The sequence below is a fragment of the Grampus griseus genome (genome assembly GCF_964374135.1).
Source record: "Grampus griseus genome assembly, chromosome: 18".
Lineage (NCBI taxonomy): Eukaryota > Metazoa > Chordata > Mammalia > Artiodactyla > Delphinidae > Grampus > Grampus griseus.
The window spans coordinates 61,614,326-61,889,532 of record NC_139012.1 but is presented as its reverse complement, the minus strand read 5'-3'; the positions used below and the strand labels follow the sequence as shown (position 1 = coordinate 61,889,532).

At 38.5% G+C, this 275,207-nt stretch overlaps 2 protein-coding genes across 4 annotated transcripts; both read right to left on the bottom strand.

Moving 5' to 3' along the window:
* Window positions 1-15,339: 15,339 nt before the first annotated feature.
* MLNR (motilin receptor) lies at window positions 15,340-17,402 on the bottom strand (the record flags this gene model as incomplete). Its single annotated transcript, XM_082675631.1, is given in 5 exon segments — window positions 15,340-15,595; window positions 15,597-15,708; window positions 16,501-16,815; window positions 16,818-17,040; window positions 17,045-17,402. Coding segments are annotated over 5 exon segments (1,251 nt in total). The 5' UTR covers window positions 17,390-17,402.
* Window positions 17,403-34,438: 17,036 nt separating this feature from the next.
* On the bottom strand, window positions 34,439-197,129 carry FNDC3A (fibronectin type III domain containing 3A). 3 transcript variants are annotated; one of them, XM_082675802.1, is made up of 26 exons: window positions 196,901-197,129; window positions 173,195-173,332; window positions 135,546-135,621; window positions 98,476-98,552; window positions 87,183-87,420; window positions 83,302-83,571; window positions 82,083-82,141; window positions 77,439-77,596; window positions 75,427-75,486; window positions 74,192-74,330; window positions 72,420-72,473; window positions 70,235-70,359; window positions 69,690-69,864; window positions 67,807-67,893; window positions 59,967-60,105; window positions 59,370-59,438; window positions 58,435-58,553; window positions 56,724-56,829; window positions 56,461-56,636; window positions 54,877-54,990; window positions 54,009-54,158; window positions 53,622-53,905; window positions 53,305-53,517; window positions 50,758-50,924; window positions 49,217-49,344; window positions 34,439-36,888 (listed from the first exon to the last, which is right to left on the bottom strand). In XM_082675802.1, the coding sequence occupies exons 2-26, from the start codon at window positions 173,291-173,293 to the stop codon at window positions 36,574-36,576; spliced, it is 3,597 nt and encodes a 1,198-aa protein (XP_082531928.1). In that variant the 5' UTR covers window positions 173,294-173,332; window positions 196,901-197,129; the 3' UTR covers window positions 34,439-36,573. The 3 variants fall into 3 exon arrangements, with proteins under 3 accessions (XP_082531928.1, XP_082531929.1, XP_082531930.1); XM_082675804.1 differs by lacking the exon at window positions 34,439-36,888 and adding an exon at window positions 47,111-47,230; XM_082675803.1 differs by lacking the exons at window positions 135,546-135,621; window positions 173,195-173,332; window positions 196,901-197,129 and adding an exon at window positions 102,573-102,919.
* Window positions 197,130-275,207: the final 78,078 nt, after the last annotated feature.

The following is a 275,207-nucleotide window of genomic DNA, read 5'->3' as shown; positions in this document are numbered from 1 at the left end:
CTACCTCCTTGGCTTCCCAGCCCCTCTGCTGCTGCCTCTACAGCCCCTTCTGCCTTCAAGGGAAGGGAAGGGAGGGGAAAAGGAGGGGAGGAGAGGTTGTCAAATGGCTCTGTTTTTTTTTTTTTTTTTTGGCCACACTGTGCAGCATGTGGAACTTCCCTAACAGGGATTGAACCCACACCCCCTGCAGTGGAAGTGCAGAGTCTTAACCACTGGACCACCAGGGAAGTCCTGTCAAATGGTTTTTTTGACTGAATTATTCAGAGAGGGAGAAAAGAAGGAAGGAGGGACGGTTAGAGGGGATGGAGGAAGGGAGGGAGGGATATATGTTTATCACAAATTTTCTTGAAAACTAAATGATTCCAAGTAGCACAGCTCCTGCAAAGAATAGGTGCTCAGCATCATTAATTAGTATCCCTCCCCACTTTGTGTTTCATTTGCTTATTCTCTATAGATAACCCAGATCTTTTCCTTTTATTCTAGGTCCTGTTGGTTGGGAATCTTGGTCCTAGCAGTGTGTTTATTTGGACAGAATCCTCTCACAGCAAAACAAGCTGAGGTCCCGTGGAGCTCATCATCCATACATAGAATCTATACTGGATTTGTTGATACTGGTGATGCTTGGCAGAGACTGAATACCTGGCTTGTAGAAGAAAATGTACCTCACACTCGGTCTTGCTCTCGTACGTGGAAGGCACACATGACCGGTGACCATGTCTTCTGCATGCCTGGAGATAAGGCGGCCACAGGACCAATAGGGACTCCTGGTGGCCAGTGCACCCTTGTACAAAGGATTGGCCCTAATTTGGTCATTTCAGGCAAAGATGTAACTATAAACACCACCCTGAATCCAGAAATTAAGGTTTCCCAAGCAGTTCTTGGAAGGCAGTTCCTGGCAGCACTAAAACCCCAAAGAAGCAAAGAGAAGCCAAAACAAAATCCAGATACCCTTCATGGAACGTTTGCTTTGTTATGGAGGGCAGTGCTGCCAAAGAGAAATGACTTCTCGGGTTTTCCATATATTGTCCCTAATGGTGTCCCCAGAAAAGTAAACTTGGTGCCACATAGATTAATGTGCTACAAAGTAAGACTGTCCAGGAACCCTGAGAACGTCTGTGCCCCATGAGATGGGAAGGACAGGCAAGCCCACTTCCTATGTTACCCTGGGTCACTCTACCATAGGCAGCCTGGGAGTGGGCAGGCAGTGGGCCTGATACCACGGTCCAAATGGGGTCAGGGTCCCCATTAATGTGGCATGCTCTGGACTGGGTTTGGGCATTTCTGAATCAGCAGCCTGAAGAGGTTCTCTAATTAGACATGTTAGAAAATCAACAGAATTTGGAGGGAGGGGTAGGGATGAGAGGACAGGTAAGAGGAAATAGAGAGGAAACTAATGCTGATGGAATAGCTGCTTGCATCAGTCAGCTTATGTAACAATGATGATAGTAATAATAATGGTATCTTACATTACTCAGCATTTACTATGTTCCAGGCTCCGTTCTAGCTACTTTACATATATTATCTCATTTACTCCTTTCCGCAACCTTATTATGAAGTGGGTATTTTTATTATTATCCCTGCTTATAAGAACCAAGACATTGAGTACCTTGATCAAGCAGACACAGCTTGAGAGGGGTGGGAGCAGGATATATATGTTCATCACTTCATTTAATACTCACAACAACCCGATGATAAGATTTTCATCATCTCCAATTTACAGGCAAGAAACTAAGGCCCTTGGACCAGCAACATCAGCATCACTCAGGAGCTTGTTAGAAATGCAAAATCTTTGGCCCCACTTCAAACCTACTGAGGCAGAATCTGGACAGAACCACCGGTCTAGACAAGAGGGCCCAGCGACTCCCAAACTTGCACGTGCATGTGAGTCGCCCAGAGACCGTGTTAAAACCTGGATTCCTGGGCCCCACCCACCCTTGGAGATGCTGAGTCCCTGGTATTTAGCAGCAGTATTTTGGTCCTCTGTAGAGTTGCTTCCATAAGTTGTTTTTGGCATCACATCATCTACCAACATTAGCTGATATTGAAAAGCAAAATTTTCATACCAGTTGAGGAACAGGAGTCAAAGTTTCATTTTAATTCAGGGGTTGACAGACTTTTTCTGTAAAGGCCCAAACTGTAGATATTTTACTCTGTGTGGGCCACTGGGTCTCTGTCATGTCACAGAAGCAGCCATGGTCAGTACGTAAACAAATCAGTGTGTTTGTTTTCCAGTAAAACTCAATCAACTCCCCCTCCTTTAACTCAGAACCAAGGGAACCTCTGGTGATGGAAGCATGCCCTAGTGCAGAGCGGATTTGAAGAATGGGGATCTTAACATTTGGAAAGGAGAGGACTAAGTAAAATAGCTCATACTGTAGGGGAGGAAAAACAGTTTCCCCTCTACTCTTCTAGGTTCTTGGCTGAGACGCCCTTGTAGCAAAATACAGATTAACAAAAGAAAAAACATTTTAATTACTATGTAAGGGAGAGCTGCAAAGATAAGAGACTCAAAAGGCAGCCAGGCAACTGAGGCTTATATACCACCCTGAGCTTAGAAAAGGGACAAGGGTCTGGGCCTTCAAATGGAGGAGGGCCATTCATGGGAAGAGGAGAAGAGCAGATGTTTGGTGAACAGATGTTTGCCGGAGGTGCAGATAAGTCTCTCAGAAGAAAAAGTGATATTGGGTAATAGCTCTCTTCCTCGTACAGGGCCCCTTTCTAATTTCTTTTAGGCAGTTAAGAGGGAGGTAAAAAGCTTTTTCTGAGTCTGCTGGGTCTTGACTGCTTTCAGTTCAAAATAATCCACATGTGAAAGTGGTACTTTTTAGGGCAGCCTGTTCTGAACCCCCTCCATACCATATGCCTAGTTAACTTTCTTCAGGCTGATTAAACCATAACACCTTTGGGGTAACTTTTCTACCAGCCTATAAAATCCTAATACTTTATCAGTTTCTGCAAACCTCTCATCTCACAGGCTATAAATTGTCACTGTTTTTTATCATTTGTGTTATTAATTAAAAAAAAAAAGACGTGCCAACAAATTTGCCTTCCCCGAGAATATCAAGTGAGAGTTCCATTTGACAAGGTCCTGCTTTTACTCAAGCAGCCATATTATTTTCTAATAATAGAAAAGGCATTAAAAAAAATCAAGTAATCACCTTCTATCATTTTCCAAGTGTGGGATAACTTTTCTCATTGGCCTGATGAGAAAAAGCCCCATGGTACTCAGTGCTGATTGCTGTAAGGATTACTGTTGGTTATTATTATGCTGTAAAGATTATTACGGTTTTCTAGCTTATAGGATGTCATCTTGGAGTCCCCACAGGATAAACTCTCCTGCCTCCTGTGAATCATGTGACCTTCCTAACCAGACACCAAGGCATGAGTTTCGTGTCCTCACTTTCTCTCTGGTGTTATAATCTTATGTTACCTACACTAGTTTTTACTTAGTTTCTACTTTCTCCATTTCCTTAATGTTTGTCTTATTTGGGGGCATTTTTGTAAATTGTCTTCTGTCCTTTTTGGAATACAAATTCATTTAAATCAAAAAGAATGTTCAGGACTTCCCTGGTGGCGCAGTGGTTAAGAATCCACCTGCCGATGCAGGGACACAGGTTCGATTCCTGGTCTGGGAAGATCCCACATGCCATGGAGCAACTAAGCCCGTTTGCCACACTACTGAGCCCACGTGCCACAACTACTGAACCTGTGCTCTAGGGCCTGTGAGCCACAACTAATGAGCCCGTGAGCCACAACTACTGAGCCCTTGTGCCACAACTAATGAAGCCCATGCACCTAGAGCCTGTGCTCCGCAACAAGAGAAGCCACGGCAATGAGAAGCCCGCGCACCTCAACGAAGAGCAGCCCCCGCTCGCCACAACTAGAGAAAGCCCGTGTGCAGCAACGAAGACCCAATGCAGCCAAAAATAAATAAATTAATTCACTAAAAAAAAAGAGAGAATGTTGAAATTTGAGGATTCTTTAGTTCAATGTGCCTTGAGGATGAAGGGGAAGTGAAGCTGGTATCTGCATATTTAGAAAACAACACGTGATATCTTAACACACCAACTTAAACATAAGGTACTCACATTTAGATGGTCACTTGTATGACCAAAGGTGAATGTTCTTGGCTGACATGTGCATCCCACCTATCTCACCTCATCCCGCCTAAGAGCTCTAGACAGTTACTCTACAGTGCTACTTTTTTGTTTTGTTTTTGAAACAAAATCCACATTTTATTAGATTGAAATAAACCGTAAAATTGTTCATCTTCACCAACAAGAAAGCAATATTTTCTGTATTCTTCCTAGGTAAACCACAAAACGCCTGTTTTTGCAAGAAGACCAGTTTTCCTGGTTATGCTTATAAATCAAGATGAGGAAGCAGATATGTTCATGGAAAAACACCCAAAGGAAAACAGGCAAAACCAGACAAATCAGTCATCAATGTCTCCGAACTCAGATTCTGTCTTGCCTGTGAAACAGTGTTCATGGTACATCTGCTAAAAAGCTGATGTCCAGTTCGGTGGACTTACATTCCCTTGAGGACAAAGCCTACACTGAAATCCTCTTCAGGTGAGCACATGGCTTCTGTCACTTTCTGGTAACTTCCACAACCAGCCATTACAGATTTTTAACAACATACTCCAAACATAATGTACTTAAGTCAGAAGCACCATTGCGCTTTATAAATGTGTTCTCCTCCCTTTTCACTCCCTACCTCCTCAGCATTTATTTCTTCAAAGAACTGATAACTCAAATCCTGGTCATTAGATCAATGATAATAAACATCATGTCCCAAATGACTTCAGCCCTGCCATTATGCCACCAGGGGGGAATCTCAAAGCAGCACTTTCCATACCGTCTTCTGGGAGAACACAGAAGTCTTCAAAGTCTGCAAGTTCAGATTGTGGCTGTTCAACAGGTGAGTGGTCAGTGGCTGATGGATTTGGTGAGAGGCCTGTTGGCAAATTTACCTTCAATGACTAAGTGGCCTGCATGTACCTTACAACTTTGCCTCCTAATAAACCAATAAAAGGCACCTTTAAAAATTCTCTTGGATATTTTCAGTGATTTCTGAATTACTTTAGGAAGCTCTGACACATTGTGTAGAGTTTTCTGTGTGTGTCTCATGAAATCCAGATCATGTTTTGTATTAAGAGTTACGTTCACAAAGCCCCGTGACTTGACCTCTGTTGAGTCAGTGTTTGGGAGTGTGTTTTGTGATGCTTGCATTCGTGCTTCCTTTCCATCTTCATCCTGGGAAGAATCCACAGGACCTTAAGCAATACGGAAGCATTAGGAAAAATACATAAATATCAGGCAGCTGTAGAGCATCGTAAATTGTGGACAGAAGCACTTTATCTTTTCCTCTTTTTCCACTTGAGCCTCTGGGAATGAATCTCCACAGTGTCAGGATTGGTAAGTCACTCTATACGTGTTGGCACAGTGCTCCTCTGACATGTTGAGCTGGAGATGATCCGTGTCTTAATGTGAGGGCTTTGAGGTGCTGATCTGGGAATCTTTCTCCAACTTGCTGAATAATGTCCTCCACTGTTGGAACATTGTTTATAATAACCTCAAAGGTTAGTTGAGATTCTAGGTTACCTTGGCAAGCCCTGCAGAACTTCCCACAAAGTTTCATTTGAATATCGTGTTTAGTGACCAAATCTGTGGCTTCCTCAAACCAGAAATCATAATAAAACTCCCTGTTTTCCATCACTTCATTTTTGAATGTGACACAGTAGTCGAGCAGCTGGCTGCCAAGAAGATGCCAGAAGTTTGTCGCTGGATTTTTTTTCCCCAACAGCTCTTGTTAAGATGGGACATTTTTAAGAAGGACAAATGAAATCAATGAAATAGAAATCTGTTAACATACTACAGAGCACAAATGCTTGACCAGCTATAAAGCTATTCCCTCCAGCCTGTGTCATTCTTTATACTGTCTTTATATAAAACAAAGGCTTACAAGAGCTCCACTTACATTTCAAAAGCACAATATCCTCCTGCCTATTGAAGAAGGCCCATTTCCTTCAGTTAGTATACCTTTTTCCACGCTCTAAAAATGGCAGCTATTACATTGTCAAATCCTATAAGCAGCTGCAGCGACTGTTGAAAAAGAGAACGGTCTTCCTCAGGTGTTCTCAATGCAATAACAATAACAAGCCCTGACTTTCCATGAAGAGCAGAGTGTATAGATACCCTGGGAATATTTCTGTAAAAGCTGAGTGGGCAGGACTTTCATTTTGGAAAGCAGTTCACTGGACACAATATATACCTGACCACATCACTACTCCACGATCAGGCTCCACTGTGTGTATGGAGGACATTCTGGACAGGGAGAAAGAGTGATTCTTTCTAACGAGGGAAAGTTAGTAGCATATGAACTGAGGACAATAATGCTAGCTCACACTGAGGATTACCACATGCTGAACGGTGTGCCAAGTACATTTTATTATTATAAATACATTGCAATAATTATGTAATTAAACATTCAATTATAATATTGCAATGCACTAACTTTTTAAGAAATCAGTCTTTCTCCCTGCTCAAAACGTGTAGTATCCTCTATACACATACAAGTACTTTTATTAAGTCCTTACTACGTGCTGGGCATGGTGCCAGATTCTATACATACAGTTAAATATTACTTCATTATCTGTGGTCTCAATTGTCACACAGAGATACATTTTTCCAGAATGAGAATCCCCCCCTTCAACCTTGTGAATTAATCGGTCACTTAACAAAATTTTATTTTACTCCACACCTTTGCAGAAAGAAAAATAAATAAGGCCTTTCAAAGTTGCCAGGAATGGATTATATATAAATTAAATGCGTTCAGTTCAACACATTTTGATTACATACTCTGTTTCAGGTGGTTCTGAATCAGACACATTTCTTCAGTTTTGTGACTTAAGAACATCAGTGCGAGTTGCAAATACTCAGCACACAAGTGCCCCGTGCTCCCAGGAGCTTGGGCACAAGCCACAGCAAGAGAGACTGGCTCTTGGCCTGGGGTACAGTTAGGGCAGAACCAGCAGCAAAGCCCTTTACTCAGCTGCTGGGATCCCTTTTCATGGAAGCCCCAAGGCAGGACCACCTCAGCCCTGTTCCACAGCCATTTCCTCTGTAACTTAGCAGCTTCTGGCTCCTGCCCTCAACACTCCATTGAAAGGTTCTCCAAGTTCCTTCCTTTTGCCAAATCCTGGGGCCTTTCCATTACCCTTCCTTTAGGGATACCAGATTTAACAAATAAAAATACAATGTCCAGTTAAATTTGAATTTCAGATAAATAACGAATGATATTTTTAGTACAGATCTTCCCTGACTTGTGATGGGGTTACGTCCTGATAAACCCATCATAAATTTAAAACATCATAAGTCAAAAATGCATTTAACACACCTAACCTACTGAACATCATGGCCCGGCCTAGCCTACCTTAAATGTGCTCAGAACACTTACATTAGCCTATAGTTGGGCAAAATCATCTAACACAAAGCCAATCTTATAATAAGTTATTGAATATCTCGCGTAATTTATTGAATACTGTACTGAAAGGGAAAAACAATAGCTGTCTGGGTACAGAATTGTTGTAAGTGTACAGGTTGTTTACTGTCGTGATCACGGTCTGACTGGGAGCTATGGCTTGCTGTCCAGCATCACGAGAGAGGATCATACTGCACATAGGTAGCCCGGGAAAAGATCAAATTCAAAATTCAAAGTATGGTTTCTATACAACACGTACCACTTTCACACCATCATTAAGTCGAAAAATCATAAGTCGAGTCATGTAAATTGGGATTAAGTACATCATTTGTATACTTATTAAACTTATACTAAAAAAATCATTTGTTGTTCATCCAAATTGAACTAGTAATCTTGTATTTTATCTAATAATCCTACTGCATTCTCTTTGTATCCTCTGGGTACTTGATCCCTGAAACTCTCTTCCTTTGGGTAGTATCAATTCATCACTTTCCCTTTTTCTGCTCCTCCTGCCTGGTTCAGTTGAGTTCTCCAGCCTGTGCTGTAACATCAGCATGTAACCCTAAGCCTCTTCTTTTCTCTCTCTCAGCTTTCTCCTTGGAGAGGTCATCTATTCCTGTCACTTACATCAGTGGCTCTCCAAGTGTGGTCCTGGACTAGCAGCTGCAGTATCACCTGGAAACCAGACAGAAATGCACATTCTCAGGCCCGGACCCAGGCATACAGAATCAGGTCTTCTGGGGTGGGGCCCAGCAATCTGTGTTTTAAGAAGCCCCTCAGTTGTTCTGATGCACGCTAAAGTTTGAGAACCACTTGTTTAAATGATCACTTCTAAGCTGTTGACTCCCCAATCTTTATCATTAGCCCTGATTTTATACCCACACTTCCCTCTGGTATTTCAAACTGGAGTGTTTTGTGGAATGTTACAAAATGGGAGGAAAAAAAAACATAGCTCTATGGTCAAAAAGAATTTCCATGGGGGAATTCCCTGCCCTCCCCCCACCCCCCCCCAAAAAAAAAACCAGTTTCCATGGTATTGCAGCATTTCTTAAGATTTGACTATTGGGACCTATTTCCCAGTGGTTGTGGGAGGATGCAACAACAGGACGGCGTCACTGGAAAAGAGATGCATTGAAATGGAATTCAAACTAACAATATTGTAAATCAACTATACTTCAATTTAAAAAAAAAAAAAAAGGAATTCATTATTGTCCCCTGCTAAACCACCTCTACAGCCTATTTCTTTTTAATTTTTTTAAGTTGAATATTTTATTATTAAACTTTCTTATTTTCCTGCAAGGCTGTAGCTTCACTGTATAAAAATAGCACCAGCAAACACAGTATGTTGCAAAATTAAGATAGTATTGTTCTTCATCTGACACTGTACAACTAACAAAAACTTTTCTCCACCTCCAGTTATTTCCAATGGGAAGATCAGTAAGTTTTGGGGGGTTTTTTTGGTTTTTATTTTTTTGCAGTACGCGGGCCTCTCAGCGCTGCGGCCTCTCCCGTTACGGAGCACAGGCTCCGGACGTGCAGGCTCAGCGGCCATGGCTCACGGGCCCAGCTGCTCCGCGGCATGTGGGATCTTCCGGAACCGGGTCACGAACCCGTGTGCCCTGCATCGGCAGGCGGACTTTCAACCACTGCGCCACCAGGGAAGCCCTCATCAAGTATTTTGACCCAATCCAGGGATGACTGTAAACTCTTATAAGGCTTAATATAACAATGTTATCTTTGAATTACATAATTTTTATAACTAGTTTTACTACAGATAATTTCAGGAATTCTGAGTATTGTAAACTGGAGCCTAGCCTAAAAATCATAGGGTGCTGTGGAAAAGATGCATAGTGTTTATCTGCAGTCATTAGGAAGTTAGGGGTTATTCTGGTAACATGTTGCAAGTAGTTTCCTTTGCTACAAGTTGCTTTTAAAAAAATCTATCCACAACTAATTTAAGACAACTATGCTAGATTGTTTCATACTAGTTTATTTAGGGATTCCATTTTCACTCAATAGATTTTATGTGTTTCTCATACGCTTCTTCACTCATTAGTTCATCTAGTTCTGAAGGGTTACTGAGTGTCACATTGATCCGCCAATCATCTTCATAACAAGATTTTTTGGACACGTCCTGGATTTTCTGCCAGAGCTTCATTAATTTCAGTTACTTCTGATGGAGGAAGAAGAGCAGACAAGCAGCTTTCAAACTTTCTAAAGCACCAAACTCCTCTTGTTTGTTCAATTTTGTCCCAACTTCAGGCAGATTACAGTATGCAACATCTCTCAAAGCTCCCTGTGCAAAATTGCTGATTCCCGCTGCTGCAACACCGTTTTCTGTTGTGATCTGTCCACGTCCGCCTGTGAATTGACGCGCGGAGAGCGGAGCTGGGACTGGGCGCGGCTCCCCGCAGGGCCAGCGTCCCCAAGGCCCGGGCCGCCGCAGAGATTGCGCGCGCAGGCGCAGACGGCAGACCTCGGCGCGCACGCCCCGCGCCGCTCGCTGCGCCAAGCACCCGGGCTTCTGGCCTCCCTTTCCTTTCAAACAGACCTCAAATGTTGGAGTTCTGACTTCCTCTTCTCCCTATGCAGTCAGCCTCTGAGTTTTAGGGACTCAGTTACGATAACGTTGAAAGGTTGGAGACCTGACGTGACTTTGGAGCGTGAAGCAAGCTCTTGTTGAGACTTCGCAGAGTCAAGGCCCGCTCCCTGGGACCCGCAGCCCGGCCCGTCCGCCCGGCTGCCCTCAGTAACCAGCACCAGGCACAAGTCCTGGGGCTGCCCCCCAGGGCCACATGTGACATGGGGTCTCACCTCCGAGAAGGCCCCAGGAAGAGCTGAGAAGGCCTTTTCTGGAGGAATGGAGGAAGAGCGCAAGGAGCCAGTCAGGACTTGAGGGAAAAGAAGAATAGAAGATGTCTAGAAGAGCAGGAAACGGGGTGGAGGCCTGGTGACAGAAGGGAGCAGTCGAGGAGGCGTGGGCGCAGCCTGGCCCGTGCGTGGAAGGACCTCGGCGTGGGCGGGAGACGTTAAGGGGACCGGGGGGCTGAGGAGTCAGGGACCCATCGCCGGACCACAGTCATTCCACAGTTTCTGCTGGAATATAAATGACTTTCCCATGGATCCACCGCCCAAAGCCACCTGCAGTATCTTTGTTTACTGGCTTCGTGTCTTTTCCTTTATCCTGAGGTAAATACGGGGAAAGGGAGGAAAGGGGTGGGGCGGGGGAAGAGGGTGGAGCGAGAATGGAAGAGATTTCGGTGAGGGAGAGCCTACTGATGGTTCGCAGTCTTGTCTGCACATTGGAATCGCCTGAGGAGCTGTAAAAACCACGTCTGGGTTCAACCCCCAGAGATTCTGATGCCGTCGGTCTAGCCTCTCGACTGGTGCTTCTCAAACTTTAATGTGCGTCGGAGGCGCCTGGGGCTCTTGTTAAAATTCAGGTTCTGACTCAGAAGGCTCCGGGGTGGGGCCTGAAAGTCTGCATGTTAACAAGACGCCAGGTAATGCGCATGCCACTGCTCTGTGGCTCACATTTTCTGTAGCAACCATCTATGTAGAGGCTCCCAGAGGGTGGTCCTCAGACCATCAGAATCAGCATCACCCGGGAACTTGAGAGAAAGGCACGTTCTCGGGTCCCAGCCCAGACCCGCGGAATCTGGAATTCTGGGGATGAGGCCCAGCAAGCTGTGTTTTAACTCTCCCTCCAGGTGATTCTCACGCGTGCCAAAGTTTGGGAGCCACTGCTGTAGAGAATTACAAAGGAGAATAAAAAGCCTGAGGGAAGGGCGCTAATAATCACTGTAATGACAAAGTAATGAATTATTGTGGAAGTAAGACAGAAAGAGAGATCACGTGGCGCCCTATGTATGTTCCAGTTATGAACAGGTATAACCATTACAGTAAAATTAAGACACCACGACTTTGAAAACTGCAGGTTTTCAAAAAAATTTTTTTTTAAGTTTTTTTTTTTATCTCTGTATCATCATAAGTCATAGGAATTATTGGAACATTTTCGAGACTTGCACACTCACTGCAAAGATGAGGGAAAGGAGATGTCATTACTGGACCCGTCATGCTGTGGGCCTGCCTGAGCTGGGGTGGGGCACAAAGGCACAGATGCAGGAAAATAAGGTGGGGATGCCTGGCACTGGGGATTGAGGATGGGGAAAGGGATGCTCCCTGTTCTGAGGCCACGAGGTTGCCGGTGTCTTGGCGATGGGAGGTGCTGAACCTGGTTGTGTTACTGATCCAGTGTCACCACTCTACCCCACGAGTGCCCTGTGCCTGGATTACAGTACCTAACTGGTCCCAGCTGGCCTCCCAGGCTCAGCCTTCCCAGACCCTGCTTCATTTGCTTTGCAGGCTCCAACTCCTGATTACACCAGTGCCCTTGCCTCCCTCCTCTCTTCCTCAGAGCCCTGCCCTCTCCTCCCTTCAGCACCCACGCCCCCTGTGTGCCATTTTCGCCCCTGTCCTGTGCTTTCCCTCTGGCTGACCGATGGCTCAGAATGGACGTCCCAGTCATCTGTTTACTCAGCCTCCATCTCTGTCCACCCACTGGGGTGAAGATCCCTGTCCACTTGAGTTCAACACATATCTACCTGTGGGCAAGAGATGCCAAGGGGGATAAAGCACAGTCTGTCCTTAGGGAGCAAGTTACAAACTCTGGGAACCAGTCCCCAAGACGTGACGGACCAAGTGCCGTGAAAAAGATTCACGTAGAGCATCGCCTGACTGTCTGCCCACACTCAGCTCTCCTGGTCCTGATGGCACTTTCTGGCCCCTTATGACACAAGCGTCTGCTAATCTTTCGAAAGTGTGTGTGTTGTTTTCCTAAGAAGGTGGCCAGTAGAGTCTGCCTCTGTCACCTCCTTGTAGCTTACACAGAGTGAGGGACATGCTGAGTGACTGCCACAAAGCATGCCACCCACAGAGCACATGCCTCTCAATGACAAAGGTTCGTGTGCTCCTAGGAGCAGGGATGCTGATTTTGGAAGGCTGCTCAGAGCTGACTAGGTTCTTTGTAATATTTAGAGTTCTGAATCTTTAGAAAGTTGGCTCACAATAGAAAATGGCCCCACAGTTTATGAAAAGCCTTTTATTAAAGCTCCACTTAAAACACTTGTACAATCACTAATACTTATATGTGAATGGTTCCACATACTAGCAAATGTTACTGTTACTTGGGTAGAAATTGTAGGAGAGGCCATGTTCAGACTTTCGAACATCATCAACACATTGCTCTCATGTCCCCTGGACTCCTGGGTCCTCGGAGGTGCTGTGCAATTGCTTCAGAAGTGGGAAAGTCTCCTATAGAAAGGTGGAGGGAAGTCGTGTAGATGACACTAACCTGAAATTCTGCAGGTCCGTCCGATGTGAGTGCTTTTATTGGCCTGTGAGCTGAATCTGAGGTTAGTCTAGATGAACAATCACACATTTCAAGGCAAAAAAGACCATTAAAAATTTGATTGATTTCAACACCATGACATGTACTAATGTTTCTAGAGTATTTTGACATACACGTCTAGCACTTAGCAGTTGCTTGGTGAATATTTGTGGAGTGAATGAATGAAACACAAACCCTTCCCCAAGGTTGGTGCCTCACCTAAAAAAAGCGACTTGGCCTACAGAAAGAGCCCTGCAGGGACCCAGCACACATCTTCGTCCGAGGGCAGAGAGAGGTCCCAGACACAGCATCCAGGATACCATCCCCAGGGTGGAGGGAGGCCAACAGCCCAGCCATCCCTCTCCAGTGATCCCTGACTTGGCCACCCCGAGTCTTCCCAGCATGCCCCTCCCCTTTATAGCCAGTTGTCAACACCAGAGGACACTTTCTTCTGTGGTAGAGAACAATTTTAGACCTTAGAACAGCTTTTCAAATATTTTTGACCATGACCCACAATGAGAATATATTTTATTTTACGAACCATGAAAGATACCAACCAATATATAATTGAAACAAAAGTTTCACAACACAACAGTTAGCCTTACTACACATGATGCACTGATTCTCTATTCTATTCGCAATCCAATAAAGAAACATGTGACACACTCCACTCATCTCACAATCCACTAATGGGTAAGGTCGGCATTTTGAAAACAGGTGCACAGCAATCCACAGGAGGGATGGAATTCAGATACTCCATCTCAGGGACCCAGTGGCAAGAAAGGATGATCCTTCTCTGCCCACACCTGGGAACACACCTAGGTCACAGGAAAGGGTGATGCAAATCCCTCTTTTCTAGAATCTGAACAAGAAAACTCAAAGGAGAGGTCTTTGCTTCTATATCTAAAATATTATACTACATATAACATATCAGTAAGTTTCTTAGCCATGATTTTCTACAGGGAAGAAGCCGCTTCTGACTGTCCCAGAGAGGAACTCCCGAGAGAAGAAAGACTGTGTGGTTGCATCTCCAGGACGTCCCCACTTAGTGCCACCAAGCAGGGGAGTGGCTGTGGCACAAGGCTGGCACCTGCACCGTGAGACCCTCCATCAGTGTCCCCAGCAACAACTTCTCAGAGCCTCTGATGGGATATTTTGTGTTGTGACTGTTGGGAAGGTGGGTACAGCATGCACTGTTCTTCTGCCATATTTGACCACAGAATCCTTTTTTCAAATACTCCCTGAAAATCTGCAGAACACAGTTTAGGGACCACTGCCCCAAGTTGGAAGAAACAGTGTAGACGGGGGACTTCTTCACTGCCACACCAGTTGAGGGCAGGGCCAGGGTGTTAGGACACTTCAAGGGGACTTGAAGGCATCACTGTACATAGTCAATCACATGAAAAAGCAAAGGACCTTGTCAGGTGTGGAGCGGACCCTTGTTTATGGAGTCACCATTTGTAGTTTACAGCTGACCTAGTTGTATCCTGCCTACCTCCAGGGGGCGCCATTCATAAGACCCTGGGTTGACTGAGGCCCTTTGGAGTCCAGCGAGGCAGTAGGAGCCCTCCAAAAACAGGTTTATGTTTTAAACTGTAAAAACTAAAACAGAGTTACAGAGTTGTTGGCCAGAATGTCCAGCACAGTCTCTCTCACCCTTGAGTACATCCATTGACTCTCGTTTTTTCTGTTAGTGCAGCTTCTCGGGGTGGGAGTGGGTAAGGCTCTTAAGTTTTCAGACTCAGACCCCAGACTTGGTTCCATCATTGCTTATCCCACCAAGCTGAGGCGAATAAGGCGTATTAAAGCTCTTATCAATGTGATCAACAGTTGCTTTGTGGAAGCTACATCCTGCTGCAGCTCCCTGCCCTCAGACTTCCGTACCCAGGTTCTGAAAGAGGGTACTGTGCCTAAACTTAACGATTTGCTCTGAGCCTGAGAGAGGCGGGACCCCTGAACACTGCACTCTACCCAGAATTCCTTTCACTTGTTTCTAAACATTTTTTGCTGTCATATATAAGCATTAAGTAATTTCTTGGAATAAAACTCTCATCATCCTGGATTCCTTGTAGATGCACCATCACATTTATATCCAAAACATAAAACAAAATACACCTCTGACCTCACAGGTGACAATTTTTACGGGAGCATCTCTCTGGATCACTTGTTAACTGGAAAATGAGTGGTCATATTTCCCCAGAGTAGAAGAATGAGGACTTACAAAACCTCCCCAGAGAACATTTTGTGATGTGGGATATCAGGAGGATAAAATGAACGTCCCCAGGGGGGTACATGAAAGGAAAACCAGAGAGACTGGTACAGTTACATTTCATACCTTTGTTTAAAAAAAAAAATCATGCTAAGTTGCTGACCAACTTGCAAAATGTCAACCACTCTTTCTAATTCTCCCTAACAGCTTCGGTTCCCCCCTCGCAGTTCTTTTCTTCCTGCAGACCTGTTTTCCCTTAAGTCCCAGAGCTGTGGGATGAGGCGCTGTGTTTGGCCATGCTGGTTGCTGGTGTCTGTACATTAGCGCTGGTCTCGGTGCAGCCAGCCATGTCTCCTCCAGGATCCCCTCCAGCCTCCCTGCTTCTGCAGAAACCTCTCTGTCTGGACCGCCTGGCTAGCAGCAGTTTCCAGGCCGCTGCTCTATACTTCTCTGAAATGAGGTTGTAGAGGATGGGGTTGATGGATGCGCTCAGATAGAAAAGTTGCAGGGCACAGTGTTAAAGTACTATAGAAGTACATCATCCCGGAATCTTTGGTATTTATGTAAATGATTCTGCCAACGTGGAAAGGCTGCCAGCAAACTATAAACGCCAGAACCACCACCACTGCAAAACAAGACATAGGCGCCAGAATTAGCCAAAGCATCCGAAAACAAATAAGCATCCCCAGGAAACCATCTGAAATAATAAGTAAAAGCAAAATAAATAAAACTCTTGCCTAGCCAAATCCCCACCCCAGAAAAACTACCAGGTTGCAGACAGCATCGATATTAGCTTTAAAGCTGAGTATTCGGCTCATACATTTACTATCAAGGCCTGACATAAACCAGAAGGAGTGATTTCTACTAACAAGCTGTTCTGGCAGGCTTCCTTCCACAAACCCACTTCGTTGACATGTTCTCTGTTTTCGGTTGAAAAGAACTCTGCAACAAGTCTGCACAATCTTTATTTTTTTGATATGGGCATGATTCACTTTAGTCTTCAGGATAACATAACATTAAGTAAAGAAACTTTATCTTAACGTGAGCTATCCCGTCTTCTCCAGGGTTCTGTAATTCCATAACTGCAGCATCAAACAGAGACAGGCAGTTGGCTTAAGAGCCTGCAATTATCCATCTTGGATCAGCCCAGCTCGCTGATCACAGAGGCTTTGGGAAATAATTGCTGTTTACAGGACCCGGATATCCCACTCTCAAGGGACGCCTGGGGTGACCCAGAGCCCTTGGAGGACGGGAGATGGTTTTCTCTGGAGACTAGAAGGAGAAGCAGGTGGAGGCTGGGGTAGAACGACAGAATGAAACGTGGCCAGAAGAGGCGCCGAGGGCTGGGAGACCAGGGGAAGGCGACACAGCCTGGACCGTGGGTTGGGGTGTTTGGAACAGAGGCGGCGCCACTCACGCAGGACGCGGACCATCTGCTGGTGTCCCTTCTCCCGAGCGGAGGTGGCCGGGCCTCGCAGCGGCCCGCGGCTCCTCCACAGCTCCCGCCCGATGAGCCTGTAGAGGACGCTGAGGCACAGGAAGGGCAGGAAGAAGTAGGCGGTGGTGACCCACAGCATGACGCACAGCGCGCCCCGCTGCTCCGGGCTCGGCCGGCACTCCTGGCTGAACAGCGCCGCGGCCGCCGCCGCCTCGGGGCCCGACGGCGGGGACAGCGGTGGCGCCCGCGAGGACCCGAGAAGTGGCGGTGGCGGCGGGGCGAGGGGGTGAGCTAAGCGGTGCCGTTAAGGTCCTGGACCGCGTAGCGGCCGGGGTCCTGCTCGACGCCCACCAGAAAGGAGAAGGGCCCGGCGGAGAGCAGCGCCACGGCCCAGAGCGCGGCGATGACCATAAGGACGCGGCGGCGGGTGACGAGGACGCGGGCCCGGAGCGGGCGACAGATGGCGAGGTAGCGCTCGAGGCTGAGCGCCGTCATGTGCAGCAGCGTGGCGTAGGTGCACGTAGAGCGAGAGGCGGCAGAGCAGCGTACCGAACACCCAGGGCCGGGAGCGCCAGAGGCGGTACAGGTCGAAGGGGAGCCCGAGCAGGATGAGCAGGTCAGACACGGCCATGCTGCCCAGGTACAAGCTGGTGGTGGTCCGCATGTCCCGGTAGCGCCCGATCAGCAGCACCGTCATCACGTTGCCGCTCACCCCGACGGCGAACAGGCCCAGGCACACGGCGGTCACTGGCACCAGCGCCCCCAGGGGGAAGGGCGAGCAACGGCGCTCGTCGCAAGGCAGCACCTCTGCCCACGGCGGCTCCCCCGCGTCCTCCGAGCCGTCGCTGCGGTTCTCGGCGCTGCCCATGGGCGCGCCGCGTCCCCGGGCCGGGCCAGGAGCCTAGCGCCTGGTCCCAAGGCAAAAGCGCTTCCTTTGGCGGCCGGTGCGCGCTGGGCGCGCCAAACCCCTGCCGCTTGCACAGCCCGAGTCCAGCGGCACCGCGCGCGGGAACGTGGCTCCGCAGGGTCCGCCTTGAGGGCTGCCAACCGGGCGAAGCGCAGTCCCCACCCCCAGTCACCGCCCAGCCTGCCTCGGCCCCGCTTCCGCTCCCAGGCCCGTGGTATTCCACGTATTCCAGGCGCTTCCCTCCCCACCAACTGAACGCGGGAGGCGGTCGCCGCGGACGAGCCCCACCCAGACGCGGGAAGCGATTCCTGAACCCCAGCGAGGTTGGTTACTGGACCCAGCGGAGCGTGGGCTCTTTTGTAGGTTGGGTTCAGAGGGGAACCTTCTGAGGGACCTCGGCTGGTGGCTCCGTCTTGACGGTTCGGGAAGGTGCCGCAATACCAATAATAGGAGAGGAGCCTAGACCAGAATCTAGAGCCCCTCCCGGGTTCTGGTCGCGGCTCAACAACCGAATCATCTCGGATCAGTCCCAGCCTTGCTTGCCCAGCCAGTTCTCCTCTTCTGTAAATTTTCAAGCGGTGATGGAGTTGACCGAGTAATTTCAACGATGTCTATGACTCTGAAATCTATGGATATGACCACGTCTATTCATTTTAAAGAACAAGGCTTAAGTATTTACGTTTACCTCTGCGTACTTAAACGTGTGCTGTTTCGTTCCTGTGTACAAAATATGCTATAAATGTAATAAAGCAGAGTATTGGCCAACACCAGAAAGAACTAAAATTCTGGGGAAAAGACTAAAAACTGGTTTATGAGTCAATTCATTGTGGTCCTAATGACAATAGCTGACACTGAGAGCTCAGGATGTATTTGGTGCTGTGCTTTCCATTTAATCTTCAAGTCCTTAGAACAGAGGTTTTTTTAAAATCTCTTCATGGATAGACGCTCCTCTAGTGGTTTTTCCATCCATCCGACTGTGGTTTAAATCCTCAACTTCTTTTCCCAAGGTTCCCTTCCTCTTTCTGGAACTGAAACCAGGCTTTGCTCTAGTGCCTCGCATCCCCGCCCCGTTCCCCGTGGTCCTCTTTCACAAGCAGAGCCATGGGCTGCGAGGAGGGGTACCTGTCACCTTCCTCATCATTGCTCTTCCCAGCCATCCTAAAACCTACCTTTGAATCTAACTTCCTCACACTCTGCCCTCTGCAGCCCCCTCCCCCACCGCTCACCCTCATTCTTGAGAATTTGGGTGCCTTACCTTCACTCTCTCAAGCACTCCTCCTAAAATTCACACCCCTGCACAATTCCTCTGCCTCTCCTTTCTATCAATGGTCTTGTCCTCCCCCCCCCCATCTCAGGCAGCGGTTCCTGTGTACATCCCTTACACCTTATCATTACCAGTACCTGGGAGCTCGCCTTCATCTCAATTTCAGCCCTCCCAGATTCTGACCTTCACCCTCTGTCTTTCTAGCTCACTTTCTCTAATACCTCAACTCCTACAATCCTTCAACCGCGCTGGGACCGCCATTCGGCTTCTCCTCCTACCTTTTCCTTGTCCCTCACCTGCCTCAAGTCCACGCTTCCCCACTTTAATGGATTTAAACTCCGAGAGCAATACTAATCGCCCCAAGGAAAACACCCTCAATTCCCGTGCTCTTTTCTCTGTTGTCATACTTGTCTCCTTACGAGAGCACAACCATAACCCTGGTTAAGTGGAACCCTCTGCTTACTCTGTGCAGTCTCCCAAGCACCTAGAGTTGTTTCACTTGAAATTCACAACCTCTAGCTGGATGCTTAGTTTTCTCCCACCATCCTCATACTTATTCTATTTAATTCGCTCTCTCGCCCTCCAAACCACTCTTTTGTACCTCCTCCTCTCTCCTTAATCCCCAAGACCTCGTCCCCATCCTCGCTCTCAGGTGATGATCTTGCATTCCAATTCCTGGAAAGAATAGAAACAGCTGGAAGAGGACTACATGCTCCCATCACCACCACCCCCCTCGTCCACCCCCTGGACAGATGAATGAGTGGATGGTACTTGTGCCTGAAGTGAACTCTGCCCCTCAGCACTTCATTCGCCTCCTCGAAATTCTAGAAATCACTTTAGAAAGTCTCTCTCTCTCTTGCATCATCAAGTTTTCTCCCTCTTCTGGATCATTTCCATGTTTTCAGCAAAACTCAAAAGAGTTTCTGCATTCACTCTCTCCACTTTTCCTCCCTCCCTCCTTCCCTCCTCCTCCTAAGCAGTGGAAATGTAATTTCTCCATCTCTAGTTGATCTCAACTTGCCTTGGACTCTCACCTACTGGGTAGCAAGAAGCAATTATCCAGCCTGAGTAAAGCACTGTCCAGTTGGATGAATTAAACAGCTCCTCTGGGTAGTGTTCAGTCCTCTTGGATAATAACATCCTCTCCTCTCCAGTGGCTTCCTCCCCCTGCCCTGTCTTTCCCTAAGGGGGCCCAGGTGGATGGGGAGGGAAGGTCAGGTGGCTTAAAGGCCCTTAGGAAACTAGGAGGGAGAGGGGTACCTAGCTTTGTACCAGTTCCTGGGGGGACCAGGCTGGCATTTGCTAGACTCCAGTTCAGTGTCCCCTTCCCGCTTGGCCACCAGGTGCTTTGCTAACCCAAAGGCAGAGGTCTGTGGCCAATGAATTTGTGGTCTCTTTCTTTGACTCAAGTGATGCTCCTGGGAGCACCTGGTACCTTCCCATTGGCTCTCACAGGCTGCAGCCCCCTGAGTCTCTTTCCTTTTATCCATTCTGCTCCATGGCCTGGTGGCCTGCCCACCTCTGCTGAAGGCTCCCTCACCCCTCTCCACCACCACAGCAGCTCTGAGAAAGGCTAACTGGGGCTCAGACAGTGTCTGCACCATCAGGCTCACGAATGCCAACTCTACCCTCTCTGACTGTTCTGTACTACACACCCTCCATTCAGACACTCCCCTGTTCTGCTGTTTTTTCTCTGTATAGCTTATTACCTACTATTGAATTTACATAGCTCTTTGTTTGTTATCTGCCCTGCTCCATCTCCCGACATCACATGCTCCAGGAGGCAGGCTTTAATCTTTCCCTAGTGCCTGGTACTAAGTGAGAATTTAACAAATATTTGTTAACTCCGGGAATGAATAAGCTTCTGCAGAACCAGGTACCATTATTTTCTTTACAATTCCCAGCAGCTGAGAACAGTACTCTGATTATAGCGGGTGCTCAGCAAGTGTTCCTTGATAATCTGGTTGGAAATAGAATACTGATACGGAGAATTAGATTCATGGCTGGCTTTTTGTTATGTTTTGGCTCAAGCATGACTTGCCCCCTAGAGCAGATCTGAACCCTATTATAACGGCTTGGCCTTCCATGTTTTAGGAAAAAACGGGATCAGACATCTGAAGAATGACTAAAGCCTTTTGTACTTTGTATTTCTAAGTCATCCACCAGCTCATGACTTCATACTTCGTCTGAGGAGAGGAAGAGGAAGTTCTCAGTAGTCCAAGGTGTGTGGATACCTTTCTCCTCTACCTCCACACTTGGTGATCGTGCGGGGCAAAACTGAGTCTAGGTCTGGCCTTGCTGTCCCCCTGTTAACCTGGAAGCAAAGGGTTGGTGTCCTCAATAGGCACTTGGCCCCTGGCTGGAGACCTCACAGGTTGGAATGTTCTGGAGAAAAATAAATCTAACACATGCTGTGCGCAAGGCACTGTTTCAAGTACCTGCATATGGTAACTTGTTGAGTCTTTAACAACAGCCTTTTGAGTGGGTGCTTGTAGTACGTCCATTTTATAGATGAGAAGACCAAGGCACAGAGAAGCTGCCTTAGGTCATGCAGCCAATAAATGGGAGTACTGTCTGCTTCATGAGGCCATGGGCACAGGACCTCTTGCTATGTAGACCATAGCACAACTAACCTCAGGAGTGGTTGGTGTGATCGGCTTCTGCTAGAAAAGTGTTTTTCAGCTCGGATTCCAGAAACCAGATTTTGTGGACAAATGGAAGAAAACGGAAGTTTGGTTTCTTTTTTTTAATTTGAAATATAGTTGATTTACCATGTTGTGTTAGTTTCAGGTGTATAGCAAAATGATTCAGTTATATATATATATATATATATATATATATATTCTTTTTCAGATTCTTTTCCCTTATAGGTTATTAAAAAATATTCAGTATAGTTTCCTGTGCTATACAGTAGGTCCTTGTTGGTTATCTATTTTATATATAGTAGTGTGTATATGTTAATCCCAAACTCCTAATTTTTCCCTCCCCCTGCTTTCCCTCTGGTAACCATAAGTTTGTTTTCTATCTCTGCGGGTCTATTTCTGTTTTGTATATAAGTTCATCTGTATCATTATTTTTTAGATTCCACATATAAGCATATCATTTGTCTTTGTCTGGCTTACTTAATTTAGTATGATAATCTCTAGGTCCATCCATGTTGCTGCAAATGGCAACATTTCATTCTTTGTTTATGGCTGAGTAGTATTCCATTGTATATATGTACCACATCTTCTTTATCCATTCCTCTGTCGATGGACATTTAGGTTGCTTCCATGTCTTGGCTATTGTACATAGTGCTGCCATGAATACTGGGGTGCATGTATCTTTTTGAAGTATGGTTTTCTTCAGATATATGCCCAGGAGTGGAATGTGGAGAAAAAAAGGAACCCTCCTACACTGTTAGTGGGAATGTAAATTTGTGCAGCCACTATGGAAAACCGTATGGAGGTTCCTTAAAAAACTAAAAATACAGCTATCATATGATCCTGCAATCCCACTCCTGGGTATATATCCAGAGAAAACCATAATTTGAAAAGATATGGAAGGTTTGAAGGGGCGTTAGGAATTGCATTACATCCATAAATTTCAGTGTACCTGTTGAAACTTGCAAAAACTCCATAGGTTTTATACTCTTTTCTCCATAGAAGAGCAGGATATGAGGCAGAGGTTGAAAAGTGAGTTTGTACAGCGGTTGACCCACATCTCATAACACTCTGAGCCAACCTCCTAGAGTCGGGAAACTTCATGTGGAGTTCCAGATTTCCAGCTTGTCTTGCAAAAGGGGAAGATCTGCTCTGGTCCCACACTGCCCACAGGCCATGGAATCCAGGCTGAGTAGCAGCTGCCCCCGTGGACAGGCCACCTTGTGCCTGCCCCCTGCAGCCCTCCTCGCTTGCACAGAGGTGGTGTGGGCTTCACGCCCAGCCCCTGCTTCCTTGGCATGACCTGCTGACACCCCCTAGACTCCAGGTGCTAGCAAGCGGCATCTTATTTAATCCAGTGCTGAGATGGCAAAGCTGGCCTTGGTGGGGGAGCCTCTGACAGAGAAGACCAGGGGCCAGCTGTGGCCAGACCTCACCTCCAGGACCTGACGGATGCATGGAGCTGGGGCCTCAGGCTTTCTCAGGTTTCTCTTTGCACAGCAGGGACACGGCAGGGCAAATTCAAGGCAAGACTTTGGGGGCCTATTGCTCTGCAGCTGTTGCTTTAGCAGTTTCCTCTTGGTCTCCATTTCTCCTAAGAGGGAGACAGGCTCACCACGGCCACGATGATCAAGGTGGGTGGGAGAGAGGGAGCAAGTCCCTGTGAGGGGTGGATGGGAAGAGGGTATAGGACGTGCAAAGACCCAGTCTGTGGTCAAGAATGACCATCCTCCTCCCACAATACAGCAGCTCACCTGAGCCCAGCTTAGGCTCCCCTCACATGCCCTCTCTGCTGTGATGGAGTCAGTGGCATCTTCCACTGACTTCCACAGCCATCAGCCACGGGACACAGCTGTCTCACAGCTGTGGAGCCGCCACTGCTAGAAGTGTGGTGCTGCCCTCCAAATTAAGGAGACGGGGAGATGGAAGCCACAAGTCTCACTGCTCTGTAGTAGCAGAGATCCCAACATGTTCAGAAAGATGAAAATAAAAATAAGGAACACTCAAACCATTGTTTATGATGCAACTGACTTGAAGTGCACATCTGGAAACACCTCCAAGTACTCCCCCTGAGTCATCTGCTCCCACCTCCCTCCTTTCGAGTTTAAAAAAACACCATCTGCCCTTCAGACCTCAGTAGAGCCCCATCGGAGCACCACAGTGGCCGTGGACATACAGTAAGGAAGAGTTGCGTAAAGTAACAAGGAGAGTTTTCTGGGCAACCCTCACCCCAATATTCATCTCCTAGGTGGACAGAGTTTTTATCGTTGATTATTGTTTTACCTCCTAAGGGGGCCCCATAGGTGTAACTTTCTGTCTCAGGAACTAGGAATATGAGTGTTCTCACTGCATTTCTGGGGAATGGAATGGAGATTGAAGGAAGTTTGTCCTTGGGGAATCCCTGAATCTTCCGTGCAGGGGTCAATGTGGGGATTTTCCTCAGGGGACTCTGAACGGAGAGATGAAGAGTGTGGATGCCGAAGTGCTCCCAGGGGGCACGGTCTACCGCTTAGTATGTGAACTTAGGCAAGTTACTTAATGTCTCTACTCCTCATCTGTAAATAGAGGTGCTAATACCAGGACCCACCTCACTGGATTGTACCAGCAAGAAAACATAAAGTCCTTAGCTCGGCGACCGGCACATAGTGAGCTCTCTATAACTATTAGTTCTTATTAATCATAATAATAACAAAAGAATGAGGCTGTCCTTGGGTCCAAACTAGCCCCCATCTAGTTCTTTCTCTGGCCAAATCTTGTGCTTTCTGGTCCCTACGTCTTCACTCCTGCCTTTGCTCCATCTCTCTCTCTCAAGAGCCCATCCCGATTGCCCTTTAAGGGTACCGAAAATGTCACCCTTTCCAGGTCAAGTTTCCCCACCTCCTCATCTGGATGCAAGTGTCTTCTCTGATGCTCCTGGAGCCCTTGTTACCGCCTGACACCCCTGACATGTAGGGTTGAGGCATCACTGAGCAGACCCTTGCCGCTCACCTTCACCTCCCTAGGGAGCTGCCCCTAGGCTGCAGCCTCTTGCACCTGCACAGGTGCCTGGGGGCGGGCCACAGTACCACCTGGTCCTCAGGTGGAGTGCAGGATCAGCCTGGAGGAGAGGAGAGCTTCTTCGGCCCAACTGTAATAGGGAAGAACCTTTGTATTCTATTACAAGGTAATCACTAAAGAGACCTTGCCTATAAGCTTATATTATACATAATGGCCCATCTCTGGGAGCCCTGCCTCCTAGGTAATGAGCATTGAGCTAAAACACCTTTGTTGAGCTCCCGGGAAACATCCTAACCAGGCCCACCTGTGAATGACTGCAGGGAGGAAGAAATGAACATGACCCCTCAGGAGGCTGACTCGGGACCCGGAAGTGTTTGACTTTACTCCCGCCCCTTTTAGTAAAAACGAAGCTTGAATTCTAACTCAGGCAAGACGGTTCACCATCTTGCTCTGCTGGGTTTCTGAGTAAGGTTGCTCAATCTATTGGCCTTTTGTGTGGCGAGCAGTACCAGCTTGGACTTGGTGACGAATTGTGGTGCAGCCGGCCGGGGGCCTTGCTGCTCGTGGCTCCCGGTCCGCTTTGGGGAATTTCCGGGTAAGGCCCTGGCAGCTGCCGGGACCACTTGTCCGGAGGGTCTTCCCTTCAGAATTCTGCAAAACGGCCGTGGCTGCCCCCCGTGCTTGGCAGCTGGAGCAAGGAATCGACGTTTGGGAGCTGACGGGCTACAGTAGGGTAAGTCGCTCCGGTGTGTAAAGCCGGGAACTTTATTTCCGCTCCGTTTGGGGCATTTTCTCCAGAATTAGCCAATTTGTTTTGTATTTGAGTGGGGTAACTGTAAGGAACGGCACCAAAGATGGAGGAGAGCTTAAACAAGCTTTATTTGGGAACGCTCCCGGGCGAGGTTCACTGGTCCGAGAGAAAGGGGCCAGAGAAGTCGCACCCGGGTGTGGGCGCGAACAAAATTTATAGGGGTGGACGCAGGGGAGGTGCTTGCTGTGTGAAGCAGCACTTTTTTGGTAATCTCTCGGGTGTTGTGTCAATGTCAGGTGTCGGTTGCATCAGCCCTCAGAGCCGTTGGTTCGGCCCCTCAGGGAGCGGGAAGACCAGGGCCGAGTGGTGTGGCAATGTCAGGTGTCGGTTGCATCAGCCTCAGAGCCGTTGGTTCCGCCCCTCGGGGAGCGGGAAGCCGGGGCCGAGTGGTGTGGCAATGTCAGGTGTCGGTTGCATCAGCCACTTTGGCGGGGGTTCCGTCTGGCTCCCTGGGCCCTTCCCCGGACCTGCTGGCCTTACAGTAACGTGCTGGAGAGAGGAAAGAGTTGTTGGACCTTTACCTGATTTGTGAACCGGTTCATTTGTTTCTTTGGATGCCATCATTTGTGTGTGCAGTTTGTTTTGTTTGTCTTGAATGTCTGTCTTCAAAAATGGGAAATGTTTCAACTATCGCAAAAGAAAGTCCTCTGAGGTGCATTTTGGATAAGGGATCTGATTACAGCTGTGAGCCCCTGGGTGAAAGGAAGATGATATTTTATTGAAACAATGTGTAGCCACAGTACCTGTTAGGATCTCCACAAGGGGTTTAGGCAGGGTTATCTTGGGGCCCTGTGCACCATGTACTGCGATCCTTGTTGTGTTAATTATGTAATTTAGGGTCTCCTGTGTCATTGGTATATGTAAAACCCCAAGACCAAACTTGAGGGTTTGTTTAGGATTTTCTGTTTGTCCTTTGGGTTTTTTGTTTCATTTTGTTTGATACTCTTTCTCCATTTACAGTCAAATCAGTTTTGTGATATTTAAAACTTTTTTACTAATGTCAAATAGAGGAAAGGAACAGAAACAAAACAAAACCTGTCTGTTCTTGTCCAAGAGGGGGACATTCCCAGGAAGAAGAGAAAGATTCTACTTGGTTCCTGAAGTCACCAAAAGCTACGAATAGAAATAGAAGTGTCTTTTCCATAAATATTAGTAAAAAAGGGTTTAGCCATCTAGACAGATGACCTTGATTGGTCCCATCTGCCAGAAACCCAATTGGAATCGAACCTCTTTTGTAACTGAGGGGTTTTACCCGATCAGATCATTGTACCTGATTCATGGCTGAAATTTTGGAATGGGAACTCTGAGGTCCCTGTGTTTGTGTGTTTGTACATGTTAGAGATGTACGGCATTGTCAAAATGAATTTGTAAAAGAGGTCTATTTAATTGGCTTAAAGGAGATGAAGCATTTAAATAAATACTCAGATGTAAAAAACTGGCCAGAATGAATTTTGCGTTCACATGACCTGGGAAATATTCAGTATTGAATTAATATCTGGTATTAAAGTTGGCTTAAGCTTGTTGGTTTGATTAATATAGGCATGTTTTTAGAGTCATCAAGTATAATACTTTTATTGTACCTAGGTTTACTAGAAATCAAATGACGTTATTTCTATTACAAAGTTTGTCAGCAAGAAAAATAACCATATGACAGAGCTTTTAAGTAAATAAGATAGAGATAAATGAGGTAAGAGTTTTAGGTAAACTCGATAGGAATAATTGTATTTGGGGAATGTCTATCTAAAATAGTCTCTCCAGAGTTCTGTAACTTGAAACTAAACTAAGTTAAACGAAGAGAATTCATTGAATATCTGGGTCATTTCAAATAGGATAAAATATTAGAGCATTAATTGCTGGGCAGGTCTAAGTTTACCTACCTTTGCCTTCTTAGGAAAGGAAGACTAGAATGTAAGTTTGTCAGTCAGGAAATGATGTTATGACACACAGTTTACAATTACTTCTTGTTTTTTTTACTAGAGGTGAAGCTTTTAAGGTTAAGAATTATAAGGTAAAATTTTAATATACAAAGATGTAGGATGTGTGTTTTCAGCAAAGAAGGTATGAGGGATGAAAATGCATTTTATTAAAGGAAGAAGGTGGTTTTGTCCTAGAGCTGGTTGTTTATGAATGGAAAAGAAAGTGAGGGACAGATTAATATGGGTACAGAAAAATTGTGGAAGGATTGTGGAGGAGGAACAGCGAAAGAGTTTTGTGCATGGTCAGGATTGGCTAAGATACGATTGAACTTAATTAAGAAAATGAATTTTAAAGGTAAAGTGGTACTAAACCTGAATTTGGCTCTCTAAGAGGACAAAGGTTTCTTAAAATACCAGACTACTTTGGGTAATTGTGAGTTTCTTTAAGTCATCTGTACTTACCATTGAGATCTTTTATTACTGGTTAAAATTTTTTGATATTTTTGACAAAATTCCCAAAGATCAAATTCTAAATGAAGTTCATTTGACCTCTAGCTAACTTTGAGGTTTTCCAAAGGGTCCCTGGAACACCTCAAATTATTTTTTCCATCTCAGAGAGAGGAATATCAAACTAATTAGGCTTATTTAGTATGTTGAACTACATGGGAAGCACGGTCAAATAAGTGGTGATAAAACTTCTTAGATTGTATCATATGGGTAAACGTTATTAATATACACATTTTAGAAATTACATGAAATTCCTGAAATTCTGGTATATCCTGGTAAATGGTAATCAGTCATAATTTTAGTAATTACCTTAAATCGTTGTGTATCACAGCAGGAACCAAGTTTCTTTTCAACTGCATTGTGATCCCTGCTGGTTGATGCTGAAGTAAAAAGGCATCCTTTTAATGGTTAGAAATGATCAATTGCTATTTATTTTACGGTGGCTTTTGAATGACTTTATAGCTATTTTGTGAAGAAGCGGGGTTTCATCAGCTTCAAAGAGTTGTACTTAAAAAAAGGATTGACTAGAGATTCTAAGGAATATTTGTTGCCTCTGTTCAGCAAGAAGTAGCCAGAGCCGTTTATATCCCTTTTCCCACAAGATTCTGGAATGGACATTGATAGTGGGGAATTGTAATAGGGAAGAAACTTTGTATTCAATTACAAGTTAATCACTAAAGGGATGTTGCCTGTAAGCTTAAATTATTCATAATGGCCCATCTCTGGGAGCCCTGACTCCCAGGTAGTGAGCATTAAACGTAAAGGCCTTTGTTTAGCTCACAGGAAACATCCAGACCTGGCCCACCTGTGAAGACTACGGGAAGGAAGAAATGAACACATCCTCTCCGGAGGCTGACTGGAACCAGGAAATGTTTCACTTTACTCCCCTTTTAGTATAAGATAAACCTTAATCCTAACACAGGCAAGATGGTTCTTTGGGGCCCAAGTCCACCATCTTTGTGGCCTGCTGGCTTTCCAGCTAAAGTCGCTCTTCCTTGTCCCAACAACTCTTGATTTATTGGCCTGTCGTGCAGCAAGCACTACAAGCTTGGACTCTGTAACAGAGCCAACAGCCTAACACGCCACGCATCTGTTTCTTGCTTCCCAAGAGTCTGCCTCGCATCTGGGGGACGGTCCAGAGCAGTCTTCTCTCTTGGATGGCTCACTGTTCCACCAGTTCAAAGGCTGCTTTGATCACACGGCCTCTCTGTAAAGAGCAGATGCTCCCATAATCTCTGAGGCAGGGGAAGAGATAAAATGGAAAGTAGAAGCTTTAAACTGCTGTCTCTGGGCTCCAAACTCTCCCTTCTTGGATTCTGCGAACCGCTTTTGCCCATCGTTGGGCTTGTCAGTGGGGCTGCTAGCGGGTAGGGGAGGGGAAAAGGCACTGGCTCCTTCCTGTCTGCTCATCCCACGACGGCCCCGTGCCCTCCCGGCAGCATGGGCTCCAGTCTGCAGCTTCTCTGGGCACAAACAGAAGCCCTACCATCAGCAGCAGGCAGCAGCCACTTTCAGGAGTCTCAGTCCTGGTGCCCGGGGCTCCTCCTCCAACTTGTTAAGCGTGAAACCCTTAACATCTTTCCTTTGCTCCCAACCCCCAAAGTGGCAGATTTTAAATACGGCTATTACCTCAGTGCCACCTGCTTGCTTTTTCAGTCTTCTAACACTTGTTAACCAAATGCCCAATGTTAAATGATCCGTGTTAAATACCTAGTGTGGCATCTGTTTTCCTGATTGAACCCTAACGAGTACAGGGGTGAATGTCTTTTCTGCTCACACTTCACTGGCTGAAAGTCACCTGGCCAGTCCCAACTTCAGTGTTATGGGGGCGGGTGTGTGGGGAGTGCCCTGAAGGAGAATCAATATTTGGTCAAGAACCATGTGTTTTAGAATTTGAATTATGTGTTCCAGTAACTATTGCTGTGTAAAAAATTTTCCGACTCCTTTGTGGCTTCAGACAACCATTTTATTGTGCCAGTTCTGCAGATCAGGAATTGAGGGATGGCTTGTCTCTACCCCATGATGACTGGGGCCTCAGCTGTAAAGCCCCAAAGGCTGGGAGACAGTTGGGGGCTGGCGTCATCTGAAAGCTCATTCACTCGCTGGCCTGGGCCCAGGAGATGTGAGGACTAGGGCACCTGCCCCGGGAGGCTGCAGCCTTCTGCACTTTGTCATTTAATGATACATCTTGGCTTTCTTTCCAGATTGGTAAATAGAAGGCTACTGTAATCTTTTTGCTATAGCTGCATAGTATTCAGTTGTATTGGATGTACAGTTTATTTAACCAGTCTCCCATTTTTGCTCATTTAGGTCATTTCCAGTCTTTTGCTGTTACAAACACGTCTGCAATGAATAGTGGTGTCTAATGTGTCACATGTGGGTGTAGATGAATATTTGTCAGTGAATTCGCCTCCTCAGAGTATAAACAATATGTAATTTCCCTTCATAGGGACTGTACAGCTTAAGCTACACCGGCGATGTCTTGTTTTTCTATACTTACCAATATAGTGTGTAATTCAAGTTTTGCATTTTTGCCAATGAGAGTGAAAATGGTTTTTCTGTGTTTTTAGTTTGTGTTCCTTTTGTGTGTGAGATTGAGTTCTTTGTATTTCCTTTTATGTGAACTGCCTGTTTTTATATTGGGTTATTAATCCTTTCATCTCCATATTTCAGAACTTACTACATTTTCCTATGTTAGAGAGACTAGATTAGCCCTTTTCTCGGATATGTGCGCAAGTATTTTTTCCTGGTTTGCTATTTGCTTTAACTTTTTTTTTTCATATGCAGAAGTCTTTATTTTTATGGCATTTAAATGATCAGCCTTTTTGTGACTTTTGTATCTTGAGGCACAAAAGGTCACCACCACTCCAGGATTATAAAGGAGTATTCCCACATCTTCTCATTTATTTGGTTTCATTGTTTACATTTAAATTCATTTGGCATTCATCCTGGTGTAAGGTGTGAGATACGGATCCAACTTTAATTTTTAGGTTGCTACCCAGTTGTACCAATATCATTTATTGACTTGATCATTTTTACTCCATTGACTTGAGGTGTCAGCTTTATCAAGTATTAAATTCTTCTATGTACTTGGGACTACGGGCTTTCTATTCTGTCCTTTAATTTTTTTGTACTGGTATTATCAGTTATGAAATCTTTATAATTTAGTGCAGCTAATCCCCTCTCATTGCTCTTTTTCAGGGTCTTTCTATTTTTATTTTCCCCAATGAATGGCAGTATTATACTCATTTATTTACAGTGGATTTATAGTATCTTTTAAAATTTGGTGTCCTGTTAAAAAAAAAGTTAATGATATTGTTATAAACTGCGTGTGCTCTTTCTAGAATAATGTGTACTCTCTGGACCCTTTGTAGTTTTACACTCCTCACCCCTCTGAGGTCATTTTGAGCCAGATTTACAGTGAATAGATTCCAAGTTTTTCATAGCATGACTGGATACTAGACTTCATGCTGGTTTTAATGGTCTGAATCAAAATTTAGAGAATCACAAATTAATTCTGTTAGTATTACTACTTGAGCATTAATACATGAATTTTCCTCAAATGTTTTTTAGGTTGCTTTTCAGAATATAGGCTGTGAGGAAAAAGGTCTTATATTACTGTATATGAACATTTCTTACTACACAGCTGCTGTCGTTGGTAAACTGAAACTGTAAAACGTAATTTCCTCTCCAAGACCACTGGGTCATCCTAGAAACATTAAGAGTCAGAGAGGGGCTTCCCTGGTGGCGCAGTGGTTAGGAATCCACCTGCCAATGCAGGGGACACGGGTTCGATCCCTGGTCCAGGAAGATCCCACATGCCGCGGAGCAACTAAGCCCGTGCGCCCCAACTACTGAGCCTGTGCTCTAGAGCCCGTGAGCCACAACTGCTGAGCCCGCGTGTCGCAACTAATGAAGCCCACGCACCTAGAGCCCGTGCTCCGCAACGAGAAGCCACCACAATGAGAAGCCCGTGCACTGCAACCCCCGACTCACTGCAAGTAGAGAAACCCCATGCGCAGCAACAAAGACCCAGCACAGCGGAAGATAATAAATAAATAAATAAATAAAATTAAAAAAAAAAAGAGAGAGCTGATAACTTAGGCTTGGGCAGGCCAAATCATTTAATAGCTATCAATGACATCCATAAAGATTCAGTTGTACCATGCACAACGCACCGACTCAAAGGAGTAGGAACGCCCAAGGAGGTCTGGGAAGTCTGAAAAGGAAGTGAGAAGTTGGTCTGTGTCCTTAGAAACATGGACGTAAGTGAATTTATTTTATTGACTCAATGTCCAGGAGTCTCTAGTCGTGTGCTTTCTGTATATCAGTCTTTAGGAATGTCTTATAATCCCTTCTAGAAACTGAGGTGAAAAATTCACAGAAAACCAGCCATCTTAAAGTGAGCGTCTCAGTGGCTTTTAGTACATTCACAACGTTGTGCAACACCCACCTATGTCTGTCAAGTTCCAAAACATTTCCCAAATACAACTCCATACCCATTACGCAGTTTTTCCCCATTTCTCCCTCCTTCCAGCTCTTGGCAACTACTAACCTATCTTTATGGATTTACTTAGTCTTGATATTGCCTATGAATGCAGTCACACAATATGTGACTGGCTGTGTCTAGTTTCGTTCACTTAGCATGTTTTTGAGCTTCATCCACATTGTAGCTATATTCCCTTTTTGGACAAGTTAGCTTCTCTCATTTGTGGATGAATGAGTATTTAAGAGAATGGGTTATTCCTACGGCAGGGTGGAGGCTCAAAATGGGAATCAGTGTAGCAAAGGATGAAATTCTAGAGAAAAGAAATTAGAGCTTCGTGTTTAATCTGTCTGATACGCCTGTACCAGTCTCCTAGTCTGTTTTCTTTCTGTTCAATACTTAGTGGGCTGTGGGCTGTTTTGGATGTGGGGAAGTGTTCAGCACAATGCCTGGCATACAGGAAGCGCTCAGTAAATGCTATCATAAATGCAATATTAAAGTCAACTATTATTTTGATTTCCTTCTTAGAATTCTGGGAGACAGTAGAGGGTAGTGGTCAAGTGTGGGAGCACTAGACCAATCACATGGATTCAAACCTCAATCTCAGCTCTGTCACCTATTAGCCATGTGATCTTTGGCAGATGCTTGTTGCTCCGTGTTTCAGTTTATACTTAATGGAGCAATTAAGAGGATTATGAAATAACTAAGGTAAAGCCCTGAACACAACACCTAGCACACACTGAGTGGCCAATAGACGCTATTAGGATTTGAATGGTCATGCGGCTTTAAAATCTATCCAGTTTTGAAACTTTTCTCTTGGCAAATTTCCCATAGCATCCTGTCACATAAGATGAAAAATAGTCCTTATAGCATCTAAACATTTGAAGGCACCACTCCATACACTGTAGGTTTGCTGACCCCAACTATTAAAATCTTAGTTGTTCTCTCAACTTTCCCTTTAAGAGTGTAAGGGAGAAAATAACAAATGAATAAAGGGATACTCTTGAGGGCATATAGATTATCCTAAAACTATATTTAAAAAGCGTTTAAAAAATACAAGGCACTATCATCACCTATGTTGATGGTAGGTGATTAGATTGTAGGAAGACTGGTGTTAGATTTTGGGGCCCATTTCCTCTGGCAGTCTGTTTGCCTAATTGAGCCACCATACACAAGGGATCCTCCTGCAGAGAATCTGTTCATGATGATGATGGTAAGGTACTTGCGTTGGAAACCAACCCACAAAATGCTCAAGTACAACGTGTAATACTCCTATTTCCAATCTACAGAAAAGAGGTGATAGGTAAGTCAGTATCATATTGTTCTCAAGGCTGGATTCCAACTCAGTTGCTTCCATGGAGTGATGCTCCTGCATCCAAAGTTTATCTCCTCTTCCCCAGCCTAACACTGTAAACTTTACTGTGGTGCCTGCAATTGTGGCAATTAGAGATCCACTTGGATTTTTTTTTGTTTAATTAATTTTATTTTCATTTTTGGCTGCTTTGGGTCTTCGTTGCTGCGTGTGGGCTTTCCCTAGTTGCGGCGAGTGGGGGCGACTCTTCGTTGTGGTGCGTGGGCTTCTCTTGTTGCAGAGCATGGGCTCTAGAGCACAGGCTCAGTAGTTGTGGCTCATGGGCTCTAGAGCGCAGGCTCAGTAGTTGTGGTGCACGGGCTCAGTTGCTCCGTGGCATGTGGGATCTTCCCGGACCAGGGCTCGAACCTGTGTCCCCTGCATTGGCAGGCAGATTCTTAACCACTGTGCCACCAGGGAAGCCCCACTTGGATTTTAAAAAGCAGTGTATCCCTGGATGAGGTCTGTGGGATGGAAATTTTAAAGAGATTGAGGAGGAATGTTGAATGTCTTGGTGCATGTGAGAACTTTCTGGTGTGGTATTAAGTAGATGGGAACGTTGAACTTTCTGGTGGAGAGCAGACCTGGGGGCAGATTGCAGTGCCAGTAATAGGAAGGTTCTGGGCCCCTGTAGGTGGGAAAGAGAAGGTACTAAGAAGTAGGTAAAGAATGCAGGATAGGTGAGGCATGATCCGATTTTCTTTCCAATGGGAAGTTTACCTCAGACCCATCCTTATTCATTAGATATATTGTTTCCTTTATATATATATATATATATATACACACACACACACACACACATATATAAAAGAATACATATAATGTGCAACAGAATCAGGTCACTAGGATAAAACTTGACCTTCTTGAATATGGATCCTCTCATGTTGACGATTTAAATATTTTGAGAAAACTGTTGTAAGCCAACTGCAAGAGGGGAGACCTTAACATTTCATTTTCCAAAAGAGGCAGCAAATAATGTTTATGAATACAATAAACACATCTCAAAAAAGAATGATACAACTTTTATTTTCCATGGATTTAAAGATACTTTTGCTACATAGTTTATGTATTTTTATGAGATTATATTTTTTCATTTGTATGAAGTTCAACCTTATACAATTTCAAGGTGATACGTTTGGTAGTGTATCTATAATCTTTAAAAAGTTTTTAGAGTTTTTGGAATGTACAGTATATGAGGTAAAATCAAGATTACATTAAAAATTGTTTCTCCTCTGCACTAATTTTGCAGTGAGGCTCACTATTAAATGACATTTACTATCAAAAATAGGAGTTCATTTGAGTTACTATGAAAAACATAAGCCACTGCAACTGCCACAGTGGCACATTTTACAATTTTAGACATTCAACTATATAGAAATCTCTGGGCTATTACACTCAAACTCATTTGTACTGCCAAATGTGGCACTTTTAAGAAGTTTCTAGAAAACAATCTCAATCACTGTTTTGGGGGAAGTTAGCCTATACGTAAGAGATTAAATTTAAATAAAATGTAAACATACAGTATTTTATAGTGACAGATCATTCTTACCACTTGGGAAGGCCAAGTTTATCCATTTCTTTTTTGAACAAAGGTTAATGTTTTTTCTACAGCACAGATCATTTGACATAAAACAATTACAATACATGCTCATTCTAATATAAGAAATTCTTCAGAGATCTTCAAAGCACAAAACATACGTCCTTTTTTTCAAAGACTGACAGAAGTGCTTAGTAATCACTAAACTGCTAACCTCAGCAACTAAAAATTAGTGACTCGCTATCCTAAAATTCAAATAATAAATTAAAAAGTCTAGTTACAAGTGTTTCACAGATAACAGATGTGATAAAACAAGAATTTTAGATAGTTTCATTACAAACTATTATTACTGGCAGTCATGGACATCTATGCAAGATGTACAATGTGATACTTGACAGAATTCAATCTGATCACCCAATAACTCACAAATGCAAGCTCACAAAACATTAACGAATTATGTAATTGCAAAGTGCTCTAATGCAACATTAACCACATGCAATCAACAACTGGAACAGTATCCAAACAGACATTACATTAAACATTAGTTTTTCAAGAAAGAAAGCAGCTTGAAGTTTACTGGTGCAAATTAATTTTGTCTTCGGATTTGGTGCCCCAAACAAAAGGTTAGGTTTGATTATGAATTCTGATGGTGATGGCAGTAGTTATGGGAGAAGCAGCAAAACTTATGGGAGTTCTTCAAAATTAGCCTGTACCAGATAGATGGAGTGAGAGTGAGTGAGTGTGTGTGTGTGTGTGTGTGTATATTTCTACACTTGGTATATATAAAGCCATATATGTACGTGCATGTCCTTATACACACACATATAGTTCAAAGGCTCACAAAACCAAATTAAATAGGTTTGAAGTTCAGAATTATGATTACTTTTAAAAAGTATGTAAAAGCCCTCTGTTCTTTTCCATGTTCTCAAGACCTGAAGATGGGTTTTTGAGTAAACATTAAAATACTTTTAGTCCAAGTAAACTGTATGTGCTTTCAAGTGACTTACCTGTGAATTCATGAATATATACTTCTAATGAAGAACTCCACATTTATCAAACAAGAAGCTTCTTTTTCCCATGCATATTCTTTCATCCAGTTTTTGTCTGCTAAGCCCCTCCAGTTATTCATCATAATCCCACTTACCAAATTAAGACAAATGAGGAGGTAGAAATATAGCACTAGATTGCTTTCACAGCATCATACTTTAACATTTTTATATAGCATGTTAGTGTAAATTTTAATCATTCTGAATTTTTCACTAGGTAATAATTAAAACAAACAGATCAGGTTGTCACTGTTACACTCATGCTGACTGGTCAAAGTATCAATTATATATTGTTGCCTCTCAGAAAGTTTGTTTCACAAGAAGGCATGTCAAAAAAAGAAAAAAAGAAAAGAAAAAGAAAAAGAGCCCCAACCGAACAAAAAACCGAAACGTGCTATTTCTGTGGCTTGCATTCTAATAAGGTGCCAGCCTCTACCTAACAATATAAGCATTAAAAATGGCAAAAATGATGTACTATAGTCTCAATGCCAGTGCTAAATGTCACTGATTTTGTAAAAGCAATACAGAAATAATTTTAGTACATGACAAAATAAAATGTAATACAATATTAAAAATAAAGTTATATTTTCACTTGATTACAAAGTACTGAATGATAAAGGCAATCAAAATGGAAAAGAAAGCAAACAGCACAAGGATGACGGCTGCACACTGCTCGTCACTGAGTGCCCGCCGGGTCCTCGTGCTTTCCACAGTGTCTCTGTTGGTGCTGGCTGGTGGTTCAGTCCTCTGAGAGATGAAGAGCACTGTTGTGCTGTAGGGGCCTACGAGGTCCTGATGCCCCACAGGGTCTTGGCACTGGCGAATGGCACACACACGGAAACGATATTCACAGTTCAGCTGAAGGCTTGAATACCGGAATGAAGAGTCAGGCCCTTTGTAAATCTGATAGTAAGACATTAGAAAAAGAATTATATGGGAAGGCTGGGTAGAAAATCTATGTTAAAACTGGCTAGTTTTAGAATTATTTTTGACATGGAAGCTAGTGAGTGCCACTGCTTGTATCTTTTAAATGACATTTTAAAAATACCTATCCATTAAAGAACTCAACTGTTTGCTGTATAATGGCTGGAGAAATCTGATAAGTAAGGATGTGGTATCTACCCTCACAAAGCTTACAGACCAGCTGAAGAGTGAAGATGTGTCCCCAGAACAGCTAGAGAACAAGCAAAATCAGCCCACGGGCATTTCTCTGGTTTCAGCAAATGTAAGAAGTCAGACTTCTGTGAAATCCTTCCGTGAAAGGAGGAACAGTGTCTAACCTTGCTCTCCCATGATATCTTTGTATAACTGGTTTCTGTAAAGTTTCAAACAGATCTGCTAAATGAAACAATAAGTGAAAAAGGAGAGCTCTCTGTAGGTGTCTATGGCAAATCATTTTATAAACTTTAAAAGGAGAGATCCCTTAGAATCAAAGAATGGGATTTTAAAACCCAGCTCCTCTGGCTCATCCCTTAGAAGGGAAATAACAAGAATGGAATTCCATAGATTTTTCAGGAGAGTGTGCTAGTGATTGAGAGGATATGTACTGGAACTGGGGTCCAAGCTCTGCTCTACCACTGCACACTCCTCCAGGGCATAATAGTTATCTTGTATGGTAATTATGAGAATGAAATAGACTAATACTTGTTAAAGCACTTCTTAGCACAGTGCCCAGCATATAGTGAGTGCTCAATATATGGAAGCTATCACTTCCACTACTGCACCCCTTCACTCATTCTCTAAATGAAAAGACCAAGACTCAGTGATTTCCCAGTTGAGTTTCCCCAGCTAGTTGGTGGGTTATATTAAGAGATCAACCAAAACCTGTGGGCTAGCATTCCCTCAAGCAATTTTAGTAGCCTCAGTTGTATCTGTGTTGTAAATCTACATTTTTACATACTGGTTTGCTTCCAAAGGAGAAAGGTAAGATCTTTCCCTCATTTTTGTGTCTCCAGAATATAGCATATAATAGGTACTTAATGAAAGGCCACTAAATTAGTACTGTGTATACATCAAAATGTATATCAGAAGATACTGAGAAGATATATAAATGAACCTTTACTGAAAAAGTAAGCTTTAAGACAAATCTTAAAAAAATGCAGAATATGAGTTAGTTCTGAAGATGCATATGAGCATTTCAGGAAGTGAGAATGTAGAAATGATTTATGTCTCAGCGACAGTAAAAGGATGAACTTAAGTATATCAGAAGACTGTATTAGAAAGCAGTGTGAAACAGTATACATACAATGAAGTCAATTTAGTAAAAATAAAAAATACGTATTTGTCTTATGGGTATAATGGGTGATACTTATTTTTGTCTTTAAAATTTTCTTTACTTTCCATTTGTCTCCAAATGAGCGTGGTAATGTGATCAGGAAAAAAAACTCAACAAATGGCATGAGGGTGATAGGTGAAGAGATTTGACATTGAAAGGAAGAATATGTTAATACACTAGTTGGAAATTTAAGTTTAATTCTACAGGGGCCACTGTAGTGTGTGATATTTAAACTGTTTAAGGAATCCTGATCATAAGGCTGAGAGGGATTGAGGGAGTTGGGCAGGACAAGGGCTCTTGCTGAATTATGAGGCCCTGGTATAATTTTCATGGATCACTTAAAAAGTGATTTTTTATTTTAATAAAAGTTGGCAGGCAAAAAAAAAAAAAAAATCTTCCAAGAGTTTAAAGCTTGGGGACCAAAATGATGTTAGTGTTTATGATCCTGACGAATGAGGAAGAAGTTGGAGAGGAGAGACTGGGAAGGAAGACGATGAGATCAAATTTTCAATTTTGTTTTAGATGTTGGGAAGATATCTAAACAGGGAGACATCCTATAGGTAACTGTAGACTCAGGACTGAAGAAAACAGATACATCTGCTAGAGCTGATTTTAAAAGTTTTATAGATCTAAGTGAAGCTATTCAAAAAGAGTCTCAAGCTCAAGATAGCTGGGTTAGGCCTTAGAATGAGAAATAAAAATTAAAATGAGTAACACCATTTCCACCACCCCCTTTCATATTGACAAGATAAATTCTGTGACCCTAATAAACGAGGGCAAGTAAAAACTCTAATAAATTCATAATGTTTTGGTCCATAGCTATTGCTCACAGATAGTATTACATACAATTAAAACAGAAGAAAAACTAAAATATCCCCTTTATATTTGCTATCAATAACTATCCATTTACTTAGGCAGAATGTGGCAAATATAAATTAATGCAGATTTGTAGTTAAGAGGATGGCAGGTAAGACATTAATGTTTTCACTTTCTTTGCATTTTAACTGAGAAATGCAGACTAAAACTTAAGCTTGGAAAGTCTGTGCATATCTAGCTGGCCAAGAACTTTGAAACAGTATACCACCTGCAAAAGAATTTACAGGAAACCTTTATAGAAAGCTTATCGAGTTTCATAAATTGGTATTTATCCTTACTTTAGCTTTGTGAATATATTTACAGCATGGAGAAAATAACAACTGTGGAATTGGGGCCAAAAAGACTGAAATCACTATTTTACCTATTTATATCTACCTCTATATCTACATTCTAAAAATCTATTTGGTTGGTGAGATTAATTTACCAAGTACCCATACTAAAATTCAAGACAGTCCTTGTTGTTACCTTTTAAGGACAAGTATACATGTTTACTACCAAAGACAACCACTTTTGAAGCGTCATTATAGAGGAACAAATTCTGTTTATTTCTACTTTCCGTGTACATTACATATCCATAGTCTTATCTTATAATGAGTCATAATACAGTCTGTATTATTTATAGAAATTAGTGTTAAGACAATGATTTCAGCAATACATTACTATTAGACTGAATGCAGACTTACTCAAAACTTCCCTAAGATTTATTATAGATTTGACTGCATTTAAAAGTAATTACAGTTGACCCTTGGACAACACGGGTTTGAACTGTAAGCGTCCACTTATACACAGATTTTTTTTCAATAAGTACAATCTACAGTACTACACAACCAGAGGCTGGCCAAATCCATGAATGTGGAACAGCGAACATGGAGGGCTGACTGTAAAGTTCTATGTGGTTTTTCCACTGCACTGGGGAAAAACCAGTGCTCCTAACCCTTGTGGTGTTCAAGGGTCAACTGTATTCATTAAGACAAATAATAAGGCATATGTTGTCATATAATTTGGCACATATGGTCACATAATGTGATCCTTCTGTAACTTATGAATGTATTATTGCAAATAATATTTCCTAGTGATCAATAAATGAAGGGAACAGTAAAAACCCTCAAAAACAACTGAATATGGACAAATAACCACATAATTCGTCTCTACCATTCTTCCCCTCTATTATTGTCCAGGGAGTTGTAAGTGAACTTGGAGCTTTTAGAGCAATCTTTTTTTTGAATTTAATTTTTTTTTATACAGCAGGTTCTTATTAGTCATCAATTTTATACACATCAGTGTATACATATCAATCCCAATCGCCCAATTCAGCACACCACCATCCCCACCCGCCACTGCTTTCCCCCCTTGGTGTCCATACGTTTGTTCTCTACATCTATGCCTCAACTTCTGCCCTGCAAACCGGTTCACCTGTACCATTTTTCTAGGTTCCACATATATGCGTTAATATACGATATTTGTTTTTCTCTTTCTGACTTACTTCATTCTGTATGACAGTCTCTAGATTCATCCACATCTCTACAAATGACCCAGTTTCGTTCCTTTTTATAGCTGAGTAATATTCCATTGCATATATGTACCAAATCTTTATCCATTCATCTGTCGATGGGCATTTAGGTTGCTCCCATGACCTGGCTATTGTAAATAGTGCTGCAATGAACATTGGGGTGCATGTGTCTTTTTGAACTATGGTTTTCTCTGGGTATACGCCCAGTAGTGGGATTGCTGGGTTATATGGTAGTTCTGTTTTTAGTTTTTTAAGGAACCTCCATACTGTTCTCCATAGTGGCTGTATCAGTTTACATTCCCACCAACAGTGCAAGAGGGTTCCCTTTTCTCCACACCCTCTCCAGCATTTCTTGCTTTGTAGGTTTTCTGATGATGCCCATTCTAATCAGTGTGAGGTGATACCTCATTGTAGTTTTGATTTGCATTTCTCTAATAATTAGTGATGTTGAGCACCTTTTCATGTGCTTCTTGGCCATCTGTATGCCTTCTTTGGAGAGGCCTCCATTTAGGTCTTCTGCCCATATTAGGATTGGGTTGTTTTTTTAATATTGAGCTGCATGAGCTGTTTATATATTTTGGAGATTAATCCTTGGTCCTAAGATTCATTTGCAAACATTTTCTCCCATTCTGAGGGTTGTCTTTTCGTCTTGTTTATGGTTTTCTTTGCTGTGCAAAAGCTTTGAAGTTTCATTAGGTCCCATTTGTTTATTTTTAAATTTCCATTACTCTAGGAGGTGTATCAAAAAATATCTTGCTATGATTTATGTCAAAGAGTGTTCTTCCTATGTTTTCCTCTAAGAGTTTTAGAGTGTCCATTCTTACATTTAGGTCTCGAATCCATTTTGAGTTTACGTCTGTGTATGGTGTGAGGGAGTGCTCTAATTTCATTCTTTTACATGTAGCTGTCCAGTTTTCCCAGCACCACTTATTGAAGAGACTGTCTTTTCTCCATTGTATATCCTTGCCTCCATTGTATATCCTTGCCTCCTTAGTCATAGATTAGTTGACCATAGGTGCGTGGGTTTATCTCTGGGCTTGCTATCTTGTTCCATTGATCTATATTTCTGTTTTTATGCCAGTACCAATATTGTCTTGATTACTGCAGCTTCATAGTATAGTCTGAAGTCAGGGAGTCTGATTCCTCCAGCTCCATTTTTTTCCCTCAAGACTGCTTTGGCTATTCGGGGTCTTTTGTGTCTCCATACAAATTTTAAGATTTTTTGTTCTAGTTCTGTAAAAAGTGCCATTGGTAATTTGATAGGGATTGCATTGAATCTGTACATTGCTTTGGGTAATATAGTCTTTTTCACAATATTGATTCTTCCAATCCAAGAACATGGTATATCTCTCCATCTGTTGGTATCATCTTTAATTTCTTTCAACAGTGTCTTATAGTTTTCTGAATACAGGTCTTTTGTCTCCCTAGGTAGGTTTATTCCTAGGTATTTTATTCTTTTTGTTGCAGTGGTAAATGGGAGTGCTTCCTTAATTTCTCTTTCAGATTTTTCATCATTAGTGTATAGGAATGCAAGAGATTTCTGTGCATTAATTTTGTATCCTGCAACTTTACCAAATTCATTGATTAGCTCTAGTAGTTTTCTGGTGGCATCTTTAGGATTCTCTATGTATAGTATCATGTCATCTGCAAACAGTGACAGTTTTACTTCTTCTTTTCCAATTTGTATTCCTGTTATTTCTTTTTCTTCTCTGATTGCCATGGCTAGGACTTCCAAAACTATGTTGAATGACAGTGGTGAGAGTGGACATCCTTGTCTTGTTCCTGATCTTAGAGGAAATGCTTTCAGTTTTTCACCATTGAGAATGATGTTTGCTGTGGGTTTGTCATATATGGCCTTTACTATGTTGAGATAGGTTCCCTCTCTGCCCACCTTCTGGAGAGTTTTTATCATGAATGGGTATTGAATTCTGTCAAAAGCTTTTTCTGCATCTATTGAGATGATCATATGGTTTTTATTCTTCAAATTAATATGGTGTATCACATTGATTGATTTGCGTATATTGAAGAATCCTTGCATCCCTGGGATAAATCCCACTTGATCATGCTGTATGATCCTTTTAATGTGTTGTTGGATTCTGTTTGCTAGCAGTTTGTTGAGGATTTTGCGTGTATATTCATGAGCGATATTGGTCAGTAATTTTCTTTTTTTGTAGTATCTTTGTCTGCTTTTGGTATCAGGGTGACGGTGGCCTCACAGAATGCATCTGGGAGTGTTCCCTCCTCTGCAATTTTTTGGAAGAGTTTGAGAAGGATGGGTGTTAGCCCTTCTCTGAATGTTTGATAGAATTCACCTGTGAAGCCATCTGGGCCTGGATTTTTGTTTGTTGGAAGATTTTAATCACAGTTTCAATTCATTACTTGTGACTGGTCTGTTCATTTTCTATTTCTTCCTGGTTCAGTCTTGGAAGGTTATACCTTTCTAAGAATTTGTCCATTTCTTCCAGGTTGTCCACTTTGTTGGCATAGAGTTGTTTGTAGTAGTCTCTCAGGATGCTTTGTATTTCTGCGGTGTTTGTTGTAACTTCTCATTTTCCATTTCTAATTTTATTGATTTGAGTCCTCTCCCTCTTTTTCTTGATGAGTCTGGTTAATGGTTTATCAATTCTGTTTATCTTCTCAAAGAAACAGCTTTTAATTTTATTGATCTTTGCTATTGTTTTCTTTGTTTCTATTTCATTTATTTTCTGCTCTGATGATTTCCTTCCTTCTGCTAACTTTGGGTTTTGTTTGTTCTTCTTTCTCTAGTTCCTTTAGATGTAAGGTTAGGTTGTTTATTTGAGATGTTTCTTGTTTCTTGAGGTAGGCTTGTATAGCTATAAATTTCCCTCTTCGAACTTCTTTTGCTGCATCCCATAGGTTTTGGATCATGTGTTTTGTCATTTGTCTCTAGGTATTTTTTGATTTTCTCTGTGATTTCTTCAGTGATCTCTTGGTCATTTAGTAACGTACTGTTTAGCCTCCATATGTGTGTGTGTGTTTTACGTTTTTTCCCCCTGTAATTGATTTCTAATCTCATAGTGTTGTGGTCAGAAAAGATGCTTGACATGATTTCAATTTTCTTAAATTTACTGAGGCTTGACCTGTGACCCAAGATGTGACCTATCCTGGAGAATGTTCCGTGCACACTTGAGAAGAAAGTGTAATCTGTTTTTGGATGGAATGTCCTATAAATATCAATTAAATCTATCTGGTCTGTTGTGTCATTTACAGCTTGTGTTTCCTTATTTATTTTCTGTTTGGATGATCTGTCCATTGGTATAAGTGAGGTGTTAAAGTCCGCCACTATTGTTGTGTTACTGTCGATTTCCTCCTTTACGGCTGTTAGCAGTTGCCTTATGTATTCAGGTGATCCTATGTTGGGTGCATATATATTTATAATTGTTATATCTTCTCCTTGGATTGATCCCTTGATCATTATGTAGTGTCATTCTTTATTTTAAAATCTATTTTATCTGATATGAGTATTGCTACTCCAGCTTTCTTTTGATTTCCATGTGCATGGAATATCTTTTTCCATCCCCTCACTTTCAGTGTGAATATGTCCCTAGGTCTGAAGTGGGTCTCTTGTAGACAGCATATATATGGGTCTTGTTTTTATATCCATTCAGCAAGCCTGTGTCCTCTGGTTGGAGCATTTAATCCATTCACGTTTAAGGTGATTACTGATATGTATGTTCCTATTACCATTTTCTTAATTGTTTTGGGTTTGTTTTTGTAGGTCCTTTTCTTCTTTTGTGTTTCCCACTTAGAGAAGTTCCTTTAGCATTCGTTGTAGAGCTGGTTTGGTGGTGCTGAATTCTCTTAGCTTTTGCTTGTCTGTAAAGCTTTTGATTTCTCCATCGAATCTGAATGAGATCCTTGCCCGGTAGAGTAATCTTGGTTGTAGGTTCTTCCCATTCTTTCATCACTTTAAGTATATCATGCCACTCCCTTCTGGCTTGTAGAGTTTCTGCTGAGAAATCAGCTGTTAACCTTATGGGAGTTCCCTTGTATGTTATTTGTCATTTTTCCCTTGCTGCTGCTTATCCTGTATGGGACTTGCTGCGCTTCCTGGACTTGGGTGGCTATTTCCTTTCCCATGTTAGGGAAGTTTTCGACTATAATGTCTTCAAATATTTTCTCTGGTCCTTTATCTCTCTCTTCTTCTTCTGGGACTCCTATAATGCGAATGTTGTTGTGTTTAATGTTGTCCCAGAGGTCTCTCAGGCTGTCTTCATTTCTTTTCATTCTTTTTTCTTTATTCTGTTCCATGGCAGTGAATCCACCATTTGGTCTTCCAGGTCACTTATCCGTTCTTCTGCCTCAGTTATTCTGCTATTGATTCCTTCTAGTGTAGTTTTCATTTCAGTTATTGTGTTGTTCACCTACCTCTTTGTTTGTTCTTTAATTCTTCTAGATCTGTGTTAAACATTTCTTGCATCTTCTCGACCTTTGCCTCCATTCTTTTTCCGAGGTCCTGGATCATCTTCACTATCATTATTCTGAATTCTTTTTCTGGAAGGTTGCCTCTCTCCACTTCATTTAGTTGTTTTACTGGGGTTTTATCATGTTCCTTCATGTGGTATGTACCACTCTGCCTTTTCATCTCATCTGTCTTTCTGTGAATGTGGTTTTTGTTCCATAGGCTCTGCAGTACTGTAGTTCTTCTTGTTTCTGCTGTCTGTCCTCTGGTGGATGAGGCTATCTCTAGAGCAATTCTGAAATTTACGGTGCTTAAGCACCACTTGGAACTTAAGAACAAAGAAACAAAACCAGCAAAAGAAAAACAGAATTGTGGGTTCCACTCCTAGACATTCAGATTTATTTGGTCTGCAGGCCACTCTGAGGAACAACTGTTTTTGAGAATCTCAAGTTCAGAAGTTTAAGAATGGAAGAAATTGTATAGAATCCAACAGGCCACTGTCCCAGCAACCGTTCTCCTACATTGCCAACAATACCCTAATTTTGGATGGGGTATCCAAAGTACAGCCCCTGTACTAGGAGAAGCTGGCGAGGCTTAAGTCCAGAGGTGGGCCCTGGCTGGCTTAGGCCCTGGCACAGTCACTGCTTCAGGGATGACTTTGTAACCCAAGTGCTATCTTTTCCCTGAATGTGAATAAGGAAGTGTAAGTTCCCCATGGCAGGCACTGAACACTGAGAGAAACTATGTCCCTGATGACTTCATTAAGCTCCTCAATCAACCTACCTACCTACAGGCTTCTCCCTAAGAGGATTTATACTTTATAAGCCAATTTGAAATTTTTTTAAATTAATTTATTTTTTAAGTTATTTTTGGCTGCATTGGGTCTTTGTTGCTGCATGCAGGCTTTCTTTTTTCTAGTTGTGGCGAGTGGGGGCTACTCTTCCTTGCAGTGCGCAGGCCTCTCATTGTGGTGGCTTCTCTTGTTGCGGAGCATGGGCTCTAGGCGCGTGGGCTTCATTAGTTGTGGCACGTGGGCTCAGTAGTTGTGGCTCACGGACTCTAGAGCACAGGCTCAGTAGTTGTGGCGCACAGGCTTAGTTGCTCTGCGGCATGTGGGATCTTCCCGGACCAGGGCTCGAACCTGTGTCCTGTGCATTGGCAGGCGGATTCTTAACTAGTGGCCACCAGGGAAGCCCCTATAAGCCAATTTGTATTAATTTTTCTGGTATTTGTAACATTAATGAGCTTGGACACAAGAACTCTCTTAGGTACAGACTCCCAGATGGTGCTTATCTGCTTTGACAGTGGTTCTACTGTCCCCCAATATTTTCACTTCACCCTGTTATACCACTTGAAATGCTGCTTTTGGTTTAAAAGCACTTGCTTTAAAAAATGTATACACTTCTGGGAAGATTAAAGAGCCAGCAGACACTTGACTTTTGACATGAATTTTCCCAAGGAAAGAGTCTTTTTCCTAATGGCAATAAGGTCAGTTATACTGTGTATATGAGAATTATGATGTATGTGAGAGAGGGAGGCAAGAGTCAGAGGAAGAGTGTAATTTTAGAGAACGGGGCCAAGCCTCGGGGAGGTGCTGCAGAGCAGGGCACAGAGCAGCAAGAGTTTGGTGAAAGCCACTGACTGATCAAAGAGGGATGAAGCAAGGGAAGAATGTAAAGAAATCAATATGTTTCTAAGTTTGGCCCAGGGTCGTAAGTACTGGCTGCTGCTAGGCTAATTTGCTTCCAGGTCCCCAAACCCAGCAACACTACAGGTTAAACAGTTTTTAAATAGGCTAGCCTAGAAACTCAACCACCAACTTATAAATAATAATCCTCTTCTTAAAAACATCAACAGTTCCTACTGCTGTAGAATGAAGACCCACTAAGACTTGGCCTCCTCCACTACACACTCCAATCTTTTTTTTTTTAGTTTTATTTTTTATTAGTAATCTATTTTATATATATTAGTGTATATATGTCAATCCCAATCTCCCAGTTCATCCCACAAGCATACCCCCTGCTTTCCCCCACTGTACACACTCCATTCTTGAGCCTTACTCAAGTCATACTTGAGAGTTCATGGTTCCTCCTAAGCTCATCAACTCCCCAAATAGACTCCCTTTAATGATAATCCTTTTGGAAAACATTCCAAAGTCCAGCTGGAAAAAAAAAATCATTCCTTTTAACAAAGTATGTTTTATCTTTATCATGATCTTTTATTTGCTTACACAGAATGTCATGATTATGAAATTTCTGCTTGCTTGCTAACGTCTAATAAACAACTTTCTTGAAATCAGAACAGTAACTTATTAATAATGTAGCCCCCTCAAATTCTTCATATGTAGTATTTAATACATGTGTGTTGAATAGCAAGTCAATTTTAAGTAAAATATTAAAATCCCATGAATGAGATTGAACTCTTAAAAAATGACCTTTAAACTTCTGGAATACAACTTGCCAATAAATCATAAAATTTTATAAACATTTAAGAGATTTAGATGAGCATATTATATGATGAAGTTCTAAGGAAATCAGTATTTTAAGTTTTACAGTATGCTTACAATCTAAAGTAAAATTGATGATAGGGTTAATTTAGCTTTTAAGTTAAATTAGAATTAGCACTGCTGTTTCATGTAGTGATATGTTTATTAAAATTCATATACTACTCAAATGTGGGGTCCCTATTTCCTTTAAATATGTAATGAAATTACATTTTCTTTAATATTAATTTTGTTTCCTCCTTGGAAGGAAACCTACTTATCTATAAATCATATTCAAGTCTAATTATCATGTCAATTTGCAGATGGCTTAATAAAGAAAAACAATCACATGCCAAATTTAATCCAGCTCTTTGGGGCCTTTTGTAATTTTGGTTAAGAAATTATGCTTCCATATTTAGCAAAATTGAAAGGAAAAAATTATACCTTATTGAAAGGTAGTCTATTATTAATAGTTATAATAGCAGAAGAGTGAAATAAAACAGATGAATGATTTTTTAATAGTGAGAAAAGAAAATACAAAATAAGAAACTAAAATGAAAACAACCCAGCTTAAAAGCTCTCAAAATCAAGAAGAGTAACAGCAAAAAGGAAGAAGCAGATGAAATGCTTACAGAAATAAGGCTTTTGAGTTGCATAAAAACTTCTTTATAAAAGTCATAATGACACTGACAGCTGCCCACTTCATCGGCTATTCACTGTTTACCAGGAACCTATCTTTGAAATTTTACCAGGAAGGTGATACTTCCTCTAGGCTTCCATAATAACTGTGTCAATTGTCATATTTACAACACTGCATTATAACTATGACTATTACTAACATTGTAAAAGCCTCTTCAATGTTGTCTCTGCATCTGTCCTCATCCTACTCTGGTCACAGTAATCTTGTGTCTGATCATGTGCCTACTCTGGTCAAAATCCTCCACTGGCTTCTCATTTTACATGGAGTAAAAGTCAGAGTATGACCTATAATGCCCTACACGATCTCCATGCCCGCTCACAGACCCCCTACCATTAAAAGCCCTGACTTCATTTATTATTCCTCCCTTTGCTCATGCCGCCCCAGCCATAGTGGCCTTCGTCTTGTACAGTAAATTTAACAAGCATGCTCCTGCCTCAGGGCCTTTGCACCTACTGTTTCTGCTTCTTGAAACACTCTTCTCCCCATATTCACTTCCTTGGGGTCTCTGTTCAAATGTCACCTGACGGCCCTATATAAAATAGCACTAGCTGTCCCTCGCCCTAGTACTCCCTAATCCTTTTATCCAGTTTTATTTTTTCTCTATTGTGCTTATTACTATCTAACATATGATATACTGATGTGTTTATCTGCTTTTAGAATCTCTTTTTCTACTAGAATGTAAGCTGCACGGAGGCAAGGACTTTTTGTTCACTTGTATCCTGAGTGCCTGGCACAGAGTTCAATAAATACCTGTCAAATGAACGAATACTCTGTTTAAGTGCAGTTCACACCCCAAAGATTTTGAATCCTGATATACTGTGTAGTTACTATTTTTTGGCACATAGTAAGCACTGAACAAATGTTTTTGAATTAGGAAGATAAAGGTAGTCAAATCCTGCATTGAAAATACATAAAAATGAAAAAGGTGAAAGTGTGTATCTATAGAATTATATTTTGGCACATACCTGTTTGAATTCTGAATCTTTTCCCACCATAACTTGAAGACTGTAAATAACTGGATCACCTTTCATTGGCTGTAAACACTCCCATGTAATTTCACAAACGTGATCATTTACCTTCTCTATTTTGGGGGCTGTAGAGAACAAATATAAATAAAATGTGCTCTACTTGATTTTTAACGTGGCACATCACACAGACACTTGTTTCAATCAAAATCAACAGACTTTAAAACATAGTTACAAACTTGAAATAAATATTAGTGAATTTTTGAAATTTTCAGAGAAACGGTCAATGGCTAACTCTTATCATCTCCAGGCCATACAATCTACAAGCACTCCAATGGCCAGACTGATTAAAAGATCTGTAAAGATAAGTACTATTTTCCCTGAGCTAAAAAAAGCCAATGGCAGTTCTACAACATCTTTTATGGTACTTCAAAGAGCATAACTAGAACATGAAATTTTATAATTTAAGAAATCTTCTAAGAGAATGAGTTGAAAAATACACCTAGCTGCCTGACCACATATATGACTGCCTCACTCAATAGTGGGGTACAAAGGTGTTAAAATCAGCAATCTTCTTAAGGTAAAGAGACACTAAACCAGATGAGGGAACAGAAAAATAACTCAGTGAAATCCATCAGCATTATTAGAAAGACTATTCAAAGAACAGTCTTGCTAACTATGGATCTGCTTAACAAATGATACATTCAAGTATATGATCCAGGACACTGTACCAGAAATCTTTGTAATTTGTCCTCAGAGGGTGAGGAATTTTAGTATTTTTTACTTTCCAGGGTCATTTTAAAGTAAGAACCCTGCTGAAATTAATTTTAAATATATAATATATACACAAATGTGTGTATGTATGTAAATTTGATTTAAAAATTCAAGTTAACTAAGTATTTATTTATGTTTTGCTAAACAGATGACCTGGCTCTCTCCCTGAAATCCGAATGAAAACAGCAATGACTCAAAACAACCAGAATTGTGATTTTTTTTCTTTAAGTAACAATAGTGGAAACAGCAAACAACCCTATTAGAAAACGAGCCTACCTATTCAGTTTAGTACTTTTATGTTTATTAAAAAGATCAGTGACAAAAACCAGCACTTGTCTGATTATCAATATGCCAGATAATATAGCTTTTATTATTAAGTGAAAGTCCCAGTAGGTAGGCTTGTCTAATTTCCTTTTTATAATTTAAATGTTGGACACATCCTGGATGATAATTTTGATAATTTTCTTTTTTTTTTTTTTTTTTGCGGTACACGGGCCTCTCACTGTTGTGGCCTCTCCTGTTGTGGAGCACAGGCTCCAGACACGCAGGCTCAGCAGCCATGGCTCACAGGCCCAGCCGCTCCGCGGCATGTGGGACCTTCCTGGACCGGGGCACGAACCTGTGTCCCCTGCATCAGCAGGTGGACTCTCAACCACTGCGCCACCAGGGAAGCCCCCTGGATGATAATTTTAATAGTACAAAAGTACTTTATGAAAAGTGCATTTAATTTATTATTAAAGAAAATAACTTGAGGATGTATAACTTACCTTTCAGGGCAGCTGGGACAGATTTTGGAGTAGTGAAAATATATTCTTGGGAAAGAGGACCTTCCCCTGCTTCATTACAAGCTTGAATACAGAATTTATAAGATGTTGACTCATTAAGTCTTTGTACTTTGTATGTATGGCATGGACCTCTGTACAGGGATATAAACCTAAAATGGAAATGACTCCTATGAAAAATAAACCTTGACTACCTTATGAAAAACGTTTAAAAACCACTAAAAAAAAAATACAGTTCAGACATTATTTAGGAGTAATAAGTTACTCCTAGGAGTAATAAGTTACTCCTAGAATTTAATGCCAGGAATGGTTTGTCACACAATAAATCTGTGTTTTTTCGGCAGATGATGAAAATCACAGAATTAGTAAATTTCCCAATTTGACATGGTTTCCTGAAAATTTATTGCTAAATTTTTCTCTTCAGGCTTCTGGTATAAGCTTTGTTTCTGACTGCTGTTTTTTAATGTTTACATTTTAAAGGATACTCAGTACATTACAATTTTCAATATAAATTATTTCTAACTAGAGTCATAGGCATACAATTTGTCACATAAAAAAGAGAATTCCCTTTCCCAGGCATAATTTTAATTGATTTGGTGAGGTTTTCTTAAGATTTACGTAACAGTATGAGATAATATATAATTTCCCATAAATTATCCACTTGAACTGTTCAATGGAAAGTTTAACATCATATATGTTATCCGTATGCTGAATGTTCCCCAAATTTTTGATTGGCTATTTAAAAAATTTTTGGAAACTGAGGAATGAATAATGAATACTCATATAGTTCTAACAGTCTGAAAACTGTAGTTAGATTAAAAATGAAGAAATATTTAATAATCTTTAGTAAGAGTATTTCCAAGAAGCAGTAATTAGATAAGCCTTGCCTTTTGAATCTCCATTTTTTTTTTTTTTTTTTTTTTTAATGATAGGAAAACAACCAGTGGCAAAACCACTGTCGAAAAAAGGTGAACGATGATAAAACCTGTGGTCAGGGAACAGCTGAGGTAGCATTCTGACATGATCCCACAGCAAGTGTAAAGAGTTGTGAAAAGTCAAAAGAAAGTAACTAAAGATATTAAATTGATTTAGTGCATTAAGTTTATATGGTAAATTTACAGTATCATAAAACGTTTTAATTTATTTATTTTCCACAGCCAAAGACCATACCCCATACCGTACAACAATTCTCTAGATGCTAGCTAAATATTAATTACGGCTAAAATTCTAAAATAAGAATATAAACTAATATAATCTATACTTAATAGAATCTTTGTTCTATTATCTTTCAACCAAACACCAATTAAACCTGTTTCCAGTAAACCTTCTTGCACTACCCCAAATGTAAATGCTAGAAAGGGGATAAAAATAAAGAATTAATTAACCTAACAGTAACAACATATATTAAAGATAAATGGCTATACCAAAAACCTGTGGCAAGGCAAAGAATTTCCTTCCAGAGATAAGGCTACAAACAGTACATAAAATTCTGCCAAGAACAAAGGCGAACATTCATAGAGGCACAGATTTCAGGAAATGATCAATACTATTTGCTCTGTGTAATGCTCTTACTGTTGATACAGTATGTTTAATTCTGTATGCTATTTTAAATGTGTAAGTACTTCTGATAGAGAGTACTTATATACAAGTACCTTGAATATTCCATTATTGAATACTTGGCTAAGATACAAACCCAACACAAAAAACAAAGTAATCTTGGGAAATACTGTCCCTGGTACTCTGAATCTATCAGACATACAAATTATTTCTAATAAACTGAGTGAAAAAGCAAACAAATAAAAAAGAAAAACCAACAAAAAAACCCACCAGATTCTTAAAAGATTAGAGTAACGGCTGTGAAAGATATATGGCATTGTTTATTTTGGATATAATATCAATAAATTACCCAGACTGGAATTTGAATAATTTACACCACACTTATTTTGAGTAACACTATAATTCAAATGCATGATTTAGTGGGGTAAAATATGGCATGGATGTAACGAGACTGTAAAGGATGGTAGCACAGAGAAGAACCTGAGTAGCCAGGGGACTGGACTATTTATTCAGAGAGTCTAAGATCTGATTGGTGAGGAAGTAAACTACTGCATTCACTTAGTGTGCAGGCCCTGTGAGGGTGTGGAGGAGGGTGAGATATAATCCCTGCCTTCAAGGATCTCAAAGGCCTTAAGCCAATCAATGATTTACTGTAAAAACTGCCTCTTGCTGGAAATAAGCACTGAAGAGATTATTTTCCAGCACAGATTACGTTTCTTTTACTAGCTTGAAGAGAGGAAATGGGTTAGAGATGAGAGCCAAATAATAGTTCCCCTAATTTTTTCTCTCTTGCATCACCCTCCCAATTATAAACAGAAAATCTTCATTATGTCTTCTGATGTTTCAAAAATGGCATACTTAAAAATTATTTATGAGACTTCTAACTCTGTTTTTTAAAACTTATTTCTATTGTTAAAAAAATTTATGTACTTAAGACCTGAGAAACTGTATAAAGAAGCAATTAGAAACACCTACCTTCCATTCTTATCCTCCATCTGAAGGTGGTACTGAACAGAATCTGTTGACAATGTCTTTGGGGTTCCTTCTCCCCACTTCAGTTTAAGGTTCTGGTGGCTGAAGGCAACACATTCCAGACGAGGTGGATCAGGAGGGAGGGGTTTAGTTTTTAATTTTATCATGTGGCTGAAAGGACCAGCTCCAAGGCTATTCAAGGCTTGAATTCGTATTCTAAGTGCCATATTAAAAAAAAAAGAAAAAGTTTAGTTTATGATTATTCTATTTAAAGTGTCCCTCTGGTCTAGGCAAAAATTAACATAGTTTTTACTGTGTACCTGTATGTTGTATCTGGTTGCAAATTGTCTAGAATGTAGCTTGTAACCTTTCCCACAGTCAAGGGCTGTTTATCTCCAAAGTCTATGCTGTAGGCAAGGATTTCTGAACCATGATCACAAGGCTTTTCCCAGCTTACTGCAAGGCATGTAGACGGTGAATAATTGGGATTTTCTATATCATCATCACTTACTTCTTGAAGACAAGTCACAATACCAGGAACTGATGGTGGAGTCACACAGGCTACTACTTCACTGAAAGGGCCTGCACCCACAATACTCAGAGCCTACAAATTAACAGAGCCCAAAAGGTAAAGAAGCGATCATGAAAATGCTCACAAGACGCAAAACTCTGGATAGAGTAAGTGACAAGGCCCTGACCGCCTTTACCTGGACTCTGCAATAATAGGTAGTTGCTGGTGAAAGTCCTTTTAATTCATAACTGAGACCGGGCCCACAGTAACATATCTGCATACTTCCTTCAACTCCTCCCCACTCCAATCGATATTCAGTGACATCAGTTCCATTACTCAAAGGGACCTTTAAATTAAGAAGAGGATAAAGGTCTTAAGTCCTGACATGATTAAATAGCTTTTGGGCAAAAATGTTCTTTACCTGAGCATATAAAAAACTGAATTGTTTTTGGATTTTTAAAAAATGTTTAACAGAATTTAAACTGTTCAATATTACATTTTTATTCATTAAGGCCACCTGAATTTAAGATTTGTCAAAAGTATAACTTTGTTTTCAATTAGAAGTAGAAATATCACTGAAACACTTTAGAAAGAGTACTTTAATGTAAATATACTTCAACTCTATTAAGTAATATAAATGTTAAATCGTACAAGGACATTTTCTTTGTTAAATTTCAAAGGAAAATGAAAATGTAATTATCATTATTGATTATTACTATATGCAATAAATATACTAGAGATAATAAACATAAGAGAAATAGTATTATAGTAATTCCTATGAATGTTTGCTCTGAACATTAAGCTCACCGTGGCTTAAATATCTCAGTACTGAGACAAAGCCTTTGATAAAATACAAAGCACATCACAAACAAGAATCTAAATACTTGTAATGTAAATATACCTTATTTAAATGCTTCAAAGAGAAAAAAGAATTCACTTTTTACCAAGTGAATTTAACTAGGACTTACTCTTTGTATAATTTATGGAGATGAATGCACAGTGTCTTTATTCTTTTATATAAACTGTTTCAATCACTTAAATATAAGTCAAGGAAATTACAATACCTCCCAATTCACTTGTGCACAAGTTGCAGATCTCCATGTAACTTGAGGGGGCTTGCACTGATCTGGTGGTCCAGGGGCTGTAGTAATATCACATTTTTCTGAAAATGGTCCAAACTAGAAAAACAAATATTGACTAGTGTTTTCATTTTTCACCTACCAACTGCACAGCTCTCCATAAATATTCACAAAAAATCAAATTCATCATCCCTTTCCTTTAAGACTAATTGGACATAAAATTCTAAAAGAAATCACAGAAAGTAAAGATTTAATTAATGATCATGGAAGTAAATATGTGGGGTGTTTTAAAGTTTCATTTACTATAGTTTCTTCACTTGCCCCTATTATTTCATGAATTGGTTTTTGTAAAAAGGGCAGGGCATTCAGCAGTTGGGTTGGTCAAATAAATAAGAAAAAATTCTGTGAAGGGTGAAGAAATGGATACCAATTAAAGGCATGAGAGGTGATGGGCATAAATTATATCTTAAAATTTAGAATAGCTTTAGTAGGGTGTAAAAATTAAATTCTCTGGAAATACAGAGAACAAATATTTACTTAAGATGATTTTGACAGGTTATCACAAACCTGAAAATATAGGTTAAAGACACTAGCACTAAAGATGTTAATCCCAGTGTACTGCAGCCTTGAGGGGCTGACAAGATCATGACTTCAGAAAGGAAGGAATGACGTACGTAAGGAATACCAACCAAGTGTATAAAACTGGCATATAAGAAATTTAAAAGTAACTAAGTTTACAGATATAATGAACTCAGTTGGAGAATGAGACATAAAACAGCACAGTTTACTAAAATCTGAAATAATGGGGAGAGACTTGTCAGTTTAACTTTATGAAATTTTATACTGTAGTTTAAAGAAACACAGTGCTAACTCAGTTAAAGTAAGAAATCACTGCTTTGTCCTTAGAGAAGTTTTAATTCAGAGGGACGGTAGGTGTCACAGTTGGGTGGAAAGGGCGCTGGCTCTGGGGTCTGAGGAAGTGGCTGGCCTCCACCACTTCTTCGTCTGTGTGACTGCTGGGGCAGCTATTAGCTTTTCTGAGCCCCAGCTTCCTCAGCAGTAAAATGGAGACATCACCTGTTTTGTCCATTTTATGGAGTTGTACATACATAATATTTTTTTAAAAAAACCCACACAAAACCAGAATGCTTAGAATGTAAGTTTTCTCCTTTAGGCAAAAAATGCATCACAACTAGTTGCAAACTGAAAGTAAATGCTGCATTTAACCAGCCTCAAAACACTTAATAACTCTAAGTATTTCATCTTATGATCATGTTTCTACTCTTTTCACAAAGTAAACCCTATTAGCACTGCCTGAAAGGCAAGCTTTAGCTTAGCTAAAGTCCAAAGTGTCACATAGTGTAAGTGGGGTTTGAAAATAGTGAGATTCTATAACAATTAAGTTATGGTATACACTGACTTCTCTCTTATTTATCAACAGAGGCTTATTAAAAATTGTAAAAATTTGGAGTTGCATGTTGAAAGCAAAATGGTCAAATAATGGGTACAATGACGTATGTTATATGAAATACCACTGTGATTATAATTCAGTCAGCTCCGTCTTCGTACCCCCATTTTGTTAGCTGCACGCAGTCTGAAGCTGTAAGTCTTTCCAGGAAGAAGGCTGCTCACTGTACATTCCACTTCAGAACCTTGGTAAACTTCTCTGGGTTCATCTCTTTCTACAGGAGACATTTCCACACCATAGCAAGAAATGGGTGATCCACCATTGACCAAAGGGGGTCCTAAAGGTGGAAAGATTCATGCAATTTAGCAAGAGGAATATATTTAATACTAACTTAATTATAATTTATTACCAAAGTGAAAATTACCCCATCGTAACTGTATTTCTTTTGCTTTGGGTCTACCCTGTAATCTGGGAGGGAGGCATGGGCCAGGAGGCACAGCTGGAGTCTGCACAAGTAAAGATTCAGATACCTGCCAAAACAAAAGCAAAAACAAAACGAAAATGCCCCAAGCCAAATAATCAGACTGCTTTTGTTAGAGGAAAATAAGACAAACACAAAGATTGCACCAATAATTTGAAACTGTACTTGACTATCAACAGAAAAGGAATAAAGTTCTGAATAAAATCAAACCCAATTAAATCATTAAAACTCAAATTTTATACAGGCAAATAAAATAGACATGTATTATGTGACTACTAGATACAAAGAAAGTTACCAGAACCCCCCTGCCCCAAAAAAACCCTCTCTTTTCTTCTTTCCATAATTAAAAAAACAACCAAAAAAACCCTCCATATAACCTAATGGACATTATTTTTGATCATGTCCAAATGGCTCTACAAACCTCTTCTAAAAAAGGATGTTTTAACATTCTGTAAATGCTGTCTGCTCTGTTTTCAGGAGGTTTAGACTATTTTGTCCACCTGACTGTATTTTTAACCTAAACATTAATTTATTTATTATTAAAAAAAAATCTTTCCTTCTTTCTTTCACCCTAAAAATAATTTAAAAATCAGGTAAGTTTTCCCAAGTATTTGGCATCTTTCCAGGTATTTGGTATTACTTTTAATTTCTATGCTATTAAAAAAATCTTTTAGTTTTATTTTAAAAAACTTTCTCTTAAAAACACTGACACAAACTCAGTGCCATATTCATTATCTGCACTGTATTAAGGTTTACACTTAAACTTATTCCAAACATAAATAAAATATTTGGTCATCACCTTATTCAGAAAGGCATTCATATAAGAATACTATAGATGCTATATTAGAAAGATAGGTGTTTTTTTGTTGGGGGGGGAGGGGAGTGGGGGTTTGCATTTATTTTAAACCTAGGCAGATTTTCTTATTAAAGAAAATGAAGCAATTGGATCCAAAGCCTGTTGGGCAGGACTTGCAACTCAGTTTCACAGTACTCTCATTTTCAACAAAATGCTTATAATTCATTAAAAAACCCTACTTTCATTGCATTAAATCCCATTTGAAAAATAATAACAATTATGAATGCTCCAAGAAACATTCTTGGTTGAATTCATTAAAAAACAAAAAAATCACTTCTATTAAAAAACATACTTCTCCAGAACATTACAAATGTCTCATATATAATCAATGGCACATATAAGTCCATTTTGGTTTTGGGGTCTCTAATAAGTGAAATAATTGTGAAACTTTTCTGAAATAAGTGGATATTTAGAATTTGTATTTAAACAGTAAATGGTATTTTATGGTTTGTCCTGATACACATAATTTACGGTACACTAAATAAGCCTACGATTATTTTGTTTCTATTTTTGTTAGGTAGGGTTATTATTGAGCATCATCTTAAAATTTATCTTTATAAAATTGTCTGCAATGTTTTCATATATTTATTCTCCCAAAGCTAAACAGCAACCAGACAATAGATATTCACTGAATTTTGACCATAAGCTAAGTACTATATGTATTAGAATAGTGTGGTCACTATAAATTTAACCACCTACGTTATACATTTATGATTTATTTCAATAATTGAGGTGGCATCTGATGATCTCATCTCATTTGACCAAACTTGGAAAAAAAAATCTGCATGTAAGTATTACCGCACTCTGTCCTCCATCACTGATGCAGTAAACTCGAAAACGATAGAAACAGCCTGGATTCAGTCGATCGCAAAAATGTTCCCTAGTAGCTCCACTGTATATCATATCCCACTTGTTTCCTGTAAGGTGAAGAATTATGTTCAATCAGGTACCAGGTAATGTTTAACATTTTGGTATCATAGACACAGCAGGTATCCTGGCTTCATTCACTAGGTAAGTGTTTATGTAATTTGTCAGAAACAATTTAAGCCTGTTTTGAGTTTCCTGGAAATGATCTAATTTTCTTTATGTGTGCAGCTTCCTAGACAAATTTGTATGGCTTTGTTGAAGTGAAATATCTCTGTAACTCTGTACAGACTTTGGCTTAGATTGATAATTTACTTTTAATTAAACATTTTAAATGTGTTTACTGGGCCGGTAATAACATTATAACACACAAAGAATAGAAAGAACCAATACCATAGGAAGTTTAGTCTTAATTAAAAGACATCCTTATTTTTTGCAAGGAAATAGGCCATTTGATAGAAATAAAGATTGTTAAATGTGTGATTCAAGAATAAATTTTACTAGGCAAAGAATTTATTACTAAAACTAGTATAATGTAAGTTAAGTTTTAGAAGATGGTTTTTCTGATACATCTGGGTATAAATCTAACTGAGTAAGCTAACTTCAGAAGACTTTAGGTATACTGGAACTGAGTAGTGCAAACAAAGGAGGGAAAAAAATAAGAAAATAATATAGCTATACAGCAGCCTTGCATTTGAGTCACTGTATTTCTGGAGATTACAACTTAAAGTGGGTCATAATAGACAAAATCTTAAATGCTACAAACAAAGGAAAAAATCAAGAGAAAAAAAAGAGATTATACAAAATTTAAAATCATGAAGAGTAAAGGTAGACTGGTATAAATATCAATTTTTAATAGATATTCTTACCATTAGAACCTTCTGCCATCTCTACTACATATTTATTGATGGCTGCCCCTCCATTGTCTTTTGGTGGGTCTATCCAAAGAAGCAAAAGTGTTATTAGGCAGAGTATACACAATTAAAAAAATCACATAAACTCATAATAGAATACCAAACTCAGGATTGCTCTAAAAGAAAGAAGAATCACCTGCAATGATTTTTTAAAAAGTTAACTCCAGCATCTCATTTACTCTCATTTTTGCATAAGGTAGTACATAAGCAGGTGCTCAATTAATTTTTGTTTTAAATGAATAAGTGATTTTAATTTCTCGTGAAAACCAGGATGACAAGAAACTGTAGCTACAAGTTCAGTAATCTTTCATTTCACACATTGCTGCCCCTGCTCAAAGTTCTACAGTGGACGCCAAGTTCTTCCTCCATCAAATCTGAACTTAGTATGTGTGACTACAAAGCCATCCTCAAAACAGTAAATGAGTCTCACATTTCTTACTGAACTTACTTGAGCTAACAAATTTATTCAAGTATCTTAAAAATGATCTAAATATTCAAATCATTTTAATCAAATATAAAGGTAATGATATACAAGTATGCATAATATCTTACCCCAAGTTATTTTAAAACTATGTGAATGTATCTTTCCTTTAACTGAGGGCTTTACAGGTACTCCCGGTTTATCAGGGCATGTAGTAAATTCAACTACTTCACTTGGATTACTTTTACCTTCTGAGTTATAAGCAATAACCTATGATGAGAACACAAAGACATAAAATAATTAATGTTTGATACCTAATGATATTGGCTTAACGACCAAAAGTGATGAGAGACAACTAGGCTCAGTCAAATGATTTATGTGAGAATTGCTTGTCTTCAAAAGGGACTCAGCATTAAAAACAAAAAGGGATCCATCTACGTCTCTATATACACTAATATGTATAAAATAGATAACTAATGAGAACCTGCTGTATAGCACAGGGAACACCAATTTGCTGTACAGTAGAAACTAACACAATATTGTAAAACAACTATACCCCAATTTAAAAAATAAATAAAAACAAAAACAAAAAAAAGGGACTTAGCATATATGAAGAAAATTCAGGTATAAAATAATCCCCTTTTAGAATCAGTCTTGAAAATACAAGTATAAGTCTAACATTTTGATACTAAACAAGAGTCATCACTGGAACAAGCTATAATCTGGTGATACTTGATGGGCTTTAGGCTTGCTTTAACTTATTCTTTTATTATTCTTCAGGGGTTTAAAAAAATGCCCACAAATTCTCTGAATTTCCTCTCTTTAAAGATAAAGGTTAATTCCTCTTCCCTTGAACTGTACTTAATGACTTGCTTCTGACAAACAATGTAGAAGAAATGATGGTATGTGTAGCTTCCCTATGGAGAAGCCCATGTGGTGAGGAACTAAAACCTCTGACCAAGAGACAGCAAGGAGCTGAGGACTCCTGGCAAAAAGTTCACTTGAGTGAACTTGAAAGCACATCCTCCAGCCATAGTCAAGCCTTCAGAGGACTGTAGCCCCACATGACATCTTGACTGCAACCTCATACAAACCCTGCATCAGAACCATCCAGCCAGGCTTGTCCTGAATTCCTGACCCACAGAAACTGTGAGCTAAATAAATGTTCATTTTTTCAAGCTAAGTTGTGCAACAATAGATAAATATAATTCATATTTATAATAATTTATACTTATTCAATATAATTATATTTTTCACTTCAGAAATTTAATTACATATATATTTTAAAATTCTTATTTATTTTACTTATTTTTGATCGCATTGGGTCTTGGTTGCTGCGCATGGGCTTTCTCTAGTTGCGGCAAGCGGGGGCTACACTTCGTTGAGGTGTGCAGGCTTCTCATTGCGGTGGCTTCTCTAGTTGAAGAGCACGGGCTCAGAGCACACGGGGCTCAGTAGCTGTGGCTCACGGGCTCTAGAGCGCAGGCTCAGTAGTTGTGGCACATGGACTTAGCTTCTCCGCGGCATGTGGGATCTTCCCAGAGCAGGGCTCGAACCCGTGTCCCCTGCATTGGCAGGCGGATTCTTAACCACTGAGCCACCAGGAAAGCCCTATGTTTATATTTTTACCTATCTCTTCTACTGAACTTAAAGTTCCTCAAGTCCAGTATCAAACTTGATATGATTTTTTCTCCAAACCTGCTCCATCTCTGTTCTTCCCCATCAGTAATAAGCATTACTACCATTTACCTAGTTACTCAAGCCAAAAATCTAGAAGGATCTTTGATCCTTTCTCTAAACTTATTTGTCAAATCTATTAGTAAATCCTGTACTCTACCTCCACTTCTCTGTTTTCTATACCTACCACAACCTTAGTTAAAGCCTCCTTTATTTGATGTTTGCTGAATGACTGTAACATACTACTAATTAGTTTCTCAGCTTCCATTCCTTTCCTTAACCTCATCTATTCTCTACATGGCAGCCAGAGGGACTTTATCACTTCTCAGCTTCACGGCTTCTCATTTTACCAGAATAAAATCTAAATTCTTATCTACAAAGCCCTATGTGATTCCACCCCTGACTACCTCCACTCGAAAGGTTCGAGTCTTTTACGTTAGCAGTTATTTCCTTTGCCTGGAATGTTCTTTTTAATCTTGACATGCCACCTCCTTCTTGTTATTCAGATCTGTTTAAATGTCATTTCCAGAACTTCCTCGACTACCCAGTCATTCTGTCAACTCACCCTATTTTAGTTAACTTGCATAGCACTTATCACTATCTAATGTTTGTTTGCTTGTTTGTCGTCTATTCCTTCCACTAGGATATTAGCTGTTTTGATCACTGTTGAATTCTTACTGTTTAGAAGAGTGCTTATCATAGAGCAGATGCTCAATAATTACTGGCAGAATGAATGAGCCATAGGTGGGGACCACTATGACGTGACACTACAGACGAGGATCTAAATAAAATCTATTACCCCAAATAACTCATGCAACCCATGAGAACTCAGTAAAATTTAGTGCAGTTGTTCAGTTTTGCTCAGGCTTCCTCATCAGTCCTCCCACATATTCAGATAGAATTTCAGGATGTTTTCTCACTCTGCTGCTTTACAAATTAGACTTCAAAGGGGGTCAAAACACTTTCAACATAGTACAGTGTTTACTTAAACCTCACAACTAGAGGAAGATTTTTTTAAAAAACTGAAGTATAGTTGATGTATAAGTTACAGGGTGTACAGTATAGTGATTCACAATTTTTTAAGGTTATACTCCATTTATAGTTATTATAAAATATTTTCTATATTCCCTGTATTGTACAATGTCTTTTTAAAAAAAGAAATTTATTTATTTATTTATGGCTGTGTTGGGTCCTTGTTGCTGCGCACGGGCTTTCTCTAGTTGTGGCGAATGGGGGCTACTCTTTCTTGCGGTGCACGGGCTTCTCATTGTGGTGGCTTTTCTTTGTTGCGGAGCACAGGCTCTAGGTGTGCAGGCTTCAGTAGTTGTGGCTCACGGCCTATAGAGCACAGGCTCAGTAGTTACGGCGCACGGGCTTAGTTGCTCTGCGGCATGTGGGATCTTCCTGGACCAGGGCTCGAATCCGTGTCCTCTGCATTGGCAGGTGGATTCTTAACCGCTGCACCACCAGGGAAGTCCCAATGTCTTTTTTTAAAAAACTTTTAATTTTATATTGGAGTTTAGCCAATTAACAATGTTATGATAGTTTCAGGTGCACAGCAAAGCGACTCAGCCATATATATATACATACATGTATCCATTCTCCCCCAAACTCCCCTCCTATCCAGTCTGCCACATAACATTGAGCAGAGTTCCCTGTGCTATACAGTAGGTCCTTGTTGGTTATCCATTTTAAATATGGCAGCGTTGTACAGTATGTCTTTATACTTATTTTTTTATACCTAGTAGTTTGTACCTCTTAGTCCCCTACCCCTACAGTGCCCCCTCCAGAGGAAGCTCTTATTTTTAAATTATATACTTAATAAAATCTTTGGCTGCACCGTGCCGCATGCGGGCTCTTAGTTCCCCGACCAGGGATCAAACCCGCGCCCCCCAGCCGCCAGGGAAGTCTGAGGAAGCTTTTAAAGTAAAAGCAGACTCCATAAAAACCATAAGGTCCACTAATTATGTTTTTAAAGCTATATATGTCAGCACTGCCTTTTACTTCAGTTAGCCAGTAAGGTATAAAACCGTATTTCCCCCCAAATTTTACGAATAATCAAAGCATTCATTTATTGTCCACCACAGAGGGAGCACTGTAACTCTAGGTGTGGTGCACTTTTTACCTTCAGAGTTTAGAATCTTTGTGCAGATTCTATGCAGACAGGCAATATGCATATCAAAAGAATTAGGCAACAGAAGAAAGATTACTATGGCCTAAAATGGTCCAGAAAGGCTCTGAAAAAGCAAATGGAAGTGATAACTGGGTTTTCACAGACAACAGCAGTGAAAAGGGGAAGATTGGGTAAGAGAGAATAGAAAGATGTGAGTACAGGAGCAGAAGGGAATAATAAATAGTGAGCTCTGCTCAGGGAAGGATGAGTATTCAGTGTGGTGAGGGAGCCAGTTCAAGTAAGAAGTGAAAGGCAGTGCAGTTAAAAAACTGAATGGGTTGGAATATAAAGAACCTTATAGCAAATTAAGGAAATTATATTTTGGAGGCAAAGCTGTGTTTCAGACAGATTAGGTATAAAATATAACTTGGATTAGAAGGTGAGCAATTAGCTTGAAAGTGATACAGAACAGGTTTGGAGATTTAGTACGCTTTAGGACAGAAATGACAGCTCGCATAAGGCAAAGAGATGATATATCCAAGGCAGAAAGGGATATTCCAGGTAGAACTAAGGACTAAACTTGGGCCACACTTAGATAGGGCAGAGGAGAAAGGGAGACATCATAAAATGACAACAGACAAGATGAGAAAGAAGAGGGAACGTGACTCTGTACTGTCATAGATGCTGATGTATGAGCAAATTTCAAGGATGGAAGATAAGTGAAATTGATGGACCCAGATACTGTTTTGATTTCTCTTCACCTGTGAGAAGGCCTCAAAAACAAGTAACAAGCTGAAGTAAAGGTATCTAAGGGTTCTCAGCTCAAGGTACTCAGACCCTGACTTTTAGAAGCCTTGCTACTTGAAAACATATTTTTTCAGGAACTTCAGAAAATAAGGCATTAGTTTTCTAGTGGCCCAGAGTCATAGGGCTGGCCACTAGTCTCTGACGGTTTTAACTCTTTCTTGAAAATCTGGACACTAGGTCCTAGCCCAGCTTCCAAGTGAACCACTGGATGGAATTAGCATTGTTCAGTTGTTTATCACTCTGAATTTGAAATGATTTTAAGAATTCTCATTGCTCTCTTATGCTTTAAAGTTTTATTTTCATTTTTCTTTTGTCCTTTAAATTTTTTTGTTCTAATTTTGTTATAGTATTTTGAGTGTCCTAGGATTGTCCTTACTGTACAACCTAGAACTCTGGCATTTGGTAAACTTGCTCAAATTAGAATTTTATGTTAATCGTATCCTTATTGTTTCTTTACAAACAATAATATACTATTTAGTCACTACTTCCTGCATTATAATATTTTTATTGCTTTTGCTTAGTATTCTATGATTTCTTTTAGAGTGTTAAGATTTTATTTTGATATGTTTGCTTGAAAGAGGAGACTGCAAATGTCAAGCTAGAAAGGAAGACTCAAACAATAGAAGTAGGATTTAATGATTCAACCCCACCCCAGCTGGCACCCAGTGCATGGCAGATTCAAAATAAATGTTTGAGCTTCTAGAAAACTTCATACAGTCACCATTTTCTATTTCCTAATATTTTTTTCCCTCCTCTAGATCAGTGGTTCTCAAATTTTCACAAGCATCAGAATCACTTGAAGAGCCTACTAAAATACAGATTGCTAGGCCTTACCCCCAGAATTTTTAAATAAATTTAGCAGATTATAAAGACATTAACAACTTCTCTTTTGAAGATCTGCTGGTATGATAATCATCACCTAAAGCAAAAATGCAATCCAAAACCATAAGAGGAAAACTAGAATAAATGTACATAATACTTCTTAGGTATTTTATAAATCTTGTCAATAATAAAAACTGTATTTGAAAATTAAAATGACCCAGTGTTATCAGAAGTTTTAAAAATGAAGCTAATATACAAAATAAAGCATGACAAATATAATCATTATGCACTGCATAATCAAATTTCCCATTATCATTAAAATTTTCTTTCATAGGTTCTCAAGGAGTAATAAAAGTTATCTTTTGCTTTTTAATAGTGAGAACAATTTACGATGGCTTTTATCATTTATTTGAAATAAGTTGTTTAAACAAGCAATGGTAGGAAAATTCAAATGTTGAATTTATCAACTAATAAGCATCCTGTTACAGTCTGGGGAAAACCTCTGCATAAAAATGTAGGCTGGCTTATATTAACTGGTATATTAGCTAATTCAAGCACTGTCTACCAAGAAATAGCAATGCATATCACCAACCAAGTCAGAGCTAAAATATATCCTAGAATGGATGAAATACTAGGAAAGATACAGAATTTTCCTGAGTCTCCACAGGAGAAGAATTTTCAAAGCTTGCTACTGCTTCAAGTGAGCAAGACGTAGAGTCTCCAGGCCTCAAGCAAGCAAGAATGACATGAGGTAGGTTGGGTGGAAGCAGCAGCGTCTGCCTAGTAGAAACTTGAGCACCCTGAATAGGACTCTAGGGAAGGATATAAAGGAAAGAGGAGGAGTTTCATCCAATAAGTAAATATTGTGAACATATGTGGGGCAAAGTTTCTCACTGATGATGATGGGAGTTAGAAATAAGGAAAGGGAGAAAATTAGAATTAACCCATGGCACTAGATTAAATGGAGGTTTTTGGTGCAAACTCATGATTTTTAAAAATAGATATTCTAGAAATAAGAATATAAATGTGTTTGTGCATGTAAATTGTGTATGTGTGTGTGTATACACACACACACAAGACAAACACACATACATCTAGTTCTTAGCCTTGTCCACTGAGAGGATGCCCAGGAGTACCAATACCCTTATAGCATTAAGTATACTTACTACCCAGATCTTGACTTCTAAATACCATTGTCCACTTAAAGGACCCAGGTGCTTTGAGAAATGGCCAATATCAAGGTTGACGAAGAGAAAGTACAAGATGAGAATGAAATACCATGTTCCAGAAAGGGTGGGCTCAAAGAATGATGGGGTGGGGACATGTCAAAAAAATTCAGAAGTCAGCCTGACAAGGGCTCCCAAATCTAAGACAATTTGAACCTCATAACTGATAGCCATAGCAACAAAATATAACCCACTCAGTAAACAGGAATCCATGAGTTCATACTGATATAAATGAGAAAAGAAAGCTTTTCCTTATAGTATAATGCAAATTAATAAATGTAGAAGGAATGATAAAATTAAAAAAATCACCACTTGGCAACCATTAATCATGATTACTGAATAACTGATTCAGGCAAGAATTATCAATGGGTGTTAAAACTAGTGGGTGAAACTTTGATGAGGAACAAGATGTCTACAGAGTATTCACAAAATACTTATTACAAAGAGAAAAAGAACAACTTTACAATGAAGAAACATGGTAGATATCACCTTCATCAAGTAACTACTAGTGACTGGACAATTGAAACTGTGCACCACTAGATAGAGCATTAAAATATCATTACTTTTTTCTGATATACCTGCCAAAAAAGCATATTCTGACTATGTTCAATGATATCCACATTTTTTTTTGACATCCACATTTTAAAAGATGTTTTGTTCACGTTTTGCAAATAAGACTCCTGTAAAACATTGAGACTGTTTTGAATTTAAATAAAGTTTGAGAAGCATTATTATATAGTAAAAGTAAAACTTATTAAAGCTCATTTGAAAAGGCCAAAATATTTAAGATTTAAAACCACAGGGGGCTTCCCTGGTGGCGCAGTGGTTGGGAGTCCGCCTGCCGATGCAAGGGACGCAGGTTTGTGCCCCAGTCCGGGAGGATCCCACATGCCGCGGAGCGGCTGGGCCCGTGAGCCATGGCCGCTGAGCCTGCACGTCCGGAGCCTGTGCTCCATGGCGGGAGAGGCCACAACGGTGAGAGGCCCGCGTACCGCAATAAATAAATAAATAAATAAATAAAACCACAGGAATGGGCTTCCCTGGTGGTGCAGTGGTTGAGAGTCCGCCTGCCAATGCAGGGGACACGGGTTCGTGCCCCGGTCCGGGAAGATCCCACATGCCGCGGAGCGGCTGGGCCCGTGAGCCATGGCCGCTGAGCCTGCGCGTCCGGGGCCTGTGCACCGCAACGGGAGAGGCCACGACAGTGAGAGGCCCACGTACCGCAAAAAACCCCAAAAAATCCCACAGGAGTGAGGCATGTACCTGCCTTTAAAACAGGAACAATAAGAACAACAAGCAAATCTTTCAAGGGCTTTCAAAGCTTACCTTAAATTTATACTTTGTACTACGTCTGAGATTTTTCACTGTGTAAGCAAGGTCTTCTCCATCATATTTAGGCTTAAAACCATATCCCTGGAAAGGGAAAATAAGTCTTCATTAGAGGTCTAACAGCAGAAATATGGGGAATAAGGAATATGTGAAAAGACTCAGGTCCTCTTCATCTTCTGTTACGTGCAATGTGATTAATGCTTGGGTGAGGGTAATCTTCACCTTGATGCTTCTATCTTGAGTAGACAGATCCAGAAATGCTACTGAACATTTGTAGGAGGATGGGGAAGACCACTTATTCTCAGTAAATACAGTAGCCAAGAGAAGATCTTTGTGTTGAGGGAAAATGAGAGACAATGGTAACATCACCATCAGTAAGCTTATCCCTAGAACTAACAGGAATTTCCCAGACAGATGTTGCAAGAGCTAAACAAAACCATAACTATTTAACATATTTAACTTTCCCTGAACACATAACTGTGTTTAGGTGAATAGATGAATAGTTGGTTGTGCTGGCAGGTTGTGATGTCACTTATGTTTGGCATTATTTAGTTTGGCATTATTTATAGCCCCAGGGACAATGCTTATACTTTCCCAATGTTATTTTTAAAATTTAAAAAGACTGAGATATAATTCCCAAACCATAAAATTCCCATTTTTAAAGTATAAAGTTCAATGGTTTATAGTATAGTCACAAGCTTGTGAAACCATTGTTTAATTCCTAGTTCCAGAATAAAGCCTGTACTTTACTTTCTGGTTAGCAGTCACTTTCTCTCTTTTCTTATACACCAATATACTTTCTACCTCTATGGATTTGCCTATACCCACAGAAATGGAATCACACGATATGCAGTTTTCTGTGACTGGGTTCTTTATTTAGCATAATGTTTTCAAGGCTCATTCATGTTGTGGCATATGTCAGTACTCCATTCCCTTATGTGGCTGAATGGTATTCTACTGCACGGATATATTACACTTTGTTTATCCATTCATCAGTTGATGGGGACATTTCGGTTATTCCCACGTTTTGGCTATTATGATTAATGCTGCTGTGAACATTGGTGTACAAAGTTTTGTACAAACATGTATTTTCAATTCTTCTGGGTATACACCTAGAATGGACCAAGCTATTTTTTAAATTAATTTTTATTGGAGTATAGTTGCTGTACAACGTTGTGTTAGTTTCTACTGTACAGCAAAATGAATCAGCTATACATATACATATATCCCCTTTTTTGGATTTCCTTCCCATTTAGGTCACCACAGTGCATTAAATGGAGTTCCCTGTGCTATACAGTATGTTCTCATTAGTTGTCTATGGACCAAGCCAGTTTTGACTCATATTGCTTCAAAGTAACTCTGAAAAGCTATGGCACTATATATAACTAGGAGAAGACAGCCTAACTCTTGTTTAGCTCAGGTCTAGCTTACAGGAGATGAGACACTGGGAACTAGCTTCAGGCTGCACTATATAGTCTGTGAGGCTCTTCAAAGTTTCTGTGGCACTTGGAGAAGCAATGCATGAACACAGTTGGAGAAGGGAGACATTCTCTTTTCTTATCTTTTAGAGTTGCTTAGTCTAAGGCTGTGGTGATCCTTCCCTCTCTTTATTTTCCCCAAAACACATATACTTAAAGTGTAGTCTGTGTTGTTCCCAGGCATAAAATGTATCCAAACACACATAAAAACCAAAACCCCCTCCAACACATCAAGAAAACAAAAGGCTGAGTTGTCCCTCACTTCCAGTCCCTCCCAAACAGTAACCAACCAAGGTTTCAAAGCATCTGGGAAACGATCTAACTATTGTGGCAATATTTACTGTATCAGGATTAATGTCACACTGAAATGTTTTAAATACCATATTTAAAATACATACTTACTGAAGTTTCTTCCTCCATCTCTAAAATATAAGAAATTCCTTCATCTGATGGTGTTCCTGAGGGTTTACTCCATTGTAAGGATAACCAAGTAACCCCAGCTTTAATTAATATAGGACTTGCTGGCATAGAAGGGGCACAGCCTGAGGTGTAATATAAGACTTCTTCACTAAAACCACTGTTGAAGCAAATGGTTTTTAAGAAGGAATGAAAAATAGTTATTTTTTATAGCCAAAGAACTCATTTTGATAAGTGACATTTTTGGGGCAAATGATAATTTTGATAACTAATTATAATCCAGTAATATATCTTGGATTTGGTAATATCTTTATGGTAACCAGGTCAGATACCTAAAAGTGAATTAGTATTGTTTTAAAACTGCAGTTTATGTAATTAACAAATTCTCTCATAGCTTTGCTAGGTTAGTAACACATCTTAACTATAGCAACGAAGTGATAACTAAGGCAGAATTTTTAGTGGATAATTTGGACTGTGAATAATTTATACAAATGAATAGTCTAAAATATCTACATTAAAATGTATCTTACCTTGGACCATAGTCATTTTTGGCTGATAGTCTAAATTTACAACCCATTGCTGGTGACAGTTTAGTAATTTTAAATTGCTTCTGTAAGCCCGTGTAACACTGACAAAATTCTCCATTTCCTTTTCCCTAAAAGAAACAGTTATTATATATCATTGTACATTACTGTAAGAAGAAATCCACATTAATTCCTAATTGATAGTAACATACTAGCTAGTGTACATTAAAAATCATCTTTGTTACATGCATGTCATGAATCTCAAGAGAAGTCTAAGATAACACATCTTTTATATGATACTCACTGTTCATTAACGCAGAATTCAAAAACTGAAGAGCAGGCATCTCTATAGCTTCTTGAACTAAGCACCCTGTTTCATAGCTGATGCTTAACCTCTGGCTTTTAGTAAAAGAAACTCTTTCCAGGTATGGATCCCACAATCTCTATGGGGGGACTGGCGGCGGTGGAAATAGGTTGATCTTTGATATGCATAACTGGCAGCTTTCCTCAGCCTATGAAAAGTTCTATGCAAACAGTTTCAAGAAAAAGGTCCCTACCCATCCCCAAACCACCTAGCTAGCTGCTAAACTTCCTTAAAGATTTTGGCACTACTACTGCTTAGATTTAATACTGAAAGAGTATAAACAGAGAGAAAAATCCCATTACAGACATTAAGATGGGAGAGAGAAAAGTCTGCAGTTCAGGACAACTGAAGAGTTTTAGAAATTTAAGATGCTACATAAAATCAACACATTTTTTATTTTCTACCCATTTCTCGTTATTGTGTGGTAGAGGTAAAGGGTGGTTAGGGTGACCTCTGCTTCAAAGAATACCTTTAGTCTGAATCTGGTTGCTTTATTGAACTCTAATTTTAGTTTTAATCGTGTTTATAGTTGATTCTATCAAGTTATCTAAATAGAAAATCATGTCATCTCTAAAAAATGATAATCTTGCTCCCCCAGCCCAGCCACCATAGCTCTACCTCTTGTTTTGATTCCAAATCATACTGTATTAGCTGTAACTTCCTGAATAATGTCAAATAAAGGTGGGGAAAACTGGCAACTTTGACTTGTATTTGCTTTGACTAGAAGCGCTTTTATTGTTTAGTGATAGTACTGCACTTAATACAAAACTGTCAAATAAGGAATTACCTTTCTATTCCTAATTTGTTTTGAGTTTTAAATGAGATGGGTGATAAATTTTATCAAATATCTGTCATAATTTATTAAGATGATATGGTTTTTCTTCTCAGTTACTATGACACAGCAATAGACTTCCTAATTCTGAATTCTCTTAGACCTTCTGGAATAAAACTTACTTGGGTTGTGCCTCAATTTGAATTCCCAAATTATCAGTGGAATTTCTTCTACTCCCTCTGGCCCCTCCTCTTAGCTGCAGTGAAGCAGCAGCGCAAAAGAGAACATGATATATATAAATGACAGTAAAACAAAGTACTAAACAATAAAGCCCAGTATGTTTGCTGTGGTAGGCTGAATAACAGCCCCCGAAGTTACCCAGATCCTAATCCCAGGAACCTGTGAATGTTACCTCACATGGTAGCAGGAACTGTACAAATGTGGTTAAGGTAAGGCTCTTGAGATGTGGAGAGATTATCCTGGATTATCTGGGTGGGTCCTAAATGGAATTACAAGTGTCCTTTTTAAGAGGGAAGCAGAGAAGGACTTGAAGACAGAAGGGGAAGGCCATGTGATAATGGCAGCAGGGGGAGAAAAGGCAATCTGATGCGGCCATGAACCAAGTAATGAGCACAGCCTCCAGAGCTGGAAAAGGCAAGGAAATGCGTTCTGCTCTGGAGTCCCTGGAGTAAGCACGGCTGTGGTGACACCTTGATTTTGGCCCAGTGAAAGCTATTTTGGATTTCTGGTTTCGAGAATTATTAAGAGAATAAAAGTGTTGTTTTAAGCCACTCAGTTTGTGGTAATTTGTTAAAGCAGTCACAGTAAATGAACATGCTTGCCTTTAAGGCTGATGTGAAAGAAAATATTCCATCAAGTTAATTAACCAAGTGATAGCTTTGATGGTGGTTTAGTTGAAAACAATTAGAACACTGGGAAGTCTGGTCAGTAATGGTTTCTAAGAACACCATCAGCTGACTCATAAACAAAAAGGTATTTCTGCCTGAGGATATGCATACATTTTAGCCTAATTTAAAAAGTTTAAATGTACTTACCTCATCCCATTCTAAAATAAAACTTTGGATTTTAGAACCATTGTCACTAGGTGCCTAAAACAAACACCAAAAAACAAACAAAATGAGTACAAATTAGTACTTTTACAAAAGATATTGTGACGATCCAATCTAAGGCATCTATTGTGTGTTGCAGATGTTCTCTGGGATTTAGCCCTGGAAAAATGTGCACAGAGAATACAGAAATACATGCGTATCCTATAATCCTTTTAACTTCAAGAAAATAAAACAAATCAAGATGCTACTCAAATTTTTATGAACACTGAACAATCTCTTTTCTCAAGATCTCTTAACTTTTATAATTTTTAAAAAAAAATTTATCATTTTTGGCTGTGTTGGGTCTTTGTTGCTGTGTGGGCTTTCTCTAGCTGCGGCGAGCAGGGTCTACTCTTTGTTGCCGTGCACGGACTTCTCACTGCGGTGGCTTCTCTTGTTGCAGAGCACAGGCTCTAGGCGTGCAGGCTTCAGTAGTTGCGGCTTGTGAGCTCTAGAGCACAGGCTCAGTACTTGCGGCGCACGGGCTTAGTTGCTCCGCGGCATGTGGGATCTTCCCAGACCAGGGCTCGAACCCACGTCCCCTGCATTGGCAGGCAGATCCTTAACCACTGAGTCAGCAGGGAAGCCCTATAATCCTTTAAAAAAATAAATAAATAAACTGCCTTTTATCAGAAGGTTTTATCAGCTTTAAGCTCCTGGGATAGATCCTGTCATTTTCATTAAAACTCAACTTACAATCTGAAAGTGATATTGTGTAATACACTAAAAAGTGAAAGAACTAGTGTTCTGAAAGGAACTCCAAGAGGGCATACTGTCTGGATCTCTGCTTCTAGACTCCACGTGTCAACCGCCTAAGACTGCTAATTCACCAATCTGTTAATTTTCAGTGGTGAAAATTTCAGCTTTTTTGGTCATTTTTTCCCCAGTATTTAATCACTCTAAAACGAAAGAATTTCACCTTCATTTCAGTACAATGAAGAATTGTTCTTTTCCTCTAGGACTTCTGAATGTGCTTCTGGACATCCATACAGGTGAAATATCTGTTTATAATTATTACTGCCTAGACCCTAATTCCATTTTACAAGGTATTTGTGGTATAGTTTTAACAGTTACTGTATTCCCCCAAATGCAACTACTATGCAAGTTGGGAAAGCTTGTACTTAATTTTATTCAAAAATTTACCAAGACCTAGGTATCATTTCAGAAAATCATGTCACCAATGACAATGATGTCTGTGGTGTGTGAATAACCAATTCTATCTAGTGTCTTTCCATTTCATTACATCTTCTTGTGTAGCTGGGCACAAATATTTATATATCAAAAATATATTATTCTATTAAAAATAATTTTATTCCTCCTTTAAGACATATTAATATTTTAAAAACTATGAGTCTAGTTATTATGAATCTCATTTTAGGATAAAATTCAGGATATAAAGGTGTCATTACAGAGTATTATAGAAAGTAGTAATGAGCCTGAGAATTACACATTGCAGTGTCATCACAAATTCAGTATAAGGGCTGCTAATCATAAATCAATCTTTTCTGCTATACATCAGTAAGAAAAACTGATGAGTGTTAATAACACTAATAAGAGTGTTATTTTATAAGGAACAAACGCCTATTTAATACATGTGAAGAGCAAGAGCAATTTAGCTTAAACCTTTTTGTCTCCAAAAACAAATGAAGTTTAATACTACAGAAGAAAAAAAAGGAAAACAAATGTCCAGTTGGAAATACTCTAGAGAATATTCTTACCTTCCATTGCAAAGTGAGTGAATTTTTGGTCCGATTGGCTATCCTTGGTGGATTAGGTATGTCAGGTTCACAGCTCAAGGTGGTAAAGGTTTCAGCTTCGGAAGGAGTTCCCTTTATAGAATTGTATTCTGCCTGGACTCTAAGGTGATAGAATAAATTGTTTTAACCTGCAGATAGAATCACTGTATCCTCCCATTCTATAGCATCACCTTTAAGTACGGGCAAGTCAGTAAGATGCCCTCTAAATGTTCTATTGAGAAAATATGCATATCAGAAATAAAGGGTGACCCTTAAAAGAAAGAAAAATAGAATAGGCCAGGGGCTTTCATATTTTTCTGACTGCCGAAAGTAAGAATACATTTTAAACTGTGACTGTGTCTCTGAGATATGCATTTATACACACACACACACACACATACACGCATGCATGCACAAGTACCCTGAAACAATATCCTTAACTAGGGTAATATACTGATACTTTCTATTCCATTTGATATTTAACTTTAAAAATTCTGAATATAACCCACAAAATTAATTTTATGATTCAATAATGGTTGCAATCCACAGTTTGAAAAATATTAGGTTGGATGATACTTTGGGTTTATCCATAGGATGTATAATTGAAGACTTAATTTAATAGTTTAATAGGAATAATCCCAACTACAAGTGTTATTTTTAAAAAGAGGTGACTGACTAAATCGTTATACTGAGTCCCAGCTGGGGAGACCCTAGAGTCTATAAAATAATTTCGGTAAATTATAAAAGAAGAACGGTGCAGAACAAAACAGTAGTATCTAAGTTATCCTAATTAAATGTTATGAAATTCTCAGAGTTTTAATATCCCAAACTTGTACAAAATAGGACGGAGTAAAAATACGTAAGTAGCAAATATTATTTATGATTCTGTTTTGTAAAAGTTTCAAAAGCTGGGACAATTTTCCAGTGCTGAATTAGATATTACAGCTATATTATACATATTATCTGTATATTCATTCTAATCCCTAGGTCCTACAAACAGGGTGATTTACCACTTCATTATAACATTTGAGTTAAATGTTTTTGTTTTTTTTGGAAAGTGTTGATGATTATACCACAAGAAAAATCAAAGTCCACAAAACCCATGTTTTTAATCCAAAATTAATATTTAAATTATATTCTAGACTTTTAAGGAAATCATTAAAAACAAACAAACCCTATGCTATATCATATAAAAGCAACATATAGGAATTCCTTACTTTGCATGGTAATCTGTAGCTGGTTTGAGATCATTTAAAGTGACACTGGTTTCTTCTCCTCTGGGGAAAAAAAAGGCAACATTTCGTTGTATGATAAAGCATTCCAGAGGATATGTATTATGTACACTACAGTTTGTGGTACTTTATGAAATTATACTGCTTCTTACTTTTCCAACTGTAACCACATTCAGATTGCACTAATATGCAATTTGTGTAATTAAGATATATGCCGAACTTAAGCATGTACCTGAATACCACTTTAAAACAAAAAGGTATGCTAAGCAAATCAATTGTGTAAGCCAGACTTTTTTTTCCCCCCCTGTGGAGTTAGGGAAGATACTTAGCTTACTGAAGAAACAGAACCATTTTCAATTATTTAAAAATCCACTGGTATATAATTAGAATGCTAAATAACACATGTACTACTGAAATCAAACCTACCAAATTTCTACAAGGAGTCTGCCACTACTGGATTTTATTTAAAATATAACATGGAACTTTATTTAAAATGTTACAGTTTAATGAGTAGATAAAAAAAAACTGAATCATAATTTAAGGTAAAGCATTTTTTATGGCCACTATTAAATTTTCAAATATAATGGCACATATTTTCTTAAATAATCATTTGATACAACTATTATTTGGGTATGTAGCCAACAAACTAGCCTGTTTTCTCTTCCTTTTCTTTTAAATCACTGTTCTCTGTTTCATTTCCTTCAGTTAAGTTTCTCTCCTTTCCACTTTATGGACTTCTTCCTCCAACCTCCCACCTCCCTCCCACTTTCCTTCCACAGCTATCCTGTTTCTCAAATCAAAGCCAGTGAATCGTATGAGAAAGGAAACATGTCTCACTGATAGAAGTACACCTTAATGAATCAAGCAGTTGTAGTAGCAGCCTCAGAAAGAGACCTTAATTGGTGCAGGGTAAAAAAGGTGACTAAGGTTGACTAATGTCCCTCTTGTGCTCTCTGGTCAGGCTGCAAATGGAGATAAATCCTTCCTCTTAGAAAGCAGCCATATCAAACTAGAACAGCCATTAACACAAAAAGAAACCTTTACGTTGATGCTCCTTTACCCTCTGTTTACCTCTTAGGTAGGTTTTGTCTCTTTTAAGAAAAAGAAATAGAATAAACACAAGGAAGTCTCAAAAGAGAGAAGGAGATAGGACATTTTTATAACCTTATGTTGCTAGATGACAGTCACTGGAGCAGTTTCTCTTTCCTTTCTTCCCCACACTAGCTATTTTTTTGAAAAAAGATACCAAGAAGGCTGATGTATCCAGTGTTGTGTGTTAATAATGATCATTCAAATGGCTAACCACATCCTTTACAATCTTCCTGGTGGTGAAATTTTAACTAGTAATCGACTTTACTCTTTTTCATCAGAATAAGCAATTTCTATATGAATAAGAAGAGAAAAATAATTTATTTTACAACCATCAATCATAAACGTCACAATTTTAGCCACTGATACTTCCTAAGGCTTCTTGGTATATAATATGCTTTAGAACCAAGAAAAGAGAACTATGATTTTTTCAAAGTATGATTATTAACATACCAACACACAAATGAGGAACAATGGCACTAAATTCATTTTACAATGGGATATGAGCTTGTACATATAAGAATTAAATCCAACTCCCTAGAGGAGCAATATCACATTGCATGAGTTCACAGTGTAAGAGTTCTCCATTTCAGGTCCTGGCTTCTACATACTACAATTTATATTTATGTCTCAGGAATACGTGAATAGTGAAATATCTATTAGGGAGCCTACTGAAAAATAAAAAAGCTGAATGTGGGCAATGAAAGTGATTATTCCAAGGGAGTGTAGACAGAAATGTGAACCAGCCAGCATTTGGACTATTTACATTGAAATTACTATCACTGGTCAACTTATAGAGTCAAAATAAAAGCATGAAGAGGGAAAATAGCACAGAATTAGTTTTAAGCTGTTTTTGATAAACCATTAACTTATATAATGGCAGGGAGTAAAACGTAACAAATACCTACGCATATACACTTTTATATTTCCCATCTTTTCCAGTACTTGAGACCAGAATTTCATAACCATAGAGCTCTGGTAGAGTAGTCTCATCTGTTTCGCCATTAATGAGGCTGGAAGGAGGTGACCAGGTAAGTACTACTGTCCTTGCCTGGATGTCTGAGGCCTGCAAAAACATAATATTTGAAAGCTCTCTGAAACAACTGTAATGTGTACAACAAACAGTAAAAAAAATCTAATGGGGTTTCAAGCTTAAATAAAATATATCTACTTACATAAAATGGCTCACAAATAGAAACCTGTCCTTTTGTAGATGAGATACAATTTGCTGTGCAAGGGCAGATAGGTTCAACAAAGGTTTAAAGACCATTTGGGGCTGTCTAAAACTATTAGTGTAAACATCATATACAGTCAAAAGAAGGGCAGAAAAAACCCACTTGTAACATGCTTGAAAGGGTTCCATTTCCTCACTTTAGAAAGTGTCTAACAATAAGAAAAAGGCCAAAGCCTCAACAGAAAAATGAGCAAAGGACATGGACTGTCCAAAGAAATATAACTGAATAATATTTAAAATAAAAAGATATAAAATATATCTAACTACATTCATAATTAAATAAATGTAAATTAAAACAAGATACTACTTTTCATCCACTGGGTTAGGGAAGATTAAAATTAATTAATGGATGAAATACTGGATTAATATCTAGTGTGGTGAGGGTCTGGAGAAATGGGTGGTCTCTTAAATGAGGATAGGAGTATAGATTGGTACAATCCCTATGTAGAGCTACTTGGGAACCATTATAAAAATTTAAAGTGTGTTTACTTTTTGATTCAGGAATTCTACTTCCAGGAATTTTTTTTCATGATAATATTCCGTAAACTTACATAAGTACATAAATATACACCCTTAAGAATACTCGTCGCAGCACTCTTAATAGTGGCAAGAAACTGGAAATTGGTATAGCTTCTTAACATATTACTATGCAGGTGTTCAAATAATGAGGTAGACATGTACGTGCTGACATTTAAAGAGATCCTCAATATACTGGTGCTATGTAATAGAGGAAAAACGGAAGCTGCAAAGCAATATATATGCTATGATTTCAGCTGTGTTAAAGAAATTAAAAAATGCATACAAATATCTGAAAATGTACTGTAAAAATGTACTAATCCTTACCTTTGGGGATTTTGTGAGTATGTGTGGTGGGATGAAGAGAGATATGAGAGAAAAACAGGAGGTCTTAATAGCATTTTTACATTTTGGATTACTTTTATAAAAAAAGTCTAATAAAGAGAAAAAAAAGTCTAGGGATTTGATTTAAACTAAAGATTGGTAAGAAAGGTATCAGATTATATCAATACCCAGACATTAATGTAAAAGCTTGCTTTAAAATTATCTACATTTAATGACTATCTTAGTCAAAGACAATAAAACAAACAGAAACAAAACAAAACCACTAACTACTAGGATGAAGCCCCTATCTTGAATTAGGCAGAATAAACAGTCTATACACAAGCATAACTTTCTCTCCTTGTCAAAGCTCTCAAAGCTTGAATAAGTTTAGAAGACTGTTACTGTATTTATTTTGCTTCTGCTGAGTCACAGGAAATGTAATATTTACTGTCATGCTGTCTTTAAAAAGTCTCAGTACAGTACTATGTTGCATTTACAATGGACTTAAAAGTGATTCCTTGTTTTAACCAGTGTCCATCTGGCTATTAATCTGTAACTGTGTATCTTTCCTTTTTAAACAAACATACTGTTAACATACATATATCTGTACCCTTTAGAGTTTCTTGATTTTATGGGATGATCATAACTGTGTTAAAACTGTGAGAACAGGGAAGTGAACAGTATTCTGAAGGTAGGTAAGTTAATAGCATTAACTGGCATCTACATTATAAAGCTTATTAGGCTTTGTGGGTACTGATTACATCATCAGAAGTATAGGCAATAGAGAAAAGACTAAGCAGGGAGACAGAAGACTTGTCACTAATTTGCTTGGTGATACTAAACTCTCAACCTTTTAGGTTCCAGGTGTCATCTATACAAATGAGTGAAATGATCTGTTTACCTTAATTAATCAAATACAGTATATTTAAAATGGCTTTTTTTGGGGAATAAATCTAGATTTACAGAAAAGTTGGGAAGATAGTATAGATACAGAGTTCTGTATACTTTCTACCCAGCTTCCTCTAATGTTAACATTTTATATAATGATGTATTTCTGTCAAAACTAAGAAATTAACACTGGTAGAATACTATCAATTAAAATTTAAACTAAATAGACTTTTCCAGGATACTATGTTGAATTTACCAAGTATAGCTTAAAAAAAAAAATTAGACACACTGCTAGACAATCTATTTTTACAGAATAACTCTTGGTCCCAACTCATTCTTTAAAAAAGATATTTTATTACTTGCATATAAATGTTAAGGCACAAAATATTACACTAGGGTTGCTGCGGAAAACTTCATGAGAAGTGAATTTTGAATAGAATTTTAAAGGATTTGGGATGGGATATAATTTCGGTAGAAAAGAAATGGGTAAGCTGCTGGAACATGTGTGAGTGTGTATTTTTAAAGGTTACCTAGTAATTTCATGTTCATGAAAACCATAGACTAAGGGAGAGAGAGAGAGAGAGAGATATGGGCCATTAAAAGGATGATAGGAGAACAAGGAAATGATCAGCAATGTCAAACACTGGAGAGAGATCAAGGAGAATGAATGTAGTCTGAAAAATGCCTAAAAATGCTGTTTTCTGGTGCTGGTTTCAGAAGGATGTAACCAGTTGTAAAGAAGAAAGAGAAGTGGACTGCCATTAAGGTACTGTGAAATTCCTGTGTAAAGATGAGTGTGTGTGTGTGTGTCCAGGAAAAAGTAGATCCTAGAAATTTATAGCGAAAAAAAGGATAAAGCTTGCAATTCAGTTTGGCATGGGGAAAGTTAAAGGTAAAGAAGAAATCTAAGATAATACTGATACTGTGAGCCAGAGAAATCTGGATGAGTAAGTGTTCATTGATGGAAATACTGAAATTAGAAAACTAAAGGGATCTAATCCAATTTTATTTTAGAGGAACAATGGAGAAGAGAAAATAGTTTAGGAAAAATGATGAAGAATTTGGTTTTCTAGATGAAGTTCTAGGTGTTGGCAAAACATACAAACTTGGGTATTCTTTAGGATGCTTCAGGAAATGTGGTTCTAGAGAAAGAGGTGAATAATGAGGGTTAAAAATACAGATACAGAAATCATCTGAAATATGTCTTCTATTTGTATGCTACTTTAGAAGTAAAATTTCCTTTTATATCCACCTCACTTGATCCTTATAATTATGCTCTAAAGCAGGCAAAACAGACATAACTATCTTCATTTCATAGATGAAACACATTCAGAAAGGTTAAGTGACTTGTCTGAGGTCACTCAACTAGTGACTAGGGCCTGAATAATTCAGTTCTTTTTTTGCTACACAATGCTTCCATTTTTTATTTTAAAAAATTAAAAAAAATTGTTTTATCTTTTGGCCATGCCACATGGCATGCAGGATTTTAGTTCCCCAACCAGGGATCGAACGCACACTCCCTGCAGTGCAAGTGTGGAGTCTTAACCACTGGACTGCCAGGGAAGTCCCCACAATCCTTCCATTCTGAATCCACTTCTAGACAGTAGCTGAAAATAGACATGACCGTGTAAAAATACGTGTGAGTACTGACAAAGACTAAATGGTAGTAGGCAAACATGAAAATAGAAGTGGTTGAATTATGTACAGTATATTTTAACTTTTGAGGAAGCTTGTGGTCTTTGTTGGGTAGTGATCAAAACCATTCTTGAAAAAAAGCTGTTCGAGCCCTGGTCCGGGAAGATCCCACATGCTGTGGAGCAACTAAGCCCTGTGCGCCACAACTACTGAGCCCACGAGCCACAACTACTGAAGCCCGCGCACCTAGAGCCTGTGCTCTGCAACAAGAGAAGCCACTGCAACGAGAAGCCTGCACGCCACAACAAAGAGTAGCCCCCACTCGCTGCACCTAGAGAAAGCCCTCGTGCAGCAACGAAGACCCAACGCCGCCAAAAATAAATAAATACATTTATTAAAAAAAAATTTCGTTTGTACAAGCACTTTAATCTTTTTTCTTATCTGATGGAAATATTTTTTCTATTAGAATGATAGCCTTTATTTAGGCTATTCTAAAAATATGCAGATGTAGCCAGTTTTGCTGTCATACCTTTTTCTGATTTTCTGATTTCTTCTATTACATCTACACAAAAAAAGGACTGGGGAATATTAACTTTCTTCTATGGTTTGATTTTAACTTTTTGTATATGGAGTTAATTGGATATATTTAATTTGGAAATAATATAAATGGGTTTTTAAAAAAATGATAATCAGTTGTACCTACACTCCTTATTAGATCTTTGCTTGGTCCAGTCATTTCCAATGTCATTGAGCATATATTAAAACCTTGTTTAAAAATTCTTGGTTGAGTATTCTGCTGCACTGATTAACCTATCTCACCTTATGTCAGATCTGTACTGATCCACTACTGACCCATTCCTTACATATAGTTAAGTTTTAAACAAGGCCTGAATATACCAAAATCCTATATGAATATACTAAATATAAATGTCAAGAAAATACATAAGATACTTACCACTGGTTTGACAATGTTGGAAAGAAGTGCTTCAAAAGCTTTAGTTTCTTCATCTTTTTCTTAAAAACAAAACAAAACAAAACAAAAAATGAACCTAAATGCAATCATCCTACTCCCTTCCCAATATGTCTTCTAAAACATATACCAAGTGGTTGGTATTTGAGTTTTATTGTCTGGTTTTTACCTCTTAGTTCATATTCAGCAGCTTGTGGCTCTTTAGAGTTCTTCTGCCTCAGTTTCTATGTCTGCTTTAACCATGATTACTAATTATAATACCACTATATACATCTGAACTAGTCAATAAGTTTTATGGAAAGTATATTTTTATACTTTACTTAAAAAAAAAAAGTAAAGAATATTCTCTCTCTGGAAAGTCCTTATTTGCCAATCTCATACCTCTTAATGACAAGTTAACTAAGTATTTGTTTCATGACATGCCTTAACTGTGGTTCCCAAAATAGGACTATAATTGACTTGACCGTAACTTATAGCCACCACTGATGTATCTGAAACTTTAGCTTAACTCTTCTGAAACATCAGTGCTGAAAAGAATGATCAGAAGGTCTCAAAAATATGGGAGAACATTTTGATAAACGTTAATAGGCAAGCCAAGAGGCTGTTAAAGCATTAAATTTGTTGATGGGTAATGGAAATTTTAAAGAAAAGGAAGTAATGCTCAGAGTTCATATGGTGAAAGTCACAGGTTGAAGGAAGGATCCAAGGGAAACATGGGGATTTTGAAACAAAAGAACTTTTGAAGAAAGAAACGGACAATACTCTATCCTAACTACAGAGTATATAAATAGATTGGTGAATGACAGAACTAGTTGCTATCAAGGACTTGTGTATAAAGAAGCTGGGAGGATTAAAGAGTTTTGATAAAAATCAGCATAGCCTTATCTAGGTCCAGAAAGAAAGAAAGAAGAAGGAAAGGAATCTGGATGAACTTTGAGTTTTCCTATCAAAGAGCAATTTCTCTTGGTTAGTAAAGTTTAGATATAGGTGAAATTATTAATTGAGCTTTCCCAAAATGTAAAAAGAAATACCCTAGTAACAATTTAGGTTCTAAAACTTTCCTGTCACATTTAAGAAGTGTTAGGCTATTAATCGACAGTTTATGTGAAGCATGATGAAATGACTGAAAGGTTAGAATATACTTTTAGTAGGTTAAATGATGATAAAAAGTACAATTAGAATATATTGTATTTTAAATAGTTACCTTCTATTTCTGTATCAATTTGTGCACCACCTTTCCCCCTTCCTGACTTGTTCTTTGCTGATCCTATGTTTACACCACTAGCATTCTGCCCTTTCATAAGCCCATTATGTTCATTTATGGGAGAAGGGCATTTCCGGGGTGATGATGGTGGACTGTTCATTTTATCCTTCTGTGTTCCTTGGCGATCCTTTAATTTCTTCTGCAAACGTTCATATGTCTTACTAGATCTTTCATCTCTAAAGTTGGACCTTCCATGTGTAGAGTGGGCATCTGAGAAGAAATAAAAAATAAGACATTTAAAAAGGTCACTGTCTCCAAACCCATTTATGGCATGAGAAAAGAACAGGAAATAAATCTATCTATATTATATAAAACTTATGTATTATAAAATATTTCAAAGAATAATCTTGCATAACAAAGCTATTTCTGTGTCTCCACCAACTGAGAGAACCAAGCTTTGTGACTTGATTATAACTGTAATCTTATAGACACTTCTTTCCTTCCTCCTTTCTCAACTATTAATCTCCATAGAAACAGCTTGCTGGTATGCTGTGACTATTACAGGTGAGGAATAAGAGCTGAACTGAGCTGTGTACAGTTCTTCTTTTACTCTTTTGTAGCCATTACTTTTAGCATCTCTTTCAACTTCAAACATATCAACTAGGAAACAGGAAAATCTCCACCTACCTAAATTCCCTTATGACTCAAAAAAAGCAAATCATCACTAAAAAAATAAGGTTTTAAGAGTCAGCAAAAAGAAGTGAGTGGGACTGTTAACTAATAACAGAATCTAGGTACAGAGTATTACATTTTCAGATACTGTAAACTCAGGGCTGAGACTTAGAATGTATTCATTCTAATAAGTCATAGAGCAACATAATATAAATCAATACCCTCATGAATATTGTTAAATCAGTTGTCCTCAGAGTTCATTTTCATTGTAAATTTAAAATCTGTAGTGAGGAAAATATTTTTCAAAGGAAAAGTCTCAAAAATCTCAGTAAAGTTTTAATTTATCAGTGATTTAAGAAAATTAGTATAATATTCTTGAATACTGTAAGGATATGCACAATATTAAAATAAAACCCCAGGAATTTGGATATATACAAGTAAAAGAGTAAGTTTAGAGCCTTACTTCATATTATACACAAAAATTAACTCAAAATGAATCAAAGACCTAAATGTAGGAGCTAAAACTATAAAACTTATGGAAGGAAACAAGCACATATCTGCACAACTTTGGATTTGATAATAATTTCTTAGATATGACACCAAAAATACAAAGCAATCAAAGAGAAAATAAGGTGGACTTCATTAAAAACTTTTCTGCATCAAAGGATACCATCAAAAAAGTAAAGAGACAACATGGGAGAAAATATCTGCAAATCATATATCTGATAAGAGACTTGTATCCAAAATACATAAAAACATTTACAACTCAACAAAAAGATAAATAACCCAATTAAAAAGAGGTGAAGGGGCTTCCCTGGTGGCGCAGTGGTTGAAAGTCCGCCTGCCAATGCAGGGGACACGGGTTCGTGCCCCGGTCCGGGAAGATCACACGTGCCGCGCAGCGGCTGGGCCCGTGAGCCTTGGCCGCTGAGCCTGTGCATTCGGAGCCTGTGCTCCGCAACGGGAGAGGCCACAACAGTGAGAGGCCCGCGTACCGCAAAAAAAAGATAAATAAAATAAAATAAAATTAAGTTCATTGGACCACTGCATGAGCCTCACCTGGAAATTTGTTAGAAATGCAGAAAACCAAACCACACTCAGACCTATGGAATTAATATGCATTACTTGGGCAACAGAAATAAGTTTGAAAAAAATGTAATATATTACATAATATATATAATACATCTACTACTTACAGGTTGTGCTACACAATTTAAATTTTGTATTTAGAGTTATTTCTTCTACAGATTTACTAAGCATAAATGACAGGTACTGATTAAATGCAAGGAAAACAGTGATGAATAAAACAGATTCAGTTCTTAGGTGGTTTACAGTTAAATAAGGGAGAAAGACATCCAAGAAAAGAACAAAAAAATCAAATTGTGTTAAGTTCTGTGAAAGAAACAAAAGGTTTCAGTGCTGGAGACTGATAAGGATAGGTTAGGGAAGATCTCTCTGAAAGCTGAAATCTAAAGAAAAAAAAAAAATAAAGAAGCCTTGCATGGAAAAGGGGGAAGAGCACTTCTGGTAGAGAGAACACCATTTGCAGAAGCATTGAGGCAAGAAAGAGCTTGGTTCTGAAAAACTGGAGGTGGGGCACATGCATGGGAAAAAGTGGGACAAGGCAGGATCTTGTCCAGGGCAGCCGTTTGCAACCAGCGTCAATCCTGGCCCCCAGGAGTCATCTGGAAAGTCTGGAGATATTTTTAGTTGTCACAATCGAGTCAGGGTGAGGGCTGGAGGTGTGTGCTACTGGCATCTAGTGGGTAGAGGGCAGGGATTCTTCTAAATATCCTATAATGCACAGTTCTGTCCTCCACAATAAAGACATCCTTCCTCAAAGGTCTAGAGTGCCGAGGTTGAGAAATCCTGGTCCAGGAGAAGGGTTTAGGATTTTATTCTAAGTGCAATGGAAAGTCACTGAAATCCATTAAACAGAAGAATGGTCTGATTTATATTTTAAAATGATTACTCTGGCTGAGCCTGGATGGTTGGGGGCGGCAAGAATGACAGCAGAAAACCAACTGGAAGGCTGTTGTTGCAGCTGTCCTGACAAGAGCTGATGGTGGACTAGAACTGAGGAGCAGTGGAGAAAAAGTAGATTCATTTGGGAAACTTCTGAAAGTAGATGCCAGTTGAAGTGGGGGTTGAAAGAGGAGGAATCAAATGTGGCCACATCTGGTTTTCCCTTGAGCAAACTGAGTGGACAGTGGTACCATCTATCGGGATGAAGATGGCAGAGAAAAGCAGGTTCCATCATTGAGATTTATGTTTTAAAATGCTATAACTGAGATGTATGAGACAATTTAAGTGGAGTTATCAAGAAGGCATTTACGGGAGTTCCCTGGTGGCCTAGTGGTTAGGATTCCGGGCTTTCGCTGCTGTGGCCCAGGGTTCAATCCCTGGTTGGGGAACTGAGATCTCGTAAGCCACATAGCATGGTCAAAAAAAAAAAAAAAGGCAGTTAGAAATAAAAGTCTGTGACTCAGAGGAGAGGTTTTGACTGAAGATACAAATTTAAGAACTGTCAGTATATAGACGGTATTTAAAGCCATAGGAAAGAATAAGATTATTATTTTGTGTGTGTGTGGTTGTCTGTCCTTCCCAAAATTTAAACTCCCTGAGGGCAGATGTTATGTCTTACTGTTTTTTTCCGTATCTTACAGAACCTAGCAACTTTGGTTAGTGGCATCAGAGGCTTCAGGTTTTAACAGCAGCATGATTATTCCTGGCTAAAAAATTTCCTCAGAGCCTAGAGAGCAGCAGGACAAAGAAGACCTCTTGTTTGAATGTGTCCCCAAATAAATACTGCTGCATGACAGAAGTTACTTCCCCTCTTTGATTTTCTGTTTACTCATCTGCCTTGAAAGGTGATTATGAGGATGAAACATTTAACATAGTGTTTTTTTGTTTTGTTTTTAAATTAATTTTTACTGGAGTAGAGCTGATTTACAATGTTGTGTTAGTTTCAGGTGTACAGCAAAGTGAATCAGTTATACATATACATGTATCCACTCTTTTTTAGAATCTTTTCCCATATAGGTCATTACAGAGTATTGAATAGAGTTCCCGTAACATAGTGTTTGAATAACAGAAAATGATTGTGATATTGTTACCATTTTTTGTTTCTTTTATATAGTAATAGTACCTATTATATCCAAGCAAAAAATAGCCAACTCCATAAAACAGGAATATTTTTAGATCCTTACCTACATCTCCATATACTTGTGAAGACTGATACTGTGTCATATACTGTGTTGCCATGTCTCCAGCTCCAGTTACTGGTGAGTACATGTGGCGTGGTGGAGGGGGCATCATGGTTGGTACAGGAATGAAACCAGGCAGAGGAGGATGTGGAGAACGATGGATGACTGTGTGACCACCAGGATGAAACTCTGGTGCCTGAGGAACCACAACAACTCTTCGAACGCCATTGTCTTCAATAACCTACAAAATGAACAACAGATTAAAAGTTTCTTCCATAGGATGTTAAGCAATCTTTTTCAAATATGTTAGAGTAAGAATTTTTACACCATTAGGAGTTAATTAAGAAATTTTACAGAACCAACATGAAAAGATTTTATTAAGTACATTACATACATATGAATTAGCACTGAACAACATGAAGTAGTTTTTGTTATACAATGCAGTATAAATCTTAAAACACTGAGAAGACAAGCTAAATAATAATTTAAACAATGAGTTATGACATCTGGTATTTATCTTACGTATACATGCATTTAGTGATACAGTAAAAATGAAGGGAGTCTCAAGGGACCTTTTGGTTTGAACATAATATGGGAAAAAAGCTGGATCCAGACTCCTAAGATCAACCATATATTGAATTTAGGTATAAAACTCTTAGGACCATGACCAGAACACTTTTAATAACTGAAGATCATTTCAAGGGAGGCAAACACCTAATATATTAACTCCCAGTTAAGAAAAATATCTGTGGCTCTGAGTCGTAGAAATTACATGTTTTTAAATAGGGGTCACACTGTAGCAAAGGATTTTTTAAAACGCCAGATTTATTCCTTTTGAACCTCACTGGGCAACAAGGACATACAGGAAGGCCTAAAAAGATACAAGATTTAACCTCAAAATTAGAAATCCTTCTACTAAAACAGGGTCCTTAATCTTTTAGACTTAAATGATTACTACTGTAGTACAACAAATGGCTAACAACAGAAAATGATTAAAATGTAAAGTGCTAACTTAAAGGCAAATCCTGATATTTTCAGGAAGTACACGTTTTACTATGCTTAAACAAATTGCAACTTTTGTCTATAAACATATGTGCTTGGGAGGAATATTAGAAAACACACTTATTTGGGTAAAGGTAAGCCTAGATTACAAATAAATTACTGCTTTAGAAAGAATATAGTTGCTACTAAATAGCCTATTAAACTAACCTTACCTGTTGGAGTGTGAGATGACTTGTCTGTAATATGGGACCAGAAGAGCAAATGAATCAGTTTTTATACACTAGCTGTAGAACTACAATGCCTGGCTTCTAGCACAATGGATGCTTCATATCCCACCTCTCTCCCTATTTAACTCAGTTCTGGATTCAAGCCTCAGACAAGTGCCTATGACTGACTGGTGGAAACTAAATCATACCTGGAAGCCTTGCTGAAGATAACCTGGAAACTGTTGTTTTTTCAGCCTCTAACCTATAGGAACGGACATTAGACGAAGTCTGAAATGGATTCTGAGTGACCCAAACCATGGTGTCTGTCATTAACATACTACTTTCATCTTTCTCAACTCTCTGACTCACAAATCTTAAATGATCCCGCCATTTCTGATAGGATTGTACTGTACATACTCTTAAACCTACCATCCCATCTGGTTCCCACCTATCTTTATTGCTGTATCTTCTTCCACACCAAATCCTGAACCCTTAATTCCAGCCAGGCTGGTATACTAAAAAAAACTATCTTCATACCTAACCTACATATTTCTTTATCTTGTACTTTGGTTTATGCCATCTGCCCTCTTCACTTTGCTTCCCCTTAATCCATAACCATGCAAATCCCATCTCTCCTTCCAAATCTAGCAATACCTTCCTCCATTCATTAAAAAAACAAAAGATTTGTTTTTGAACAAAAAGAAATTGTTAATTTAGGAGAGAAAATACAGAGTGATGTGTTTATGCGGGCACATACACTAACAGGGGCAGACAAACATGACATCAAAAGTAAATTACTGAGCATGCTGCATGGTGATAAATACTACGGAAAAAAGAAACCCAAACAGAACAGGTAAGGGGGATTAGAAGGATTGTGGGAGGGGAGCAGGTTGTAGTATAAAAGAGTGATCAGGACACGCCTTATTGGCAAAATGAAATTTGAGCAGAGACTTGAAGGAACTGAAGGAATTAGCCACACAAAAATCTGAAAGAGTGTTCTGGGTAGAGGGAACAGTTAGAACAGAGCCTCTAAGGTAGAAGTGGCTAGAAGGAAGCCAGTGTGACTGGATCAGCATAAAGGAGGAGGAAGACAGAAACAGATGAGATCAAAGAGATACACGGGCTTCCCTGGTGGCGCAGTGGTTGAGAGTCCGCCTGCCGATGCAGGGGACACGGGTTCGTGCCCCGGTCCGGGAGGATCCCACATGCCGCGGAGTGGCTGGACCCGTGAGCCATGGCCGCTGAGCATGTGTGTCCGGAGCCTGTGCTCCGCAACGGGAGAGGCCACAGCAGTGAGAGGCCCACGTACCGCGAAAAAACAACAACAAAAAGAGATACAAAATGGTAGGGGATGGACTTCCCTGGCAGCCCAGTGGTTAAGACTCTGTGCTTCCAATGCAGGGGGTGTGGGTTCCATCCCTGGTGGGGGAACTAAGATCTCACATGCCGTGCGTGGCCAAAAAAAAAAAAGGGGGGGGGGAGGTGGCCAAGTCACGTAGGGCTGTATAGGCTTATTAACGACTTGTATTTACTCAGTGAAACAGGGAAGCATCACAGAGTTCTGGGCAGAAGAGGGATACAAACAAGTGATTCTCATCCAGGGGTGATTCTGTGGTAACACGTGAAGTCACTTCTGATTGTCACACCTGGAGCTGGCAGCACTACTTCGCATCCAGCGAGCTGAGGTCAGGGATGCTGCCTCAATGCCCTGCAACACACAGGGCAACCCCACAACAAAAGATCACCACGCCTAAATTTCTACAGTGCTGAGGGTGAGAAGCTCCTGACATACTCTTACAGGATTATTCTGGCTCCTGAGTTGAGAACAGATTGTAGGGCAAGGGCAAAAAAGGTGAAATCATTCAGGAAGCTACTGCAGAAATCTAGGCAAGAGATGGTGGAGGCTTGGACCATGGTGGTAGCAGTGGAGGTGGTAAGAAGTGGTCCACATTCTGCGTATCTTTAAAGGTAGAACAACAAGATTAGCTGATAATTCCAACGGAGAAGTGTGAAAAAGAAGTTTTGGAAGGATGGTATTTCACCAACAGTGAAAGGGAAGGCTGCAGTTAGAACAAGTCATTTGGGGGGTGGGGGCCAGGGAAGATTTGGAGTTTCAGGTTTTGCGCATGTCAGTTTGGTAAGTCTGTAAGACATTTAAGTGTAAATGTTGAGTAGGCAGTTAGATAACAGTAGTCTGCAGCTGCAGAAAGATTGGGAAAGGACAACCAGGTAAGGCAGGAAGAAAACTTAAGAATGTGGAGTCTGGAAGTTTCATTAAGTGTGTCAGGGAGGAAAGATCAGTTCTGTCAAATGCTGCTGACAGGTTCAATAAGATGAAGACTAAGGACTGACCACTGGATATAGCAATATGTAAGTCATAGTGACCTCGATGAGAGCAGTTTTAGTATGATCATAGGGGCAAAGCCTGATTGGAGTGGGTTTAAGAGAGAAAGTGGGGAGGAGAACTAGAGAGGTAACAGCACAATTCTGGAAAGTTTTCCTGCAGAGAGGAATATGGGAATAGGGTGGTGACTGACAGTAGTAGAGTCAAGCAGCTTAAAAAATTTGTTGTTTTTAGTGAGAGCAATTACAACATACTGATATACTAATCAGCACAATCCATCAGAGAGTAAGAAACTGATGACGTAGGAGAGAGAATGCTAGAGTAATGTCCTTGAGCAGGCAAAAGGAGATGAGATTCAGGGCTCCAGCTGGGGCACAGGATCTAGACAGGAGCAGAAAAGTGCATCTTTGTTCTAGATGAAAAAGAAGTATGGACTGATGAGATGAGAAGGTAGAGCATATAACTCCAGATATTGGTAAAGATGTGGGGTTAGGAGCCGGTAGATAGTTTCTTTTGATTATTCTCTGTGACCCTTTCCTAGACACCACAATCTCAGTGATCTCTGCTTCCTAACAATTCCATTGCATTTATTCTCTATCACTTGTTTGGTATCCATAACACTGTAGTATTTGTTAATTTTCCAAATCCATATGTCTTACTCTATAATTTAACTGTAAGTTTCTCAAGGGACATGTATTAACTATTTAATCCTCAACACAATGCTACAAATAGGTAGTTGGGGAAACTGAGGCACAGAGATGTCAAATAACTTGCAAGGTCACACAGGTAGTAAGTGGAGGAGCTAGTAACTGAACTCAGGTAATCTGGCTTCAATTCTATGTTCTTATTCATTTTGTGGGCATAGAATCCACAAACACCTGCCTTCTACTGCCTTTAAAAATTTCACAAACACAAGTGAGATCTCATCGGTTAAAAAAGAAATGGCTAAATTACTTTTGAAATTAAAACTTTTCTTTTGAAAAGAAACATTTCAAAAGAAATGTTTTTATTTTCTTCTGAAAAAGAACATTTCAAATATAAAGATAAACTGAGGGAAGAGAGATTGGGGAGTTATTAACAGGTTGTGAAAATGAATAAAAGAAAACCTCATTTAAAAAAAGAGTTGGGAAGCCCTGAAGGCTTCTCACTTACTACTGCTTGCTGCCCCTTGGAGACACTAGCAAGAAGCATACCTTGCATTCCCCATCCAGAAGAAGCTTACTTTACATACCCCAGCTGGAGGAAGGAAGATTTTTCTCCTCGCCCAGCAACAGCCCAGCCAATGAGAAGCCACCACAACTAGCCTAATGAGAAGCAGCCATAACCCTGAACTCTCTTTCCTCCAATGGATTTTGCTCAAAAAACCACCCCTTCCCAACCCCCCTCTTTTCTTTATAAAAGAATAGGCCTCTTCTTTGTTTTGGGGACTTGCTTGTGGTTTGCTATAGTTTGCATGCCCTGAACTGCAATTCCTCTGCTATTCCTGAATAACCTCATTTCGCTGCTATAACAACTATGTGTTTTATTTTTAAGATTGATAAGGTAGAGTTCAGCTTTGCAAGGTGAAGAGTTCTTGTGGATGTATGGTAGTACAACAGTGTGAATGTACTTAATACCACTGAACTGTACATTTAAAATAGTTATGATGGTAAGTTTTTAGTGTGTATTTTACCACAATTTAAAAAAAAAAAAAAGCTAAGATGCAGAGATTAAAAAAAAAAAAAGAGCCAGAGCAGGACCAAGAGTGTGTGGAGAACACCACTTCCAGTAACCACCTGAGCAGCCAGTAACTTCAGGGTAAGGCCAGAGACCTCGAAACTATCTGCTAAGTCTCCAGCTGCCAAGAAATAGCCAGGACATTGAATTTTATATCAACAGGGTACACTGACGGTGATGATTAAAATAAAATCAAGTCATGAAAAGGAAAAAAAAGGTAAAATATCCAAATTAGTCTATGTTAAAAAAAATTAAAGGCAATGAGATAAAATTAAATGGAACTATCAGCATAGTCTGACCACCTAACCACATATGCCATGCAATTTCTAATTAGACAAAGCCCTGTTTTCTTTTCTTTATTGAACACAGACGTAATTGAGAGGGACTGCAGAGGAAGGAGGTTGTGTTTACTGTCTGACATTTTATATTGTGCACCAGAATATACATTCCTGACAGATCTGTTCTGTATACTGTTTTCTTCCCAATATCTGGTATAATACACCTAGCATATGACAGATGCTCAAAAATTTTTTTGTTTAATGAATGATATGACCAGAAATAAATTCTATTAGTTCTACTCGAATGCTCCCCTGCTCCCCCCTTAACAACACCAAACTACTAGGGTTTTGTGACTTCTTCAATGCCTACAGTCTCTGCTTCCTCACTACTTTTAGCAACCTACTTCGGTTGCCTCACCCTGAACCCTGAACTACTCCAACTTTAAGCTATTAAACAATAATAAAGATATTTCTGGCCATTCATCCAACAGATATTTATTTTATATATCTAATCAATGTCACTAAGCGACTACAGCCTTTCTCTTCAGCTCTTACTGTGACTCTTCGTCCTCATCTAATCCTCCATCTAATCCTCTAAGTCCCCTTCCAGTCTCTTACACTGCTGCCCATCTTTTTTTGGCTGTTCTCTCCACGAGAGACAGGGAAGACCGAGATCAGACTGGTTTGTAGAATCTTTGAAAAACTTACTGACCTCATTGCGTGCTGACATAAAGCCACAGTGAAATACCAAGTCCAGCTCAAAGGAGTAATCTGAAACTTTTCATGAAGCTGACATAGGCCCTTTCCCCACATTATGAGATCTACAATCCCCTCCCTGTTAGGTACCCTCTCATCACCATAACAACCCACATTCTATAAAAAACAGGGGAGCCATTCATTACAAGAAAGGCAGAAGGAGAGAACTTTTGCTATTACCTTTCAGGAGTTCCATTCAGGTAAATCTATAATATTTTCTTGATAATTCATTAACTTCATCCTTAAAATACCACGTGTTCTGAGCTGCAATGCCCTTAGCGACTATAAGTTATTATTATTTGCCAGGAAATTAAGTTCCTTCTACACTTGTCACCTTTTGCTTTCCGTGTCATCATTTGCTTTGTTTTTTGAGTTTTACTGTTGCTGTTTGTTTCTCCATTTGATGTCTCAGTTCAGTTGGCACATATTTCTGCCTCTATGCAGTGTGTCAAGTCTCTCGTAAACCTCCCTTTCTTACTTGTTAAACTATAATAATAGAGTTCGGGAAGGTTATGTCTCCAGGTTATAATAACACTCGATGCAATTTTTTTCCCTACCCTTTTACATGTTTTCTAAGTTTTCTACGTAATAATGATCAGAAAAATATACAACTTTTAAAATATACAACTATATTTGTTCTTTATCACTAAATATATTTCCCATTGGCTTGTTTGCAAAATTAATATTCCTTTATACTTAAGCTTCCGGTGAACTACATTTTGAACTATATTTAAGCTTCCGGTGAATTACATTTTGCTTTATGCATATCATTTTAATTAACTTTAGGTTTCCCTATCATATTGGATGGTATCTTACACAGTGTCATGGTTAATAAAAATTTTTTGTAAAAAAGATCCATTTTTTCTGATCCAACAGTAAAAGTTATGTAACTGAAAAATTAAGTCTGACTATTCCCACTACTGCTGAGTAGAATGCTAAAGTATCAGAGCAATAAGGTACAAATATTATAAAATAAACAATATTGTGGAGCTCTTGAATAGATATGCAAAGGAACTATAACACAACTGGCAATTTTAAAGGCGAGTTTGGGTTTTGCAAATTACAAATGAGAAAAACAGAACCAGTTAATCCCCAAATTACCCAGTGTATAATACCCTGTCTGTTATTCTCAAAAATTAAGTTAAAATATATGAGTTAATGATGAGTTCACACCTGAAGTGCTTCTAAACTTAATGGGGACATGCCACTGGTAAAACATCAAAAATTTGAAGGTTGATTTATCCTGGCTAAATCATGATTTCTTCTTGTTTCTACTAATAAGTATTTTTGTTAAATCTCAATCTTCATCTTAAATTAAGATCTATCTTTTGAACGTTTCATTATTCAGCCTCAATATGCTCCTAGATATGTAGCATCATTACTTCCTCAGTGGTAGAGCTAAACGGTTCCAACACTGGATTTTAATTTTTGCAGTCCTTGCTTGCCTGACCAAACGTTTTAGGATACATACATTTGCTGAATCCTATTAGTATGTATTGAATTACATGATGATATAGCAAAAACATTACTTGACCCTCCTTGGATCACTGGCCTTCAATAAGAGATACACCTAAGGCCGGGAAGGAGGTGATTAAACCTGCTGCCCTGAGGGGAGAACAGTGTACGAAAGTCTAAAAGGAGACTATAGATGATAGCTATTCATGGATTTAGTGTGTGTGCTACTTGGCTCCTGCTGAGCCAAATATAGCTTGTACTTAACAACAGCCATCTCTGTGTCTTAACATTTGGTTCAACTCCCAGCTTCTATATTTGCTAATATAATTATGTTTGCTTATGTGCCAAGTTTTGGACAATTATCAAGCTCTTAGTTGTGCCTAAAACTTGGCTCTTTATAAGTATTTTCTAACATCAGAAATTGCGTATGTCAAGCAATGGGGGATGTACTTCAACAGTGATGTTAAAATGTTAGAATCCGTAGTGGGTACTTAAATTATTGCAATGATGAAACTAGATTTTTGTCCTTGGATTACCACTGTGTGCTTAAAATGATACATTTCCTAGAGATAATCTTAAACTAAGGTTGATTAATTGTTAATTAATAATTAGCCTCACATAATCCTTCCAGTAAGGTTATTGTTAAAGTTCATTCACTTATTTGACAAATATTTATGAAACACCTACTATATTTGAGTTACCACAGAACAAAAATAATAATTAAAAGGTACCTCCCTATGCTCAAGAAACTTAAAATCCCATATAAGAAGAATATATATATACACAGTTATAATACCAGGTGGTATATAACATATAACCAAAGAATGGTACAAATAACTCGATCTAGGTTCTCAAGGATGGGTAGAATTTCAAAAGGCAGAAATGAGGGAATGAATAACATTCCCTAAATAACAGCATTAACAAAAGCATGGAGAAAGAAAAACATCAAGTGAGCATGTGAATAGTCATGTTTGGCTGCAAAAACAGATTATGTGATTAGATGTATCAAGAGAAGGGTACGAAGACAAACTAGAAGAGAACTGTGTTAAGGCCTTATATATCAAGAAATCCAGACTTCATTGAGTGGGCAAACCAAATAATAAGCACAGAAGTGAAAAAAATCAAATAAGTAATATAGGAAGATTATTTCAGTAGCTCTTGGCCTAAAGATATAGAACCTCGGGACTTCCCTGGCAGTCCAGTGGTTAAGGCTTCACCTTTCAATGCAGGGGGTGCAGGTTCGATCCCTGGTTGGGGAGCTAAGTTCCCACATGCCTCGGGGCCAAAAAACCAAAGCATAAAATAGAAGCAATATTGTAACAAATTCAATAAAGACTTTGAAAACGGTCCATATCAAAAAAAAAAAATCTTTAAAAAAAAAAGATATAGAACCTCAACTTGGATGATTATTTGATTGATTTACTAATATTTATTGAGCCCTTAATATAGGACAGGCATTGTACTCAGCATCGAGGAAATAACAATGAATATGAATCCTATATGATCTAGTCCCATTATCTCTCTGACCTCATTGCTTACTATTATTCTGCCTTAAGGGACTCAGTCCAGCCACGATGGCCTCCTTGTTGTTCAGGCATGTTCTCATCTTAGGCCATTTGCATTGGCTGTTTCTGTTCCCAGAATCCTCTTTCCATGAACAGATGCATTGCTAACTCCCAACTGTCCTTCAAGACCTGGTTCAAAGTCACCTTTCCAATGATACCTAGTCTGATCACCCTATTTTAAAATGTAACTAGCTCTATTTTCCTTCTGTTACCACCTAATATATAATTTATCCATTTATTATGCTTATTGTTTCCTTTTCCCCACAAGAATGTAAACTACAGAAGTATGGAGGTCCTTGCCTCTTTTTATTCAAGCACCTAAAAGAGCACCTGACATATATGAGCACTCAATACATATCTGTTGAACACTGCTGAATACAGGAACTGTACAAATTCATAATCTTCTCAGGAAAGAGAATTTATTAACTCAACAGTGTGAAAAATTCATTAAAAGAAGGATATACATAATGTGCCATGAGAACCCCAAAGGAGAGGCACCTGAAAAGGTTCAAGGAAAGCTAATTCTAGAAGGTCATGATTGAGTGAAAGGAGAGGGGTAGAAATTTGCCGTAAAAATAAAAGGTACTGTTAGCTGAGAGAAGAGGATGTGCTATAATTGCCTTCAAAGAATGTCTTAATCATCTTTATGTCACTGGCACCCAATGTAGAGCTTGACACGTGGTACCATTCAACACATTTGTTAAAGTGAACTGTGCTAGAGAGAAAAGACCGGGTATCCTCTTTAGGTGGAGAAAGGTCTGAGACGGAACAACCAGAGAAGTAGGAAGAATCAGGATAGCATTACTTCAAGGAAATCGGGGATAATCTGGGATAAATCATATGAATAGGGTCAAATGTTTAGAGGTCAAAGAGGATCAGGCTGGAAAAAGGCCTTTGGTTTGGTATATACCAGGGAATAGATTTAGTAGGGTAATAAAGGCAGAATGCAGGCTAAGGAGTCAGTGTGCTAAACAAAAGTAGAAAGTGAGCAGATTACTCAAGCTTACGAAGCATTTTCTAATATGTTATCATCTCATCTTACAGTGAGGACACTGAGGCTCAAGTAAATTGATTTGTCCCAGGCCACGCAGCTAGTGACGGTTTTAAGAATGACATGGATCCAGCTTTTTGACTCTAATTCTCATACTGCTTCCATTCTCCCCAGCATCGTGGTCCTCTTTTGCTCTCATTCATATAGCGGTAGGCTTCACAGAGAGGGCAGTGAGTCCACCACAATATCCCACCAATATTCTGGCATAATCAGAGAGGAAGTAAGAGAGGGTCTGAAGAAAATTTCAAGTATAAATTCAGTGCCAGGTAAGAAACTGGCTATTTCCAAAAAGGTTTTGAAGCAATGAGTGCCGACTACATAGAATCTCAGTAGCAGATATTGAACACCTACAGATACTACAGTTTAATTAAGTTTGCCTGTGCAAATAAGTTAGCTATCATTTTTTTCTTTAAGTCAGAGCTTTCCAACTGGTATGTAGGAAAGGGCTACAGGTGTGTGGTGATATTGATCCCCTTAGCCCTTATGGCTGCAGGTCTATAGGTCTAAATTCTCGTCTATTGACCACAATGTGCCATACAATTATTATGGGTGTCTGTGAATGACTGTAAGAATAAAATTGAAAATACTGTCTTGGATTACTTTTAAGCAAATGATTAATTTTAAAAAGTTAGTTTAGGTACCTTTAAATCTTAAGATATTACTTACATACCCAAGGAGATAAAACTCTAAAATTAATTCTGTATTATAATTCAACACCCAAAGACAAATGATGAGTGCTGCTAACTTAATTTTTCCTCCTTTACAAGTATACTAAATGTACTAAAATATTTGAAATAGATTTACCAAAGATATACTGTACTGGGTAAGCTTCAGCACTTAAATGGTACTTTTTGTCTGAATTAAACAGTAACATTACGATCACTATTATATAGGTATAAAAAGGAAAATTACATGAAACATACCTGTGGGGCATATCCAGGAGGCACATAAATAGGAGGCACAGAACCATTTGGGGACATCATTGGAACCTGAGCAGGACCTGCATGGGTCACAGAAATGATGTATTAATCCAGGATTACTTAGCAAGCTAAAATTGAAAACAATCTGAATTACGTTTTGAATTCTTCATCTAAACACTCAAACTAATAGTGACTGTATTACTATGAAAAGAAATTTAGATGTTAAAAAACAGAAAAGTTTAACTTATAAAGTGCACTGATTGCTCTTTACCTATAGTTGTTTCTCAAACTTGCCTAGTGATCATAACAGTCACCTGGGGGGCTTTTTAAAACACACAGGGACTTCCCTGGCAGTCCAGTGGTTAGGACTCACGCTTCCACTGCAGGGGCGTGGGTCTGATCCCTGATCAGGGAGCTAGGTTCCCACTTGTGTGTGGCATGGCCAAAAAACCCCGAAAAAACAAAAAACAAAAAAAACCCCCACAGATTTCCAGGTTCTCCTACAGATCGCTGTTTAGTATGCTTACAGTAAATGGGGGTCTTGAATCAGCATATTTACTTTACAAATATCCAAGGTGATTCTTATAATTGTGCAAGTTAAGAAACACTGACCTAGAGGAAACTCAAACTAAACTTTGCATATAAAATCAATGAAAAATACAAAAGGCAAAAATCAAAAGTCAAGAGGGAAAAGCAGTAAGAGGAAGAATAGTTAGAAATTTGGGATTTGCTTTGTTAGGGTTAAAAACCTCTTGTGAACGTTTAAGTCATGTCTGTGGGGGCTTGAGAACAAAGTTAGAGAAATGCTATACATGCATATTTACCCAAAGAAAATTTTTTTGTTTCTTACACTGAAAAGTTCTTTAAAAAAAAACTCAGCTTGTCTTATTCATTTCCTTTCGTTTTTATAGTGATATCCTTTCCAAACAACTTTCAAAAATATTATCTCATTTCCCTTCTCTAACCAGGCACTCTTGGAAGGTGTGTTTTATTCTTTCTAGGAACTAAAATCTTACTTGCTTTACATGACTTTAAAAAAAGAATATCTTACCCTCAGATCCTTTTTTTCCCCTGTAACTTTAGACTGCACTGTCCCCTCACCCACTAGTTTTTAATAAGTTGAAATGAAACCTTCTCAGAGAGCTTTACTCATTTCTAGGGAAATAAAGGTACCCAAGAGTCTGATGAAGAATGTAATGAAGGAAGAGTTCCTTTTATATGTAGATTTCAACCTGCAGAGTACATATAATGGATCCCACTCATAAAAGAAACCAAGGAGGAAAAGCTAAATCACAGGACAGAAAAGAAACAAATTTCACTGGTAGCATTATACATATTTCAGAAAAACAGAATGAAGAGCATGGAGGTTACAGCAAATCAGATTACAGCCACTCTCCTCTTTCTACGGAAGGGGGAGGGGTGAGGACCAAACAACAAAGTAGTGGTGAAGGCTGGTGAAGGTAGGGGAAGGAAGGTGAGAGGTGGGGGAAGGAAAGAAAAAGAGAATGTAGGAAAAAGGAGGATGCAGGTGGGTAAGTACTAAATAGTGGTAAGGAAAGGGTGAAGAGAGAAGAGGGAGAAGGGAGGGAGGAGGGGGAGAGGATAAAGGCAGGAGGGGAGGGAGGACGAGGCAAAGGAGGAGAGGTAATAGGAAGATAAGAGAGAAGACAGGAGGAAAGTGAAAAGGGCTGGAAGGGAGGGAGTGAAGGGGAGGGGAAGGAAAGGGGTGGAAGAATGTGGGAGGAGGAAAGGAAAGAAAGAAGAGGCAGGTAGTAGAAGGAAGAAAGTAGGGAAAAGACTCAAGTCGTTAAGAGGAAGTAAGGAGTGATGTGTATGTGAGCAGACTACCAAATTATACTATATATGACTATAAAATAACTTTTCAACAATACTTTTCCTATCTAAAACAAGCCCACCAAATACATGAAGTTGTTCAGAATATTATCTTAAAATACCTAATACTAACTTACTATGTGCCAGGCCTTTTATGTATTTTTTTTCTCCTCATAATCATTCTATTAGGTAAATATTATTACTCCTATTTCCAGATGTAGAAATTGAAGCAGAAAGGTTAATACAGCCCTAGTGGTAGAACTAGGATTCAAAACCAAGGAGTTTCATTTCTGAGGATATCTCTCTACTATGTATTTAGTAAACACTAAAATATGCAATTTGGCAACTGATACAATTTGAGCCTTAAGAACTATGCTCTGATGCTTCTAAGGAAAATTAAGGCCTTCTTTATCATCATATCCTTGAAAAACAAGACAGAAGGAAGAACAAAATTTTTCTACATATAAGCAACATTACCTATAAATTCACTAAATAAAACTTGTGAGGTGCTCTATATCTCTAGGCAAGAAAAGCTTCATCCGAAACTCACCTTTTAATTTCTATACACTGGATTCAAGAGAAAATGACAGCAGTTTTAAAGTAACGCTCGTTTACTTCTATTAGCTAATTTATATAAAACTAGCTTTCTGAATCCTGAGAGCTGGCTTAGATATTATTCAGAACATGTGAAATTTAGCTGAGGACCAGAAAGAGAATTCACTGAAAATCACATCTATAATCTTAATAAAGGAAATTATTCTGTTGAGCTTCTACTATATATGCCAGAGACTGTGGTTCCTTGCGTATGTGGTCAAATTTAATCCCTACTTCAAGTCACCAGAACAAGCTTTTGTTTGATTTTTAGCCTTCAGGGTAAAAAATAAGTTATTACTGATTACATTTAAAGTTGTAAGACTACAGAACTGCTTTGGGTTGCTCTTCTTTTACTAAAAATATGAATACATAAATACTAAGTAGTTATAATTCAAACCATTTTATACTTTGAAAGCTGCTAAAATCTTTTATAACTTAGTAGTATAAAATTCTACTTTATTCTTTAATTATATTTAAGTGTGATACTGAAAAGAGAACAAAACAAACCCAATCTAAAACAGACCAGCAGTAAATCCATTACTAGTTGCAGTCCAGGAATAATGATTAACTCATATCCCTATGAAGTAATCATTTCACTTTAGCAAGTGAATTTTCTTACCCTGAGACAGAAATGGTACAAGGTTAGATTAAAAAAAAAAAAAGACAATTCATGTATATCATTATTTAATATCTAAAATACTGGTGTGAAGTAACATGCAACACTGAACACATAAAACTCCCATTGTATAAACATAATAAATATAAGTATTCATGTTTAGAACTACAATATTTACAGCACCACTTCTGTTGCTCTTCATGTATATAGTAGCAAAACTCTAAAATCTTGCTTACTTAATGATGCAAAAGTTTGATTACCTCCTTAGTTCCAACAATACTTTTTAATTTAGTAACTACTAAACCCCGATTAAGGTCAGTGAGGGAGATTTTGTCCCAATGAAGAAGCTACATCTGTTACTGATTGTACCATTAAATGCACATCTGGCAGGAGAGTGGCTATATCTGTATAACTGTAGATACACCTAGTAACTCCTTAATTATATAATTTGAGCAAAATCTACCCCAAATCACACAGCTATTGATTTTTAAGGGCATATTTCCTTTTCCAAAATCGTGCATAAGAGTAAACAACTCTATTCACCAATTATCTTAAGAAATTTGAGAAGCCTCAATTTCTTAAAAAGTGGCATCAATGATTTAATAAGGACGATATTTCACCTAGTATAATTTAAACTCTTTATTTTTTCTTTATTAGTATACATTAACATTTTAAAAAAACGAAACTAGAAATTTGTCTGGGTTTAAATTCTTAAAATGCAACGGGCTGCTGACGTGCCACACATTCCCTTTTTAAGCAAGCTTTCACAATGGCTTCCAAATAATCTGATGCCAATTTACAGATTTTAGTTGTAAAAAGAAAAGCCTAGTAAAGAAAAGGCTCTGGAATATAAAATATATTCTGTGGAATATAAAATCAGCTCAACTCTAAGTAAAGTCTAATCTTTTTATAACTACATGGCCACAATTTAAAATATTTTTACAGCGGTAGATCTGGCATCTATTGAAAAAACACATGGCATGACTTCAGATTAATACAATACTTTCTACATTTTAAAATAAAAGCAGAATGTTTAAAATCAGTCAGCAAATCTTACCACTCATTTTGTTTTTACAGTAGCAGCAGAGAAGAAAATCCAACAAGGAAACAGCGTAGTACACGTTAACAGCTTTAATTGGAGAACGACCGCGGCTTCTTTCTGTTTTTTTTTTTGTTTTTTTTTTTTGCGAAGCTGTGAGAGGAAAAGATCCTTTGACCGAGTCACGTGATGCATATCACGTGACCCGCAGTGACCCGCGGAAAGGGGGAAAAAAACAACCAAGCGTTCCTGCGGCAGTGTTTGGGATACAGTAAATGATTAAATGATTTCTACTGATTCTGCCTTCGATTTGACCATTTTAGGACTCCCTTATGAACCAACTCAAAAGCTCATCAAAATATACATGGAGAAATAGATATCTGATGTAAAACAAGTCTCTTTGTTCTTACCTTCCTCTGATAACATAATGAGCACTATCTACTAATTCGTTTTATTACCCAGGTGGCTGCTTTTCATTTATAAATTTTAGAATACATATAACACAACTAATTTACAAGATTCGCTCTGAAATGTCCTTGTGTAAATTGACCCACTCTCCACTCAACCCATAAGGAATGCCCTCCGTATACAAAAGAATTGTCTGTAAAACACAGGCTTGATCAACGTGTTCCTCAAACATGGGGTTTTTATTTCAGGCTGGCATTTAACCTCTCAAGCTAATAAAGGCTACCACTTTTATTGCTGGTTTTACTTCCTTTTTTTCTGATTTTTTGTTGTTGTTATTAAAGATTAATCCAGACATTAATACAGATACTTGGTGGATGGCATTCTCACTCATATCCATGAAATCTGAAAAGACAGGTCATGACTGGGGCTTAGAGCACTGTATTCAAGCATGTGTGGAGACCAGGAAAGAGACCACAGATGTTCAGTTACAAAAGAGGGGAATAAGACTGTGAGAACTTTTGGGGGTCTTTTCATTACTTTATGGTGCTATGCAGTTAAGGAAATTTATTAACAGCTAATACGCATATACAGGTAATGATAATGATTGTGATTTGTAACAAGTTGCACAGTGGAAAGAAAATGGATTTTGGTATCAAAAGATGTAAGTTTTAATACCAGCTTCAATATTTATTAGCAAGGCAATTTACTGCTCTTCTGTGAGTCTGTTTCCTTCTGTAAAAAGGTTAAAATAATCAACCTCATAGCACTGTTGAGAGAATCAAATTAGATAAATTTAAAGTACCAAATACGATTGGCAGCACTCAATAAATATAGTTATTATTATAAGTATCACTATATGTTTTTAAAAATAATAATGATATAGTGCAGAGTATATACAGGGCACTATCCAGTGTTTTACAAGTGTTAACTCACTTAATCCTCACAATAATTGAAGTAGGCATCATTTATAGGTTAAGGAAATTGAAGCAGAATGCAACTGAGTAACTTGACGAGGGCACACAATGAGGCAAAGCCAGGATACTCTAACAATAAGGCAATATTTTAAAAATATGTAAACGATGTTGAAAGACTCAGTCTTCCAAAAAGGTAGAAAAGAACTGGCAAGGGATAACCTGGAGCAATAGATTTCAATAAATACTGGGTTGGCCAAAATGTGCCTTCGGTTTTTAAGTAAAAATAAAAGATACATTTTTCATTTTCACCACGAACTTTATTGAACAACATATTCACCCTTTTGTTCCACTACCTTCTGCCACTTTCAGGCAACTTCATAATTCCATCTTCCCAAAACTTTTTATCTTTTTGAGCAAAGAACTGTTCCAGGTGCCTTTCACAGTCTTCCAGGGAATTGAAATTTTTTCCATTAAGAGAATTTTGTAAAGACCGAAATAAATGGAAATCCGAAGGTGCAATGTCTGGTGAATACGGTGGACGAATCAGAACTTCCCAGCCAAGCTGTAACGGTTTTTGCCTGGTTGTCAAAGAAACATGCAGCCTTGGTTATCCTGATGGAAGATGATGTGTTTTCTGTTGGCTAATTCTGGAGGCTTTTCGTCAAGTGTCGCTTTCAGTTGGTCTAACTGGGAGCAGTACTTCTTGGAATTAATCGTTTGATTTTCTGGAAGAAACTCAGAGGACTCCCTTCCAATACCACCACGTACACATAACCTTCTCTGGATGAAGACCAGCCTCTGGTGTGGTTGGAGGTAGTTCATTTCACTTGCCCCACGATCTCTTCCATTCCACATTATTGTACAGTATCCACTTTTCATAACCCGTTACAATTTGTTTTAAAAACAGAACGTTTTCATTATGTTTAAATAGAGAATTGCATGCGGAAATATCATCAAGAAGGTTTTTTTCCGCTTAACTTACATGGAACCTAAACATCAAGTCGATTAACATAACCAAGTTGGTGCAAATGATTTTCAACGCTTGATTTGGATATTTTGAATATGACTGCTATCTCCTGCGTGGTATAATGCTGACTGTTCTCAATGAATGTCTCGATTTGATCGCTATCAACTTCAACTGGTCTACCCGACCATGGAGCATCATCCAGCGAGAAATCTCCAGCACGAAACTTCTCAGACTACTTTTGACACGTTTGATCAGTTACAGCACCTTCTCCATACACCGCACAAATCTTTTTCTTGCGTTGCAGTTGCGTTTTTACCTCTCTTGAAATAATAAAGCATAATATACCAAAAATGTTGCTTTTTTCTTCCATCTTCAATATTGAAATGGGTACACAAAAATTCACCAGTTTTGACAGGCTTTTTTTTTTTTTTTTTTTTTGTGGCTGCGTTGGGTCTTCGTTGCTGCATGCTGGCTTTCTCTAGTTGTGGCGAGTGGGGGCTACTCTTCGTTGTGGTGCGCGGGCTTCTCACTGCGGTGGCTTCTCTTGTTGCGGAACATAGGCTCTAGGCACGTGGGCATCAGTAGTTGTGGCACGTGGGCTCAGTAGTTGTGGCTCGTGGGCTCTAGAGCACAGGCTCAGCAGTTGTGGCACACGGGCTTAGTTGCTTCAAGACATGTGGGATCTTCCCGGACCAGGGCTCGAACCCGTGTCCCCTGCATTGGCAGGTGGATTCTTAACCACTGCTCCACCAGGGAAGTCCCTTGATAAGCCTTTTTTAAAATGCATGCCGATATAACAGCTGTCACATACAATCTAACAAACTTGTTTTGAATGAAATTAAAGACAACTAAGTGCTACTACAGCCATCCTAACGGAAAAAAACTGAATGAACTTTTGGCCAACCCAATACATGCCAGACACTCCAGAGGAGATAAGACACTAAGGCAGCGGTCCCCAACCTTTTTGGCACCAGGGACTGGTTTCGTGGAAGACAATTCTTCCTCGGACAGGGCGGAGGGTGGGGAGGGGATGGTTCAGGTGGTAATGTGAGCAATGGGGAGTGATGGGGAGCGGCAGATGAAGCTTTGCTCTTGCCAGCCACTCGCCTCCTGCTGTGCAGCCCAGCAGGGGGTGGGGCTGGGGCTGGGGTCCCCTGCACTAAAGGATCATTCTCACCAGTGGGGAAGGGAAATTGTTACCTTCTAAGTTCCTACTAAAAGGCAAGGCTACCCTGAAGAGCATGACTTAATAGCGAAGAGTCTCCTGGTCTCAACAGTATCTCCTCATAAATGATGGATTCAGGGCTCCCAGTAAATCCAATCATGCCTGATCTTCAGGCCCTAAACAAAAACCAAGCCTCGGCAGCCCACTTCCTCATTTTGGCTCATGTTCTCACACAGCTGTGTTTCCATTTCTTGACTCTTTCTTTAACTGATGATCTCCGTTCCATCTCAGTTCTTTCCACTGTGCTCACTAGAACCTTTTCTCTAGTATAAATTCCCCTATATCCTCAACCTTTTCCCAGCACACCTGTTCATGTGCTTTCTTTAAATGAAACCTGGTCTTCCTCAGGACAGTTTTTCTAGCAGCCACTGGGAGCAGAGGCTTCCCATTCTCCCCTGCGGCAGTCTCCAGACCCCACAAGGCTGCTTCCATTACCACTGTCCTTCCTGTTTCTCCTTTCTTGAGATCATGCCATAGGAACATACCACCCTCTACCCCTTCTCACTGCTGTCATGCTCAGTCCTCATTTCTTGAGAACTTTGGCATCATGTTCACAGTGTTTTTCCCAGCTCTTGCCCATCAGCACAATGACTTTCATGTTCAAGAAAACCTAACTTCAACTTTTCCTGAACTCTCCTCTTCCATTCTGTTTTTAGTAACCCATGTTCAAAGACATATCTTGGAACTTATCACTTAGAATTCCACTATTTCATCTTTGAAATCTTAAACTTTCATGTTTCCGTCTCTGGCCACTATATCTATCTTTCATCTCTCCAGTTCTCTTTCTTCTACAACATCTGGTCTTCCTCATAATGATTTCCCGTTTCTCCTGATCCACCACTGTCTTCATGGCCTGATCTTTTTTCCCATTCATATCTTCCTTTTACTTCCCCTGCACTAAAATTCCCCAATTTTAATCAATCAAATAAGTATCTTCTCATAGACCTGAACTATAGAAATCAAATGGTACTCAGACTGGCATGTTTATAAATTTAGTTATATCCAACCTTAACTCAGCCATCAGCATTGCTCAGGAATCCTTTCAGGAAGTTATCCCTGGTTAAGAACCTATATCCTGTTTTCTACAGTGATTATCAGAGATCTTCACCACTTTCTAAGGACCTTCCCCAACCCGACCTCAACTATATATCTCAGCACGAAACTGAACTCTTTCAATGTTATTTACAAACTTTTCTCACCTCTTCTATTTTCAGAAGAATCACTGTCCCTTCACATTAGGTCAAAGCTATCTCTCCACTTCTACTCTTGATCTGATCTCCATTTCTTACTGGGGTCTTTACTTTATTGGTCTGTCGTCAGTACCCTCTTAACAAGACTTAGCTCTATACCCTTACTATCCTCAACTATCCCCACAGTTGCCACAGAGTTCTATTGCCCAGGATTAGCAACAGGGTCCATACTTTCAAGGACCTTTCAGTTATATAGCAAAAATATAAGTTAAATGTATTTTATATTTCCTAAAGACCTTGTTAATTCAAGAATGTGCATCACTTTTCCCATAGAAATAAAGTGAGAGGATGCACTGAGAATATCACAATTACAGGAAAACATTATGCAGTGATGAGCATTCATTTTCCCTTTCTACCTGATTATATGACAATTTTAACAAACTTAAAATGCTCCTGCTTTTTATTTCCTCAACACTGTCTCAAATATTTTGCAGAAGGCTCTCTTAAATTAAGAGCATGACATGTCAGCAATTGTATGGACTTCTTGATAATATTTTAATGCATTAACTATTACCATTCCTGAAATAATGATTTTCAGGTAGGCTTGTCAGTGTAGCACTATACTTGGGTGACGCTGTTTATAAGCACTTACTGGGTACCAGGCACTGGTCTAAGTGCTTTACAGACATTAACTCATCTAATCTGCATAATATCCCTGTGAAGTAGTATGACTATTATTTCCATATTATAGGTGAGGAAACTAAGATACAAAGAGGTTAAGTAACTTGCAAAGTCTCACAGCTCGTAAGCCAGCAATAGAATTAGGTGGTCTAGTTCTGTAACCCATGCTTTTCAACATGACATTACTCTGCTTCGGTTGTTTAGGATATAACAAATATTAAAAATTATAAAATGAATGAGAAAAATTGCAGAATACCAAAATTCACTTGAAGATAAACCACAAACAGAAAAGCAATGAACATTTGGATGGAAGATCCCACACAATACACCCCAAATATCTGTTAGTTACATATAATGGTAACAAAGCAAAATGTACCTAAATGTATCTCACTGAAATTGAGAAGAAATTGAGAAGAAAGATCCTAAATATTTCTACTAAGTGAGGGATATCATATGGAAAATAGTCAGTGAATTACTTAATAACGAAACCTGTTCCAAAAGATAATTTAAGGGAATTTAAGAGACAAACACAGCATCAAAAACAAAAGCTAAAAAACCCCCTAAAAAACCAACTGACCAAACAAACAAACAAAAAGACCTCAAAACAAAACAGATGACAAACTGAAGAAAAGGGAAAATTAACATAGGGAAAATTAAGATAGAAAAAATAATATAAATAAGGAGTGAGGCTGGTATTACGTATGCCCTTTCTAGAGTTGGGCCATAAAACCTTTCTGGTTTGTATTAGCTGAAATGTGATTGAGATATCAAGGACCACACTGTCAAGCTAGTCCTCATTTTCTGCAGATGAAGTACATCTCAAACTGCATGGCCCCAGTGATTTGGCTTGAAAAAAACGAGAGCAGGTATAAAGTAATGCTGACTTTGGTCATAAATGAAATTTAGTAAAGCATCAATAAATGTAAAACTTTTAAGCAATGTATCCTCAAAAATAACTACTAGTTGCAAAATGAATAGCTAAATAGCAAGCCAGCTATTATCAGCTGACTTGTAGAAAGGAATTATTATCTGTGAAGCAAATGAGAAGCTGGAAGAGTTGACTATGATTTTATAAAATTCCTTCTGGCAATAAATAAGATTAGTTGTTTATTAAGGCTGCTCTTAGACTAATAGTAAGTCTGGGTCATTTGCATGTCAGAAAATTTAAGAGGCAGACTCATTCACCTTAGCAAAAAGTGGTTTCAAATCATATAAAATGTAAATTTAAAAGAGTGGGGGGACTTCCCTGGTGGCACAGTGGTTAAGAATCCGACTGCCAATGCAGGGGACACGGGTTCGAGCCCTGGTCCAGGAAGATCCCACATGCCATGGAGCAACTAAGCCCATGTGCCACAGCTACTGAGCCTGCGTTCTAGAGCCTGTGAGCCACAACTACTGAGCCCGCATACCTCGAGCTGGTGCTCCACAACAAGAGAAGCCACCGCAATGAGAAGCCTGCGCACCGCAAAGAAGAGTAGCCCCTGCTCACCGCGACTAGAGAGAGCCCGTGCACAGCAACAAAGACCCAACGCAGCGAAAAATAAATAAATAAATTTATTAAAAAAAAGAGTGGGGATGTGAAGTATGTCCCTCTTCTACTCCTCTACAAATACATATCTAATCCTCCAAAAGACTGACTCTGACGATGACAGTGGCGCTGATTCTTGTGGCAGTATTAAGGTACAGGTTCTGAAAAAGCATCTAAAGAACATGTGTTAAGCTTATGCAGCTTAGACCATAACTGATGAATGTCCATAGTGTCAAGGGACCAAGAAAAGGTTAATGAAGTCTGCAACTAATCAAGTGGTCTATGGGAGGGAGTATATTACAGGGGAGTGGCTGACAGCGGTATAGGCAAATAACCTCAGGAAGATAAGGGGAGCAAAGGATTGGAATCTATAACGTTATCTTGGACACAGATCAAACCTTGTTTATATTAAGTCTATTTGCTTGCCCGTGTTTTTCCTCTTTCGCCTTTCAGGAGCCTTAGTCACCTTGCAGATTGAGCCACACAACAGCATTTTCTTTCTCTAAAATTTCCCTCTTTACTTGTATTAAACTAAAGTATCAATCAACTTGACAAAAGTTTTATTCTATATTATGCATGCCAATAGGAAGCAGATGTGAGGATCATCCTAAGACCAGATATGGTTTGAAATGACTGGGGTGTGAAGGTGGCCGGAGGTTAGAAACCTAGATACTAGCCAGGGTATGGTCAATTCAGACGTCTGTGTTCTAATGTAGTATTTCCCAAGTATTTGTATTTATATGCCAATAAAATTTCAGAACAAATTCTGGGGACTCATTAAGGTAACCAACTTTTTATGAGACCAAGTAATGACATTAAAAGGAAAAAAGGTGGAAAGGAAGGACAGAAGGAAGGAAGTCTATCCTATATTATCACATAATTTCATTAAGATGCTCAAAACAGTAGAAGGGATTTAACTTCAGAATTTAAAAAAGTCTTTAAGTTAAATAAATTTAGCTTAATGACTACTACATTATCCTTATTTCTGCATTTCCTAGACTGATGAAACTTCCCCAGATCTATGAACAAGAATATGGGAATAACTCTCAGTAGTAAGAAAGGTAAGAATTTGTCCTCAAGGCTGACTAGCTTTGGTGATGGAAGAGGGAGGAAACAGAGCAGAGGTAGGGTAATCATATTATCATCATCCAATCTAGGACACTTCTGAAAGTGAAAGAGGTAGCTTAAAAAATCATTAAAATTATATAATTTGGAATTATTCTTTATTGATTGACAAATTGCTTTTATTATATTGAGGAACATGAAAAAGAGTTCTATTAAAAATATTAAAAAATAAAATGCTTTATTAAAACACATATGCAAGTACACTAAAGAGCATTTTACAGGTTTCTTTAAATTGAACGTCTGAATATTAAAGAGCAGTATAAGAAGAACAATTATTCTTAGTACATATCTAAGTATTTTAATCAATTTGTTAGCTATATCTGTCTCTAATTCCATATCACTGGTATTTAACTGAAAATTTTCCTTTTTTCAATGTAGTTTTAATTTTTTCATAAAACTGCCTGCAACTGTTGTATTTTATGGTTAATAAATTTGAAGCTATTGATACCTTCAATTGACTCTTTTCTATAATATTTAAGACTATAATGTTTATATTAAGAAAATACTATGATTCTGAGGGTGATGTTTGGTAAGCTGGGAACAAATTCTGCTAAATGGAGGTTATTCTCAGTTCTGTTTTTTTTCTTATTGAACTCTGTAAATATTTCAGTCCAAATATTTTCACTGGTACTACAATACCTTCAAATATTTTTACAAACAAAATTCACTGAGTTCTCTTTATTTATGATTCTTTTGAATGTTTCACCAAATTTAGGGGGTTTTTTTTAGCTTATTTTTGCTGAAAGGGTTTATTGCAAAATAAAAAAGCACTGCCAATAATAAATAGTCACAGGTTTATATAATAAATGACAAAACTATTCAGACTATGTTTTATATATTCTGAGGCAGGGATATTTAGATTTTATTTCCTACATATTATTTGTCATTCATCTAACCTATATGCATCCCACTGATCCCTCCAAGTGGTGGCCTGGTGACACCAAGTGGCCATCAGGGGCATTAGCATTACATACTTCTGCAGCCGCCACCACCGAGACTGCAAGGAGTTAGCTGTCCCTAGCTCTCCTTTATCTACAAGTACTTTGCTCTACTGCTAAGTACCTTAACTGTTATCCTTGACTTGCTTCTGCCAGGGGTCAGGGAAAGAGAAATCGTTTATTCCAGTTGTCTTTAAGTTTAATCACAGGTTAAAGTAAAAACAAGAGATGGACAAACTGCTTGTTTAGATGAGATCATGGCAGAAGCTGGAAATACAAAATGATGGCTGATCATATACATTAGAGCTTATTTTAATGGAACTACTAATTATACTGTTAAAAAATGAAACGTCTGAAACAAATGTTAAACCGGTTAGATACCAAGATGACAGGCATAAACTGGGACTGTCCTAGACAAAATGGGACATAAGGTCACCCTGTTAATAGGGGATGCTTATTTGTTAAGGCTACAAAACACCTGGCAACATTTATTCACATGAGGCTGGCAATTAGCACAGGCCTTGAGTCTAGGTATTTAACGAGCTGGTGATCATAATTTGGGAATAGAATGAGGCAGGAAGTTACAGAAGAAAGAGAAAAGATCAAGGTAATTATTATTCACTGCTTTAGGGGCCTATCTTTTCCCTGAAAACGTATTATTCATTTTTAAGGCTGGATAAAGTAGACTTTAAATCAGGGGCCTAAGTATGATTCAGAATTATGGGTAACTTCATTTATCTGTGTACAGGTAATTGAAAATTTTTATAATTAGATTTGTAAGCATTTAGATATATCAGTGATAAGCACACTAAGTAGAAAAAGGGTGAAGAATGACTATCACATTATGGTTAGAATCTACCTCTAGCACTAAATCAAACTGTATATTGATAGAAAACTTAAAGTAGGAGATGTGTTTATCAAGCACCTGCTTGTAAACAAGAGTTATTTTTAGTGTACTTGTTTAGAAAGCTACAAAGGCTATGATATTAATGTGCATGGATGCAGCAGGTTGTGAACATTACTATTTTTAGTATCAGTCTAATGTGAACAATGATGAATCATTCTTTGTTATTCTAGTAGGAAACAGTGCTTAGGATTTACTGCAGCACATTAACTATGTCTCAGTAACTGTACACCCACACACTGACATCACACAGGCAGTGATATGGATCAATGATGCAAATCCTGTCAGGATCAAACATTCAGGCCACAGCAGTTGAAAAAAAGACTGCCTGCATGACAGGGCAGACCAGTCATCCAACATGTACAGACTGCATTAAATCAGTAGTGCTGATGTTGAAAAGGGTTGTGTTAGGTCCTTTTTATATAATAGCTAAACTTTTAAATTATAGATTTCCCACATACAGACTCTATCTTTAAGCTTCCTCACAGCTTCTGTGGTTTAAGGTCTGGACCTTTTAAAACATGTCTTAAGGCTCCACCAGCCACATAAGTTATCTTGGAAAATAGCCTCTGTAGCCAGGCTATCTATCTATCTAATCTATCTATCTAATCTATCTATCTAATCTATCTATCTATCTATCTATCTATCTATCTATCTATCTATCTATCTACCTACCTACCTGTCTATCTATCTACCTACCTATGTGTCTACCTACCTATGTATCTATGTATCTATCTATGTATCTATCGATCTATCTATCTATCTATTTAGGCTGCATTGGGCCTTCGTTGCTGCACGCCGGCTTTCTCTGGTGGCGGCGAGCGGGAGCTACTCTTTGTTGCAGTGCGCGGGCTTCTCATTGCGGTGGCTTCTCTTGTTGCGGAGCATGGGCTCTAGGCATGCGGGCTTCAGTAGTTGTGGCACGCGGGCTCAGCAGTTGTGGCCCGTGGGCTCTAGAGCGCAGGCTCAGTAGTTGTGGCGCATGGGATTAGTCGCTCTACGGCATGTGGGATCTTCCTGGACCAGGGCACAAACCTGTGTCCCCTGCACTGGCAGGCAGATTTTTAACCACTGCGCCACCAGGGAATTCCCTGTAGCCAGGTTCTTATAGACAAATCTTTTGAAGAACATGCCTTCAAAATCTTTTGAAGCATTTTATATAACATGTTGTGCTTGACAAATAACATTCAGATTTAGATATGGAGCACTACACTGTGGCCTCACAATTAATTCACTGCTACCTCAGAGTCTTCTTCCCACTGTCACCTTCTTCTTTGAGCTTTCACTGTTTTTAGTTTTACTGGCATCAAAATATTAATTTTTTATCATTACAGATATATTGGAAAAGATGGCTTATTATGAGTAACCATGTATAATGTTTCAAAATATCTTCTCCTAGAATTACATGTACCCACTGGAATTAGAGATTTCCTTTCCCGTAATAGGAGGCTTGCCACAGAACATTCACATCCTGTTGCAGTTTCTTCTGAAAAGAAACTGGGTCTCTACACTTAAAGCATCACCCTTCCTTCTAGTTTCTTATGTTCTCCTCAATGACTATCACTTCCCAGGAGAAATGGAAAGCTGAAAGGAGATGAGAGCTGGAGGTGTTTCATTCTATCACTGATGTTCTGACATAATCAGGCTAACATGAAAACATGCCTTTCCCATGCTCTCAGGCACCTGCTTTCATGTTGTTTCCTCAACTAGTGGTGTTTCTTATGAGAGCTTGAAAAAAAAAGAAGGAAAGGTAAGGGTTCTCCCTCATCCTAAGGTTGGTTAGTTTTTTTTAACTGTTAATCATCTGAAAGAAATATTTTGAAAACATAAAAATTACTGAGACAGTTGTCTTCATAGTTCTTTTTGAGGGGTAATCTTTAAATCTAGATTTTCCATAGTAGAAACCAAATGCTATTTCACAGTTGAAAATATTTCTGTACTTCCCACTGCACATCAACTGTCTTCATGAGAAGACTGAACTGTAAGGTCTTATTTTTCTCTATCATGATTTATATATTTTGATCATCTGCTATTAGCTTCTATTTTACTCTAATCATTTCATTTCAGTCTTCTCAGGGCAAGTCTGTATCAGCTAACACAGTCTTAAATGGAAAAGAGAAGATTAAAAACTCACTGTGCTGATCGCATGCTAAAGACTTCAAAGAGTTAGGAAAAAACTCCACAAAAGACAGGAACAGAGACCCTGTCTCCCTTTCTCTTCAAAGGTTCAAACATTACCAGACTGGGAAGAAGAATCTTATTTTTTTTAATTTATTTATTTTTATTTTTGGCTGCATTGGGTCTTTGTTGCTGTGCGCAGCCTTTCTCTAGTTGCGGCGAGCAGGGGCTACTCTTCGTTGCAGTGCGTGGGCTTCTCATTGCGGTGGCTTCTCTGCCACTGGCCTTTGGATTCTAACTCAATTACACCAACTTTCTGAGTTCTCCAGCTTGTAGTCAACAAATTGTGGGACTTCCTGGAGAACCCTAATACACATTCCAAGCCTTTCTTATGAGAAAGAGCTATAAAACCAAAAAGCATTTTGAACCTAACGTGCTCAGAAATAAATTAATCATTTCCATCCTTCTACCCAAACCAATTCTTTTTTTTCTTCTTCTATATTTTGAGGAAAAGAGAAAGAAACTGTCATTTATCTTTATGTTCAACTGACTTGTGAAATCTGTAAATCATTCTTAGTCTCCTCTTACCCACTGAATTGAGCCCCCAGGTCTTATCCTTACTACTTTTCTGGGGGGTTTATTTTCCTGTTTAAAATCAATACTTCAGTGGCTCCCTGTTCCTTTCAGGATAACACCTGAACTCTTTAGCATGCAATATAAAGGTATTTGTAACACAGCCTATGTTTCCATTTTTAGTCTCATTTTCTGATACTCCTCAATGTATTCTGTTCTCCAGTCTATTTCTTTAATCATACCTTTTCAGTCTCCTCTAACTTCTCTGTGTACATGCTATTCCTTCTGCTTCTAAGATATTTTCTCAATTATTTTTCCTCTTAGTTAACTTCTATTTCTTTAAGCATCACCTTTTCCTGCACAGTTCAACAACTATTCCAAGCTGGGTAAGGTATGTCTCCTCTGGCCTCCCACATATATCTGGGCATACCTAATTCCATCATAGCACCTATTACCCTCTTCTTTTTTAACTGTGGTTTACTTGCCTGTCTCCCTGACTGTGCTGTGAGGCAGGGTCTAAGTCTTTTAAATGGCTGTCAAGAATGAGCTGTCCTTCAGAATAGAAGAGATTTGGGCAAATTCTCTTTCCAGGAAAAGAGCATGCATGCACTTAGTTACTGTGTTTTCTGTGCTCTGGCAAGCCCCTGAGCATGGGAGATTGAGTACAAGAAGGTGAGAAATTCCACCATATTAAGGCTAAAAATAATGTTAAAATATTGAAATATGATCTTTCATTGTAATGATAAAGGGATTTTCCAAAAACGTTGAGGGATTATATAATAAAATGAAGCAGAAGAGTATATCAAAGACAAGAGAACTTTGCTGATCCATACAAAATGGAAACAGGATTCGATTAAAGTTTACCCTCTAAAAGTGAATCAACATCCTCAAATAATGTTATTGCACAGATTTTGAGATCAGAATCCTATGTTAAAATTGACTCTGGCAGAGAGTAACTTAACTTTTGGAGCCTTAGAGAAATTAGTACATACTTGCAAGGAAATCTTCTACCACCACCCTTATTATGTTGTTGCCTGACTCTTAAGGTTAATGGCAGCATGTTTGGATGTGCCTTAATATAATACCATAACCACAGTCAGGGGCAAAGTCATACTTTTATGAATATAAGGAGGGTCTTTATTAGATATGAAATTATGCCTAGTGTTAGTTGCTGTGACACAGGAAAATGAGAATTGTGAAAGAATGATTTTTCCATCCCTTTATATCTAGGTAGGTACTAAAAATCACATTTAACATGTTGCCATATAAAGAAAGGAACCAGAAAAGATCTTTTCTTTTCCTGGGACAATCTCTGCAGATAGGTACAAGCGTATGTAAATCAGATTATGTAATTAATTCATGGTAGTCTCTTTATGACTTTATATAAATGCTCACTGAAGAGCCTAGCCTTGCCTTACCCCAGCTATGCTTCTGTGAAAAAACCAGAAAGGTTTATGCCTAGGTTAGACTGCTTAATTAGCACTTCCCTGAGTCTAAAATTGTGGCTGCAGTTACTACAAGGCTAAAATAAGGTGAATCTCTGTATCAGTAATTCAGATGCTCTTCTCACCAGGAGATCCTTCTAGTGAAGCTAACTTTAGAGAGTGTGGTTTTTATTTTTAATAAGGAAAGTGATGTTTCTATATACCCTTACATACAGTTAAGAAAATGAATGCAAAGCACAAAACAGGTTTGTAGTAAATACTGGTTCCTTTCCTAGCATCCCTTCACAGAATGATTCGGTTAAATAGAGAGGATCCAAACAAACACATCTTCTTTCAAAAATACAGCCTAGCTTATACTGGTACTTTTTTGGGGTCGACAAAATCCTCAACATCTAAGGTTTATTGCCCTGGGTTCTACCTGTCCTCTTGAATGTCAGAATTCTTTAAGCCATTTCTAAATTATGGTATCAAATTTACAAATTTCTTTTTTTCCACCCCCTTGATTTAAAAAATTGTCAGACTATTATAAGCTTGGTATGTCCCTTTTTTTTTTTTTTTTTAAGTTTTTACTAGTTAAAAAATCCACTTATCTGCACTAAAATACATTGTATGGTCCACCATTTTCCTTAATAAGCTCAGGGTCTCAGCTTTTAAAAAACAAAACTATAAATTTTATAAAATAAAATTGGGACTAAATTTAGAAGGAATTAAAACATTTATATGGTTATTTAAGCAATTAATATTTGTCAAAATTATCAAATTATACAGAAAATATAAAGAAGAAAAAAGACTATGGTAATCCTACCAAATAGGGGCAGGCACTTGAAGGAAATGTGCTCAAATTATTTTTGATGCATATATATTCATTAATAATATTTTTCCTTATTACAAAAGAACTAATTCTGTTGATATCCTTAGTAATGTATAATCACATAAACAGCCTTCAAGATTCAAGTCCTGATTAAATAAAACTACTAATTAATAATCTTTTTAATCTTCCATTTTGGGGAGGTAAAAAGTAAAAAATAGAGCTTATCCTTTGAGTATCCTCTAGGAAGTATCTCCTAGTCCCTGGACTGGTTTGGATGTTCGTGCTAGAGCTTCTATAGCACCCTTCCTGTTCTCTTCAATCACAGCCCTTTTCTCACTTTACTAAATACTTTTGACTGTCTTCCCTATGAGATTGTAAACTTCGTGGAGGGCAGGGATAGGGTCTACCTTACTCATCACTAAATCTCCAGAGTTTTGGAATAGCGACTGCACATATCAAGTTCATAATAATTTGCTAAATAAAAGAATGGGTTTTAAAAGAAACCTAATATTCTAATCTAGACTCAGCAATTTATTCAACTCAATCTTCTAAATAATCTACACTCTAGTACCATATAATCAGTATTAATGCTTATAATGATTTAGGGCACTGGCAGATTCTGAATTATTTTCAGTACATTCTGTTTACTAAGGCTAAATATAAGTGTTTATTTTGTAAACATTTTCAGTAATATGATTTGGAAAAAGCTTTTCTGGTTTTCAGTTAATCAGAAAGGTATTTTAACAAAAACACACTGCCCCAGGTCAATGTTTAAAGCATACACCTTATGCCATAGTTATTAACTCTAATAATATCATCTTTGGCAAAAATATCTTAAAGCTAACTGATGAAGGTTTCTTCCTCAAAAGATGAGAAGGCAGAATCAAAAGATACTAACCCTCCCTTTGACCCTCCCCCATCTTTTTAGGGTAATAAAAATTAAGATCTTTCTCAAGTATAAATGGGGAAAGAACCTTTTCAAATTCTAATACTTCGTGTTTTTAATATAAAATCTGGTATTGTTTACTCCTTAAAATTCTTATGGTGGACTCTCGCTTCAAAGAAGAGGATTAGTAAATTAAACACGCTTTGAGATGTGCTCTGAGGAAAATTGACGTTTTGCGATTAAAAGCAAAAGAGACTTTTTTTTTTTTTTTTTTTGCCCTAGCATCATGTAGTACAACGTATATACGGCTAAGTGGTACTTTTTTGGGGGTATATTTCTTTTTTATTTATTTATTTGTAATTGGCGTATAATTGTTTTACAATGGTGTGTTAGTTTCTGCTTTATAACAAAGTGAATCAGTTATACATATACATATGTTCCTATTAAGTGGTACTTTTTGATAGCGTTGGTCTTAGGGTTCAGAGATGAATTTATGAGTAAAGTTCTTGGTCTACAGTAATTTGGTTTCATATCTTTAGAAATAAGACACTCCCATTTCTAGAATACAATTTTGAATGACTTGCAGTAAGTATATGAAAATATTTCAGAAAAAAGTATGTGGTTGAGAGGAACGAACTATTGTTAAGCTATGAGTAGCGTGCCATCTTAGGTACTTTATGTTTGAGAAGTAGCTATGAAGTGTGGACTCTGCATCCAGACTACCAGAGCTCAGATCCCAGCTCAGCCACTCAGTAACTGGTAACTCCGGGCAAGTTATTAACCTATGTCTCAGTTTCCTTGTCCATAAAATGAAGATAGTAATAGCTATCTCACAGCATTGATGGGAGAATCAAATAGATTAATTACATGTAGAATGTTTACAGAAGTTAACTGGTGCAGTAATTATTCAATAACCATTAGACAGTATCATACATGCTAATTAAATTAGAGTCACTTTCTACCCCTTTTCCCATTACCTGAGGATCTATAACGCATTGGTATTGCAATTAGAAATGAGTAAGTGCTGAAATAAAGACAATTCGATTGCTTATTCCTAAAATAAGTCAATAAACATTTAGAGTTTCTATAAATACAAGGGGAAGGTCCAGGAGGGAAAGGAGATCTAGCACAGAAGAATATAATATGGTTTTGTACCATCATCACTTGAGAAAGGTTGATGTGGGTCCAGACACCTACATGTTTCAACTTCCCAGTTGATTCTGAAATCCCTTGGTGTAGTGATAAAAATTATCTTTACAGTCAGAAAGACCTTCATTTGAGTCCCAGATCTTCCAATAGCTAGCTCTGAGACTTTTATGAACCTTAGGTTTCTCACTCTTTTAAGGTTTAAATAAGATTAACTGCACACAGCATGATCCTGGCAGATAATGAACACTCAATTACATTATTAGTGGTGGACTCTAAAACAGAAAAAAAAGACAAAAACCAAAAAATAACATATGCCAAGTTAGAGATATAGGCCAGATAAGTGCAAAAGGAAATTGAGGAACACTTTTTAACCCTGGGGTGGTCAGAAAGAGAATCTCAAGAGGTGGAACTAATTAGTACTGGGTTTTGAAGAACTGCAAAAATTTAGAAAGCTCTCTCCTGTGTGTGCACATGTGCATGCACATGTGTGTGCACACTCTTGTGTGATTTTTCAGTGAAGGAGCAACGTGAACAAAGATATGAGAGGGGTCTCTGTAAGAAATATTTAGAGACTAGAGTATCTACTAATCCTGGAATATTTGGAGTGGAAGTTTCCTGAAATTAAAACTAGAAAGAAAGATTGGAATGAGGTGATGGAGTGCCTAGAAAATTAGGCTAAGAGTTATATGCTATATGAAATGAAAGAAGGCAAGGCTTTTCGGTTAGTTTTTAGCATGACTTCCTAAAAAGTCATGTTTTAGGAAGGCCAATCTTGTAGTTACAGCAATAAATATGGAAAAGTGACAGACTTCTGTAAAGAAATTTGAATCCCAGTCAATGTGGGACTAATGTGCTTAAAAGGCCATAAAACTACTCAATTAGGTGTAATACATGCTCACACGGACTTCTGTGACAAGTTTTAATCAAATCTAATTAGAAAGTATAGCTCTCTAATGTGGAAACCTCCCCAATTTATATAGCTAGTTAGAGTGATTTGATAAATTACAGTATCGTTAGCTTTGGTTTCCTCACTTAAGAAGAAGTTGCTTCATACAGACAGTTCTCAATTTACTAGAAAGTGAATTGGCAAGATGGATATTTAGAACCCAGAATGTATTACCTGACTCTCTCAACTTTATAAATGATAGTAAGGCTCTGCTATAAATAAAAACTCACAAAATAAATACTGACATGGTCTAAAACAGCGGTCCCCAACCTTTTTGGCACCAGGGACCGGTTTCGTGAAAGACAATTTTTCCACAGATGGGGGGTGGGGGGATGGTGCAGGCGGTAATGCGAGCGATGCGGAGCGGCAGATGAAGCTTCACTCGCTCGCCCGCTGCTCACCTCCTGCTGTGCGGCCCAGCTCCTAACAGGCTGCGGACTGGTACCAGTCTGCAGCCCGGGGGTTGGGGACCCCTGGTCTAAAAAGTAGTTAAAATATTGTGCATATGCAATGACAACAAAAGTGGAAGGACCTTTTTCTATTAATTACTGTGAAATATCAGGATGTATCAAACACTTAAGGATACCTAATATACTTAATCCATTATATATATATATATATATGTATGGATATATGTATACATATTTGACATGGCCTCTTTTGGGCTGAGCTCACTGACTAAACTCCAAATGACAAAAATCTCAAGAGGGACAAAGAGGAAGAATGGAGAAATACTAATCCCAAAGGAACAGGTGAATGTGTCTGAGGGAAGGCAGACAAGTATCTTTTGGGTAAAAAGAAAGGGGGGAGGTGGAAGTTTCTTATATACAGCCCTTATTTATTTAAAATGGTTTTTTTTTTTTTTTTTTGACTGCACAGCGTGGCTTGTGGGATCTTAGTTTCCAGACCAGGGTTCAAACCCGTGCCCCCTGCAGTGGAGCACGGAGTCCTAACCACTGGACCAGCAGGGAATTCCCTAAAATGTTATTTTTAATAGGAAGTACATTTACAAGATTCAAAAATGAAAAAAATATAAGAAGGTAGAGAGGAAAAACTTTCACTCCATCCCTGGTCCCCATGTGATGCACCACCACCCCATAAGTAAACACTATAATTACTTTTGGAGGGTCTTTCAAGATTTTCAATTATTATTATTGTTTTTAAAAATAGTCTGTGGCATCTATTAGTTAGCTTCTAGTATTTGTTCTTCCCTTTTTCCACAGTAATAATCCCCTGAATGTTAGCTGGAATCCATGGTCAGCCCAACCAAAGGCAATTTTTAGTTCTCTTATCTAGCTAGAAGTGGTCAACTAAGCTATGGTCAATGAGAATGTGAGAAGTGATCTTTACAATCTCCAGAGTTTGTCCTAAAAGAAACAAGGCATGTCTTATATCTCTTTGTCTCTTCCTCTTTTCCATTCTGTCTGGGACTCGGACATGGTGGTGAGCCATCTTGGATCATGCACATGAGTATGATGTGCAGACCCTAAGGATGGCAGATCAAGACAGAAGTAACCTGGGTCCCTTTACTGCCTATGGGGCAAAGAACTCCATACAAGTACTAATTGACCTTTACACATAATGCATGAGAGAAAAAAAGTTCATATTATAATTGTCTTGGTTTTCTACTGCTGTGTAACGTTAGCACAAACTTAGTGGTTTTAAAAAAAACACCCATTTATTAGCTCACAGTTCTGTAGTTCATAAGTCCAGTCATAGTATGGACTGCGTTCTCTACTCAGTCTCACAAAGTGAAAATCAAAGTATTGGCTAGGATGTGTTCTCATCTGGAGGCTGGAGTCCTCTTCCATCCAACCTCATGTGGTTTTGGCGGAATCAGCTTCTTGTGGCTGTAGGACTAAGATCCTCATTTCCTTGCTGGCTATTTTACACAATTATATTTCTGGGTCTCACTTTCCTTTTGCCATCACCACTCACTAAAATTTTTTTAAATTGAGATTTTTATCACTTATTTTAACAGAACTCACTAAACTGGTTTAGATTTCCTATTTCCAAGAGAACTTTAACAGTGCTATTTTATTCATTAGGAAAATAAAGAATTGAAGATAATTTGCCTATATTTTCCTTTTTAGCATAAACATTGCAATTTTCTCTTAACTAAGTCATATATAAAATAGTTTCTCTTGAAAAGTAACATTTAATAGCATTTAGGGACAACCTGGGACTATTACACAATGTACTCAGGATGAGTCATAGTCATTCACTTAACCTAAAATGGGCTGAATTTATGAATGGATGATTATATTATGGTTCATTTTCACAAACAAGACTCATTAATGTTTCAAAACAAGTATTTTGAGTCTCTCTACTGGAACTGATGTTTTCATCTTAGAAGGAGAAAATGTAAAGGGCAAACTTTTTAATATAATAATGTGATTTCCACCAGTATGAAAAATTGTTACCTATGCTTTTAGAGCATTTTCTAAGGGTAGTTAAGATTTTCTAAGTAATGTATAAAGGATATAACTTCTCCATGGTTTAGTTTGTTAAATTATGAAAAAAGTAAATAATGGCTAATCATATGGGAATGAGAATCTACTACATATGATTTGGACTTGAGTTACTTATAATTTCCGTAGACTGAAAAGAACTTCATTAAGTTCAGTCAAGTCTGTAGTAAAGAAGTCATTAATCCAAAGATAATCAATGGTCTTATAAAAAATTCTTGGAATACTGATATACTTATTATTAAAATAAATTTAAGATATGGCATAAGATATTAGCATAGTTATGAATACCTAAAAACTTGAGAGCTCGTAGAAAATTGTTGAATCTAATTCACACTAGCCCATCCTCATTTATGTGCAAAATAATGGCCAGAATTTAAGTAATATACCCAAGGATATAGAATCATAACATTTTAGACTCGTGAAGAACCTTATTAAAAGGCATCAACTCCAACCATCCATGATCTATTTTGAAATTAAACCTCCTAATGGCACCATCAAGTGAAGAGTCAGTATATGCGTTAACACCTACAAAGGTGGATGGGAAACTGATTGCTCCTGAGGCTCTTTGACAGCTCTGTTTATTACAAAGTTGTTCCTCATACTGAGCTCAATCTGTTTTCCTTTAACTCCCACCCACTGATCCTAAAACCCAGGCTGACCTACTCCCAGACTTGTACCTTTAAAAATGCACCATTAATTAATTCACATATTTTGTTATGTCTTTAAAGTTTTATTGTGAATTTAGGAAGAAAAGTTATATTTCATACTATTTATAGTAACTATAGCAAAAAGTGTAGTGACCATGATATATAAAACAATAGACATTTAACCTCTAATAAATTTCAGAGGTATTTTTAATATCAAAGGTCTGACATATCTAACAAGATTCATGGGGCCTGAGGCATAGTTTGTATACATGTCTCAGGTATTCCAGGGTATCAGAGAAGGTCACTAGGAGTCCTACTTGCATGAAAACTCCATCTTCCTTTCCCATCCCCAACAAAGACAACCTGGGAGAAAAGGCTTTTTTATTTTTTTTACACAAACATTTGCAACCATTTTATGTATGTTAACCAAAATCTGGAAATACCTCAAATGCCCCTCAACAAGTGAGCAAATAAACAAGATAGGGGTATCCATGCAATGTAATATAACTCAGCAATAAAAATGAGCAAACTATTGATACATGCACAACATGGACAGATCTCAAACTTGTACTAAGTGAAAGAAGCCAGAAATAAAATTCTACATGTTGTATGATTTAATTTATGAGCTATTACTAGCAAAGGTAAAACTATAAAGACAAAAGGGATCTGATTATATCTGATGAGCATAAGGATTCAGACTAGAACACAGAGATGGGCAAGGCCAGGAGCTCCAACTTTTGGAGCGCAGAGAATTCACTCTGAGGTAACAGAGTTGCGGTAAATGGGATACAGAGCTTGTAAGTATTTAACAAAATATTGTTTTATTAAGGACCTCAAAGGTCATCTGGCTCAGTTTAGGAGGAGACTTGCTAATAAAATGCTCTGCAAAGGAGATGGCAAATATGAAAGAGCAGACCAATTGCGGGAGGGAGGCTAGACGTGTGTTTATACGCACCACGATCCCAAAACACACAGAGAAGGACACAGTGGTACTTACTAGTGGGGACAAACCTTCCCTTAACTTCAAAAACCCCTATAATGGCACGAAGAGTCTGGATCAGGTATATGAGGAGATAAGGTGAGAGCGGAAAAGCAGTAATAAAGAGCAGCAGCAGCAAAGAGAAGAAAAATAGGAACAGAGGTGCTGACAATAACTGCCCCAGGAGCAACAGTGCTGGTCACGCTTTGCATGAGGTGACAGTAGAAGCAACAAGGGCCCAATAACCTCCCACTGGCAGACTGAAAGTGATACCAACAGTGGTGAAATAAGCATGAGTAACTACTCAGAAGCTGGTCAGAGCCATCTGGAAGCAAAAAAGCAGGCAGGAAGATTTAGAGGTAGTATTGATGGCATACTAACTCTAGTGGGTGAAGGGCCTCAGAATCAACACACTCTGGAATTGTCAGTTAGGTTCCTGACTTCCCTAAGTAAGGTGAGCTATGAGAAAACAAAGGTTAATAGCTTTCAACAAACCTGAATTCACTTTGACAACTTTTCTACATGTGAGAGTCAAATCATAAGAAAATAGGCAGAAATCCAGGATTTGGCTAAATGATTAATATCTGGGCATTATCTATGGCTCACTACATTTATATTTTTACATTTTTAAATTAAAATTTCCATATTACCCTCCAATCTTAATTGGTGTTCATATTGAAGACTCTAAGGCACTAAAATACCCCTAAGTATAAAAGTATATTTTCAGTATATAGTAGTTACCAAGGCGAACAAGTACACCAATATATTTAAAGATATTTTAGCAGTTAATTTTAATAAATATCGACAGCACGCCTACTAAGCAAAAGGCATTATTTTAGCACAGAGAATCAAAAAAAAAAAAGGACAATTTTTGTTGTTAAGGAAACAAAATAGAAGGAAGCTAATATTCCTTGACCATTTTCGTCAAGTAAGGTTTTATGTACCAAGCTAAAGACAGCATCACTGTTTCTGTCCCTATAAGATTTGAAGTTTAGTGGAAGCTTCTCTCACAAGTGTTTATTTCATTAGGAATTCGGACTAGTAAATTAGCTAGTTGGCATGCTATTTATAGGTCTATTAGGAGCAAAAACTATTCACTAGCTCGATTACTCTATGAAGTGTGCCAGCGCACAGATATACTTGTTAAATTTAAGACTCTCATTCAGAGTACTCACTTCCAAAAATAAGGAGATCTCAGTTTAATTAAAAGATTATTTTGGAATCAAAGAATCTTTAGATAGAATGAATGCTGGAACTTGCACAACCAAAATTCTTTTACTATGCAAGAATTACTTTTTATAATATCATCTAACCAGTACATAAGCATACATAATGATGAGAGTCTGGTATAATCAAGCAATGACTCCATTTTTATACAGCCATAATTGTTGGACAGTTTTTCCCTGTGAGTCAAAATTTGTTTCCCTGTAACTCTCTCACCTGTTTCAAACATGTTAAAAGGATATCATCTAACCACAGTACTACACCATCTGTTTTGAACATACATTTCTATTTTTGCAGTTCAAGATTTTGTTTTTACTTTTGTGAGATTCAATAAGTGACTCACATTTAGCTCTAGTTCTACTAAAATAAGCAAGTTCTAGTCATAAAGTTAAGTTCTCCTCTCCTGCACTATAGTGGACACTGTCATTCGTTTTGATGCATACGATCTAAAGTCCTTTTGTGTGTTGGAGGAGTCACCTTGGTGTGAGGTGAAGAACATTTCTCCTATAGGTGCTGATAACGTAGGAAGCAGTGGTGGGTGCTACAAGATTCCTGTTCCAGAAGTGGTATCTGTGCTGGAAGCAAGTGACCTTGAATTCTTAGTGGAGAAAGGGCATGGGTACAATCATGACATTCATGATGGTTTCCTAATCAAACTAGTACTGTAGCATGGTCTTAGGGCATTGTTCCTTAAGCTTAGCCTTGGGTATGGTTCTCTAATACTCCCAAAGATTCTATAAGATATCCAATATCATTTTCTTAAAGTAATATTTTTTAAAAAATTCGAAATAATCACAAATTTACAAAAAAAGCTGCATGTCCAGCTGGCACCAAGAACTTTCTTCCCTAAACCATTTGAAAGTAAGATGCTGACATGATGACTCATCACCCATGGAATACTTTAGTGTGCATTTAGTATGTATTCTTCGATATAACCACACAACCATCAAAACCAGGAAATTAACATTGATACCTTGTTACTACCTGTTATGGGTAAAATTGTGTCCCCCCCAAAAATGATATGTTTAAGAACCAGTACTTCAGAGTGTGACTTTATTTGGGAATAGGGTCACTGCAGATATAATTAGTTAAGATGAGGTCATGCTGGAGTAGAGTGTGGTACTAATCCAATATGGAATCCTTTTAAGAAGAGAGCCATGTGAAGGCACAGAGACACAGGGAGAATACCATGTGAAGATGGAGGCAGAGACTGGAGTGATGCATCTACAACCAAGAAACCCCAAGGATTGCTGGCCATCACTAGCAGCTAGGAAAAAGACATAAAGTCTCCCTCAGAAGGAACCAATCCTACTGACATGTTGATCTTGGACTTCCAGCCTCCAGAACTGTGAGAGATTAAATTTCTGTTGTTTTAAGCCACCCAGTTTGTGGTGCTTTGTTATGGAAGCCCTAAGGAACTAATAAACCACCTAATTTCAAACCCCACCCAAGATTCACCAATTGTCCTAAATAATGTGCTTTCCAGACAAAGGGTCTAGTTCAGAATCACATACTGCAACTAGTTAGGATGTCTCTTTAGTCTATCATTCTGAACAGTTCCTCGGTCTTTCCTTGACTTTTGAAGATTAAAGGCTAGTTATTCTGCAGAATGTCTCTAGATTTGAGTTTGTCTACTATTTCCTTGAGTTTAGATTCAGATCATGCATTTTTTGGCAGAAATATCACAGAAGTGACACCATATTCCTCTTAATGCATCATATCAAGTAGCACACAATTTTGATTTCTGACATTAATGATGACATACAATTTGATCACCCGATCAAGACGGTGTCTGCCAGGTTTCTCCACTGTAAAGTTACTTTTTTTTTTTTTTTTTTGCCTTTAATCAGTAAGTATTTTGTGGGGACATAGTTTGAAACTATGTAAACAGTCCATTTTTCATCAACTTGCAATTTATTCATTTATATTTGTGTGAACTCACTGTTTCCTATTGTATTCAGTGGGTTTTAATCCATATCTATCATTATTTTGATGCTCAAACTGTGCCTGATTTTGCTTATGGAAGTTCCTTCAAGCTGTCTACTACATCCTTTTGACATGTCTCCATCCGTTTCTCAGCACTTCTTTCTTTCTGGGATAAGACTTATACAGCAGAAAAGGAGTTACAGATGTGGAAAGGGAGGAAACTAGAATAAATCCTGTGGCAATTGAACCAGAAAAATCATACATTTTGATTCTAGGTCTGGGGCAAGGAAAGTTCAAGATGTTATCCCAGAAAGAAGGGATATTCAATATTGTCATCCCAGAAAGTCACTCAGGCTCTGACTTCCCATGTTGAGTTTCCTGCCCCCTAACCCCCACTCCCACGTGAATGTTCTTTCCTTGGCTCCGTGTGGTCACGCACAAGCTCTAATGCCCTGTGCTGGGCTACCCACTCCAGTTTTGTGTATATTCTCTTCTCACCACATCTGGGCTCTGACTTCCCACACCAGGCCATTCTACCCCTCACCCCACCATGTGGACTACCTCCTTACTCTGCTTGGGCTCCGATCCACACCAGGCCACCCCTTCTTGAGGACACCCTTCTCAGCCGGTTTAGGCTCTGAGTCCATACAGCAGGCCACCTTGCTGTGTGAATTTCCTCCTTACTCTGTTTGGGCTCTGACTCTCTACACTAGGCTGTTGTCCTATGTGATGAACTCCTCCCGCTCTGACATCCTACTCTGGGGCACTGCAGCTCACCTCCCCAACTCCCACCAGCGCAGTGCTGCCATAGATTGAATGTCTGTGTCTCCCACAAAATTCCTTTATTGAAACCCTAACCCCAATGTGATGGTATTAAGAGGTGGGGTTTTTGGGAGGTGATGAGGACATGAGGGTGGAGCCCTCATGAATGGGACTAGTGCTCTTATAAAAGAGAACCCAGAGAGCTCCTTTGTCCCTTCCATCATCTAAGATTACAGTCAAAGTCAGCAGTCTGCAACTGGGAAGAGGGCTCTCACCAGAACCTGACCATGCTGGCACTCTGATCTTGGACTGCCAGCCTCCAGAACTGTGAGAAATGTATTTCTGTTGTTTATAAGCCACCCAGTCTATGGTATTCTGTTATGGCGGCCCTAATGGACTAAGACAAGTGTCTGCATAGTTCTGCCCCATCTAATGACTTTAGGACTTAAGTGCTAGGAAGGAAAGGGAAGAAAGGAGAGGATCTCAGTATCACAGTAATAAACTCCTTTTGTGCTTAATTGACAAGAGTCAGTTTCAGAAAGGAACTCTGATACACATCATCTATATGGTACCAGTGCAATTAATTTTTTAAATCAAAATGTATAACTTTGTATTATTCCTGTTAAATTTTATCCTATTGGTTTTGACCTATCATTTCAATATATTGTGATCTTCTTGAGCTTGGCATTTACTTAATGTTATTAGTTGTCCTTGGTAACTGACTGATACCTGGTAACTTTATAAATGTGCCATTTATTTTTGTCAAAGCTATTGATTAAAAGTGCACAGAAAGAGAGCCCTAAAGAACAAAGTCCTCTTTCTGACTTACTTCACTGTGTATGACAGACTCTAGGTCCATTCACCTCACTACAAATAACTCAATTTCATTTCTTTTTATGGCTGAGTAATATTCCATTGTATATATGTGTCACATCTTCTTTATCCATTCATCCGATGATGGACATTTAGGTTGGTCCCATGTCCTGGCTATTGTAAATAATGCTGCAATGAACATTGTGGTACAGGACTCCTTTTGAATTATGGTTTTCTTAGGTTATATGCCCAGTAGTGGGATTGCTGGGTCGTATGGTAGTTCTATTTTTAGTTTTTTAAGGAACCTCCATACTGTTTTCCCTAGTGGCTGTATCAATTCACATTTCCACCAACAGTGCAGGAGGGTTCCATTTTCACCACACCCTTTCCAGCATTTATTGTTTCTAGATTTTTTGATAATGTCCATTCTGACAGGCATGAGGTAATACCTCACTGTACTTTTGATTTGCATTTCTCTAATGATTAGTGATATGGAATCTAAAAAAAAAAATGGTACTGATGAACGTAGTTGCAGGGCAGGAATAAAGATGTAGACACAGAGAATGGACTTGAGAACATGGGGAGGGGGAACCGTAAGCTGGGGTGAAGTGAGAGAGTGGCATTGACATATATACACTACCAAATGTAAAATAGATAGCTAGTGGGATGCAGCCGCACAGCACAGGGAGATCAGCTCAGTGCTTTGCAATGACCTAGAGCGGTGGGATAGGGAGGATGGGAGGGGAGGGGATATGGGGACGTATGTACGCATATGGCTGATTCACTTTAGTGTACAACAGAAACTAACATAGTATTGTGAAGCAATTATCCTCCAATAAAGATCTATTTAAAAAAAAAAAAAAGAACAAAGTCCTGGATAATATAACATAAGACAAAGCTTTAGGCTGGCAGTGGGCCAGGGACGAAATTCTGTTTTATCTTCCCATAAAGATATATAAGAAAATCTGTCAAATAATCTTGAGGAAATAAGGAGTGTTTGCTTATTCAACTTTTGTCTCTTACTGAATACTGAATGAATGGATGAAGAATATGAGGTCCTCATTTGTGCTGAAATGCAACTGTGGAAGCAACATTGCAAAACAAATCATCAAAATGTAGATCTGGTTAATCCATGATCAACATAATTAGGGTTTATATATCTGATGTAGCTTTTTGGGTTTTATGATTCCACAGATATAAACAATATGTCAAAAAGATATGGTGTAATAATAATCTCTATGACTAATTATATTCCAAATCCTCTGATGGATAGACTCTTTCACACACACACTCCCTCTCTTTACACAAACAAGTATAAGACAGGATGTAAAAATAATCACTAAATTGCTTAATGTAATCTGACTGATGTAATAGTAAGCAGCAGAGCTGAAACTCAACCCAGGTAGCATTTGCTTAACTACTGCCTTATTAGATTAACAAAATTGAACATTCATCAATATCTTTCTCTCCTAAAGTATACGGACAGCATGGAATCATACCACAGTAGAAGTCCCATAACAATGCAAAACCACTAGATATTTAATTAATAAATTCTTATTATTTAGTCCTATTTATTCATTTTGAGATGTCATGGAAGAAGGGGAAAAAAAGAAAGCCATACCTGCCTCTCAATAAGCAGGATTTTTAGATAAAATTTTTTGTGTATATAGACTCCATTTGCTTGGCACATGGAAATGCTCAAGAAAGGTTAGTTTTTTCTCTTTCTCATTCAACTTAATTAAACATTTACTGAGCATTCTCTATGTGCTGGGCGCTATGCAAGACAGGAGATTAACAAACACGTCAAACAATTTCTGCCCTCAATGATTTCTGTATGTGTATCCGGGGGTAGAAGAGGCGAGAAACTGAAGAAAGATCTTGTCTGCAAACACTTCACAGAACAGATAATGTCTGAAGGATGGGTACCAATTTACTGCCAGGAAAGCCAGCTCTACAACAGGGATCTTAAGAGTTCACCACATACTGTCTACAAAATGTGCTTCTAGGACATCACCAGTAAGCCAAATTCAGAAACTTCGGTTAATTCTCTGTGTACCTCCCCACAAAACAAAACTAAGAAGGGCAGTCTTTAGCACTTGTTACAAAGATCTATTAATACTAAACCTTAAGATTTATTCACATAATAAATTTTTACATTCCTATGCACAATTACCAAGCAAAAATGAATTTCCATAATATCATTATAAAAAAACAATTTGTTGACATGCTATCAATCCAATCACTAAAAAAATCCAAAAAACATCAAATTGTTAGATGTTTCAAAATAACTTTTAATAGAAAAAAAAAAAGAGATTCAAGGTAGTACTTCAATTTCAAAAGTAATGAGGTATTTGTGCTAAAACCCATTAACAGTGACTTAAGATGGCAAAAATGAGGTATAGGTTAGAATCAGGTAGTATAAATAAATCTAACCAATGAGCAGAATGGCAAACTGAAAGGTAGTAAAAGGCAGGGAGCTACACTTTTATATATTTAAGAGTTGTGCATTGTCTAAAAGGACATGAAATAAGGCAAAAGGTAAGTTAAGACAGACATCAGATCCTGTATTAGAATCAGAAAGAATGATATGGAACAATAAAAAATGATCACATTAAATAAACAAAGTATATTATTTTCATCATAAATATGAAACATATTTTAAAAAACAAATATTGAAAAGTCCTTGTTTCTGGCCCATAACAATTTCTTTTCTTTTCTTTTTTTTTCTTTCTTCTTTTTTCGGGGTGAAGGCAAGAGAGAGAAGCTATGCAATGCATTTAAAAGAATACTTGTTACATTTTATTGAACATTTCTAGGTGTTTGAAGTAGGGAGATTTTCAGATTAACAGGTGAGCACATGGTAACAGAAAACGAAGACTTCACTGATCCTTCCAAACTGTAAACTGGATATTAACTCTATTGTATAATCTCCTTCAATGGCTCTTCCTCACCTTTATAATAAAGTTCTTAGTATGGTAGTCAAGCCATTTCAAGAGGTGACTATATTTTCAGATTCATCTCTGTCCATATCCCCTTTATACAACTTTTTGTTTTGTTTTGTTTTTAGCTATTCCAATCTCTTTGCCGTTATTCAAATAAATCAAGTTGCTCTTTCCTTCTGTTGCTTTTGTACGCTATTCTCTCTGCCTAAAACACTTTCTTGAGACCCTTTTGTCCATTTGGCCAACTGGTATTTTCCTGAAAGACAAGGACGTGTCACTTTTTCTTTGAAGGGTTTTTCCTCTGACATAATCACTCTGTGATTAGTCCTCCTATGCTCCCACAATACCCTATGCATGTTTCTAATGATTCTTTTTATATTGTACAATTGTTAATTTTCCCCCCTTTCCCCTACTACACTGTGTTCCTGAATGGCAGGAACTGTGTCATAGTCTTCGCTGAATCCCTTGCAGCTGGTACAGTATACCTCAGCAGAGACTTTGTAAATTCATGAAAAAAATATTAGCAGTTTTATTTATCTAAGCAGTATGCTATACAGTAGGAAAAAGGTAGTATATTGAACTCTGCCCATAACTAGCTGTATCTCACAAATTCTGAACCTCCAATAAAATAGGGGAATTATTTAGATCTCTAATATTCCCTGTGATTCTTTAACTTAGTTTTGGTTTCTATAAATTCTTGATAGGTAATAAAACTGCTTTAAAAAGCACAGCCTTTAATTCAAATGCTTATTAATTTACACTGGATTTATCTCAATTCTTTAGGTTTTACTACAGAGGTTTTCTTAGTATAGTAGCTGTGAAAAGAAAAGCTTTCCTAACTTGATGGCCTTAGGCACCCTATTTTTCTGTCAGTTTCATTGGCACATGATTTTCCTCCCTTAACACTTTCTCTTTTTCATATATTGCATCCACTTCTACCTATACTCTTACTTTTTGCCTAGCTCAAGAACTAGGTCAAGAAGATGACTGCCATGTGATAGAAATAGTGATGGCAAAGAGCAAAAAAAGGGAGGAGAGGATGAGCCCCAGCAGTCCTTAGCCTTTTCTTGTCCTGTCTTCTCTTGCTTGGACTGAGGGCATGCTGGTCTTCACAAAGACTTCAACCCAGTCTCTTGTTCACTACTACCTTTCATCTATATCCCATCTTTTAATTTTGGACAAACAAAAACATAAAGAGGGGAGAGCCTTTTACTTTCTGTATGGTTCCCGCTAAAGTTTCCTGTGTTTTTAAAACTCTGCCCAGTAGTAATTTTAAAACAAAGTCTCCACTCTTATAATCTGATGTATAGAGAGAAGAGTCTCTGTTTTCTCCTGAAGCAAAGAAATGTGTCCCTGCCTAAAAATCCTTCACATGATAGTCAATTCTTATTATTAGGATACTGTTAGCACTACAGGCACATTATAAACTAGATACGCTTTTTTGGTTCTGATTGAAGGGATAAGTGCCACATAAAAAATCAATTAAATTGATTTTATGAGGGAAGGGGTTTACAAATTACACTTACAAATTGACTTTTAAAATATAAGATATTTAAAATTCAAAGTCTGGTTATCCAATTGCAATGATCAGTTTTTGCATTTTAAGTCACACTAAAACAGTAATGAGTATCCTCATTTGCAGATGTGTTTGAAAAGACCAATGTTATATTAGTTAAAATGCTTCCATCATAAACAATATTTATTGAAAACAATATGAAAAGAGATGTACAAATAAACCTAAGGTGTGTGCTCTACTAAAAACTTACATTCTAAGAGGTACCCAGTATAAAAATGAAGTTATTTTTATGAAAACCTAATTGACAAGTAAAGATAGGCAAAGTTTATTATACTGTTTATGAATTCTACTACCTGGTTTCTTTTAAGCTCATAATATGCGGACCATTCCTATTTGTGAAGTTACCAAATAACTGCCGCTCAAAGGATTTAAATTAACTTAGAGAAAGTGCTAACTCTAAGACATGTAAGGTTTAAATGGCAGGTTAAAAGTTTTAATTGTAATTATTGAGCTAACTGCTTCTCTAGAAAGAGTTAGATCTATTTCTTCTTTGCTTGCATTGACTTGACAGCCCAGGTTAAATGGGGGGGAGGTATCATGAGTCCTGGTTTGCCTGGGACAATCTTGGCTGACACTAATTGTTGTGGAGTAATTGCTAGGGTCCACTTTCACTCTTAAAGTATCCTGGTTTGGATGATAAAGCATACGGTCTCCCCACTTCTAACGTGCTCTTTTCAAATGAAAGTAGTAACTATTAGATAGGTACCCAATATGTGGAAGGCCAAGAACTGAAGGGAATACAAAGGAATGTAAGAAATGGTATCTGCCCATAAAGTCCTTATTAAAACTTAGCCGGAGAGACTGAATATACATTCCAAGTTAAACACACAAATTTAAATGGCTTTTCAAAATACTAACTGGAAGAAATGTTACAAAAAAGTACATTCTTGCTAAATGAATGGCACAATAATTGGTGTTTTGGGCTTTCACAGGAGATGGGGTCACTTTCTATTAAACACCGCTACAGTACCCACCATCACCACTTACTCAGTGCCTTATATGTGCCGGGTCTGGTTTAGAGTGCTTTATAAACATATTAGTCAACCCTCACAATTATCCTATGAGGTGTGTTATTATGCACAGGGATAGGAATTTTACTGAGAAACGTACCTGACAGAGGTTAAATAACATGCAAAAGTTCATACAGCCAGTTAAGTGGCAGAGTTGGGGTTTAAAACCAGGTTCTCTAATTCCAAAGCTAGTGACCTTTTTATTGCTCTCATCTTCACACAGAGTGGTGGTTCTCAGCTAGGGGTGATTTTGCCTCCCAGGGAACATTTGGTGATATCTGGAGACATTTTTGTTTGGCACAAATGTGTGTGTGTGTGTGGGGGGGTGTTGGCTAGTAAGTAGTGTGGAAGGGATGCTTACTAAAGACTTTATAAAAAACCTTTTAAAGATAAGATCTGAGCTCAGTCTGGAAACATCTGGATAGGCTGGGGGTAGTGGTGATATGGGTAAATTCTAGATAAGAAGAAGAATACAGTAAGTACAAGAAAGGTTCAGAGACAGTGAATAAACCAACTTAGCAAGACTGAAGGGAAACAGTATTGAAAGGAAAGTGGGAAGCAAGCAAAAGATGAAATGATCTTTCAAAAAGACTAAGGAACCTGAACTAGATTCACTGAAGATTTCTGAGCAGGGGAGTGACATTAGAGTAGGATTAATCAAGAAACCAGGGCAAAGAGACTAATTAAGATGCTACTGTAATAGTTAAGCCATAAAGTATTCAGAGTTTGTGCCTTGTGGTGGTAGTGAGAAAGAAAGGAAGAAACTACAAGCACATACACTTTTATGTATCATAAATTTTAGTCTTGTCTCAAATGACAATAACCATTCTTACCTGTAATGCACTGAAACTGTCCATCTTCTCTTCTTATTGTAAATGCTTCCCCTGGGTTAACTTGTACCAGGATAACCTTAAAATGAGGGGAAGAAGTATTAATCAAAGGGGCAACAGAGTAAATCAGTATATCAAGATATTAAATGTTGCTAGTAAGAGAGTAGATGTGAGCTATTTAATCATATGGAACTGGGAAGGAAAATGGGGATTACACATTTGTTGAAAAGTATTAATTACTTCATTTTTCTGGAGGTCAGACTCAAGCCAAAAGTAAGGGAATAAAAAAAGACAGTGGCACAATTTTATTGGAAAGTCAATAAATTTCACTCTGAAACAAAGATGGAGTTAAACTACTGAATATTTGGATCATCTATGCCTACTTCACCAATTGTAAAGTATTGTGTTTTTCTAAAAATAAAGTATAAATTGATAGGTAGAGAATAAGATGGCACCCCTGAATTAGTATGACATCTCAAATTAGCAATATATTTAAAAATATGTTAAATTAATCCCATAATTTTGAGTAGTTTTATTTTTATTTTATAGGTAATACACACTAATCTTATGACATCTGAAAAACAGAAAAACAAAAAACTGGAAAAAAACTGAAGTCCCTCCATCCTAATAAACATTGTTAGCACTCTCATAAATTTTTTAGTCTTGTTCTCTATGTATAGGCTTAATTTCCCCCCTTAAATATAAGGGGGAAAAATAAGACCTCCAATTCTGTGTCTTTTTTTGGTTTAATATTAAAAAAAGACTTTTCCAATGTTATTATTCAAAGTCTGTCATCGAATGTTTATACCATAAACTACTTAACCATTCTCTTAATTAAAGAATTTAGGTAGTGAGCATTTTGGTATGTAGTTTTCCCATCTCTATAATTAGTATTGTTTCCTTATGATATACTCCCAGAAATAGAATTCCCTTATCTGTTGCTAAACTATTTTTTAAAAGGGTTTTACAAATTCACATTCCTCCTCAGTCTATGAGAACACCATTTAATCACATTCTCTGCACCCCTAAAAATTATAGTTTTAAAATCTTTGCTACCTTGATAGATGAAAACAGTATATTACTATCGTTTAATTTGCACTTTTTTGATTATTAACGAGGTTAAATTCTATCTTTACATTTGCTACTGGCTCTTTTGTAAACTGGTTGTCTGTCATCTTTCTTTATTTTTTGGGGTCTTAAATGTTCTTAGCAATTCATATGAATTCTCTGAATAATAATGGTAGTAATAATAATAATATACTATATTATGCTGCAAATATTTTCCCATTTTGTCTTCTCAAATTTTTTAATTGTTTATTTTCCTGTAGCCAATGTTACCTATTTTTTCCTTTGTGACACCTTCTATTGCTTCTAAATTTAACTTGTGGCTGGCTATCAAGCACTTGAAATGTGGCTTGTCTTTGTCTATATGGAGATGTGCCATAGGTGTAAAATACACACTGGATTTCAAAGATTTAGTACAAAAGAACCCAACCATGTAAAATATCTTGTTGTTAATTTTTATATTGATTACATATTGAAATAATATTCTGGACCTATTGGGTTAATAAAAATTATTACAATTAATTTTTCCTGTTTTTACTTTTTAATGTGGCTACTAAAATTTTTTAAATTACTTATGTGATTGGCATTATATTTCCATTGGACAACGCTGACCTATAGGTTTGATTAAAAATGCTAGTTTTTCTTTTCTTCTAGTTTTATATAATTGCTTATATTTAGTTCTTTAATGCACCTCAAATTTATCTGGAGAAGATCCAAAAGTATTTTTTTTCCTTAGAGAGCTAACCAATACAATCTGCTAAATTTAAGATAGCTCCTTTAGCACACAATATACTCTTCTGGCCTGTCTCATCCATAACACTGTCTACTTTGGCAAAAGTAGCTTAGGAAATATGTTTTTATTTTAATCATTTTAAACACTGTAACCTTAGAAATATGTTTTCTGATGGTGTACCTCGATTACTGCTCTTCTTCAAACATTTCTTTGACATTGACTGGTGATAAGTGCTACGATAGGAGAAGTTAAGCACTATCAGAGCACACAGGACCAAGTACTTAGTCTGTTACCTGAGCATGTGTGTGTATACATGTATATGCACGTGTGTGTGTGTTTGTGTATTTAATGGCTTTCTAGAGAATGTAAAAGTTAAGCTGAGTCCTGAAGACTGAGAAGGAACTAGCTAGGCAAGAAGAGTGGGAAGGCCTTTAAGGTATAGAGAAGAGCAAATGCAAAGCTCCAGGAAAGGAAACGTCATCAATAGTTTATCAAATTCAATGAACCAAAAGAAGTTCTGTAGTTCTATATGGTTGGAGAATGGGGCAGGCGGAGATAAGGGTTGGGGAAATGATGGAGGAAAAAGGTTAGAAATATGGCGAAAGGTAGACAGGAGTTGGGTTAAGAAGGGTCTTGTGAGCCATTCTAAGGGCAAGGAAGAGTTACGTAAGCAGGTAATACTATGGTGGATCGCCCTGGCTGCAGTGTAGCAACCAGATATAGGAAGAACTCTTCATCAGGAGGTTACAACAGTCATCTAAGTAGGCTTCTTTTAATACATTAATTTCTATTTTCAACTTTTATTATTTCCTTTCTTCTGTTTTCCTTAGGCTTACCATGTTGTTTTTCTAACTTTTTCAGTTGAATACTCTATTTTATTCTTTCTTTAGTAATATATGCACTTAAAACCATGAATTTTACTCAGTTTAACCATAGAGAATATTTTCACTATTGTTTTTTAGATTTTCTGCCATTTACTTCTTCATTCCCTCTGTGATCCAACAGTTGTTTTAAAGAAAACTTACAATTTTGAAAGTGGGCTGGAGGATTTTCAGTTTGTTTTTATTTCCAGTACGTTTTTTTATCAATCTCAAACAAATCCATGGTTCTTTAAAAAATTTTTTAACCCATTATGTTTCTTTCACTCCTTTCCTTATTAGTGTTAGAACTTAGTAGAGGTAGTGAATTACTAAAGGATGATACCTGAGGCCAGCACTGGGTTAAAGCACAGGAGTTCTTAACCTGGGGGCCATAGATATCTATTCAAAGGGTTTGTGAACCACACAGAATTATATATGAAATTCTCTGTAGGTATTACAATTTTCTACGGAAGGGTTCACTATTTTCATTAGATTTCACTAAATTCTTAATGCGGTTCAAGACCCAAAGTAGTGCTTACTGTGTCACACTATGCTGTCTGCTTTACATGTATGTTACCTCTTTTAATTATGATCCTCTATCAGTACTGGTTGTACTATGGAATTCTATAAAATACTAATAATTCCTGTGATGAATTCATTCACTACAAAGTTGGGAAAAAGAAATAAAACTAAGAAAACCAAACATGGTACACATACAACTGATATATCCTGATATTAAGTAAAAAAGGATAAACTCTTTTAAATTATAATAAGACGTTCAGGAAAATGGTAGGAGGTTAAATTTATTCATTTATCTAAAAGTCATTTATTAAACACCCACTGTGTGGCACCTACTCTTATATGCACTATGGACATCAAGAATAAAAATAAATCACAGTCCAAGGACTCAAGGAATACACAGTCTTGTGAGGGAAACAGGCAAGTACTCAGTCAATTAACTGTACAGTGTAATAAGAGGTGTAACAGAGATATGAACAATGTACTATAGGTTCCACTCAGCCCACAATGATGAGGGAAGATTCCTGGAGGAGATGATAGCTACATAATGTTCAGAGGGACAACCAAGAATTAACAAGCTAAAGATGGGGAGAGAACATTCCAGAAGAGAGCACACATAGCATGTATGAAGTCATGGGGGTGAAAGAGATCACGGATATATATATTTTTTAAACATCTTTATTGGAGTATAATTGCTTCACAATGGTGTGTTAGTTTCTGCTTTATAACAAAGTGAATCAGTTATACATATGTCCCCATATCTCTTCCCCCTTGCGTCTCCCTCCCTCCCACCCTCCCTATCCCACCCCTCTAGGTGGTCACAAAGCACCAAGCTGATCTCCCTGTGCTATGCGGCTGCTTCCCACTAGCTATCTATTTTACATTTGGTAGTTGTATATATGTCCATGCCACTCTCCCACTTTGTCCCAGCTTACCCTTCCCCCTCCCCGTATCCTCAAGTCCATTCTCTAGAAGGTCTGTAAATTGATCACGGACAATTTGAAAATGGGAAGAAGTATGGCATAGCTAAAGTCTAAACTAGTTTGAGAAATGCAATGGAAAGAGATAAAATTGGGAGGATAAGCAGGGGCTAGATCATGAAGATCCTTAAATATAAAGCTAAGGAGTTAAACCTTTAGGCAAGGCTATTAAACAGGGAAGGGTCATATTCAAATTTCATCTTTACCCCAACTTTTATTCTGTAATATTTCAAATGTACAGAAAAACTGCAGGACTGATTCAATGAATGCCCATATACCCCTCACCTAGATTCACCAATTGTTAATTGGTTGCCATATTTGCTCACTCTCACAGTCATTCTTTTTTTGATATACCATTTTAGAATACCTGAGTGGTGTTAAGTTTGATCACTTGGTTTTAGGTGATTATCTCTTAGATGTCTCTATTATAAAGATACCATTTCCCTTTGAAAGTAATAAACAATCAATATGGTTGGTGATACTTTGAGACTCTCTGAATATTCTATTCCCTAACAGTCTTTCACCCAATGGTTTCAACAATTACTACCAAACATTATTGTGGTAGCTGTAAAATGGCAATTAAAAAAACCCCATTCTTTCTGTAGTTACTAGTTAGCATTCTTCTATTAAGAAGAGACTTCTTTTCTGAATTCTTCCCCTTATCCTACACCCCAACTTTACATGTTTCTTAGTATGAGTATGGGCTCATGGATTCTTTTAAAAATCAATGTTATTATAATCCATTAGTGTCACTATTAATATTTTCAGTGAGGTGAAATTCACATATTAATTATAAATCAATATTAAAGGGTACAATTCTAGGCATTTATTACATTCACAATGTTGTGCAACCACCACCTCTTCTAGTTCCAAAACATTTTACTACACCACTTCCATTAAGGAATCACTCTACTTTTTCCCTCTTTAAGACCCTGATAACAACCAATTTGCCTTCTGTCTCTATGGATTTACCCATTTCTATGTATCATATAAATAGAATCATACAATATGTGATTTTTTATGACTGGTTTCTTTCACTTAGCATAACGTTTTTAAGGTTCATCCAGGCTGTAGCATGTATCAGTACTTCATTTTATGGTTAAATAACATTCTACTGTATGGATATACTACAATTTATGTATCCATTCAGACCCTGATAAACAACTGGACTGTTTTCAACCTTCTGGTTATTGAGAATCGTGCTATGGTAAACATTTATGTACAAATATTTGAGTTCCTCTTTTCAATTTTGGGGGTATGTACCCAGGAGTAGAACTGCTGGGTAATATAGTAACGCTACATTTAACTGTTTGAGGAACCACCACATGCTCCTTATGCAGCTGCATCATTTCACACGCCCAGTAACAATATACAAGGATTCCAATTTCTCTAGACTCTTGCCAATGCTTGTTATTTTGATTATAGATATCCAGTGGATATAAAGTAATATCTCATTGTGATTCTGATTTGCATTTCCCTAACATCCCTGACAAATGATGTCGAGCATTGTATCATGTGTTTCTTGGCTATCTGTATATCTTCTTGGAAGAAATGTGTATTCAAGTCATTTGCCCAGTTTAAATTGTGTTGTCTGTTTTTGTTGAGTTGTAAAAGCTCTTCATATACTGTGGATACTAGACCCTTATCAGATACAAGATTTGAAAATATTTTATCCCATTCTGGAAGTTGTCTTTTCACTTCCTTCATAATGTTCTTTTCTTTTCTTTTTTTTTTTGGGGGGGGGGGTACGTGGGCCTCTCACCATTGTGGCCTCTCCCATTGCGGAGCACAGGCTCCGGATGTGCAGGCTCAGTGGCCATGGCTCACGGGCCCAGCCGCTCCGCGGCATGTGGGATCTTCCCATACCAGGGCACAAACCTGTGTCCCCTGCATCAGCAGGCGGATTCTCAACCACTAAGCCACCAGGGAAGCCCCATAATGTTCTTTTATGTACAAACATTTTTAATTTTGATGAAGTACAATTTATCTAATTTCATTTTGCTCTTGTTGTTGCTTGTAAGTTTGGTGTCATATCTAAGACTCCACTTAGAGTCCAAGGTCATGAAGATGAACTCTTCCTTTCTTCTAAGAGTTTTATAGTTTTAGCTTATTTAGGTTGTTGATTCATTTCAGTTCCCTTTTCTATATGGTGTGAAGTAGTGGTGTAATTTCATTCTTTTGCGTGTAGATATCCAGTTGTCTCAGCACCATTTTGTGAAGAGACTATTCTTCCCCCACTGAACAGTTTTGGCACCCTTGTCTGAAACAAATTGGCCACAGAGATATGGGTTTATTTGTGGACTCTCAATTCTATTCCATTGGCCTATATATATCTATTCTTATGCCAGTACCATACTATTTTGACTACTGTAGCTTTATAGTAGGTTTAAAATCAAGAAGTGTTAGTTGTTGAACAACAACTTTGTTATTCTTTTTCAAGACTGTTTTGGCTATTGGGGCCCCTTGCAATTCCATATGAATTTAAGGATCAGCTTCTTCATTTCTGCAAAAAAGGCTGCTGGAATTTTAATAAAGATTGTATTGACTCCGTACCTTCCTTTGGTCAGTGTTACCATCTTTACAATATTAAGTTTTCCAGTCCATGAACATGGGATGTCTTTTTAATTAGTTAAGTCATCTTTAATTTCTTTCAGCACATTTCTGTAGCTTTCCACATACAAGTCTTTCACCAACTTGGGAATATTTATTTCTATGTATTTTATTCTCTTGGATGCTACTGTAAATGGAATTATTTTCTTAACTTCGTTTTCAGATTCTTCACTGCTGATGTGTAGAAACATAGCTGCATTTTTTTTGTTGATCCTATACCCTGCAACTTTGCTGAATGTGTTTATTAGCTCTAGTCATTTTTGTAAGGATTCTTTGGGATTTTCTTTTCAAAAAAATTTTTTTTCTTTTTTGAGGTGGACCATTTTTAAAGTCTTTATTGAATTTGTTACAATACTGCTTCTGTTTTGTTTTTTTTTGGCAGCAAGGCATGTGGGATCTTAGCTCCCTGACCAGGGATCGAAACTGCACCCCCTGCATTGGAAGGTGAAGTTTCAACCACTGGACCACCAGGGAAGTCCCCTGGGATTTTCTACATAAAGGATCATGCCATCTGCAAACAGACAGACCTTTGGTTAGACTAAGCAAGGAAAAGATAGGACCCAAATCAAAATTATAAATGAAAGAAGAAACATTACAACTCAACTGATACCACAGAATTACAAAGGATCATAAGAGGCTATGAACAACTATATGCCAACAAACTGGACAACTAAGAAGAAACAGAAAAATTCCTAGAAACATACACCTTACCAAGACTGAGTCAGGAAGAAACAGAAAATCTGAGCAGACCAGTTACCAGTAAGGAGATTAAATCATTAATCAAAAATCTCTCAATGAAGAAAAGCCCAGGAGCAGATGGCTTCACTGGTGAATTTTACCAAACATTTTAAGAAGAACTAATGGCAATCCTTTTCAACCCCTTCCAAAACACTGAAGAGGAGGGAATACTCCTAAACTCATTTTATGAGACCAGCTTTACCCTGATACCAAAGCCAGAAAAGGATACTACAAGAAAAGCACACTACAGGCCATTATTCCTGATGAATATAGATGTAAAAATTCTCCACAAGATACTAGCAAACCAAATTCAGCAGCACATTGGAAAATTCATTTGCGAGACGAAAGCTGAGCTAAAGGCAATGAATAGCAGAATGAATAATGCAGAAAAACGAATAAGTGATCTGGAAGATAGAATAATGGAAATCATCCAATCAGAACAGCAGACAGAAAGCCAAATTAGAAAAAAAATAAAAGCAATATAAGAGACCTACGGGATAATATAAAGCATGCCAATCTATGCATTAATAGGAATTCCAGAAGGAGAAGACAGAGAAAAGGATATTGAAAATATATTTGAAGAAATTATGGCTGAAAACTTCCCAAACTTAAAGAAACAAATATTCAGACATAGGAAGCACAGAGGGTCCCAAACAAGATGAACCCAAACAGACCTATACCAAGACATATAATAAAAATGGCAAAAGTTAAAAAAAAAGAGGATTCTAAAGGCAACAAGAGAAAAACAAAGAGTTAATTAAAAGGGAACCCCCCATAAGGCTATCAGGTGATTCCTCTACAGAAATGCTGCAGGCCAGAAGGGAGTGGTGAAATATATTCAAAGTCTTGAAAGGGAAAAATCTGCAACCTATAATACTCAACCCAGCAGAATTATCATTTAGAATAGAAGGAGAGAGAAAGAATTTCTCAGACAAGCAAAAACTAAAAGAATACAGTAATACTAAACCTACCCTAAAATAAATATTGAAAGGTCTTCTCTAAGTATAAAAGAAGCAAGAAGATACAGAAAAGAGGAAATCACAATTGGAAAGTAAATCACTTAAATAAGCCAGTATACAAATCAAAAAGAAAAAAAAATCTATTTGTGAAAGTAATGATAAACACAAGGAACAGCAAAAGGATAAACGTGAAGATGTAAACGAGGACATCAAAATCATAAAATATAGAGGAGGAGAGTAAGAAAATGTAGATTCTTCTTTTTAAGAATGCGTTTGAGACTATATGATTATCAGTCTAAAGCAAGCAGATGGAGGAAGGGGTTAACATACTTGAAAAACAGGGTAACCACAAATCAAAGTCAGCAGCACATTAAAAGGACTATTCATCATGATCCTGGGCACAAGGATGGTTCACCATACACAAATCAACACACATGATACATCGCCTTGACAGAATGAAATTAAAAAGATCATCTCAATAGATGAGGAAAAAGCATTTGACAGAATTCAACATCTGTTCATCATAAAAGCTCTGAACAAATTAGGTATAGAAGGAAAGTATCTCAACATAATAAAAGCCATATATGACAAGCCCATGCAATCAATGGTGAAAAGTTGAAAGCTTTTTCTCTAAAATAAGGAACAAAACAAGGGTGCCCACGTTTACCACTCCTTTTCAACACAGTACTAGAAGTCCAAGCCAGAGCAATCAGGAAAGAAAAGGTAATAAAAGGCATCAAAATTGGAAAGGAAGAAGTAAAACTGTCTCTTTTGGCAGATGACATAATTTTATACACAGAAAATCTTAAAAGACTCCACCAAAAAAACTGTTAGGTCTAATCAACAAACTCACTGAAGTTGCAGGATACAAAATTCTCATGCAAAAACAGTATCATTTCTATACAGTAACAGTGAACTATCTGAAAAAATTTAAAAAACTATCCCATTTACGATAGCATCAAAAACAATAAAATACTTAGGAATAAACTTAACCAGGGAGGTGAAGGATCTCTACGCTGAAAACTACAAAACATTTATGAAAGAAATCAAAGAAGACACAAATAAATGTAAAGGTAACCTGTGTTCATGGATTAGAAGAATATTGTTAAAATGCACACGCTACCCAAAGCTATCAATAGATTCACTGTAATCCCCATGAAGATTCTGATAGCATTTTTTTTATAGTAGAAGAAAATAATCCTAAGATTTATATGGAACCACAAAAGACCCCAAATAGCCAAAGCAATTCTGAGAAAGAGGAATGAAGTGGGATCCATCACACTTCCTGATTTCAAGCTGTAGTGTAAAGATATAGTAACAAACAGTATGGTACTGGCATAAAAACAGAAACACAGACCAATGGAACAGAATCAAGAGTCCAGAAACAAACCCATGCATATCTGGACAACTAACATTTCACAAGGGAGCCACATATACCCAATGTAGAACCCACAGTCTCTTCAATGAGTGGTGCTAGGAAAATTGGATAGTCACATGTAAAAGAATGAAACTAAGACCTCTATCTTACACCACTCACAAAAATTAACTCGAAATGGATTAAGGACTTAAATGTAACACCTGAAACCATAAAAATCCTAGATGAATACACAGGAAAAAAGCTCCTTGACATGGGTCTTAGCAATGAGTTTTTGGATATGACATCTAAAGCACAAACAACAAAATCAAAAATAAACAAGTGGGGCTTCCCTGGTGGCGCAGTGGTTGAGAATCCGCCTGCCGATGCAGGGGACACAGGTTTGTGCCCCGGTCCGGGAAGATCCCACATGCCGCGGAGCGGTTGGGCCCGTGAGCCACGGCCGCTGAGCCTGTGCGTCCGGAGCCTGTGCTCCGCAACAGGAGAGGCCACAACAGTGAGAGGCCCACGTACCGCAAAAAAACCAAAAAAACCAAAAAAACCAAAAAAACAACTAGTGGGAGTACATCAAACTACAAAGCTTCTACATGGCAACAGAAATGATCCACAAAATTAAAAGACACCCGATAGAATGAAAAAAAATATTTGCAAATCATATATCTGATAAGGGGTTAATATCCAAAATATATAAATAACTCCTACAGCTCAATAGCAAAAAACCAAATAATGGGACTTCCCTGGTGGCGCAGTAGTTAAGAACTCGCCTGCCAATGCAGGGAACACGGGTTCGAGCCCTGGTCCGGGAAGATCCCACATGCCACAGAGCAACTATGCCCGTGCACTACAACTACTGAGCCTGCACTATAGAGCCTGCGAGCCACGACTACTGAGCCCGCGTGCCACAACTATTGAAGCCCGCGCGCCTAGAGCCCGAGCTCTCCAACAAGAGAAGCCACAGCAATGAGAAGGCTGTACACCGCAACGAAGGGTAGTCCCCACTCACTGCAACTAAAGAATGCCCATGTGCAGCAATGAAGACCCAATGCAGCCAAAAGTAAATAAATTTATTAAAAAAAGACAAAAAACAAATAATGCAATTAAAAATGAGCCAAGGACCAGAACAGACGTTTTCCCAAAGATATACAAATGGTCAACAGGTACATGAAAAGGTGCTCAACATCATTTATCATTAGGGAAATGCAAATCAAAACCATAATGATATTCTCTCATACCTGTCAACATGGCCATCATTGAAAAGACAAGAGACAACAAATGCAGGGAAGGATGTAGAGAACCCCTGTGCACTATAGATGGAAATATAAATTAGTGCAGCCACTATGGGAAACAGTATGGAAATTCCTCAAAAAATTAAATAGAACTACCATATAATCCAGTAATTCCACTTGGGGGTATATATCCGAAGGAAATGAAAACACTATGTCAAAGAGAAATCTGCATATTTTCACTGCAGCATTATGTACAATAGCCAAGACATGGAAACAGCCTAAGTGTCCACTGACGAATAAGAATGGATAAAGAAGTTGTGTTATACATACACAAATACACACACACACACACAGATCCTACACGCGGCAATGAAGATCCCGCATGCTGTAACTAAGACCCATCGTGGACAAAATAAATAAATAAATATTCAAAAAAAAAGGAAAAAGAATTCCATTCATTGTTAAGAAAAATCCTTGAATTAAAGTCTACTTTCTGGTACTTCCCTGGTGGCGCAGTGGTTAAGAATCCGCCTGCCAATGCAGGGGACATGGGTTCCATCCCTGCTCCAGGAAGATCCAACATGCCGTGGAGCCACTAAGCCCATGCACCACAAAGCCCATGCCTGCGCTTGACAGCCTGTGAGCCACAACTACTGAAGGCCGCGCACCTAGAGCCCATGCTCTGCAACAAGAGAAGTCACCACAATGAGAAGACTGCGCACAACAAAGAGTAGTTCCTGTTCACCGCAACTAGAAAAAGCCTGTACGCAGCAACGAAAACTCAATGCAGCCAAAAATAAATACATAAATTAATTTAAAAAAATTTACCTTCTGACTTCAGTAGAACCAGTACTTATTTTTTCTTTTTATAGGAAATGTATCATAAAGTGCTATGTTTCTACTTAAATATAATCTGAAATATTTGTTTGGTATAAATTTCAAGGTAAAATATAATGGCATCACTTTCATTAGGGACTTTCATTAAAATTATCATATGGGTTTCTGGAAGGTGTGGAGAAAAGCAGTTATAAATTCAAATTAATGTATACTGATAGAATTCTGCATTGGTAGTCTTTAACCTTCACCAGAGTAATTTTCACTAACCAGACGTTTAAATAAAAATTAATATCTCAAAAAAATCAAAGAAAAACTTAGAAAAGATTGAAAATTAATATATTAACTGTCCTACTGAGTGAGAAAAGGTAGAGCTAATTCAAAGAAAATAAAAGGAAGGAAAGAGCAGAAACAATGAAAACAAAGAAATGCTGGAGGATGAGAAAACAGCTCTAACAGGAATCAGAGTGAACCAAGACAAAAATTGCAAGAGGAAAAAATAGTCACCTTTTCCACCTTGGGGATGTTTTTTTCCCCCAAGGAGATTCTCAAACCTTGGGAGATTTTATGCAAGTAGATGACTATAAAATGCATTTTTAAATTCTAGGAACTTACCTCTCTACACAGGTTTTATTTAAGGGAATAGTAAAATTATGGCTCTTCTCCCAAGATCTTTCCAAGGCTGGCTCATTATTACTCAGGTACCTCAAATGTCATCTCCTCAGAGATCTTCCTTGCCCACCAAATTCTAGGGTATATATACCCTCACACATTTTCTAACAAATCAATCTGTTTTATTTTTTAAGTGCTAGCACTTATCACTATCTGAAATTATTTTGTGCAGTTATTTGGTTAGTTGTTTACTGAGCCATTTCCACTCCACTAGAACAAAAGCTCCCTGAAAGCAAATACCTTGACTTTTCTTATAAACATATGCTAAAGCCTGGCTCATAATAGGTTTTCAAGAAACTTTTATTCAATGAATAAACAGCTGAACAGTGAGGACTGGGAAGTATGTGAAATTCATTCAACAAACATTTCTTGAGGTCTTATTACAGTGTAAGGCTCTGTTCTAGGTAATGGAGCTACAGTAGTAAACAAAACAGAACAAAAATATCTGCCTTCATGTTACGGCAGAAAAAGAAAGTTATAGGATTCAAGTTATGCCACTGAGTAATACCAACTGAGATAATTATTTTTAAAGGTCTAAAGAAAATGTAGACCGATTAGAAGAAATTAAACATACATATATGTATGTATGTGTGTATGTATGTATGTATGTGTGTATGTATGTATGTGTGGTTAAGAATCACTTAATTGTTGCCAACATCACAGATCAAACTGGGGCTACTTTGTAATAAAGGTGCCTGACTGAATTCTAAGCCTACTCATAGGTTTCTGGCAAATAATCAACAGAGATTTTTGTCTAGCTTCAAAATGCAGAATTCACATACCTTCAAATTATCTGGATTCCTATGCCATTTTACATTCATCTGCACAAATGCAGTAGAATTTTCCATAATCTCATCATAAACAATAGTACAATGCGATAAGGAGAAAGACAACAACCACATATGATAGTTATTTTACCTGAGATAAAATATGCCCCCAAACTGTTTCCAGCACTGCCATAAATGAATTAGTGCAGCTTCTTGACATATATAATCTAATTTGGTGAACACAGAAATCTTGTAAACAAAGTAACTCTCAGAATTGTGACAGGTGAGGAACCCTGGCAAATTATCCATCATTTTGTGTTTCTTATCATTGATGTCTCTATTGGCATAGGGAAATATTACACAGCACATTCCACAAATACAGTACCATAAAATGATTATGAAGTACTTGATTGGACTTTTGAAAATGAGATTCTTCAACATCTTCAAATTTCACAAAAACAAATGATCATACTTGTATGTATCTCAAATGCACTGCTGATCTTCCATTTCCTAACCCCTTTAAAAATTCAGAGTTCAGACCTGACAGTTTCATTACACTCCATAAAATCACTAAATATGTTCTCTTCTCCACTCAGTTTCTTTCATTTCTTACATCCCCATATCCACGGTGCCATGCTCAAGACCTCACTCAGCTTGCAGGATAGATTAGCCAGGCAGTTTTCTTTTGTCATTCTTTAGTGAAAATGCTTTTAATGCCTGGTTTCAATTAACAGTGTCACCAGGGGGTGAGTAGACAATTGATAAAAGCAATTTCCTGAATATGTGCCAATTGTTCAACTTCTAGCATTCTGAACAGAGATACGTAGAGCTATTGAACATTTTAAGTGTATTCTGAACTTAAATATTCAGTACTACTAATATTTACATTACTTCTTGAATAACAGAGAAACATATGCTTGAAACATATGTTTTGGATAAGATGGCTACCACTGCGCCACCAGGGAAGCCCTGGATAAGCTGGCTACCACCAAACGGCAGATTAAAGTTGACAATGACTGTAAATAATGCCATACCATGTAGATTTTTAAATTATTCTTACAAGTAGGCTATGATGATACGTGGAAATATTTATACAAAATGTTACATTAAACAGTAACACAGAAAAGTACTATAATGAAAATGTCACTGATTAAAGCTATAACCATGCCTAGTATATACATTAATGAAGACTAGAAAAATCTAGAAAAACGTAATTAAAATTTAATGCTCCCTGTATTCCCTAATAAATAATTAAAAATATACAGTGGCTTGGAGAAGTTATGGAAGAAGACAGACAACATTTAAGAGGCTCAAATATAAAATTATTTCCTTAGAGAAAGAAAGAATTTTCAAAAAAAGCAAGATAGCAGAAAAAGACATCTCTGGAGTAAGGAAAGAAAGAGAAGGACCAAGGTGTATAGACAGATATCAGAAATCAGCAAGCCTGACATAAACACCTCTAAACAAACAGGGCATACAGCCTGGGAAAAGTTAGAGCTAAGGAAACCTGAGCTATCATTTAGTCCAATGTAGATTAATTTTTTTAAAAGTAAAATAAGAGATTATTGGTGTTATTGAAAAAGTTACTTCATTTTACAAAACCATTCAAACAACTGCTCTCTTATGGAAAACTCCCAGTGTAGTGGACTTAAAACTTAATTTATATCAGCTAACCACTTAAATGAGGCAAATTCAAATGAGCATTTACAATAAAAAATATAGGACTTAGGTACCACCTTAGAATCTGTACTACATAGAAGTGCCAAAATTAATTTATTTATACTTTGTTATACAAAAAATTGACTTTATTCAAATGTCAGGGCATAATCGTTTATTAATAATATTTGCGTATATTATAAAGGAAACACAATGAGTGAACAATTTTTAAAAAACATAAACACCTAGGTATAAATTGTACCTTGTCATTTAATTTTCAATCGCTACTAATCATTGCTAAATATAACTTTGAAAATATTCTTTTGCATTTCAAAAATACAAAATTCCTTGGCCATGTACTTCAATTTTACTGAATTGTTGTTAAAGTTCTTTACATGTAAAACGAGAATAGGAAAAAGAGCAATCTTTCATATGACCCATGGCACCAATAAAGTGTATTAGATGAGAAAATGTGCACTAGATGAAAAGGAATACTTCTTAGAATCACTCTGAAATTTTCAAAACAATATGTACATATTTAGGTCTATTTCCAGGGGGTAAGGAGTCCGGTGTTTTTCCCCTAACCTGAATCCCATGGAAATAATCAGTTTTCTAATGTAATTACTCATAAATTCCTAAGATGGCCATCAGAAAAACCATGCTATTATTTATTGTTCCAGAAAGTACCACTACTTTAAATCCTAAAGGATTTAGTAAAAGATATAAGGTTAGTGTTAATATTCTATATATAATCTCTAAAGGAAACAACAGAAAAAAAAAGCCGAATTATTATAAGTAATTTGTTCTGTGGAGGTAACAAAAATTTAACTTTTGAATTTAGGAAATCATTTTAAAGTTTGTTTCTACTGTTAAACTCTAACAGTTTAAATTGTTTATTCTGAGGGATATATACCTATGAAACATTAAGGATGTATTAATTTCTAAAAATGTTCACCTGTATTTTTATAAAAATAACCTATAAAACCAAATATAATCATTGAAAAAAATAAAGAGGAAAATGTTTACGGACAGCATCAATTTGTGTATATAATTTAATTTTTTCCTCTGTACGTCAAAGGACACACAACTTGCATTCCTCACTGTACATTAAGACTGACACTAAGTTAGGTCTGAGGAGAACAAAGCAAGTACCTCACAGCTCTATTTCTGAAACTCAGTAGAGGGTTTAGCAGACAGAACAAGAAATCAACCCAGAAATCAAAAACATATATACATGCTTTCCAGTATTTACAGATGTATTATCTTGGCTATCGTATTAGTTTGCTAGGGCTGCCATAACACAGTACCAAGTCTGGGGAACTTGAACAAAAATTTGTTTTCTCATAGTTCTGGAGGTTAAAAGTTCAAAATTGCTTCCTCCTGAGGCCCCTCTCCTAAGCGTGTAAATGGCTGTATTTTTCCTGTGTTTTCACATGGTCCTTCCCTCTATGTGTGTCTGTGTCCTAAAATCCTCTTATTATAAGAACACCTGAACAAAACTGTCTGGAATGTCTAATCCTTTTCCCTCTTCCTTATCCAACTGCTTCTTCATGCTTTTGGTCTAGGGTACCAACTTAAAGAGGTTTAGAGTAATAATAAAAGGAAAAATCCTATGGGCCTGGTACCCTTAAATAATAGTTAACATACCTTTAGCAATGTAGTTTCCCAATCTGTGGTTGAAAGCCTTCAAATTAACTCAATACTCATGGGGTTGCTGTGATGACTAAATGAGTTAACATATGTCAAGTGCTTAGGACAGCAACTGGCATGTTGTAAGCACTATTTATGTATATTAGCTGTTGTTACTGTAAGCACTGTATGTGTAGCTCTTAGTATTACTATTTTTATCAGTGCAGATCTGCTGCTGTAAGAATTTGCCCTCTAGCTTAGAAGAAATGGACTAATCTACACAAAACAGAGAGAACACACACAGGACACAATATTTATGAAATTTCTCCTGACCTGGTGCTGGACACCTGCCTGCCTCTTACTTCCCATATTTTCCTGTACTGCCCACCCTATAGCTTTCCAGCTATCCATCTGCTTTATTCCTTTCAATCTAGTGTTGCATAGTCAATACTTTCATCTTCATTTCCTGGTCTGTGATTTATTTCCTATTCTCTAGCACGATATTTGATTCACACTTGACTTTGCTGACATTTTCCTACGAGGAACAATTTCCTTCTTCAAGAAATACTACCCATCCTTCAAGATGCTGACACCCTAAAGCAGAGTTAGATTATTCCTGTATTAGAGCCCACTGCACTTTGTACATCGTTCTATAATAACATTTAGCACATGATTGTGTTCACTTGTTTGCATGTTGTCAGCTCCACTACATGAGCCCTTCTTGACTTCAGTCTATTTATTTTAATACGCAGTTACAGAGACTACAGAAGTTAAACAAATGTTTGCTGAATTAACTACTGTCCAGTCTCTGAATAGCTCCTAAATCTTTTCCTCTGGCTCTGAGAACAGGGCTAGCTGACAGAACTTTCTGTGATGATGGAAGTGTTCTATCTTGGTGCTGGTAAGAGCCTCTAGCTATATTTGGCTATATATGGTCTGTATATGTACACAAGTGCTACTGAGCATTTGGAATGTGACTAGTAAGAATGAAGAACTAATCTTCTTTAATCTTCTTTGATCTTATTTAATTAGTTTAAATAGCCACATGTAGTTAATGGCTACCATATTAGGGTATATCTCTAGATTCCCGAAGCTCCAAAATTATATTTCCAACTAATTTCTGAATTTATTTACCTTGATAAACTGCAGGCGCCCAACCTTATTATGTCTAAATTTGAACTCATTATCTGATTTTCCTAAGAAATTAAGCTGGGAAATTCATTTCATAAACAAGTCTGAATTATTTAAACATCAACGGGATATTAAACTGACTTCACTATAAGAATTTTCAATCATGCTTCGTACTTCACTAGATCCTGTTAATCTGTAGATGAGCTGGCTGATGTAATATATTTCAGCTGAAGTCTAAATAGAGATTAATAATTGTAAATAAAAGGACAACTATCAAACTAATGAATTTGAGTTTAGTTTTTAGTCCTATGAAAGAAAATCACTTTCAAACTCAGCTAAGAATACATGCTTGATACCAGCATACAAACAATTGAGATCTGTCAACCATCTACTCATTTATTTATTTGACAAATAATTAATAAGCAAATACTATATGTTAGGTACTTTTTGCACAGTTGAGGACGTAAGGATGAATCAGTAAGGGAGATAGTTACAGCCAATTACAATGCTAAGCTAGAATACAAGGTATAATTTGTGATAACTAGAAAATACTTAAAAAATTTTTTTTTCTTTTAGGCTCATTTGCCTTCACAATTTCTTTTTAGAAATAAAAGTACTATAACAGAAAAAATATGCATTTGTAATCAGGCAATTCTATATTGAAACTCTACTCTATTGCTTAATAAATGTGTGATTTTTAGACAAATTTACCTCCATGAGCTTTAGTGTCTTTTCTAAAATACAGTGTTTTTGAAGGATTAAGGGAAACACTATATATAAAATGCCAGCACAGTGCCTAACGTACAGTAGACCCTCAAAAATAATATTTCCTTTAAATCCAGTAAAAAGGGAATCCTAATTAATAATGTATTCTGTGGAATACTTCATTTACTGACAATGGTAGAAAAGTGATGTAATATCCCCCCCCACCAAAAATATATATAGACAATGTACGTACACATGTGACATTCAGTTGTTTGTGTGCACATCACGCCATGCCTTTGTGTGTACATATGTGACTAAGGATTTGCATCTTCACCTACTTCGGAATGGCTTATGAAAAGATCTGTCCTTCATTCTCTTACTAATCCTACTAAAAATGGTTATACCTGCACAAGTGCGCCCTGTATTCCATTGAAGATTTATGTGAGGGTTGGCAACAATTAAATCTTTAGTTTCTAAAGCCAGTCCTGCTAAAAGGTCATATTTACATTTTTCTGTTTTAAATAAAATGAAATTATGTTTAAAGAAAATTATATAGACTTCGCAATAATTAACATATCACTGTCACTTCAAATTTCTATTCTTTTGGGTTTGCATGTCCATATATTTTTAATCATTCCATTGTTCTTTAAAAACTGACATTCAAAATAAATTCAGTGTGTCAAGGGGATGATTACAACATCACCAGCTAAAAGCTGTGTTTTTTACTTTACTGTTAACAAAGCATTTGCACACTTATTTATTTTGTTGATCTTAGGATTGAGTTAAAAATGTGAATTCACTGTTCATATAGATTATACTCAAATGATATCATATACCACCTGAACATGAACACTCCCAGTATGAAAATGAACTAATTTATCTTTTTAATAAAAATTACTGCTTTATGTTTTTTGTTGTTGTTGTTGTTTTTTGCGGTACCGGGCCTCTCACTGTTGTGGCCTCTCCCGTTGCGGAGCACAGGCTCCGGACCCGCAGGCTCAGCGGCCATGGCTCACGGGCCTAGCCGCTCCGCGGCATGTGGGATCCTCCAGACCGGGGCACAAACCCGCGTCCCCTACATCGGCAGGAGGACTCTCAACCACTGCGCCACGAGGGAAGCCACACTGCTTTATGTTTCAAAAGCAAAACAAAAAGTTTATATGCTGACAGTCTCCTCACAGAAAAGTTTTCTTACATAAACTGCATCAGTATTTTGAAATCAATTCATTATGCTCATTAAAACTCAAACACACGTTTTTATATTGAGATTTAGAATTAAAGTAATGAGAAATACTCAGACTAAATGTCTTACAACCTGATAGGATCAAGTAAAAAAGAGTTGCTTAAATAATTCTAAGTTTCAAAAGTATTATGACGAAAAAGTCATATGGATGACAAATACTATTAGGTTATTTTAAACTTTGCAATAAATTATTCTAATAATAAGTGTTTATGTATGAAATAGTATCATTTCAAATATATTAACAAATTAACTAAAATGTATACTGAGAACACTGTTTAAAAATGAATGCTAGGGCCTTCCCCTGTGTGCAGTGGTTAAGAATCCTCCTGCCAACACAGAGGACACAGGTTCAAGCCCTGGTCTGGGAAGGTCCCACATGCCGCAGAGCAACTGAGCCCACGTGCCCCAACTACTGAAGCCCGCACGCCTAGAGCCCATGCTCTGCAACTAGAGAAGCCACCGCAATGAGAAGCCCGCACACCGCAATGAAGAGTAGCCCCCCACCTCCGCCACAACTAGAGAAAGCCCAAGTGCAGCAACAAAGATCCAATGCAGCCAAAAATAAATAATAATTTTTTTAAAAAAAAGAAAAGAATGCTAATTAGTGCCTGAAAAGACTTATTTTCTTTCCAGTGTCTTACAATAGCCTGTCATAGCTTTCCTTTTTCCTAATGTACCTTCTAAAATTTCCACATTTATATTTACTGACAATGGTAGAAAGGACTGATCATTCTTAAATAATCTCTGAAATTCTACAGTCAAATTATAAAGACTTTAGACTAGTAAAAAAAAGACGTTATACAATCTCCATAATTAGCCAGACTCATCAAGAAAAAAAGGGAGAAGACGCAAATCAACAAAATTAGAAATGAAAAAGGAGAAGTAACAACGGACACTGCAGAAATACAAAGGATCATGAGAGATTACTACAAGCAACTACTATGCCAATAAAACGGATAACCTGGAAGAAATGGACAAATTCTTAGAAAAGCACAACCTTCCTAGACTGAACCAGGAAGAAATGGAAAATATAAACAGACCAATCACAAGCACTGAAATTCAGACTGTGATTAAAAATCTTCCAACAAACAAAAGCCCAGGACCAGATGGCCACACGGGCGAATTTTATCAAACATTTAGAGAGGAGCTAATGCCTATCCTTCTCAAACTCTTCCAAAATATAGCAGAGGGAGGAACACTCCCAAACTCATTCTACGAGGCCACCATCACCCTGATACCAAGACCAGACAAAGATGTCACAAAGAAAACTACAGGCCAGTATCACTGATGAACATAGATGCAAAAATCCTCAACAAAATACTAGCAAACAGCATCCAACAGCACATTAAAAGGATCATACACCATGATCAAGTGGGGTTTATCCCAGGAATGCAAGGATTCTTCAAAATACGCACATCAATCAGTGTGATAAACCATATCAACAAATTGAAGGAGAAAAACCATATGATCATCTCAACAGATACAGAAAAAGCTTTTGACAAAATTCAACACCCATTTATGATAAAAACCCTGCAGAAAGTAGGCATAGAGGGAACTTACCTCAACATAATAATGGCCATATATCACAAACCCACAGCCAACATTGTCCTCAACGGTGAAAAACTGAAACCATTTCCACTAAGATCAGGAACAAGACTAGGTTGCCCACTCTCATCATTATTATTCAACATTGTTTTGGAAGTTTTAGCCACAGCAATCAGAGAAGAAAAAGAAATAAAAAGAATAAAAATCGGAAAAGAAGAAGTAAAGCTGTCACTGTTTGCAGATAACATGATAATTTACATAGAGAATCCTAAAGATGCTACCAGAAAACTACTAGACCTAATCAATGAATTCGGTAAAGTAGCAGGATACAAAATTAGTGCACAGAAATCTCTTGCATTCCTATACACTAATGATGAAAAACCTGAAAGAGAAATTACGGAAACACTTCCATTTTCCATTGCAACAAAAACAATAAAATACCTAAGAATAAACCTACTTAAGGAGACAAAAGACCTGAATGCAGAAAACTATAAGACACTGATGAAAGAAATTAAAGATGATACAAACAGATGGAGAGATATACCATGCGCTTGGACTGGAAGAATCAACATTGTGAAAATGACTCTACTACCCAAAGCAATCTACAGATTCAATGCAATCCCTATCAAACTACCAATGGCATTTTTCACAGAACTAGAACAAAAAATTTCACAATATGTATGGAAACACAAAAGACCCCAAATAGCCAAAGCAATCTTGAGAACGAAAAACAGAGATGGAGGAATCAGGCTCCCTGACTTCAGACTATACTACAATGCTATAGTAATGAAGACAGTATGGTACTGGCACAAAAACAGAAATATAGATCAATAGAACAGGATAGAAAGCCCAGAGATAAACCCACGCACATATGGTTACCTTATTTTTGATAAAGGAGGCAAGAATATACAATGTAGAAAAGACAGCCTCTTCAATAAGTGGTGCTGGGAAAACTGGACAGCTACATGTAAAAGAATGAAATTAGAACACTCCCTAACACCATACATAAAAATAAACTTAAAATGGATTAAAGACCTAAATATAAGGCCAGACACTGTAAAACTTTTAGAGGAAAACATAGGCAGAACACTCTATGATATAAATCACAGCAAGATCCTTTTTGACTCACGTCCTAGAGAAATGGAAATAAAAACAAAAATAAACAAATGGGACCTAATGAAACTTCAAAGCTTTTGCACAGCAAAGGAAACCATAAACAAGACGAAAAGACAACCCTCAGAATGGGAGAAGATATTTGCAGATGAAGCAACTGGCACAGGATTAATCTCCAAAATTTACAAGCAGCTCATGCAGCTCAATATCAAAAAAACAAACAACCCAATCCAAAAATGGGCAGAAGACCTAAATAGACATTTCTCCAAAAAAGATATACAGATTGCCAACAAACACATGAAAGAATGCTCAACATCATTAATCATTAGAGAAATGCAGATCAAAACTACAATGAGGTATCACCTCACACCAGTCAGAATGGCCATCATCAAAAAATCTAGAAATAAATGCTGGAGAGGGTGTGGAGAAAAGGGAACACTCTTGCACTGTTGGTGGGAACATAAATTGATACAGCCACTATGGAGAACAGTATGGAGGTTCCTTAAAGAACTAAAAACAGAACTACCATATGACCCAGCAATCCCACTACTGGGTACATACCCTGAGAAAACCATAATTCAAAAAGAGTCGTGTACCGCAATGTTCACTGCAGCTCTATTTACAATAGCCAGGACACGGAAACAACCTAAGTGTCCATCAACAGGTGAATGGATAAAGAAGATGTGGCACATGTATACAATGGAATATTACTCAGCCATAAAAAGAAATAAAATTGAGTTATTTTTAGTGAGGTGGATGGAGCTAGTGTCTGTCATACAGAGTGAAATAAGTCAGAAAGAGAAAAACAAATACCGTATGCTAACACATATATACGGAATCTAAAAAAAAAAAAAAAAAAAAAAAAAAGAAGGTCATGAAGAACCTAGGGGCAGGACAGGAATAAAGACGCAGACCTACTAGAGAATGGACTTGAGGACACGGTGGGGGGAAGGCTAAACTGGGACAAAGTGAGAGAGTGGCATGGACATATATACACTACCAAATGTAAAATCGAAAGCTAGTGGGAAGCAGCCACATAGCACAGGGAGATCAGCTCAGTGGTTTGTGACCACCTAGAGGGGTGGGATAGGGAGGGTGGGAGGGAGGGAGACGCAAGACGGAAGAGATATGGGGATATATATATATATCTATAGCTGCTTCACTTTGTTATAAAGCAGAAACTAACACACCATTGTAAAGCAATTATACTCCAATAAAGATGTTACAAAAATAAATAAATAAAAATAAAATAGTAAAATAAATAAATAAAAATTAAAAAATAACTCCATAAATTTTAACTTCCTGGTAAAATGTTAAAATACACATCTTAGCAATAAATGTAAGCAATAAGCTAAAATAGCTTCATTTATATATAATTTACCCATTTAAAATATTGATGTTCTAATAGTTTTGTTTTTTAAATTTTATTGAAGTATAGTTGATTTACAATGTTGTGTTAATTTCTGCTGTATAGCAAAATGACTCAGTTATACATATATATTTTTCCATATTCTTTTCCATTATGGTTTATCATAAGATATTAAATATAGTTCCCTGTGCTATACTATAGGACCTGGTTGTTTTTCCATCCTATACATACTAGTTTGCGTCAGCTAATCCCAATCCTTCCCTCCCCCACTCTTTTTCCCCCTTGGCAACCACAAGTCTGTTCTCTGTATCTGTAAGTCTGTTTCTGTTTTGTAGATATGTTCGTTTGTGTTGTATTTTAGATTCCACATATAAGTGATATGTTCAGTCATAAACATGCTTATCAGTAAAGCCACTTCCAAACTCTTAGCACTTATTCTTTCTCGAAACCTCTTTAATTTCCTCATTCAATTACTGCTACTACAGCTACCAAAGACTGCTGTAAGAGTCAACAGTTTCTTCTCCAAGTATCCCAATGTGTTGCATTCACCAAATACTGAGGGAATCTTTATTGTCAAACTGGCCCTCAGACTGTCCTTCGCTTAATAAGTCAACCTTTAAAACTCCATTCAAAGTAGAATCTTAGAGCGTTTTATAGCTATCTTGGGTGAAAACACAGATAGAGGTGGGACGTTAAAGGTACTATCGATTATCAGTATATTCATCAATACCTACCTCAAACCTTGTTTCCAATCAAATCAGCCAATGTATAATAATAAGCTTCCTGTTGAAAGGAATTTATCAGGTCACTGTAACAACTAAATCAACAAAGAGCTGTGGTAGCAACTGCTTCTGGATCATACAATGTCAGTCAAGTTGGAATTTTAATAGTATGCTGCTTCCAAATACATTTCATTTTAAAGCCACAGTTTTAGTAATTTTATTTATTTTAGCTCTCTGATCTTGGAGTATGTCAGTATATTTATAGCTTATAAATACTATATGCAGATAAATATGCAAGGAAGTAGACAGTGTCACTATGCAAACAATTTATCATCATATATTTAGAAATGTTTTAATTCTGAAATTGATTCTATAAATTTAGCCAATTTATCAAAGACTGACAAGTCTTATAACAATAATTTATTTCTAGATTACCAGCAATCACATTTATAATATATAAACACATCTAAAATATGGAGATGGGTTTTAAGATATTTTTTAATGAGATATAATCCATACACTATAAAATTTACCCTTTAAACAGTACAATTCAGTGGTTTCTAGTATACACACAGATTTGTACAACCATCACCAAAGTAAATTTTGATCCAAGTAAAGATGATCCAAAATCTTGGAAACAGAATGAAGAAATACAAGAAACGTTTCACAAGGACCTAGAAGAACTAAAGAGCAAACAAGCAATGATGAACACCACAATAAATGAAATCAAAAATTCTCTGGAAGGATTCAACAGCACAATAACTGAGGCAGAAGAACGGACAAGAGACCTGGAAGATAAAATAGTGGAAATAACTACCACAGAGCAGAATAAAGAAAGAAGAATGAAAAGAATTGAGGACAGTCTCAGAGACCTCTGGGACAACATAAAACACACCAACATTCGAATTATAGGGGGTCCCAGAAGAAGAGAAAAAGAAAGGGACTGAGAAAATATTTGAAGAGATTATAGTTGAAAAGTTCTCTAATATGGGAAAGGAAATAGTTAATCAAGTCCAGCAGGTGCAGCGAGTCCCATACAGGATAAATCCAAGGAGAAACACGCCAAGACCCATATTAATAAAACTATCAACAATTAAATACAAAGAAAAAATATTAAAAGCAGCAAGAGAAAAACAACAAATAACATACAAAGGAATCCCCATAAGGTTAACAGCTGATCTTTCAGCAGAAACTTTGCAAGCCAGAAGGGAGTGGCAGGACATATTTAAAGTGATGAAAGGGCAAAGCCTAAAACCAAGATTACTTTACACAGCAAGGATCTCATTCAGATTTGACGAAGAAATTAAAACCTTTATACACAAGCAAAAGTTAAGAGAATTCAGCACCACCAAACAAGCTTTACAACAAATGCTAAAGTGACAGAGTGGCATGGACTTATATATACTACCAAATGTAAAATAGCTAGTGGGAAGCAGCCGCGTAGCACAGGGAGATCAGCTCGGTGCTTTGTGACCACCTAGAGGGGTGGCATAGGGAGGGTGGGAGGGAGATGCAAGAGGGAGGAGCTATGGGGATATATGTATATGTATAGCTGACTCATTTTGTTATAAAGCAGAAACTAACACACCATTGTAAAGCAATTATACTACAATAAAGATGTTAAAAAAAAAAGCACTTACTAATGTGCCAGTTAAGTTTACCAACTGTTTTAGTTTTAAAATGCCAATTTCTATATTACATAGGTATACAGACCATTAGGTGGTCAATTATGTTTACAGACACATATAAGACACTGGAATTGATGTTTACTAATTAAATAATAGGCATTTTATTCAGATATTCCCCAAGAGGAAAGTATATTTATTTTTGTTCACACAGGAGGTATGTGGATATTTCCTCTAAAATTCAACTAGTATACATACCTATCATGATAATAGATAAAATGAAACAGACAATTCCAAATGATTTGACTGTAGAGCAACTGCCAACAATATACTGCCTGTGGAAGTGTAAACTGGTACAGCCTCTTTGGAAACCTTTTTCTTTGCCATCAGTGGGGTGGGAAAAAATAATCTTACCCTAGAGGGAGGCAGCAGCTATTTGGGGAAAATAATAGCCCTCCACAATAAGACAGAAGTAGTAGTAAAGTTTGGTGTTTGAGGGAATAGGAGGAGAGTTCAATTGTATTTGAGGTATTCTGAGATGTATAAGTAGAGATAAACAACAACAAAAAGTAATAGTTACTATTTGAACATATATATTCCCTATGATCCATGCACTCCACTATTAGGTATGTACCCAAAAGAAAAGCATGCACATGTATAAAAGTAGTGTGCAAGAATGTTTTGAAGAACTACTTGTGATAATCAAAAACTGGAAACAACCCAAGTTTCCATCAATGGTAAACTGAACCTACCTAAGGAGACAAAAGACCTGTATGCAGAAAATTATAAGACACTGATGAAAGAAATTAAAGATGATACAAATAGATGGAGAGATATACCATGTTCTTGGATTGGAAGAATCAACATTGTGAAAATGACTCTACACCCAAAGTAATCTACAGATTCAATGCAATCCCTATCAAACTACCACTGGCATTTTTCACAGAACTAGAACAAAAAAATCACAATTTGTATGGAAACACAAAAGACCCCGAATAGCCAAAGCAATCTTGAGAACGAAAAACGGAGCTGGAGGAATCAGGCTCCCTGACTTCAGACTATACTACAAAGCTACAGTAATCAAGACAGTATGGTACTGGCACAAAAACAAAGATAGATCAATGGAACAGGATAGAAAGCCCAGAGATAAACCCACGCACATATGGTCAACCTTATCTTTGATAAAGGAGGCAGGAATGTACAGTGGAGAAAGGACAGCCTCTTCAATAAGTGGTGCTGGGAAAACTGGACAGGTACATGTAAAAGTATGAGATTAGATCACTCCCTAACACCATACACAAAAATAAGCTCAAAATGGATTAAAGACCTAAATGTAAGGCCAGAAACTATCAAACTCTTAGAGGAAAACATAGGCAGAACACTCTATGATATAAATCACAGCAAGATCCTTTTTGACCCACCTCCTAGAGAAATGGAAATAAAAACAAAAATAAACAAATGGGACCTAATGAAACTTCAAAGCTTTTGCACAGCAAAGGAAACCATAAACAAGACCAAACGACAACCCTCAGAATGGGAGAAAATATTTGCAAATGAAGCAACTGACAAAGGATTAATTTCCAAACTTTACAAGCAGCTCATGCAGCTCAATAACAAAAAAACAAACAACCCAATCCAAAAATGGGCAAAAGACCTAAATAGACATTTCTCCAAAGAAGACATACAGACTGCCAACAAACACATGAAAGAATGCTCAACATCATTAATCATTAGAGAAATGCAAATCAAAACTACAATGAGATATCATCTCACACCAGTCAGAATGGCCATCATCAAAAAATCTAGAAACAACAAATGCTGGAGAAAAGGGAACACTCTTGCACTGCTGGTGGGAATGTGAATTGGTACAGCCACTATGGAGAACAGTATGGAGGTTCCTTAAAAACCTACAAATAGAACTACCATATGACCCAGCAATCCCACTACTGGGCATATACCCTGCGAAAACCATAATTCAAAAAGAGTCATGTACCAAAATGTTCATTGCAGCTCTATTTACAATAGTCTGGAGATGGAAACAACCTAAGTGCCCATCATCGGATGAATGGATAAAGAAGATGTGGCACATATATACAATGGAATATTACTCAGCCATAAAAAGAAACGAAATTGAGCTATTTGTAATGAGGTGGATAGACCTAGAGTCTGTCATACAGAGTGAAGTAAGTCAGAAAGAGAAAGACAAATACTGTATGCTAACACATATATATGGAATTTAAGAAAAAAAATGTCATGAAGAACCTAGGGGTAAGACAGGAATAAAGACACAGACGTACTAGAGAACGGACTTGAGGATATGGGGAGGGGGAAGGGTGAGCTGTGACAAAGCAAGAGAGAGGCATGGACATATATACACTACCAAACGTAAGGTAGATAGCTAGTGGGAAGCAGCCGCATAGCACAGGGAGATCAGCTCGGTGCTTTGTGACCACCTGGAGGGGTGGGATAGGGAGGGTGGGAGGGAGGAAGACGCAAGAGGGAAGAGATATGGGAACATATGTATATGTATAACTGATTCACTTTGTTATAAAGCATGAAACTAACACACCATTGTAAAGCAATTATATCCCAATAAAGATGTTAAAAAAAAAAAAGTAAATTGAAGCGATTAAGGTATATTCATAGAATGGAATATTATGCAGCAAATACTATGTTACAGGTGGTAACATGGATAAATCTCATGCATATAATATTGAGCAAAATAATACATACAGTATAATTCTATTTATGTAAAATTCAAATCAGGCAAAACTTATCCTTGGTTTGGGGAGGAAAAAAGGGATACTGTTTGGGAGAGAGGGGTTACTTCTTGGGAAGGGTTGCAAGGCTAATCCTTCCCAAGAAGTGCCTTGGAGGTGCTGGTAAAGTTCTATTTCTTGACCTGAGGGTGGTTACAGGGGCTATGTTCACTTTATTTTTTTAATTGGGCTGCACAGAAATGATTTGCGCACTTTTCTGACATATGTTCGTTTAAATAAAGACATTCTAAAATCTTAAAACAGTTTGGATAAAGCAAAATTTCCACCTCTTGCCAACAAATCTCTCTTTCCTGAAAAGAAGAACCACTGTTAATAAGTGCGTATGTATGTGTCCAGAGCTTTTCTTCCTGTGATATATGTGTATATGTACACTTGGAACTGCATGTTTTTTTTTCTGTTTTCAACTGTTAGTTTTTAAATTGAAAAAGTAATAAATCCACAAGATTAAAAAATATTCATACGGTACAAAAGGTTGTATAGTAAAATGTAAACTTCTTCTGGGGTCAGTCCCTGCTTCTAATTTCTTGTATAACTTTCTGTCATGTGTTTACATGTATGTGCATATTTGTCTGATTTTCAAAATGTTCTTTTCTGAAAAATCACACAAATGCATTTCAGGACTTTGAATCCTGGGCATTCTATCTGGTGGTAAGAAGATATATAACAGTACTTTGAATATATAATGACCATGGTTTATTACTGAAAGGGAAATGTTACGAGAGCTGAAAAAGCAGAATTCAACTTCTATTTCTATAAACATCTGCATAATTTTTGAAAAAAAAATCTTGCTTTGTATTAAGCTAATGTAAGAACATAGAAAAGATCATGGGAAAAATCATTTTTGTAAGAAGTCTCCTTTTCATTTAGTATCTCCTATTACAGAAGTTTATAATCAGATTCACTTTAAAGAATTTTCAGTATTCCATGGATAATTTTCAGTTGAATGCATTTCCTTATTTATTCAGTGCTGCTTAGAAGTTATTCTTTATTTCCTCCTCACTTCAGCCCAAATTACATTTCTCATAAGTCAACAATTTCTACAGGATTCTGGGGCACAGGATTTGACAAACTACAAAGTCACTTAACTAGAGAATTAGGAATTATTCTAACTGTAGAATATCTAGAAGTTAATTTAATAGAAAATCAATTATTTTTAGACCAGGATCCATCAAAATTCCATGACCATTATGTTTCATTTCCTTAAGATGTTGTTCCCTTTACAGTCTGGTGATTCTTTCACAACAGGTTTAAGTGTGTGTGTATATATACACTTATATGTATTTCATTAAAATACTGTAAAATATTTAATGTTTTAAGTTATAGAAACAGCTAGGTGGCAATACCTTGCAAGGCTGCAGAAAGGTTTTCCAGGAGGTGGCATATGCCCTAAATTGGTATCCAGTATATGGTGCTGTTTCTCTCATAGCCAGGACTCGCGAGTCCAGGTCGAAGAATCAAGGGGTGGAAATGGGAGGGGGTACCACTCTCTAGTAATAGAAATATAAGAGATTATTATCCTGCAAGGTTGCTAGATATTAAAGCAATATAAACTGTGTTTCTATTTACCAACAACAGGACATGAAATTTCACACACACGCACATAATTTCTAATAGCTTAGATATACCAACTTCAAGGACTGAAAGACTCAATATTATAAAGATGTCAATTCTCTCCTAACTTGATCTATAGATGCAAAGTACTCCAAATCCAAATCTCAGCAGGCTATGTGTATATTGATAAGCTAATTCTAAAATTTATATGTAAATGCAAAGGCCAAGAATATCAAGACACTCTCAAAGAACAACAAAGTGAGATGGTTTGCCCTACTAGATACCAAGACTCCATTTAAAGTATTGGTGTATTCCTGGCACAGGAATAATCAAACAGATCAATGGAATAGAATTAATAATCCAGAAACAATTCCACAAATATATGGTCACTTAACTTATGGCATAAAGATCACTGTAAAGTGATAGGAAAATGATAGTCACTTCAATAAATGGTGTGAGATAATTCAATATACGTATGGAAAAATAATCAAATTGAATCCATGCTTGACACAATTCACAGAAATCAACTCCAGTGGATTTCTGAATAAAATGTTCAAAGCAAAACTATACTGTTTAGAAGATAATATAGGAAAATATTTTCATTGCCTCAGTGTAGGAAAGAATTAAACAAAAAACAATACACTAACTCTAGATAAAAAGAACTGATAAATTTGACCACATTACAATTAAGAATTGTTCATCAAAAGACACTAAAGAGTGTGGTTACAAGGATAAGAGAAAGCATTCACCACATTGGTGACTAACAAAAGGTTTATATCCAGAATATATATCAAGAGTTTTGACAAATCAAAAAGAAAAAACAGTATCAAACTAGAAACTGTCCAAATGTCCACCAAGAATAGAAAAGATAAATGAATATACTGTTGTATATCCATACATGGAATCCTATACAACAATGAAAAGAACAAATTTCAGCAACATCCAATAAGAATGAATCTTAAAAACAATGTTGTACAAACCCAGCAAGACACAAAAGAACAGTTACAGTAAAGATTACTTTAGTTAAAGATCAAGAATAGGCAAATCTAAACAATTATTGCTTAGTGATGTATGCATAGATAAAACTATAAAGAAAAGTCTGGAAGTAATTCCCATAGAAGTAAGGATAGTGGTAACCTCTAACTAGAGAGGGTATTGTGATGTAGAAGGAACACACAGGGGATTTCTAGGGTGTTGGCAGTATTCTACCTCTTAGTCTGGCTGGCAGTTATAAGATTTATGCTCTTTAATCATGTGCGATATTATATATTTGTTTTATGTACTTTTCTATATATACAGGTTATAGCTTACAATTTAAACAGGTTTTGAAAACAGTAAGCTGAGGAGATGTTCCATGTTTTCTTACATTCTGTATTTGTCTATTTGGCATCTTTTCAACACGGGGGCAATTATTTTAACCATATTTTCTTATTTTCTGTGTTCTTGATGCTTTGGCATTGATGGCTGAGCTGGCTGGGGAAGAGACTGCCTGTCCCAGGGCTAACCAATTCTTAGAGGTAGTAAAGAGCTCAGCCAGGAGCACACCTCTCATATGCAAACCAACCAATTTCAAGTCTACAGCTCCAACTAACCCCCTTACTGAACTCTTACACACCAAGCCAATATTTCCGCTGCCCTAAACCATCCCACGGCCAAGTAACAGGAAACTGAAGACCACCTGTATAGCCCCAAATCTGCCAGAATGATTTTTTTTTATTTTCTTAAAATTGAGATATAATTGGGCTTCCCTGGTGGCACAGTGGTTGAGAATCTGCCTGCTAATGCAGGGAACACGGGTTCGAGCCCTGGTCTGGGAAGATCCCACATGCCACGGAGCAGCTAGGCCCGTGAGCCACAACTACTGAGCCTGTGCTCTGCAACAAGAGGCTGCAATAGTGAAGAGGCCCGCGCACCACGATGAAGAGTGGCCCCCCCCTTGCCGCAACTAGAGAAAGCCCTCGCACAGAAATGAAGACCCAACACAGCCAAAAATAAATATAAAAATAAATAAATAAATAAAAAGATTACTATTAAAATTGAGATATAACTGATAGAACATTATATTAGTTTTACGTGTACAACGTAATGATTTGATATATGAATATATCACAAAATAATTACCACAGTAAGTTTAGTCAACACCTACCACCACACATAGTTACAAGTTTTTTCTTGTGATGACAACTTTTAAGATCCACTCTCTCAGCAACTTTCAAATACAATACAGTGTTGTTAACTATAGTCACCTTGCTATGTATTACATTCCTAGGACTTATTTATCTTATAACTGGATGTTTGTACCTTTTGGCCATCTTCACCCATTTTGCCCACCCCCCCATAACCACCCACCTCTGGCAACTACCAATTTGTTCTCTGTATCTATAAGTTCATTTTAAAAAATATTCCATACATAAATGAGACCATACAGTAATTGTCTTTCTCTGTCTGACATTTCACTCAGCATAATGCCCTCAAGGTACATCCACGTTGTGGCAAATGGTAAGATTTTCTTCTTTTTCATGACTGAATAATATTCCATCGTGTGTATGCATACACATATACACATACATATACATATACACATACATATACATATACACACACACCACAACTTCTTTATCTTTTCATCCACTGACGGATACATAGGTTGTTTCCATGTCTTCACTACTGTAAATAATGCTGCAACAAACACAACACAATAATGCTGCAACACAAAAATGTAGATACATTTTTTCCAGACAGTGATTTCACTTCCTTCAGATAAATACCAAGAAATAAAATTGCAGGATCGTATAGTAGTTCTATTTTTAATTTTTTGAGGAATCTCCATACTGTTTTCCATAGTGCCTGCACCAATTTATCCATACCTTCCTACCAACAGTATACAAGGGTTCCCTTTTCTCCATATCCTAGTCAATACTTGTTATTTCTTGCCTGCCACAATTATTAAATAGCCAATCCTAAGCTACTTACTCTACACTGTTGTGCCTTTCCTGAGAAAACACCAATTTAATGGCTTTGGCCTAGGCTTTCCTCTTGTTCCTGCTTCTGCCTCCTGACCAAAACCTGATGTTTCCCTTGTGGCCCAGCATGGCATGGTGTGCTCCCTTCTTTCAGGAAATGTAAGTAATTTGCCTTCAATGGCATTAGTCTATGTCATTACTTTTGCCTTCAATGGCATTAGTCTATGTCATTACTCAGTCACCTCCATAAATCAAAATTAAGCAGGTACAAGTGAGAAAATAATTATAGAGTTACAAAATAATAATTAAAAAATTAATGAAATGGAGAAGATTCTGATAAAGAAGCTAGATAGGCACTGAGTTTTGAAAGATCCTAGCCAAAAGTTTAAATGCATTCAATATTTTTGGAAGGTAAATGAGTAAAAATTAGAGAAGGTAAAGTTAAATTAGGAAAGTACTGAACTACACAAGAAACCAAAATACCTGAACTTTTCTTTTGATGGTAGCAATAGTGAATACAGCTGGGAGCATTCCACTTGTGCTTAAAGTTCAAATTCCCTAAAGCATATCTGGGGGTTCTAACAGGGCAGCACAAGCACTCATAAACGCTTTACCTGCTCTATCAGGAAAGGATACAATCTCAAATCGAGGACATGCTTGAGAATGAGAAATGGCATAGCCACTCTGGAAAACAGTTTGTTAGTTTCTTATAAAGCTAAACAGAGTCTTACCAAACAATCTAGCACTGATGTTCCTAGATATTTCTCCAATTGAGTTGAAAACTTACGTCTATCCAAAAACCTACACATAAATGTTTAGAGCAGCTTTATGTATAATCACCAAAAACTAGAAACAATCAAGCTGTCTTTTAACAGGTGAATGAATAAAGCAGGACATTCAAACAATGAAGTATTATACAATAGCCAAAAGGAGCTATTGAAATAGCCACAAGAAGAAATTTTCCAGACCATATTGCTAAGTGAAAGAAGTTGGTCTAAAAAAGCTACATACTGTAAGAATCAGATTATAAGATATTCTGGAAAAAGACAAAAATTATAGGGACAGTAAAAATATCAGTGGTTACCAAAGTTTCAGGGGTGGGGACTGAGGGAGGGATAATAGAGCACAGTGGAGTTTTAAGGCAGTTAAACTGTTCTGTATAATACTGTAATAGTGATATACAGCATTACACATTTGTCAAAACCCATAGAACTGTACAATACCAAGAATGAACCCTGATGTAAACCATGGAACTTAATAATAATGTATCAATAATGGTTTATTAATTGTAACAAATGTACCTATTAAGATGTTAGTAATAGGGGAAACTGTGTGGAAGAGGCATATGAGAAAAACACTCTGCTCAATTTTTCTGTAAACCTAAAACGCTCTAAAAATAAAGTTTATTAATAGGAAAAAGGGGAATGAAATTCTTCAAACACAAAAAATAGTTCAGGTGCTGCCAATCAAAATGAATGATAGGGCTTCCCTGGTGGCGCAGTGGTTGAGAGTCTGCCTGCCAATGCAGGGGACACGGGTTCGAGCCCGGTCTGGGAAGATCCCACATGCCGCGGAGCAATTAGGCCCGTGAGCCACAACTACTGAGCCTGTGCGTCTGGAGCCTGTGCTCCGCAACAAGAGAGGCCGCGATAATGAGACGCCCGCGCACCGCGATGAAGAGTGGCCCCCGCTTGCCACAACAGGAGAAAGCCCTCGCACAGAAATGAAGACCCAACATAGCCATAAATAAATAAATTAAAAAAAAAAAAGAATGATAAATGTCTATTATAGCTTCGCTAAAAGCGACACTAGCAGTAATGATATCAGGAGAGATTCCCTCTAGTATAATTCATAAGCCAAAAGACCCGCTATGTATAATGTGACATTGTATAAAATGTTTGCTATAAAAAATTAGAAAATATTAATGAGGAGATAGATAATCTGGATGGCCAACCATAAGAAAATTAATCTGATATCAAGGGATGGAACAGAAATCTCATATTCCCAAGAAATAGAATAATATTTCCAAGAGAGTAAAGACAAGGGACAACCTATCTGTTTTCCTAAATTTTTAACATCATGCATGTACCCGAGAGTTCCTCCTGTCAGGAACTGTCTTTAGCTTGCTTCTTTACTCTGGGCACCAACCAGGTAGTGTCATATCACCAGAGGCAAGCTCTAACTTGGCCATGCTTGGCATACCAGTTAAGTTCCTGAGTTAAGACAAAGAGATGCATGTTGTCAGTTGTTATCTACTTTTCTTCAGTTCCTTACATTCTACCATAGCTATTGGTCCACTCTCTTACACTTATACTTTAGTTTGGATCCATCATAATTATCTATTATCTTACTATAACTATCTCTGTTGACTTAAGTCCTGACTGACACACCTATATAGTTTCTTCAGTCTTTTAAACATTTATTAAGTGCTTCAATTCAAATTTAGCAAATATTTAATGAGCTCCTTCAAGCTCATTTCATGCTCAAAGCTACAGCTACTCTAAGCAGCTATTACTACCTCTATCTTATAGAGAAGCAAACATACACAGAGAAGTTAAATACTTTGTCTTAAGTCACCCAAATCAAATCTAAGTCTATCAACCAAATCCTATGCTCTTTCCACTCATTTTTCTCTCTCCCTATCAAACTACAAGGCACTGTCTTTGCTAGTTAGAATTTAAGGCTTTATTCCACCTCTTGACACCTGAGTTTTCAAACCCTAACTAAAAAATATTAGGTCCTCTAGACCTAGTGACTCTGCCTGATCCTTCAAATCTTGCTCTAGTGTGCTCTTCTATTCCCAGTTCCTTTCTCTATATCCATCTACACAACTACTACTATATGCTAGCCATGGTGCCCTCAAGATTTCAAGAAAAATTCTGCCAATAGAATCTCCTTTTGGGGGAAAAGAGAGAAATAAGTCTTGAGAGGGCACTGTGGTCTTGTTTCAGCCTACTGTCTTCCCTTTAACAGACTATACACTGTAGCAACTATATCAGTGTACTGTAATTGGCTGCTTAATAGATTCTTTCTTGTATTACACTATAAACAACTTGAAGCCAGTGATCTGCCTGAAGCAACAATGATAACTGAAAGCACTCCCAGAGCCTCGAAGTAAATGAATATCCGCCACATCTATTATTTTTAAGGGAGAAAAAAATCTTAACGGACTTAAATTTGACTATAAAAAGCAACTTTAGTGAAAAGAGGTTGCTGCTAAAAGCTATCAGAGCACATGTGAAAATCAAAACCAATATATACTTTAGAACACAAGCTAATCACTTGATTTTTCAATAGCCAAGTTAACAAAGTAGCCCCTTATCTTGTAAGCAAATAATAATTGTCCACTATAGACACGAAGTTTGTAAAGTAACAAAATAAGACTGCATTATTTTAGTGTCCCAAGGAAGCAGTATGAGTAATGGAGCAAAAAAGCTTTGTGTGATCTTGAGCCTTTCTGAAACTCATTTTGTTTCATCTGCAATAGGGACAGGACTGCTGAAAGAATTAAATAAGATCATAAAGTTCTTAGCACATGTTTTTTATATAGTGAGAACTCAAATTGTTCTTTCTTATTATTATTATTTATTATGTCCTTAATCTTTGTTTCTTCACTTACAATATTAAAATCACTACCATACAGGGTAGTTGTGAGAATTAAGTACATTGCTTGGCACATAACAGGTACTTATGAAAGTCCCTCATTCCCATCCCTTTAGGATTATTGGGGGAATGAGGCAAAATTCAACAAAATAAGATAACTTTATTTATAAAGCCCTGGGTTGGGAGAAAAACACACCACGAATTGTGTGTTTGCTTTTGGGAGGGGGGATTCCGGTGAAGAGAAAAGAAGAAAAAGAGATAACATTTTATTATAATATAATGCAGGCCGTCATTTAATCACATAATGAAGTCATGATTTCATAATGATTTGAAATAATGATTTATAATAATCATTAAGGTACAAGGTTAAACTTAGTTAAAAAAACACTCAGGGACTAGTACATTGTCTGTCTAAAGTAAAACAAAAAAAATTTCAGTGGGAACTAAATATAAACACAAGAAATTTAATCATTAATTAGTGAGACATTTTAGAAGCAACTTCACAGTCGCATTATTTCGTCGTCCTATAAAACCAAAACAATATTTTGAACTGGAGTTTAAAATATGAATTAACAGGAACCTACTGTTGTGATGCCTCATTCTGTTCTAAATTTTGCATTCTTCTGAAAGAAATACATGTGTACTAGACATAAGAAAATAAACATTTCAGTTTCCTTACCTGTTGTGTGCCATCTGCACTTACAATAGGGGCAGATAGGAGAGAAATATCACTACTTAAAATCTGAGTGGTATCCAGTAGTGGTGGATGTTCTGCCATTATCAATAAGACATTAATATACCGGATAACCCTCCAACTCTGAAAAACAAAAATACATAGCCATTTGTGTGTACATCGTTAAAAATATATTAAAATATAATACATTCAAGATAAAGATATATTCTTGTCAAAGGAAATTTTACAATACTCTATTGACAGCTTTTTTCTGTCAATGGATCATTTAAGGAAATATATTTCTTATTTACCAGCTGTCTGTCAATGTAGACAGCAAACCAAGATACACATCAGGAGCTTCTATTTAAATTCCATGTCTGGGGACTTCCCTGGTGGCAAGTGGTTAAGAATCCGCCTGCCAATTCAGGGGACACAGGTTCAAGCCGTGGTCCAGGAAGATCCCACGTGCTGCAGAGCAATTGAGCCCATGCGCCACAACTACTGAGCCTGAGCTCTAGAGCTCGAGCCACAACTACTGAAGCCCACATACCTAGAGCCTGTGCTCCGCAACAAGAGAAGCCACCGCAATGAGAAGCCCGCCCACCACAACGAAGAGTAGCCCCTGCTCGCCACAACTAGAGAAAGCCTGTACGCAGCCACGAAGACCCAACACAGCCAAAAATAAAAATAAATAAATTCCATGTCTGTCTGTCTCTCTATCCCTTCCACCTCTATATAATATTTATTTAATTTAACCACCACTACTTTAGCTAAACAGTGGGATAGGAACTAAAATGCAATGATTGAATGAGGCAACTCTATCACTGATGTTTTAATCTGAGCTGAGAAGGTGTTTGTGAAGGCCCAGTTTCCCCTCATCACCCTATCAGTCTCTAGGAACTCACAAGAATTATAATTTTTCACTGATTCCTCAAACAGCAAAATTTGAAAAATTTGCTCAGGATAAGAAAAAGAATCTTCAAGTTTTAAGCGTTAAGCTCTGGCTTTGGTCTTCTGTCATTCTGGTTTTATTATTTTTTTCTAAATACTTTACAATAAGCCAAATCATTTCAGTGATACAAGCACATACACTTAGAACTCTTTAACTGTATATACATTATCACTTATATAAAAAGTAAAAGATTTGATATAAGCAATATTAGTCTACCATATATAACATCAACCATTAAAACATCAGTAAATTACAAGTCAAAATGAGTACAACTGAGCTCAATCATAAATTTTATCACATCTATACTGAAAGACAAAATAACAAACATTTTTGGATGCTTGCCGCATTCTACAATTCAGCAGTGTCAAAATGTTTAACTTTTATAAGACATTAAATTCATGCTATTTATTTAAAAATCTTGAATCTTTGCAGAAAACTTTCATATAAGTTGATTTAACCTAAAAACAGTTTTCTATTTAGATATATAAACACTGGGTTTTTTTTTTTGTTTTTTTGTTTTTTTTGCGGTACGCGGGCCTCTCACTGTTGTGGCCTCTTCTGTTGCGGAGCACAGGCTCCGGACCTGCAGGCTCAGTGGCCATGGCTCACGGGCCCAGCCGCTCCGCGGCATGTGGGATGTTCCCGGACTGGGGCAAGAACCCGTGTCCCCTGCATCAGCAGGTGGACTCTCAACCACTGCGCCACCAGGGAAGCCCAACACTGTTTTAAGATTAAAACAAATATTCAATACAGGTATCTACTTCAAGATTTTATACTTAAAACTATAGTATGGAACATTTTATATTATTTAGCTATCTCATAAAAATGCATGCCATTTAAACATAACATATATATAAATATATAATAAATACATATGATATAAACACATGTATGTTCTATATATACAGTATATAAACATTTTTATAGACATATATAAATGAAGGAGTAAATCTAAATTCTGGCTTAATCTGTATTGCTATATTTCTTAAAGTCCAACAAAATCACTGAGTACCTTAAATCATGTCAAATAATTTCACTCTGTGGAACACACAAAGAATTATATATAAGATGGGAAAGAGTCAATGTATTTTCCCTCTTGCATGTCATAAGATTTAGTTCAAGAAGAAACATTTTAGGAAGCTAACTCAGGATTAACCAGAGAAAGTTTATAAGTAATTTACCTTTTAAAATTAATAAATTAAAAAAATAACAACCACTGAGAATTTTTCTTTTGTCATTGTATCCTAATATTTTATTTAATATGCTTAGTTAAAACTGCAAGCCACCATTATTACAAAAATTTTAGAATGTAATGCTGAAGATACAACCATAATTTGGTTTCAAGAGGTGGACTGGAAGCTTTACAAATAAAAATAGAAATTTCTTCTGAATCTCCCGTTAATTCCAGTGGTATTATACAATGAATCTGAAGCCATATGCTGTGTTTTAATATTATCATTCCATTTAAGGTGTTATCTCTGATTTTACTCTCTTCAAAGCTATAACATCATTTCATTTATGAACTGCCTTCTTTTATGGCCATATTCATCACACTACGTGCAAAGTAGCTGGTTTTATTTCAGCTTGCAAATTGGAAACTTCAGTCATGCAACTAAAATGTTGCATTTAGAAACCTAAAAATTCCTTTCATTCCTGCATAGAGAACACTGTCAGCTTCTTCTTTCAATCAATTTCTTCTAATTTTGTTACTACTAAGTTCCTATGTTCTCATCTTACCTTGTAACCACAAATACCCACTTGTTTTAAGTTATGCATCTATTTTTGCTTGTTTTTAATAATATAATATTTGATATGTGCAAAAAAGGGGAGAAGTGATTTGTTCCATCTGCTAATTTCCATGGAATACATATTCCTCCATGCCCCATTTCAAGCCATCATGGTTTAAAAATCGACCTGAAGGGCTTCCCTGGTGGCGCAGTGGTTGAGAGTCCGCCTGCCGATGCAGGGGACGCGGGTTCGTGCCCCGGTGCGGGAGGATCCCACATGCCGCGGAGCGGCTGGGCCCGTGAGCCATGGCCGCTGAGCCTGCGCGTCCGGAGCCTGTGCTCCGCAACGGGAGAGGCCACAACAGTGAGAGGCCCGCGTACCGCAAAACAAAACAAAACAAAACCAAAAAAAACAAAAATCGACCTGAAGATGCCTGAATTTTTAGCAATCAACTTTTGTATACAAGTACAAGATGGCTCCAGCATATCTGTTTATACCTATATCTATATATCAATATTTGACCATCTATGTGGTAACAATACAATAAAATATTAACATTTGGGGAGTCCATGTGAAGAATAGCTGGATATCTTTGTACTATTCTTGCAAATTTTCTATTAGTCAGAATTCTAACTAATGTCAAATTAAACAATGTTAAAAAAATTATGCCAAGTAGACTGTATGCATATCTGAATGCAAAAAGTAAGACAAAAAAGCTTCTAGAGATAACACAAAAGAATATCTTCATAACTGACACAGAGCAAGATTTTTTACACAGGGTATAAATGTTTCTTAAATCATAAAGGAAAAGAATGACATATTGAACTTCATGAAAATTAAGAACTACAATTCATTTAAAAAATTTTAAGAGAATGAAAATGCAAGCCACAGACTGAAAAATATTTACAACACATATAACTGGAAAAGAGGACATATTTCGTATATATACAGGCCTCCTACAAATTGAGTTTTTAAAAACTAGAAAAATGAGATGAGACTTGAATGTGCTCTTCACAAAAGCAGAAATTCAAGAGACCACTAAACATATGAGAAGATTCTCAAGTTCATTATTTATTAGGAAAAAGCTAATTAAAATCATAATGAAATACCACCATATACTAGGGTAGTAAAAATGGAAAAGACTGACAATATCAAGTATTAGTGAGGCTACAGAGCAACTAGCACACTCATATGGAATGTGAATGAAAACTCATAAAATCACTTTGGAAACCAGTTTGATACTACCTACCAAAATTGAACATATAAATATTCTATGACCCCATTATGATCCAGCTATTAGACTCCTGGTATATACCAAAAAGAAATGCATGCACATGCACACCAAAAGATAAGTACAAGAAGGGATATATAGCAGCATTATTATAATGTATAGCAGCATTATTCTTTAATAGCCCCCAACTGTAAATAAGCTAAATGTCCCTCAACAGTAAATGGTAAACTGTATCTGATTCACCCAATGGACTACTATACAGCAATGAAAATTAATGAAGTAGTAATATAGAGAACAATACAAATAAATTTCACAAATACAACGTGAGTGAAAAACACAAAGAGTACAAACTGCACAATTTTATTTATAGAAAGTTTAAAAACCAATAAAACTTGTCTGTGGTATTAAAAATCATGTAGTGATTGCCTTTGGAAAGGAAGAAAGGATGGGGACTGGGAGGGGCATGAAGGTAATTTTTTGGGTGCTGGCACTGTTCTACGTCTTGACCTGGGAGGCTGTTGTATGGTAACTACTAGTGTATTATAAACTGAACTGTACACTAAGTATGTACTTCTCTGCATATACTTCAATAAAATTTTTTAAAGGTAAAAATGAACACACGATCATCCCAACTGATGCAGAAAAAGCATCTGACAAGATTCAACATCCTTTCATGATAAAAACACTTAACAAACTAGAAATAGAAGGAAACTACTTCAACATAATAAATGCCACATATGAAAAGCCCACAGCTAACACCATACTCAGTGGTGAAAGACTGAAGGCTTTTCCTCTAATCGCGAACAAGGCTAGAATGCCCACTCTCACCACATCTATTCACAGTACTAGACATAGTAATAGACACAATATTAGACATTAGACATAGGCAGAGCAATTAAGCATGAAAAAGAAATAAAAGGCATACAAACTGGGAATAAATAAGTAAAACTATCTTTGTTCACAGATGACAGGATCTTACATGTAGAAAATCCTAAAGGTTTTTAAAAAACTATTAGAACTAATAAACAAATTCACTAAAAATGCATGATACAAAATCAATGCACAAAAATCAGTTGCATTTCTATACACCAACTGAAACGATCTGAAATCTGTTCCATTTACAATAGCATTAAAAAGAATAAAATACTTAGGAATAAATCTAACCAAAGAAAACAAAGATTTGTATACTGAAATCCATGAAATATTGCTAAAAGAAATTAAAGAGGACACAAATAAATGGAAAGACATCCTGTGTTCATAGTTGGAAGACTTAATATTGTTATGATTCTATGATACCCAAAGCAATCTACAGATTGAATACAATCCCTATCAAAATCTCAATGGCATTTTTTTAGAAATAGAAAAATTCATTCTAAAATTCATATAGAATCTGGGACTTCCCTGGTGGTCCAGTGGTAAAGAATCTGCCTTCCAATGCAGGGGACACGGATTCGATCCCTGGTCGGGTAACTAAGATCCCACATGCCGTGGGGCAATTAAGCCTGCGTGCCACAACTACTGAGCTCTCGCGCCTCAACGAGAGACCCCGAGTGCCACAAACTACAGAGCCCATGTGCTCTGGACCCCGCGAGCCACAACTAGAGAGAAGCCCGGCACCACAACAAAGACCCTGAGTGCTGCAATGAAGACCCCACACAGCCAAAAAAAATTTAAAAAATAAACAAAATAAATATTAAAAATAAAATGAAATAGGACTTCCCTGGTGGCGCAGTGGTTAAGAATCTGTCTGCCAACGCAGGGGTCACAGGTTCGAGACCTGATCCAGGAAGATCCCACATGCCACAGAGCAACTAAGTCTGCTTGCCGCAACTACTGAGCCTGTGCTCTAGAGCCCGTGAGCCACAACTACTGAGTCCATGTGCCACAACTGCTGAAGCCCTCACACTTAGAGCCCCTGCTCCACAACAAGAGAAGCTACTACGAGAAGCCCGCGCACAACGAAGAGTAGCCCCCACTCACAACTAGAGAAAGCCCACGCACAGCAACAAAGACCCAATGCAGTCAAAAATAAATAAATAAATTTTAAAAAAATAAAATAAAAATGCATTTCAAAGTTGCAGACATCAGTATACTTTACCCCTAAACACCTCAGGCATGTTTCAGTAACTACTATTCAGTATTTAACTCTTTTTTTGAAGGCAAAATTTACATATGGTGAAATACACAAATCTTAAGTATGCCTGTGAGATTTCTTGAAATGAATTCTATTACTATCAGTACCTAAGTATCTGAAGTCCCACTGCTGCTCTAAGACCATAGCTTTCAAACTTTGGTATGTATCAGAATCACCTGCAGGGTTTATTAAAACAGACTGTTGGGCTCTACACCTAGTCTGTTTCAATAGGTGCGGGATAGGGCCCAACAATTCACGTTTCTAATAAGTTCCCAGGTTAAGCTGATGCTGCTAGTCCCATGACCATACAGATTACAGATGTCAAACTAATTTTCACTAAGTATTAACTGATAATGAAGGAGTCAGGGTGATAACAATGTAAAGAATACTTCATCCTTGAAGGGCCCAACCCAGATGTGAATACATTCTTGTTCTTCAACTAGAAATAGATAAAAATAGTTTCCTTAAGGAGAAGAAAGTATTTGTAAGTAATCAAGTTTAATGAGGCCTTTGAAGTTGCCTTTGGATATTTCAGCCAAATCAATAGCCTATGAGCCAAATCAATTTTTCTCTCAGACTGAAACTGCTATTTCCTACAGGTTAAAACACACACACACACACACACACACACACACACATTCAAATGTTCCTAGGAAATGGCATCAAGCACATATAATGTGCTAACTACTATAGATTTAAAAAATAGCTTTATTTTGGTATAACTGACACTTTTTTTTTTTTTCTTTTTTCTGTATGCGGACCTCTCACTGTTGTGGCCTCTCCCGTTGCAGAGCACAGCCTCTGGACACGCAGGCTCAGCGGCCATGGCTCACGAGCCTAGCCACTCCGCAGCATGTGCGATCTTCCCAGACCGGGGCACGAACCCATGTCCCCTGCATCGGCAGGCGGACTCTCAACCACTGCGCCACCAGGGAAGCCCAACTGACACATATTAAATAACACATTTAAAGTATACAACGTGATGAATTCTGACACATGAATACACTGATGAAACCACTACTATGATCAAGATAATTAACCTACCCATCACCTCCCAAATTTTCCTACTATCTATTTAAAATCCCAGGCTTTGCATTAGTCATTGCATCAATGACTAATGATGTTCAACACATTTTCATGTGCTTATTTGCCCTCTGTATAGCTTTTTGGTTAAGCATCTGGTCAATACTTTTGCTCATTTTGTTACTGCATTGTTTTTTCTTATTACTCAGTTTTGATAGCGCTTTAATATACTTGGGTTACTAGTCCTTTATCAAGTTAAGTGATTGGCAAATATTTTCTCCCAGTCTATGGCTTGTCTCTGCATTCTCCTACCAATGTCTTTTGAGGAGTTTTAATTATGACAAATCCAAGAGATTAATTTGTTATTTTATGGATGGTGCTTTTGGAGTTCTATCTGTGAGATCCTTGTCGAATCAAAGGTCACAAAGATTTTCTCCTAAGTTTTCTTCAAGAAATTTTAAAGCTTTAGGTTTTACATTCTATCTGCTCCATCAATTGTTGAGAGAGGGGTATTAGAACCTCTGCTAAATTTCTTATTTGTATATTTCTCTTTGCAGTTTTATCATGTATAAAAATTTAGGATTGCGTCTTCTTCATGAATTAATCCCTTTATTATTACAAAATGACCCTTCTGTCCCTGGTAATCTTTGCTCTGAAATCTAACTTCTGAACTAATACAGTCATTCCAGCTTTCTTTTGGATAGTGTTAGCATGGTATATGTTCCAACCTTTTATTTTTAACTTATGTGTGTCTTTATATTTAAAGTGGGTTTCTTGTGGGTGTCATATACTTGGGTATTGACTTTTAAAAAATTGAATCCAATGATCTCTGTCTTTTAATTATAGTGTTTAGATCGTTTATGAGTATTGATATAGTTGGGTTTAAATCTACCATCTTGCTATTTGTTTTCTATTTGTCCCATGTGTTCTTCATTCCCCTTTTCCTCTTTATCTGCTTTGTCTTCGATTATTTATTATATCGTTTTATATCCCCATTGGCTTTATAGACTATAATCCTTTATTACTTTAGTGGTTGCTTTAGGGTTTATAATATGCACTTTAACTTATCACAGTCTAATGTTTCACAGTCTAACTTATCACAGTTTAACTTACTACTTCAGGTATAAGTATCAGAATCTTAACAACAATATATCTGCCCTTTCTCCCCTTCCTTGTGCTATTATTATCATATATTTTACTTTTACATATGTTATAAACTCCACAGTCATTATCATTATCATGTTAAACAGTCAACTGTCCTTTGAAATTACCTAAATAATAAGTTTTAAAATCTTATACATTTACCCATGTAGTTATCATTTCCTCAGGCCCAGGTATCCATATGGTTTAATTTTCCTCTGCTTGAAGGACTCCATTTAACATGTCATTTAGTACAGGACTGAAGGTAAAACTATTTCAGCTGTTGCATATTTGAAAAGTCATTACTTTGCTTTTGAAAGATATTTTTGTTGGGTAAAGAATCCTACGTTGACACGTTTTTCTTTTAGTGTTTTAAAGATATTGCTACATTACCTTCTAATTTACATTGCTCCTGACGAGCAATCTATTACTTTTATCTTTGTCCTGTATTAATGTTGGCTGCTTTAGATTTTTTCCTCTTTATCATTGTTTTAAGTGATTTAATTATGATGTTCCTTGGAGACATTTATCTTTCTTGTGCTTATTATGCTTCTTAGTTTATAGTCTTTATCAAATTCAGAAAAATTTTGGCCACTATTTCTTCAAATATTTTTTCAGTTCACCTTTTTAAACAATTCTCTTTTCTCTGTATGTATCATTTTCGACAGTTTCTATTGCTATGTCTTCACATCCAAAAATCTTTTCTTTGGCAATGTCTAACATGCCATTAATCTCATCCAATGTATCTTGTCTCTGACACTGTAATTATAATCTAGAAGATACTTCTACATAACATGTTCAATCTTTCCTCTAGCTTCTCCAACATACTGAATACAAACGTAACTGTTTTAATGTTCCTGACTATTAATTCATCATCAATGTCATTTTGCGGCCAGTTTCAAGTGGCTGATTTTTCTCCTCGTTGTGGTTTGTATTATTCTGCTTCTTTGCAAGCTTACTAGTTTTGACTGAATGTCAGTCACTGTAAATTTTCCCTTCTTGGCTGCTGGATATTTCTGTATTCCTATAACTATTCTTGAGCTTTGCTATGAGATGTGGCTAAGTGACTTGGAAACAGTTTGATCCTTTGGGGTCTTGCTTTAGGCAAGAACAAAGTTATATTCTTGCGTTAGGCAGGAACACAGCTACATTTAGTCTAGGGTTAATTTTTCCCTACCATTGAGCCAAGACCCTCCAGAGTACTCTACCAAATGCCCTGAGAATTATGAGGCTTTCTACTCTGGTTGGTGGGAACAGGCACTATTTCTGGCCTTGTATAAGCTTGGACACTGTTTTATTTAATATATAATCCTTTTAGGTGACTCTTTCTCTAGCCCTGGGTAGTTTCCTCACAGGTATGCCCTTATCAGTACTGTGCTAAATACTCAAGGGGGACTTTCTTCAGATCACTGAGGTCCTTTTTATGTTTAGTGCTCTCTTCTCTGGTACTTGGATCTGTACACTCTATTATTCTCTTTGGACTGCCAGCTTCATCTCAACTCAGGGAGATGGGACCTACTTGGGACACCCCTCCCTGTGCCCTGGGAACTTCCTCCAGGCAATAAGCAGAGCCAATCTTAGGGCTCATGTTTTCCCTCTTCCGCTGCATGATATCTAACATTTTGAGTGCTACTGTTTCATGTGTTTTTTTTTTCTATGTTTTTTTTTTAGTTGTTTCAGACAGAAGAGTAAGTTTAGTCCCTTTTACTCCATCTTGACAGGGAACTGAATTCACTACTCTTAATTTTTAATGTACGCAATGGGCAGTAGAAAGGTAAATGAATTTATCACAAGTAGAACACAAATGGCAATGCTTTAAAAGCAAGATTTTTTAAAAAAGTATGGTCTGGGTTCACCAATGGAAGCCAACGTGCTCTTGATATACCCTGAATTGAAAGAAAAATCAGTATTCTCTTTACAGATATTTTGGGAAAATGACACGCACTTTCTTAGATTTCTGCATAAGACTAAGTATTACTTACCAGCAACTTACAGAGTGAGTTCTTATTTACTAAAAAAAATGTGTTATCTATAAACTAAAATTAATATGTTTCTGGAGATTAGCTGGGCCTCTGATTCAGGATTCTACTAAGACATTTGGCTGCCATGCAACAGACAGAATTACCACAATTTAGGGGAAGGATACTTTGTTATCTGTTTATCTATTATCAGTGCTCTCTTCAATTAGTTCTGGATTTTGCAGTGTCTTCAACTGGTCATGGTTTTAAATCTAATAGCTTTTATTTAGCAATTACTACATGTTTATCTTATCATTCTCATATTTAATTTAGTTTTCGGAGATGGCTGATTGATTAACCCTATAGTCCAATGGTGCATATGTTAACAATATTTTTGGCTTATCACTTTATCCTTGTTGCTAAAGTAGGTACATTCATAAACTTGCCAATTTGGCTTATATGGTGACATTTCATAAGCAATGTGCTGCTTATGAATTTATATTAAATAACTTATAGAATATTTTCTCTTTTTTTTTTTTTTGCTGTACGCGGGCCTCTCACTATTGTGGCCTCTCCCTTTGCGGAGCATAGGCTCCGGACGCGCAGGCTCAGCGGCCATGGCTCACGGGCCCAGCCGCTCTGCGGCATGTGGGATCTTCCCGGACTGGGGCACGAACATGTGTCCCCTGCATCGGCAGGCGGACTCTCAACCACTGCGCTACCAGGGAAGCCACAACATATTTTCTAAGTGCAACAATATATTTTTATATAGAGAACAGTGATTATAGGGCATGGTTCTGTAATATAATAGGGTGAACCACATGAAATTGCCACTTAAGGTCAGAAACATTAAAATAACAATTTCATATGGTTTAATCTAATAAAATCAAATATATATACTCATTTTCTTAAACCGTAAATGGCAATTTATATAGATTGTCAGCAACGTATTCACTATAACTTATTTATCTTACTCTTCTCCAATTCCTTGTTCACTGGAAAGGAAAGGTGAAAGTGGGTAGGATGGGTAGGCCTCAGTCTTTTAACCCTCTTAATTGAACAGAGGTGTAAAATAAGGGTTGGGAGTTTGAGGGCCATTGCCATTATTCTCCTTAGTCAGATATAATAAATATAACTTAATTTAATAAGCAGTCAGAAGATACAGCTCCAGCCCCCCCACTAAGAAATCACACCTTAATACTAACATGGAAACCTGATTAAAATAAGACTTCAAACACAATCTTGATGAAAAAGACATCACAAAGATAATTCCACTCAGGAAACTATGAGAAAAGAGAGCAGGAATTCTTCCAAGAAATCAACCCCAATCTGTTAAAAGACAGATAATGTGCACATAAATAAGACCAATAGTTTTTTTTTTTTTTTAAGTACAGTCAGCCCTCCGTATCTGTAGGTGCGGATCGTGCAGATATTCGACTCTATTGTACTACATCATTTAATATAAGAGACCTGAGCATCTGCGGGGGTCCTGGAACCAATCCTCTGCAGATGCTGAGTGACAACTGTACTTCTTAAATCCCATCTTACAGCTCCTAGCTGTCTAGTGCTATTTTCAGAGCACTTGGGTTACCTTTAGAGCACAACGTAATTACATCTGGGACAATTCTTTTTTCATCTACAAATATTTATTGCCCTTTTGTAAAATACTAGCTTATATATTTAGATTATTCACTTTGCTTTTTCAGAGTTTCAGATTCTTGGTTATGTCTATCAGAATCACTTTGGGTTTAAGACCAAAAAACAGCAGCCTCTGAATATTTTCTGAACAAAGTAACACCTTAGCATCTAGGTTTACAACCAAAAGGTTTGAATTCCTCTGTAAAAGCTGTATTACTAATTTCACCATATTTAACATGTTTCCTTCATTAGTTTCTCCCCAATAGAGAATTTTATCATAAGATGTAATAAGAAAATCAAGAAATATTTCTGTATTTTCCATGAGAAGTAAGATCTGTCTGTAGAACCCGGTATTTTAATGTTGTCCTTTCTGAGATAACCATATTCTTTGTTTATAAATCTACAACTATGGCTGAGCTAAAAATTATTGCCTAAATATGCTAATCTTTCCTCATATTATCTTTAAAAAATCTTCCTTTTCTTTACTTTGTCTTCAGTTTAAGCTAACATCTCTCCTGAAATTTACTACCAACTTTCCTAAAATATTAGGTTCTAATATTAAAAGGGGAGATCAAAATATCCAGGCATATGAGACTTGAAAACAACTATAATCAAAATTACAATTTTATATTTGGAAAAGAAAATTGCTTTTATAATAGAAATTCATAAAATAAAGTATACTAAAATTGTCCTGGTTGGCAGATATGGTTATATAAAGGTCGAGAATCACTAGCCTACAATTCTCACTTCTTTAACATGCTGTAACACAGCTTCAGACCCAACACTAAACTGAAATTGCTCTCTTTAAAAGCACCAATGATTTCAGACACTAACTGGGAAGGTTTTGAGTGAAAGGATATGCTGTTAAAAATCACACAGGGAAACAGACATAAATCAAGGCCGGCCAACTAGAAGGTATGGTTCTAACAAGGACTAGTCACAATCACCAAATCCAAACCATCTTTTCTTTTATTGTTTGTTACATCACGAAAGTTGCATGTTTTACACTTAAAAACATATGTACAGACATTATTTTTAACTCCTGCCCCATTCCAACTCCCATTTCCAGAGCAACCACTGTGGAATGTACCCTTTCAGACATTTGCTCTGCACTTACGTACGTATGAGGTTTAGGGGAGTGGTTTAAATAAAATTGCGTGTACTGGTCAGTGTCTTGTTTTTTCATGTAAAATATCTTAAGAGTTTCCTAAAGAAGTACATCTGTAGCTACTTCATTCTTTTTCATGGCTGTCTAATATTCTACTATGAGGGCATACTATAATTTATTCTAATGATGAACACAAAATGCTTTCATTTTTCTTCATATATTTCTCCCTCCACAAGGAACAATCATGTAATATTCTCTATGACCCTATGATAGTATTTCTGTATTATAGATACACAGAAATGAAACTTCTGGCTTAGAAGTATGCATTTTCAAAATTGACAGAAACAGGGACTTCTCTGGTAGCACAGTGGTTAAGAATCCGCCTGCCAATGCAGGGGACATGGGTTCGATTCCTGGTCCAGGAAGATCCCACATGCCACAGAGCAACTAAGGACATGTGCCACAACTACTGAGCCTGTGCTCTAGAGCCCGCGAGCCACAGCTACTGAAGCCCACGCGCCTAGAGGTGCTCTGCAACAAGAGAAGCCACCGCAATGAGAAGCCCACGCACTGCAACCAAGAGTAGCCCCCGCTCTCAGCAACTAGAGAAAGCCCATGCGCAGCCGCAAAGACCCAATGCAGCCAAAAATAAATAAATTAATTAAAAAAATTTTTGACAGATACAGCTAAACTTTTACCCTAAAAAGATGAAGCTGTTTATACTCCGTTCAATAGTTTATGAGTGCCTACTTTCCAATTTGACACCTACTAAGGTTTTCCAATTTTTGCCAATTTTATTAGCAAAGATTAAAAAAAAATCGTATCTTGATGTTTTCAATCTCTTACTATTGGTGTGTTTGAGCATCTCTTCAAAACTTTATAGGCTATATTTCTACTTCTATGAATTTCTGTACATTCTTTCTCATTTTCTACCAGGTTGACTTGGTTAATTTGTAGGCACACCTTATATACTCTGAATATTAACTTTGTCTACTATATGTCAAATATTTTATCCCAATCTATTGCTTGCCTTTTTAAATGGCATCTAAGTTTGACGTCTTATTTGAAAAGGCTATCACTACACTGACACTTTTTTTACATTCACTTCTTCCAAAATTTTTGCCATTTTATTGTTTTACTTATATTTAGTCCAACTGGAACTTAGTTTTGAGAGTGCCACAAAGTGAGTACCTAATTATCCTTACCTCAACTGGACAGCCAATTGTCCCCCATCACTTATAGACTAGCTCTTCCATTACTCACTTGTTAATCATACAATAAATTCTTCTGTAACCATGGTGCTCCTCCTGAATTCCTTATTCTGTTCCTTTGATCAACATGCTCATTCCTACTCCAAATTCTTATTAGTTTAATAATTATAATTGTACAGTATGTTTTAATCTTTGATGGGTAAGTTCCCCTTTGTTATGCTTCTTTTTGAAATTTATCTGGCCATTCTTGTGCATTTTTCCTTCTCAAAACTTGAAACATGTTTGTCAAATTTCATTTTAAAAATCCTGTTGGATTTCTAATTAGGATTACACTGACTGTATTAATTTGGTGAGAACTGCCAATTTTATAGTATTAAGTTCTCACATTCAGGAATATACTATTCCTCCATTCATTCAGATTTCTTGTAGTTTTCTTCAGATGGTGCTGCATATTTTTAAAATTTCTCAGGTATTTTATAATTTAGGCTTCTACTTTTCTTACTGTTTTTCATAGTTGGTTATTGCTAGTGTATAAGAAAGCTAATGAATCTTCTAAATTTATCTCATAGCCAGTGGGTTTACTGAAATCTCTTTTTGACTCAAATCATTTTCTGTTGCCTGTCTTGTCTAAGTAGATAATCATATCAACTGCAACTAGTAACAGTGATATATTCCACCTCACTCCCAATCCCCATTATTTCGAGGTTAATTATTTTTCTTGTTTCTTAACACACTGGCTAAGACTTTGACCAACGTTCCTATCTTTTAATGAAAGTACTTCTAACATTTCATTATGACATTTAATACAGGTTTCTGGTAGAGACTCTTTATAAGATTATTTCTTGTTGATGAATAGTTGTCAGGGATAACTGAATTTTAGAAAATGATTTTTGTTTTTAGCACCAAAGAGATATAAACATACAGTTTTCCCCCTTTAACCTATTAGTATAGTGAATTACATTAATATGCTTCCTAATGCTGAATCAATATTATACTCCTGGAATTCAACGTATCAGAACTGGTATGATTTAATAACTCAAAGCCAGGCTCTGGAGTCAGAAAGCCTACGTTCAAATCCCAAATCTTTCACTAACTAGTTGTATGATTTTAGGTGTGTTATTTGACTTCTCTGTGCTCCAGTTTCCTAATCTTTAAAATGATGACAATAATAGCTACCTCAGAGAGTTGTTTTAAGGATTAAGTAAACTCATACATGAAAAGTTGTTTAGAATAGTACACAGAACATAGAAATCATTTAATATATGTTAATTATTATCATTTACTGAGTGCCTCATATCTGCCAGCCGTAAGGTATGCGGCATTGCAGGAGTCAGCAAACTAAGACCCGTGCACTGAATCTGGCCTCCTGCCTGCTTTTATAAATAAAGTTTTATGGGAACACAGTTATACCCAATGTTTATAATTATCTATGGTTATTTTTATGCTCCTACACCACAGTTAAGTAGTTGCAACAGAGTCCATATGGCCACAAAGCTTAAAATATTTGCTATCTGCTCCTTTACAGAAAAAAAAAAAAACAAAAAAAACCCAAAAGAAAACCCCTGCCGACCCGAGAAGTATTGCTCAAAATCGAGGAGTTCACAGTCTAATAGATGAGACAGGCAAGTAAAAACATATATATGCTACAGTATGTTATATACACAGTCATATTATGAGCATATTATGGAAACCTATGGCAGTTCAGTACTAAACTATAGGAAGGATTCACACAAGGGATGAAAGACAAGAGGTATTTTATTTACTTTTAATTATTTTAAAATATGTATTTGTTTACATGTCTTTATCTCTCATCGTACTGTGTGAATTGCTAGAGGAAAAGGAATATGACATTCATTTTTGTGACATTCATATTCTAAGTATCTACGACATTTAAGGTTTTTAACAAATGATAGATGAATAAATAAATGAATGGTGAAAGGAAGAATTTAGATACCTGGGTAACAATGATTAGAAATGTCTTTCAAAGTTCTACATATAAATATCCTATGGCAAGTATTTTACTTGCCATGTTAAATGGGCTCTTTCTTTTAATTCCTATAGCAGCTAATTCTAGGAGATAGATCCTATATTACCCCTCTTTAAAGTGAAGAAAGTAAGGCTCCTTGAGGTAAAAGCAATGTGCTCAAGTTTATATACAGCCAGTAAGGGAAGAAGCCAACAAACAAACCTTTATCTGCCTCATGTAAAACATGCTCTTTGTACGACAAAATTGGGAAGTGGTGGGAAATAGATATAGTCACAGGATACCAACAGAGTATAAACTCTAAAATAGAGATAGAAGATATTATAATTGATGCAGCAGGAACTGTAGTGTGGTTTTAACTTCTAAAACTGAGCGATGATTTGAATAAATTCATATTTTTAAAATATTAGTCTGGAGGCAGCCTGAAGATGAACTAGAGGAACAGTTGCCTGTACATTTTATCCAGTCTCCTCTATCACACACATTAGACCAGTTTTGGTCAGGTTCAAGCAATCGACAAAAAAATAAAATTGCTAGCATACTATGGCATTTGAGGAATAATGATTTATCTACTAATCTGAAGTATTGGAAATAGCTAGTCCTAACATGGAAGAAACAAAAGTATATTTCATTAACTAAAATGTAAGGAAAAAGTATATACTGCAAATGAAAATACTACATAGAAAAAAATCAAGTCTTAAGAATGAAACTGTAACTGAGAATGGCTGTCAGGAAAAAGACTCACAGTCTTAGAGAATGAACTTAGGGTTACCACGGGGGGAAGGGCAGGGGGAGGGATAGACTGGGAGTTTGGGATTGACATGTACACACTGCTGTATTTAAAACAGATAACCAACAAGGACCAATGTATAGCACAGGGAACTCTGCTCAATACTCTGTAATAACCCAAATGGGAAAAGAATTTGAAAAAGAGTAGATACATGTATATGTATAACTGAATCACTCTGCTGTACACCTGAAATTAATACAACATTGTTAATCAACTATACTCCAATATAAAATAAAAGTTAAAAAAAATAAAATAAAACATCTTTGGAAAACAAAAAAGAATGGCTGTTACAAGCAAACCAAAAGAATCTAGAAAATGTAAACATAATGAAATCAGAAATTATAAACTATGTTTTCACTTTTATTTTTATTTAAGCCAATCTTAAGAGAAACTGATTTTGAAGTAAATGAAATAACTACTCCTTCAAGCTAGATCTCAACATAAGTACATAGTTGTTGTATATGACATCTATTTCTGCAAAAGAAAGCATATAATTACTTTTTAAAGAAAAGTCTTAACTGTGCTTTAAAATGTACTTAAACATCTGTTTAGAACCCCCAGAGAAGTAGGAAGATTTTTTTTCTCCTTACTGGGGAATTGGATTTCACTAAGAAATCACTTAAATTGTTTAAATTATTGTTCAAAAATATATTAAAATGTGGATTCTGAAGAAGGAAAACAGAAAACAGTAACTTTCAGACACTTCTGATAGAGGCTGATTAACACAACCTAATTTATCAAATTTAGATAACCTTTACACTAAGGTTTATGTCAAAGTACACATCATACTTACTCTGTCTTTCTAACAATTAGCACATAAGCAATCTCAAGAAGTGAGGGAGGAAGAGAGATGGAAGTCAATCAGAAGTAATAGTTTCATCTGTAAAATGAGAGTACCACCACATATCTGGCGAGTCTATATGGCATTTAAAAAAAAACAATCAAGTTTCCAATGAGAGTTCAAGTGGATCTTATTACTATAGATAAACAGTCTTCTACTTGAAAAAAAGAAAACTATAAGGAATTCACTTCTGCATATTTTTATCCCACTGTGGAAAGACTAGCTGAATTTCCTTGGAATGAAGATCAGTATTCTCTTGCAAAGAAGAACAGAGGCACTGGATACCGACCACACTGAAAGATTAATAAGAATGGAAAGAAAGCTTTTAAAATGTGCATTCTCTTTGCCAAGAAGGCAGTTAAAACTTTTGAGTAAACTAAATGTTTTTTGGAATACTATATTTACAGAAGTTTGGAGGATAAAACTTGAACTCATGATTTCTGGTCTTACTAAAAAAAGGCTGCACTGCTTCCAATGTAGTAGCATTAATGTAAACACATATGGTACTTTAATATTGTCATGGTTTCCAACATCTCTTTGGTTGCTCACAATATTTCTGTGGGGAAATCAGGATAGACATTATTCTCCATTTTAAGAATTGGGAACCTAAGATTGAAAGAAACGAATCTGAGATCATACGGCTAACAAGGGTGAAGTTGGAACTAAGATCCAAGGTACTTTATCTCCTATCTAGGAAACGGAAACAGCTGGAATAATGAAGCTGTTTCAAGTACTGACAAAAGGGGGGGTGGGAGAGTGAATTGTTAATTTCTTCTTAAAGCAAAATTTAAAAAGCCAAACTTTTATTGGGTAGCAATCCATGAAGGCTAAAATTTAGTTCAAAAGGTCTGTACTGCCTTAAAACTTAAGACAGTACATACATTTAAAAAGTATGGAAAATGCTAGTATAGGCAAAAGGACAACAGTTAACTTAAGTTTTGGGGTTTTGTTGGTTTGTTTGCTTTTAATGTTTTTAAGAGGAAAAAAAGAAACACCACTGATTTTATCCAGACAGTTCTCCGTCATATACATCTTTACTTTTCCCAGCACCTAATACTATCTCTGATACACAGAATGTATTTACTGATGCCTGTTGAATCAAAGAATGCTCTTATGCTATATTCTTACTTTCTTGATAATACAAAATATAGAGTAACCCGGGCTTCCCTGGTGGCGCAGTGGTTGAGAGTCTGCCTGCCAATGCAGGGGACACGGGTTCGAGCCCTGGTCTGGGAAGATCCCACATGCCGCGGAGCGGCTGGCCCCATGAGCCACAATTACTGAGCCTGCGCGTCTGGAGCCTGTGCTCCGCAACAAGAGAGGCCGCGATAGTGAGAGGCCCACGCACCGCGATGAGGAGTGGCCCCCACTTGCCGCAACTAGAGAAAGCCCTCGCACAGAAACGAGGACCCAACACAGTCAAAAATAAATTAAAAAAATATATATATAGGGTAACCCTAGCGAATTTATTCATGCAACCATAACCTGAGGCACCACTATTTACCTGGTAATGGTACATGAAACACAATGTGAAGGAAATAGAATTGCTTTAGAAATACACACCTATAAATTTAGCAACTTCAAAGAGATATTTCATGTAAATGAATTTTCAAAATAACTGATACTTATCCTTTAAATCACTGTAACTTATCTTTAAATAATCATAATGAAAATATTTTCAAAGAGATTTCTAGGTCTTTTTTCTCTGCCTTAATCTAAACATGATACAATCTTTTCTTGATGACTCAAACTCATCAATGTAAATCTCAATTATTAGACTATTCTATAACACAGTGACTCTTGGAGTTATTGAGGGATGTCCAACTGTTTGTCTCTTCACTAACTCAACCTAGACTACTTTTAAAAACAAGGTTTCCTACTGCCTGCTCCCCAGTTGTCACTTATAGGCCACCAGCATCCTAGCCAAGGCTTCTAAAATGCCAGTTGAAGTTTAAAATACGTACAACCTGAATAGGCAATTGATATACTTAACCTTATACAAGATTATAAATTCCATGGTGTAGCTATTCTCACTGCTCTAAGGCCTAGCTCAAAGGCTTTTCTTCTTTTATGTCCGAGTTCTGAGACTCAGTCTAGGCAGTTGCTAGAAGTCTGGCCACAAAAGAACAATTACAATACTAATTTCTGCATGTTCTCTTAATTCTTACTATAATATAGGGAAAAAAACATAAATGATAGTCATAACAAAACACAAAACAACCATGTAAACAAATGATGAAGGCAGCTCACATTATGTGCTATATGGACAATTACCTAGCCAATTACTAGCCAAGAGTCAGCAAACCAGGCTCGCTGGCCAAATCCTGCGATGGTAAAAAAACAAACAAAAAAGGATATTCAACAGAGACAGTAAGTGGCCCACAAGGCCTAAAATATTATCTGGCACTCTAAAGAAAAAGTCTGCTGATTCCTGATCTAAACTGTAATAAACACACACATATAAAACATATAAGCTATTCCTCATACATAAAGCTTAAGTTATTAATATAAATAACTTAGTAGATGCAGCATTCTTTCAGTGATGGGTTCATTATGATACAGCCAAACTTGTCCAGCCCTGCCTATTACTCTCTTGACCATGCTGTAGGGCTTAGCCAAAATCTTGACTTTAACCTTCTTTCCTTCTTCCTCCTGATACTTATCCTTATACACTCTCAGACTGGTCTCCTTGCTATTACTTCCAGCTCTGGCTGTCAATCTTTTTTGGAAAGTCTTTCCTTTTGCTAGATATCTAAATCCTTCCTAAGCTTCAAGTCTGACTTCCTTTAAATGCCTTCCAGGATCATTCTAGCCCTCAATGGCCTCACTTTCCTTCAAATTACAGTCCTTGCCACACAATTTAATAATGCCGTCTCATATTTTTGCTAATGATTTCTTGTGTGTTAGTCTAGTATCCCCAACTAGTCTGTAAACTACTTGAAGGAAAGAAACACATCCTATTGCTTTTGTATCCCCGCTCTAATAGTAGCTCATCGTCCTCTGAGCACGTGTCATCTCCCAAGCACATCTCTCTACCTTGGAGAAAAAACAGCCTGAGGAATGGTAATGGGTGATAAGTGATTGGCAATATCAAAGGAAGACACCTACAAAGGAACTTGATGGAAGACCATAGGCTACAACGCAAACTTAGAAAGTATATGTGAAAGATAAGCAAAACTACAATAGTGGGAGGATAGAGATAAAGATCAAGGGTTAAAGAGACCACAGCATAACACTCTGAAATAAAATGAGACCAAAATATTAAGAAAATTATAAAAGCTCCCAATACAGGTAAAAAAAAAAAGTTGCCTTTCAACACTACTGGTCATTAATTTCTTTTTAGCAAGCAGCTCGACACTGATATCCATATGGGCCATTTTTCTTTTTCTTTTTGCAATGTGATAAAAAGAAGCACTAAAAGACTCAATGGAATTGCATGCACAGTATTCTAAACCTTTGGATTTACAATACTGTGAATTAATTTGAAGTCTGCTAGAGACTGCTAGGGGAAAAAACCAATTATTTATCTTTTGATTACCTGGCTAATAAAATTAGAAATCACATGCATATCGCTACATCATGCTCAAAGATATCACCTAGACTCATTTTCATAGAAAAATGTACCAAGAACAAGAGAAAGAAAACAAAACCTTTAGGTTACTTCATCAAATTGTATCTTAAAAATATAGGCAAAATAGAAGATGCACAAGCCTTGGATGTATGCACATTAAAAAAATACAAATATTTTTCAACAGACATAATTATTACTCATAAGTCTAAAACAAATTGTAAATTAAATGCTCTTTACCTAAGTAAAGCTACAAAAGACGATGAAAATTATTAATCATGCATCGCTTCTCTTTTTTCTGGGTTTTATAACCTCTCAATCCTGACCTCTGCCTGGCTGGTCAGAGAAGAGGGAGAAATTTTTTCATAATTAGTAATAAAACATGCTCAAAATTATACTGTAGAACTTTAAAAATTAAAACGTAATCACTAAATGCATGATAAATCAGCTTTCAGTTACTCATACAAAGGGGGAAAGTGATGACATAGATGACACCAAATCTGTTTTTTTGAATCATATGATTAATTTGGGAGAAGCAAATTACCCTTATAATTATGTTTGATTGAAGCCAATGTTAACCAGAAGTTTATTTTTCCTGAACAGTCAATGAGTTTTGAGGGTTCAGACAAAACGGAAAGAGGGGGAGTTCATTCAGAAGCATACAGGTGGTTAAAAGCAGCCAGCTTGAGATAAAAAATTTTCAGTTAACCTACACAAGAAAACTGAGAGGTGTTCTATGAAGGGAAAGAAGAAATTTTCATAAAATTTGTGATAGTGCTAAAATTCTTAAACATAAAACTATTTATAGAAATCTTAACAAAATCTTTTTCCTGTCAAGTCATCATCCCTTCTTCCCAATAACTGGTATAAGTGGTGATAGCAACAATTATCAGCGGGCTAAGAAGCTGAAAGCAAAATTTTAGGTTCTATGTTATCAAAGATGTGTAAAATCCTTTTTATCACTGTTTTAAGTCTACCATCTGTCTCAGTGGGCACTTTATCTCATTACTTGAGAAAAGTCAAACCAACCAAGAAAATATCAAACAGGCAGGGGACTCATTTCTCTGGACTATTTTTAGGTGATTTAAAAACTTACACGATGGCAAGAACTACAGATTTAGCAAATACACAAAAACTAAATATTTACCCAAATACAAGATCATAGCCACAAAACTCAATTAGTTTCTGCCTAACATATGGCTCCAACTCCCGGGTGGCATATGTTTAGCACTGGTGCTGGTACTATCATTGTGATAAAACATTATAGTAACAGTTCAACTTTTGTTATTTCATTCTTGTAATACAGAAAAACACACACCAATTTTGCTTCCAAGAGCTAAAAACACAGACCACGGGAAAAAGCAAAATAATTATGCCGCTCAGTTTTAAGAGCCTACAGTCTACACATACATGAGGATTATACAGTTAAAAAAAAAAATCTTGTCAGCCTGGTATTCTTTGTTAATAGATGGTCAGACACGAAGGTGTCCAAAGGAACTTACATGAAATTTCACAAAAGAAAATCCCGTATTTATGATTCCTAGCACCTCACTATCCATTATCCCCCTTCCCCCGAGAGAAAACTATCCCAAGGCTTTTAACGTTAACAGTTTAATAAAAGAACGACTACATTCATTAAAGCCGCCGCCGTCCTGTCCCCGATTTTATGGCTAAATTACGTGTTCATTTTCTTTACCTAACGCATGACGTTCTTTCACAGCCGTGTCAGAAGTTCAAAGATCCAGGCTGTTAAACAGGGCGAGGACTACAGCCCGGAGTCCACCCCCCGACTGAACAGGTGGTTAACTCCGCCGGCTGGAGGAACGGCCAGGTACTGGCACCAGCCAAACAGGATCAAATACACAAGGGCGGGTTTTCGAGGTTTTAACCCCAACAGGAGCGGGGGAAACTCTCTTCAGAGGAGCATTCAAGTTTGGCGGCTGCCCGGCGGCCAACACCGAAGGCGCCGCGGCCGCTCGGCGATCCGCTCCGGAGGGCTCCGCAACCCACCCCCCAGCGCCGCCGTGAGCGGCGCGGCTCACCGCGGGCCGCGGGCCAGGGGGGCGGAGGGAGGGCCGCCCGCGCCGCCGCGCCGCCTCCGCGGGCTGGTGGCGGGGTCGCGGCCGCGCCCCGCCGAGCGCCTCCCGGCGAGACTAGGGCCCAGCAGGTGCCCCGTGAGTGGACGGGTCCCGCCCGCGGCCCACTCTCCTCCGCCCAGCGCGCGCTCACAAGACCGGGTGGGCCAGGCCCCTCGACGGGCCCGAACCCCGCTTAGCGCCCCGGCCCCTCACACCCAGCCTAACGGTTTCCCCGGCGCCTGCCCCGGGGCGGGGGCTGGAGGGTGGAACGGGACCCGGACGCCTCGGTCTCCCCCACCTTTCCCGAAGGGAGCGCCCGCGCTCTCACCTCCGAGTCACGCCGCTCTGAGGCGGAGGAAGGCGGCTACCCCGGCGCCTCTTCTTCGGGTTCCTGATCGTTCTCGCTCCACTTCAGCGGCAGAGCCAGCTCTCGGGGCCGCAGCGGCCGCCGGCGCACTGACTGTTGGGGTGATTTCCCGGCAGTGACGGTGCCGCCTCAGCCCCGCTCTTCGCTCCCTCTCCGCGTAGCTCCCGCTTTCTGTTTCACCCGAGGGACCACGAACGCCGCCGCCGCCATGCTTACTACGGAGCCGGGAGGAGGAGCCGGGAGTCGGCGCGCCGAGTGCGGCTGCGCGAGCCCAGCCGACGGCGCCCCCGGCCGGCCCGGACCCCGCGTCCCCGCCCCGCGCCCTGGCCGGCTGCCCCGCTGGTCTTTACCGGGAGCGCGAGGCGCCCGCGGAGCCGCCGGTGCGGGGCGTCAGAGTCCCCGTCGCCGCTCCCGGGGCGCCCACCGCCCTCCCGGGGCTCCGGGCTCTCTCCTGAGGCCCGGCTACGCCTGGGTCGTCGCAGCCGCCGCCGCGGCCAGGCTGCTAGCGATACTAGGGAAATGAGGAGCCAGGTGACGTTCCTGGGGCCACTCACACACTTCTCAGCCCAGATTGTAAAAGGCTCCCTCTGAGGCGCACCGGGTCGGCCTTTTTCAGGAAGCACAAAACTTAATGCCGGCAGGTGCTTTTAAAGACACTCCCCCAAGGAATAGGGAGCCAACCGAAGTGGGCTTGGATGGTTTCAACCCCAAACGCTTACACCCCAGGAGCTCTTAAGCAAACAAAAATATTTAGATATTTACTTTAGTTGGAAACGTGAGAGTTAGCTTCTTGGTCTCTTCCCCAGTCAAAACGCGTGGAAACCCATTACCTTAATTAGTGCAACAGCCCGAAGACTTAACAAGGGAACGCGGCCGAGATTTCCTTGAACCTCCAGCAACTGGGGGCGCTGCAATAATGCCTGAGGGCCGGTCAGGGCTGCTTCCTTTTGCTTTTTCCACGGGAGGACTTGGGATGGGGGTTGTCCTTGGGACGGGGAGTCTAACCCCAGGAACTGTGCCCTCAGAAACAATGACGACGTACCCAGCCTCCTTGTTCTGGCTTTATTTCAGCTTATGAATTGTGCTGCCTTAAAAAAATAGCAGTGCTTTTTTCCCCACCTTTTTACAGAAATCCTTTTAAAATGTACTTATTCCCTACATGCTTAAGGAATACAATGGTTAATGAAATCCTTTGTTGATGACTAGCCATCAAACGCCATACTTGGCCATATGCTAGTCCCAGGGGATTGCTGAGGTATATAGGATCTCTACTTAGGTGATCTCTTTTTTTCTCTTTGGAATGTTCTCATCACCTTTTCTAATATCTGTCACTGCTTCTCATCTCCTCATCTGCCTCTTGATCCGCTCAGATCCTTCCTCTCATCCTTTCTACTTTACTGGTTATTTTTTACTCTTTTCTTTCTTGACTGCTTTTCTCTGTGGCTCCAGGTGATGATTGATCAGATGTTTATATCCACAGTCAGCCAATGAGAGATTTCTTTTCTTCCTCTTCTTCCCATCAGTAAATAGGACAGTGACTGTATGTCAAGTGGTATCCTGAGATATTTTCATTGTTGTTCACTCTCAAAAACTTCTTCTTCTGCCAGAGGGGTTTCCTTTTCTTAACTTGCAGATTTGGCCCTCTTCCAGACAAAATTACTGGAAAGCTGGTCTCTGGATAACTGAGGCACAACTGTATTTCGTTTTTAAATATGAGAATTTGGGGCTTCCCTGGTGGCGCAGTGGTTGAGAGTCCGCCTGCCGATGCAGGGGACATGGGTTCGTGCCCCGGTCCGGGAAGATCCCACATGCCGCGGAGCGGCTGGGCCCGTGAGCCATGGCCGCTGAGCCCGCGCGTCCGGAGCCTGTGCTCCGCAATGGGAGAGGCCAAAACAGTGAGAGGCCCGCATACCGCAAAAAAAAAAAAAAGAGGATTTATTAGAGCGTGGGTGAGTTGGGTGGCTTTTCTGTATTGCTGCCCTAGCTCTGTTTGGTCTGAGACTAAGGGAGTGGTTTCCAAACCTGACTCTACGCTAGTAATTTCCAAAGCTTCCTACTTGGAAACTTTTTTTTTTTAAAGAAGATGTTGGGGGTAGGAGTTTATTAATTAATTTTTGCTGTGTTGGGTCTTTGTTTCTGTGCGAGGGCTTTCTCTAGTTGTGGCAAGCGGGGGCCACTCTTCATCATGGTGCGCGGGCCTCTCACTATCACGGCTTCTCTTGTTGCGGAGCACAGGCTCCAAGACGTGCGCAGGCTCAGTAGTTGTGGCTCACGGGCCTAATTGCTCCGCGGCATGTGGGATCCTCCTAGACCAGGGTTCGAACCCGTGTTCTCTGCATTAGCAGGCAGATTCTCAACCACTGCGCCACCAGGGAAGCCCCCTACTTGGAAACTTTTTAAAAAGACAGAATCTTGTAATCCATCCCTCAAAATTTTGATTCCTTTGGGGTTGGGTGTGGAGGTGGGAGAAATGGAATTTTTAAAAAATTATATTTTGGGCATCCCTACCTGTATAGGCACAACAAGAAAGAACAGTTATTTTGAAGGAGACTAAGACAATTCAAGAATGTCACTGAAGTAGACATAGATTAGTCAACAGTGTACAATGCTGTAAGGTTGAGTCAAGCGAGGACTGGGGAATTTATGTTCTGTGGAGAGAATGAATCACACACATAAATAATCCTAGCATGGGCACCAGTATGAATTCTCTGGGAATCCAGAGAGGGACAAGCGTTTACATTGACTTTGAACAAGTCACTTCTCAGTGCTTCATTTTTCTTATCAATAAAATAAGGGTTATTTAAAATCCTCATCTTTTTCGAGCTCTGAATAATACCCAACACTTTGACCACTTATTTCCTTGAATAGTTCTTCCTCTGGCACTATACTCTCTTGGCTTTTTCCCTACATTTCTGGGTACCACTTCTCTAATTCCCTTGCAGATTCCTTCTCCTCTCCCTAGCTATTAAATATAGGAGTACCTCACAATTCAGTCTAGGTTCTTTTCTGTTTTCATTATAATCTCTTGGCCTAAACCTCATCATCCACCCCAATGGCTTTAGTTATCATCTATATGCTGATGATTTCCATGTATGTGTCTCTAGTGTCCCAGTCCCTTACCCTAAATTCCAAATCTGATACCAACTGCTTCCCTGACATGTTCACTTAAAGTCTCAAAGTTACAAAGTTTAGTCCGACTTAGTTCACAAACTCTTGTTTTCCTTTCCCCTCATCTATCCAGTTGTTCAAATCAAACAAGCAGTAGTCTCCCCTGACATCTCCCTCCCTCTCATTCACCATATTTGTTGCAGCACCAAGTCCTAGCAATTTCACCTCCAAAATCTTAAAATTGGCCTACTTCTTTCCGATTGCCACCAATCTAATCTGGTCTCACTGCATACAATCTGAGCCTTTATTCTCCACTTTGCAGCCAAAACAGTTTTTCTAAAAGCAAATAAGATTATGCCACTTTTCATATAAAACCCTTAAACAGGGTCTCATTGCTCTAAGATAAGACTAGCATTCTTAAGGTGGCTTACCAGAACATGTGAGGTCTTGCCTTTTCTAGTCTGATCTGACACCACTCTCCCCGGGCTTCCTGTGTGGAAGGCTTCCTGGCTGCCTTTTATTTTCTCAAACGTGCTGTAATCCCAACAGCCATAGGCTCTCTGCACGTGACCTTCTTTTCCCTTTTAACTTGAGTAAGGAAAAACATTTCTGACTTCCCAGACAAGTTCAAGACCATTTGTTGATGTCAGCCCTCCTACCACCATGTACCTTTCCCTCTATGACTTATCACAGCTTGTAACATTTGGTATGTGTAAATACTAGGTATGTGTCTATTGCTCCCCTTCATGAGGAGAAGGACTGAGCCTATTTTTGCTTACACAGTGCCTGGCATTTAGTAGCTGCCCAATAAATATTTCTTAAATGATTGACTGTTGTTCTTTGAGGTCCCTTTCAGCATTCTAGAAAGTTGTTGAATCATACAATTAGGAGATTACTGATCACTTTTGAGAGAGGAATCTTTTGTATGGTTAGTGGGAGGAAATATAGGAATACATTGGGAGACAATTCTTCACGGAGCTGACATATTTCAGTACATATAGTAAGCAGAGGCACCAGCAGCTTTTGCTCTAGACTCTTTTCCAAATGTTTGTATAGCAGGCAGAATACAGAGATAGTGTTTCCTATTGGAGTAGAAGGAACACTTGTTTACCATGCATTATGATAACGTCTCCTTCTGTAGCGAAGGTTAAGCAGGTTTGCTTATAGCCCATTGTGAAAGATTGGAAATTTCCTAAGCTTGGGGTTCCTCAGCTCTGATGCAAACCCACAGCATCACCTGGGTTACTACATGTTGCCCTGGGTGAGATCGCGAGGCAAAGAAACTGCTGTGAGCAGGAAGCTGGTGCTGCTTGCTGTGCCATGTGTAATACAGTCCTTTGACCCAGAAAACTCAGGTCTCCTTTTTTTTTTTTTGGAGGAAAGTTCCTCTTTTTTAAAAAAAAATAATAAATTTATTTATTTTTGGCTGCGTTGGGTCTTCGTTGCTGCACTTTCTCTAGTTGCCGTGAGCGGGGGCTGCTCTTCGTTGCGGTGCATGGGCTTCTCATTGTGGTGGCTTCTCTTGTTGCAGAGCATGGACTCCAGGCGCGCGAACTTCAGTAATTGTGGCACACGGGCTCAGTAGTTGTGGTGCACGGGCTTAGTTGCTCCGTGGTATGTGGGATCTTCCTGGACCAGGACTAGAGCCCGTGTCCCCCGCATTGGCAGGCGGATTCTTAACCATTGCACCACCACGGAAGTTCAGACTCAGGTCTTCTGCTAGCATCCAAGAAACTGTAGCAGGCTAAGTTATTAGCTTGCAAGGAGCATAAAATCTCAGACCTTTCACATCTCTTAACAAGATACGATGGGTTGAAGAGAAAGAAAGAGATGAAAAAGTCAAAGGGCAATGGAGACTTGTCTTTTAGGAAGTTTGGGGGAAAAGTCTGGTGAGGAAGAGATCTGGGATAGAAGATTGAGGTGGGAGGGCTGTGCTGGCCGAATCCTCTGAGCAACCCTGGGGGGTCGTAACTCAGAACCAGAGAGAACACTAACTGCCATTGCTCGTCTCTTTGGATGGGGAACTGGTGCAAGTCTGGAAGAGGAGAGGAGGTGAAAGCAGTTGATCTGGAGGTACACCGGTTAAAGCAGCCAGAAGCTTTTTGTTTGTCTCTGAGGGGTGTGGTATAATGTGGGGGAGGAGAGAAAGGCTTTGGAGTCAGGTAAGTCTGGGCTCCAATCTCAGCTCTACTACTGACTGATTGATTGATCTTGGGCATGTTATCCTCCTGAGCCTCAATTCCTAAAGATAAAATACCTACTTTGCAGGATTAAATGGTGTAATGCTTGAAAATGCCTGGTACATGCCTGATGCTCAGTAAATAAATAATAACTATATAATTAGGATGTCCTGGATAATGTGACCCGGTGAGGTTGGGAAAGTTCAGAACCTTCCTCAATATTTCCAAAGATACTCAGTAGGGGACTTGGCCAGAGTTAACTTTTGCTCCAAATTCTTTATCCTGTTGCAATCTCCATCCCTCATCATGTTTTCCCAGCCATGCTTTGCTCCATGGATGAAACAGCTGCTTCCCTAAAAGCAAACAAGGAATAAAATAAAAAGCAACTTGGGGCTTCCCTGGTGGCGCAGTGGTTGAGAGTCCGCCTGCCGATGCAGGGGACGCGGGTTCGTGCCCCGGTCCGGGAGGATCCCACATGCCGCGGAGCGTCTGGGCCAGTGAGCCATGGCCGCTGAGCCTGCGCGTCCGGAGCCTGTGCTCCGCAGCGGGAGAGGCCACAACAGTGAGAGGCCTGCGTACCGCAAAAAAAAAAAAAAAGCAACTTGACATTGAACGTTGGCCATTCCCACCACAGGAAATTTGTCACTGGACATCATTCTCCTCAGACCCCACCCCGCCACCGTGTTGCTTTGGATCCTCACTCTACTAAGAACCTTCCCCACATTTTTCTAAATTTCTGGGACCCCCCCCCCAAAATCTGTCTTGGGACAATTCCCAAATTCTTGTTAATTTATTACTCAGAGCAATTTTGCTTTTTGTTTTCTGCCCTCATTTTTATCCAGAATAGCCTCGGAAGCCTTATTTTCTTTTCAAAAATCAAGGAGATCCACTCAGTGATTCAGTGATTTTTGATAAAGAGTTAATTCTGTCCTAGAAAAGTAGTTCTTAAACTTCAGCATGAATAAAAATCTTAACACCTGGAGTGCTTGTTTAAGATATAGTGGTTCTACCATGTGTCCTCCGCACCGAGGTTTGGATTCAGGAATCTGCATTTTATAAGCACTCCAAGAGTTTCTGATGAAGGTAGTCCATAGGCCATACTTTGAACATCTTAGAACAGCTCAAACAGTGGTCAACTTTCACAAATAAGATAGTTTTTCTCTCTATGTGACATGGAGTCAAACTAGGATTGACTCAATTGTTCAAGAAAACTGCTCATCCATGGTTCAAGTCTTTTATGTTGTTTCTTCTTTATAGAGAAACCAATTAGGAAAGACTAAGGAATTCCTTAATCACAAAATGATATCCTAATAGCCCAAATTTGTCAGTGTTAATGATACGGTTTCAAAGCAGTGCTACTGGAGACAGTCTTACTTCCAAAGAGGGGAAAGTCTTATCTGGTTACTGGCCAGGACTTATTAAATAGGTTCCTGACCTGAAGGGGCTATACAATAATAGACAGATTACAAGGATTTTCTCTAGGTTGAAAAAATAAGGTTTCTATATCTGTCTTTTAGACTGTCAACAGCTCTTTGATGTTTTGCACAGCTTTAGGAGGCACTGATAGCAGCCCTGGGGTTGAACACACCACGATCATTATCCAGCATAACCAGATGACATATGAGTCCATTTTAAAGACAGAAGAAGGAGATAGGCATCTATAATGACAATGAGGCCAAAGATGACTTGGGATTTGAAAAAACTATCTCCAAACTACCTGCCTTTTTTTTTTTCCCAAAAAATCAAACTTCAAAACCAGAGCAATACTTTATCAAAATAACAATGGGATTTTAATCTAGAAAAAATAAAAACAAAATTTAAATGAGTTAGGAAATGAAAATTCAGAAAATCTAAATGCAATTGTCACCAAACTTAAAGTTCTTCCACAAATTTCAGAAGTAAATATTTAAACCAAACTGCATTTTAAAACTACCAGGCAAATCGACTATTCATGGCAAGTAGAGCAAGTATCTTCATACAATAAATTGCCTTTAATTTTTACACATCCAAAGAAACAGGCATCTTTTAAATAAGGACAATGAGGTATAGTAATGAGAAAAACTAGGGAAATTGTTTATAAATTGAATACTTTTCTTTTTTTTTTTTTTTTTGCGGTATGTGGGCCTCTCACTGTTGTGGCCTCTCCCATTGCGTAGCACAGGCTCCGGACGCGCAGCCTCAGCGGCCATGGCTCACAGGCCCAGCCGCTCCGCGGCTTGTGGGATCTTCCCGGACCGGGGCATGAACCCGTGACCCCTGCATCAGCAGGCGGACTCTCAACCACTGCGCCACCAGGGAAGCCCTAAATTGAATACTTTTAATGAGGTAAATAAGATACTAATTTTATTTCTAATTTCCAATATTTATGTATAAAATTTTAAAAAATCAAGGCACAACTGAACTTTGATCTTATTTTCCCTTTACAGTGTACTTATAAGATAGAAACCCAGTACCATCCTATTGAAAAGACAAAAGCTAAAATTAATTAGTAGTAGTAATTACCATTACTAAAATAGGGACTCATTTTAAAAATAATGAAAGATGACTTTACCAAATAAATACTCAACTTAAAATTAGAGAAACTACTGACTTAAAACATTGGAATTCAAATGTAGCCCATTTTCCCAAGTTACATCAGACTAAGAGTAAAAATAGGGTTGTGGTAGAACTCACAGAGTAGTCTCACACTCTTCCCCCATCCACACTCAAATTCTTTCAGATGATTCTAAGAATCCCCAAGGATTTGCACAGGTACACTCCAAGAATTAGTCCTCTGAGAAACTTGATGACATTTACCATCTTCCTCCTCCCCTCCTCTGGTGTACTGAGGTATTTTCTCCTGTTGTTTCCAAAGCCAACAAAACTCTCCCTCTGCATTTCTATCTGTGCCAAAACTACCAACGCCTAACTTGAAGGGCAGTCATGTCTGTACCAAGATACAGTTTTCCATGGGCACCATCTCCTGCTGCTCTCATCTTCAGCTCCAAAACCCCCATGTACATCGTAGCAAAGCATATAATTATATAATTTATTTGTAGCTCTAGGACTCAGGCATGAGTGCATGGAATAGACAACATGTTCTACTAAGCCTTTTCCTTAACACTGGGCAATTGACCTTGAAGCGAACTTTTCGTACTTCTCTTCAGTTAGGATGAGGTTTTTTTCCCCTTCTTCCGTAAATACACTGCTCTACTGCTCTGTAAATGTGCCCAAACATGCTCAAATCCTAGACCAAACAACAGTTTAACTCAAGCTGTGACCCCAGCTACAAAAACAATTAAGTACTTCTGATGAGAGACTTTGATGTTAATGAAATGATTTACTATATTAGTTTTCTTAAAAACAGTCTCTATTGAACATTGATATTACACTAGGCATCTTACTCAACATTGAATAAGAGCAACTCCTTTCTTGTAAGAATCTAATTTAAATTGATAATACAAATATGCTTCAGAGAGAGGTCCATCATAAAGGAGAGAACCAAGCAAGAAGAATATCTTTTAGCAACTAAGACCTGGCACAACCAAATAAATAAATATTCAAAAAAAAAAAAGAAGAAGAATACCTTTTATATTGAAGGTTCTGTACAAAGAACAAATGCCTTGACCTTAACAAATTTACTTTTTGTACTGATTATATTTTGCTCTCATCTCCAAGCCCACCCTTTTATGTCCTGCTCTGGGATGCTGGGGCTAGGTCTGGAAACTACATTTCCCAGACTCATTTACTAGGTGCCTTCCTCTTAGGATCGGCCAATGGAGGCTGTGGTAATTAAAGAGAAATTGGAAGGCTGGCAAAGGAGAGACTGGACTTGCTTTCTATTTGCAATTCCTGTCAAAAGATAACAACTCCAAAATAGCTTCAATGTCTTTTGGCATATTTAGCACCAGCTGTGCCACATCCCTCCAGTGCTACCAGGACTAGTCAATGGGTACTCCCTTATTAGCATAAAAACCAGCCATACAACACCTCCCTCAGAGATCTAGGCATTAATTATATGAGGACTCTTCCTCTAAGCAATGAAGTTTTATCATTTAGTTCTCTGCCCTGCCCCAGCCCAGCCCAGCAGGTGTTAGCTATTTCCTTCAGCATCCCTGTTGCCTTTTCAGTTTTTCAATACCCAGGTGACTAATTCCTTGAATTCAATCCCTCTGTCTGAAATACCTAGCATGGTTTCTGATTTCCTGCCTGGACTTTGACTGGTAGATTTCAACCAGGTAGACTTAAAATATCTGGTTAAGGAGATAGTACTTACTCATGCAGAAAAAATTCAGAAATATAACATTTGAAATGAACAGCTCTGATAAAATTTGCTCCTGGGGTTCAAAAAGGCAACCAATCACTTACTATGGGTTGATCAAACACAGGCATCGTGTTTTTAAATTAAATTTTTGGATTTAATCTTCAACATCGTGATCAAAGTACTATTAGTTCTCATTCTATAGATGAGAAACATTGGTTCCGAGAAGCTAAACATATGTTCACATACATACAGCTAAGAAGGTAGCAGACCTGGAATTCATATGTAGGTCTGTGTAACTCTAATGCATCCTTTCCATTATTCCATGTTAGCTCAGAAGGGGTGAAATTTGAAGTGAATCTTGAAGAATAGGCTTCAAATAGAATGGTCAGAAGACGGGACTTTAATGGGACTGATAGCTAACAAAAGCATGAGATTGGAAAAATCCAAGTGTGCCTGGGGGTAAAAAATAAACCTGTGTAAAAGTTTGTGATGGAAGCTATCACACTGAGCAGAGAAAGTAGGTTGGGGCCAGATTAAGAAGGACCTTGGGTGGCACATGAGGAATTTAGAAACCATATATTTTTAATCAGGGGTCAGAGAAGTGAAATGGCAAAAGTGAAAAGCTATGTGGTGTTGTTGATTAATGGACTTCATCACTGATATCTGCCAAGCCACTGTTGTTATCGAAGGCTTTTAAAATAACCAACAAATAAAAACAAAACAAGAGAAAAACCTTTATGGATTAACCATCAAAACAAGTGATTAGAAAAGGAATTTTAACTTTGCATGAATTTCAGGGTTAGCAGAAAACAAACATCAAGCAAAAAAAAAAAAAAAGCTTTTAGAGAAAGAAACTGCGGTTTTTATCAGAGGGAAAATAAAAGAATATTGATACTTATTTATCCTTTGCTGTAAGATAAATTAAAGTCCTAAATTAATCTACATGGCTATGAGAAGTGTTAAGTACTTTTTATAGAAAGGTATTATTATTTGACTAATACATTTTTAGAGGATAAAATGAAAAAATATTAAAATGACAGGTCAACAACCCTAAATTGAGAAATACCAATAAAGTGGGCCACCTATCAGCCTGTCAGTGGACTATTATGTTCTGTTACAAACCTCTTCTTGAAGCAATTGGATTCAGACACATTATAGGTTAGATAGAGTTTTGTGGGCTAGCCTGCAAATTCAACTGTCATTTATAACTTGGTTTCCATGGCAAAATGCCTTTGCAAGTTCTAAACAGCAGACTTTCAAATTAACTTTTGGAATAAAACTCACTTGCAACTTAGGGACTGCCTGTGCTTTGAATGTAGATTGTCTATTATAACAGAGCTTTAACTCTATGGAATATCAGAGGATTTCAAATTAGTATCTTTCTTTCAAAATCCAGTACCTTATTTGGGAAAAGGGGATTTAAAAAAGCAACCCACCTGGTGTGAAGAAAGGCAAATCCAATGACTTTTTTCCATTAATGGCCTGATTATATGGAAGCAAACATTTTGTCTATAAGAAGAGTAAAGAATTAAAAAAAAAACCTGAGTATTTATATAATGGAAGACAGTATTTGTTATCTTTTTTCATACAGTTTGTCTCTACAATGCAAAGGTAACTCAAAGAAAAGAACTGCTTCCATTAACCTTTAAATGCCTGCTTAAACTATTCTTAATGATGACCTTTGTATGCTGCAGGTGAAAATTTTCTAGACTAGATTTGTAAGGATTATTGCAGTAATTTTCCATCGAACAGTACGCAAAAAGATGTAGACAAAGACCTATAAATGAAACTTGGTGTTAAAAATTGTTTCTTTTCAAGAGGATGAAATATTTGTTGTTCATATATAAAACATTTGATTGGATTTCCAGTTAATTTTACTCCTTCAAGTAATTTCTTTTTTCCTCTTTAGAAAGAGAATAATTGAAATAGATACAGCAAAATAAGAAATATTTCTCTATCAACTTGTGCTTTATTGAAGACTTGTTTAAGCTTATTAAATTCATAGCTGATAGGTTTGGGACTCTGTATATGACAAAAAGTTCTGGTTTTCCATCAGTTAGGTAAGCTAGTGAATGCTGGCATTCTTAATGATGGCTCACTTGTTATTTTACCCTTGGAATTTTTGTTTGTTTGCTTCTTTTATAAACAAGACTTCTTCCTGGTCTATGTATCACATAGGTGGTAGGGACCATACCATTTATAGTGAGATCCTAGAAACATTTTTTCTATTAGATACCCTAGTATCTTTAGAAGTCTTAGCCTGACAGTTTGAAAACTGTTATCTTTATTTAGAGTTTACCTGGTGCTTTATTTTTACCTATTGTTTTTCAAATACTTCATTTTGTATTTTTCATAATGACACCTGAAAGCCAGCAGCCTGGGAGTCAAAAACTTTGGATGCTAGTTTACTCTTTCAACAAGTACTTCCTGAGGACCTTTTGTGTAGTGCATTCATAGCCATTCAGTTCTACAAGTGTTTTAATTTCTATTATGATTTTGTCTATGATCCACAGAGTTATTCAGGAGTACTTTTTAGTTCTTTCCAAACATTTTATTCTGGAATTCTAATCTTTTTTACCCTGGGCAGAGAACATGTTTTATACATTAGCTGTTCTTTGAAGTTGTTGAACTCTCTTTGGTGATGTAATATGTGGTCATTAAAAAAAAAAAGTGCATTTGAAAAGAATGTATATTTTCTATTTGATGCAAAAGTCTATTCATATCAACTGGCTCAAACTTGTTAGTTTCGTTGTTCAACTCTTGAATATTCTTATTAGTCATTTTGAGTTTCAGCTCTCAGTTAAAAATCTCCCATGGAGATTGTCAGTTTGTCCATGTCTCCTAATAATTTAGTAAGATATTGCTTTATATATTTTGGAGCTATGCTTTTACGGACATATATGTTGAAGATTGCTACATTTTCTTGGTGGATCATTCTTTCTTCTTCTTATTCAATATCTCTCTTTATATTATTAATACCTTTTGCCTTAAATTCTATTTTGGCTCATTTTATTTTTGCTATCAAATGTTTTTCTATTTCTCTGATTTAGCATATATCATTTTTCTGTCCCTTTATCTTTCTGTGAAGTTATATTTCACATGTGTCTCGTATAAGAATCCAGAGGCTGTATCTTCTATACATTCTGATTATCTCTACCATTTTATAGGTGAGTATAATCTATTTATATTTATTGTGATTACTCATCTATTTAGACATATTTCTACACTCTTAGTTGTATTTTCTTTTTATCATATTTTTCTTTGCTTTCTCCCTCCTTTCTGCTCTCTAATGGGTTAAACAAAGTTTTCCATGTGCCCCATAATTTGCTCTGCTGGCTTGGAAATTACAGATTATTTTTCTGTTCTTTTAATGGGCTTATTTACTTATTTCTATTTCTATCCTCTTGCTGAGCACAATTCCAATTTTGGCATACTTCACTCTTTAGTATATATAACTCCCCTGCTTTCTCAATGCTCCCATTTTGTTACTGTATTCGTTACTTCTGAAGTTTTAATATATTTCTTAATTGAACATAAAAATATATTTATATATTAATTTATACTCAGTTATTCATATTTACTAACATATTTTTAGCTATTTCTATTCTCCTTGTTGTTTCTCTTATCCTACACTTTCCCTCTAGGTTCACTTTTCTTCATGTGGAATGAAGCATGTACTTTAATAGCTCTTTTAGTGAAGGTCTGTGAAAATTTTCGACTGGATCAAGTGGTTCCTAACCATATTGGAACCAGATACATCTTTTTGTAATTTGTATTTTGTAATGCCTTCTTTACTTCATGAAATAAAATATATAGATAATATAACAACAATACATACAATTTTTAAGCAATCAGTACATCATAACTGCTATATAATGCATTAGTAAAAGAAAAGTGAGTTATCAAAAATAATGTACTTTTTGACATGTAAATAAATGTTTGAATATGACCACACTAGAAAACATGATGGAAAGGGCAGACAGCAGAAGCAAGAAGAACTACAATCCTGCAGCCTGTAGAACAAAAACCACATTCACAGAAAGATAGACAAGATGAAAAGGCAGAGGGCTATGTACCAGAGGAAGGAACAAAATAAAACCCCAGAAAAACAACTATATGAAGTGAAGATAGGCAACCTCCCAGAAAAAGAATTCAGAATAATGAAAGTGAAGATGATCCAGGACCTCGGAAAAAGAATAGAGGCAAAGATCGAGAAGATGCAAGAAATGTTTAACAAAGACCTAGAAGAATTAAAGAACAAACAAACAGAGATGAAAAATACAATAACCGAAAGGAAAACTACACTAGAATAAATCAACAGCAGAATAACTGAGGCAGAAGAACTGATAAGTGACCTGGAAGAATGGTGGAATTCAGTGCTGTGGAACAGAATAAAGAAAAAAGAATGAAAAGAAATGAAGACAGCCGAAGAGACCTCTGGGATAACATTAAACGCAACAACATTTGCATTATAGGGGTCCCAGAAGGAGAAGACAGAGAGAAAGAACACGAGAAAATATTTGAAGAGATTAAGGTTGAAAACTTCCCTAACATGGGAAAGGAAATAGACACCCAAGTCCAGGAAGCGCAGTGAGTCCCATACAGGATAAACCCAAGGAGAAACACGCTGAGACACATAGTAATCAAATTGGCAAAAATTAAAGGCAAAGAAAAAATATTGAAAGCAGCAAGGGAAAAATGACAAATAACATACAAGGGAACTCCCATAAGGTTAACAGCTGATTTCTCAGCAGAAACTCTACAAGCCAGAAGGGAGTGGCATGATATACTTAAAGTGACGAAAGGGAAGAACCTACAACCAAGATTACTCTACCCGGCAAGGGTCTCATTCAGATTTGATGGAGAAATCAAAAGCTTTATAGACAAGCAAAAGCTAAGAGAATTCAGCACCACCAAACTACCTCTACAACAAATGGTAAAGGAACTTCTCTAAGTGGGAAACACAAGAGGAGAAAAGGGCCTACAAAACCAAACCCAAAACAATTAAGAAAATGGTAATAGGAACATACATATCGATAATTACCTTAAACGTGAATGGATTAAATGCTCCAACCGAAAGACACAGGCTTGCTGAATGGATACAAAAACAAGACCCATCTATATGCTGTCTACAAGAGACCCACTTCAGACCTAGGGACACATACTGACTGAAAGTGAGGGGATGGAAAAAGATATTCCATGCAAATGGAAATCAAAAGAAAGCTGGAGTAGCAATACTCATATCAGACAAAATCGACCTTAAAATAAAGAATGTTACAAGAGACAAGGAAGGACACTACATAATGATCAAGGGATCAATCTAAGAAGAAGATATAACAATTAAAAATATATATGCACCCAACATAGGAGCACCTCAATACATAAGGCAACTGCTAACAGCTATAAAAGAGGATATCGACAGTAACACAATAATAGTGGGGGACTTTAACACCTCACTTACACCAATGGACAGATCATCCAAAATAAAAATAAATAGGGAAACAGACGCTTTAAATGACACAATAGACCAGATAGATTTAATTGATATTTATAGGACATTCCAACCAGAAACTGCAGGTTACACTTTCTTCTCAAGTGTGCACGGAACATTCTCCAAGATAGATCACATCTTGTGTCACAAATCAAGCCTCAGTAAATTTAAGAAAATTGAAATCATATCAAGCATCTTTTCTGAACCACAATGCTATGAGATTAGAAATGAATTACAGGGAAAACAACGTAAAAAACACAAACACATGGAGGCTAAACAATACGTTACTAAATAACCAAGAGATCACTGAAGAAATCAAAGAGGAAATCAAAAAACACCTAGAAGGCTTCCCTGGTGGCACAGTTGTTGAGAGTCCGCTTGCCGATACAGTGGACACGGGTTCGTGTCCTGGTCCGGGAGGATCCCACATGCCGTGGAGCGGCTGGGCCCGTGAGCCATGACCACTGAGCCTGCGCGTCCAGAGCCTGTGCTCCACAATGGGAGAGGCCACAACAGTGAGAGGCCTGCGTACCGCAAAAAAAACAAAACAAAAAAAAAACCACCTAGAGACAAATGACAATGGAAACACGACAATCCAAAACCTATGGGATGCAGCAAAAGCTGTTCTAAGAGGGACGTTTATAGCTATACAAGCCTACCTCAAGAAACAAGAAAAATATCAAATAAACAATCTAACCTTACACCTAAAGGAACTAGAGAAAGAAGAACAAACAAAACCAAAAGTTAGCAGAAGGAAAGAAATCATAAAGATCAGAGCAGAAATAAATGAAATAGAAACAAAGAAAACAATAGCAAAGATCAATAAAACTAAAACCTGGTTCTTTGAGAAGATAAACAAAATTGATAAACCATTAGCCAGACTCATCAAGAAAAAGAGGGAGAGGACTCAAATCAATAAAATTAGAAATGGAAAAAGAGAAGTTACAACAGACACTGCAGAAATACAAAGCATCCTAAGAGACTACTACAAGCAACTCTATGCCAATAAAATTGACAACCTGGAACAAATGGACAAATCATTAGAAAGGTATAACCTTCAAAGACTGAACCAGGAAGAAATAGAAAATATGAACAGACCAATCACAAGTAATGAAATTGAAACTGTGATTAAAAATCTTCCAACATGGGGCTTCCCTGGTGGCACAGTGGTTGAGAGTCCCAGCTGACATGGGTTCATGCTCCAGTCCGGGAAGATCCCACATGCTGTGGAGCGGCTGGGCCCGTGAGCCATAGCCACTGAGCCTGTGCGTCCAGAGCCTGTGCTCTGCAACGGGAGAGGCCACAGCGGTGAGAGGCCCGTGTACCGCAAAAAAAAAAAAAAAAAAAAAAAAAAATCTTCCATCAAACAAAAGTCTAGGACCAGATGGCTTCACAGGTGAATTCTATCAAACAGTTAGAGAAGAGCTAACACCCACCCTTCTCAAACTCTTCCAAAAAATTGCAGAGGAGGGAACACTCCCAAACTCATTCTATGAGGCCACCATTACCCTGATACCAAAACCAGACAAAGATACTACAAAAAAAGAAAATTACAGAGCAATATCACTGATGAATATAGATGCAAAAATCCTCAACAAAATGCTAGCAAATAGAATCCAACAACATATTAAAAGGATCATACAACATGATCAAGTGGGATTTATCCCAGGGATGCAAGGATACTTTAATATATGCAAATCAATCAATGTGATACACCATATTAACAAATTGAAGAATAAAAACCATATGATCATCTCAATAGATGCAGAAAAAGGTTTTGACAAAATACAACACACATTTATGATAAAAACTCTCCAGAAAGTGAGCATAGAGGGAACCTACCTCAACATAATAAAGGCCATATATGACAAACCCACAGCAAACATCATTCTCAATGGTGAAAAACTGAAAGCATTTCCTCTAAGATCAGGAACAAGACAAGGATATCCACTCTCACCACTACTTTTCAACATAGTTTTGGAGGTCCTAGCCTCAGCAATCAGAGAAAAAAAAGAAATAAAAGGAAAACAAATTGGAACAGAAGAAGTAAAACTGTCACTGTTTGCAAATGACATGATATTATACATAGAGAATCCTAAAAATGCCACCAGAAAACTATTAGAGCTAATCAATGAATTTGGTAAAGTTGCAGGATACAAAATTAATGCACAGAAATCTCTTGCATTCCTATACACTAATGATGAAAAATCTGAAAGATAAATTAAGGCAACGCTCCCATTTACCACTGCAATAAAAAGAATAAAATACCTAGGAATAAACCTATCTAGGGAGACAAAAGACCTGTATGCAGAAAACTATAAGACACTGATGAAAGAAATTAAAGATGATACCAGATGTAGAGATATACCATGTGCTTGGATTGGAAGAATCAATATTGTGAAAATGACTATACTACCCAAAGCAATCTACAGATTCAATGCAATCCTTATCAAATTACCAATGGCATTTTTTACTGAACTAGAACAAAAAATCTTAAAATTTGTATGGAGACACAAAAGACCCCGAATAGCCAAAGCAGTCTTGAGGGAAAAAAACGGAGCTGGAGGAATCAGACTCCCTGACTTCAGACTATACTACAAAACTACAGTAATCAAGACAATATGGTCCTGGTACAAAAACAGAAACATAGATCAATGCAACAAGATAGAAAGCCCAGAGATAAACCCATGCACCTATGGTCAACTAGTCTATGACAAAGGAGCCCAGGATATACAATAGAGAAAAGACAGTCTCTTCAATAAGTTGTGCTGAGAAAACTGGACAGCTACATGTAAAAGAATGAAATTAGAACACTCCCTAACACCATACACAAAAATTAACTCAATATGGATTTGAGACCTAAATGTAAGACCAGACACTATAAAACTCTTAGAGGAAAACATAGGAAGAACACTCTTTGACATAAATCACAGCAAGATCTTTTTTGATTCACCTCCTAGAGTAATGGAAATAAAAACAAAAATAAACAAGTGGGACCTAATGAAACTTCAAAGCTTTTGCACAGCAAAGGAAACCATAAACAAGACTAAAAGACAACCCTCAGAATGGGAGAAAATATTTGCAAACGAATCAACGGACAAAGGATTAATCTCCAAAATATATAAACAGCTCATGTAGCTCAATACTAAAGAAACAAACAACCCAATCCAAAAATGGGCAGAAGGCCTAAATAGACATTTTTCCAAAGAAGAAGCACATGAAAAGCTGCCAAGGAGCACATGAAAAGCTGTGCAACATCACCAATTATTAGAGAAGTGCAAATCAAAAGTACAGTGAGGTATCACCTCACACCAGTTAGAATGGGCATCATCAGAAAATCTACAAACAACAAATGCTGGAGAGGGTGTGGAGAAAAGGGAACCTTCTTGCACTCTTGTTGGGAATGTAAATTGATACAGGCACTATTTAGAACAGAATGGAGGTTCGTTAAAAAACTAAAAATAGAATTACCATATGACCCAGCAATCCCACTACTGGGCATATACCCAGAGAAAACCATAATTCAAAAAGACACAGGCACCCCAATGTTCATTGCAGCACTATTTACAATAGCCATGTCATGGAAGCAACCTAAATGCCCATCGACAGATGAATGGATAAAGAAGTTGTGGTACATATATTCAATGGAATATAACTCAGCCATAAAAAGGAACGAAATTGAGTCATTTGTTGAGACATGGATGGATCTAGAGACTGTCATACAGAGTGAAATAAGTCAGAAAGAGAAAAACAAATATCATATATTAAAGCATGTACGTGGAACCTAGAAAAATGGTACAGATGAACCAGTTTGCAGGGCAGAAGTTAAGACACAGATGTAGAGAACAAACATATGGACACCAAGGGGAGAAAGCCACGGTGGGGTGGGGATGGTGGTGTGCTGAATTGGGCGATTGGGATTGACATGTATACACTGATGTGTGTAAAATTTATGACTAATAAGAACCTGCTGTATAAAAAAATTAATAAAATAAAATTCAAAATTTAAATAAAAAAAAAAACTTCTAGGGCCAGAGCAGCCCCCTTGTCTGGACACTGCTGGAGACACACCAACTGTTACTCATCCTCTGACTCTCCTTTTCCTACCCTCCATGCAAAGATAATGTCCTTGAGAGACACTTGAGAAACACCCTTGCTCAAAAAAAAAAAGAAAACACTGTGGAGTAGTCATATGCTTACATATACTTATAGTGTTTAAGTTTGGATTTAAGAGAAGGAAAGCAATATTTAACTCAATATTATCAGTATTTTAAGTTTACATTTTATCATTTATCTTAGTTACTGCCTATTTTATATTTTACTTTATATTTGACTTTAAATAAAGAGGCTAAATATATATACACACCCACACATGCACATCCATGCATAGGATCATATGATTATAATAGCTACAAGGTATAGATGTATTGTTATTCAGACTCAGATTCCTTCAATGGCCTTGCTATTGGTGACATAATTTTCCAAAATGGTGAAAAATCCTTAGTAAAGTTTTAAACAAAACAAATTACAATTGTCTCTCTCTCAATTTGCATCATAGTTGTTTTCCTGGACAATATGGCATGCATTATTTTTGTGTTCCTATGTAAAATGGAGATAAATTTTAGGTTCAGACGATTATAGAGAGGATTTTCACCTACATGTATATATGGTAGGACATTAAAGAGTCATTAAGGACAGCACAGCGTTTTGTTATATGGGACTTTCTCAGCACACTGCTGGCCATCTAGCACCCCTGGCCCTCCTGCCCTCTAATGGCCAATAGCATCCCCCCAATTATTGTGATAACTCAAATTGCCCCCTCACATTTCTCACATGCACCATAGGGGGCATTACTGCCCCATTTGAGGCCAACTCAACTAGATAATCTCCTAGATAGGGGTACTTTCTTTTTTTTTTAACATCTTTATTGGAGTATATTTGCTTTACAATGGTGTGTTAGTTTCTGCTTTATAACAAAGTGAATCAGCTATACATATACATATATCCCCATATCTCTTCTGTCTTGCGTCTCCCTCCCACCCTTCCTATCCCACCCCTCTAGGTGGTCACAAAGCACCAAGCTGATCTCCCTGTGCTATGTGGCTGCTTCCCACCAGCTATCTATTTTACATTTGGTAATGTATATATGTCCATGCCACTATCTCAGAGACCCATGTGATTTCGGGAGATCCATGAACGTGGAAGGAAAAAAAAATGCTTTCATGCTTGATATGACATATATGTTGCTTTGTCAAAGACTACCGTTAATGCTCTATTCAAGCCGAGCAACAATAACCTTCACATTGGTATTTCTCTCTTTATATAATTTATATACATTTGCTTGTTATATAGTGCATTAAGAAAAACACATAATAGTAGTGCAAATTTACTTCCTTTTTTCAATATGTTGATAAATATATTTCAACATAATTGGTTTACTTTGTTTTATGTGTTTAATTTTATGTATTTAAAGACATTATTTTTAGAAGTGAGGGCCATAACTTCGTTAGATTACCAAAGGGGTCTTTCACACAAAAAGTGGATAAAATCAGACCCAGGGCTTCAACATCTTTGTATTGTTTTGCCTACGTTGGCTCCATGGCATCGGTTCAGAGCTAAGATCTCAGTGAGGGAGTGTCCAAGAGGAGTGTCCGAGAAGGAGTCAAAAATCAACATAACTCAGAAATATAGTCAGACTGTACAAGACAGGAATACAAGAAGGTATTGATAGGGTGATAGTCTCTTTGACCCAGTTTCTCTTCCATCAAGCTAAACCTGGGGTTCTCAAACTTTGTTGTGCCTAAGAATTCTGAAGAGTATGTTCAAAAACACTGATTTAGTTGAATCAGAATCACTGGGGTTGGAGTATCATACTTGTGATGCATGTGATGCATAGACCAAACTATGAGCGACCTGGGCTCTTGTACAATATTTTAAAGGGGGCTAGTCGGCATCTGATATACATTGCATTTCGCCACTCCATTGCCCTGAAAAGTCCTTCCCTTTTTTCATCCCCCTGGTATACTTTTACTTATCTGTTAAGTGTAGAGTGAAGGTAGACTCCACATTTACTCCTTTCCAAAGCTCTCCCACAGCTCCTATATGCCTTTATGTATTTCTCAGGGCAATAGGGATTTTTTATATTAAATTACTTATTTGAACATCCATGTCACTGGGCTAAAATCCTTGAGGGCAGGAAAATATTTCTGTCCATCATGGGTTTTTTCCCTCTCGCATCTTAGATATTTAACTTGAATTGAAAAATGAAGAAATTCTCTTTTCATTGAGAATTCTCATACAAGTTTATTCTAAAATCAATCTCATATATTTGGACTTCTCTATCTATATAAAAGTTTTATTCATTTTATCTTTTTCTCTCTTAGATCAAGTTTCCTGGGAACATGTCCATATACATTCACCTACGTACGTTAAAAATACCACATATTAGTTATTGTGGCAGGGATAGTTGCCTTCCTAATGTGAGAATTCCTCTTCTTACACGTAAGCCATCAAAACAAAACAAAAACTCATATTTCCCAGTCTTCCTTGCAGAAAAGGGCAATCATCTTTTCAATTCTGAGATGGGAATAGAAATTATTGAGTAGGACCTCCAGGAAAACCCTTAAAAGGAGGACAGATTTAGCTGTTTTGAACATTTTTGCCCTTTTCCCTTCAATCTTCACTTTCTTCCAGCAGGAACATGGACACACAGTTGGGAGGTTAAGTGGCTATCTTGGAACCCAAAGTGATGAACAGAGTAGGATGGCTGAATGGAAGGATATAGGAGCTTAGATACCGATTGCATCATGGAGCTGCGGACCAGCCCTCAATTTTCTACTTCTAGATTTCTTGCAGGTAGAGAAACGCCTAATTTATTCAAGCTACTCTTCCCTTTCTCTCTTTTTTTCCTCCCTCCCTTCCTTCCTTCCCTCCTTCCTTCCTTCCTTCCTCCCTTCTTCTCTCCCTTCCTTCCTTCTTTACTTTCCCCACCCTCTCTCTTTTGGGTTTCTGCAGTAGAATGCAAACATTTGACTGATGATTACCTAGCCTCATCAATGAGTAAGGTTACATTCCTATTAACCTATGGTAGTGCAGCAGAAAACTAACTAAAAAAACTTGTTATTGCTTGGTTGTTTATTTGACCACTATAGAGATCAAACATATATTCTATCTGCCCTCTCCATGACTAAGTTATAAAGTGGCATTTATAAAATCAATGTTGTGTTTATAAAAGTCATATATGTCTGTGTATATATAAAAAATATATATACTGATACATACACACAGCTACTTATAAACATGTTTACCATGGCCCCCAATAATTGATAGTGGTGGAATTTTAGATTATTTTTACTTAATTTCTTATAATTTTTTTTTTGCGGTACATGAGCCTCTCACTGTTGTGGCCTCTCCCGTTGCAGAGCACAGGCTCTGGATGCGCAGGCTCAGCGGCCATGGCTCACGGGCCTAGCCTCTCCGCAGCATGTGGGATCTTCCCGGACCGGGGCATGAACCCGTGTCCCCTGCATCGGCAGGTGGACTCTCAACCACTGCGCCACCAGGGAAGCCCTCTTATAATTTTATATTTAAAATCTTACATGACTGTGAATGTGTGATCTTTATAATACCAAAAACAATAACACAACTTTAAAAAAAAAAGTGAAGTATAATAGTAACAACATTCTTATTATTAAAAAGAAAACATTTTTCCTAAGAATATTATTTAATTAAACAACAATTTTGGGGGGGTTGGTGAAGCAAAGGACAAGCTTTTAAGTCAACAGAAAGGATTTGGGCTCTTGTACTCTCTGGGAGCCCTGAGCTGCCACTTAAAGTCTGACTGGACCACTATGATGGAAAGGCCACTTACAGGTGCATGTCCTACTTGAGCCCAGCCTTCCAGCCATCGCCACGAAGGCACCAGGCAGTAATTGCAGCCATCTTGGACCCTGTCAACTCCACATGGAACAGAAGAATCACCCAGCTTATCTCTGGCCTACAACATCATGATATATAATAAAATGATTTTTGTTAGACAAAAAAGATCTTGAATCTCTTTCTCCTTTCTTTGGATAGTGGTCCTACCTACCCTGGTATCCACTTTTTTTTTTTTTAACTAATTAATTAATTAATTTTTATTTTTGGCTGTGCTGGGTCTTCGTTGCTGCTCACTGGCTTTCTCTCGCTGCAGTGAGCGGGGGCTACTCTTTGTTGCAGTGTGCAGGCTTTCTCATGGTTGCAGGGCATGGGCTCTAGGCGTGCGGGCTTCAGTAGTTGTGGCACATAGACTCAGTAGTTGTGGCTTGTGGGCTCCAGAGCAAGGCTCAGTAGTTGTGGTGCACAGGCTTAGTTGCTCCGCAGCATGTGGGATCTTCCTGGACCAGGGATTGAACCCATGTCCGCTGTATTGGCGGACAGATTCTTAACCACTGTGCCACCAGGGAAGTCCCATGGTATCCACTTCTAAGGCTAGAGCCTTACTGTCTAAGGGTGGCTCTCCTACATGGTGTCTGGGGCCTGCTTGGGACTGAGGGGATTGTGCCAGGGTTACTCTTTGTCCTGTCCCACCTATTTTACAAGCAGCCATCTTAAAATCCTTCTATTGTTAAACACAGGAAGCTACAAAATGATCAGTATGTTTGAGAAGAAGAATGGGGACATTGACTAAAGTAGACAGGATTTAGAGTAGTTCTAAAGAGAACATGTGCTAAAATATACAGTCAACACCGTGAAAATCACCAGGGCTACTGCACTGCAGCTTCTTAGGATTTTATGTTAACAGAACCCCCTGCAGTTACACAGCAGCAGTGGTTTGGGAGGCACTCTGGGAAAATATAATGAAACGTAAGGGATACAGCCGTGTTAGGCAGGGTTCTCCAGAGAAACAGAACCGACAGGATATATGTGGATGTGTAGATACAGGAGGAGATTTATTATAGGAATTGGCTCCCATGGTTAAGGAGGTCCAGAAGTCCCACGATCTGTGTCTGCAAGCTGGAGAACCAGGAAAGCCTGCGTGTAATTCAGGTCTAGTCTGAAGGCCTGAGAACCCGGAGAACTGAAGGCGCAAGTCTTTGAATCAGAAGGCTTCTGAACAAGGAGCACCAGATGTGTGGTGGCAGGAGAAAATAGGTGTGCCAGCTCTCGCAAAGAGAGAACAAATTTGCCCTTCCTCTCCCTTTTTGTTCTTTTCAGGCCCTCCATGGATTGGATGATGCCTACCCACATGGGAGAGAGTGATCTTCCTTACTCGGTCTGCTGAATCAAATGATAATCTCTTCCAGAAACACCTTCACAGACACACCCAGAAACAATTTTTTATTTTTGTAAAATTAGGCATCACAACAACCTTCCCTCAAAGCATTTATAACCTAGCTGAAGAGGGCAAATATATTCAGACAGCAAGCTAACCAATAAGATTTCTGTCTTATATGCATGTCTTACATACAACATATGTATAATAAGTGCCATAGGATTTCAGAGATGGGAGACCAGCACTGCAGGCCAGCATGACCTAGAAAGCGCCTGGAAAGGGTGTTATCCTGTTGGCCCTTGAAGGTAGGCAGGAAGTCTTACAGGCACACTATAGGGGAAAAAAATGCCTTCCCTGTTCCAAAGGAGTTCATTGAACTGGAAATTCTTTACTTAATAAAACTTAAGTAAAAATTTTTTACCCTTAAATTTTTTTTCCTACACCATAATTTACATTGTGTTTCTCTTAGCGGTGAAATTCACATTATATGAAGTATTATATGTGAAGTACTGTAGTTAGCTTCTCAATGGAGAAAGCCGGTCTATGTAGTTTAGATAAGGCTTAAGTATATAGTATGAAAAATAAATCCTTAAATTCACTTGATCTAGAATCTGTTGTAAAATATCATATTTATAAACAAAAAAAGAGAAATCTGAGACCTTTAAAGGTTTTTATTTTCTAAGTACTTACTCAAATCTTTCTTTCATATATTAGTATTATTTATTATACTTAAAATGTTAAAAATTAGATGAGTCCAACTCAGGGAACAAGAAGCCAGCTTCTCAGGCTTTTCTTGGCTTAAATACCTTCTTCAGCTCCTAGCCCAAAGCTGTTTACATGAGTACATCATATTCTCAGTACTTAATTGCTGAATGAATAACTACATGAATAAAGAACAAGGAAGATTCAGAGGGGAAAAAATTAGCAAAACCTGGTTAACACATTCTAGTAAATATTTTGGCTGCTGAAATTGAAACCAAACCATCTTGTTTAAGAATAGATGACTCAGGGGTTTCCCTGGTGGCGCAGTGGTTGAGAGTCCGCCTGCTGGTGCAGGGGACACGGGTTTGTGCCCCGGTCCGGGAGGATCCCACATGCCACGGAGCGGCTGCGCCCGTGAGCCATGGCCGCTGGGCCTGCGCGTCTGGAGCCTTTGCTCCGCAGCGGGAGAAGCCACAACAGTGAGAGGCCCGCATACCTCAAAAAAAAAAAAAGAATAGATGACTCAAAATTACACACAAAAATATCAAGTTGCTAGATTTAAATGTACTTTGCTCTTTCTCATTATAGATTCATTGTATTCTCTAGTTATGCTAGAACCACTTTCAGGCTTAAACTTCCAATATTTCATTGTGACTCACTGCATTCTTTAAAAACAAAGAAATGACAAAGGTCCTGAGGCCACCCATCACAACATATAAAGTGAATTAGCAATTCACTGAGCTGTTTTTTTTCCTTGCTCGCATTTTCTAAGTGTTTTTTGCAATAAGCATAGGTTCCTTTTGTAATAAGGAAAAAAGAATACTAAACTTCATTGAAAAATATAGTAGGTTTGAAAGGATATAAAAGGGTTCAGGATTTTAACCAGTCACTATGATTTTATGGTATGGGGTGATTGTAGATCAATTATTTTCTTCGTATTTTCCACTCTCACAGCACTTTAACATGTGTCATTCAGCAGTTTAGCTAGGTTGGAGGTAAGAGGCTCTCTTGGCCTGCTTGGAACAGATTCCAGCAGGTAGTTCCTGTATTTAAAACTCTTTGAAGAAGAAAGGTATTATTTGAGTATTAAGCATTATTATGAACATCCTGCCTTTTAAAAGCTCAAAGGGAAAGACAAAAGGACCTGTCCTTATTAGTATTTCCAATTAAACTGGGAAGGATAAATTATTTCCAAACCATCTAATCTTTCCTACATGTCCCCACCACCTCCGCCTCTACATTTCAGTCAAATCTACAGATGGGGAGAGACATGAATCCAACCTTTAATTTTCCTCTTAGCTCTAATAAACACATTTATTATAGGGTTTCCCTGCATGTTTGTTTGTACGCACAATCTTAGAGGAGTCCGTTTGCTTCTGCTAATGAGGTTTAACAACGCTCTCATGAGCAGTACTACTTGCTCCCCCCTTCCCCCGCCCCAGTGGAGTGGGTAATACAGGAACATGTGGCTGTTTAGTTTGGGGTCTCATAACGCATTCTGCCAAGTCCTTTAACAGTGATATGGAGGTGTACATTTGTCTGGGTATAATAATCATTCCTAAAGAGCCATCAAATATACTTCCAGAGATTAGTTACTGGGAAGTTTTTACCCTTTTTCAGGGAATTAACAATAGTCTTAATACAATTGCCAGTTAAATTAATTGAATGATCAGATCCTTTGCATGAAGTCAATTTTTTTGACTTGGATGCTTGATGCTTACCCAGCCATCCCTCATAGCTGTCAACCTCCTGAGTTATAACTCCAAAGTCATCCAGCTTTAAACTGGCCAAAGAGCTCAGGATTTGATATAAATGATATTTTGAGGGGTCTAAATTGAATTTCAAATGATGTTAAGGAATCCCAAATAACAACTTGCATATCTGTCACAAGTACAATGATTCAAAAAAGGGTATGTCTAAACAGATTAGAGACTCAATAGAGAACATCATAAATTTAGACCAGATAATTAGAGGATATAATTTTTAGCCCACTGGGATGTGTTTTGAATTCAACACCAGTTATTTTTGGTAGAAGGTTGAGTCTGAATATTTCAAATGAAAGGGCATCATGTTAAATTACCTGTTCTAAAATGAGGAACTTTTGTTCTCTTCATGAGATTCCCTTTTAGAAGTACAGTGTGATAAATTAAAATTTAGACTGTGTACCAAACTGAAAGTACGAAATCCCATCTTTAATTACTTGAGAAATCAAGGTTTGCAAAATCATCGTTCCTCAGAGGGCTGTTTTGCTTCCATGTGTGTAAATGTATTGACTCCATAAAGACCAAACTTCTTGCCCCATTACAAGGGTAAATAGTTTCAGTTAAAAAATATAATTTCTCTCTGAATGTATGAATTTAAAAGCCTAAACTCATTGTATGCTAGTAGTCTGGCAGCTGTAACAGCAGCCTCAAATGAAGAGTTCACTGCATCCCTCAAGAAGGACCATCAAGAACCTGATGGCATCATTTAGGTTATCTAGGGGGTCCCTTGCACCATGTTACTGTCACCAGGGAGCTCTATTAAGGTGATGGAGACGGTCATCATGAGTCACAGACTATAAATGTATAAGGAAATAGTATCAGCATCCACTCTGTTAGTGTGGGAAGCCTAGTTTTAAAAATAACTTGGGAGTTAAGGGTGACCTAATATATACTAACAGATACTCCGTCAGTCTTGCCCTCATACTTTGGTCCTCCCTCCGATTCTCTCTTCAGGAATAACATTCCCATCCCCCAGTTGCTGGGCATATTGGGTGCTGTCAGCCCACACTGTTTCTCACTGGAACTGCCACAGGGAACTGCCTTTACCAAGGAATTACTCCCACTAAGTGGCAGCTTGTGGCCAGTGACTGGATGATATGGGGATAAAAGGACCAGCTCCCATGCCTCAATATGGGACAACACGTGGCCCCAAAGCCCCTTAAAGGATTGACTGAGGCCTCAACTGCAATAACTTTGCAGGTCAGCTCCTCTGCTTTCAACTTCGGTCTTCACTCCCTTATAGGTATATCTCCTGAGAGCGCTCTCCAAGTGAAGTTTTTGCAATCAACACCTCATCTATCCTTCTTTTCAGGGAAGCCAATTTAACACACAGATCGTCAACATGGGCTGACCAGTTGTGTTGGCAGAACATGTGGCTACTTAGATTGACCTTCTGGTCAAAAATATTACTACGACCAAGCTGTTCAGTCTGGTGTTCAATATTACCATGGTCAAACCATTTCTGTGAATTAGTCCTGAAAGCGTACGATGTGTAGGAAAGTTTCGTAGCAGAAAACAAGACCCTAAGTGGAAGACAGTCTAATGTATAGGTAAGATCGGATGAGCTACAGGAAAAGGAGAGGCAGAAAAGATCTTATGCAGTCTGCTTGGGAGAAGAAGTTCATAATGGGGTTCTCTGTGTCAGCTGGTGCTGTATCTGTGACTGAGGGAGGAATGAGGAACATCACAGGAGGACAGTGGATACCTGGAGTCAGAGGCCCTGAAAAGGAAAGCAGTGGAAGGGAGCAACTTCATAATTCTGGCTTTAAGATGACTCTAAAATGAAGCTACTCTAGACCACTACTGCCCACACCTCCTTTTCCCACTCATTTTAGTGCTAAATCTTTTGTCTTATGTCACTTAAATGTTTAATGGGAGTATGCATTTCCTCATACTTTTTTTCTTTTTTTGTTTTCGGCCGTGCCACACGGCATGTGAAACTTCCCCTCTGGGAACCCATGCCTTCTGCATTGGAAACTGAGAGTCTTAACCACTGGACCACCTGGGAAGTCCTCCTCAAACTTGTTTTGAACACCTTATGGTACCAACACAGAACGAGGCACATAATAGGGGTTTAATAAGTACCTGTTGAATAAATGAATGACTAGATAAATGTAAGACGGAAAGATTATCAAGTTAGAAACAAACAAAGACTTGTGATCCAAAGGTCCTAAATCTATGGTTTCAGAAACTTTTAAAATGTGGGATTTAACACAATGATTTTCGATAGGAAGCAATGGATAGACATAGTTTTATGCTGACTGAATCCAAACAATATTTTTAAGTTGGCAATTTTAATCGCATATTGCTAATAATATAAATATCTTGTCATAGGAGATAATAGATTCCTGCAATTTCAGTACATGCCACAGCTCAGTGAGAGCAAAGAGATCTACTGAAAGGTTACATGCCTTATGTAAACTCTGAGCCGTAAATGACTTCCTTTTGTTCAGGTAGTTCCAGACGCCCCCTCCTCCCAACGAACACAAGGTTCTGCCTTATAAGAGAACAAAGGTGTGGACTGCAGAGCACTTCTGTGTCTGGAGTCTGACCTGGCTGTAAAATGACTCCATTTCCAGACAACATGACTAGGCTCCTGTTTCTCTTGGACAAAGTCTTGATACATTCCTTTCTTCCCCTTAATCCCACTGACCAAAATATTCAGGTGAAAACATTTCTAGGAATAGTTTGAAATGAGGATAATGACCACTTCCTTTTACCACACTCCACTTTTCCAGGAAAGATAATTTCTTTAATTGATGCTTATTAAGAACACTCCACAGTTACTTCTCCCTCCAGATCAAATATCGAACTAAAAATATTAAAATCAGTTTGCATGTATTCATAAAGTAAAAACCTATGGGCTAACCCCTCTAGCATAGAATTATTTAAAACAGACAGAAATGTGAATGAGTGTAAAAGTGAACCAAATAATGGTCTCTTTAAAAGGTTAAAGCATTTATGTTTGAAGTGACTCCTTGAGTTTGTAGTCACAACCCTTCAGGTGGTCTGCAAGGACATTATTCATTTGAAATGGGACAAGCTATTTTTAAAAGGCATATTTAAAATCACATTCAATACATGGAATCTATGTTGAAAAATTATGAATCATTTATAACAGTAAGAGCTTAATTATCTAGAAACATCAGTTAACCCGAAATGCATTTGTTACACTCTGTAGTTGGGTAAGACAGACAACTTACAGAAAACGCTGGTGACGATAGTGACTTAATATCAAAAGCAACTTCCAGAGAAAATGTTTTTCTTCAGGAAAGAGCGAGCCCTCTTTGGCCCATGAAAAATATATGATTGAATTCCCCAAAGTTTTAACCCATTGAGCATGACAAATAATTTTGGCCAAGAAAAATCTCAATAAGCCTCCCATGAAATATTTCTTTTTTAAAACAAAATAGCTTTCTGATGAACTCACCATGTAATTCAAGTCACTACATGGATTAATGTTTTGCCTGGAATTAGGAAATATGAGTCAATTACCCTTTGGAGGACATATTTTAAACACAGTTTTAGTTTCAAGGACTTATACGAAGTCTTTTTTTTTTTTTCTTCTGAAGATCATCAGGCACCAGAAACGTTTAAGTAAAATAAACAAGTAAACAAGTAGAATGAAGTAAAACAAAATGAAAATATCATTAGCGTTACTGGAGGAGAGTGGAGACAATGCATTCAAATAATTGAACTATAAGTTGAATTATTCTGTCTAAACTGCAAGGGCATTTTCCATTTGACCAGAAATATTAAAATTCAGGCCGTATATGAGGCTCAATAACTGAAATTGTGCTCATGTTACATTGTCTGTAACCAGCTCTATTTCTCAAACCAACACAAAGTGAACGTAACAAAAGGTTTATAGATTTATGTGATTCTTGACAGATTTCTCCACAAGGTAAGTAATATGACAATAACCAGTAAATGTCTAATTGTACCTGAATTCTTTTGCTCCTTGAACAAGAAATTGAACAAAATATTGAACTGAGAAACCCAGATCTGTAGTTTGAGAAGGGAAGCTAGTCTAAGTTTTTGACAGAATGTTCAACAAAATGATCCATTTGAATTTGGGGGAGAATAGAGAATTTCCCCTTTGAAGAACAGAAAGACCACATTTGCATCCTTCTATATGGATCATACCTGTGAAGGTAACTGAGGTAAACAGGTAAGTAAGTACTACAGTTCATTAATTAGAACAGGCTTTGAATGGTTCTGAGAGACAAAAGTCTTTAGCTATGTGTACCATGTAATTTTAAAATTTTAATCAAATAAGCAATTAAATGGCTCTATTCTAAAATCAAACTCATTATTTGCCCAAAAAATCTCAATTCTTACTTATGTGATTGCTCAGAGTGTATGTTATTTTAATGACAAGTAGATGAAGTTACTTCCCTTCATTATGATCTATAAAATGCCTTCCACTACTTATGAGTCATTACCTGGGAATAATTTTCTTCTCTGTGTGGCTCTCTACCTTTTCTATCTTTAATCTAATTGTGCTGGCCAGCTGCTGTGATCTGTTGCGTCGTGGGGATGGAAAGAATAATTGAGGTCTGAACTGAAACCAGTTTTTCCATTAGGCAGAAACAAGGGTGCCACAATGACTTCTGGGTCAGATTATTAAACACAATGGTGGTTACCCAAGGACGTTTATGCTTAAACTCTTCCATGGCCAGTGTCACTCACAGGGTCGGTGTGTTATGAATCTTTCTTTTTGAAGCCATCCCCTGAATAACAATATCTCCAAATTTGTGTCATTAATTGCTTCTAATGGCCAGAACCAGGACCTCCCACACTGACTTATTACAGATCTTAGCAGACGATAATGAGATTCAAACCTCATTAGCATGGTCCATGGGCTGTATCCTGTACTGGAAGCTGGGAGTTTCAATTGTCTCTTTCAATTCCCATTTTGCATGCACCTTTGCTATCTTGACTTCCAACAGGCATTATAAATGAAGAAATAGGTCTGCAAGGCTTATGTTTGAGGACAAAGAGGGAAGCATCTCTCTCAAGGCAAGCAAAAGGAAACTTCAAAACAAGAGCCACTGAACTCATATACTTACAAATTTCTGATGGAACCGGAGAGCTCTTCATTTCAAGACAATGTGTGTACGGTACTGCAAAACCAACAATAAAGGATTCAATTACATTTCCTGTATTCTGTTTACTCAGGAAGAAAATCACACATACCTAAAATCCCAAGTTTTATCTTCTCCCAAACCTGCTCTTTTTCCCATAATCCTAACTCAGATAATGACACCAGCATTCCATAGTACCCAAGTCATCGCCTCTAGTATTGGTCCCCGAGTTGTGTTGATTCTACCATCAAAGCATCTTTTGAATCCATTCGCTGTTTTCTACCCTCACTGCCATTGAGAAGGTTCGAGCCTTCATCCTCTCTGTCCTGGACTGCTGCACAGACTCAAGATTTCCTAACTGGCCCCATTTACCTCCAATGCATCCCTCTTCAGTCCATCTGTCCTCTACTCAGATTTGTCTTTTCAAGACGCAAATATGATTGTGTCCCTTCCCTCTTTTAGAACGTTCGTTGGCTCCTCATTGATGATGTAGCCCTTCATTTGATCTTCTATCTTCATTTCCCACCTCTTCCCATACTATGCCCTTTGTACTTCTCTGCCCTTCCACGTACCCCTCTATCTGTCTGCCACGCCTTTCACCTTGTTTGCCCTGTTTTGTTTTAAGACGCTCTTCCAATATGACATCCTCTAGTTCTTTTGCTGTTTTCTCTAAGCAGAGCAGGTTGTACTTTTCTCTGTGCTTGCAGGTTACTTTGTATGTATTTCTAATTTAACTAATCATTTTACCTTCCAATTATTTGATTATGTTTTGTTTTTCTCTTCTACGTACTAAGCTACTAAAGAGTAGGGGCTATCTTATTTATTGCTGTGTCTCCAGGCTTACTTAGCACATTGACTGATCTAGAGGTGCCACTCAATATATGTTTGATGAATGAAGAAACAAGAGTTGATACGTTCCTGCCATTTATTTATTAGGTTTGTATGGTATATGGGACCATCAGCAATGTGCTGATCGTGCATGATATTGATAGCAATAACATAACCAGAATTTTATTACTATACTTTGTTTGTTTTTTGTTTGTTTTTTTGTTTTCTTTTCTTGCGGTACGCGGGCCTCTCACTGTTGGGGCCTCTCCCGTTGCAGAGCATAGGCTCCGGACGCGCAGGCTCAGCGGCCATGGCTCATGGGCCCAGCCACTCCGCGGCATGTGGGATCTTCCCGGACCGGGGCACGAACCCGCGTCCCCTGCATCGGCAGGCGGACTCCCAACCACTGCGCCACCAGGGAAGCCCTATTACTATACTTTGTACTCCACAGAGGAAAGCCACGGATATGCATCTAATTTGCTTGAATTCTGGAGATGAAGTAGCATAATACCCCAAAATATTGGATAAGAAAATTGTACATGGCTCAGGAGAACAATGTATTCTTTGACATTAGCCATGAAAGCTTTCAAAACAAAAATATAAATTATCCTCGCCTCTGAGCTGTTTCCCCTGGTCTCTTTCCTACAAGAGATCACATTTTTCTTTCTGTACACAGAGTATTTTTAGAGCACTCTGCTGTTATGAAGCATTCTGCAACCCCTAGTTAACCTATTTAGATCTCAGTGTTCTTATCTGTATAATGAGGCTAATGGTGCTACGCTGTTCTCCCAGGGATGTTTGATTAAATATGTTTCTTGACATTGCACAGACCCTGCATACATCAGCAAGGATTTTCAAAATAAAATGTTCTATATGCACAGAAAATTGTTTCATTTGGCATTGTCTTAAAAGCAAGCACATTTCCAAGAGGAATGTTTGCACCATCAGCAAACATTTCAAAATGGATCTAAGGTAAAAATTGTTATGACTGCAGTGAATGTTTTATTTGGGGTTGATAAGATAGGCAAGTATTTCAAAACATCTCCACCCATAATTTTTAGTGGGAAAAGCAATGCTTGGTGGAATGTGAGATAATTTTAACAGCCAGTATACTGGCTGTTATAGGGGATTTTCTAATATTTTTTACTTCAAGACAGGCCTGTGTTGGATTGAGTCTTTGTACAGTGCATTGACACTTTAAGTAGGAATGGGGACCAGAATTCCTGATGGCAGGCCCTGCCCTGGTGATTTTCCTGTCATTTCACGGGGCAAGAAGGCCTGCATTGACCTCTCACATGTGCAGAGCCAGACTGGCTTAGGTAGATGGGGTCTCCTTTTCTAAAACTCACTTTTCTGTCCATCTGACCTCTCCTTTACTTCTACTACTTTTTGTGACAACTGCCAGTCTTTCTCCTAGTGAGAAGGAGACCACACAGACAGAGAGGAGAAGCCAGTAGAGAAAGGAGAAAATGAATGGAAATCAATAAAAATATAAACAAACATACCCTAGAGTGCTTCTGAGAGGCTGAAAAGTGGTAGCCTGAATTCAGATTTTCCAAAAAAATTACAAGAGAATATTCCAACTCACATTCTTCTATCATCTGTCTCAAACCTAAATTCAGTTGTCAACAGGTGAATAAATGAGTGCTTGCTTCCTTCAGTAAAACTGGTATGAAAAATAATGGCAGTCTAGCCAGGAGAAAAAGGACAGACAAAGGTTCTGACTCTAGGAACTGGTTATAGTCAAGCTCTGGTTAAGCCTCTTTTCTGTGCTTCCACAGCTTGACATGTAACAGAATCATCTGGAAATATTTTTAAACATGAAGAGAAACGCTTTTTATTGAAGCATAATATACATTTTAAATGCATATATTGTAAGTATAAATGATGAATTTTCACAAACTGAACACACTCATTACCCAGCATCATTTGGAGAATTTTTGGGTTTTTGTTCTTTTTAAATTAATTAATTAATTAATTTTGGCTTCAACAGGCCTTAGTTGTGGCACGCGGGATCTTTTAGCTGTAGCATGCGAACTCTTAGTTGCGTGGCCTGCAAACTCTTAGTTGTGGCATGCATGTGGTATCTAGTTCCCCGATCAGGGATTGAACCCAGGCCCCCTGCATTGGGAGCACGGAGTCTTAGCCACTGGACCACAAGGGAAGTCCCGATTTTGTTTTTAAGGTGTAGATTTCAGGAACTTTTTCCAGACGCACTGAATCAGAATCTCAAATATTGAGGCCCAAGAATCTGTACTTTAAATAAATCCTGAGGAGATTCTTTTGAAGGCAGCTGGGCACTGGGTCACATTTGTGAACCACTGTCTGGATTCCTAGGTGCATGAATTGCAGAGAGAGATATTAGGGTAGGACATGGAGCCCTGGAGAAAGGAAGAGTAAGGAATCCCCCTGCTTTGGGAAGAGTTCCAACAGTTCTTTGAGGAAGGAACTATGGCAAAAAAAAAACCCTCCATTTGACTCTCAGTATTCATTTATCTTTTATTATTTAGTAACAGAGTCCTAATAGAGAAGCATATAGTTACCTGGAATAAAGACTAAATCTTGGCCTCTCTTACAGTTAGATGTGGTCATGCAGCTAAAATTTAGCCAATGGCATTTAAGCGGAAGTGTCATATGTGATGCCTGGGAAATCTTCAGAGGGTTGAGGTGTTCTCTTCATGACCCTTTCCTTCTAGCTAGTGGCTGGAATATGGAAGCGTTGGCTGGAGCTCAAGTAGCCATTTTGATCCAGGTGGATAAAGGCCATATGTTATGGACGGTAGAGCAGAAAGCAGGAACGAACTTAGGTTCCTTAGAACTTTATGGATTTCATACCAACTCTGTACTATAAATTCAGAACTTTTAATAGAATAAAATATTTTATGTTTTGGCTACTATTAATTTGAGTTTCCTAATACTACAGCTGAACTTAATCCTAACTGACTCAGAGGATTTTCCTGCTCTATACGTATATGTCTGAAGGATCCCAAGAAAAGGTGGTGATCTCTCAAGAGCATGGTGTTCTATTATTTGCCAAGAAACAATGGAGAGCAAGTTTGGGTTTTGATAATCAATTCTTAAATAAGATAAATGTGTTCAATTTTGTACAGTAGGAGCTTTCTTTCTAGGAGATATGTTTGTGATTGGTCTCTTTCCATAGGCTTTATGGGGACCAGGTCTTATCTGGTATCTGGAGCTCTTTGGTGGGATTCTCCAAAGAGTGGTTTGTTCTTTGCAGGTCAGTGTTAGCCTTATCGTATTATAGTTTTAGGGGAATTCTATGGTTTAGAGCAAGTTTCCAGCAGCAGCTAAGGGTACTGGGTCCAATTCCCAAAGAGATGAAGCTGGCACAGGTTTGGCATATTGTCAGGTCTTAAGCCAAGATAAGCGGGAGTGGGTTCTCACTGTAGCTCCAGTGCCAGTGGGAGAACTGAGATGTGAACCAGTTATTGGGACGGAGCTGAGGCAGAGGCAGGGAAGAGCGGCAGATCCCAGGGTATCAGAATGCCCAGGAATAGCTGACTCTGGTCTGCAGCAAGTCCAACTCCAGGGCCCTACTAGGTAGTGCCTGGGGTTCCTAATGCATATATACTCTCTACCTTTGTCAGAAACCAGACAGGGCTGAGGTTACTAATAAAAGATAGCACTGCCTGAGTCTGAAATGGATGAGAATGATCATTGTCCGACTTTTTGCAACTTACTTACCTCTTCTTAGCTTCAATTCCCTATTCTGTAAAATTCGAACTAATAATACCTGGCCCAGAGGTATTCAATCATGAATTAAAGGAAAAAAAATTATGTGCAAGGAATTTGCAAATTGTGACGAGGTATACAAATGTAAATTATTATTACTATCTAGGGAGAATGATGCCAGCAATTTAACTGTGCAGAGCGAATCTCCATAGCATTTAAGATGCGATGAATATAATTCATTCATCTGAAGTGAAAGGGGGTAGATTCAGAGAGTCAGGATATAATTACTAGATTTGTAATCTGGTCAGGAAACTTATGTCAGAGAGATACTGTATTCTTATTTGAGAAAAATGCAAGGCTTTTTAAGACATCATGTGACAGACTTGTTTACTTTTTAATCATTTCATAGGCAATATGGTTTATCTTAGGGAAGCCACGATTCATAAAAGTCCGGTTTATGATCCATGAGAATCAAGAATGGCCATGTTGAGAGTTATTAAATGTTGTGTGTTGTTCAAGACAACCGTTAAGGATCAAATGCAAGAGTCAAGGGCTTCCCTGGTGGCGCAGTGGTTGAGAGTCCGCCTGCCGATGCAGGGGACACAGGTTCGTGCCCCGGTCCAGGAAGATCCCACATGCCGCGGAGCGGCTGGGCCCGTGAGCCATGGCCGATGAGCCTGCGCGTCCAGAGCCTGTGCTCCGCAAAGGGAGAGGCCACAACAGTGAGAGGCCCGCGTACCGCAAAAAAAAATAATGCAGGAGTCAAGAGTGCTTGCTTTTCGCCATAAAAGCAGCATTGGGGCATATAGGTTTACAGCTGTATTTGTTGTAATAAACCACATTTTATAGGCAACAGGTGTAGCTGACTTATATCCTAAATTGCGTGAGGCTGTGCTGTCAGGCTGGCTCTAAAGGGATTTGGAAAGATTTATGAGATTGAATGACAACCAAGGTGATTCTTGAAATTGACTTTTTAAGGTGTCATTTTGGTGAATGACAGGTTATAGTTACTAAAAAAAAAAAAACCCTCATAATAATACAGTTTGTCTTTAAATGGCAGTAAGGCTGTTTAGTGAAAAAAAGCTCATTTTTAACTAGAGATTGCTACATTTTGGACATTTGGCAAATCTAATTGGCTCTGAGTATGTGGCCTGACTTCCTCAGCCATTCAGAATCACTTCTTCCTCCAGCCAAAGGCCACATGTGCCTTCAAACAGGGTTGTAATCTACTCATACTGCTTAAACAGAATTTGCTCTTAATTAGGGTCTTTTCTAACTACTGCAATTAATTTTAAGACAAAGAAATCAGCTATGCATCAAAGGAAGAGAAAGAGGGAAAAAAAGAAGGAAAAATGTATTCCCTGCTCTGTCAGATGAGCTTCTCTTTCCTTCTCTCCCCTTTACCAGTCATCCTGCTTAGGGGCCCCCATGCTTGCTCCTCTCATTGAGATAAATCATTTAATCTCCACCCTCCTCTCATGTTTCAGACCAGTCAGCTAGTCTCACAAAGCCTGTCAGCATTTGAACTTAGCATTTTTCAGGTTGAATAAGAAGCAATTTTTCTTTCATTTTTTAATTGGTTGTTAAATATGATATCTTAACTGTAAAGAAAATTTTAGAGGAAAAAAAGGCCTGTAATTTTCCTTAGCATAATTGTTTCCTTTGTGTTTGTCATTAATTCATTTGTTTATATGACAAGTAATTATTGAGAGGCTTCACTAGCCTAAGCTCCATTTTAGGCACTGGGGATATAGCAGGGAACAAACCACCCTGCCCTCCTGGGGTTTTCATCTGAATTTGGCAAGAGAGAAAATAAACAAACAAATATTATGTCAGATGGTGTTGAGGTCTAAGGAGACAAATAAAACAGGGGAAGGGTTGGGAACATGGGGTTGGGTGGGGAAGTTATTATTTCCTTTCTATTTTCTTCCAGCCACACATGTAACTCTTACTCTGTACTCTGTAAGACCATGTATTCTTCCCCCGAAAAATGCCAACTCCCTCCACCCCTCTCTCCCCAAAAAACTCAACTCATAAATATATATTTAGCGATAGAGTCTGAACTTAATTTTTTCATAGCATTCATATGACATTTAATACAACTAACACAAATAAGAGGCTTGATGTAAACTCTTAAATGGAGAAAACTGGAGGAAACAGACATAGAAAGATAAAGCATCAAATAAAAGAGGAAACTGGCTTGAAAAAGAAGAGATGAAATTCTAGTCATTAAAAATTTGCACTCATGTATCAAACTCTGAGAATTTGGGGCAAGACCAGATTATAGGGTAGAGAAATCCTGAGATAAAGTTAGAAACAAATCAAGTAAGATTAAAAGCAGTTTAGGTCAGAGTTAACAGTCTTACCCAATCTGTGTACTGACTGTTTCTGTTTTGCATAAAGTTCCTGAGTTCCCTCTTTTACTCTCTTGTCCTAGAAAACAGTCGAAGCATTAAAAATAGGAAGTCCTGCTTACCTAGAGATGTCAGGACTATTAGCAATGTGAGATGACTAATTTTCATGAAAATAATGGTTAGAATCATTACGTGTAAAATTCAAGAGCCCCATTTACTCTGGGAGCCCATGTGGACCAGCAGAATGAGCTCAGCATTTGCAGTAGGCAGATGTGGATTTGAATTCTGGCTTTTCCAGGTACTCATTGACCTTAGGCAACTCAATTAATCAATCACGCTGGGCCTATTTCCTAGCTGGTGGGAACGTTTCTGGTGTTGGAAATGATATACATTCAAGGGGCTAGTCTTGACTTAGATGGGACCATATGAAATTGCCACTTTGTACCTCACAGGCAGTCAAAGGCAGCAGTTTTATGTGGTACAGCTTGGTGTATAGTGGGTACTCAGTTAAAAGTAGCCATTTTTATTGCCATGCTCTTTCAGTATTTTAAAGATTTATTTACTTGAAAATATTAGAACACATATATTGATGAAGGCCTTTAGGTGTCCAAAGGACAATCATATAAAGTACTTTATTCTTTTTTTTAACAATATCTTTATTGAGATGTAATTCGTGTTTCATAAAATTGATCCTTTTAAAGTATACAATTCAGTAGTTCTTAGCATATACACAGAATTATGCCACTCTCACCACTATCTAATTTTAGACATTTTTATCAGCCCCGAAGAAACCCCGTAACTCCCAGCAGCCACTCCCTGTTCTCCCTCCTCTTAGCTCTTGGCAGCTAACCTACTTTCTGTGTCTGTGGACTGGCCTATTCTGGACACTTCATATAAATAGAATCAGACAATATGTGGCCTTTTGTGATTAATTTCTTTCACTCAGCACAATTTTTTCAAGGCTTATACATGTTATTGCATGTATCGGTATTTCATTCCTTTTTATGCCTGAATACTATTCCATTGCATAGGTATACCACATTTGGTCTAACCATTCATCAGCTGATGGACATTTGGATTGTTCCTGCTTTGGGGCTATTGTGAATAATGCTGCTGTGAACATTTTTTTTTAATTTTTATAAATTTATTTATTTTATTTTTGGCTGTGCTGGGTCTTCGTTGCTGCACGCGGGCTTTCTCTAGTTGTGGAAAGCAGGGGCTACTCTGCGTTGTGGTGTGCGGGATTCTCATTGCAGTGGCTTCTGGTTGCAGAGCATGGGCTCTAGGCATGCAGGCTTCAGTAGTTGTGGCATGTGGGCTCAGCAGTTGTGGTCCAGGGGCTTAGTTGCTCCACAGCATATGGGATCTTCCTGGACCAGGGCTCGAACCCGTGTCCCCTGCATTGGCAGGCGGATTCTTAACCACTGTGCCACCAGAGAAGTCCTACTGCTATGAATGTTTGTGTACAAGTTTTTACGTAGACATATGTTTCCATTCTCTTATGAAGGAAATTTCTGGGTCGTATGATAGCTGTACGTTTAATGCTTTAAGCTACTGCCAAACTGTTTTCTTTATTCTAAATAGCTAAGAAGTGGGTGATTCTAGCAGAGAAAATACAAGATGAGCTTGGACCATCTGTAGTGCAAGAAAGCAAGGACGTGCTAAAAATATAAAAGATGAGGGCATATCAAAGGGACCCAGGAGCCAACCTAAAGGAGCTACCAACAACAAAACCTGGAACAATGTGAACAGCAAGGGAAAGAGTATGGTATTAGATCACAATCCAAATATAAAATAAATATGTATTAGCCCACACTGATATAAAATAAATGATTGAATAAACAAATAAATAGAAGAGACAAGTTTTCCTCAGTGAAGAATTCCAAATAATATAAGTAGATATTCCCCACTCCAGGAGGTGAAGCTTGAGTGTGGACTGGACTTAGTAACTCACTGCCAAAGAATAAAGTATGGAAAGGAAAAAAATAGTAACTTTATAGAGAAATCTGGCAAGCCTACCTTAACCAAATGATCCAGGTTAACATCGCCAGCAATAAGTCCTGTTGAGATCGTGTGTCTGGTGATATGATGTGATGAGAAGGGCACTTCACCCATGAGGTGTTCTTCTGCAAGATCCGTAACTCTAAATTTAATCATGAGAAAACATCATATAAATGCAAACGGAGGAACATTCTGCAAAATGTCTGATCAATACTCTACAAAACTGTCAAGGTTATGAAAGATAAGGAAAGACGGAAAACTGTCCCAGAGCAGAAAAAACTAAGGAGACATAACAACTGAATGCAACATGGTATCCTGCTTGGGATTCTGGAACAGGTAAAGGACATGAGTGGGGAAACTGGTGACATCCAAATAAAGTCCGGAATGTAGTAATGTACCAGAGTTGGCTTCTTAGTTTTGGCAAATGTACTGCTGTAATGTCACATGTTAACATCAGGGCAAAACTGAGTGAGGGTTATATAGGAACCATATACCACCTTTGTAACTTTGCTGTAAACGTAAAATCACTCCAAAATAAAAAGTTTACTTGAAAAATAAATCCATTACATGTAAACATAAATAATACATTTTAAATGAAATATAACTATATGTGCCAAAACACAAAAATTATTTAATGAGAAAATCTAGTGAGTATAGGAATGATTAGCTAGGAAATTCAGATAAAAGAATTTGTCACTGAGAATGAATATTGAGATTGATCTAAACTGGTGGTTTGCATGGGTTAAATTTACCAGGGACTTGCTTATCTTTCTATCAAACTATCTAAAGTTACAAGGTTGGCTGGCTAAAGCAACAGCAGCTACTGCAGCAACAAAGATTTTTAGCATTTGATCCCCAGCACTGAGCACTTAGGGCACAGTTCTGTTGTCTTCTTCTGTGGATTAACTTATCTCTTTTCTTAAGCAGTATCAGCATTTACCAAATTAGTGAGTTAGGGTTACACCGAAGAAGATATTCATTTCCCTTGGTCTCCTTTACCTGCAGTTGCTAAAATACACTTTCCACGTGCCTGCCAGTCGATCCCATTCTTGTTCAGGACTCAAGTCTCATGTAAACATGATGACTCCCAAATCTGTATCCTCACACTTCTCCCTTGAGTTTCAGTCTTGAATATCTGACTCTTTTTCTGGACATAAACTGGCTGTCTCACAGGTACACAACTGAAAAGATTGCAAAGTCAAACATATTCTCTGGCTACCTTTCATTCCTGTTAAAATTGTTCCTCCACTTATAGCCCCTTCCTCAAAAACAGACATAGACAATGCATAAATAAATGAATGTGGCTATGTTTCAATGACACATTATAAGAACAGGCAGTGGGTCAGATTTGGCCTGGGAGCTACAGTTTCCTAATGCCTTATTTAAACCATAGCATTGGAAGAGACTGCCTATGACAGTGGGCTAAGGCCAGAGGCTCTGGAAAGAATCCAGAGGAACATCAGTGTTAAAGTACTTGGCTTGGGAAAGGAATTCAGTGAAGGAGATGAGGAAGAGTAGTCAAAGAGGCAGGGAGAAAATTAGGATACAGGTGTCTCTTAGAAGTCAAAGTATTAATAATAGCGTACCTGCATCACTAACAAATGCTTACAGAGACATGAAGTAGGATGTGTTGAATCTGGGTGAACTTAGGCATAGGCCATCCTGAGACCACAGCACTTTGTGACAAAAGTGAACAGAAATCCGGAACTGGGATAACGCAGGCTGAAGTCCAACACTGGGACCCAGACCGTTCAAGGAAGATTGGGGTTAGAAGGAGAAATAAGTGAACTTCTCAGGGTATCTAAGATCCAGGGCTTGTTCAGGATGCACGAAATATCAGTTCTGGATAGCAAATCTGAGCTTCGGAGTGGTGGAATTGTGAACTACGCGGCTTTACTTTTTAATCCCCAAATGTGGATACATGTCCTGAGAAAACATAGACGTTGACTTTTAGGTTATCACTGTAAGACCTCACTTCTCAGTAAGATAACACTGTCTACTTCCTGGTGGGGAAACTGGAAGTAGAAAGTTTCTGGAAAGCTTGACACCATGGATAAAAGCAAGCAAGCAAGCAACCCCTGAACCCCTAATTGCGCCCCTCAATTTCCTTCCCCAGCCCTGCTTTTGTGGGGGTGAGGAGGGCAGTCAGACAATCTGAGAAGAATTTTATTCCATGAAATATATCTAAAAAATCCTTTTCTGTTGTCACCATCTAAGAACATGATTGCACTTGACATATCATAATTAGAAAGACAGATTACGATAACATATATCCACTGAATTTACTTTTAAATGTTTTTGCTTTTTTGACCATGGAAATACACCATTCATCCTCAATGTACAAAGACTGACATAACCTCACATGATTAATGGTTCTGAATATGTCTTTCTTTTCATAAATTTTAGAAATCATTTCAAAAAGAAAGAGCTGATAGCATTCACTGGAAATCTCATCTCAAACATTTTATTCATCATTCACATGACCACATTTTTCAATTAAAAAGATACTTCGGATGGAATTCTTGTTTTTCCTTTCTCTTCCTCTTCCATGCCCGTATACTTTTGGGACGTAGACATGAAAGATTAAGCACCTCAGAGGCATCCTGGGGCTCAAATCACAGTAAATGACCACGAAAATCCCATGACGCTGCTACCTTTTTGTTCTAGGAATTCTGCTTTCTAGTTCTTGGAAAATATGAGAAGTGGATTAGTGTTACAGTCCAAGGTTTACTTGAGAGTTGAAAACAGAGATGCTAAGAGAGGCTCACTTTGCCTTTTGATCAGTGGGAATAAAGCTTGGTACTGACCATTTTACCTCATTAGTGGGGCTCACTGACCACACCTCTCTCTTTAATTCTGTCCTGAGTGAATTTGTAATTTGCCTTTGGTTTCTGCTTTTAAAAGAACAGATTGTGAAGGATCAAAGAGGAACTGGATAATGACAAGGAGGAAATGGCAAGTTAGTGACATCTTTGTAGAAGGAATAGTAACTATACACAGTGTGATTATTCAGAATCAGTCTTCAGAGAAGTGACTAGAGGATAAGTTCCAGTACAACAAACTCTAAGTATCTTATTTATTCTTTAATTCTTGTTCAGCCATTAAGCTTTTATTGAGCATCTACTATATGCAAGACTTGGTAAAAATAGAAGTATAAAATAATGGATAAGAGATGGAGATCTTAAAATCAAACAGAACTGTATATAAGTCACTGGTTCTACTGTTTACTACTTGTAGGGGGTTGAATCATTGTCCCAAAACAGATGTCAACCAAAAACTTCAGAAAGTGACCTTATTTGGAATAAATCTTTACAGATGTAAGTAAAGTGAGTCTCTTAAGATGAGATCATCCTGGATTAGGGTGGGCCCTAAATCTAATGAGGAGTGTCCTTATAAGAGACAGAAAAGGAGAAGACACAGAGCTACATAAGAAGGCTACGTGAAGACGGAGGCAGAGACTGGAGTTCTGCATCCCCAAAAGGCAAAGAACATCAAGGGCTTCAGAGAAGCTAGGACAGAGGCATGGAAGGGATTCCCCCTCAGAGCCTCCAGAGGGAACTGCCTCTGCCAACATCTTTTTATTTTCTGCCAACATCTTGATTTTTGGACTTCTAGCCTCCAGAACTGTAAAAGAATAAATTTGTGTTGTCTTGAGCCACCAAGTTTGTGATAATTTTTTATGAAAGCCCTGAGAAACCAATATACTGGCTGTGTGAATTTAGGGTTAACTAACCCTCTATAGTTTCGTTTCTGCCTCTATAAAATGAAGAGGATAATATTACCTACTCCTAGAGTTATTGTGTTATATTTATTCCTAAGTTTCTAGCTTGCTTCTATTTCTAAATTATGTTTTCTGATTTGCTGAGAAGTTTTTTGTTGTTGTTGTTGTTTTTTACTGATTGGGTAATGGATTTTATCACATGCTTTTACTGCATCTATTAAAGTCATCATATGTGTGTTTTCTGATCAGTTAATGTGGTGAAATACATTTACGTATTTATCATTGTTAAACAACCCTTGTGTTCCTGGGATACACATATTTTGGTGATTCAGTCATTCAAAAATAATATTGATGCCCATTTATGTTCCATGTGGTGTTAAGGTGTTGGGATACAGTAATGGGGAAAAAAGAACTAGAAATTGCTACCTTCATGGAACTTACATACTAGTGTTTTATACACAGCTGGACTGACTTGGCTAAACTTTGTTTATAATTTCTGCATCTATGCTCTTGAATGAAACTGACCTGTAATTGCACTTTCTTGTATTTGTCTTGTTCACGTATTTGAAAACTATTCTACAGGCTGGGTCATAAAGCCCAACTGGAAGGTCGGCCCGGTTTTGATTTAGGTTCTGCATTCAAAACTGACAGTCTTACATGTATTTTGTAAATGAATTGAAGTAGCACACTCAAAAGTGATAGAAACCGCCTCCAAAATCCAAAATAAAGGCCCTACAAGAGTTGTGCCACTTTTTTTTAGCAGTCGGTGGTGGAAGACGCAGCAACTTGTTTTTCTCCTCAGAGGGGACGGATATCTCAGCTTGTTCTGGACCACAGGAATCCGGACAATTTACGGAGGTGATGGGTTCCTGAATTTTCATGGAGTTTACCTCTTACCTTCTGGTTTGCGTTCTCACACATTTTCTCCAGGCCTACGTCAGCACAATTAGCAACCCCTGCACTTCTTTAAGCCGCTGTCTCCCAAAGCAGACTATGTACTTTCCCCCTTTGAACAAGACGAGATATGATCTTGTATGAACCTGGTGACAACAAGGAACATTCAGGCTAATTCTTCAGGAGAATGAGTGCCACCTTGTAAGGCAACTGCTTCAGATGAGGTTATTACGGGGTATTCAAGCAAGGAATAGATAGTCTCCTTACACATGCAGGGCAGGCTCCTTCTACTGGCAAGAGAATCTCCGACTGACTCAGTGGTGGCGATAGGGGTGGGCTGCCGGTTAAGATTCTCAGTGTCTTCTGAACCCAAGCAGATGTCTCCACTCTGATTCTTTTTTTTTTTTTTTTTAAATAAGCACAAGCCTCTTGTCAGTTAACAACAGCCTGTATTTATTTATTTTTAAAAATTTTATTCACTTATTTATTATTTTTGGCTGTGTTGAGTCTTCGTTTCTGTGCGAGGACTTTCTCTAGTTGCGGCGAGCGGGGGCCACTCTTCATCGCGGTGTGCGGGCCTCGCACTGTCGCGGCCTCTCGTTGCGGAGCACAGGCTCCAGACGCGCAGGCTCAGTAGTTGTGGCTCACGGGTCCAGTGGCTCCACGGCATGTGGGATCCTCCCAGACCAGGGCTCGAACCCGTGTCCCCTGCATTGGCAGGCAGATTCTCAACCACTGCGCCACCAGGGAAGCCCCTCCATTCCAATTCTTAAGTCTCACTCTTACCCGATCAATGCCTTCACTTTTTTTTTTCCTTTTTGTTCACTTTTTTATTGTGGTAAAATACACGTAACATAAAACTTACCATATTAACCATTTTAAGTGTACAGATTAGTGGCATTAAATACATTCACAACCATCGCTACCATCTATGTCCATAACTCTTTTCATCTTGTAAAACTGAAACTCTCACCCATTAAACAAAAACTCCCATTTCCCGCTTCCCTAACCCCGGCCAACCACCTTCTACTTTCTGTATTTATGATGTTGACTACCCTAAGTACCCCATATAGTGGAATGATACAGTATTTGTCTTTTTGTGACTGGCTTCTTTCACTTAGCATAATGTCCTCAAGCTTCATCTATGTTGCAGCCTATGTCAGAACTTCCTCCCTTTCTAAGAATGAATAATATTTCGTTGTATGGATACACCACATGTTACTTATCCATTCAACACTTTAGTGAATAATGCTTCTACAAACATGGATCTACAAATATCTCTTTGAGATCTTGCTTTTGAGTATACACCCAGAAGCAGAATAGCTTCATCATATGGTAATTTCATTCTTAAGTGTTTGAGGAACTGCTATATTGTTTTCCAGAGCATCTGTACCATTTTACATTACCACCAGTCGTGCATAAGGATTCCAATTGCTACACATCCTGGCCAACACTTGTTATATTCAGGGTGTTTTTTTCTTTTTTTTTTGGTAGGTGCCTTCCTAATGAGTGTGAGGTATCTAATTGTAGTGGGTTTTTTTTTAACATTTTTTTTTTTTTTTTTTTTTTGCAGTACGCGGGCCTCTAACTGTTGCGGCCTCTCCTGATGCGGACCACAGGCTCTGGACGCACAGGCTCAGCGGCCATGGCTCACGGGCCCAGCCGCTCCGCGGCATGTGGGATCCTCCCAGACCGGGGTACAAACCCGCGTCCCCTGCATCGGCAGGCGGACCCTCAACCACTGCGCCACCAGAGAAGCCCCAACATCTTTATTGGAGTATAATTGCTTTACAATGTTGTATTAGTTTCTGCTCTATAACAAAGTGAATCAGCTATATGTATACATATATCCCCATATCCCCTCCCTCTTGTGTCTGCCTCCCACCCTCCCTATCCCACCCCTCTAGGTGGTCACAAAGCACTGAACTGATCTCCCTGTGCTATGCGGCTGCTTCCCACTAGCTATCTATTTTACATTTGGTAGTGTATATATGTCAATGTCACTCTCTCACTTTGTCCCAGCTTACCCTTCCCCCTCCACGTGTCTTCAAGTCCATTCTCTATGTCTGAGTCTTTGTTCCTGTCCTGCCCCCAAGTTCATCAGAAGCATTTGATTTTAGATACCATATATATGTGTTAGAATATGGTATTTGTTTTTCTCTTTCTGACTTCCTTCACTCTGTATGACAGACTCTAGGTCCATCCACCTCATACAAATAACTCAATTTCATTTCCTTTATGGCTGAGTAATATTCCATTGTATGTACGTGTCACATCTTCTTTATCCATTCATCTGTCGATGGACACTTAGGTTGCTTCCATGTCCTGGCTATTGTAAATAGTGCTTCAATGAACATTGTGGTACATGACTCTTTGAATTATGGTTTTCTCAGCGTATATGCCCAGTAGTGGGATTGCTGGGTCACATGGTAGTTCTATTTTTAGTTTTTTAAGGAACCTTCGTACTGTTCTCCATAGTGGCTGTATCAATTTACATTCCCACCAACAGTGCAAGCGGGTTCCCTTTTCTCCACACCCTCTCCAGCATTTATTGTTTGTAGATCTTTTGATGATGGCCATTCTCACTGGTGTGAGGTGATACCTCATGGTAGTTTTGATTTGCATTTCTCTAATGATTAGTGATGTTGACCATCCTTTCATGTGTTTGTTGGCAATCTGTATATCTTCTTTGGAGAAATGTCTATTTAGGTCTTCTGCCCATTTTTGGATTGGGTTGTTTGTTTTTTTGATATTGAGCTGAATGAGCTGCAGCTCATTTAATTTGTAAATTTTGGAGATTAATCCTTTGTCACTTGCTTCATTTGCAAATATTTTCTCCCATTCTGAGGGTTGTCTTTTGGTCTTATTTATGGTTTCCTTTGCTGTGCTTTTAAGTTTCATTAGGTCCCATTTGTTTACTTTTGTTTCTATTTCCTTTTCTCTCAGAGGTGGGTCAAAAAGGATCTTGCTGTGATTTATGTCATAGAGTGTTCTGCCTATGTTTTCCTCTTAGAGTTTTATAGTGTCTGGCCTTACACTTAGGTCTTTAATCCATTTTGAATTTATTTTTGTGTATGGTGTGAGGGAGTGTTGTAATTTCATTCTTTTACATGTAGCTATCCAGTTTTCCCAGCACCACTTATTGAAAAGGCTGTCTTTTCTCCATTGTATATTCTTGCCTCCTTTATCAAAGTATAGGTGACCATATGTGCGTGGGTTTATCTCTGGGCTTTCTATCCTGTTCCATTGATCTATATTTGTTTTTGTGCCAGTACCATACTGTCTTGATTACTGTAGCTTTGTAGTATAGTCTGAAGTCTGGGAGCCTGATTCCTCCAGCTCCGTTTTTTCCCTCAAGACTGCTTTGGGTATTCAGGGGCTTTTGTGTCTCCATACAAATTTTAAGATTTTCTGTTCAAGTTCTGTAAAAAGTGCCATTGGTAGTTTGATAGGGATTGCATTGAACCTGTAGATTGCTTTGGGTAGTATAGTCATTTTCACAATGTTGATTCTTCCAATCCAAGAACATGATATATCTTTCCATCTGTTTGTATCATCTTTAATTTCTTTCATCAGTGTCTTATAGTTTTCTGCATAAAGGTCTTTTGTCTCCTTTGGTAGGTTTATTCCTAGGTATTTTATTCTTTTTGTTGCAGTGGTAAATGGGAGTGTTTCCTTAATTTCTCTTTCAGATTTTTCATCATCAGTGTATAGGAATGCAAGAGATCTCTGTGCATTAATTTTGTATCCTGCTACTCTACAAAATTCACTGATTAGCTCTAGTAGCTTTCTGGTAGCATCTTTAGGATACTCTATGTATAGTATCATGTCATCTGCAAACAGTGACAGTTTTACTTCTTCGTTTCCAATTTGGATTCCTTTTCTTTCTTTTTCTTCTCTGGTTGCTGTGGCTAAAACTTCCAAAACTATGTTGAATAATAGTAGTGAGAGTGGACATCCTTGTCTTGTTCCTGATCTTAGAGGAAATGGTTTCAGTTTTCCACCATTGAGAACGATGTTGGCTGTGGATCTGTCATATATGACCTTAATTATGTTGAGGTAGGTTCCCTCTATGCCTCCTTTCTGGAGAGTTTTTATCATAAATGGGTGTTGAATTTTGTCAAATGCTTTTTCTGCATCTATTGAGATGATCATATGGTTTTTATCCTTCAATTTGTTAATATGGTGTATCACATTGATTGATGTGTGTATATTGAAGAATCCTTGCATTCCTGGATAAACCCCACTTGATCATGGTGTGTGATCCTTTTAATGTGCTGTTGGATTCTGTTTGCTAGTATTTTCTTGAGGATTTTTGCATCTATGTTCAGCAGTGATATTGGCCTGCAATTTTCTTTTTTTGTGGCATCTTTGTCTGGTTTTGGTTATCAGGGTGATGGTAGCCTTGTAGAATGAGTTTGGGAGTGTTCCTCCCTCTGCTATATTTTGGAAGAGTTTGAGAAGGGTAGGTGTTAGCTCTCCTTTAAATGTTTGATAGAATCCACCTGTGAAGCCATCTGGTCCTCGGTTTTTGTTTGTTGGAAGATTTTTAATCACAGTTTCAATTTCAGTGTTTGTTATTGGTCTGTTTATATTTTCTACTTCTTCCTGGTTCAGTCTTGGAAGGTTGTGCTTTTCTAAGAAATTGTCCCTTTCTTCCAGGTTGTCCATTTTATTGGCATATGGTTACTTGTAGTAATCTCTCATGATCCTTTGTATTTCTGTAGTGTCAGTTGTTACTTCTCCTTTTTCATTTCCAATTCTTTTGATTTGAGTCTTCTCCCTTTTTTTCTTAAAGAGTCTGGCTAATGGTTTATCAATTTTGTTTATCTTCTCAAGGAACCAGCTTTCAGTTTTATTGATCTTTGCTATTGTTTCCTTCATTTCTTTTTCATTTATTTCTGATATAATCTTTATCATTTCTTTCCTTCTGCTAACTTTGGGGGTTTTTTGTTCTTCTTTCTCTAATTGCTTTAGGTGTAAGGTTAGGTTGTTTATTTGAGATGTTTCTTGTTTCTTGAGGTAGGATTGTATTGCTATAAACTTCACACTTAGAACAGGTTTTGCTGCATCCCATAGGTTTTGGGTCGTCATGTTTTCATTGTCATTTGCTTCTAGGTATTCTTTGAATTCCTCTTTGATTTCTTCAGTGATCTCTTGGTTATTTAGTAGCGTATTGCTTAGCCTCCATGTGTTTGCATTTTTTAACAGTTTTTTTTTCCTGTAATTTATATCTAGTCTCATAGTGTCGTGGTAGGAAAAGATACTTGATACAATTTCAGTTTTCTTAAATTTACCAAGGCTTGATTTGTGACCCAAGACATGATCTATCCTGGAGAATGTTCCATGAGCACTTGAGAAGAAAGTGTATTCTGTTGTTTTTGGATGAAATGCCCTATAAATATCAATTAAGTCCATCTTGTTTAATGTGTCATTTAAAGCTTGTGTTTCCTTATTTATTTTCATTTTGGATGATCTGTCTATTGGTGAAACTGGGGTGTTAAAGTCTCCTACTATGAATGTGTTACTGTTGATTTCCCCTTTTATGGCTGTTAGTATTTGCCTTATGTATTGAAGTGCACCTATGCTGGGTGCATAAATATTTACAATTGTTATATTTTCTTCTTGTATTGATCCCTTGATCGTATGTAGTGTCCTTCTTTGTCTCTTGTAATAGTCTTTATTTTAAAGTCTATTTTATCTGATATGAGAATTGCTACTCCAGCTTTCTTTTGATTTCCATTTGCATGGAATATCTTTTTCTATTCCCTCACTTTCAGTCTGTATGTGTCCCTAGGTCTGAAGTGGGTCTCTTGTAGACAGCATATAGATGGGTCTTGTTTTTGTATCCATTCAGCCATTCTATGTCTTTTGGTTGGAACATTTCATCCATTTACATTTAAGGTAATGTTCGATATGTATGTTCCTATTACCATTTTCTTAATTGTTTGGGTTTGTTTTTGTAGGTCTTTTCCTTTTGTGTTTCCTGTCTAGAGAAGTTGCTTTAGCATTTGTTGTAACGCTGGTTTGGTGGTGCTGAATTCTCTTAACTTTTGCTTGTCTGTAAAGGTTTTAATTTCTCCAACGAATCTGAATGAGATCCTTGCTGGGTAGAGTAATCTTGGTTGTAGGTTTTTCCCTTTCATCACTATAAATATGTCCTGTCACTCCCTTCTGGGTTGCAGAGTTTCTGCTGAAAGATCACCTGTTAACCATATGAGGATTCCATATGTTATCTGTTGTTTTTCCCTTGCTGCTTTTAATATTTTTTCTTTGCATTTAATTGTTGATAGTTTGATTAATATGCATCTTGGCCTGTTTCTCTTTGGATTTTTCCTGTATTGGACTCTCTGTGCTTCCTAGACTTGACTATTTCCTTTCCCATGTTAGGGAAGTTTTCAACTATAATCTCTTCAAATATTTTCTCAGACCCTTTCTTTTTCTCTTCTTCTTCTGGGACCCCTATAATTCGAATGTTGGTGTGTTTAATGGTGTCCCAGAGGTCTCAGACTGTCCTCAATTCTTTTTATTCTTTTTTCTTTATTCTGCTCTGCGGTAGTTATTTCCACTATTGTACTTTCTAGGTCACTTATCTGTTCTTCTGCCTCAGTTATTCTGCTACTGATTCCTTCTAGAAAATTTTAAATTTAATTTATTGTGTTGTTCACCATTCTTTGTTTGCTCTTTAGTTCTCCTAGGTCTTTGTTAAACGTTTCTTGTATTTTCTCCATTTTATTTCCAAGATTGTTGGTCTGGTTTTTACCTTGCTCCTTCATCTGCTGTGTGTTTCTCTGTCTTCTCATTTTGCTTAACTTACTGTGTTTGGGGTCTCTTTTTCGCAGGCTGCGGGTTCGTAGTTCCAGTTGTTTTTGGTGTCTGCCCCCAGTGGGTAAGGTTGGTTCAGTGGCTTTTGTAGGCTTTCTGGTGGAGGGGTCTGGTGCCTGTGTTCTTGGGGGTGGGGCTGGATCTTGTCTTTCTGTTGGGCAGGGCCATGTCCGGTGGTGTGTTTTGGGGTGTCTATGAACTTAGTATGATTTTAGGCCGCCTCTCCGCTAATGGGTGGGGTTATGTTCCTGTTTTGCTAGTTGTTTGGCATAGGGTGTCCAGCACTGGAGTTTGCTGGCCATTGGGTGAAGCTGGGTCTTAGGGTTGAGACGGAGATCTCTGGGAGAGCTCTCACCAATTGATATTACATGGGGCTGGGAGGTCTCTGGTGGGCCAATGTCCTGATCTCGGCTCTCCCACCTCACAGGCTCAGGCCGGACACCAGGCCAGAGCACCATGACCCTGTGAGCTGCACGGCTCAGAAGAAAGGGGAGAAGAAAAGAAAGGGAAAAAAAATTTTTAATAATAAATTTAAAAAACTAAAAAGATTATTAAAAAATAATAAAAGAGAGAGCAACCAAACCAATAAACAAATCAACCAATGATAACAAGTGCTAAACACTAAACTAAGATAAACATAAAAATCAGAAACAAATCTTGCAGACAGCAAACCCCAAGTCTACAGTTGCTCCCAAAGTCCACAGCCTCAATTTTTGGACGATTAGTTGTCTATTCAGGTATTCCACAGATGCAGGGCACCTCAAGTTGATTGTGGGGATTTAATCCACTGCTACTGAGGCTACACAGAGGAATTTCCCTTTCTCTTCTTTGTTCGCACAGCTCCTGTGGTTCAGCTTTGGTTTTGGCCCCGCCTCTGTGTGTAGGTTGCCCTCAGGCATCTGTTCCCCACCCAGACAGGAGCAGCTGATTAGGGGCCTCTTGCTCAGTCAGGCCGTGGGGAGGCTGCGGTGGCAGAGGCCAGTGTGTCATTGTAACAGCCTGGGGTGCGCCATATGTTCTCCTGGGGAAGTTGTCCCTGGATCACGGGACCCTGGCAGTGGCGGGCTGCTCAGGCTCCCGGGAGGGGAGGTGTGGATGGTGGCCTGTGCTTGCACACAGGATTCTTGGTGGCTGCAGCAGCAGCGTTAGCGTTTCATGCCCGTCTCTGGGGTCTGAGCTGTTAGCCGCAGCTTGCGCCAGTCTCTGGAGCTCGTTTAGGCGGTGCTCTGAATCTCCTCTCCTCGTGCACCCCAAAACAATAGTCTGTTGTTTCTTAGGCAGGTCCAGACTTTTTCCCGGACTCCCTCCCGGTTAGCTGTGGCGCACTAGCCCCCTTCAGGCTGTGTTCGCCGCCAACCCCAGTCCTCTCCCCGCGCTCCGACTGAAGCCCGAGCCTCAGCTCCCAGCCCCTGCCCGCCCCAGCGGGTGAGCAGACAAGGCTCTCGGGTGGTCAGTGCCGGTCGGCACCGATCTTCTGTGCGGGAATCTCTCCGCTTTGCCCTCCGCACCCCTGTTGCTGCGCTCTCCTCCGTGGCTCCGAAGCTTCCCCCGCCACCCATCCCCGTCTCTGTCAGTGAAGGGGCTTCCTAGTGTCTGGAAACTTTTCCTCCTTCACAGCTCCCTCCCAGAGGGGCAGGTCCTGTCCCTATTCTTTTGTCTCTGTTTTTCCTTTTTTTTTTTTTTTTTCCCTACCCAGCTACGTGGGTATTTTCTTGACTTTCGGGAAGTCTGAGGTCTTCTGCCAGCGTTCAGTAGGTGTTCTGTAGGAGTTGTTCCACATGTAGTTGTAGTTTTGATGTATTTGTGGGGAGGAAGGTGATCTCCACGTCTTACTCCTCCGCCATCTTGATGGTCAGTGCCTTCACTTTTACATGAGTGACTTAGGGAGGCTACGAATTCAATTTACATTGTAATTCTGCAACCTGTATTGTTAAATTTTGTGTTTAGTTTTCAACAATATTTGCCCGTGGCTACCAGAAATAAGAGATTCTTTTAGGCATAGGATAGAAATTCTCTGATAATCTGTGACTTAAATTCAGTGTCTAAAGACCTGGGCTCGTAATTTTCTTTCTGTAAATGCTCCATTGCCCTAGAAGAATTCATTCAGGGCCACATTCCTTGTAGTCAACATTACTTCATTAACAATCAAGTGAAACAATCACTTGTTTCTCCAAAGTACTTAATCCATTAAGAACTTCATCATAACCAACCACAGGTAAAATTTGATTAATTGTTAATACCAACACATGAATCACCAGTATCCCATATTCCATTATCGAGGCACTACATTCAAGCCCAAGGACACAACCAAATCAATACTCTAGATGATATTTTTCAACATTTCCCTTAGAAATTTCTGGTATTAATTCACGTGTAGTTGGTGTCTCAGGAGACAGAAATTATACAAGTTATTTTAACATAGATAATTCAATATAAAGAATTATTAACTAGGTATTAAATTGATAATTAGGTAAGGAAGAGGCAGAAAGAGAACACTAATACATCATGAAGATAGCAACTATGGGAACAGCTACCATCTTTATGGCTGGGCAGTCAAAGGGAAGAAGTTGGCATTATTAAAACTTAAAAATTTGGAGGAGACTCCTCCCCCCACCCCCTCGCCCTGAGCTGGAACTCAGACCTCTGGGAAGGGGCACAGCTTGACCGTCTCTGACATCTCTGAACTTGAAGGAGAAGCACTGTGGAGGTGGGGCCCGGACCCTGGAGGTGGGGACACTAGCCAGTTGGTGCTAGTGTCTCTGAGGGAGTGCAATGAGGTTCATCCTGCAAGTGTTGGAAGAATTGCAAATTCATCCAACTACTGATACAGGAAGGGACTGTAGTTGCCAAGGTATAGGGTGATATTCACAGGAACCAGAAGCAGACAAGAAGCAAAGAGGAAGCAAACAGGAAGTGCAAGTCCTTTCTTTATCCTCTAGCCTTGCAGTCTCCCTCTAGTGCAGCCCTATGGCAAAGTCTGACAGGGAGCAAGCTGGCAAAGTAGAAATGTGGTTTGCAGGCTCCTGGCGTGGACACCACAAAGCAGAGACTGGAAGGGGGTTTTGGAGTTATGGGACAACTGTACAGACCCCTGTTTGACTCTCTTTCTTCCAATTTTCTTATTATTCTGAGTGTATGAGAAAGCAAAGCAATGAGAGAATTAAAGAAACATTTATTTACAAACCATTAGAAATAATTATTACTTTGGTAAAGGTAGCTATTTGCTCAGAAATCCAATATTAAAAAAACAAAAGCCTTTAAAGTATGGAGACGCAGAGGCAGAGAACAGATGTGTGGACACGGAGGGGGAGGGGAGGGTGGGATGAACTGGGAGATTGGGATTGACATACATACATTACCATGTGTAAAATAGCTAGTGGGAACCTCCTGTATAGCACAGGGAGCTCAGCTTGGCTCTGTGATGACCTAGATGGGTAGGATGGGGGTGGGGTGGGAGCGAAGTCCAAGAGGGAAGGGATATATGTATACATATTGCTGATTCACTTTGTTGTAGAGCAGAAACTAACACAACATTGTAAAGCAATTATATTCCAATATAAAAAGAGAAAGGACTGTGCCTATTGCTTATAAGAATTGGAATTTATATCCCAATGACAGAAGTACTGAAAGCTGGAAAAAGGTAGGATTGAATGGTTTATTTAGAAGAGAAAATAGTAAAGAAAAATGCAACTTGGAATTTAAACACAGATTTATTTGTGTCCTTATTCGGTACTTCGCAGACATTTGACATTCTACTGATTCCTTATAAAATCTTGACCCTTATTGTGAGAAAACTCTTTTAAAAGGCAAAATTAAAATTTGATACCACACTAATAAAAAGAGGCTCTCATTCTTTTTAACTTAAGATACATTTGTTCCAATTCAGTGATTCATAATAGACTCATGGCTGATGAAGTTGGCCTTAAAAATAAGGAAACATTTTAGTCAGGGATAAGTTTCCTACAGGGCCTAATTGCAAGGATTCTCTGTAATTAAACTGTTCTGAATGTTGGCTTAAGTTTTAATAAGCTGATGTCTAACTTTCCCATGATTGTCTGTATTCAAAACAAATCAGAGTTAAGAAAAATATTTTTTCCTCTGAAACTGCAATGCATTTCAAAGGCAGATATACTTAAAATGCATTCAAATCATAAAATGCAGTACCAAATGCGGCATTTAGCCCTTAATGTGTTTAGTATTTCCAAAGCAGTCTAACAGCCTTTTTTTTTTAGCATTGTCATAAATCATAACACAGATGGTGTTTCTTGATATCTTTCAGTCATATTTCAGTCCTGTGCCACAGCAGCCTCCTCTGTCAATATGGCTCCTTGGAACTCTCATATATTGCTGGTGGGAATGCAAAGTGATACAGCTACTTGGGAAATCACTTTAGCAGCTTCTTAAAAGGTTAAACATAGAGTTACTATATGATCCTAGGTACATACCCAAGAGAACTGAAAATAAATGTACACACAAAAACCTGTGCATGGGCTTCCCTGGTGGTGCGGTGGTTGAGACTCCGCCTGCCGATGCAGGGGATACGGGTTTGTGCCCCGGTCCGGGAAGATCCCACATGCCGCGGAGCGGCTGGGTCCGTGAGCCATGGCCACTGAGCCTGCGCGTCCGCAGCCTGTGCTCCGCAACGGGAGAGGCCACAACAGTGAGAGGCCCGCGTATCGCAAAAAAAAAAAAAACAAAAAAAACAAAAAAAAAACCTGTGCATGAATGTTTATAGCAGTAGTATTTAGAAGAGCCCAAAAGTAGAGACCACTGAAATGTTTATTAATGGATGAATGGATAAAGAAAATGTGGAGGCATACAATGGAACATTATTCAGCAACAAAGAGGGAAGAAGCGCTGATATATGCTACAGCATGGATGAACCCTGAAAACAGTATGCAAAGTGAAAGAAGCCAGACACATTGTCTGATTCCATTTATATGAAATGTCCAGATTGGCAAATCCATGGAGACAGAAAATAGACCAGTGGTTGCCAGGGATCTGGGGGGTGGGTGGGTGAAAGAAGAGTGACTGCTGATGGGTATGAGGTTCCTTTTGGGGGTAATGAAAATGTTCTGGAGTTAATGGTAGTAGAGGCACAACTCTGTGAATATAGTAAGAATTAAAGTCCACAGTTTAAGGGGATGAACTTCATGGTAGTGAATTATATCTTCATAAGCTATTATTTAAAAGAAAAATATAAGGGGGCATTCCTTTCAGGTGTGAACCCCACACTTGAATGAGCCTAAGAGTAAATGCCTCATTAAATTTGACCCCTGGGTACCTTGCTTGCCTCACCCTAGTCCAGGCCCTGCAGATACACCATGGAACTCTGCCACTGGCCTGGTCTTATACTTCATTGGAGTCTTACACTTCATTTACTTCCGCTGATTCATTTTCGTAACCCCAATTCTCCCATTGCTATCTACTGATTGGCCCTCCCTAAAAGCCTATGACCTCCCTTGCCAATCCTGATTGAAGCAGAAAGGTGGGATCTGAGTCTGTCTTGTTCCGAGACGGCCAGAGTGCCTGGTGTGTAGTAGGTGCTCCGATACCTGTTGAATAGAAGCCATTTTTTGTAGAAAATGTCATCCAGTGACTTCCTATTGCTTTCAGGTTAAAATCCAAACTTCTTCCTGGGATGGCATGTAAGGCCCTTTGGGACTGTGCCCTTCCTGGGCTGTTCAGTCTCATCCTGCCTTGCTGTTTGGAGCTCCCTGCATAATATTCCTGTTATACTGAACCTTTTGCAGGTCACAGATTGCTTCACGAACTCTCTCCTTTCTGGCTTTGTATTTGTTCCTCCTCTTCATAGAACATTCTCCCCCAGTAGTAGCTTGGATCCTACCCAATCCTTCTTCCTTTCCGCTGTCCTTCACGGATGTCAGATCTGCCTCTGAGTCTGAGGTTCTTTCTGCTGATACTTTCTCTGACTTCTGCCTCTTTCTCTTTCACAGACGTTTTCCCCAACAAACCTCTTGCATTTCTAATCCTGTTATGGCATCTGCTTCTCAGCGAGCTTGAAGTAACACAATAGCTTGACAGTCACACCTTCCTTTTTATTCTTGCAGTTGTTTTTTACTCCAGAAATCACACCATGAACCCTAAATTACATAATTCTAAATTTAATAGCTTTATTTTCTTTCCAAATAATACAAAGACTTTAGATTCTTAAACTGCATTTGTTCACGCTCCTCACCAATACGATATAAAATGTTAAATATTTTCACTCTTGCTTTGTTTTAAACATTATGTGACAATATTGCTATTGTTTTATATGATCTTAATTTACATTTATTATGCACATATATACCATTTTCAATGCACTTCATTTCTTCCATTTGCAATCACTTTCTTTTGGCCTGAAGTACATCCTTTAGAATTTCCTTCCATGAGGTCTGGCTGGTGGCAGACTCTCTCTGTTTTTGTTTGTATGATGTCTTCACTTTGACTTCATTATTGATAGATAATTTCACTGGATGTAGAATTCTAGGACAGTAGTTATTTTTCAGTGACTTAAGGATGGTGAGAACTGGAGAGCTCGAAAATGTGCATGAGTAAATATTCTCCAAGCTCATTTGTCACCTTCTTGAACCCCTAGTTTACTTAACAGACAAAGGTGCCCTCCAGATGGATTAAAGATGTGAAAGATAAACTTAATAGGAGATCATGATTGAAGCAGGAAGGTGAGGGAATACTTTTGTGACTCAAACACACCTAAACTATGAGGCAAAATTCTGATAGATATGACAATGTAAAAAGTAAAGATTTCTATTTAACACAGGACACTTTGATAGATTTAACACAGAGACACCAAACCAAGAGAAGCCAACTGCAATGTCAAAAATCATCATTGTATTATTATTTGCTAATCAATAAGAAAGACAACTGAAAAATGGACAAAAGATATGAACAAAAGTGGAAATGTAAATAAATGACAAGTACACGAAGATGGGCTTAATCTCATTCATAACCACAAAAAGGCAAGTGGAAACAACAATGAAATACCACTTTTCACTTAATATTTGGGCAAAAATTAAAAACATGGATAATAGCAAGTGTTGAGAGAGAAGTGGAGAAAGGGGAACCATTAAGCATTACTGGTGAGGTGAACTGCTGCAGCTGTTCTGCAGAGTAGCCTGACAGCTTTTAGTGAAATTAAGTGTGCATTTATCTTATGACACTGCAGTTCACTTCTTGGTATAAAGTCCAGAGGAATCTGTGCAGGAGTTGATGAAAGACAGATTTGGGGCTATTTATGGCACTGTTGTTGTTTGAGGTCGTGAGGATCTGGAAGCAACCTCAGTGTCCTATAGGGAAATGACAGGTAAGTGACTGAATACTATGCAACAATTAGAAGCAATGAACTAGATGTCGTGTACAGAATTACTGATGGGTCTTAAAAACAGAGTTGAGAGAAAAAAAGAACAAAACAGAAATAGATTGACAGCATAATACCATTTGTGTAAGTTAGAAAATGTATAAACACAAAGTAACACTGCAGATTTAACAAGGATGCATATATATTGGAGGACAAGTATCGAACACCACAAAGTGAAAGCTTGTGAGAGAGAGGAATATGGGAGTAATGAATGGGGATAAAGGGGAAAGAGCAAAACAGGGGAGGAGTCATAAACTGAAGGGAATAAACTGAATCAATTAGTCTCCTTGTCCCTGAGGTCCAATACTCAGCCCTACCCACTCCCCACCCCCAAACACCAAATGTAATCTCCTCTGTCAGGTCTTGCTTGAGTCCTCTGTGAAGATGGAATTCATCACTGCTTCCTCTGGTCTGTTCCATGTTCCTCCCATCATACTGTGCTCTAAGATCTATGTTAATACACACCCCACTCTATCATAATTCTTGTTTTACTGCTTTCCTTCCTTAACTAGGTAGTGGGAATCTTGAAGGTGGTCCCTGTATCCTTAGGAACCAGCTCAATGCCTGACACACTGTGTTTGTTGAGTGAATAAATTAGTGAAGCAAGGGAATTGTGATACAGAAAAATGTATTGAAATCAAGGAAAATCAGCAATGTCAGTTAGGTAGAAAATAGGGGGAAAGTAGGTTACATGTCTGAGTTGCTGTGGGCAGATAGGAAAAAAAACGCTTGGGTGTGGGTGGGTGAAGGAACAGAATCAAAGAATTTCAGTAAGAGATGTCTATCTTTAGAGTGGGAAGATAAAAGCCCAGCTGGAAATCCTATCTAGGCCAACCTACTACCTGCACACAGGTCTCATCCTCTCCATGCTACTCAGGGATATTTCTTCAGAAATCTCCCTGCTTCTCTCATGTATCATCAACTTTCTCCTCACCACTGGATCATTCTCATCAACATGCAGAGAAGTTGTAGTGTCTTCCATCAAAGTAATCCCCCCATAACTTCCCCATCCCCCTCCAACTACCACTACATTTCTTTGTTCTCATTTTCAGCAAAGCTGTTTGGCAGAATTGTCTCCACTCACTGTTTCTACTTTCCTCTCTTCCCATTCTCTTTTGAATTCATCTCAGTCAGGCTTTTGCCCCATTACTCCACTGGAACAGTTCTCATAAATGCCACTAGTGACCCACAAATTGCCAAATATGAAGGTCAATTCTCAGTCCTTACTTTACTTACTCTCTCAGCAACATTTGAAAACAATACTCTGTCCTCCTTGAAACAATGCCTTCCAACAGACCACTTTCTTGGTTCCTCTATTCAACACCTCCCCTTGAATGACTAATGGGTGTTTCAAACTTGATGTGTACGATACTTAACTTCTGATTTTCACCTTCAAACTTGATCTTTCTCCATCCTTTCAGTTGCTCAGGTCCCCAACATAAAGTCATCTTTGAGTCTTTCTTCACCTCATATATCACATCAAAGCCACTAGCCAAATCCAATTGGTACCATCTTCCAAACAAATTCAGAATTTGACCACTGCATCACCTCAGCTGAGGTCGCCCTGATTCCAGCCACCACGATCTCTTTCCTGGGTTATTGCAAGTGTCCCCTAACTGATCTTCCTGATACTAGTCTTGCCACCTCCTCCCAGCCCCTTGTCTCAGTCTATTCTCAACACAGCAGCCTTTAAGACCTGAAGATGCTCCTAAATTCTTTGAAAAAATGTCTTTTCTCTTTTCAACATCCTCCACTGGCTTCCCATCTACTCCCGAATAAAAGCCTCTGCCTCCTGGCTCCCATTGCCTCTTTGATCCTACCTCCTACAAATTATCTCTGGTCCCTCTGATCATACTGGTCTGCTGATTGTTCTTTGACCATACCAAACCCACTTTTGTCTCAGGGCCTTTGCATCTGCTGTTCTCTGCCAGGAATGCTTTTTGCCCTCCAATAGCCTTACAGCTTACTCTCTCACTCCTTCAGCTCTCTGCTCAAATGTCACATTGTCAAAGAAGTTTTGCTTCTTAACCCTTTCTAAAATAGCACCTCCTCCCTTCACTCTCTTTCACTGCATTCTTGTTCGTAACATCACCACGTTATATTTGTACGTTATCTGACTCTCCCTTCTACTGTGACTTTGTCTTTCTTGTTCACTGCTATATCTCCAAAGCCTAGAATAGTTTGAGGTACATATTGGATGCTTTAAAAGTATTTGTTGAATGAACAAATGATTCCCTTCAGAGAGGAAAACAACATTGCAAAGCACCCCCCCCTTTTATTTTTTAAAACTTAATTAACTTTTGGCTGCGTTGGGTCTTCATTGCTGCACGCGGCCTTTCTCTAGTTGCAGCGAGCAGGGGCTACTCTTCGTTGCAGTGCGCGGGCTTCTCACTGTGGTGGCTTCTCTTGTTGTGAAGCACGGGCTCAAGGCATGCGGACTTCAGTTGTTGTGGCACGCGGGCTCAGTAGTTGTGGCCCACGGGCTTAGTTTCTCTGTGGCATGTGGGATCTTCCCGGACCAGGGCTTGAACCCGTGTCCCCTGCATTGGCAGGCGGATTCTTAACTACTGTGCCACCAGGGAAGTCCCGCAAAGACCCTTGAAGTCCTTCAGATGCAGTATTCAGGGCAACATCCATGGTGTAAAGTTTTCCAGCCATGGCCAAGGACTTGGAATCCAGCAAAATGAACTAAGAGCATGAGCCCCCAAAGAGGTGGGCTGGCCAAGCGTTAGTAAAATAGCTAAAGCTAAACTAGCCCAGTGGAAACCTGATGAGCTCATGCCAGCTTGTTTCCTGTGTGTGTTGAGTGTGACTTCTGAGATTCCTCCCTGCAGAACCAGTGTTGCTCCTGCTGTGACCTAGGGACGTTTGATTGCCAGTACCATTTTGTGTAGGACTTGGGACATGGGCATGGTGGGATGGAGTTGAGTTGGTCCCAAATATAGGCTCTTCCATGTTCCTATAGTGATGAGATAAAGGAACCAGCAAGGAGAGTGAAAAAAGGTTGTTCCTTATGTATTTTTAAAAATATTTATTTATTCATTTATTTGGCTGTGCTGGGTCTTAGTTGCAGCATGTGGGATCCTAGTTGCGGCATGCGGAATCTTCAGCTGTGGCATGTGGGATCTAGTTGCCTGATCAGGGATTGAACCCGGGCCCCCTGCATTGGGAGTGTGGAGTCTTAGCAACTGGACCACCAGGGAAGGCCCTGCAGTTCCTTCTTATCAAATAAATATGCTGATCCCTCTGTCTCTGTTTTACACATTTCAGCACTGTATCTGGGTGCCTTTTAAAATGATGAAATGCTATTGGAATTTGATAGTTTACGGCAATTAATATTTATTGAGCAATTAGCTTTCAACTGGATATTATGGGAGTAGGAATTGAATCAATCAAAATCAATAAACATCATCTTGAACAAGGCAACATGGTAAGTGTTTTAAAAGACAGAAATAGGGGCTTCCCTGGTGGCGCAGTGGTTGAGAGTCCGCCTGCCGATACAGGGGATGCGGGTTACTGCCCCGGTCTGGGAAGATCCCACATGCCGCAGAGCGGCTGGGCCCGTGAGCCATGGCCACTGAGCCTGCGTGTCCGGAGCCTGTGCTCCGCAACAATAGAGGCCACAACAGTGAGAGGCCCGCGTACTGCAAAAAAAAAAAAAGACAGAAATAGGACCTGGGTCATTGATTCATGCAATCATCGGGTTTCCACTGTGGAGACCTCTGTGAGACTGTCTGCTGACTTTTTGCATTCCTCATGCACAGAGTCTTGAATACAGTAGAATTATTTGTGAAATTGTTTTCCAGTCCCCCAGACACTGAAGCAAATCTCGGCGGTGGAGAATGGTTGTCTCTCTGGAATTTTATAATCTTGAGCAAGTAAACCATCACTCAAAGTTTTCTTCTGTTTCCCTGTAATTCTTTTAGAGAGCTACCAACATATCTTTTTGATCTACTGATAACCATTTAATGTATTTTTCAGGGATATCAATAAGGTTTCCAGAGAGTCTATCAAGTTCTTTCCTGAGGATGTTGATAAATAAAGTAACAACATAAACAAATCACATCTCTAGCTCATTCCACTGTATGAGCAGTAGTTCCACTAGGGAACTACAGAATAGACAAAATCTGGTCTGGTGAGGCCAAGAAAAAACTATAAGCACGGCAGTCGCTATCACCTGAATTCAAAAACTGTGTGCCCTCTGGGTGAGAATCAGAAACCAGGTGCTCTTCCTCCAAGGCTGACAGAGCTGTGCCTTGAGCGCACAGCTTGCTGAGTGGAGTCAGACCTGTAGTTTGCAACCCTTCTACGCTTTCTGGCCTCCCTTGAGATCCCCGTGGCTGGGTGCAGTCACACGGTGCTGTTACTAAACTGAACTTGAGTCTGCTTGCTCGAGTGGCAAAGCCAATTTACTGACACTGGGTTGTGGTGAAGGAAAGTACAGTGTTTACTGCGGGGCCAAGAAAGGAGTATGGGCAGCTCAGGCTCAAAAGATCTGAACTCCACGATGGTTTTTGGGGAAGAGTTTTTCAAGGCAAAATTTGGGGTGAGGGCTACAGGGTGTGTGACTTTCTTCTGATTGGTTGGTGGTGAGATAATGGGATGGTGTTCCAGGAGTCTTGTGCTCAGCCTGAAGTTACCATCCTCCAACTGGGTGGGGCCCTTAGTTCCTGTAGAAAAACTCGAAGTTATATTTTTATGTGTATCCCTTGAGGAGGAACTAGGACTCTGCTTTATTGCTGCACTATTGTTTGACTGCTTTTCCTTTGTTTCTGCATTGCCTCACTTCCCTATTAGTAACTGCCCTATTGAATCTGCCCTTTGGAACTCAGGGAAGGTCTAGGAGGCTGAAGCCTTTTTCCTACAGACAGGAAATGCGGGACACAGAAAAGCTTTTTTAGTGGGAGCCCCCCCGCACCAGGGTCCTGCTTGATTTCAGTGCTGGAAAAGTTTGAGTGGAACTAGAGAAATCCTTGAATGGGGAGCAGATAGCTGCAAGTTGAAGCGCCTTTGCTGCATTTCTCTCTGAGAGAAAACTGAAGCGGGGAGACTTTAAGTTTCAGAGGCTTAGTGTGTCCAATACATGGTACAGTGAGGGAGTAAGATGAGTACTTTGTTCTCAACACTGTGTTTAAAGTAGGATGTCAGCTACTATCTCCTCTTGATCTTTCCTGCCGAATCTTCCCATTAAACTCCTCCATGTAAAAAAAAAAAAAAAAATCTCCTCCATGTGATGCCCCATCACATTGGTTCAGTCTTATAGCTTGTGCTTTTTTCCAGTTTCCCTGTAGATCTCAATGGACAAGCTCATGGCTTAACAATGACTGTATACCTCCTGAGTGTACAATCCACAGGAACAGGCACCTGTTCCCTTGAGCGTCTTTTCAGAATATTAAGAAGTGTTTGACCTACGAGCCACGGTTCTTGATGAGACGAACCTGAGTTCAAGTCCCAGGTTTGCCCCTTACTAACTGTGTGATCCTGGGAAGTTGCTAACTACTGGAGCCTTATTTTCTTCAATATGGGGATTAAATAAGAATGCATGCCAGTGCTTCATTAAGCCCAGGGCCTGATGCACAGCAGGCATTCAAACTTTAGAATCTGTCACTGGCATCACAGTTAATACTAAAAGTACGTTGCCCATGGCAGATCTTGCTAATCAATCATAGTGTGCACTGCAGCTTAGCTTCAGAATACTTTGCAAAAGTGAATTTTAAGTAGTCACTACTAAGTGGTTGGCCTGGCCATCCTTGGCTTGGAAAGTTATCAAAGTTATTTACAAAGTTATATTTACAAAGTTGTGTAAATATAAGGTATCCTATTGTGGGGACAGTGGGGTAGGATGGGCCAAGCCAGGAGGGGTTGGGGCTAGGAGCTCACTCAGGGGCAAAAAGGTCTGTTGGAACAAGAGGGAGGAGATGGACTCAGTACTATGAATCAAGAGTGTGAAGCCACATCCTTAAAAAAATAAAAAACAGAGCTACCATGTGCTCCAGCAATCCCACCCCTGGGCATATATTCAGAAAAGATGAAAACTCTAATTCAAAAAGATACACGTATCCCAATGTTCATAGCAGTGCTATTTACAACAGCCAAGACATGGAAACAACACAAATGCCCATCAACAGATGACTGGTTTAAGAAGATGTGGTATATATATATTTATATATATATATGTAAATATACATATATATGTATGTAAATAATGGAATACTACTCAGCCATAAAAAATGAAATAATGCCATTTGCAGCAACATGGACAGACCTAGAGAATACTAAGTGAAGTAAGTCAGACAGAGAAAGACAAATATTATATGATATAATTTTATGTGGAATTTAAAAAATAATATAAATGAATCTATTTATAAAACAGAAACAGAATCACAGACATAGAAAACAAACTTAGGGTTACCAAAGGAGAAGTGGGGGAGAGGATTAATTAGGAGTATGACAGTAACAGGTACAAGCTACTACACATAAAATAGATAAACAAGGATTTACTGTATAACACAGGGAACTATATTCAATACCTTGTAGTAACCTATAATGGAAAATAATCTGAAAAATATATATATAACTGAATCACTTTGCTGTACACCTGAAACTAAAACAATACTGTAAATCAATATACTTCAATTAAAAAAAAAAAAAGAGTACTAAGCCATGATCAGGGGACAAACCAGAGGGAGCAAATTAAAAAAGGAATCTGTGAAGGAGATCCAAAAAGAAGTTCAAAACTTCCTATGGCGACCGGGAGTCTGGAGGTGCAGAGTTGAACCCAGGCCCAAGGGAAAAGGAGGAGAGTGAAATCCAGATAAAGAAATCCAAGAATGGTGACCTGCAGTTGCTGACACAAAAGTGGATTCTCCCAACAGTGCCCCAAGCTATAACTTGACTTAAAGACAGGTGTTGCTAGTCCTCTCCCCTTGTTTTTGAGTAGCCTCCTAAGGACTACGTATTACCCTACAAAGGCAGGGCTATTCACATGACTGGGTTACTGTTAACCCATTTTCTGGTACATAGATGAAGATGGTATTTGTTTAAGGTAGATGTTCCCTTATCTGCCTGGATCCTCCTTTCCGAAAGGAATCCATACACCTGATAAAACAATCCCACTTCGAATTTCATAGGGGATAGAAATGTGTTTTGGTATTTTGAGCTGGACTGCAATGCACTTTCCTAAAGACACATGTTCTGCTTAGAAGTTGGGAGCAAATGTAATATTAGTGGAAGGATCTTAAATTTAAAAATTTCAAGAACTGTATAACTCAAATATTTTGTCCCATTATCCTTGAGAATTCGAATATTTTGAATATCCCAGATGATTTTAAATCCTGAAGAGGCATGAAATTCCTTTGAAAGACCTGGTGTAGTAACTCAGTGGTTAGTACAATTATAGTTTAAAAGGATACCTGAAAATGTTTATTTGGCAAATTAACCATTGCATAATGTTGTTTCTTTGGAAGAATGATCATGAAGTCATGAGCAACTGACTTTCAAAGAAGCACTGTCAAGACAATCTGTTCATTTGGAGAAGATAAACTGTAGAAGTTCTTAGAGGCTACATAACTCCATCTGAAGCCAGTTTATTGAAAATGCAGCTACATCACATGGGAAAGAAACCTCTAACCTGCATGTCCTTGTCTGTCTACAGGACAATCTCTTTCCTTATAAGCTAGTTAGAAGGTTCTTGGGAGCTGGCCAGGTCACACAGCCTGAGTGTGTCCTAGACTAGGTTGCCCTGCCCTTTCTCTGTCCTGCTCTGTATCGCAGGGGCTGACCCCTGGAGGCTGCGTCTCCCAGGCTTTCTTGTCAGTTGGTGTCTGGATGGATTTGGCCAACGGGAGGCAGCGGTGGGAGACAGAAGAGCAGGTGGAAGGAGGAGCAAGGCTGTCTCTCCCTTCATCTTGACAGTGTCTTCTTTCTCCTCTCCTTTCACAGATATCTCCCAGCCTCCTCCTGCTCTCTTGTCCCTTAATTCCTTATAAGCATCTCCTCCAATAAATATTTGCAACTCTAATTCCATCTCAACCTCTGCTTCCCAGAAAACCCAAACTGACACTGATATCTTCAGAGACCAGCAAAATGTCAGGGCTGACATTTTTGCTGGAAAAACCAAAACTTTAATCTCACCATTTTGTTAAAAGAAAGGCTTATGGTTTCATTTATTTTGGTGGTTAGACCAAAAATACCTGGATAAGGTGTCCCACTCTTTTAGTTTTGGTTTATCTCAGGTCCTAAAGTGTTTAATTTTTCCTCTGACGGTGGTCTGTGCTGTGCACACTTATGCACGAAGACATGAGGGCACAGCGCAGCGTCTGTGAGTTCTGCTTTCACTCAAATTGCCAAAGGCGTTATGAGCAGAAACATCAGAGGAGAAAGATGGCCGGGTCAGTGCTATGTGTCCTGAAGTTCTCTGCGGTAGGCAGAAGAAACAGACCCTCAAAGATGTCCACATCCTAATCCCTGACACCTGTGAATGTTACCTACACGGTAAAAGGAACTTTGCAGATGTGATTAAATCAGGGAACCTGAGATGAGATTATCCTGGACTATCCAGGTGGGCCAATGAAATCACCAGGGTTGTATTAGAGAGAGACAGGAGGGCCAATCAGAGAGAGATGTGAAGGTGTTATGCTGCTGGTTTTGAAGATGGGGGAAGGGTCCACAACCAAGGGATGCAGGTGGCCTCTAGAAGTGGGAAAAAAGGTGAGAAAGTGACTCCTCCTCTAGAGCCTCCAGAAGGAATGCAGCCCTGTCAATACCTTGATTTCAGCTTAGTGAGGGTGCTTCTTGACCTCTGACCTCCAGAACTTTAAGATAATAAATTTGTGTTGTTTTGAGCCACTACTTTTGTGGTGATGTGTTATAACAGCAATGGGAAACTAACGCAGTCTTATTCAGGCTTATGATTTTATCTTCTCTGGCACTTTCTGACATTTTGCATTTACTCATGGGCTCTGAAATTTTTCACACCAAAGATATTGCCTGGGTCCATCTCTATGTCATCATTTCATTCATTAACTCAAAAATATCAGCATAGTTGATTAAGAATCAGACTCAAGAACCAGGTTTGAACCTTTATGCTGCCATTTATCAGCTCTGTGATATTGGGCAAGTTACTTAACCACCTGGGTTTCAATTTTCCCATCTTCAAAATAGGAAAGGGATCAGAAAATTATGGCCTTTGGGCGAAACCCATCCTCCTGTCTGTTTTTACAAATACAGTTTAACTGGAACACAGCCACGCAATTTGTTTACATACTGTCTACGGCTGCTTTCACACCATAACAGTAGAGTTGAGTAGTTACGACAGAGACCATATGGTTCACAGCACCTAAAATATTTACTATCTCACCCGTTATAGAAGAAGTTTGCAGACCCCTGAAATAGAACAGTAACATTATCTACGTCATGGCATTTTTATGAGATAAAGCTAGCAAAGAACACAAGAAGAGTTCTTGACACACAGTCCTTAATAAACACTAGCTGTTGTTGTTTTTAATATCATCATTATTATTGCCATCATTATTATTGGTCAGTTCAGCACCAACTCTACAGCAGGCATTGCCCCCACTACCCCTGCTGTCACTGCCAGGAGACCCCCGACTTCTCCTTGAGCCTGAACTACAGGGCTTCTCCTGGAGCTCTCTCTGTCCACACCAATGCCCACTTCCAGGTTTTGGGCTGCCTTGAGTCTAGGCCAGGGGAAACAGTAGGAGGAGAATACGATAAACTCACTGTGGGTTTGATGGTACTTTGAAATCTATTTTCTTCCCTAATCTGCCTACTACTATATACTTTACAGACTCCTCAAATAGCTGCCCCATGCATTCTGTAGCTGTATTCAGCAGGAGAGACAGGTGGAGTATGCTTACTCCATCTTACCTGAAACTGGAGCCTCTCAATACAGTTTAGTATTGTTAATTTTTAGGCAAGATGCTAAGTATTTATGGAGTTATTAAAAAGTAGTATGACTTGGTCCCTGCCTTGAAAAAGCTTGGTGGAAAGTAAGAGGTCAGGGTAATCCCCACATGTCAGAGTTTAGTCTTTTCTTTGCTGTGAAGAATATGTGTTGGGGGAGGGCCAACAGTGAATTGAGATCTCAGCCAAATGGAGCTGGTGGGAAGCAGGCTGAAGCAAGGACAGGAAAGGATGGGGCAAGTGAAGTGATAGGAGGTTTCCTTGATGAGTGGAGCACCTGGGTTGTCCGGGTACATTGAGGAAGGTTTGGGGGATTTGGTCCCAGGTCTAGAGGCAGTGTCCTGGAATATCGAGTGATGAGTATGTGTCAGCACAGGAGAAATTCATGAAATGCTTGAAGCCAGGAAGACTGTGTGCTATGATTCTGGAAGACTTGTTTCTAGGCTCTAACATGCCAGGCAGGGAGTAGGATCTGGTCCTCAAAAGCCTTGGGGTTCCATGTCATGCCCCCTTCCTGGAATGGGGTGGAGCAGGACGCAGGGCAAGAAGGTGTGCTTTGGAGGGGAGGAGTTTGGTTAGGAAGTCTAGTTTTTTTAGATAAACTTATACTGGTGGTAGGGAATACTACAAGATGAGAAGCCACATAATGAACATGGAATATTCCAGACTAGTTATCAAGAAGAAAGACAGACTGTAGAGACCTGAGGTGCTCTGCAGCCCCAACTGGACCACCCCTTCTTGAGAAGATGGTTTAAATTTAAGCCCTACCAACAGAACTCGATTCTCAATGTTAATATGCATAGGAGACATCTGCTTTAAAAAATGTAGATTTTTGGAACCTTACCGTCCTGGTAAGTCCATTTGAGGTGAGGCCCAGAAATCTGCACTTTTACCAGATGATTCCGATGTGGCTGAACCACAGATCACACAACGAGGCTTCCTTCTCTGTTAGGATTGGCTGATGCATCTGAACCGCAGGTAAGGCTTGTCAGGGGGATCATCTGTGATGAGCAAGTGACTGTGGAGGGAAGAGAAATGGGGCAGCACAGGGGCGACCACCGGTCTATTCTAGGATGTTGGGATTTGGAGCTTGATTTTTCTCACTCATCACACTTCTTCTCCAGGAGCGTGCATTTCCCAGGCAATTGATCAAAGAAAGACGAAGTACTGCTTATTAACAGAGGGTAAACACCCAATACGCTGCAAAGCAGGGTTCTCCAGTCAAAAGCTGTATTTTCAAATGTGGCTTAGGCTGGGAGGCTCCAACAAGGGTTTTGATTCATTTCTGCTTGAAAATAGAAAGGCAGAGTGTCTCTGTCCATTTGGAATAGAAGAGAATGGGGCTGAGAGAGGCCTCGGCTGGGCAAACCTTGCAGGCTAGCTTACCTCACAGGTTCAGCAAGGGAAAAAGCAGGGCATGACTATATGTCTTTTATAACTCACAGTAAGCTGGCCCAGTAGTAAAACACAGCCCAATTAGCATTTAGTCTCTAATCAGATTGGCAATCCTCCTTCCCTTTGGGGAGGAGCCTGTAATAGACTGGAGAGAAGAATAAGAAATGTTATTGGACATTCCTTTATCTATAGGAGAATTTGACTTCCCAAAAGGGATGAAAGTGATTTTGTATGTTTGAACAGAGAAACTCCAAAGGATATTAACACATGTTAATACTTCCTGGATTTATGGCAGTGAACATAAATGAATGTCTGCCCCCCACACAACTTTGAACAGAGTCCAAAAACTTCATCTCTAATACCTATGCTTGCTACAGAATTTTTTTCAATGAATAAGAGAATGACAAACACATCTCTTGATCAGTTTTCTCAAAAGCCCTCAAGTAGACTTAGATCTCCCCTGTAGGTCTCCTCAGAGGTAACTGAAACCCTTAAGCCTTTCTGGAGCTTCTCATGGCCAAATTGGGGACAATATGAGCAACAAAATAAATAATGATAGTAACTGACTGTAATCACAAAATAAAACAGATATCCAAGGGTCCATATTGATGTAAATAAACAACTGAATAAATAATGAGAGAGAAAGAACTGTTCTTCCTTACAGACTACCAATTAAGGAATGTAGAAGGAATGACTGAAATAGAAAAACCACTCTTTTGCAAACACCACTGTAATAGTTGTTTCAGGAACCATCAATGGATGGTAAAATCACTGGGTGAAGACATCATGAGAAACAGGTATTTGTACAGTTTCAACATATATCTCTCTCAAGATATTCTTAATGTAAAGGGAAAATAGTAACTTTTAAAAGTAGAAACCTGGCAGACATCCCTTTAACCAAGTGATCAAAGTTAACATCACCATAATAAGACATACAGATATGTACCTCCTGGCCTGATGCACTAAGACGGTGGAACTTCTGTACTCTTGCCAAAAATGCATAAACGCAACTAATCATGAGAAAAGATGAGACAAATTCAAACTGAGAGACATTCTACAAAGTAACTGACCTACACTCTTGACAAAAGTCTGAGTAACTGTTCCAAATTGAGGAGACCAGGAGACATGACAACTAACTGTAACATGGGACCCTGGATTGGCTCCTGGACCAGAAAAAGGACATAAGTAGAACAACTGGTGAAATTCAGATAAGATCCATAGATTAGTTAGTTTTATTGTATTAATGTTCTGGTTTTAACAATCTTACTATGGTTATGTAAAATGATAAAATTAAGGAAAATTGAGTGAAGGGGATATGGAACTCCATGTACTATTTTTGCAATTTTCTTGTAAATCTAAAATCATTTTAAAATAAAAAGTTAGAAAAGAAAGAGCCTTTCTGAATTCTATGAAGGTATTCCTTCACCTTTAGATTTATGCAATGAAGTAAGGCAGAAATTATGCAGAAGATAAAAATCTGGTATATGACATTAAATATTTTGTAGCATACATCAGGTATATAATTCATAATTAGCTGAACATAGTGTTTAGTTTCTTTCTAATAAAAAGTTGGATACTGAACATTTAATTAGGAATTTAATGCCCTAATATGACTTTAAGTCTGTGGAAAAATAGTTTTCAACTTACATAATTTTGACTTATGGCACCATTTCTAGAAAAGCAATCATCTGCAAAACTGGGAATGATCCGCAAACTAACCGCACTTATCAGAGACTAAGTAGACTGATAGAATCTGACTTTCAGGGAGGTATTCTTACCATCTTGATTTCTTTTTTTTTTTTTTCTGATTACAAATCATTATTGATTTCAATGGATAAATTAAATTGCAGCTAAAATGTGGCCATCACACTGAAGGGCTCTGTGGCATGTATCGTTATTCAAGAATGCATTGATTAAAAATAATAGAAAAGAAAGACAAGGCCTAATTCAGTTCTGGCTTCTGAGAATAATTTTTCATCTGAAAGTCTCAGAATCAACAGGGACATTCTTTGGGCAGATTCATTACCTGAAAGAACACTTTTGTTCATTCAGAAGCCTGTATTACAAGAACCAAGGAAGATGTATGAGATCATGCGTGACTCTCCAGAAGGAAATGAAATTGGGTGCAGATGTGATTCCTGTCTGATTTGGGTGATGAATGTATTCCCACCTCTATGCTGCAGAATACCAATCAGTTGATTTTGTCAAGCACAGAGGCCTTAGTACTGGGGAATAGGAACGGAAATGGTGTGACAGTTCGTGTGGTAGTCAGTGTGTGTGGAGGTGTAAGTCACCTGCAAAGACTCAGGTGAATTTGTGGATTTTGTAAAAATACCAGTTAATTTTCTTTGGCAACACTAACAATGAATAGAAGCTAACCTTTATATAGTGCTTGCTATCTGCTAGGCTCTGTGCCAGACACTTCCCGCGTTAACTCATGTAATCATCACAACAACCCTACAGGATACTGATGGTAGGCTCCATTTTACAGATGAGGAAACTGAGGCACGGCAATAACTTACCTTGCCAAGTGGGCAAGTCTGGGCAGTCTGGCTCTAGAGTTATGCTTTTAACCACTACACTATATTTGGTGTAGTTTAGGGTTTTGCTTCCTTGGTATATTATGTTCACTCCTCTCTTCTGGCCATATGCTATCAATTTTCTGTTGGTTCTGGATATATAGTAAGTACAGTCAACATTTTATAAGCACTTTATAAAAATTACATCATTTAATTCCCATAACTGGTGTGTGAATTTCAATGTCTTCATTTTGCAAACTGAAGTTAAGTAAAAGTCTTCGGTCCCTAGCAATTAATTAGCGAAGGTATTAGAGAGCTACTGAGGTGGGGCTCCTATTCTTAAACAGTGCTCTGTGCTAACTTTGGAGGATGTGGCAGGTTGCTCTTCTCCACCCTCCAACCTGTTCTCCCCTTCTTCCATACCGTGGAGTTTTGGGTGAATACAAGGCCACGTTGCATGGACTCTGTTGACCAGATGTCCTTGAAGCTAGATTTGGCCATGCACCTAGGCTCTAACCAATGGAATGTAAGCAGAGGAAAGTCTGCAATTTCTATGAAAAAACTGCTTAACCTGGACTTCTCTTTTTCCTGTGGGGGAAAGCAGAGCTGCCAAGCCGGCCTGGACCTGCTGGACTGTGATACCAAATTTCTTCTGATTGAGGGTAAGTCACAGCCTTTAAACGGCTACTCTCTCCCACCCCATCTGAAGTATTTGAATGACAAATGTTTCCTGCATTCTGACAGAGACTTTTTTTTTTTTTTTTTGGCTGCGTTGGGTCTTTGTTGCTGTGTGCAGGCTTCTCTTGTTGCGGAGTACAGGCTCTAGGTGCGCAGGCTTCAGTAGTTGTGGCACATGGGCTCAGTAGTTGTGGCTCACGGGCTCAGTAGTTGTGGTGCCTGGGCTTAGTCGCGGCATGTGGGATCTTCCCGGACCAGGGATCGAACCCGTGTTCCCTGCTGTGGCCTCTCCCGTTGCGGACCACAGGCTCCGGACGCGCAGGCTCAGCGGCCATGGCTCACGGGCCTAGCCGCTCCGCAGCATGTGGGATCTTCCCGGACCGGGGCACAAACCCGTGTCCCCAGCATCGGCAGGCGGACTCTGAACCATTGCACCACTAGGGAAGCCCGGCAGGTGGATTCTTAACCACTGAGCCATTAGGGAAGTCCGGACAAAGATTTGTTTCGTCTTGTTTTCTTATAGGAACTCAACTTCTACATAACATCAAATGGTTCAATAGTCATGTACCAGAACCAAATATAATATTCCAAGTAGTCACCTATGAATTCAGGATCTAAACATTCTGAGAACTGCTGCCTCGTGACATTCTAGATTCATTAGTTTGTGAACAGAAATATTGCTATTCATTTGACTGTGATTTCCCGATGACCTGTGTATCTTTTATCATGCATCCATTGAAAATTATGAGGCAGAATACTATTTAATGACATGAAAGGGAAAATGTTCATGATATTTTTTAAGTGAAAAAAGTGCCTTCCAAAATGGTAGGTAAAGTGTGACCCCTGTTTTATAATAGTAGGTCTCATTATGTTGAGTAATTGCAGATTTTTATTTCTTCTTTTTTGACTTATCTGTATTACAGTATTTTTTCCTCAATAAGATTGTATTATTTTTTATTAAAAAATTTTAAAGAAATAAAGGTGAAATATATATTATATATATATATATATGTAATATATGTGAAATATAGGTGCTCTAACAAATAAAACTCCAAAATGTGGTGGCTTAGAGAACTAGAGGTTCAGTTCTTGCTCATGTAATGGAGCAGAGTGCAGGTTCCAAGTTGGCTGCGGTGGCTCTACTCCTTGCAGTCATTCAGGGGCTCAGGCTGACAGAGGCTCCGCCATGTTGAACAAATGGCTTCCAAGTCACAATAGCCATCTTCATTCCCACCAGCAGGGATGAAGAAAGAGCACGGAGAAATGTGCATGGCAGGTTTCTTAGGGCCAGGCACCCATTCTACTCACTTTCCACTGTCAAGAACTCAGTCTTGCCACATCCAACTGCACGCCATTGTCATTAGCCTATGAGGTAATATCATTGTTCCCAGCTATCCATTCAGGTTCAACAAATGATTGAACAGTGTGACTTTTGATTCTTAGATTATTTTTTGGTTCAAATTTAGTGCTACTAAAAGATAATTTATCAATTTTCCTGTCAAATTCTTTTTTTCATAAAGAGCAGGGAATAAAAATTTTCTCTCCACAAAGATTCAGGACTTAGCCTGTTACTTTTGAGCTTTGTAACAGTCACGTTGATTCACTTCGGTGTTGTGCTCTAACTCAGTTTCATTTCGAAGCAAGTGGCACCTACTATTTATAGGTCAGGAAAATAGTTGACATTCAGTCTTGTCTCTGGGGTGAAGCTAATGAATTGCAAGATTGGTTCATGGTGAATCAATTAGTTTTGAAACCATGGAATTCAGAAGTTCGATATTTCCTTTTTTTAAATCCCAGATTTCTCTCTGTGACTCCCTGCTGTTTGTCTTTTGATTTTATAGATCGTATGAGATAAGCTCTTTGCATCCTCATCTCCACCCTCTTCCTTTCTATCCTCTCCTCAGGAAAAGGGGTAGCTTGTTAAATACTGAATATAGTCCAGAGAATCAAGTGAGACTTATTTCCTTGAGTGATGGTCACAATACATTTCTTCTGATCAAGGATAACTCATGAGTCCTTAAGCAATTTCTTCCTCTCACCCCATCTGAAATATTCTGATGACAGAAATGGTTTCTGCATTCTCATCCTGTTACTCTGATATTAAAACAGAGGAAGCAGTTAAGAGACATGAAATTCTGAGTCAGGAGAGTAGGGGTGATGGATGAATAGCCTTGAAGCTTTACGAGTTAAGGTTAGGAAAAATGAAAGACTACAAACAATGTTTTGAAAGCTAATTCACATCTCAGAGGACAGTTAAGAAAGGAACCAGAATCTGAAACGTATGGCTTAAACAAATAGAAAACCGGTAAGAGTGGGTAATCCAACACTCAAGAACCTATCAAATCTTGTCCTCCTCCTTCTCAACATATCCCTCTCCATCATTCACAAATCCTCTTTCTCTTTCTCTCTCCTCCTCCATTCCCTGACGTTCTTGCCTGTTCCTCTTTCACACCTGTTTATTCTGGTACCATCCTCAACTCTTTATACCTCTTTCTCACACCTTAAGGTGGCCACAAAATGGAATGGAATAATCTAAATACATGCATTTATTCACAAATAATTTTAAGCTCTAAATGTCAGCGCCTGTATTAGGTCCTGGAATCTAAATATGAACAAGATGCACTTCCTGACCTCAGATAGCTCATTGTCTATTTGGTCAGATACTTCCACTCTTTGGGAGTATGAAGGGCAGAAGAGATAGTTTTACCAGGCAGAATCTTCCCTGATTCTCCCTGGTAAAGAAGGGGACACTTGAGCTTGGGTCTTAAAAGATAATTAAGATTTTGCCAGGTAGAGAAGAAGGGAAGACCCTTTCAGGCAGAGGGAACAGCATATAAACTTTTTTTTTTTTCTTAAAAAGAGATTTCCCAGCACTAAATGAATATCATCAAGAATTAATGAAAAGAAAGTATTTCCTTCCTTATCTATTCTGAGATATGTTACCCTGACTAACGATGTCAAAGTAAGCTTTTCCTATCCAGAACCCAGTTACCTAGAATCCCTATCACTTGAGAACACAGCTGAACACCAAGTATTAAGTGAACAAAGGTCTCTGAGTAGCCAAGAGTTTCGTAGCAAGGTGTCTCTGCTTATGGAAGAACCACTCAGTCAGAGCCTCTTTCTGGATATTATGAACATCGCTCTAACAGAGCAAATCAGAGGCGGTCACACGCGATGGAAGTAGGGAAAAGTTTGAGATTTAAAGGGCTATTTCTGGCAGGCTTACTAGGAGTAGTAAGAAGTAACGGCTAGAATCCTGAGAGTTAGCTGCAGTTAGCTGGCAGGGTCAGGGAAAGATACAAGCACCTCAGCCTTGTTGCTGCCCACTGGAGCCATCTCCAAGCTTGGGGCCATGGTGGGCACGGAGATGAGCTGGAGCATGCTGCCTAGGAGCGGGGTAACGTTCTAGGGGAAGGATCCCATTAAACCAGATAGTTCTACGTTTAATTCCAAATGAAAAGTTAAGGCATTTTCAAAGCCCTGTTTACACTTAACTACCATTTGTTTATAGAAAAGAATCACTGGTAAGCAGCATCTTAAATTAGAATGAATCACTGAAGCTTTGGCATGGCCACTTCTGAACATGTTGCCAAAGACCAGAGCCTCCTTTACCACCTCTTTCTGGATTGTTCTTCATTGCTCGGTCTTTTGCCTTGACTTACTTAGGGCCATGCAACCCATATTTATTTAGTACTCTACGGGAGAAACAGGCAAGGAAACTGGGGTCAGAGCAGAGATGAAAGAGGCATTTTTCTTGCTCCTCCAAGAGTTTGGTGGGGAGAAGAGAATGTTCACAGAGAATTTAGGTCAAGGTATAATGTGAAGGGTATGATAAAAGCTACAAACAAAATGCTACTGCAAGCATTGGTGGAGTGAGATTATTTTCAGCCAGGCAGTCAGTGGCTTAGGGGTTGGGTCAGGGAAGATTTTGTGAAGAAAGAATATTGAAGCTTGATTTTATGATTTAAACAGGGAAAGATGACAAGGAAGGCTTCTCTGGGTGACAGAGGGGACAGTGCATATGAAAGCATGGGGTTAAGGAAGTACAGGGCAGGCTTCAAGAAGCCGGTTTTGAAGTTCATAAGGATGGAGAGGGATGTTGTTGGCAAGAACAGTGGACAAGTAGGCTGGGGCCAGGCCCTGAGGCTCTTCACTGCTGTGTTTAGGGCTTTGCATGTGGGCAGTGAGGTGTGGGGGAGGAAGTCTGTTGCTCCTGAACTTTATCCAG

Bases quoted from the DNA above. Each gene is read 5' to 3' on its own strand.
- FNDC3A (XM_082675802.1), bottom strand. From the start codon at position 173,293: ATGGCAGAACATCCACCACTACTGGATACCACTCAGATTTTAAGTAGT. The intron at 60,106-67,806 runs GTAAGCTTTGAA...TTCTCATCATAG, and splicing joins GTACAAAGTATAAATTTAAG to GTTATTGCTTATAACTCAGA. The intron at 36,889-49,216 runs GTATGTGCCAAA...TCTTACTATCAG, and splicing joins AAGATTCAGAATTCAAACAG to ATTTACAAAGGGCCTGACTC.